This window comes from Jaculus jaculus, chromosome 5, assembly GCF_020740685.1.
Source record: "Jaculus jaculus isolate mJacJac1 chromosome 5, mJacJac1.mat.Y.cur, whole genome shotgun sequence".
Taxonomy (NCBI): domain Eukaryota; kingdom Metazoa; phylum Chordata; class Mammalia; order Rodentia; family Dipodidae; genus Jaculus; species Jaculus jaculus.
The window spans coordinates 68533407-68795853 of record NC_059106.1 but is presented as its reverse complement, the minus strand read 5'-3'; the positions used below and the strand labels follow the sequence as shown (position 1 = coordinate 68795853).

General features: G+C 42.3%; 2 protein-coding genes, 1 long non-coding RNA gene and 3 pseudogenes across 11 annotated transcripts; 3 read left to right on the top strand and 3 right to left on the bottom strand.

Annotated features, from left to right (window-relative positions):
• Nucleotides 1-18689: 18689 nt before the first annotated feature.
• LOC123460948 lies at nucleotides 18690-20857 on the bottom strand. Of its 2 annotated transcripts, XR_006637297.1 has the most exons (4): nucleotides 20634-20857; nucleotides 20006-20226; nucleotides 19773-19879; nucleotides 18690-19030 (listed from the first exon to the last, which is right to left on the bottom strand). It is a non-coding gene; the product is annotated as an uncharacterized LOC123460948 (long non-coding RNA). The 2 variants fall into 2 exon arrangements; XR_006637296.1 differs by having other exon boundaries at nucleotides 19773-20226.
• Nucleotides 20858-21465: 608 nt separating this feature from the next.
• Nucleotides 21466-80696, top strand: Ago1 (argonaute RISC component 1). 4 transcript variants are annotated; one of them, XR_006637141.1, is made up of 20 exons: nucleotides 21466-21600; nucleotides 26440-26623; nucleotides 32810-32930; nucleotides 33681-33862; nucleotides 34248-34384; nucleotides 34614-34748; nucleotides 34879-34966; nucleotides 37615-37762; nucleotides 47266-47385; nucleotides 47745-47867; nucleotides 48000-48133; nucleotides 54857-55041; nucleotides 63291-63450; nucleotides 63619-63709; nucleotides 71844-72038; nucleotides 73094-73228; nucleotides 73819-73920; nucleotides 75183-75382; nucleotides 75629-76121; nucleotides 77777-80696. XR_006637141.1 is itself a non-coding variant. In XM_004665225.3 (19 exons), the coding sequence occupies exons 1-19, from the start codon at nucleotides 21576-21578 to the stop codon at nucleotides 75735-75737; spliced, it is 2574 nt and encodes an 857-aa protein (XP_004665282.1). In that variant the 5' UTR covers nucleotides 21466-21575; the 3' UTR covers nucleotides 75738-76579. The 4 variants fall into 4 exon arrangements, 3 of the variants coding, with proteins under 3 accessions (XP_004665282.1, XP_004665283.1, XP_045004935.1); XM_004665225.3 differs by lacking the exon at nucleotides 77777-80696 and having other exon boundaries at nucleotides 75629-76579; XM_004665226.2 differs by lacking the exons at nucleotides 21466-21600; nucleotides 26440-26623; nucleotides 32810-32930; nucleotides 77777-80696 and having other exon boundaries at nucleotides 33732-33862; nucleotides 34166-34384; nucleotides 75629-76579.
• A 10860-nt stretch (nucleotides 80697-91556) lies between these two features.
• On the top strand, nucleotides 91557-240075 carry Ago3 (argonaute RISC catalytic component 3). 5 transcript variants are annotated; one of them, XM_004665222.2, is made up of 19 exons: nucleotides 91557-91646; nucleotides 113256-113427; nucleotides 131665-131785; nucleotides 153733-153941; nucleotides 155633-155769; nucleotides 192697-192831; nucleotides 200766-200853; nucleotides 200974-201121; nucleotides 201563-201682; nucleotides 203614-203736; nucleotides 204833-204966; nucleotides 212411-212595; nucleotides 218399-218558; nucleotides 222340-222430; nucleotides 224856-225050; nucleotides 225870-226004; nucleotides 230908-231009; nucleotides 237825-238024; nucleotides 238874-240075. In XM_004665222.2, the coding sequence occupies exons 1-19, from the start codon at nucleotides 91628-91630 to the stop codon at nucleotides 238980-238982; spliced, it is 2583 nt and encodes an 860-aa protein (XP_004665279.1). In that variant the 5' UTR covers nucleotides 91557-91627; the 3' UTR covers nucleotides 238983-240075. The 5 variants fall into 5 exon arrangements, with proteins under 5 accessions (XP_004665279.1, XP_045004829.1, XP_045004830.1 ...); XM_045148894.1 differs by lacking the exons at nucleotides 237825-238024; nucleotides 238874-240075 and adding an exon at nucleotides 232677-232772; XM_045148895.1 differs by lacking the exons at nucleotides 91557-91646; nucleotides 153733-153941; nucleotides 155633-155769 and adding an exon at nucleotides 173867-173949 and having other exon boundaries at nucleotides 113301-113427.
• LOC123460628 lies at nucleotides 121727-122485 on the bottom strand (annotated as a pseudogene).
• LOC123461043 lies at nucleotides 126236-126313 on the top strand (annotated as a pseudogene).
• LOC105944536 lies at nucleotides 235100-236601 on the bottom strand (annotated as a pseudogene).
• Nucleotides 240076-262447: the final 22372 nt, after the last annotated feature.

Sequence of the window (262447 nt, the reverse complement as noted above, 5' to 3'; positions counted from 1 at the left end):
ACCTTTAACTGCTGAGCCATATCTCCGGCCCCCCAGAAAAGATTTCACATATGAAAAGTTAGAAGATCCATCAGAATTCAGTATATTACTATTTTTCTAAGAAAAAAGACAAGCTTATTTGTTGGCATTGCTCTTAATGGGAAAATCTACTTAAGTAACATCTTCAGAAAAATCTAGGGCTGGAGAGATGGCTTAGCATTTAAGGCACTTGCCTGCAAAGCCTAAGGACCCAGATTCAATTCCCCAGTAATCACATAAGCCAGATGCACAAAGTGCGGTTCATGCATCTGGAGTTCATTTGTAGTGGCTAGATGCCCTGGTGTGCCCATTCTCTCTCTCTCTCTCATAAATAAATACATAAAACTACCAAAAAAAATCTAGACAGGTATGATGGCTCACTCCTGTAATCACAGCATTTAGGAGGATGAAGCAGGAGGATTACTGTGAATTTTTGGCTAGGCTGGGACTAGTAAGACCCTGCCTCAAAATGGGAAAAAAATCTGTAGTCCCAAGAAGATAATATGGCCATATATTTACAAAACCAAGTTCTGTTGAGTGTGGTAGCCCATGCCTTTAAATCCAGTACATGAGAGGCAGAGGTAGGAGGATCACCATGAATTCAAAGCCAGCCTGAAACTACAGAGTGAGTTCCTGGTCAGCCTGGGTTAGAGGGGAGACACACACACACACAAAAGAAAAAAAGAAAAAGAAAAAAGAAAAAAAAGTTCTCCAGAGAAGCTGGCTGAATTTATCCAAACAAAGGCTTTCTAGTCTCATGTCTTTTTCCAGGCACAGGGAGGCACCATGTTTCCTTCCCTATGTAGGCCAAATGCATCTTGAACTCTTAATCCTCCTGCCTCACTCAGTCTTCAGAGCATTAGGATGATTGATGTGTACCACCATGCCAGCCCCATGTCTTCTAAAACATTCAGCACTACAACCCCTTTGCTAAGCTATGGCAAGAATGATACAGATTTACCCAATATAACTTTTACTCTCAGGAAATTGATAGTTTATCAGAAGAGAAATCCTGCATACAACTAACTCAGCTAGAAGATTGTTTGTTTGTTTTAATTGTTTCTTTTTTGTTTTTTCAAGGTAGGGTCTCACTCCTAGTTCCAGGCTGACCTGGAACTCACTCTGTAGTCTCAGGCTGGCCTTGAACTCACAGTGATCTCCCACCTCTGCCTCCTGACTGCTTGGGATCAAGGTGTGTGCCCTGCACTTGAGAGGCAGTAGTAAGAGGATCACCAAGTTTGAGGACAGCCTAAGACGATAGAGTGAATTCCAGGTTAGCCTGTGCTAGAGCAAGACCCTACCCCGGGGAAACACACACACACACAAAAGACTCAAGGCTGGAGAGATGACTTAGGAGTTAAGGTGCTTGCCTACAAAGCCAAATGATCCAGGTTTGATTCCCCATGACCCACGTAAGCCAAATGCACTAGGTGATGTATGCATATGGAGTTTGTTTGCAGCAGCCAGAGGCCCTGGCACGGCCATTCTCTCTGCTTCTGTCTGTCTGTCTGTCTGTGTCTCTCTCTCTCTCTCTCTTTTATTTTTTTTTTGTTTATTTTTATGTATTTATTTGAGAGTGACAGAGAGAGAGAGAGAGAGAGAGAAAGATGCAGAGAGCAAGAGAGAGAATGGGCGCGCCAGGGCTTCCAGACGCGTGTGCCCCCTTGTGCATCTGGCTAATGTGGTCCTGGGGAATCGAGCCTCAAACCAGGGTCCTTAGGCTTCACGGGCAAGCGCTTAACCACTAAGCCATCTCTCCAGCCCTCTCTCTCTCTCTTTAACAAATGAATTTTTTTTTTTTTTTTTTTTTTTTTTTTTTGGTTTTTCAAGGTAGGGTCTCACTCTGGTCCAGGCTGACCTGGAATTAACTCTGTAGTCTCAGGGTGGCCTTGAAACAAATGAATTTTTTTTAATGAGAAATCAGGGCTGGAGAGATGGCTTAAAGGTTACGGTACTTGCCTGTGAAGCCAAAGGACCTGGGTTCAATTCCCTAGTATCCATGTAATCCAGATGTACAAGGTGGTACATGTGTCAGGAGTTCATTTGCAGTGGCTAGAGGCCCTGCATTCTCTATCTGCCTCTCTCCCTCTCTCAAATAAATAATAAATAAATTTTTTAACAAATGAGGAATCAAGCCAGTCAGCTATGGAGATATTAAATAACACAATTGCTGAGTGATAAAGCTAGAATCTGATATAAGTTCTGTTTAACTTCATTACACTTAAAAAATTATTATTTGAGAGAGAGAGAGAAAAAAGAGAGACAGTGGGCGCACGAGAGCCTTCAGCTGTTAAAAGCATGTAAAGCCTGAAGGCCCAGGTTCGATTCTCTGGTACCCATAGAAAGCCAGATGCACAAAGTGGCACGTGCATCTGGAGTTTGTGTGCGGAGGTAGGAGTCCCTGGCATGCCATATTCTCTCCCTCCATCTCTCTCTTTCTCCATCTTTCTGTCTCTCTCAAATAATTTCTTTGGAGGTAGGGAGGTTTCAAGGAAGGGTCTCTCTGTAGCCCAGGCTGACCTGGAATTCACTCTATAGTCTTAGGGTGGCCTTGAATTCATGGCGATCCTTCTACCTCAGCCTCATGCATGTGCAAGTAAATAAAAATTTACAAAAGAAGTATGAAGAGTTTTTAAATTCTTATTCAAATTTATCACAAATGCAGTGACAATTTATATATTACTTTTCGATACATGCACATTTTCTACTATTATAACCTTAATGTATTCTGTTCTTTTCATTAACTAACTTAATGAATGCTTGCCTTTTTGATTTAGTTGCTTACATTTTTCTTTCTTTTCTTTCTTTCCTTTCTTTCTTTCTTTCTCTCTTGCTTTCTTTCTTTCTTTATTTATTTATTTTTGTTTTTTCAAGGTAGGTCTCGCTCTAGCCATGGCTGACCTGGAATTCACTATGAGTCTCAGGGTGGCCTTGAACTCATGGCAATCCTCCTACCTTTGCCTCCCAAGTGCTGGAATTAAAGGCGTGTGCCACCACACTAAATTTTTTTTGTTTATTTTTATTTATTTATTTGAGAGTGATAAAGAGAGAAAGAGGCAGAGAGAGAGAGAATGGGCGCACCAGGACCTCCAGCCACTGCAAGCGAACTCCAGACGCGTGTGCCCCCTTGTGCATCTGGCTAACGTGGGTCCTGGGTTTTTTGAGGTAGAGTCTCACTTTAGCCCAGGCTGACCTGGAATTCCCTAATGCAGTCACAGGGTGACTTTGAACTCAGCGATCCTTCTGTCTTTGCCCTGAGTGCCAGGGTTATAGGCGTGTGCCACCATGTTAGGCCTGCATTTGTGGGGGGGGGTTTCCAGGTAGGGTCTAGCTCTAGTCCAGACTGTTTGTTCATTGATTCAACTAGACCAGCTAGCCAGTAATAAGCACTAGGGTCCCACTTGGTCCTGCTGTCCCAGTGTTCAGATTATAGGCACATGCTACTACGCCCAGCATAATTAATGTTTTTTTTAAGATTAAAATGTTGTCATATGAGGCTGGGAGATGGCTGAGATGTTAAAGGCAACTTGCTTGCAAAGCCACCACCTACATAAAGCTAGATGCAAAGTGGTGGGTGCATCTGTGATCCCAGTGTGCCTATGCAAATGGCAAGCCAGGCGGGCGTGGTGGCACATGCCTTTAATCCCAGCATTTAGGAGGCAGAGGTAGGAGCATCACCATGAGTTTGAGGCCACCCTGAGACTACAGAGTGAATTCCAGGTCAGCCTGGGCTAGAATGAGACCCTACTTTGAAAACAACAAAAAGAAGAAAGAAAAAGAAAACAGGAGACTACGAAGTGCATAAGCCAGCTAGTCTTGTGTTTGTTTGCAGTCGGGCAGTGTTTCTGCAACATGTAGAGACCTCCCCATGCACACACATGTGCACACACATGTCAAAAGATAAATATTGTCATGATTGATAGTTGTCAGAATTCATGTGGCAAATCTTGATTGAGTACCTACAACTAGTCTACATATAAATAAGGTATTTCATATTGTTGAGACTTATATAGGAGGAGGAGGACAGGGAAGGCTAGTTCAACAAAGGAGATGAGCAGTGTTGCATATGCAGCTCAGGAAGTGTGGGAAGGGACACAGGAGGAGGAAACATCAGGAAGTTGTCATGAAGGCCAGAAGCCTTGAGTTAACTTTTTTGTTTATCTGAGGTAGGGTTTGTCTCTAGCTGAGGTTGATCTGGAATTCACTCTGTAGTCTCAGGGTGACCTTGAACTCATGCGATACTCCTACCTCTGCCTCCTGAGTGCTGGGATTAAAGGCATGTGCCACCATGCCCACCTTAGATGATTTTTGTAATACAAGCAGTTTTCGTCAGTCAGATAGGAAAGATGTTGAGGTTTGGGGTACTTAAAAAAATCTTACCCTTGGGCTGGAGAGATGGCTTAGCGGTTAGGCACTTGCCTGTGAAGCCTAAGGATCCCAGTTCAAGGCTCGATTCCCCAGGACCCATGTTAGCCAGATGCACAAGGGGGCGCACACATCTGGAGTTCGTTTGCAGTGGCTGGAGGCCCTGGCGTGCCCATTCTCTCTCTCTCTCTCTCTCTCTATCTGCCTCTTTCTCTCTCTGTCACTTTCAAATAAAAATAAACAAATTTAAAAAAATCTTACCCTTTTCCTGTGTTAGTCAGAACAGGCTTAAAAAATAGATGTCAGCTGCTTGGGTGAATGGAAAGATATAGCTTCATTACTAATAAGACTTAGGTAATGCTCAGAGGAGAAGTCAGATGAGCAGGCCACATGCCTCTGCATTCAGCATGCTTTGCCAACCTCATCACAGTGAACACAGGCCCTTGGATTTCCACGCAGCCTGCTTCCTTAACCTTGCTGATTAAGCACTGTAGGATAAAATTAAAATTTAAAAAGGGGGGGGGCTGCTGGAGAGATGGCTTAGTGGTGAAGGCACATGCCTGCAAAGCCTAAGGACTCAGGTTTGATTCTCCAAGTCCCATGTAAGCCAGATGCACATGGTGGCGCACGCGTCTGGAATTTGTTTGCAGTGGCTAGAGGCCCTGGCACACCCATTCTCCCTCTCTCTCTCTCCTCTCTGTCTCTAATAAATAAATAAATAATCTTAAATGTAAAAATTAAAAAAAAAAAAACATAGAAAATAGCATAAAAGCCTGGCACGGGGATGCATGCCTTTAATTCCAGCACTCTGGGGGCAGAGGTGGGAGGATCACTCACTAAGTTTGAAGCCAGCATGGGACTACACAGCGAGTTCCAGGTCAAGCCTGGATTAGAGTGAAACCGTACCTTGAAAAGAAAAAGAAAAGCTAAAGAAAGGAAGGAAGGAAAAAAGGAAAAGAGAAGGAAAGAAAGAAAGAGAAAAGGAGAGAAGAAGCATTGAACTGTGTGAAGTGGTGAATGTTTAGAATCCTAGCACTTGAGAGATAAGAGGCAGGGGAACCAGAAATTCAAGGTCGTGGGCTGGAGAGATGGCTTAGGGGTGAAAGTGCCTGTCTATGACACCAAAAGACTCTGATTCGATTCCCCAGTATCTACATTAGCCAGATACACAAGGCGGCATATGCATCTGGAGTTCCTTTGCAGTGGCTACAGGCTCTGGCACGCCTCTCTCTCAAATAAAGTCTCTCTCTCAACTAACTGAAGAAATAAATTACTTAAAAAAAAAAAAATATATATATATATATATATATATATATATATATATATATATAATTTATAGCTGAGCATGGTGGCACAGTCCTTTAATCCTAGCATTCTGGAGACTGTACCTTGATAAAACCAAAATATATCTATATCTGTACATACTGATATATTTTTTTCTGGGTTTATTTTCAGTGTGCTCTACTAGAAAGACTATAGTCTTCAGAAGGGCAAAGAACACTTTTTTCACTGTCAGACACTTAGTGAACGCACACTGAATGAATGCCTGAGTATTTTTCTTTTGACAAGGTCGTCCTCTATGCACTTTTAGAATGGAGCTGAAGGTACGCAATGAGAGATAAGAAGTTACCAGGCTATTGTATTTATCTAAGCAAAGTTAGTGATGGCCTCTTAATGGGTAACAGTATGAGAGAATTTACCTAGATTTGCCTCATTCCAGGTGTTTCAGTATGTACCTAGATGGAATTTCAAGTCAAGGCATACAAGCATTGTTATGACTGTTGATTAAGTGTTATCAAATTGCTCTCTAGATGCTCATACTGGATAAAATGCCAGTGAATCAACTCCATCACAATATCTTGATCATTTTAAATTAGTGGATACATAATTAGTATTCTATATGGACTTTCTTATGAATGAATGATAATTACATGAATTCTACTTATGCAAACTACCCTTTTCCTTGGCCCATTGATATTCTGGGCCACAGTTATAAAAAATATTTTTTGGTGTTTTTCAAGGTAGGATCTCTCTCTAGCCCAGGCTGACCTAAATTCACTATTTAGTCTCAGGCTGGCCTCAAACCCACAGCGATCCTCCTACCTCAGCCTCACAAGTGTTGGGATTAACGGTGTGCACCTCTACACTTGGTCATAAATGGTTTTTCCGTTGAGTTACATTCACAGGTTAATGGAGGTTAAGGAAGATAAGAGGTGTTAGTCCTGCACCTAACCTTTCCACCAATCAGCAGTTTGGTAGCATTGGTGAACTGGTTTGAAAATTGAGTTGTTATAGGCTAAGGAGAAAGCTCAATGGCAAAAGGCTTACCTAGCAAGTGAGAGGCCTTAGATCCACTCCCCAGTGTCAAAAAAAGCCAAACAGGCTGTGTGTGGTGGTGCATGCCTTTAATCCCAGCACTAGGGAAACAGAGCGAGGAGGATTGCCGTGAGTTCGAGGCTACCCTGAGACTAGATAGTGAATTCTAGGTCAGCCTGACCTAGAGTGAAACCCTACCTTGAAACAAAACAAAAACAAACAAACAAACAAGAAGCCAAAGCCAAAAAGGGCTGGGGAGATAGTGCAACAGTTAAATGCACTTACTTGCAAAGCCTGATGGCCCCAGGTTCCATTCCCCAGTACCTACATGAAGCCAAATGCACAAAGTGATGCATGTGTCTGGAGTTCATGTGCAATGGTAGAATGCCCTGGCACACCCATACTAGCTCTCTCTGTCTCCATTTCTCTCTGAAATAAGTAACAATATTTTACCTTTACTTTTTGCTTTGTTTTTTGTTTTCGAGGTAGGATCTCACTTAGTCTCAGTGTGGCCTTGAACTCATGGTGATCCTCCTACCTCTGCCTCCCCAGTGCTGGGATTAAAGGCATGCACCACCATGCCCAGCTTAATAACAATATTTTTTTAGGGCTGGAGAGATGGCTCAGGGTTAAGTTGCTTGCTTGGGAAACTTAGGACCCAGGTTCAATTCCCCAGTACCCACATAAGTCAGATGTATAAGGTTGCACAAGCATCTGGAGTTTGTTTGCAGTGGCTGGAGGCCCTGGGGTGCCCCTCCTCTCTCTCTATCCTTCTTGCTCTCTCAAACACATAAGTAAATAGAAATAGTTTTAAGAATTTTATTTTATTTCTCTTTCTTTTTTTCTTGAAGTAGGGTCTCACTCTAACCCAGGCTGACATAGAATTCACTATGTAGTCTCAGGGTGGCCTTGAACTCATGGCGATCCTCCTACCTCTGCCTCCTGAGTGCTGGAATTAAAGGCATGTGCCACCATGCCTGGCTTATTTTATTTATTAGAGAGAGAAAGTGAGGCAGAGAGAGAGAACAGGTGCATCATTGCAAACGAACTCCAGATGCATGTGCCACCATGTGCATCAGGCTTACATGGGTTCTGGGGAGTCGAACCTGGGATGTTAGGCTTCACAGGCAAGTGCCCTAACTGCTAAGCCATGTCTCCAACCCAATATTTTATATTTATTTATTTATTTATTTAAGAGAGAAAGAAGCAGAGAGAGAGAATGGACATGGCAGGGCCTCTAGCCACTGCAAACAAACTCCAGATGCATCTTGGTTATGTGGGTCCTAGAGAGTTGAACTGGGTTCCTTTGGCTTTGCAGGCATACACCTTAACTGCTAAGCCATCTCTCCAGCCCCAGCCCAATATTTTTTATTTTTAAAAGATATTTTATTTATTTATTTATAAGATGGAGAGAGAGAGAGAGAATGGGCACACCAGGACCTCTAGCCACTGCAGATGAACTTTAGATGCATGAGCCACCATGTGCATTTGGCTTACATGGGTTCTGGGGAATTGAACCTGAGTCCTTAGGCTTCACAGGCAAGTGCCTTAACTCCTAAGCCATCTCCCCAGCCCCCCAATTTTTTTTTAAAGCAAAAAAAAAGAGGGGTGAGGGAATGGAGAAATGGCTTGGTAGTTAAAGCACTTGCCTGCAAAGCCTAAGGACCAATGTTTGACTCTCCAGATCCCACATAAGCCAGATGCATAAGGTGATGCAAGTGCAAAGTTGTGCATGCACACAAGGTGGTGCATACCTCTGGAGTTCTATTGCAGTGGCTGAAGCCCCAGTGCACCAATTCTCTCTCTCTCTGTCATAAAAGAGAACCAAAAAATAAAAATAAGCCGAGCATGGTGGTGCACGCCTTTAATCCCAGCACTTGGGAGGCAGAAGTAGGAGGATCGCCATGAGTTCAAGGCCACCTTGAAACTCCATAACTCCATAGTGAATTCCAGGTCAGCCTGGGCTAGAGTGAGACCCTACCTCGAAAAACCAAAAAAAAAAAGAAAGAAAGAAAGGTAGTTGTTAGGCCATACCCTCTAATGTGCCAAGGTTGGCCACCATCTTTGTGATTCATTTGGTATAGTAGAGCTATATCTGTTTTAGGGACGATGTATTTTTCCATGACTTATTCTAGCCTTTTTCTGTTCTTTATTTTTTCTTTCTTTATGTTAAAATTTTATTTTTTGTTTATTTTTATTTAGTTACTTGAGAGCAACGGACACACAAAGAGAGAAAGAGACAGATAGAAGCCAGGCATGGTGGCGCACGCCTTTAATCCCAGCACTCGGAGGCAGAAGTAGGAGGATAGTGGTGAGTTCAAGGCCACCCTGAGGCTACATACTGAATTCCAGGTCAGCCTGGGCTAGAACGAGACCCTACCTCAAAAAAAGAAAAAATGGGGCTGGAGAGATGGCTTAGCAGGTAAGCGCTTGCCTGTGAAGCCCAAGGACCCTGGTTCAAGGCTCGATTCCCCAGGACCCACATTAGCCAGATGCACAAGGGGGCGCGCACATCTGGAGTTTGTTTGCAGTGGCTGGAGGCCCTGGCGCATCCATTCCCTCTCTCTCTCTCTCTCTGCCTCTTTCTCTCTGTCTGTCACTCTAAAATAAATAAAATAACAACAAAAAAAATTTAAAAAAGAAAAAATGCATATGGCACTTGCACATGCAGTTTTTCTTTAGCTCCATGTTCTTAGTAGCTTTGTAGTTTGTAGTGGGTTCTCTGTCTTGAGATTTTCCAAAATGGGATAGTGGTGAGAGCAGCGAGGTCTGTCCCTTAGTTGTGCAGGCAGGCTGGATTCCCACTCAAACCTGTGTCGGTCTGGTCTGTCTACAGAAGGAATCTGGAACCTTGTTGGCGTTGTCCTCACGCATGCCAATGGGTTCTGAACAAACCTATTTTTGTTTTGTTTTTATTTATTTATTGTTTTTTTCAAGGCAGGGTCTCACTCTAGCCACGGCTGACCTGGAATTCACTATGTAGTCTCAGGGTGGCCTCAAACTTAAGGTGATCCTCCTACCTCCTCCTCCCAAGTGCTGGGATTAAAGGCGTGCGCCAGCATGTCTGGCCAACTCTATATTTTTATATATTGGACACAGACAAGTGTACGCTGTGATTCTCTTTGGATCGGTGCACTTCAGAATTGGTGCTACTGAGCCCTGGGGATGTGAGGTATCACAGGGTTGTATAAAACCAAACTGAGGAACGACGCAACTTCAGTAGCCCATGCTTTGGGTTCCTTACATGTAAATGCTCCTGAGTTTCAACAATTCACTTGGGGGAACTTTTTCAAAGTTACTAGTTTCTCCTAATCTGGCATTTTCCAGGTTTGGGGGCTTCTAGACAGGCTGCAAAAGCCTGAAAGTAGGTTTGTTCTGGGTCAGTTCAGGTCCAGCCTGGGTGTCAGCACCAGGGACAGCTCTTCCTACTGCCTTTGCTGCCCCTCCCCTGGCTTGAGCTAGGGAGAGAATGGAGAATGGTCACGGCACTCTTCTGTGGCCTCTGTCCTCACTGTGTCTGGCTTCTATCTCTATGCTAGGAAATTAACAATGCTGAAGGATCCAATCATATATGCTGTGTCTGACCTTTATCCCCTGCACTAATATTACTTAATTCCTGCTTACTCTTCCAGGCATCTAGAAACATACACTGATGAGATCAGAGATATCTCTTTTTAGATCTCATGGAATCCACGTGCTCCTGTCATTCATTACACTCAAATATGTATAGGAATTTTTATCGACACTATTTTTTTCTTTATTTTTTCTTTATATGGCAGAGGGAGAATGGGCACGCCAAGGCCTCTAGCCACTACAAAGGAACTCCAGACACATGTACCACCTTGTGCATCTGGCTTTATGTGGGTGCTGGGGAATTAAATCTGGGTCCTTAGGCTTTGCAGGCAATTGCCTTAATGGTTGATCCATCTCTCCAGCCCTACATTATTATTATTTTTTGAAATGTAGGATTAACTTTAATCTATTGTTGTGTTTTTAGTTGGACTATAGTAATTGGAGGGGAGTGGGACAATGTTATGCTCATCTTCAGAACTTGGAGCTAGACTAGCAAGAATCCAGGAGCCATTATTATACTTTTTAATATTTATTTCATGTTTCCATTAAGGAACTTAGCCTTTCTTTCTGCTTAAATCATTTATTTTTATATGGCTTCTTATTGGTTCTTGTACATTTTCTTTCTTTCTTTAAATATTTTTATTTATTTACTTACTTGAAAGCAGAGAGAGAGCAAGAGAGAAGAGAGAGAGAGAGAGAGAATGGGCGCACCAGGGCTTCCAGCCACTGCAAACTCCAGACACATGCACCACCATGTGCATCTGGCTTTACATGGGTACTGGGAATGATACCCAGGTCGTTAGGCTCTGCAGCCAAGCACCTTAAGTGCTGGACCATCTCCTCAGCCATTATTATTATTATTAGTAGTAGTAGTATTTGTATTTGTATTTGAGGTAGGATCTCGCTCTAGCCTAGGCTGACCTGGAATTCATTATGTAGTTTCAGTGTTGCCTCACACTCACAGTGATCCTTCTACCTCTGCCTCTTAACTGCTGAGATTAAAGACATTCAGCACCATGCCCAGTTTACATTTTCTTTAATTTTTTTTTAAATCCCAGCACTTGGGAGGCAGAGATAGGAGGATTGATGTGGGTACTGGTGAATCAAACCTGGTTGGCAGGCTTCATAAGTTAGTGTCTTTAACTACTGAGCCATCTCTCCAGCCTCTTCCTCCTCCTTTCTTTCCATTTCTTCCTCTCCCTCCCTTTCTTCTCCTCCTCCTTCTTCCTTTCTTTCTTTCTTTTTTGTTTTGGTTTTTGGGTTGGTTTTTTTTTGGGTTTTTGAGGGAGGGTCTCACTCTAGCCCAGGCTGACCTGAAATTTCATTCTGTATTCTCAGGCATGCCTGGAACTCACTGCAATCCTCCTACCTCTGCCTCCTTTATGCTGGAAGTTTACTCCAGCTGTTTTTTTTTTTTTTTCTCTTTTGGTTCTCTTCTTTTTAGAAAGAGAGAGAGAGAGAGAGAGAGAGAGAGAGAATTGGCATGTCAGGGCCTCAGCCACTGAAATCAAACTCCAGATGCTTGTGTCACATAATGTACATATGCAACCTTGTGCTTGCATCACCTTTGTGTGTCTGGCTTATGTGGGACCTGGAAAGAGATTGAACATGGGTCTTTAGTCTTTGCAGGCAAACACCTTAACCACTAAGCCTTCTCTCTAGCCCCTTCTCTCTCTCTCTTTTTGAGGTAGGGTCTCACTCTAGCCCAGGCTGACCTGGATTTCACTATGTAGTCTCAGGGTGGCCTTGAACTCACTGTGATCCTCCTACCTCTGCCTTCCAAGTGTTGGGATTAATGCACCACCACGCCTGGCTCCTTCTCTCTTTCTCTCTCTCTCTCTTTTTTGAGGTAAGGTCTCACTGTATACCATGTTGACCTGGAATTCACTATGTAGTCTCAGATTGGCCTTGAACTCACAAAGACTCTCCTACCTCTGCCTCCCAAGTGCTGGGATTAAATGTGTTTGCCACCACACCTGCCTTTTTGTACATTATCTTATACATATCCCAAACATCTCAAAGGTTATTTCTGAATATTTCAGACAGGATATTAAAAATATTTTAAATATTTATCTATTTGAGAAAGAGGCAGAGAGAGAGAGAGAATGGGTGTGTCAGGGCCTCCAGCTGCTACAAATGAACTCCAGACACATGCACCACCTTGTGTATCTGGCTTACATGGGTTCTGGGGAGTCGAACATGGGTCCTTTGGCTTTGCAGGCAAGTACCTTAAATGCTAAACCATGCCTCCAGCTCCAGACAGGCTATTTTATCTATAATATTTCTAGTTAGGTATGACTGATACTGACAGTGAATAATACATATTTTTACCTATTTTCTTAACTCTTTCCATTTACTTACATTAGTTTCTTTGTCCTTGCTCAATGTTTTAAAAAGATATACTCTTTTTAAAAAATTATTTATTTACTTGAGAGAGAGAGAAAGAAAAAGGCAGAGAGAGAGACCGAGAGAAAGAATGGGTGTGTCAGAGCCTACAGCCACTGCAAACAAACTCCAGAAGCATGTGCTACCTTCTGCATCTGGCTTTATGTGAGTACTGGGAATCGAACCTAGGTTCTTTGGCTTTGTAGGCAATTAATTGCCTTAACTACTAAGCCACCTCTTCAGCCCCCTACCCCATTCCTTTTTTTTTTTTTTTTTTTTTGTTTTAAGGTAGGTTCTCACTCTGGCTCAGGCTAACCTGGAATTCACTATGTAGTCCCAGGATGGTCTTGAACTCATGGCAATCCTCCTACCTCTGCCTCCCAAGTGCTGGGATTAAAGGCATGCGCTACCACACCCGGACCCCTCCCCTTTTTCAAAAAGAAAAGTTTTTAGTATTTATTTTTTTAGAGAAGGCAAGGCACGTGTGCGCGCGCGTGTGTGCGTGCACACACACACACACACACACACACACACACACACACAGGGAGAATTGGTGAGCCAGGGCCTCAACTACTGATATCGAACTCCAGGTGCTTGTGTCACCTAGCGAGCATGTGCGACCTTGTGCTTGCCTCGCCTTTGATCGTAAGGCTTAGTGATCTAGAGAGTCTTTAGGCTTCTCAGGCAATTACTTTAACTAATAAGCCATCTCTAAACTTCCTTTCCCCTTTTTTGATTTTTCGAGGTAGGGTCTTGCTGTAGCCAAGGCTGACCTGACATTCACTATGTAGTCTCAGGCTGACCTTGAACTCACAGCAGTCCTATCTCTGCCTCCTGAGTGCTGTGATTAAAGGTGTGTGCCAGCATGCCTGGCATTGCCCCTCCCCTTTGATGTTTCAAGGTAGGGCCTCACTCTAGCCTAGCTGACCTGGAATTCACTATGTAATCTCAGAGTGGCCTGGAACTCACAGCAATCCTCCTATCTCTGCTTTCCAAGTTCTGGAATTAAAGGCATGCACCACCATGTTTGACCTGTTTTTTTTTTTTTTTTTTAGATGAGGGTCTATGGCTGGACAGATTGCTTAGTGGTTAAGGCAGATTCCCACAAAGCCTAAGGACCTAGGTTAGATTCCCCAGTACCCATGTAAAGCCAGATGCACAAAGTTGTACATGCATCTGGAGAGGCCTTGGCATGCCCATTCTCTCTGTCTCTCTTCTCTCTCTGCTTGAAAATAAATACATGAATTTGTTTTTTTTTTAAAGATGGCTATTGGGCTGGAGAGATGGCTTAGCGGTTAAGCGCTTGCCTGTGAAGCCTAAGGACCCCGGTTCGAGGCTCGGTTCCCCAGGTCCCACGTTAGCCAGATGCACAAGGGGGCGCACGCGTCTGGAGTTCGTTTGCAGTGGCTGGAAGCCCTGGCGCGCCCATTCTCTCTCTTTCCGTCTATGTGTCTTTCTCTCTGTGTCTGTCGCTCTCAAATAAATAAATAAAAAATGAACCAAAAAACTTAAAAAATAAATAAATAAATAAAAGCACATGCCCCCGTGTCCTTTAAAAAAAAAAAGATGGCTATAGAGATGAAAGATAGCTTAATGGTTAAGGTGCTTGCTTGCAAAGCCTAAGGACCCAAGTTTGATTCCCCAAGACCCACGTAAGCTAGATGCACAAAGTGGCACTTGTGTCTGGAGTTCCTTTGCAGTGGTTAGAGACCTTGATGTGCCCTTTCTTTCTCTGTCTACCTGCCTCTTTCTTTCTCTCTATTGCTTTCTCAAATAAATAAATAAAATATTTTTTAAAAAAAGAAAAGAAAGATCTAGTTACAAATGACTGGACTTCTGTGTGAGTAGGAAGAAAACTCAGTAGCATAGGCCAGTAAGCTAGAAAGGAGATATAAAAGAAATAGAAAGGGAGGGGGGACTTAATAGGATGATATTGTATATACGTAAATAGAAGAACAGATTAATGAGGGGGAAAAGGCCTATATGAGGTCAGGGGAAGAGACTGAGTAAAGGAAATGTAGAGGGAGGGCTAATCAAAATCTAAGAGGATACAAATAAGTCAGATGGAAACCTACTGTTTTGGACAATGGAACACACAGGAGCCATAGATTGCTACTAGAAATTTTTCAGTGATGCTCAAAGTGGTACATGCATCTGGAATTTTATTTGCAGGGGCTAGAGGCCCTGGTGCACCGATTCTCTCTCTTTCCTCTGTCTCCCTCTGCTTGTAAATAAATAAATAAAATATTTTAAAGAGAGAGATATAAAATAGAATAAAAGTTATTTAGTTTTACAATAATAGATCAAGAAATTACAAACTTTTGAAACTCTATTAACTCCCTTGGTTGAAGTGCATTGTAGACTTGGATCCTTATAGCTTATAGAAATTCAGGTATTCATCCCTGACCTTGGGGCAGGATCAAGCTGGACCTGTTGAATCAGAACAGAAATTGCAAAGATAAGGTGACTTCAGTTCTGGTCAGATTATAGGTAGGGTTGGGACTCCAGTGATGTAACAAGAGCTGAGTATGATGGTATACTTCCTTAATCCCAACTGAGCCTGGAGGATCACCATGAGTTTGAGACCAGGCTGGGTCTACAGAATGAGTGAGTTCCAGGTCAGCCTGAGTAAGAATGAGGCCCTGCCTTGAAACAATCAAACAAATCACACTAAAAGATGGTAATGGGCCAGCAGTTCAAGGCCATTCTTGGCTATGTAACAAGTTTTAGGACCAACCTGGGCCATAGGAGACTCTATCTCAGAAAAGTAGAGAGAAGGAAAACAAGAGAATAATAAGGGAATAGAGGAGGGTGAGGATGATTAAAACACATTATACATGTATGAAACTGGGAGAATGAAACCCATTATATATATAGTTAATACATGTTAATAAAGAGAGTTAAAAAGAAAGCAAAGAAGAAAAATATGTAAAGGCTGGGGAATGTATGTGGCTCAGTGGTAGAGTTATTTTCCAGCCTTAGAATTCAATCCTCAGTACAGCAAAAGGGAAAAAAAAAAAAGAACAATGGAACACACAGGAACCATAGATTATTATGAGAAAATTTTCAGTGCCAAATGCACAAGGAGGTGAATGCGTCTGGAGTTCATTTGCAGTGGCTGGATGCCCTGGCACGCCCATTCTCTCTCTCTCTCTGCCTCTTTCTCTCTCTGTCTGTCACTCTCAAATAAATTAAAAATAAATAAAATAAACAACAACAACAACAAAAAGGGTGATGAGGGTCTCATTAAGCTTTCTAGGCTGGTCTCCAATTTCTCGGTACAGGAACTCTTCCTACCTCAACCTCATGAGTGCTTGTATTATAGGTACACCGCCGTGCCTGGATCACACAGTTTTTAATATCTAGACAAATAAATGGAGGCCATCATTTCTTGCAAGCCTTTTTGTTTTGTTTTACTTTTGTTTTCGAGGTAGGGTCTCACTGTAGCCCAGGCTGATCTGGAATTTACTATGTATTCTCAGGGTGGCCTCAAATTCATGGCGATCCTCCTACCTCTGCCTCCCGAGTGCTGGGATTAAAGGTGTGAGCCACCACGCTAGCCTTCAAGCCATTCTTACTGCTTTGGTTTGAGGACATTCTGAGTGTATAGGTGTATATGTGCGCCTGGTAGGAGCTCTTTAGTGTGAGCTGAGTATGGACCAAAATGCAAGGATTGAATTGGAGACAGAGTGAGTCAATCGATTTCTAGGCACACACATAAAAAGTCACCAAATGGCCAGGTGCGATAGCTCATGCCTTTAATCCCACACTTGGGAGGCAGCGGTTGGAGGAGCCCTGTAAGTTTGAGGCCAGCCTGAGACTACATAATGAATTCCAGGCCAGCAAGCCTGAGACCCTACCTCGAAAAAAAAAAAGTCACAGAAAGAGGGCTGGGAAGATTGTTCAGTGGTTAAAACATTTGCTGTGTAAGCCTGATTCCCAGAGTTCACATCTCCAGAACTCATGTAAAGCCAGACGCAAGCAAAGCACACACCTGTAATCCTTATGTGCTTATAGCAATGGGAAATAGAGCCAAGAGAATCCTCAAGCTCTTAGGCCAGCTAGTCTGTTGTTCATGGCAGCCAAACAAGAGAATCCCTGTCTCAAAACAAGGAGGAAGGCAAGGACTGATATCCCAAGGGTGTTCTCTGATTTCACCATGTGCATTATGGCATTCAAACACACACATACACACACGTGCACACACGTGTGAAAAATGTTACTGAATGTTTGTCAGCCTCAAAAATATAATTCTATTTAGATTTCTCTTATATTACTTTTCTTAGCTGGTAGTGAAATTCCTAATGGATGTGGACACTCTAGAAAGACTCTGGAAGTTGCAGCCATACTTGACTCTGCTAACCACTTTGAAGATGGATCAAAATAGTGATCAGTTCCTTTCCTCAGAGTTAAGCATGAGGCTGAGCATTCAGCGAAAAAGGACTTGGGGGCTGGAGAGATGGCTCAGTGGGTTAAAAAATGATTACATGCAAACTTGCTGGCCTGGGTTCAATTTCCCAGCCACCATGTAAAGCTAAGTGGGCATTTATTTGTAGCTGCAAGAGACCTTTGGGCTCCCATACACACACATGCAAATAAATAATAAATAATAAATAAAAATAAGTCTGCTAGCCAGGCGTGGTGGCACACGTCTTTAATCCCAGCACTCAGGAGGTAGAGGTAGGAGGGTTGCAGTGAGTTTGAGGCCACTGTGAAACTCTGTAGTGAATTCCAGGCCAGCTTGGGCTAGAGTGAAACCCTACCTTGAAAAACAAAAACAACAAAAAAAAAAAAATCTGCTGATGTCTGGATAAATGTATATATTGTGCTTATCAAACTGTCCAGTAAGCACTTCTCTTAATATTCATACCCTTATATTAATGCTACTCTCACTTTTGGTAGAGAATCTTCTCTTTTCATATGGCAGTGACCTTGGGATGACTCAGAAGGTATCATGGTGCTGGAAAGAAGTGATTGGAGTACTGAGTAATATCTCTATCACACCTTGCAAGGCTCAGGGTCTAATGCAGAAGAGGTGGTGGAAAGAATGTAAGAACCAAAGGAAGGGGAGGACTCCTTGCAACGTGCTCCCTCCAGACATAAAATGGCCTGGATATCCATGACCTCACAGAGCCTGACACTACCTACACAAGAAAAGATCATGACATCAAAATAAAAGAGAGACTGATTGAGATGGGGAGGGGATATGATGGAGAATGGAATTTCAAAGGGGAAAGTGAGGGGAGGGAGGGTATTACCATGGGATATTTTTTATCATCATGAAAGATGTTAATAAAAATTGAGAAAAATAAATAAAAATAGCAGAAAGAAAAGGGGATTCAAGGATTGGGAATTTAGTGATTTAGACACCCCTTCATTCAGATACTAGTATACTGACCTTCCAGTTCACTTAACACCCAGGCAAACATCCTGCTGTTTCTTAAAGTTTTTTGCTGCCCTCTGTTTTATTCAAGTAAACCCACATTTAGGAATCGTTCTAGGTACAGTTGTGCTGGGTGTGAAAGGGGCAGAAATGCATCTGATATGTTTCGTATCTCTAAGGAACTTATGATATGGGAAGCAAATAATGAGTGTGATCGCATCTAATAATACCCTTCCATCCTTTTGGGCGTTACTCTGAAGTCTTTTTAATTCATTAGTATTTATTAATTCTTTTAATCTTTACAAAATCATAACAAGGTAAGTACTGTTATCACCACCATTTTACACAGAGGAAATGGAGATATAGAACATTTTTGTTTTGTCTAATGCTACACAGCTAGCAAATGCAGGATCAAGAATGAAGCCAAAACAATCTGGCTCTAGACAACTCCTTCTCCTCCTCCTCCTCCCTCCTCAACCCCCCTCCCCTGTCTTTTCTTTTCTTTTTTTTTTTCCTAAGAACTCCAGATGCATGCAACCCCTTCTACATCTGGTGAAGTGGATCCTGGGGAAATGAGCCTCGAACTGAGGTCCTTAGACTTCACAGACAAGTGCTTAACAACTAAGCCACCTCTCCAGCCCCTGTCTTTTCTTTTTTATGGAGGTAAAGTCTCACTCTAGCCCAGGATGACCTGGCACTCACTCTGTAGTCCCATGCTGCCCTCCAACACAAGGTGATCCTCTTACCTCTGCCTCCCGCATGTTGGGATTAAGCTACCATGCCAGCTTAGTCTTTCTTCTTAACTATGGGAGGGCAGTAGTTTTCAGTGCAGCCCTCAGATGGGCAGCATCAGCCTCACCTGGAAAGTTGTTGGAAATGCACACTCTTGGGTCTAACCCAAGTCCTGTGAGTCACAGTCATGAAAGTAGGGCTTAGCAATCAGTGTGTAACAAGCCCTCCAGATGACTCTGGTGCTTGCTGCTTGAGACTCTGTTGAAGAGAAGATAAGCACACTAAAATAAGTGTCAGAAGTTCACACCCTCATGGGTGAAGATAGAGTAGGGGTGATCTCTTAAGCTCCTTGACCTTTGCATAGCATCTGGTGTAAAGCATGTGTCAAAAATATACATAAATAGCCAGCTGAGCATGGTGGTGCACGCCTTTAGTCCCAGCACTTGGGAGGCAGAGGTAGGAGGATCCCCATGAGTTCAAGGCCAGCCTGAGACTACATAGTGAATTCCAGGTCAGCCTAGGCTAGAGCAAGACCCTACCTTGAAAAACCAAATAAAATAAGGGCTGGAGAGGTGGCTTAGCAGTTAAGGGGCTTGCCTGCAAAGCCAAAGGACCCAAGTCTGTTTCCTCAGTGCTCACATAAAGGCAGATGCACAAGGTGGCACATGTGCCTGGAGTTCGTTTGCAGTGGCTGGAGGCTCTGACGTGCCCATTCTCTATTTGCCCCCCTTCAGATAAATACATAAATAAAATAAAAATGTACATGAATTAGCTGGGCATGATAGCTCATGCCTATAATCCCAGCACTTGGAAGGCTGAGGTAGGAGGATCTCCATGAGTTTGAGGTCAGCCTGGACTAGAGTGAGTGAGATTGTTGCTCAAAAAATAAATACATGAATGAGTACATATAAATGTGTAAATGATGTTGGAATTGAGTCTCTTACTATAACTATCCAATCCATGCAGCAAATCAAATGGGAAGGATGTTCTATGAGCCTACCAAGGAAGGTGTGACATGCCATCATTATCTGTCTTCACTGGCACAAGGCAGCACAGTATGGCAAGGAGGAAGGACTTGAAGAGGCGCACATGTCAAGGCATGGTGAACTGTCGAATCGAGGAAAGGAACAAAGGAGAGAGGAGCTGACATTTCTGGCACGAAGATGGCATTTACTCAAGCAGAAAGAGAACAAGCACCCAGGTTTGGGGAGAAAGGTGAAGGGTTTGGACTACTTGAATTTGAAGGGCTGGTAGACGATCCAGGTGGAGCTGTCCAGCAGACACGAGTAAATGTGAGCCCGAGCCTTGGCTGGAGAGATTCGGAAAGATAGCTGGATACTTAAGAATGGACGAAATTTTCAAGGCGTGGAGGGCGGAACGAGAACTCGCTTGGAACCACCGTGAGCACCTGTTTCGTGTGGAGCAAAACCAAAAGGAGCCAACTGGACAGGAAACTTCAGAAAATGTTGAAGGCAAGTAGAAAAAAAATGTTGTAAGTCAATGTCAAATGTTGCACAGAAATAGTTGAAAACCTTTCTTTTCCTTCCTTTCGTCCCTCCCTCCCTCCCTCCCTCCCTCTCTTCCTTCCTTTCCAGGTAGGGTCTTGCTCTAGCCCGGGCTGACCTGGAATTCACTATGTTGTCTCAGGGTGACCTCGAACTCATGGTGATCCTGCCTCCCGAGTGCTGGGATTAAAGGCGTGCGCTACCACGCCCGGCTGAAAACCTTTCTATTTACACACACACACACACACACACACACACACACACACACACACACACACACAGAGGCACTCATTTAAGCACAAGTGGAATGACCGAGTTCCAGCAGGAGCCGCGGACGACAGGGTGGAGGCAGGTACCTTCCGGGCCCTGCAGCGAGAGAGCTCTGTCCCCACGCTGGAAGTTGAGACAGTGCCATCTTCCAGGGTAGGCAGGATCTCTCACATATGTGGGGTCTTGGATGAAAAAGGGAGGCGTCATCAGGGAGACCAGTGACTGGGGACGGAGGAAGACCTCGCAGAGGCCAACCAAGACTGGAAGGAATGAAGGGTGATTGGGAGGAGAGGTGGGAGGCAGGGCCCGGGGGCGCGGGGGGGGGGGGAGGGCTGATAGGCGGAGGGGCTGCTGGAGCGGAAGAGGGTCTGGCAATGTGAGGTGGGGGGGGGGATGGTGCCCGAGAGGTGCACGCGGTGCCCGTGCGGAGGGACCGGGGAGCAATGGGTAGGTTTGCAGGGACCTGTTGGTCGGGGGAGAGGGGTGGCGGCGGTTAAGGCTTGGGAAGCCGCCGCCGGGGGAATGTCGCCCAGCCCCGCCCCGCCCCACTGACGCCACTGCGCCGATCCGCGGCGCCTCTACCCCGGGGAGCCGTCCCGCCGGGCTGCAGGTCGCCGGGCGGCCGCCAGGGGCCGCTCTGCCTCGGGCCCCCGCGCCCCCGCCCCTCTCCGTTGGCCTTTGTTGCCGTCGGAGCGCCCCGCTTGACTCGTTCCCGTCCGCCCCCTGGGCCCGGCGGCCGCGCGTGCGCACTGGCAGCTGGCTGGTCGGGCGCTCGCCGAGGGGGAGCTGCTGCTGCTGCTGCTGCTGCTGCTGCTGCTGCTGCTGCTGCTGCTGCAGGCTCCGCGGCGGCGGCGGCGGCCACGGCAACGGAGGCTGCGGGGGCGGCGGCGCGAGCGGCCGGGCTTGGGGGGGGGGCAGCCGAGCCCGGCCCGGGAGCCCGAGCAGCCCGTGTGCGTGGTAGCTAGGCCCCCCTTCACGCTGGACCCCCACAGTCTCCGGGCCGCCTGACCTCCGCACGGGTATATGGGATGGAAGCGGGACCCTCGGGAGCAGGTAAGGGCCCTGGGGGAGGAGGGGTGCGGGTGCGTGTTCCTGAGACTTGGGGAGGGGTGGGGAGCCAGCGCTCCTGGTGGAGAAGCGTGGTTCCTGAGTGAGAACAGGGTCCCTCTCTCTCCGTCTCTCTCGGGATGAGGAGAGGCCCATTTTGGTGAAGGGAGTTCGGTGCAGTTCCGGGGGAGAGCCATGTGAAGAAGAGAGCTCTCAGATGGGGGATTGTGTGTCCGAGGAAGCTTGCATGCATGGTGCATGCATGCACGCATGCATGCAGTCCTGGGGCTGGGAAGTAACCTGGGAGAAGGCCCTTGAACGCACCCAGGGGCTCGCGGACATCCTGGGAGGCCTATGGAGAGGCCCGGCAGGTGGCAGGGGGCGGGCTCCAGGTGTCCTGGAGTGTGGGGGGGACACAGATGGGCCTGGAACTACCGCATGCCGGGGGCGGGGGCTCGGCCGGCCTGGGCTGGGCTAAGCTAATGTCTCTTGGGAGAAGGCGCCCGAGCAGGGTTGTGAGCTCCGCCCCAGCAGGGCCTGACGTGGGGGCGAGGGTCAGGGGACGGTGGGTGGGGATCTAGTCCTGGGATTTCCCGCCCCCCTTTCTCCCTCCCTCCCTCCTTCCCTCCCCGCCCCAGTAAGACTGGGGACTTAAGCGGTGGCGCCGGAGCATGCGCGGAGGTGCCATCTGAAAGGGGCTGCCCGATGTGGTGGGGGCGTGGCTGCCTGAATACCCCTCACCCCTCTCCCCCGCCCTGTTTGGTCTGGAAAAAGGAGCCCACTGATGGGCGCATTCCGTCCAAGGTTCAGTTGGCAGAGTGCGGAAAATGCTCTCATCTCTGCCGATGGGGGATCTGACACTTGGCCCTAAAGCCCCCTAACCATAGTTTCCCAAGAATGGGTTGAGGGGAAACTGCCAGAGTGCCTTTTTCTGCCACACGAGGAGACTGGGACTGAAGCCATGCCTGGGAGCTAGTCTACCTAGAAGACGTTGGTTACTGAGAGACAAGGGACAGAGCCAAGTACACCTGGTTCGCAAGTTTCTGGTCCCATGCAGAGTAGAGATAGGAGATTTTTAATACAAGGAGATCGACCTTTTCATTGAATTGTCTCTTAATGTTACAGTGTAGTCTTTTTATGCCTTAATATATTCACAGCATTCTTGTCTCCCAGTGGATCATTTCATTTTCACCTCTCCTCCCCAGAACCTGTCCTCATTAGGGCAAGGTTACCAAGCTAACCTATTCCTTAACAAAGATCCTTTGGGGTGGGGGTAATTATATCACTGGTCCTGATAATAACCTTAACTTCTGTATATTTCACAGGCATATAGGAGAAAAGGAGATGAGGACAGAGGAGAAACTGAGGCAGGGCTGTCCAGAGAAGACTGGAGTCTTCAGGGCTGTAGGCTGTATTATCTGTTGTGTCTTAGGCCTCTCTTACCTTATGATGAAAAGAGCAGTCTGGGCCCAGAATCCTTCAGGTTCAGTGCTCTGCACTGTCTCATTTGGTGTGAAGATGGCAATAGAATTTTTGTTTGGATTACATTCCTGATGGAAGAATTTGTGTTTTTCAGACCCATAGAATTGTTCTTACCAACTCTCTCAAGCCTTTGATTCAGCCATCTATAATACTTAGTGACTATGTTCCCCCCAAACAGAAGTATCCTCGAGGAGGCTGTGTAGATCCCAAGGTGGCACCCAGGCAACCATTGCCTTCAGTACAAATGACTTGCCTCTGTCCATCTCAGAAACTCTTTAGTTTCTTAGGCTAGAGACTATTTCCAGTTGCCTGTGGACTAGAATGGAGCAGGTAGGCCAGCTGATACCTGCTTTAGCTTGCTGATCATTTTTATCCTGCCGAATTTCTAATGGACTTTTAAAGAATTTGTTTTAAGAAACAAGTTTCAATGGGAAGGTTCTGAAGCCTAGGGGCTGGGGTCGGCTGTGGCACTGGGAAAATTCAGTGCGATCGGCTTTGCCTCCCTTGAAATTCAGTCTGGAAACTACTGCTGGAGGGACCCCGTTGCTGTTCCTTCTTTGGCTGGACTTCTTTTGGAAGAAGTTGGAGGATTGCTCTCAGAAGGCTGGAGGACACAGTGCACAAAACCAGGGCCTTGTTGTTTATGTACAGGTGTACCTGCTGTGTGCAGGTGTGTTTGTGCGTGCATACGTCCCGGACTGGGAGCTCCTTGAGGGTAGGGGTAGTGTCTCGTTTATCTCTGGAATTAGCAGTTACCTAGCAAGCATGGAGGCCTTGTCACATCCCAGTGCGAGTGTGTGGCTCCATTGGCATTTTCGATAATGTATGGATGCTTATGTGGATGTTTAATAATTTGTGGAAAATCCTTTTGGGGGAGATTGGCCTCTTACTCTCTGCTTAGCGGCCACGTAACCTACCTTAGGAACATGTCTTCTAAATAGGCAGTCTGGCTTCTTGAGAGTCCTGCCAGCCTTTGAAGGGCTGGGAAGGAATCCTGGGCCCTGGCTCTCCTTTACTTTTCCTTCTCTGGGCTGGTTGGGAATGGGGGAGGAGGAGTGTCACTTTCAGGGCCCCTCCCTTCTCGCTTTTGTCTGCAGGGAAGAGCCCCGCCCCTTTCCCCCTAGGCCGAAGCTTTGTCCTCGTGTTGAGGCCCTCATCTGCATCACAAAGTGGCCGTCTGTCCCTGTCTGGGTCTGAAGGGAAGTGTCTCCCTTTCTCAGACTAAAAGCTGGGGGCAGGGTGAGGTGAAGGGGGGGTACTTTGTACATCTGTGAGGCTTTCACGGGGCTGAAGGAGAGAGAGAGGCTCTTGCTTCCTCCTGCCTCCCTAGTTAGGGGGAAGTGAGGCTGTTTCCCTGTTTTCTCAAAGCCTCCTTTCAGAGCAGTCTGGTGTGTTGTCCCATTCCTAGGGAAGAGAGAGCTTTGAGACCAAAGCCTATCCCATCCCCCATCAATTTCTACCCAGCCCCTAGCCTTAGGGGGATGTCTTTTACCCAAAACTCCAACCAGTTACTCAGCCTGAAAAGCAAAGTAGGTGAAAGGAATGTTAGAACAGGTAGGGGAAAGGTATCCCCTGGTGTCTGTTCTCAGAAGGGTGGTTGCTTGTAGGTACAGGATTTATGATTGTTTTAGGACAGTTGCAGGTATTTGTGTGCTTGTGCTGTGTCTGTGGATATGTTTGTATACCCTGCGCGCACGCGCGTGTGCGTGCGTGTATTCAGCCATGACTGACAGGTATGCTCCCTGTTTTTGAAGAGCTCAGTAATAGAGGGAATTGAGGATATGCCTGTAACAGTAAGCTTTCACAGTCTGTGTTGTGTATGGATGTATGTGATAGGAATGTGTGATTGTGTCTGTTTTGGGGTTTGTGTGCAACATCTGTCCATCTCTTTCTGATGTGAGTTAAGTTTTTCTTCTACTTCCTCATGGAGCTGAGGGCTTTTCCCCTTTGGGTGCAGAGCTGTCTGGACTTGACTGGTTGCTTGAGGGACACCCAGAAACCTAGCTCTGAGAAGTAGTCCCTTCCCACAAATGGTTCTGACCTCTTACTGACCTCCTCCCCCATACCCCCCCCCCCCAGCTGAAGATTTGCTCCATCCCTGTCTGACTGAAAGTGGACTCAGGTTAAGGGAGGTTCTGAGCTGCTTTCTCCCTCTCCTCCCACCTGGGCTGCTCCTGGACTGGCAAGAACAATAGCTGAGGACAAAGGCCTCTATTAGTTTTCTACCCTTCCTCCCCCTCAAGATAGAAAATAAACTGGGGACCGCAATCATGCTAACCCTGCCCTAGTCTTTTCCCAAGGGCCCCTTCTGTTTTGAAATTGATCCCTTCTGCTTCTGCTATCTGGACCCTCTGTGTGGAAGGATTTGTGGGGCATGGAAAGAATCTTATGTTCCCTTTCCCAGAGCCAGTGGCCCTTTCTCCTGCATTCTCATTGCTCTTCCCTTCCTGAAGCCCCCAGCTCTTATTTAAGCTTCACCTTTTCAACTGTAGCTCTGCTTTCTCCTCTCCTAGCTCTCCACCCAAATTGTAAGCTGTCTACCTCTGTCTTCCAACTGCTGTCTTCCTTTTTTTTTTTTTTCTGGTCAATTCAAGGATATTTTTTTTAATGCTGTGAACACTAGTTTCTTGCCCTTTTCCCCCAGCCCCTTTCTTTAGCTTTCTTCACCTTCACACACTGTCCTTTTAAAAGCCTTTTCTTCTTTTCTCTCTCTCCAGCTCTGATCCATTGCCTTTTACCCAAAACTCCAACCAGTTACTCAGCCTGAAAAGCAAAGTAGGTGAAAGGAATGTTAGAACAGGTAGGGGAAAGGTATCCCCTGGTGTCTGTTCTCAGAAGGGTGGTTGCTCTGATCCATTAATCCTGTCTCAGACATTGCCCCTGTCCTCCTCAGCCTTGCATTCCTTGGGTCCTTCCAATCAAGATGGTGCTGTCTAGTGCGCTGGATGGTGATGGGTGATATGAGCATCTAGTGACAAAGAATAGAACATTCTTAGTCTTCCAGATACCTGGTAGAGAAATAGTGTCTTAGTCTAGTAGAAGAAAGGATTGTGTCAGTAGGAGCCAGATTTGGCCCATTTGCTTAACATGTAATAGGAACTTACATGTTTACTTGATGAATCAAAGATAGACATTTCCTGACTAGGGGCGGGGGTTAGAAAGACAAGCGAAAAATGAAGCAAACAAAAACCCAAGGAGCCTAGGAATGTCTGAGCTGGTAGAAACCCCCAGGTGAGTGAGGAAACAGGAAAGAGGCTTAGCCTCTACTCTCCTGTCCTGTTCCCAGGGGCCCTGTGCCTTCTCTGATCTCAGCAGCCAGGAGACTGCCAGGCTTCCTCCTCATCGCCCTCTTTGTTTTCCTAGCTGCGGGCACCTACCTGCCCCCCCTGCAGCAGGTGTTCCAGGCACCTCGAAGGCCTGGCATTGGTACTGTGGGGAAACCAATCAAGCTTCTGGCCAATTACTTTGAGGTGGACATTCCTAAAATCGACGTTTACCACTACGAGGTGGACATCAAGCCGGATAAGTGTCCCCGCAGAGTCAATCGGTGAGTAGTGCACACAGTTGCCACCAAGTCTGGGAAGCTTGCTTTCCTAACTTTCAGGACCCTGAGAAAGCAGGCAAAATGGTATAAGAATAGCTAGTAGAGGGTAATGTCATCAGATACAAGAAAACTTTTGAGGAAAAGATGCCAGGTAAGGTAAATGCTAAACATACTGTTAGATGTGGCCATTAGGAGATAATTACCTTGTATTTACTTATTAACAACTTCCATGATTATAAAAGAGATAATTACCTTTTGCTACTATTTTATTAGGGAGAAAGGGAATATTTTGCTAGAGAGCACATTTAAAAAAAAATTATTTATTTGACAGAGAAAGAGGAGGAGAGAATGGGTGAGCCAGTACCTCCAGCCACTGCAAACGAACTCCAGACACACGTGCTCCCTTGTGCATTTGGCTTACGTGGGTCCTTGGGCATTGAACCTGGGTCCTTCGGCTTTGCAGACAAATGCCTTAACTGCTAAGCAATCCCTCCAGCTCTTTTGTTTTTCTTGGGGTAGGATCTCTCAAGCCCAGGCTGACCTAGGACTCATTCTGTAGTCCTAGGCTGGCTTCAAACTCACAGTGATACCCCTACCCCTGCCTTCCAAGTGCTGAGATTAAAGATGTACACCATCATGCCTGGTTGACAGAACATCTTTTTAAAAAATGTTATTTATTTATTTATTTGCAATCAGAGACAGAGAGAGAGAGAGAGAGAAGAGAGACAGAGAGAATGGTTGTGTCAGGGCCTCTAGCCACTGCAAACAAACTCCAGACTCATTCACCATCTTGTGCATCTGGCTTTATGTGAGTACTGGGGAATCAAATCTGGGTCCTCTGGCTTTGCAGGTAAATGCCTTAACCACTAAGCCATCTCTCCAGCACCCCCCCCCCAAGCACATTTTAAGATTTGTTGAAATGGATGAATGGAGAAGTTTTAAGAAAGACACATGGGAATGTTTGTAGGTGGAGGGAAAGGAGCTAGCCGAGGTGAGGTTCAATGGTATAGGTCACAGATGGGAAGAATGAAGGTAGAGGCTGGACAGGGTGATGCCCACACTTAATCCCAGCACTTGAGAGGGAGAAGTAGGAGGATCACTGTGAGTTTGAGGCCAGCCTGCCACTACAGAGTGAGTTTCAGGTCAGCGTGGGTTAGAGTGAGACCCTACCTCAAAAAACAACAACAAAAGAACGAAGGAAGGTAGGATATTCTTGCTGAGGTAAGAGGATATTTGCAGAGTACACAATTGGAGACATTAGTCTTACAAGAAGCAATATTTCTTTATAAAATTATTATTTGAAAGTATATGTGCAATTAAAAATCTCAAGAGTTTGCTGAGCATGGTGGCGCACATCTTTAATCCCAGCACTCGGGAGGCAGAGGTAGGAGGATCACAGTGATTTCATGGTCACCCTGAGACTACATAGTGAATTCCAGGTCAGTCTGTACTAGAGCGAGACTCTGCCTCAAAAAAAACAAAAGTCCCCCAAATTGCAAAAGCAATGGCAATGAAAAATCCTGCTGCCCAGAGGCATTAATTTGTACCATGCGTCTCTGTTTTCAGACATTTTTCTGTGCCCATGTAAGTGTATGTGCAACTAGTATGCCATCCTGTATGTCTTGTTCTGTGTCACTTATTTTTCCATTAAGCCACATATTTTGGAAAATAGTACATATTAATATGTGTAGACCTACCTCATTCTTTTGCATAGCTCTGTAGATATTCCATTGAATAGCTGTATTTAACGTACTTGGTGTATTGAGGAATATTAAGATTCGGTCTCAACTTTGGCTACAAGATTAAAACTGATGAATATTAATTATATGTAGATCCATATTTGTACTCAAATATGAGTGTATTTGTAGGATAAATACCTAGTAGTGGAATTGCTGGCATACTATATATATTTTTTAAAATATCTTTTTTTAAATTTATTTGCAAGCAGGGAGAGATAGAGAAAACAGAGACAGAGAGAGAATAGGCACCAGGGCCTCCATCCCTGCAAACAAATTCTAGACACATGTACCACTGTGCATCTGGCTTTATGTGGATACTGGGGGATTGAACCCAGGTCATTAGGCATTACAGGCAAACGCCTTAACCTCTGAGCCATCTCTCCAGCCCCTGCTTTTGCTTTTAGTTAGTATTTTACAAGTTGATTTTGTCTCAGCTTATTTTGTTTGTTTTTATACTGCTAAGGATCAAATTTTATTTTTTTGACAACTTCCATAATTATAAACAATATCCCATAATTCCCTTCCTCCCCCCACTTTCCCCTTTGAAACTCCATTCTCCATCATATCCCCTCCCCATCTCAATCAGTCTCTCTTTTATTTTGATGTCATGATCTTTTCCTCCTGTTATGATGGTCTTGTGTAGGTAGTGTCAGGCACTGTGAGGTCATGGATATCCAGGCCATTTTGTCAGGAGGAGCATGTTGTAAGGAGTCCTACCCTTTCTTTGGTTCTTACATTCTTTTTATTTTTTAATTTTTTTATTGACAACTTCCATAATTGTAAGCAACATACTATATTTTTAAAAAATATTTTTAATTTTTATTTATTTATTTGAGGTAGAGATAGATAATGGGTGCACCAGGGCCTCTAGCCACTGCTAATAGACTTCTGACACATGTGCATCTGGCTTTATGTGGGTCCCGGAGAATTGAACCTGGGCTTTGCAGGCAAGTGTCTTAACTGCTAAGCCATCTCTCTAGCCCACATATTTTGAAATAGTGAGCATTGTTAATTTTTAGTGGTAAATAAGTTCTAATTTTTTATTGCTCTCAGCAAGAAATCACAGGACCTGTTCCCCATGTCAGCACCAATTCAGTGTATGTGATCTTCCTTCCTCCCTCCTTTCCTCCTTCCTTCCTTCCTTCCTTTCTCCTTTTCTTTCCCTTTCCCTTTCCTTCTTTCCTCTTTTATGACAGGGTCTCATTCTACCCAGGCTGACCTATAACTCTCTCTGCATCCCAGGCTGGCCTCGAACTCATTCATGCTACTACTCCTACCTCAACCTCCTGATGCTGGGATTGTAGTCATGAACCACCATGCCCGACACTTTTATTGTGTTTGTTTTTTTGAGGTAGGGTCTCACTCTTGCCCAGGCTGAACTGGAATTCACTATGTAGTCTCAGGGTGGCCTTGAACTCACAGTGATCCTCCAACCTCTGCCTCCTGAGTGCTGGGATTAAAGGTGTGTGCCATGCCCAGCTTCCATCCCCCCCCCCACTGCATTCTGATAAGTAAAGAATTGTATCTTGTATTTTTCTTTTTTTTTTAAATTTTTTTTTTTTAATTATTTGAGAGCGACAGACACGGAGAGAAAGACAGATAGAGGGAGAGAGAGAGAATGGGCGTGCCAGGGCTTCCAGCCTCTGCAAACGAACTCCAGACGCGTACGCCCCCTTGTGCATCTGGCTAACGTGGGACCTGGGGAACCGAGCCTCGAACCGGGGTCCTTAGGCTTCACAGGCAAGCGCTTAACTGCTAAACCATCTCTCCAGCCCAAGGAATTTATTTTCTTATTCTCTCTCTCTTTTTTTTTTTTTTTTTGTTTGGTCTTTTGAGGTAGGGTCTCACTCTGGTCCAGGCTGACCTGGAATTAACTCTGTCATCTCAGAGTGGCCTTGAACTCATGGCAATCCTCCTACCTCTGCCTCCCGAGTGCTGGGATTAAAGGCGTGCGCCACCATGCCCGGCTTCTTGTATTTTTCAAGTGAATGAGACTGAAGATAAGTTTTGTGAAAGGGGGATTTCAAATGTGAGATGTACATGATCTTGTATATGTTAGGACCTCTCAGTGGCCTTACAGTCTCTACTCTTTTTCGAGATAATTAGAGCTGCTTTCTTGTAGGAGGTGGGCATGAATTCTAAGGTAGATGTTGGTGGAGACATAGTATGTGAGGGATGTTAGTAACCACGGACATAAAAAAGGTTATTGGTCTCAACCCTGAGCATACATGAAATTGAAACCATGTGCTTACCATTGCTCCTAATACAAGTGCCATTTTCAGTGTGCTTTGTATAGTAGTTAATACTTTGGGCTTAGAAAGTGGAGAGGTGTCAGGCAGTTGGATGGGTTGAGATTTTGAGATAAAGATGGATTTCTGGGAATTAAATAGGAGAGTATAATAAATGTCTATATTAGAGTATCTTTGTGTCCTCAGGGAAGACATAAAGGATGAGGTAATTTGACTGTATTAAAATTAAGACTTTCTGAGCTGGAGAGATGACTCAGCAGTTAAGGTGCTTGCTTGTAAAACCTATTGGCCTGGGTTTGATTCCCCAGTACTCATGTAAAGCTAGACGCACAAAATAGAGCATGCATCTGGAGTTCATTTGCAGCAGCAAGAGGCCTTGATGTGCCTATTTTCCTGTCTCTGTCTGTCTCTTTCTGATTGCAAATAAATAAATAAAATTAAAGACTTTCTACTCATCAAAAGGTACCCCCAATGTCTGGGGAGATGGCTTTGTGGTTAAAAAGTGCTTGCCTGCAAAGCCTGCCAACCCAGTTTTGATTTTCCAGAACCCTTGTAAAGCCAAATGAACCAAGTGGCTCATGCACCTGAAGTTCATTTGTAGTGACAAGAGACTCTAGTGCACTCATACCGTCTCTCTGCTTGCAAATAATTAAGTACATAAAATATTTTCTAAAATGTTTTATTTGGGCTGGAGAGATGGCTTAGTTGTTAAGACACTTGCCTGAAAAGCCTTAGAACTCAGGTTTGACTCTCCTGGTCCCATGTAAGCCATATGTGGAAAGTGATACAAGCCTGCAAGGTCACATATGCACACAAGGGGGCACATGCATCTGGAGTTCGATTGCAGTGGCTGGAGGTCCTAGTGCACCAATTCTCTCTCTCACTGTCTCTCTGTGTTTCTCTCTCTCTCACCTTACAAAAAAAAAGACTAGTCTGTTGGGCTTGCCTCAAAAAAAAAAAAAAAAAGAAAGAAAATATTTTATTTATTTGTTTATTTGGGAGAGAGAGAGAGAATGGGTACACTAGGGCCTCCTACTGCTGCAAATGAACTCCAAACATGTGGGCCACCTTGTCCATCTAGTTTCATGTGGGAACTGGGAAATTGAATCTGGGTCCTTTGGTTTTGCAGGCAAGCACCTTAACTGCTAAGCCATCTCTCTAATCCTTAATTTTTTTTTTTTTGTTGTTGTTTTTGGGTTTTCTGGGTGACTTCGAACTCATAGTAGTCCTCCTACCTCTGACTCCTGAATGTTAGGATTAAAGATACGAGCTACTGCGCCTGGACAAAATATTTTAAAGGTAAAATTCAAACTGGGTGTGGTGGCACACACCTTTAATCTCAGCACTCTGGAGGCAGAGGTAGGGAGGATTGCTTTGAGTTCAAGGTCAGCCTGAGAGGACATAATGAATTCCAGGTCAGCCTGGACTAGAGCAAGACCCTACTTTAAAAAGAAAATAAATTAATAAAATTCAGAAAAGGGAAAAGAAATCTAGGAAGAGATGATAATGGAAAGAAGACTAACGTCTTCAGAGGGGTGAAGAGGTGAGTTTGTTCTACAGTTTATTCCTATTCTAGCGTGTGTGTGTCTTCCTTTTCTACCTTCTTCTGCTCATCAGACTGGGATGTAGAGATTGGAGCATCCTAGATTCCCTGTGCTCAAGCCCTTTTCCCCTAAGAAGGGACTTACACCCACTTTTTTTTGTTTTTCCCAAACTCACAGAGATCCTCTTACCTCTGCCTTCCAAGTGCTGGGCTTAAAGATTGTGTCATCCCACCTGGGTACCCCAACTTTTTCAGGTCCCTTAGTGCATTGGTGATAGGAGGGCAAGTAGCATCCCTTGAGATACCAGAAATGCAGGTGTCCGTGCTGAAGCCGACCTGCTGAATCAGAAGCTGCATTTTAATTTTTGTGTGTATGTTTTTCAAGGTTGGGTCTCACTGTAGCTCAGGCTGACCTGGAATTCACTATGGAGTCTCAGGGTGGCCTTGAACTCACTGCAATCCTCCTACCTCTGCCTCCCAAGGGCTGGGATTAAAGGAGTGCGAACGCTCATAGGAATGTTCAAGCTTGAGAAGCACTGCCTTAGAGTAGCTGTTAGGAGTGAATACATTAGGTGGGATATGGCCTGAACTTAAATTGTTCACAGAAGCTTAAAATGATAGTGTCTCAGCTTCTATAAGCCACTTCTGTCCTCCATAGGGAAGTGGTGGAATACATGGTCCAGCATTTCAAGCCTCAGATCTTTGGTGACCGCAAGCCTGTGTATGATGGCAAGAAGAACATTTACACTGTCACTGCACTGCCCATTGGCAATGAACGGGTAAGACTGGGAGTCAGAATAGGCCCATGTCAGGGCTCTAGAGTGGAACAGAGCCTATTTAAGCCCACCTGGATTCTAGCGGTCCAGACACGCTTTTTGTCATTTGGGGGAGAAAGTGTATTTTGTACTGAGGGGCAGGTAAATGGTTGATTTCCCCTCTCCCCCTGAGGTAGGGTCTCCCTCTAGCCCAGGCTGACCTGGAATTCACTGTGTAGTCTCAGGGTGGCCTTGAACTCATGGTGATCCTCCTACCCCTGTCCCCCAAATGCTGGGATTACAGGTGTGTGTCACCATGCTCAACTAAATATTTATTATTTATTAATTTGAGAGAGAGAGAGAAAAAGAGGCAGATAGAGAGAATGGGCTCACCAGGGCCTCCAGCCCCTGCAGAAGAACTCCAGACACATGTGCCATCTTGTACATCTGGCTTACATGGGTCCTGGGGAATTGAACCAGGGTCCATAGACTTCACGGGCGAGTGCCTTAATCACTAAACTCTCTCTTCAGTCCCCCCGCCCTTTTGATGTATTGTGTGCCTGTCCCCTGAACAAACTGTTAGACTGAGAGAGAAAAATATTGGAGCATTGTGTGTGGCAAAGTGCTAGATTTGCTCTGGGGTCTTTCTTGTGAGCCCCTCACGACTTAGGCATAGAGAGCTGGCAAGCCTGTGGAGTGGGAGCCAGTAGGCGAGGTAAGGAGGGCTGATCTGTGGGAGAGCCATGTCATTCTTGACTCCTTTCTTTCCTGAAGGTTGACTTTGAGGTGACCATCCCTGGGGAAGGGAAAGATCGAATTTTTAAGGTGTCTATCAAGTGGCTAGCCATTGTGAGCTGGCGTATGTTGCATGAAGCTTTGGTCAGTGGACAGATCCCCGTGCCCTTGGAGTCTGTGCAAGCCTTGGATGTGGCCATGAGACACCTGGCATCAATGAGGTACTGGGTGTAGTTAGTATCTGGGCTACTTTTTGTTGGCATAACTGCTGGGGTGGGAGGAGGGAACCTATTAAGGTCCCATAGTATGCCACTGAGAAAGTTTTTGAAGCCCTACCATATGTCAGGAGAGTATGTGTAGACATTTAGATGGTTTAAAGTCCTGGCCCTCTATTCAGATATCTTTTGGCCTTGCCCCCATTTGTCCCTTCAGGGCAGAGCAAAGGTAGATACCTGTACAAGGTCAGTCATACACCTAGTCAAAGATCAGAGCTGGCATTAAAGCCCTGGTGTCCTGCCTTCCAGGCCAGGGCTCCTCCGTGCCCAGGATGCCTCACAGGGTGGGGGCCTGTGCCCGAGGGACCAGTTCTCTGCCTGTCCCTGCCAGGTACACCCCCGTGGGCCGCTCCTTCTTCTCACCGCCTGAGGGCTACTACCACCCGCTGGGGGGTGGGCGCGAGGTCTGGTTCGGCTTTCACCAGTCTGTGCGCCCTGCCATGTGGAAGATGATGCTCAACATCGATGGTGAGTGGGGAGAGCAATGGAGCTAGGGGCGCCCGGAATCCAGTGACCACGTTCCCAGCCTCATCCCTCCCAGCTCTACAACCATAATCCTAGTATAATTCCTGTAGCCCTGGCACGCCCGACCCCGCCCCATCCCAGTACCCTCTAAGGTAGAGGATATGAGTCTCAACTGCCTCTCCGTTCATTCCGAACGAATCTGAACGGAGCTATCCCTGCCTTGTCCCCACAGTCTCAGCCACTGCCTTCTACAAGGCACAGCCAGTGATTGAGTTCATGTGTGAGGTGCTAGACATCAGGAACATAGATGAACAACCCAAGCCCCTCACGGACTCCCAGCGTGTTCGCTTTACCAAGGAGATCAAGGGTAAGTACCCTTTCCAATAGGGAAACAGTGCTGTTTTCTCTGATACCAAGAGGAGTTCCCCATGTGGGAGGCCAAACCTGGGCACATGAGCAACCTCTTGCAGTCTTAACAAATAGTTTGTACATCTCAGGTCTGAAGGTGGAAGTGACCCACTGTGGACAGATGAAGAGGAAATACCGTGTGTGTAATGTCACCCGCCGCCCTGCTAGCCATCAGACGTAAGTTAGCAAGTTTGCTGAGCTATAATCTACTGGAGGAAAAAAGAGCTAAGGTTTCACATACACTCCCCCTGACACCACCCCCCTTATCCTATTGGCCCTGACAATGAGCCTTGGATTGTCTTTTTTTTTTTAAAGGTTTTTCCAGGTAGGGTCTCACTGTAGTTCAGGCTGACCTGGAATTCACTATGTAGTCTCAGGGTGGCTTCAAAATCATGGCAATCCTCCTACCTTTGCCTCCCAGGTACTGGGATTAAAGGCGTGTGCCACCACACCAGGCTGGGCTTTGTTTTTGACATAAAAACTGTGGGAATTTGACAGCCTTTCCCCAACCTTCCCAGATCCTTTGATTATCTTCATGATTTTTACCTTAAACAAAAAAACAAAAGACTTGTATTAAATTTACTTGAGAGAGAGAAAGAAAATGGGCACACTAGGGTCTCTTGCCATTGCCAACAAGCTCCAGGTGCATGTGCCACTTTGTGTATGATGGCTTTACGTGGATAGTAGGGAGTTGAACCCAGGCCAGAAGGCTTTGCAAGCATGTGCCTTTAACCAGTGAGTCATTTCCCTAGCCTGAGTTTTACCTTTTTAAAAAATATATGTTTTTTATTTTGGACAGAGAGACAGGCAGAATTGGCATGACAGGGCTCCAGCCATTGCAATCGAACTCCAGACGCTTGCGCCACCTGGTGGGCACATGTGACCGTATGCTTGCCTCACCTTTGTGCATCTCACTTACATGGGCTCTGGAGAGTAGAACATGGGTCTTTGGGCATCACAGATAAGCACCTTAACCACTAAGCCATCCCTCCAGCCCCGATATTTACCTTTTTAATCTCCTACTTTCCTCTTTGGGCCTTTATTGTAAAGCATGCATGCATGCTCCATTGATTCTTGCTATGGGTCTGTAAATATCGGGATTTCAAGGACATAGTAAAATGTTTGCAGTTTTAATACCTAGCATCACAAAATTGGGCATGGTGGTACATACCTGAAATCCCATCACTTGGCAGGTGAAGGTTTGAGGATAAGAAGTTCAGGGTTGGGCTCAGTACCTATATAATGCCAGATGCACAAAGTAGTGCATGCATCTGGAGTTTTTTTGTAGTGGCTAGAGACCCTGGCATGTCCATTCTTTCTCTCTCTCTTTCTCCTGTTTTTCTCTGCTGGCAGATAAGTAAAATGAAGTTCAAGGTCATACTCAGCTCACAGTGAGTTTGAGAGTACCTTGAAATGCATGAAACTGTCCCCTGCCCATAAAATATAGAATATTCCAATTTATTCTTCCTCCCGAAAAAAAGTCAGGCTCCTTGGGTTGTCCTTGGGAAAATTACCATTGACTCCATCCTCTTCCTTTTACTTATTTATTTATTTATATATTTTTAATTTAATTGTTTATTTTGGTTTTTCAAGAAAGGGTCTCTCTCTAGCCCAGGCTGACCTGTAATTCACTAAGTAGTCTCAGGCTGGCCTCAAAGTCCCAGAGATTTTCCTACCTCAGCCTTCTGATTGCTGAGATTAAAGGCATGCCCCACCACACCCAGCTCATTTTCATTTTTAAAAATATTTTTATTTATTTGTGAGCAGTAGAAAGAGAGAGAATGTGTGTTTATGGGTGTATCACAGCCTCTTACTGCTACAAATTTACTCCAGATACACATGCCATCTTGTACCTCTGGCTTTACATGGGCACTGGGGAATTGTGCCTGGGCCAGCAGGCTTTGCGTGCAAGTGCCTTTAACCATTGATCCAATTCCTAGCACCTCAGCCCCTTCTTTGACTCTAGGCTATGCTAGACTCTTGAGTACCTCCTTTGTTAAGGCTTTGTGCTCAACATTAGAAATACAAAAGAGTGGGGCTGGAGAGGTGGCTTAGTGGTTAAGGCACTTGCCTGTGAAGCCTAAGGACTCCAGTTTGATTCTCCAATACCCACGTAATACCCACATAGGAGGCACACGCATCTGGAGTTCACTTGCAGTGGCTGGGAGCCCTGGCGCACACATTCTCTATCTGCCCCCCCCCCCAAATAAGTAAGTGAATAAAACAATACATGGAAACAAAGAAATACAAAAGAGTTACAATATTGACTGTTGGGGAACCTGCTCCTAAAGTCTTTGGCTTTTTTTTTGGTTTTTCGAGGTAGGGTCTCACTCTAGTTCAGGCTGACCTGGAATTCGCTATGGAGTCTCAGGGTGGCCTTGAACTCACTGCGATCCTCCTACCTCTGCCTCCCGAGTGCTGGGATTAAAGGCGTGCGCCACCACTCCCGGCTAGTCTTTGGCTTTTTAAAATATTTATTTTCAAGCAGAAAGATAGAGAAATGAGACAGACAGAATGGGCACGTGCCACGGCCTCCAAAGCTGCAAAACAAACTCCAGATGCATGCGCCAGCTTGTGCATCTGGCTTTACGTGGGAGCTGGGGACTCGAACTCGATATCGTTAGGCTTTACAGGCAAGCATCTTGACCGCTAAGCCATCTCTCCAGCCCATCTTTGGCTTTTTCTGGGAGCCTTGTATTGCCTGCTTTCCCCCGAGTAGCGTTGCTCAAAGAGTAGAAGCAGAGTCTAAAGCATGCCATGGTTGTAGGTCTAGAGAAGGGGGTTGAGTGCTGAATTCTGATCCTTCCTTCCTTTCCTCCACACAGGTTTCCCTTGCAGCTGGAGAGTGGACAGACTGTGGAATGCACAGTGGCACAGTATTTCAAGCAGAAATACAACCTTCAGCTCAAGTATCCCCATTTGCCCTGCCTCCAAGTTGGCCAAGAACAAAAACATACCTATCTTCCCCTTGAGGTAAGGAAATGGTTAGGCGGGGAAATGGTCCGTACTTGAACACTAATCGGAGTCTGTTGATCTACTTATTAGTCCATCATCCTCATTTTGAGGTTTCGAAAGCTGACATTCTGAGAAGGTATATGAGTGTGGTGTTGTTTTTTTTTTTTTAATGTGAAATATAGACCTCGTTTTTACTTGCTAAATTTTTTTTTTTTCTTATCCCCAGTTTTACTCCAGTGTCATTTCAGGGCTGCTAGGCCAGAGGGCAAGTTTGTTTTATAAATAATTTTGGTTAGGGCAGAGATATCAGATATAACTCATGCTCTCCCTTTGTTTTTCTTGATGTCTGGGGATTGGGATCATGAGTGACCTGGACATGCAAGTGCACCTTATTTTCCTTTTCTTACAAGTTTTTTGAGGTAAGGTCTCACTCTAGCCCAGGCTAACCTGGAATTCACTATGTAGTCTCAGGGTGGTCTTGAATTCCGGGTGATCCTCCTACCTCCGTCTTCCAAGTGCTGGGGTTAAAGGCTTGCACCACCATACCGGATTATTTTCTAATGAAACTTCTATATTTGCCAATGGTTAATGTGTTTGTTTTAAAAAAAAGTTTTAATCTCAAGATATGTCATGCTTTTATACTTCATTAGACCTTTGAAATACTGAAGTTCAAGAAAGGATAGTAATGTGGTTGAAGTCATAGAGACAAAGGTAGAGTCTTTGGGTTGTATTTGGTATGTACTATAGGCAAAATATGCATGAAAAACTTCTGTCTGCTTCATTGTCACTCATAAAGTAGCATCAGTGTACCAATAAGGATAGACATCACTTGGGAGTTTAATTTGAAATGCAGAATTTCTACCCATGCCTATTCAGTGAGACTCTGTCCCTTAAGAAGATCTAAAGGGGATTCATACACACATCAGATTGGAGATGCATGGCCGAGACTCTTCACTTTGTTCAGGTAGTTTAGACCAAAGCCCAAGCCTTTTGTGCACTCCTAGGATTCCAGAACTAATCCCAGGAAATGAAGCTGGCAGGAGAGGTGATTCAGAAATTCAAGAACCATGACATGGTTAGTAACTGCTGAGACAGAGAAAGCAGGATACAGGCAGTTTGTTCTCTGAGGTAGAAACTGAGGGCTTTAGGGACAATTCTGGCTAAGTTGAAATGTACTGAAGTTGAAATTTGCTAAGAAGTGAACATTATTTCCGTTTAAACAGTAGTTCTTGAGGTCTGTCATGTAATAACCTACCTAGATTTTTTTTTTTTTTCAAGGTTGGGTCTCACTCTAGCCCATGCTGACCTGGAATTCATTATGTATTTTCAGGGTGGCCTCGAACTCTCAGCAATCTTCCTACCTCTGCCTCCTGAGTGCTGGGATTAAAGGCATGTGCCACCACACCCAGCTGTACCTTGATTTTTATTGTTTATTTAACAAATATTCATTAAGGTAATATATGTTATGTATACTTTTAGTGTATGAGAATCTAGAGATTAACAACACAGGTCCCTGCCCTCATGGAATTTATACGTTAGAGGAGGAAGACAGACAGTAATAAGTTGATAAACATCCATGGTGATTTTTAGGTGGTAGTAAATGCTATAAGAGTCACACAACAGGTTTAGGGGATAGCAGTAATTGTGTGAGGGGGTTATTGTTGTCAAGGGATGCCTCCCTAGTTAGGGTTTCCAACTTTGTAATAACCTAAGGGCAGAGCTTTCGAGGAAGGAGGAATAGCTACTGCACATGTTCTAAAGCACATCTTTTTTTTTAAAGATCATAATAATAACTTTAAAAAATATTTATTTATTCACTTGCAAGAGAGAGAGAAAAAGAAAGAAGAAGATACAGAGAGAGAGGCTGGAAAGAGATAATGGGTGTTCCAGGGCATGGAACTACTGCAAATGAACTCCAAATGCATGTGCTCCTTTGTACATCTCACTTACATGGGTCCTGGGGAGTTGAACCTGGATCCTTAGGCTTTGTAGGCAAGCAACCTAACTGCTAAGCCATCTATGTCTACAGCTCCTAAAGCTTTTTTTTTTTCCCCCCCGAGGTTGGGTCTCATTCTAGTCCAGGGTGGCCTGGAGTTCACTTTGTAGTCTCAGGCTGGCCTCAAACTTAACATTGATCCTCCTACCTCGCCCTCCTGAGTGGTGGCATGAAAGGTGTGCCACTATAACCAGCTTCTGATTTCTTTGGAGGCGGGGTCTCATTGTTTCTTAGTGTATTTATAGAGTTGTGCAACTGTCACAACTATCTTTCCAGAATGTTTTTTGTTTGTTTTGTTTTGTTTTTCGAGGTAGGGTCTCTCTCTAGCCCAGGCTGTCCTGGAATTCACTCTGTAGTCTCAGGGTGGCCTCAAACTCACAGCGATCCTCCTACCTCTGCCTCCTGAGTGCTGGGATTAAAGGTGTGCACCACCATGCCCAGCTAGCCACTACTCTATTTTCTGCCTCTGTGGATTTGTCTGTTTTGAACACGTTATATAAGTAGTTGTACAACACATGGCCTTTGTGACTGACTTCTTTCACCTTGCACGGATATTTTAAGGTTCATCCATGTTGTTTTGAAAGTGCATTGATGTCCTTCCCTAGCTGAGATGTATCACATTTTGTTTCTCTATCAGTTGATGAATGTTTGGGTTGTTTCCACTTTTGGCCATTATAAACGATACTGTTGTAAACATTCATTTAGTTGTTTTACTGTGAACACATGTGTTCATTTCTCTTGATATCATATATAACTCTGTTTAACATCTTAAGTTCTGCCCAACGGCTTCCTAAATTGGCTGTGTAGCAATGAATGATGATTCTGATTTCTAGTTAGGTAGGTTTCATTCTAATTATAATAGGAATCCATTGGAATATTTAAAAAATATATTTTATTTATTTACTTATTTGTAGAGATAATGAGTGTGCCAAGGCCTCCAGCCACTGAAAACGAACTCCAGATGCATGCACCCCCTTGTGCATCTGGCTTAAATGGTACTGGAGAATCGAACTGGGATCCTTTGGCTTTGCAGGCAAATGCCTTAACCTCTAAGCGATCTCTCCAGACCACATTGGAATATTTTTTTTTAAAGTATATTTATTTTCAAGGAGAAAGAGAAAGGGAGTAGAATGGGTGTGCCAGAGCCTTTTAGCCACTGCAAATACACTGCAGATGTTTGCACCACCCTGTGCCTCTGGCTTTACATGGGTACTGGGGACTTGAGCTTGGGTTCTTAGGCTTTGCAGTGTAGTGCCTTAACCACTGAGCTATCACCCCAGCCCCATTGGAAGATTTTAAGTAGAGGAACAATATATTTGGATCTCCATATCTAAAAACTTAAAAATAGCCAGGTGTTTCCAATCTCAGTCTTTGTCTTTAGTAGTGATCCAAGTCACTTTTTAAAAACTGTACTATGTGGGGGGAGGGTTGGGGGGCTAGAGAGATGGCTTAGCAGCTAAGCACTTGCCTGTGAAGCCTAAGGACCCCAGTTCAAGGCTTGGTTCCCCAGGACCCATGTTAGCCAGATGCACAAGGGGGCACATGCATCTGGAGTTCGATTGCAGTGGCTGGAAGCCCTGGTGTGCCCATTCTCTCTCACTTGGTCTCTCTGCCTCTTTCTCTCTCTGTCTGTCGCTCTCAAATAAATAAATAAAAATATTTTTTTTTTTAAGTTAAGGCACTTGCCTGCAAAGCCAAAGGACTCAGGTTTGATTCTCCAGGACCCATATAAGCCAGAGGCGCAAGGTGGTGCATGCATCTGGAGTTCGTTTACATCTGCTAGGTGACCTGGCGTGTCCATTCTGTCTCTCTCTCTCTCAAATAAATAAATTAAATAAACTGTACTAAGATAAATATAGCATAAAATTTACATTCTAGGGGCTGAAGAGAAGCTACAGTGGTTAGAAGTATTAGCTTGCAAACCCTAAAAGCATAGGTTTGATTTCCTAGTACTAACGTAAAGCCACATGCACAAAGTGATACATGCTCCTGGAGTTCCTTTGCAGTGGCAAGATTCCCTGGTGCCACTCTCTCTCTGCATGCAAATAAAAATATCTAGGGCTTAGCCGGGCTGGAGGCGCACACCTTTAATCCCAGCACTTGGGAGGCAGAGGTAGGAGGATCACCGAGAGTTTGAGGCCACCCTGAGACTACAGAGTTAATTCCAGGTCAGCCTGTACCAGAGTGAGACCCTACCTCGAAAAAAAAAAAAAAAAAAAAAAATATATATATATATATATATATATATATATATATATATATATATAATCTAGGGCTAGAGAGATGGGTTAGCAGTTAGATGCTTGCTGGCAAAGCCAAAGGACCCAGGTTCATTTCCCCAGTACCCACATAAAGCCAGATGCATCTGAAGTTCCTTTTCGGGACCTAGAGGCCCTGGCACACCCATTCTTCCTATCTACCCCCCTGAAATAAATAAATATTAAAAACAATTAAAAAATCTAAAATTCTAACCATGAAGTATGGAGTTCTCTGATAGTAAGTATGTTTACATTGTTGTACGTGCTTCCTACCATCTATCTCCAGAAAGTTTTCCTCTTCCCTAAGTGAAACTATATCTATGAAGAACCATTTTTTGTTGCTTTTGTTCTGGCAACCACAGTTGCACTATTCTTTTTCTTTCTTTCTCTCTTCTTTTTTAAAAATTTTTAATTTTTTTTTTTTTTTTTTTTTTTTTTTGAGACTGGGTTTCACTCTAGTCCAGGCTGATCTGGATTTCAAGATTTTACTATGTAGTCTCAGGGTGGCCTTGATCTCAGGGCAATCCTCCTACTTCTGCCTCCCAAATGCAGGGATTAAAGGTGTGTGCCACTATGCCTGGCTCTTATTACTATTATTATTTTAAATAATTTTTTTTTGAGAAAGAAAGAGGCAGAAAGAGAGAGAGGATGGGTACACCAGGGCCTCCATGTTAGTATGTACTATGCTTGAATTCCCTTCATTTTGAAAGGCTAAATAATAGCTCCTTTGTATGTATATACCATATTTGGTTTTATTTTCATCCACTGATGGACACTTTAGTTGGAGTTATTGTTCAAAATGCTGCTGTGCTAAGTAATGCTAAACAAAAGAGTACAAAAACTTCACAACTCCCTGTTTTTTCACTTCTTTGGACTTTATACCCAGAAGTAGGATTGCTGGTTCATATAGTAATGCTATCTTTAATTTTTTGAAGAATCACAATATCATTTTCACAGTGGGTCTACCACTTTATTATTCTCACCAGCAATGTGCAAGAGTTCAAATGTTCTCACATCCTTGCTTTTGGTTTGCTAATATTGATTCTGTAGCTAAAATAATCTATAAAATGCCATAACTTTAAAAAAATGTTTTATTTTTATTTATTTATTTGAGTCAGAGAGGCAGAGGGAGAGATTGGGTGTATCAGGGGCTATAGCCACTGCAAACGAACTTCACATGCATGCACCACCTTGTCTATCTGGCTTACATGGGTCCTTGGGTATTGAACCTGGGTCCTTTGGCTTTGCAGACATGTGCCTTAACCACTAAGCCATCTTCTCCAGCCCAAGAATGCCCTGACTTTAAGTAATAGCTTAGACAGCAGATTTAATTCTGGGTGCTTTATCATTTGTATTTACTGGATTTTTGTTTGTTGGTTTTTGTTTTTTCGAGGTAGAGTTTCACTCTAGCTCAGTTTGACCTGGAATTCACTATGGAGTCTCAGGGTTGGCCTCGAACTCACGGCAGTCCTTCTACCTCTGCCTCCTGAGTGCTAGGATTCAAGGTGTGTGCCACCATGCCCAGCTTGTATATTTTTTGTAATATGGAATTGAAAAGTGGGTGATGGTTGGAGAGATGGCTAAGCAGTTAAGGCACTTGCCTGCAAAACCAAAGGAACTGGGTTTGATTCCCCAGTACCCACGTAATCCAGATGAACAAGGTGACACATGCGTCTGGAGTTCTTTTGCAGTGGCTAGAGGCTCTGGTGTGGCCATTCTTTCCCCCCCCCCCTCTCTCTCTCTCTCTCTCTCTCTCTTTTTTTTTCCCTGAGGTAGGATCTCACTCTAGCCCAGGTTGACCTGTAATTCACTCTGTAGTCTCATGGCAATCCTTCTACCTCTGCTGCCCGGGTGCTGGGATTAAAGGCATGTGCCACCATGCTCAGCTCAGATAATTTTTTTTTTTTTTTAAATGCAGGTGATCTTCACCTGGTTTTCTTTACTGTTATTTTGCATGAGTTCTGGGAACTAGGACTAGAATCAGTGTGTATAGAAATTGGTCTTATGAGAGTAAGTTAAACAATTTGTTGCATCTAAGACTTTACAACATTATGAGACAGTGGTTAAGAGTGGTTAAGAGACCTGCCAGGGTGACATCCCTTTGAAATGCACTGCACCCCACGCCCGTCTTCTAAAAGTCAGAGGTGCACTGCACCCCACACCCATCTTCTAAAAGTCAGGGGTGCACTGCGCCCCACGCCCGTCTTCTAAAAGTCAGAGATGCACTGCACTCCACGCCCGTCTTCTAAAAGTCAGAGATGCACTGCACTCCACGCCCGTCTTCTAAAAGTCAGAGATGCACTGCACTCCACGCCCGTCTTCTAAAAGTTAGAGATGCACTGCACCCCACGCCCGTCTTCTAAAAGAAGTTAGGGGTGCACAGCACTCCATGCCCGTCTTCTAAAAGTTAGAGATGCACTGCACTCCACGCCCATCTTCTAAAAGTTAGAGACGCACTGCACTCCACGCCCGTCTTCTAAAAGTTAGAGATGCACTGCACTCCACGCCCATCTTCTAAAAGTTAGAGACGCACTGCACTCCACGCCCGTCTTCTAAAAGTTAGAGACGCATTGCACTCCACGCCCGTCTTCTAAAAGTTAGGGGTGCACTGCACTCCATGCCCGTCTTCTAAAAGTTAAAGATACACTGCACCCCATGCCCATCTTCTAAAAGTTAGAGATGCACTGCACTCCACACCCATCTTCTGAAAGTTAGAGATGCACTGCACTCCACGCCCGTCTTCTAAAAGTTAGAGACGCACTGCACCCCACGCCCCTCTTCTAAAAGTTAGAGATGCACTGCACTCCACGCCCGTCTTCTAAAAGTTAGAGATGCACTGCACACCACGCCCGTCTTCTAAAAGTTAGAGATGCACTGCACTCCACGCCCGTCTTCTAAAAGTTAGAGACGCACTGCACTCCACGCCCGTCTTCTAAAAGTTAGAGACGCACTGCACTCCACGCCCGTCTTCTAAAAGTTAGAGACGCACTGCACTCCACGCCCCTCTTCTAAAAGTTAGAGATGCACTGCACTCCACGCCCGTCTTCTAAAAGTTAGAGATGCACTGCACACCACGCCCGTCTTCTAAAAGTTAGAGATGCACTGCACTCCACGCCCGTCTTCTAAAAGTTAGAGACGCATTGCACTCCACGCCCGTCTTCTGAAAGTTAGAGACGCACTGCACTCCACGCCCCTCTTCTAAAAGTTAGAGATGCACTGCACTCCACGCCCATCTTCTTCTTTTTTTTTTTTTTTTGTTTTGTTTTGTTTTTCGAGGTAGGGTCTCACTCTGGCTCAGGCTGACCTGGAATTCACTATGTAGTCTCAGGGTGGCCTCGAACTCTCAGTGATCCTCCTACCTCTGCCTCCCGTGTGCTGGGATTAAAGGCGTGCGCCACCACGCCCGGCTCACACCCATCTTCTAAAAGTTAGAGATGCACTGCACCCCACGCCCGTCTTCTAAAAGTTAGAGATGCACTGCACTCCACGCCCGTCTTCTAAAAGTTAGAGATGCACTGCACTCCACGCCCGTCTTCTAAAAGTCAGAGATGCACTGCACCCCACGCCTGTCTTCTAAAAGTTAGAGATGCACTGCACGTCTTCTAAAAGTTACTGCCTTTCTATTCCATTATCAGCCTCTTGTTCTCTAAATCCTGACTATAGTACATGGGAAGTGGAAGTCTAATACATCACTAGATGGTTCTTTTTTCCTTTTTTTTCTGACTTTTTTTTTTTTTTTAGGTAGGGTTTTGTGCTAGCCCATGCTTACCTAGAATTCACTATGTAGTCTCAGTCTGGCCTTGAACTCATGGCGATCCTCCTAACCTCTGCCTCCCAAGTGCTGGGATTAAAGGTGTGAGCCAGCATGCCCTTTTTAGACATTCTTTTCTGTTATGTCCAGGACAGATGCACCAATCAGCAAGGTGTTCCTCATGTTAACAGAGGACTTTTCCAATAGAAATAGCGATTTCTCTATCCCAGTTACCCCATTCCTATCCCTCGTGATGGTTTCAGGATGGAGTCATTTATTTTGGCCACTGTTGGAGAGCTGCTAGTGGGATTCCAATTTGTTTATGTTGAGACTTGAAGAAGATACCCTGTTCTTGTTCTTCGGGTAAATAGTAATGTGTGCTGTAATTTACTGAGCATTGGTTGTGTTTCAGAGCTGGGCTTCTCTCTCTGAGTGCTGTTATTTAATCTCTAGATACTCCCTGAGATTCTTTGTTTTTTTGTTTTTTTGTTTTTTTTTTTGAGGTAGGGTCTCACTCTGGTCCAGGCTGACCTGGAATTAACTCTGTAGTCTCAGGATGGCCTTGAATTCATGGCGATCCTCCTACCTCTGCCTCCCGAGTGCTGGGATTAAAGGCGTGCGCCACCACGCCCGGCAAGAGATTATTATTCTTATATTTTTTCAAATATTTTATTTAATTTATTTATTTGAGAGAGAGAGAGAGGGAAAGAGAGAGAGAGAGAATGGGCATGCCAGGGCATCCAGCCATTGCAAATGAACTCCAGATGCATGCACCACTTGTACATCTGGTTTACATGGGTTCTGGGAATTAGACCTGGGTTCTTTGGCTTTGCAGGCAAGCACATTAACTGCTAAGCCATCTCTCTAGGGAGAGAGAGAGAGGGAGGGAGGGAGGAAGAGAGAGAGAGAAAAAAAGGGAGGGAGAGAGATTGGTGTCCTAGGGCTGACAACCACTGTAATCAAACTCCAAACGCGTGCGCCACCCTGTGCACATGTGCAAGCATCACCTGTGTGTCTGGCTTACAAGAGATCTGGGGAGTCAAACATGGGTCCTTAGTCTTCGTAGGCAAGCATCTTGACCACTAAGCCATCTCTCCAGCCCTATTGTTCTCATTTAGTACACAAGACTATCCCAGATTTGCTCTGGATCCCAAAAACTTTTTTTTTTTTTTTGTTTTTTGAGGTACTGTCTTACTCTATCCTGGAATTCACTTTGTAGTCTTAGGCTGGCCTCAAATGATGACAATCCTCCTACCTCTGCCTCCCTAATACTGGGATTAAAGGTGTGCACCACCATGCCTGGCTGGATCCCAAACTCTTAGTCACAAAGTGGTATTGCCTTTTGTTTTGAACATGAATATTTTCTAACATATATATCAAGTAAAATTCTCCAAAGGAGAATACATACACACATATATACATACATCTCCAAGGGATGCGCTAGTCCTTTCCCTGTGGCTGATAGACAAGTTAGACTCTACTCAAGTCATAGCAACTGTCCTTCTCATTTCCTCAGGTCTGTAACATTGTGGCTGGGCAGCGCTGCATTAAGAAGCTGACTGACAACCAGACTTCGACCATGATAAAGGCTACAGCTAGGTCGGCCCCAGACAGACAGGAGGAGATCAGTCGTCTGGTCAGTAAGACTTGCAGAGAAATGCACACTTATTCACTCAGCTTTTGGGGCCTTGGATAGCATAGGTGCGTTAATGGTCCAGCAAGACCTTCCTTCAGGAGAGCCCAAGTCAGGATTTGTTGTGTGGGATTCCATAGGACTGTTCTTGCTTTTGACCCTTTAGCTATTTCTCTTTTTTCCCTCCTGTATAACTGTCACTTCCACTTCCACTCCCTTCATCTTCTATTCCTCCCACCTCCCTTTTTAGGGCTATTTCTTGGCAGCCTCAGCTTCTCTTCAGGGCTCTCTCCTTGGGACCCAGAACGTGAACAGTATTGCCAAGCTGCTGGTCTCCTGAGATCCCCTTCTTTTGCCTGCAGATGAAGAATGCCAGCTACAACCTCGACCCCTACATTCAGGAATTCGGGATCAAGGTGAAGGACGACATGACGGAGGTGACAGGACGCGTGCTGCCGGCGCCCATCCTGCAGTACGGCGGCCGGGTGAGCAGGGTCAGGGCCACACAGCAGCTCTGGGGCCTTGGGGTGGCTGGGCTCTGCAGCCAGGGGCCGTTGCTCCCTCCCCTACATGGCTCTACCGAGGCTCACCTGGCCGCCCCCTCTGCTTGTCCTCAGAACCGGGCCATTGCTACACCCAACCAAGGTGTCTGGGACATGCGGGGGAAGCAGTTCTACAATGGGATTGAGATCAAAGTCTGGGCCATCGCCTGCTTTGCACCCCAAAAACAATGTCGAGAAGAGGTGCTCAAGTAAGGAGGGTCGACTGTGGGCGGGAAGGGTAGGAAGGACTCCTCACAACTCAGGGGTCAAGATTGCTCTGTGATCTGCTTGTTCTCTGCTGATTCTGCCTGCTTTGTCCTTTCTGGGTGTCTGTGGCCAGGAGACTGCACTAATGAGTCATATTTATATCAGAAATGATTTTAAGGACATGATTTTGCCACAGAAGGCCTGAGTGTTGTTTTTTTTTTTTTCAAAGTAGGGTCTCGCTCTAGCCTGGGCTGACCTGGAATTTACTATGTAGTCTCAGGGTGGCCTCAAAGTCATGGTGATCCTCCTACTTCTGCCTCCTCAGTGCTTGAGATTAAAGGTGTGCACCCCTACGCCTGGCTTAAGGACATGACTTTGCCATGGAAGGCCTGAGTTATTTTATTATTGTCATTAGTAATAATGATAGTGGTGATGACTATAATGTTTATGTCAGCAGTAGACATTAGTTCCTTATTTATGTTCTTTCATCTTCATAGTGAGTAGGTAGTGTTATTGCAGTTTTCAGGAGCCTGAGACTGGAAGAGGTTATATAAATTGTCCAAAGTTTTATATATCAAAAATGTATCAGAGTTAAGACCAAATCAGATCTGAGCTTCCAAATTCGTACTTCTAATGGGAAACATAAAAAGAGCTGTCCACTCAAGCAGCATTTGACTACAATATAGGTGGTACGTGCCGTATTGTTGTTCCCCTGCTCAAAACAATGCTGTTTCTTAACTGTACCTGTCTTTTATGTAGCATTCTCATACTTGTTAAAAATAAAAATAATAGCCGAAAAAAAATAGTAATAGCTGGCCGTGGTGGTGCACACTTTTAACCCCAGCACTCGGGAGGCAGAGGTAGGAAGATTGCTGTGAGTTCGAGGCCACCCTGAGACTGCAAAGTGAATTCCAGGTCAGCCTGAGCTAGAGTGAGACCCTACCTCGAAAAACAAAAACAAAAAAGAAAATAATTTAAAAAATAGATAAATAAGTAAGTGAAATTAAAATAATAAATAAAAAAGAACTGACCTCTTTTAAGCATAGAATTTGTTTAATTAGGGCCAAGTGACCTGAATTAGTTGAACATGCCTCATACCGGCTTCTGAACCCCCATCCCTCAGAAGCCCGGAGTAGATGGCAGCCAGGAGGAACATGATATTGCCAAGTAGCTTAACGCAGCACATTCGGGAAGTCATGGCTGGACTCAGTAAATGAACAAGTGAAACTCACTGACCCCCTGCAGTCTTTATTGTTTTTAAACAGTTGTATTGAAGTATGTTTAAAACCCCACAAAATTCACCCACATGAAGAATGTGAGTCAACAGTTTTCTTTTTGAGTGGTGGCTTTCTGGCCACAGCGTGGGAATCAGTTTACTGTGGGAATGAGTTAGAGTCGGTGAAGCTGCCCATTTTTGTTGTGACAAAGATAATGAGAAGGCTGGGCAGGTAAGAGTGCTTGCTGTGCAAGCATGACGATCTGAGTCTGAGCCCCAACACCCACATGAAAAACCAGGCGTGGCTACACATGTCTGTCACCCCAGCACTGTGGTGGGCAGAGACAGAGTCAACTGTGGCTCACTGTTCCTCCAGTCTGACTGAAAGCCAGGAGCTCCAGGCTCAGTGAGAAATTCAAAGAGGAAGAGTGATCAAGGGCAGCCAACATTCTCCTCAGTCATGTACGTGGGTTGCATGCATCTGCACACACACATGCGCGCACACACTCAAAATATAATGGAGATGTGTGCCCTGGAGGGTTTAGCTAGTCTTGGTATCTTCATAAGACTTCGTTCTAGCAGGTGCTGCTGTGCACATTCACCACCTCACAACTGTAGTTTCTCATCATGAAGGGGTTTTGTTTGGGGGGACCCCTTTCCTGACTTCTTTGGATTTTAGCTTAAGGGCTAGGCTGCTCCTCCACTTGGCCTGGCATTGCTGGGCTTGTCCTTAGCGATACTGGAAGGGCTTCTAGGCCTTTACCTTGATGCCAGTCACCTCGCTGGCTTCTTTCTTACACTGTCTTCTTTTCTTTTCTGGTTGTTTTGGAAATGACGTGTTGATTTGTCTATTTGAGGGTACCAGAAACTGATAAACCTAAAATCTTAGATTTAGCAGGGGTCAGTTCATCAGGTCAGTTCTCAGTGACTCCTTCAGATAGGAGATGAGAAGGTGGCTTACGCATCTGGGTGGTAGTGAGTACCCAGTTTAATGTGAGGTTCTGTACTACAGGTAGAGATTTCTGGGTTGTTACCCATGGTCATAGATGAGATTGTTTAGGAAGAATGTGCATGGTATGCAGAGGTTGAAATAGAACTCAGAGAGGGGCTGGAGAGAGGGCTCAGTGGTTAAGGCATATGCCTTCAAAGCCTATTGACCCAGATTCCATTCCCTAGTACCCACATAAAGCATAGTGGCACATGCATCTGGAGTTCATTTTCAGCAGCTGGAGGCCATGGCACACCCATTTTTTTCTCTCTCCTCTTTTTGCAAATGAATAAATAAAAATATTTCAAAGAAACAGACTGGAAAGTAAGTGGAGCAGTTTCTAAATGTAGAAAGAGCATAGGATTCAGGAGTACAGAGAAGGCCATCCTTCTCACAGAGTAGTAGAGGAAGACATGAACATTGCTATGAAGTTGGAGAAAGAAAACTGCTTGTTGAGGATAGATGAAGAAGTTCTTTCATCCCTCATACATTTTCTGCTGGCTAAAGAGGCCCCATTATGTAAGTTGTATTGCTTTAGGAATGCCCTTCCTAATTCTAGAAACCTTGACACTTTTAGTCCCTAGCACTAGATATAGTATCCCAAGTATAGTCTGATAGTTCATTGAATTAGAAACTATTGATGAAATCTGAAGCTGGTCGTGGTAGTGCACAGCACTCGGGAGGCAGAGATAGGAGGACTGCCAGGAGTTCAAGGCCAGCCTGAGACGACATAGAAAATTCCAAGTCAGCCTGGACTAGAGCAAGACCCTACTGCAGGAAGACAAAAAAAAACCAAAAAACCTGCTAACTTAAAAATTTTTTTTCATTTATTTATATTTATTTATTTGAGAGCAACAGACAGAGAGAGAAAAAGAGGCAGATAGAGAGAGAGAATGGCCGCACCAGGGGCTCCAGCCACTGCAAACAAACTCCAGGCGTGGGCATCCCCTTGTGCATCTGGCTAACGTGGGTCCTGGGGAATTGAGCCTCGCTTCTCAGGCAAGCGCTTCACCGCTAAGCCATCTCTCCAGCCCTCTGCTAACATTTCTGTTGTATACAAAGTTGTTGGGGATTGGAGATTTAGCTCAGTGAATGAGCACTTGCCTACTAAGTGCAAGGCCCTGGGTTCGGTCCTCAGGAATGGGGAAAAAAATGTTGTGTGCAACGCAGAGAAATGGAATACTGATAACAATCCATAGAAGCCGAACTTCTTATTTACATGAGGCAATGATTTGCTTGTAGCTTGTGTGTGTGTGTGTGTGTGTGTGTGTGTGTGTGTGTGTGTGTTGTTTTGTTTGTTTTTTTGAGGTAGGGTTTCACTCTAGCTCAGGGTGACCTGGAATTCACTGTGCAGTCTCAGGGTAGCCTCAAACTCACGGTGATCCTCCCACCTCTGCCTCCCAAGTGCTGGGATTAAAGGGGTGGCCACCACGCCTGAACTTTTTTTTTTTTTTTTTTTTTGCAGGGAAGGAGGCATAAGACATGGTGTCACTCTATAGTCCATGTTGGCCTGGAACTAATGGCGTGGGGGATCTTGCCTTACTGTCCCAATCTTTTGGGATCACAGATACATACCACCATTTCCAGCAGATTGTAGTTTTTTTCCCCTCTGTAGTAGATAGCTACGAGTCGCTGGGAGATGAACTTCCAAAGCAGGCATAGTTATGGAGGAAGGGATATTTATTGAAGCTTACAGATCCAGGAAAAGTTTGATAATGGCAGAAGGAGCTAGCCTGATTTCATAGGTCCAACCAAAGAGAGAAAAACCAGAAGCCAAAATCCCCAAACCACACCATACAGCACGCTTGGGAATTCAGGCTAGGTCTGGCACCTTGCATATCTTTAGACTAGAATTTCAAATCCACCACCACACCTGAGGGCTTGACCCTAAAATCTACCCAGTGACACCTCCTCCAGTCAGGTGGCTACAGATCTAAATTACAAATTTCAATACAATTCTGAATATGTTGGGGGTCATCCATTCAAACTACCACGTCCTCTAAGGTGGGTCTTATTCTAGCCCTGGCGTACCTGGAATTCAGGCTGTACCCCAGGGGAGCCTCGTCCTCACAGAAGTCTTTGTGCTCCTGCCTCCCGAGTGAGTGCTGGGGGTAAAGTTGTGCTCTACTACGGTAGGCCTCAACTACTAGCTTTTTTTGTTTTTAATCTTTTTCTTTTTTAAAATTTTTATTTATTTATTTGTGAGAGAAATAGGGAGAGAGAGAATAGGTGTGCCAGGGTCTCCAGCCACTGTAAAGGAACTCCAGACACATGTGCCACCTTGTACATCTAGCTTACGTCGGTCCTGGGGAATCAAACTGAGGTCCTTTGGCTTTTCAGGCAAACACCTTAACTGCTAAGCCATCTCTCCAGCCCCTAGCTTTTTTGTTGTTGTTTTCAATTAGGGTTTCATTCTAGCCCAGGCTGACCTGAAACTCACTCTGTAGTTCCAGGCTGGCCTTAAACTCACAGAGATCCTCTTACCTCTGCCTCCCCAGTGTTGGGATTAAAGGTGTGTGCTATCAAGCCTGGCTTCTTATAGTTTGTTTTATTCTAACATTTATAACCATAAAAATTTAATAATGTGGAGAGTGTGACGTAATGACCCATACCTCTCATCCTAGTACCCAGGAGGCAAAGGCAGAAAGATTGATGTAAATTTGCCATTAACCTGATCTATATAGAGTTTTATGTCAGGCATGTCTGTGTAGTAAAACCCTGTTTCAAATAATCAGTCCATCATAATTTAGAACTAATAAAGCTCATAACCAGGCACTCATCATTATCCAGAGTTTAATCATATTTACTTTATTCTTTTTGTTGTTGTTGTTGTTTGTTTTTTAAAGTAGGGTCTCATCTAGCCCAGACTGACCTGGAACTCATTCTTTAATCTCAAGCTGGCCTTGAACACACAGTGATCCTCCTAATTCTGCCTCCTGAGTTCTTGGGTTAGGCATGTTCAGTCCCATGCCTGGCTACTTTTAACATTCCTTTATAATCTCCATTCTAGTCCAGTTCCTTCCTTTTGATGCAGTTACTGTCATGAATTATAACTTTCCTATCCAATTTCTACATTTTATATGTGTATGCAAGTAATTTAACAATTTGCATAAATACACTGTATCGTGTTTTTACTAAGTAAAGTAAAAAAGTACTTTTTTCTCTGAACTGACATTATGTGATACATGTTATTTTCTAAAATTTACTTTTTTCTATACTTGTACATTGTTGCTTTTATTAATTTTTTGAAATGCTGGGTGAATCCAGTACATGCTAGATAAGTACTTTGCCGTTGACCCCCTTTAATTTAATACACGATTGTCACAAATCACCTGTTCCTCATTTCCTCATAAAAGTGTATTTATGTAGCTTGATTATTATTATTTTTGTTTTTCAGGTTAGGGTCTCACATCTAGCCCAGGCTGGCCTTGAACTCAAGGTGGTTCTCCTTCCTCAGGCTCCCTAGTGCTGGGGCTAAAGGAGTGTGCTACCACTCCTGGCAATTATTTTTATTTTACTGCATGTGTACCCTCTCTAGCAACGCTTTCCTTTCCCTGGGCAAAGCCCTAAAGCCAGAGGACAGAAACGTGTTCAGTCTTGGCTGTTAAACTTCAAAGTCTCAGTAGGGGAGGAAAAGCTCATGGTCACTGTGTGTCTCCTGTGTTCCATCTGTTAGAACCTCAGTTGCTTTGAACATAAAAGCCTCAAATTTAGGTGTCTACTTATTCTTTGGCTATTTAGTAACACACAGGTATCCGTAGTCCTGCTTAAACAGGCCATGTGGGAACCCTGAGATTTCCACAAACTCCTCATCTGGGCTCCCTCAGTTTCTTTAGTGTTCTCTCTAGTTAACACTTACCATGTTCAATCTTGCTTTACTCCACTATGAATATCGTGTGTGTGTGTGTGTAAATATAAATATAAATATATATACACACACATACATACATACACACAGACACACGTATATATAATTTTTATTTATTTGAGAAAAAGAGAGTGAGAATGGACATCCTATGGCATCTAGTGGCTGCAAACAAACTCCAGATGCATGCACCACCTTGTGCATCTGGCTTATATGTTGGTCCTGGGGGAATCGAACCTGGGTCCTTTGGCTTTGCAGGCAAGCACCTTTACCACTAAGCCATCTCTTCAGCCCTCAATGTAATGATTTTTAAATTAATTAATTTATTTGAGAGAGATGGAGGGGGGAAGAGAGAGAGAGAGTGGGCATACCAGGGACTCCAGCCACTGCAAACAAAGTCCAGATGCATGCGTCACCTTGTGCATCTGGCTTATGTGGGTCCTGGGGAATCGAGTCTCGGACTGGGGTCCTTAGGTTTCACAGGCAGGTACTTAACCGCTAAGCCATCTCTCCAGCCCCCAATGTGGTTTTTACACTAGCTGTGATGTGTCACTCATGTTAGAATCTCAGTGCTGAGCACCTCAGGTGGGGACGTTTAGTCAGTGGACACTCAGATGGACTCACTGCCTCCTCTCCTGGCCGTGCTTGTGCTACAGGAACTTCACAGACCAGCTGCGGAAGATTTCCAAGGATGCAGGAATGCCCATCCAGGGTCAGCCTTGCTTCTGCAAGTACGCGCAGGGGGCAGACAGCGTGGAGCCCATGTTCCGGCATCTGAAGAATACCTACTCAGGGCTGCAGCTCATTATCGTCATCCTGCCAGGGAAGACGCCCGTGTATGGTACAGTTCTCTCGGGACAGTGACGATGAGGGTCCCTTCTCTGGAGGCCTTGAAGGAGGACTCAGGGGAGCATTTCGGCTCAGGCCAGAGATGTCCATTGATGAAGTGGTTCCCTTTACCAGAGAAATAGCTGCAGGAGCCGTTGAGTCAGCTCAGATTGTGCTTATCTGTTCCCGCTCCCTCTTGGGGACATTCCCTGTGATCCTCCATGTTTAGGTCCCTTTGCCAGGCTGGTGTGACCAGATACAGAGATGGTTCAGGCCAGATTCCTGTCCTTAGGGTATATTGTTTACGAGGACAGACAGTGTGGTGGCTCTGCTACTGTTCTCTTGCCTGGTAGTCACTTGAACCTTTTGAGGGTTCGCGCCTTTGTTTTCAAACCATAGAAATGATTGTATACATCTCTTAGCCCATCTTCCCTCCTTCATCTCTCCTGCTTCGAAGGACATGCTGTTCTAACTTTACTCCATCCCCTGTATACTTTTGTTCCAATCCTGTCCTGGTACCTTTGAGACTTCATACGTCTCAATCTTCAAACACCCTCAGGCTCCCCATGTAGCACATTGCTGCATTTTCCATGTCTCTTACCTTCAGTCTTTCTGTTTTCTTCTTCAAACCTTTTGAGTAAGTTCTTTACATTCTCTGTGCTTACGTCCCCACCAACTACTTGTCCCTTAACCTCTTTCATCTGTCTTTTTTCTTTTACGTAGGGTCTCACTCTAGTCCAGGCTGACCTGGAATTCATTATGTTGTCTCAGGGTGGCCTCAAACTCGCAGTGATCCTCCTACCTCTGCCTCCCGAGTGCTGGGATTAAAGGCTTCCTCCTCTGTCATTTAAAAACAAAACAAAACAAATATTTTCTTTATTTATTTGTAAGCACAGATAGAAAAGAGACAGAGAGAATGGGTGTGCCAGGGACTTCAGCTGCTGCAAATGAACTCCGCATACATCCACCACTGTGTATCTGTCTTTATGTTGGAACTGGTGAATTGAACTCAGGTTGTCAGGCTTTACATGTAAACACCTCTTCTGTGAAGCGTCTCCATTGACTTGTCTTAGTTCTCCTCTTCCTTTGACTTATGGGTATTTTTTCCATCTCCTTTTTTTTTTTTTTTTTTGTTATTTATTTGCAAGCAGATAGAGAAAGAGGGAGGGAGAATGGGTGCACCAGAATGTCCAGCTACTGTAAATAAACTCCAGACACATGCCCACCTGGTACATCTGGCTTTACTTGGGCATTAGGGAATTGAACCCAGGTCGTCAGGTGCAAACAGGCTCCTTTAACCATTGAACTATTTATTTCGCCTCCCATCTCCTTAGATTTGCCATTACCAGGGATTTCTGTCATCTGCCTTCTCTGACTTTACCTTCTGTTAAAGTTTTCACTCATAACAGTTGCTTTGCCCTTCTGTTTTTGCTGTTTATTACTATAAAGCATAGCGCCATAATCTTAGTCTAGTTCTCACTTGTACTCTCTGTGGTTTCCATCTGTCCATTTTTTTAAGTTATTATGATTATTATTATTATTTATTTATTAGAGAAAGAGAAAGAGAATGGTTACGCCAGAGCCTCCAGCCACTGCAAATAAACTGCAAATGCATGCACCACCTTATGCATCTGGCTTATGTGGGTTCTGGGGAACTTAACCTGGGTCCTTGGGCTTCGCAGGCAAGCACCTTAACCACTAAGGCATCTCTCCAGCCTAAATTTTTTTTTTGCTTGTTTTTTGTTTTTTTGAGGTAGGGTCTCACTCTAACTTAGGCTGACCTGGAATTCAGTCTGTAGTCTCAAGATGGCCTTGAACTCATGGTGATCCTCCTACCTCTGCCTCCCGAGTGCTGGGATTAAAGGCATGTGCCACCAGGGCTGGCTCCTAAATATTTTTAAAAATTATTTATTTATTTATTAGAGAGAGAGAGAGGAGAATTGAGAAGCAGAGGCAGATAGAAAGAATGGGTGTAATCAGGGCCTCCAGTGACTTCAGACAAACTCCAGATGCATGCACCACCTTGTCGATCTGGCTTATGTGGATACTGGGGAATTGAACCTGTGTCCTTAAACTTTGCAGACAAATGCCTTAACACTAAGTCAAATCTGAAACCCCCATCTGTCCATTTTTTTATTTTATTTTTTGTTTTTTGAGGTAGGGTCTCACTCACTGGCCCAGGCTAACCTGGAATTCACTGTAGTCTCAGGGTGGCTTTGAATTCACAGTGATCCACTTACCTCTGCTTCCTAAGTGCTGGGATTAAAGGCGTCTTTTTTTTTTTTTTTTTTTTTTTTTTGGTTTTTTGAGGTAGGGTCTCACTTTAGCCCAGGCTGACCTGGAATTCATTATGGAGTCTCAGGGTAGCCTCGAACTCACAGCAATCCTCCTACCTCTGCCTCCCGAGTACTGGGATTAAAGGCATGTGCCACCACGCCTGGCAAAAGCGTCATTTTTTAAATTTAATTTTTAAAAACTTTAAAAGTATATTTTATTTATTTATTTGAGAGAGAAAGAGGTAGAAAGAGAGGAGAGAATAGGCGTGCCAGGGCCTCCAGCCACTGCAAACAAACTCCAGGCGCATGCGCCTCCTTGTGCATCTGGCTTACCTGGGTCCTGGGGAATCAAACCCAGGTCCTTTGGTTTCGGAGGAAAGCACCTTAACTGCTTAGCCATTCCTCCAGCTCTTAATTTAATTTTTTTTTATTGACAACTTCCATAATTGTAAACAATATCCCATGGTACTGCGCTCCCTCCCCCCACTTTCCCCTTTGAAACTCCACTCTCCATTACACCCCCTCCCCCTCTCAGTCAGTCTCTCTTTTATTTTGATGTCATGATCTTTTCCTCCTATTATGATGGTCTTGTGTAGGTAGTGTCAGGCACATTGAGGTCATAGATAGCCAGGCTATTTTGTATGTTGTAAGGAGTCCTACCCTTCCTTTGGCTCTTACATTCTTTCCACCACCTCTTCCTCAATGGACCCTGAGCTATGGAAGGTGTGATAGAGATATTTCAGTGCTGAGCACTCCTCTGTCACTTCTCAGCACCATGGTGCCTTCTGAGTCATCCCAAGGTCACTGTTATCTGAAAAGAGAAGGTTCTCTAACTCAAAGTGAAAGTAGCATTTTAGTATATGGGTATAAACATTAAAAGAAATGCTTACTGGACAGTTGGTGAGCATAGTATATACATTTAGCCAGTCACCAGCAGACTAAAGGCATCACTTTTTTTGTTTTTTTGTTTTGAGGTAGGGTTTCACTCTAGCTCAGGCTGACCTGGAATTCACTGTGTAGTCTCAGGGTGGCCTTGAACTCATGGTGATCCTCCTACATCTGTCTCCCAAGTGCTGGGATTAAAGGCGTGCGCCACCATGCCTGGCAAGTTGTCATTTTTAAAAAAATATCTTTATTTTTAAGCAGAGAGAGATAGATATAGAATGGTTGTGCCTGAGTCTCTAAGTCACTACAAACAACACCAGATTGATATGCCATTTTGTTTATCTGGCTTTATGTGGTAGTGGGAAATCGAGCCTGGATCCTTAGGCTTTTCAGGCCAGTGCCTTAACCACTAAACCATCTCTCCAGCCCCATCTGTACATTTTTGATCTCTCTTCTGGTCACCTATTCTGATGTTTCTTTTTAATTGCTTGGGTTTTTATCTTGGTTTTCGAGGTAGGGCCTCCCTCCAGCCCAGGCTGACCTGGAATTTCCTAGGTAGTCGCAGGGTGGTGGCACAGCAATCCTTCTACCTCTGCCTCCCAAGTGCTGGGTTTAAAGGCATGCACCACCACACCCAGCTATTCAGTCTTTCCTGAATAGGCTAACAGACTCACTTACTTATTTTTAAAATATTTTATTTATTTATATGCAAGCAGAGCAAGAGATAGAGAAAGGCAGACAGAGTGTGTGCTTCAGGGCCCCCAGCTGCTGCAAGCGATCTACAGATGCATGTGCCACTTTGTGCACCTAGCTTTATTTATGTGGGTACTGGGAAATCAAACCCAACATTAGGCTTTGCAGGCAATCGCCTTAGCTACTAAGGCATTTCTCCAGCTCCTGGTTAGCAGACATTTAAAAATGACTCTTCTTCCAAAAGCCAAAAACCCTTCATTGGTCCTTCTTCACTTCTATGGCTTCATCTGGCACCTACTAGAAAAAATCTCTAGCTCTGAACTTAGAAGTAAATTTCAGTACTGGTTGTACCAGTCAACTAACTTAGACAAATTCCCTAAGTTTTCGGGGCTTGTGAATTAATTATGTAAAAGCAACAGCTAGCAGGTTCCTGACACCCTGGTGGATGCTTTCAACGCCTATTCCAAGGCTGTGCTCTCTACTCCTCAGTTGTGGTCACGTTACCTGGAATGTCTGAATATAGTTTGCCTTGCCCCTTGATCTTACTCTTAACGTTTTCTCCATCTTGGGTCTAGGGAGCTGGCTCAGCAGATAAGCGTATTTGCCACATGAGCATAAGGGCCTGTGGGGTCCTAGACAGCCTGATTTTGATTCCCCAGCACCCACATAAAAAGTTGGACATCCACACATGCCTGCGATTCTGGTCCTATAGGGAGTTGAGGCAGAATAATCTCTGGGGCTTGCTGGTCCTTCAGTTTGATCAAAAAACAGCAGCTGTGGGTTCAGTGAGATACTCTATCTCAAAGCAACACATGGATAGGGGGGACCTGACATTTTCCCCAGCCCCTGCACCCATGCACATCTCATACACATCACATCACACATACTACATCCCCCCACATAAACATGCTCCCCAATTTTTTTAATCTGTTAAAACCCATTTTAAATTTACTTTTTTTTTTTGAGGTAGGGTCTCACTCTAGCCCAGGCTGACCTGGAATTCACTATGTAGTCTCAGGGTGGTCTCGAACTCACAGCGATCCTCCTACCTCTGCCTCCCAAGTGCTGGGACTAAAGGCGTGTGCCACCACACCTGGCGTCTTATTCTTTATTCCTGTTATTTTAGCAAAAAGATGAACTTGTCTCTTTCTAGATTCCTTTAGCTTACCATGCCGTGATCAATTACTGCCTTGATTGATTTTATTTTGAATATTGAGTAGATCTAACTGTTCTAAAACCTTTTTCCCTTGGCACTTAGTCACCTCAAGTGGCATCTTCCACTGATAATAGTACTCACTCACAACCCTTGTCTCCTGGGTTTTGAATTAATGACTGTTTGGTGGAAGATACGGTTGGTGTCTAGAACTGTCTTGAGTACGTATTCATGTTCCCGGTTTCTTCAACTGAAAGGAGAACCTAGTGTTTTAGCTTACCTTAGGAATGTCATACAGCATCCTGTTGAAGGCAGCACTCACCCAGAATTTCTACTTCCCTGGGGTCAGTAATGTTACACTTCTTTATGATGATCTTGATTTTGCGCATTTACTTGTAGCTCTTGGTATTTTATCTGGACAGCATGGCCATCTGCCTTGTAAACAGATAAGGGAAACAGTTAGGGTCTTCTGATGGATCCTTTACCTTCCCTCCTGAGAGGCTGTGGTGGTTTGAATAGATGGCCCCCAATATATTCAGTTTTTATTGTTTGTTTGCATCTGCAGCCACCTGGCTGGAGGCAGTGTCACTGGGTGGATCTTTAGGTGTGGTGGTGGGTTTCAGATTTCAATCTAAAGATAAGCAAAGTGTGCCTAGCTCGAGTTCCTGAAGTGTGCTGTGTGGCTTTTGGCTTTTTGGCTTGTGCTCCTCTCTGCTTGGGCCTGTGAAGGCAGGCCAGCTTCTTCTGCCATTATGGAACTTCCCCTGGATCGGTAAGCTTCAATAAATCCCTTCCTCCATAACTGTGCCTGGTCTGGAAGTTCGTCTCAGTGAACCTGAATCTGTTTGATACAGAGGTCAAATCAAATGATGCTGTTCCTGTGGTGTTCAAGTCAAGGTCCTGCTAGCAAGAACGCAGGAGATGGCCGTACTTGCTCAGTTCCGATTTAATGCTATTCATGTTCTAATTTTAGGGTATGTAAGTCTTTTTCTCTCTATTAAATTGATACTTTTAAAAATATATTTATTTATTTATTAGAGAGAGATATAGAGAGAAAATAGGTATGTCAGAGCCTTCTAGCCACTGCACATGAATTCCAGATGCATGCTCCACCCTGTACATCTGGCTTATGTGAGACCCAGAGAGTTGAACCTGGGTCTTTAGGCTTCACAGGCATGTGTCTTAACCGCTAAGCTATCTCTCCAGCCTCTGAAATTTTGTTGTTGTTCTTGTTGTTGCTGTTTTAGTTTTTCCAGATAGGGTCTTGCTGTAGCCCAGGCTGAACTGGAATTCACTGTGTAGTCTCAGGGTGGCCTCAAACTCATGTTACTCTTCCTATCTCTGCCTCCCAAGTGCTGGGATAAAAGGCATGTGCCTGCTACGGCCATTCCCCCCCCCCCCATCTCTCTCCCTTTCATAAATAAATAAAATATTTTTAAAAAGCAAAACAAACAATACCAGTTTCCACTTCTAGCAGTGCTTAACAGCTCTAGATGTTTTATATCCTTCAAACTTGGTATTGTCTTTTTTGTTTAACTCTCCTGTTTTTTCTTCCTTGCTTTAGAATGTGCATATGTTGTCTGAGTGTGCACGTGCCCTCGCCTGTGCAGGGTACACTCACCAACAGTGGCCTGAGCCACATGTCATTTGTCCGGCCCTGTTGCTCTTCCATCCATTCTTGTTTGCTCCAGAGTCTAGTCTCCTTTTGATCTTGGAGTTTGCCCTTTTTCATGAGCTCCTGAGATTCCCAGGAGATTGTGGGATTAAGTTTGCAGGCACATGTGGCCACATCCAGTTGTTTATGTGGGGTCTGGAAATTCAAACTCAGACCCTTTCAGGCTCTCATGCTTGTGCAGGAAACTGACTTAACCACCAATCTATCTTTCCAGCCCCATTTTAGCCATCCTTACAGACAGGGTTAATGGTATTGCATTCTGCTTTTAATTTGATTCTCTGATGACATAAAGTTGAGTATCTTTTATGTTTAACTACCAACTTTCGTAAAATTCCTACTCATATTTTATCTTTGTTTTAAAAAATGTTCGATTTTTAAAAAATATTTTATTTGAGAAAGAGGCAGATAAAGAGAATGGGTACACTGGGGCCTTCGGCTGCTGCAAACAAACTCCAGACACATGCGCCACCTTGTGCATCTGGTTTAATGTGAATACTGGGGAATTCAACCTGGGTCCTTAGGCTTCACAGGCAAACACCTTTACTGCTAAGCTATCTCTCCAGCCCCCAAGTCTTTTTTGTCGTTGTTTTTTTTGAGGTAGGGTCTCAATCTAGCCCAAGCTGACCTGGAATTCACTATGTAGTCTCTCAGGGTGACCTCAAACTCTCGGCAATCCTCCTCCTGCCTCCCAAGTGCTGGGATTAAAGGTGTGTGCCACCATGCCCAGCTAGCCCCAATTCTTTTATCTTTTTTTGAATCAACTGCTTTTTCCTTTTCCTTATTGATTTATAGGCATTCTTTCGTTCTTCTTGTTTTTTTAAAGCCCAGACTGGCCCCGACCTCAAGGAATCCTCTTTCCTCAGCCTTCCCCAAGTGCTAGGATTACAGACATAAGGCACCATATTTGTTGCCTGTGCTGGGAATGTTCCCTCTGACCTCTCCCCAGATTTCTGCTCAGTCATTACCTAAAACCATTTTCCTGACTAAGTTACTACCTCTTACTATACTGTCATAAGTCAATTTATCAATGTTGTAAGTTTTTAATATGTTATTTTATTTGTTTATTTGCAAGAGAGATAGATAACATGCTAGGGCATCTAGCCATTGCACACTTGCATACAAGATGGTGCATGCATCTGGAGTTCGATTACAGTGGCTGGAGAACCTGGCGTGCCAATTCTGTCTCTCTTTTGTATGAAAAAACAAAAAAAAGGCAAATGTTGGAGAGATGGCTTAGTGGTTAAGGCACTTTCCTATAAAGCCCAAGGACTTATGTTCAACTCCCCAGGTCCCATGTGTGCCAGATGCTCGGTGACACAAGTGCACAAGGCCACACATACACACAAGTTCAATTGCAGTGGCTGGAGGCCCTGGCACACCAATTCTTTCTTTCTCACTCTTGCATTATAAGGCCGTCTGTTGGGCATGTGTCAAAAAGAACGCAGATAGATGGAATGCAGTATGAAACTTTCATGTGTTCCTTGTCTCCATTGTGTCTCCTGGTACTGGGTAAACTGCTTGGCGTCTACTTGACATTCACAATATGTCAAATGCCCTAATCTATTTTCTTTTGCCTGTAGCTGAAGTGAAACGTGTTGGAGATACACTCTTGGGAATGGCAACGCAGTGTGTGCAGGTGAAGAACGTGGTCAAGACCTCTCCTCAGACTCTGTCCAACCTCTGCCTCAAGATCAATGTCAAACTTGGTGGCATTAACAACATCCTAGTCCCACACCAGCGGTATGAACTCTGTTGTCCATTTGCTATTGTCAAGGTGCCCTACTGGGGATTGGTGAAGAGACAGAGCCCTTTCTAGGCAGAGTGGATCAAACGCAAGAGTGGGTGCTTGATGGTACCAGTCAGAGAAGACCCAGTTCCTCACCATTTTGTTTTCTCTTCCTTGCTCAGCTCTGCTGTCTTTCAACAGCCAGTGATATTCCTGGGAGCAGATGTCACACATCCCCCAGCAGGGGATGGGAAAAAGCCGTCTATCACAGCAGTGAGTAATTTCTCTGAACTGTGAGTCTTCAGAACTGCAGATGACTTTCTCAGCCTTTCCCTTGGCCCTTTTTACTATTTTTCACCACAGCATCTCCATTGTCTGTACACCTATCTGTGTGCTGTCTTTTTGGGTTATATGCCTAGCAGTCTTATAGCTGGGTTATATTTTAGTTGTCTCAGGAACCTCCACACTGATTTCCACAATGGCTGGACCAGGTTGCATTCCCTCCAACAGTGTAGAAGGGTTCCTCTTTTTCTGCATCCTCGCCAGCATTTATGGTCATTTGTTTTCATGATGGTGGCCAATCTGACAGGAGTGAGATGGAACCTCAATGTAGTTTTAATCTCATTTCCCTCATGACTGGGGATGTAGAACAATTTTAGGTGCTTATACGCCATCTGTATTTCTTCTTTTGAGAACTCTCTATTTAGTTCCATAACCCATTTTTTAATTGGGTTGTTTGATTCCTTATTATTTAACTTTTTGAGTTCTTTGTATATCTTAGATATTAATCCTCTGTCAGATGTATAGCAGGCAAAGATTTTCTCCCGTTCTGTAGGTTGCCTCTTTGCTCTATTCACAGAGTCCTTTGTTGCACAAAAGCTTTGTAATATCATGAGGTCCCAGTGGTTGATCTGTGGTTTTATTTCCTGAGAAATTGGGGTTATATTCAGAAGTCTTTGCCAAGACCATTGTGTTGAAGGGTTTCCCCCATTTTTTCAGAGTTTCAGGTCTGATATTAAGGTCTTTGATCCATTTGGACTTAATTCTTGTGCGTGGAGAGAGATAAGTTTCTATTTTAATCCTTCTGTAGGTACATATTCAGTTTTCCCAGCACCATTTGCTGAAGAGGATGTCTTTTCTCCAATGAGTATTTTTGGCATTTTTGTAAAAGCTCAGGTAGATGTAGCTACCTGGGCTTACATCTGGGTCCTCTATTCTGTCCCATTGATCTACATGTCTGCTTTTGTGCCTGTACCATACTGTTTTTGATACTATGGCTCTGTAATAATAGGTTAAAATCAGGTATGGTGATACCACCAACCTTATTTTTGTTGCTCAGTATTGTTTTAGATATTCAAGTTTTTTGTTCTTCCAAATGAATTTTTGAATTGTTTTTTCTATTTCTGTGAAGGATGCCATTGGAAATTTTTTGTTTGTTTGTTTTTGTTTTTTTGAGGTAGGGTCTCACTTTAGCTCAGGCTGACCTGGAAATCACTCTGTAGTCTCAGGGTGGCCTCAAACTCACAACAGTCCTCCTAACCTCTGCCTCCCAAGTATTGGGATTAAAGGTATGCACCAGCACCCCCCCCCCCAGCTTCCATTGGAATTTTGATGGGGATTGCATTAAATATGTAGAATGCTTTCAGTAAAATTGTCATTTTTCACAATATTGATTCTTCCAATCCAAGAACAAGGGATGTCATTCCATTTCCTAGTATCTTGGGCAATTTTGCGCTTGAGTGTTTTAAAGTTTTCATTGTAGCGATCCTTCACTTCCTTGGTTAGGTTTATTCCAAGGAATTGTTTTTATGTAATTGTGAATGGGATTGGTTCTCTGATTTCATCTTCTGTGTGTTTGTTGTTAGCATATAGGAAGGCTACTGATTTCTGTGTGTTTATTTTGTATCCTGCAAGGAATTATTTCAATTTTCCTGTATTTGTTAAGGTTTGCTTTGTGTCCTAATATGTGGTCTATTTTAGAGAATGTTCCATTTGCTTCTGTAAAGAATGTATATTCTGCAGCATTTTGATGAAATGTCCTGTATATATCATTAGGTTCATTTCTATAACCTTATTTAATCCAGATGCCTTTCTGTTTATTTTTTGCCAGGATGACCTGTCAATTGATGAGAGTGGGGTGTTGAAGTCACCCACTACCACTGTGTTTGGTATTATCTGTGACCTTAGTTCTAATAGCATTTGTTTGATGAATTTGGGAGCCCCCATGTTAGGTGCATATATGTTTAGCATTGTAATGTCCTCCTATTGGAGAGTTTCTTTATTCAATATACAGTGACCTTCCTTGTCTTTCCTAACTAATGTTGGACTGAAGTCTACCTTGCCAGATGTTAGGATAGCGACCCCTGCTTGTTTTCTAGGCCCATTTGCTTGAAACACTGATTTTCAACCTCTCACTCTAAGATAGTGTCCATTCTTTGTAGAAAGGTGAGTTTCTTGGAGGCAACAAATTGAAGGATCCTGTTTTTTTGTTTTGTTTTGTTTTGTTTTAAAAAAAGAAGCTTTATTCATTTATTTGAGAGTGGGTGTGTGTGGGGGTAAGAGGCAGGTAGAGCAAATCGATGCCCCAGGGCCTTCTGCCACTGCAAATGAACTCCAGACACATGAACCACCTTGTGTATCTGGCTTATGTGGGCCCTGGAGAATCTACCTGGATCCTTTGTCTTTGCAGGCAAACACCTTAACCATTAAGCATCTCTTCAGCCCAGGATCCTGCTTTTTTTGTTTTGTTTTGTTTTTTTGAGGTAGGGTCTCCCTGTAGCCCAGGCTGACCTGGAATTCACTATGGAGTCTCAGGGTGGCCTCGAACTCACAGAAATCCTCCTACCTCTGCCTCCCAAGTGCTGGGATTAAAGGCGTGTGCCACCACGCCCGGCAGGATCCTGCTTTTTAACCCAGTCTGCAAGCCTGTGTCTTTTGGTTGGGACATTGGGACATTTAGGCCATTGATACTAAGAGTTGTTATTGGAAGGTGTGTATTTATTTTTGCCTTTTTTTTTTTTTTTTTGTAGTTCTTCCAGTTTTACCTTTGCTCTCTTGTATTAACTAGTATTTGAGTGTGGTTTGTTTTTTTTCCAGGTTCCTTGTATGTGTGTTTTTCTTCCTCTTCTGCATGGAGGATTCTTTCAAATATTTTCTATAAGGCTGGTTTTGTTTTCAAATATTCCTTTAGCCTGCTTTTGTTGTGGAATGATCTTACTTCCCCATGTATTTGAAGGGATAGCTTTTCAGGATAAAGTAACCTTGGTTGACAATTATCTTTCAGAACTTAGAATATGCATCATTCCAAGCCCTTCTGGCTTTTAAAGTTTGTGTTGAGTAATTTGCTATGACCCTGATGGGCTTGCCTTTGTACGTGACTTGATTTTTCTCCCAACTGTTTTCAGTATATTTTCTTTGGTTTGTGTGTTTGGTAGTTTAATTATAATATGGCAAGGAGAGATTCTTTTCAGGTTTTGTCTGTTTGGTGTTCTGAAGGCTTCTTGTATCTGCATTGGAATCTCTTTCCCAATTTGGGGGAAGTTTTCTTCTATGATTAAAAAAAAAAATTACTTATTTATTTGCAAGGAGGGGGCATGGAGAGAGAGAATCATTGTACCAGGGCCTCTTGCTGCTAGAAACAGCCTCCAGATGCATGTGCCACTTTGTGCATGTGGCTTTATGTGGATATTTAGGAATCCAACCCAGGTAGTCAGGCTTTGCAGGCAAGCGCCGTAACTGCTGAGCTATCTCTCCAGCTCTCTTCTATGTTTGTTTGTTTGTTTGTTTTTTCCATTTTTTTGAGGTAGGGTCCCACTCAAGCCCAGGCTGTCCTGGAATTCACTATGTAGTGTCAGGGTAGCCTTGAATTCTCAGCAGTCCCCCTACTTCTGCCTCCTGAGTTCTGGGTTAAAGGCATGTGCCATCACACCCAGCTCATCTATGCTTTTGTTGAGAGCATCTACTATGCCTTTGGAGTGAAGAGCACCTACTATGCCTTTGGAGTGAAATTCTTCTCCTACTATACCCTGAAGTCTTATATTTGATCTTTTCATAGTGTTCTGAATATCTTGAAATTTTCATTCATACCTTCCTACTAGTTTGTCTTTCTTTTTTTTTTTTTTTTTAATTTTTTTATTTATTTAATTGAGAGCGACAGACACAGAGAGAAAGACAGATAGAGGGAGAGAGAGAGAATGGGCGCGCCAGGGCTTCCAGCCTCTGCAAACGAACTCCAGACGCATGCGCCCCCTTGTGCATCTGGCTAACGTGGGACCTGGGGAACCGAGCCTTGAACCGGGGTCCTTAGGCTTCACAGGCAAGCGCTTAACCGCTAAGCCATCTCTCCAGCCCATAGTTTGTCTTTCTTGTTGGACACTATCAGATCTGCCAGCTGGTCTTCTAGTTTAGATAGATATTCTGTTCTCTCCTTTATCCATTCTACTGGTGAGATTTTCTAGTTTTTTTTTATTTGACTTGCTGTGTTTCTCATTGCTAGTATTTCTGACTGGCTTTTTTTTCATTTCTAGCTCCTTATTCATGTCTTGTATTGACTTCCTTATTTCATTAAGTTGGTTTCCTATGTCTTCTTTGACTCCTTTGATTTCCTCTTTGATTTCTTGGAGCATATTTATAATCATTCTTTAGAAATCTTTCTCAGGCAGTTCCTCTAAATCAGTCTCACTGGAGGTATTTCTGATGGATTTATATTTTTTGGTGGATTTATGTTGCCTTGATTTTTTGTGTTTGTTGTAGTGAATTTTACATCTTGGATTAATTTAATGCTTGGTTTTTCTAATTATCTGCAATATTATTAGATGTATCAATCACTCTGATGTTATATATCTTCAGGATAGGAACTTAAGGTACTAGGTGTGGCTCTGAAGACTGTCAGAGTAACCACAAAAGTGACCCTAGGTGTTGGGTTTGCCTGCTATGAGAATATTCTAGTAGGCTTAATGGAACAAAATGCAGGCAAATTATAAAATTTAAACTGGGCTGGAGAGATTGCTTAGCAGTTAAGGCATTTGCCTGCAAAGCCAAAGAATCCTGGTTTGATTTTCCAGGACCCACATAAGCAGATGCATAAGGGGGAACATGTGTCTGGAATTTGTTTGCAGTGGCTCGAGGCTCTGACGTGCTCATTCTTCCTCTCTCAAATAAGTAAAATATATATTTAAAAAACTAAATTAAAAATTGAAAATAAAATTTAACTAAACAATATACGCATTCAATGAAAACCAGCACAAAGTATTTATGCAAGAATAGGTATTATGGCAAACAGATCCTCTTACAAAGTCAAAGTCCCTAAGGATATGTATTGCCCCACACCCTTAATCCTGTCAACTCGGAGGCTGAGATCTCTGGTCTGTAGAGGGTTACAAGGGCAGTTTGTGACCGAGTGAGACCCTGCCCTTGCGAACAACAGAAGAGGTGACAAAGGCACTACAAATTAGCAAGCAACAAATGACAAGCCCAAAATATAGCTTATTTAAGAACAGCAAATCTGGCCATCCATCAAATTTAACACATTATTTACCCCACATGGAAGGTGCAATTAGCACTTCCGATGCAAGCCTATATACCAGGCTTATTAGGCGGGTACTGACCTGGTGTAATCCCAGTTACCTTTTGGGATGGCTTTGGTCTCACTTGTGCTGTGTGCTCACTTGAGTCCCTCTTTGCTGTGCTGTGGGCTCAGGTAGGCTGGCTGAGTCGCTGCTCTGATCGCCTGTGCTGGGTGCTGTGTAGGTGAGCTCCATTCCCTAGATCTCTGTGGATGGTGGCAGAAGTTCTCTTGCTGGTCCTTGAGATCCTCTTCTTCAGGAGTTGCTTGGCTGATCCCTGATCCTTCTCCTTTCTTGAGATTGTGAGGAGGATTAGTGAGTGGAAAATCCCCTCATATGTTTTTTCCTGTGATTCGTAGTAAGCCTGGTGCCACTTCTGGCTGCTTCTATGGACTCTTAGACACTCTGGGTCTCTCCTGCTTCTCTGCTGTGGTTGATAATTCCTTAGGCACCTTCACTTTTTAGTAGAAGAGTGTATTTTGCTGGTTTTTTGTTTTGTTTTGTTTTCTTTTCCTCCCCTAGGCTGCTTTGGCATGGTTCCTATGCCACCATCTTAACTGGACTTCCTGTGTGCTGCCTTTTTGGGAGAGAAGAATAGAGAGAGTATAGCCTGGGACCAGGAACTCTTTCTCCCCATTCATGTTATTTTCCTTTTTCACATGCTTTTCTGGGATAGCAGGGAGTGACTTAAATGTATCTTCTCTAAAATCCCTTTGAGGGGAATTTTTTAATTGTAGGACCATTCTGTCCCCTGCTTTACTCTCACTGTTAATCTACCTAGTACAGTAGGTATTTCTTCAATGCCTTTCCTGATTTCCAGGCTCCCTATCTGGTAGGAACTTCCAAACCAGGCCCTTTTCACATTTCTCTGCCAGGTATGGCTATAATTGTGCCTACCCAACACAAAATTCCAAACTTGCCTTAAAAATGAGGGTTGTTTTTTGTTTGTTTCTTTGGTTTAATTTCATTGCCCATTTCTTGAGCATGAACTTTGTGGATGATATCACTGTGTTACCCTGTGTAAAGGTTGGACACACCTGCCAGGGCTTGTCTTATTTTTGTAAGTACTGACAAGCACTCTAACATGCTTTTCTAAGTTATCCTTGTGGGCTGTGGCCATTGTCCTTTTGAAAATGATATTCCTATCATCATCTACAAAACACTATGATGATGATCCTGGTCTTGGATAGAGTAGCACATGAATGGAAAAAAGGATTAACTTTGGTCTGGAGAAGTGATCAAGAAGTGGTCAAGGCACCTGCCTGCAGAGTCTAAGGACCTGGGTTCAACTACCCAGTACCCATGTAAAGCCAGATACACAAGGTAATACATACATCTGGAGTTCATTTGCAGTGGCTAGAGGCTTTGTTGAACCCATTCTCTCAAATAATAATAAAAAATACATACATACATATATATATACATACACACACATACATATACATATATGTATATGTATGTATGTGTATATATCTATTTATCTATCTATCTATATTTATTTATTTATTTTGGTTTTTAGGTTCTTACTCCAGCCCAGGTTGACCTGGAATTCACTCTGTAGTCTCAGTGTAGCCTTGAACTCTCAGCAATCCTCTTATCTCTGCCTCCTGAGTGCTGACATTAAAGGTGTGCATCACCATGCCCTAAATTTTTTCTTTTTAAAAAGGATTGACTTGGCTTGGATAATGTCACTTTTTTTTGTTTGTGTTTTGTATTTTTTAAACTTTTTCTCAATTTTTATTAACATTTTCCATGATTATAAAAAATATCCCACGGTAATACACCCCCCCCCCATTTTCCCCTTTGAAGTTCCATTCTCCATCATATCCCCTCCCATCTCAATCAGTCTCTCATTTATTTTGATGTCATGATCTTTTCCTCCTCTTATGATGGTCTTGTGTAGGTAGTGTCAGGCACTGTGAGGTCATGGATATCCAGGCCATTTTATGTCTGGAGGAGCACATTGTAAGGAGTCCTACCCTTCCTTTGGCTCTTACATTCTTTCTGCCACCTCTTCCACATTAGACCCTGAGCCTTGCAAGGTGTGATCGAGATGTTACTGAGTACTCCAGTCACTTCTTTCCAGCACTATGATACCTCTGAGTCATCCCAAGGTCACTGCCATCTGAAAAGAGAAGACTTTCTACCCAAAGTGAGAGTAGCGTTAATGTAAGGGTATGAATATTAAGAGAAGTGCTTACTGGGAAGTTTTGTATTTTTAAAAATATTTATTTATTTTTATTTATTTGAGAGAGAGAGAATGGACATTCCAGGGCCTTTGAGCACTGTAAATGAACTCCAGGCATGTGCACCCCCTTGTGGCACCTGGCTTAGTGGGTCCTGGAGGATCGAATCTGGGTTCTTTGGCTTTGTAGGCAAGCACCTTAACCACTAAGCCATCTCCCCAGCCCTGTATTTTTTGTTGTTGTTGTTGTTTGTTTGTTTGTGTGGTTTTTGAAACAGGGTCTCATTGTGTAGCTTAGACTGTCCTTGAACTTGTTACATACCATAGGATGGCCTAAAACTCCAGGTCCTCCTACCTCAGCTTCCTGACTGCTAAGATTACAAGTGTGCGTTACCATACTTGGTTGGTCACTGTTTCATGTAGTAGGGTCAGCTCATCACGTGCCCCTCTATTAAGCCTTGTGTGGGTGCTTTATATACACTGCAAGGATACTGACAGCAGACATTCTTACCAGATATATTAAGTTCTCTGTGCATGGTAAAACAGAATAAAACCAGGGATCATTGAATCCCAGGCCCTATCTTTCTTGATAAGATGCCAGTTGTACGGTGAAGGAGGGTGCTATTCCAGAGATTGATCCTTGCTCCTTGATTGTCAGGTGGTAGGCAGTATGGATGCCCACCCCAGCCGATACTGCGCTACTGTGCGGGTACAGCGACCACGGCAGGAGATCATCGAAGACTTGTCCTATATGGTGCGTGAACTGCTCATCCAATTCTACAAGTCCACCCGCTTCAAACCTACTCGCATCATCTTTTACCGAGACGGAGTCCCCGAAGGCCAGCTTCCTCAGGTAAGGTCCACAGTAGGTAGAAAATTATTCATATTTAGGCCAGAGCACAACTTTTTCTAAGTTGTTGGCACTGGGATGTGCACCACTTGGTAGGCAACTTTGCTATTGTCAAGCTTGGGGTCAGGGATCACAATGGAGTGAAGTATCTAAGAATTTATTGTTACTTCTTATAACAGAAAACTTTCAGTGCCTGTTTGCTTGTTAGTATTGAAGAATGGTCTAGGCCAGTGGTTCTTTTTTGTTTCTTTCTTTGTTTTTGGTTTTTCGAGGTAGGGTTTTACTCTAGCTAAGGCTGACCTGGAATTCACTATGTAGTCTTAGGGTGGCCTTGAGCTCACAGCCATCCTCCTACTTCTGCATCCCAAATGCTGGGGTTAAAGGCATGCACCACCATACCTGGCTCTTTTTAAACTTATTTATTTATTTGTAAACAGAGAGCAAGAGAAAGAGACAGAAAATGACAGAAGGAATGGGCATGCCAGGGCCTCTTCTCACTGCAAATGAACTCCAGATACATGAACCACTTTGTACATCTGGCTGTATGTGGGTACTGGGGAATCAAAACCTGGTCTGTCAGGCATTGCAAGCAAGTGCCTGTAACTGTTGAGCCATCTCTCCTGCCTGAACAGTGGACCTGAAGTGCTCATACAATGGACATCATCTGGAAAGCTTATTAAAGTAATTTACAGGGCTATATCCTTAGAGTTCCTCTTTGCACGAGTCAAGGGTGCATCCCTAGAATTTGTACTTCTTATAAATTACTAGATGATGCTGATGGTCCAGAGATCGCATTTTGGGCCCCAAGTGTTTATCTTCCTCTATAATATTTCTTCTGTTCATTCCCCTGGCCAAGCATTTTATCATCACGTTGTTTAGACTAGTGCTGGGTGAAGTGAGCGGACGGACCTGTCAGCTCTAATTGTCGAGTAGCAGCTTATGAAGCCTATGCGCACAAGGTCCCGTTGCAGGTCGCCCTATTTTTCATTCAGTGAGGCCTCTGAACTCAAGTGGAGCTGTGTGTCGTTGTCTCCCCCTGCTCCCCACTGTGTGCCTAGATCCTCCACTATGAGCTGCTTGCCATTCGTGACGCCTGCATCAAGCTGGAAAAGGACTATCAACCTGGGATCACTTACATTGTGGTGCAGAAACGCCATCACACCCGCCTTTTCTGTGCTGACAAGAACGAGCGAGTGAGTGAGGGATTGTTGAGGCAACAAATACCCGCATCCTGTCTCCTTTACCTTTATAGAGAAGAAGCTTTGATATTAAATCTGGGAATTCTGTGATTTTCCTCTGTGTCCTCCTTGGCTCCTTTATTCTCCCTGGTTCTTGTGGTCTATCCTTACCTCTTCCTTCCTTTAGTGCCTCCTTCTCCCATCTTCCCTTATACTTCCTCTCCTCCTCCTAGCTCCCTGGCCTAGACCCCATATATAGACCAGCTCCCAGAGAAGGGAAAGGGAACTACCATTTATTGAACTTCTCTGTGCCAGTCACTGTTCAAGGCGGCTTCCTCACAGCAACCCTGTGAGGTAGGTACTATTCTTACCTTCGTTTAACCTCAGAAAGGTTAAATGACTTGTTAAGCTCAGCTTGGAAAACCAGGACTTGAACACAAGTCTGGTTGGCTTTTGAAACCTATTTTGAGGCCTCGTTCCCTCTGGGGAATAGTAGCTTCTATATCCGTTCTTGGAGTTCTGGGAGAGTCAAAGAAGAATTCAGCCAAGGCCCTAGTCAGGGCCAAGCAGGTCTTGGGATCTTGGTTGTTTTTGTTTCTATACAGATTGGGAAGAGTGGTAACATCCCAGCTGGGACCACTGTGGACACCAACATCACCCACCCATTTGAGTTCGACTTCTATCTGTGCAGTCACGCAGGCATACAGGTAGCTAGACTATTACCTGGGGTTTCCATTGGGTCAAAAATTAGTTGGTTATTCCCATTGCATCTCAGGTATGCCAGTTGTCATAGAATAGTATTCACCTCAGAACTACTGTCTTAAAATCCCTGGGCCAATTTGTGGGTTGCCTGTACAAAGATGACTTTGGTTATCTGGGGTCTGCCTGCTCATAGAGGATCATCTAGCCTAGCTGTGTTCTGTTTTGTTTGTTTGTTTGAAGCAGGGTCTCTGTAGTTCAGGCTGACCTGGAATTCACTATGTAGTCTTAAGCTGGCCTCAAACTCACAGCAATTCTCCTACCTCTGCCTCCCAAGTGCTGGAATTAATGCAGAGTGCCATGCCTGGCCTAGCTGTGTTCTTTTTTTTCTAAAAATTTTTAAATATGTTATTTGAGAGAGAGAGAGAGGCAGATAGAGAGAATGGGCACACCAGGGGCTGCAGCCACTGAAAACAACTGCACATGCATGCGACACCTTGTACATCTGGCTTATGTGGGTACTGAAGGATCAAACCTGGATCCTTAGGCTTTGCAGGCCCTGTATTCTTTTTTTGTTTATTTTTATTTATTTATTTATTTTATTTGCAAGCAAAGAGTGTCCGACAGACAGAGAGAGATTGGGTGTACTAGGACCTCTAGCCACTGTAAACTAACTTCAGACATGTGTGCCATTTTGTGCATCTGGCTTGACGTGGGTTCTGGAGAATCCAACTCAGGTAGTTAGGCTTTGCAGACAAACTCCTTAACTAGTGAGACATCCCTCTAGCCCCTAGTTATATTCTTTTGTTGTTGTTGTTGTTTGTTTGTTTGTTTGTTTGTTGAGGTAGGGTTTCACTCTAGTCCAGGCTGACCCAGAATTCACTAAGTAGTTTCAGGGTGGCCTCGAACTCATGGTGATTCTCCTACCTCTGCCTCCCGATTGCTGGCATTAAAGGCATGCACCGTCACTTCTGGCCTTTTTTTTTTAAGGCATGTAATGCCAGGCCTGGCTGAGTTTTTTTTTTAACGTTTTATTTATTTATTTATTATATTATTTATAAACAAACTCCAGATACATGTGTCACCTTGTGCATCTGGCTTTATGTAGGTGGGGAATTGAACCTGTGTCCTTTCGCTTTGCAGGCAAGCACCCTAACCACTAAGCCATCTCTCCAGCCCCTCTAGCTGTGTTCTTAATAGTGACCCTCTCCTTTATCAGCAGCTATTTCTTATGCCCAACCTGGAGCCCCTTACTTTCTGTTCTACCTAGGGCACCAGCCGGCCATCCCATTACTACGTTCTGTGGGATGATAACCGTTTCACTGCGGACGAGCTCCAGATCTTGACATACCAGCTGTGCCACACTTACGTACGATGCACACGTTCTGTCTCTATCCCAGCACCTGCCTACTATGCCCGCTTGGTGGCTTTCCGAGCACGATACCACCTGGTTGACAAGGAACATGACAGGTGAGGCCTGGGGTCAGGCTGCTGCCTTTTTGCCTCATCCAGTTGTACTGTCCAGACCCTTTCAACTGTCCTTGAGTAGAAGAAATTGGATGCTGTCCAATTTCGTGACTTTGGACCATCTGGCCAAACCAGGGTTGGGTTTTTTTTTCTGAATTTGGTATTGGCATCCGCATTGCAGGGACGGATGAGGGGATTTGTAGCAGCTCAGTTCACCAGGAAGGCCTCTGTTCACTTCTTCCTTTACAGTGGAGAGGGGAGCCACATATCCGGGCAGAGCAATGGGCGGGACCCTCAGGCCCTGGCCAAAGCTGTGCAGGTTCACCAGGACACTCTGCGCACCATGTACTTCGCTTGAAGGCAGAACGCTGTGACCTCACTGGATAGAAGAAAGCTTTCCAAGCCCCCCACCCTGGAGCTGTGCCGCCCAAATCCACAGGAAGCAAGGAAGAGGGAGGCGGGGAAGGGAGCAGTGGAGGAGGCCTTGTTTCTTTCTACCGACGGGGTGTAAGGGTGGGGAACAGGGCCAGCAAGACAGACCACCAGCCAGAAATCTCTTACACCAACCTCATGTCCTCCGACCCTCACCCATCTTGTCATATCTGGCCCTGGCCCCTCTGGACTAAGAGGGGCAGCACTGGTGCCCACCATACACACAGGTGTCTCATGTGACTCACAGTGCTAAAGACTCATGCTTGACAGCTTGGTCAGGTCAGCTCTGCAGCCCTGCGGACAAAAGCTGGTAGGTTTGGGTTTCATCCTTTAGGTGGGAAAGTGAGGGGCTTGAGAAAGTGGGTGGGAAGAGGGAAGGAAATTTTAGGAGCCTTAATCAGAAAAGGTCTAGATTTGTTTAAGAAAAATGAAACCCAACCCAGATCAATATTTTAGGATACTAGATGTTTTCATGGGTTCAGAATCCAGTTTGTAGGAAGATTTTTAATGCTAATGGTTTTGGTTGCTCCTCCCCCAGCCGCCACCCTCCCCTGCTACCCTTATTCCTCCCTCTCCACCTTTGCTCCCCCACTTTCACCTTATGCCTCTTCCCTGACAGACATCCAGCCCCCTAGTAACACTTGAGGCACTATGGCACTTAGCTCTGAAGTGACACGACCCTGTCTTCCTTCCGCCTGCTGGTGGGTAACCAGTGCCTTCCCTGTAATGGTTATGCTGCAGAACCGCAACCTTTTGTACCTTTCTTTGTGGGGTGGGGTGGGGGTGGGAGAGGAGGTAGGGAGGGAAGACGTATCCCAAATCCAACAAGCCTCCAGCCAGAATGCCAGCTATTTTTCCTTTGAAGGAATTGACTTCCATACTCATTGAGCTTTTAAAAAGATCCTAACCTCAAGATGGTTCAAATCCATTGACATTTGCACTTTCAGCCGTGACAAGTCTCGGAGCTGCTGAGATGACTGGCCCTTGGCCTTCCCGCTTTAGCTCCCCCTTTGCCCTGTTCCTACACCTCCTATCCTGCCAGGTCTTGGACTTAACTTTCATACCATTTCTCACTCTTGGCTTCTTTTTCCCCCTGATGGCCTAGTCTCTTATGTTTCAATATTTCTTAACTGGGGTGTCTTATAACAGAAGATCTTTAGGACTAAAGAAAAAAAAAGAAAAGAAAACTAAATGTTATTTTTATACCATAACTTGAGTCTATTGCCAAATCTGGTCCTCCCTCCCACGCCAGATGAGTTTACATCCCAGAAACATGGAGCCATCAGAAGGAACTGTGTACCTGAATTGTTCTCTGGCCTGGCGCTCTAGGGGCTGGTTGTCTCCTCAAGGTGGGACTCAGTCTCTGCCCTTCCTCTGTGCAGATGATACCTTTTTCTTGCTACAGCCTCCCTCTACTGCACTGCCCTGCACTCTCCCCTGCAAGTGCATCTTCCCCTTTTCTGGACTGGACTGTCCTTCGACCTTTTGACCTGCCCCAGATTCTAGCATGTCCCGTGGACAGGCTGGGAAATTTCGCTGCTCCCCTATTGCTTCTGTTTACACAAATGAATTTTTCCTGGCTTCCCACTAGGGCATGTGAGTGGGTGGCATGGGCTCTTTTTATTATTATTATTAATTATTATTATTATTATTATTGATCGAGATATGGGGGTCCTCTGTCTTACATGACTAGAAAAGATGGGGTTCTAGCTTTGTCCCTGCTGGCCTTGAAGCAAGACCCCTCCCCCTTTCCTTGACTTTTTTTTTTTTTCCTGAACTACTGCTTGGGATGGGGAGTTTCAACTTCAGTGTGCAAATTCCTCTTTGGGGAGCCTGGGCTTTGATTTGCCCTAGTTTGGTGATGAAGATGAGACTTTAGATCTAGCCCAGGCTTGGAGGCCAGCTGGAGGAAGAAAGGTCTGAATCTCGGCCTGTGGAGTTAAAGCTACCCTTTATTCTCCCCAGGGGCCCTTGTACGACACTCGGCCTAGATTTCCTATGCAAAACAACCTATCCCGGGTGCAGTACAGGCTGCCTACATCGTCCAGTAACTTCACAAGACTAGCACAACATTCATCATGGAGAAAGTAACAGGACTCTGGAGTCACTCCTCCTGTACTATTTTTTTTTTTTTCTTTTTTTTTCTGCTGGCTACAGTAGGGAGTGCCCCATGGGCACAGACCCAGCTGAAGAACAGAATGGAGGCCCTGGGAGGAGGCAGCTCACTGAGGAGCCTACATTCCTTACACAAGTGCCTAAAGAGAGTGACGCCAACACTCCATCCCTGTCCATCGCCTTCATAGACAGTCTGCTTCATGTTCTGTCACCCTTTGGGGAGGGAGCTCTCCCAGGACAGTGGGCTCTGCATGTTCTCAACTTGGGTACATTTGGGGGCTTGGATTAGGGCACTATTCCTGGAGGGTCCAGTCATTCACCAGCATTTGCAAATGCCCATAGGGAGCAGGTAGTTGTCACAACTCCTAGCAACAAGTTTTGTGTTTTCTTTCTTTTCTTTTCCTTCCTTCCTTCTTTCTTTCCTTTCTTTTCTTCCTCTCTTTCTTTCTTTCTTTCTTTCTTTCTTTCTTTCTTTCTTTCTTTCTTTCTTTCTTTCTTTCTTTCTTTCTTTCTTTCTTCTTTTTTCTCTGTGTGTCATTCTCCCCAGTGGGTTTCAATACAGAACTTAAAAGGCATCTTAGTCCTTTGGCATCGTAGTGCCATTCAAGGAATAAAAGCAAGAGATGGCCAGGCATGGTGGTGCACATCTCTGATCCCAGCCCCTGGGAGTTTGAGGCAAGAGAATCACACATTCAAGGTCAGCTTGGGCTATATATTGAATTCTAGGCCTGAGCTATGTAGTAAGACCTTATCTCAGGAAAAACAAAACAGAGAAAAGAAAAGGCAAGAGAAACAGCTTGGATGATGATAAAATAACTTCTTGCCGTGATCTCTCTCTTTCTCTCTCTTTTTCCAATTCTTTGAAAAATACTCCTGACTATGTGGGTTCTTGTTTGAATTGAGAAGTGATACTGACAGTAAGCTTGAGCTTGCTTGGATGTGGGTAAAGTGGTGCTTCATACCATGATGTTCCAAGGAAGCACTGGGGGGATTCCAACCCCATCTGCCAAGGTTTCCTGCTCCCCTCACTGTTTTGCCTTCCTTTTCCCTGGCTTCCTTTTCCTTTTTCTATTCACTCAGCTTGCTTGCTGGCCTGCCTGCCTCCTGCCTGCGTGATGATGAATTCTCTGCATGGCTGCAATGATCCTTATTGTTAATTGGCAAGGTCAGGCTTAGCTCTGACTGCAGAAGACCCAGAACCTTGTTCCTTATGCCCAGTGGTGCTAAGACCAGGGTTCACTGTTCTCAAGCATAGCTAGGGCAGGGCAGCAAGCCTGTCTAACTGGCAGTAAGTCGGAGATTTCTGGCAGCTTTCACACCTACTCATTCCTTGGAGCTGTTTTCTCTCATAGATTTTTTTTTTTTTTTTCCTTAGCTTTGCTTCCTTTGCTCTCTCCCTGCAGCCTCTCTTTGCTGAGGATATCCTGAGGGTAAACTACTCAGGTGTTGACAGCTAGAGGGTTAGAGAATAAGTATAGAGAAAGAAGAGAATAAGAAAATGGAGAGGGTTGGGTAAAAGGTGGGTGAGGAGAACCCCACTCTTTGTTTATCCAGTCAAGCATGACCCATTGCTTCAGGTGCTAAAGCTGCCCTCTTGGGATAAGCCTGGAGCTGTTGTTGCTGGGAATTTATGCTTAGACTTGGGCTGAAGACAAAGGTACCTAAAAGTATAAACCCACTCTAAAAAACCTTCCAGTTCTCACCTGCTAGCTAACCGCTCTTCTGTAACTTCCTCTTTGGCTCAGCAACCTCCCCCCACTTTTTTTTGAATAGTTTTCTTTTTCCAACCAGAATTATGTGAATAATGCCAGGTCCCATGATGGGCACCATTTTCTTAGCTGGCCCATGGGATGTCCGCAAGACTGACAGGACAGTGTTGTAGACCTTGCTTCATACCTAACAAATGGATGGATGGATGTTCCTTCCCTTTCAGGGTATGAAAAGTCATCTCAAACTAGCCAAAAGGCAGTTTTGGAAACTGCTGGGGAAAGATATTTTTATTTATTTAGTGGGCTTAGGCCAATCTAGTATGGTAGCTAAGATGCCTTCCTTGGGCAGGGATCATGGCAGGGACTTGAAGGGCACTCTTTCCTACTTAGCCTTTTAAGCAGACTGAGAAAGAGGGATTTTTCTGGTTTTCTCTTTCTTACTTACTAGGACTTGGCTTCTCCCTGGGCCGGGAGAGAGGCTGGGTTGGTGCTTTCCCCTACTCTGTTCCTACTGACCTAGAACCTCTGGCTGCTGCTCAGTAGCCCAGGAAGGGAATGGAAAGAATGGGCTCCAAACAGAACAGAATGATGCAGGCCAGGCAGATTTCCTTCTTAACAAGGGAAATGGGAAACTCTCCAAGAATTGTACAAGTGAAGACCGTGTGTCTGAATGCACCGAGTCCTCTGGTGCAGTAGCAATAAGGAAAAATGAAACGGTTTTCCTGCGCACACAGTCCAGCCTGATTGGTGTGTGATGTCGCATTTAGCAGCCATGTGGTGGGCATGTGTGACTACTCCGGGTTTCACTTTATTTTCTAAACTTTTTAATCCCTCTCAAGTCCAGCATGGATGGGGAAATGTCCGTGAAGCCCCACAGCTGTGTACTTGTTTGCATTTGTTTCCCTTTGAGACTTGTGTTTGTGTCCTGCTATGAGCTGTACCTCGTCCAGTCCATTGTGAAGTTATCCCAGCAGCTGTAATGTACAGTTCCTTCTGAAGCAAGCAACAGCAGCAGCACAATTCTGTGTTTTATAAAGACAACAGTGGCTTTTATTTCTAAAGTGCGGCCTCTTTTTTTTTTTTTTTTTTTCTTCTTCCTACCAGAAAAATAACCCGTTGGGATTAATTACATCTCTGATAGGTTTTAGGACGGAATAATGGAATGTTGTGCAACCAGACTTCACAGGGTCTCTGTACTCCACACATGTGCAAACCACTGTGCCCGCAGCATTGTGGGAGAAGGTAGACACAAATTTAAAATGAGGAAAACATGGTATTTAAACTTCAAATTCCATGGAGACTATCACACGCTACCTAGTGCCCTGGCACAGGAGGACGGTAACGCGTGACTGGCACGAGGCCATAGTGAGGACGATGGGAAAGGCGGGATGAATCTGAGAGGCTGGAGCTAGAAGAATTAACGGAATGCCATGGCTGATGGAAGAGGAGGTGGATTTGAGGCTTTGACTTTTGTTCCTACACGTGCTTATATTGGGACATTCTTACCAAGATGGGTGGTGAGGTGAAGGAGACTGGAGAAGGCAGAAAGTGCGCTTGGCTATCACTGGTAACGAGCCTTGGGCTGGGGAGTGGGCGCCTTCCATAAAGTATTTGCTCTGCGAGCCTGAGGACCCGAGTTCACATCCCCAGCACATAGGGAAACACTGAGCATAGTGGCGTAATGCGCCACTCAGCTCTCGAGAGACAGAGCTGTGACCCCCAGGCTTGCTGGCCAGCTTGCCTAGCTGAATTGGTGACCTCTGGGTTCAGTGAGAGACTCTTGTCTCAAAAAATAAGGTGGAGGGTGATTGGATAAACATCTGGTGTCAGCCTCTGGCCTCCACACACTTGGATGTACGTGCACGCACACACACGTGCATGTGAACGTGCATGTACACTCACGTACAGCACACACATACCATACTTAGCCTTGTGTGGACTGAGGCTTTGTTTCTTTTTTGAGATCCCTTTTTACACATCCCCAATGGACATCAAAACTCAAATCATCCTGCTGGAGTTATAGGCATATACCACTATGCCTGGCCTAGACTTGAATTTTTTTTTTTTTAAATATTTATTTGAGAGAGAAAGAGGCTGACAGATTTAGCATGCCAGGGCCTTCAACCACTGCAAATGAACTCTAGATGCATGCACCACTTTGTGCATCTGACTTACATGGGTACTGGGGAATCGAACCTGGGACCTTAGGCTTTGTAGGCAAGTGCCTTAACCTCTAAGTCATCTCTCCAGGCCTAGGCTTGGGTTTTGATGTTCGTGTGGGGAACAAGGTTAAGATTTCCAGTAAACACTTAGAGTTCAGGCGAAACTGCAATGAATACTGGAGTCAGCGCTCATATTATAGGCATGAACAAGATAGCTTAAGAATAGTTGAGAGAGAGAGTGTGTGGTCTTAGAAACTCAAGGGAGGGGGAACAGAACTTAAAGTGAAAGCTAGATAGCTGGTTTTAAGTTTAGCAGTTTAATAAAGTGGGAGAGAAACCAAGGGAGTGGAAGACAGTACAAGAAAGAGCATGAGCTACAGGAGTGTTCTTTCCCTGAATATCTTACATTTACTACTTATCTTTCCAGGGATTTTACAGTAATATAACAATATAATGTAGATATTAGTCTTCAGTAGTTCTTGAAAATGAGCATTAGAGGCAGCCTGGTGAGGTGGCACACACCTTTAATCCCAGCACTCTGGAGGCAGAGGTAGGAGGATCTCCATGAGTTCAAGGCCATCCTGAGTCTACAGAGTGAATTCCATGTCAGCCTGGGTTAGAGTGAGACCCTACCTCAAAAAAACAACAAAAAGAGCATTGAAGGGCTGGAAAGATAGCTTAACAGTTAAAGTGTTTGCCTGCAAAACAAAAGGACCCAGGTTCAACTCCCCAGGACCTAGGTAAACCAGATAGATGCTCAAGGTGGCGCATATGTCTTGAGTTCCTTTGCAGTGGCTGGAGGCCCTGGTGCGCCAGTTACCTCTCTCCTCCCCACCCTCCCATCTCTTTCTGCCTATTTTTCTCTCCATTCTCTCTCCTGTCTCTTATCAATCAATCATTAAATAAATAAATAAAAATAAATCTCCCAAATAATTTTTTTTCGAGCATTGGGAAAAGTAAATAAGGCTAAGAGTAGGACTTCAAGTTGCTCACAAGCCACCATCCTACCACCTCGAAACCCCTCCTTTCCTTAGGAGATTATAAAAGAGAAATAGGGGCTGGGGAGATGGTTTAGGGGTGTAAGGTACTGCTTGCAAAGCCTGTATGCTTGGCCTCAATTCCCCAGTACCTACTTGAAGCCAGATGCACAATGTGGTGCATGCATCTGTAAGTTTGTTGCAGAGGCAGGAGGCCCTGGCCCAACCGTTCTCTGCCCTTTCTCCATCTCTACTTGCAAACAGATAAAAATGTTTAAAAAAAATGCCCCCCCAAAAAATAAAAAAATAAAACCCAATTTTGTTCCATAGCCAGTTTCATAGTTGATATGCTAGTATGCCATATAGTACTTACCTTGCATTTATTTTTATTACTTTCCCAGAGCCTATGAATCCCTAGGAACAGAAATTCCATTCCACTCATTTTTTTCATCTTAGGATCATGGCATATGCCAAAGGATTTTACATTTGAGAATGAGTAAAATGAGCTACATATCTTTGATTCAAGAGGGCGGCCAGGCGTGGTGGCTCACCTTTAATCCTACCACTTGGGAGGCAGAGGTAGGAGGATCACCACGAGTTCAAGGCCACTCTAAGACTACACAGTGAATTCTAGGATAACCTGGGCTAGAGCGAGACCCTACCTCAAAAAACCAAAAATGAAAGAATGTGAGGGGGAATGAGGAAGTGCACAGGGAGGGCTCAGCATTCCTAAAGCTTCAGCTAAGCCTCAACTTTGCATTACCGAATCATGGGAAAAAGTCATCTTTTATCATCCAAGCGATCACCTTTGCCCACTCAGACCCCCAGCTGCAGGGGTTTCTGAAGCCCACGGTACAGTTCTCAGGCATCAGGAGTAGTGTCATCCCCGTTGAGTGTTCTGGCTGAGATCCCACGGAGAAATCCTTACTGGCAGAGTCCTCTGGGAAAGAGCCAACTAACTAGACCCATGATCCTTTTCACCAAAAGTTAGAGAAGTTGGTGAATTGAAATGAAAATTTCCAAATTGAAATAGGATACATTTATTTATAAGTACCATGTACTAGCTGACTACTACTGGAACTTCATGAAGTATGACAAGTTTATGACCTTGAATGAGGCGAAAAAAAAAATTAGCAAGCTGGAGAGATGGCTTAGCAATTTAGGCATTTGCCAGCGAAGCCAAAGGACCCAGGTTCGATTCCCCAGGACCCAAGTAAGCCAGGCGCACAAGGAACACGTGTCTGGAGTTCGTTTGCAGTGGCTATAGGCCCTGGCACACCCATTCTCTGTCTTCTCTTTTGCTCTCTGCTTGCAAATAAGTAAATAAAAATAAAAATTATTTTAAAAAATAGCAAAGGGAGTGGGACAAAGATCCCTAGGGTAACATTTGTCTGTAAGCTTGTTTTTTATTTTTTTTATTTTTATTTTTTTTGGTTTTACGAGGTAGGGTCTCACTCTGGTCCAGGCTGACCTGGAATTAACTCTGTCATCTCAGGGTGGCCTCGAACTCACGGTGATCCTCCTACCTCTGCCTCCCGAGTGCTGGGATTAAAGACGTGCGCCACCACGCCCAGCGCTGTAAGCTTGTTTTTGGAAAGGAGTGACTTTGCAAGATTTCAGGTTCTGCCTGTTAGTTGCTTCTCCAAGAAACTGGCCTGGACTGTCTGGTCCTGGAGCCCTAGGTTTTGAGTGAAGGATTAGGCACCCCTGGATAGCCCTTTTTAGCATTGGTTGAGGAGATTTCTCTTTACCCTGTTAGTTAGCAAAATTATGTCTAGCAAGAACCTTGGGGATAGAGTGAGGCTGGTTACCTCTTAGCTCAGACACCCTAATCTCAAGGCACCTGGGCTTAGCTGCAAGAAGAGTACTTAGAAGTTCTGAGCCTGTGCCATCCCTGGGTTGCTATCTGTGTTGCTTGAATGGAAAATAATGTTGAGTTGGAAAGTTAACTTTTATGTTTCTGGTTTTCCAGACGTTTATTCCTCTGGCTCTAGGCTGAGGAAAGCTGGCAGGGTGTATACAAGACATAAGCGAAACAGTCCTTCAAAGCAACTGTGTCAAGAAGACACTGGAAAAGTGGGGCTGCTGGTGAATGACGCTCATTTGGAACTTCTTTTACGTTTTTCTTTTTAAAATAGGGTCTCACTCTAGCTCCGGCTGACCTGGAGTTCACAATGTAGTCTCAGGGTGGCCTCGAACTCTCCGCCATCCTCCTACCTCTGCCTCCTGAGTGCTGGGATTAAAGGTGTGCACCACCACGCCCTGTTTGGAACTTCTTTTATGAGCCACAATTTCTTCTCCTAGGACGTGATTGTATAACTTTTTATAGGGCTTCATGGCTTTACTGGGTAGGGACCTGCTGTCATGTTGTTCTTGACTACAGCCACCTCCCCACCAGCCTGGCAATGTCTTTTGGGGGCAATGTTATAATAAAGGGCCTTTCTAAGGAGCTTTTGACCACTCTTCTTCTGCCAAAAGCAGATAGGAAAGTAGACGTTCCCAGTGAAGTTTTTGGAAAAGGCCATGGTGTCAATGGGAGTAATGTACAAAAGGAAAGGCTGAGGTACTTGAAGCATTAGCTAAGTGTTTTATACATTATCTGTTTTTTTTTTTCCTTTTGTATTTATTAGAGACAAAGGGAGAGAGAGAGAGAGAAAGAATGGGCATGCCAGGACCTCCAGCCGCTGCAAACGAACTCCAGACGCATGTGCCACATGTGCATCTGGCTTACGTGGGACCTGGAGAATCGAACCTGAGTCCTTAGGGTTCATGGGCAAGTGCCTTGACCACTAAGCCCTCTCTCCAGCCCCATTATCTGTTTTTTAGCTACATCTTCCTAGTAATGCTTATCAGTTATCTTCAATTGCATATTACAAAATTCCAACTGAGTGGCTAAGATAAGGGGAATCTCATTTCATATGATAAGAAAGTCTGATTCAGTCCAAGGTAGGGTAAGTGGCTAAAAAATGGCAACATCAAGAACCGGACTGCAGGGCCTTGAATCCTAGCACTTGGGAGGCAGATGTAGGAGGATCTCTGTGAGTTCGAGTCCACCCTGAGACTACATAGTAAATTCCAGGTGCGAGACCCTACCTTGAACACCCCACCTCAAAAAAATAAAATAAAAGAACCAGACTGCAGTGTTCTTGGTCTTCTCTTTTAGTATGTGTCCTCATGCTAGTTGATCTAATGGTCCCAAGCTGGCTACTGTAACTCCTGGAAGGAAACTGTGGCAAAACAGGTTTGACTAGAAGATGGAATAATTTCCTGAGAGTTCCACTCTAAACAAGAAAATATTTCCATGGGGGTTCTAGAAATTCTGTCCTCATGTTTCATTGCTAGAATGGTTTCTTTTCTCATTGGCAGAGCAAGTAAGATTATCACTTATGAGTTTCTTAAATAGAATCATGAGCTACGTTGAATCATGGACTAAAAAGGGCGAGGTATGTCTACTAGCAAGAAAAGCAGAAGGACTGGAAAGATGGGTCAGTAGTTAAAGGTGCTTGCTTGTAAAGCCTGATGCCCTGATTTCGATTTCCCAGTAGTTATATAAAGCCAGATGCATAAAGTGGCACAAACATCTGGAGTTTATTTGCAGTGACAGGAGGCCCTTGTATGTCCACACTTTCTCAGTTTCTCTCTCATAAATAATGAAAATATTTTTTAAGTCAGCAGGGAGAAGCTGGATGTGGTGGCACATACCTTTAATCCCAGCAGAGATAGGAGGTTCAACATGAGTTCCAGGCCACCCTGAGACTACATAGTGAATTCCAGGTCAGCCTGGGCTAGAGTGAGACCCTTCTTTGACTCCCCCCCAAATAAAAAAGTCAAAGCCAGAAAAAAAAAAAAAAAAAAAAGCAGGGAAGAGCTATTATGTCATCAAGCAGTGTCTCCTCTATATATGTAATCCAGCTTTAGAGAAAGTGAATCTTTTTTTTAATCAAATATTCTTTAATTTCACAGATGACAATATGAAACAAGCACAATGGTTTTGCAGTACAGTTTCAAGGTGTATACAAATTAGAATACAGAGTTTAACACTTGTGTAACTGACATTTTGAACTTGAGATTTCCATATAAAACTTATAATTTCAAATATTAGTCTGTTAACTCTCATAATATAAAAAGGATGAGAAGCAGATTTTCACTGAACAAACTACATAAAATATTAAAAATAATCATTAAAACTCAACATTAGAATTTATAAAGATTAGCTATAAAAATGTAATGGCAAGTCACTCTTCTTATAAAGGTACCATTCACTACATTACAAAATAGTCTCTAACGTAAAACTCCCTCAACTAACTGCTCTATCTCAGAACCTGACAGCCCTTACATGAGGTTGATTGTAAAATTCTCTTGGAAAGCTTTGGTATGCATTGAGAAAGTGAATCTTTTTTTTTTAAATTTTTTATTTATTTATTTGAGAGCGACAGACTCAGAGAGAAAGACAGATAGAGGGAGAGAGAGAGAATGGGCGCGCCAGGGCTTCCAGCCTCTGCAAATGAACTCCAGATGTGTGCGCCCCCTTGTGCATCTGGCTAACGTGGGACCTGGGGAACCGAGCCTCGAACCGGGGTCCTTAGGCTTCACAGGCAAGCGCTTAACCGTAAACCATCTCTCCAGCCCGAGAAAGTGAATCTTAAGAATGACTTTTCCAAGAGCAGAGTGAGTGGCAGTGGACCTTCAGTCTTGACTCATGTTCCAAAGGCCCACTTTATTTACTTATTTGTTTGTTTGTTTGTTTATTTATTTTTATTTATTTATTTTAAAGCGACAGACAGTGAAAGAGGTAGAGAGAGAGAGAATAGGCATGCCAGGGTTTCCAGCCACTGCAGACGAATTCCAGATGCGTGCGTCCCCTTGTGCATCTGGCTAACGTGGGTCCTGGGGAGTGGAGCCTCGCACCGGGGTCCTTAGGCTTCACAGGCAAGCGCTTAACCACTAAGCCATCTCTCCAGCCCTATTTTTTATTTTTGGTTTTTCGAGGTAGGGTCTCATCCTAGCCCAGGCTGACCTATAATTCACTATGGAGTCTCAGGAGGTCCTCAAACTTACAGTGATCCTCCTACCTCTGCTTCCTGAGTGCTGGGATTAAAGGTGTGCACCACCACGCCTGGCTCCACCTCTTTAATATTGTATTTGCTGCAGTGCCAAGTCATTTCCTTCCACCCCATAGAAACTGCTGGCGAATGCTATCCAGTGGTGATATCTCTGACACACGAAATAAGGAGTGTAGAATAAGTGTCTAAGTGCTGTAGAATAATAATGGCACCTAGGAAATAGTGGAGCACTCTCAACCACTGAGTCTGACTTACTAGTCTTGGAGACTTACCAGCTGTTAAAGTAGGCAGTTGAGAAACTTGTCTTTCCTGAGTGAGTATTGGGTATCTCATTGTACCTGTTTCTAATGACCAATGCACTTATTTGGTATCTTAATATCAGATCTTTACTCATTTTAAAATTGGGTTGTCTGATTTTTTTTTTTTTTTTTTGAGGTAGGGTTTCACTCTAGCCAAGGCTGACCTGGAGTTCACTATGTAGTCTCAGTGTGGCCTTGAACTCAGGGCAATCCTCCTACCTCCCAAGTGCTGGGATCAAAGGTGTGCACCACCACACCTGGCTGTCTTACTGATTTTTTTATTTTTATTTTTTGTTTTTCAAGGTATGGTCTCACTCTAGTCCAGGCTGACCTGGAATTCACTAGGTAGTCTCAGGCTGGTCTTGAACTCACAGTGATCCTAGTACCTGAGCCTCCAAAGTGCTGGAATTGACTAAAGGTGTGCACCTTTTAAATTTAAATTTTTTGGGCTGGAGAGATGGCTTAGCGGTTAAGCGCTTGCCTGTGAAGCCTAAGGACCCCGGTTCGAGGCTCGGTTCCCGGCTCGGTTCCCGAGGTCCCACGTTAGCCAGATGCACAGGGGGGTGCACGCATCTGGAGTTCGTTTGCAGAGGCTGGAAGCCCTGGCGCGCCCATTCTCTCTCTCTCCCTCTATCTGTCTTTCCCTCTGTGTCTGTAGCTCTCAAATAAATAAATAAATAATTTAAAAAAAAGTTATAAAAAAAATAAAAAATAAAAAAATTTAAATTTTTTTTCTTAACATTTGAGAGAAAGAGGGGGAGAGAGAGAGAGAGAGAGAGAGAGAGGCTGAGCATGCCAGAGCCTTCAGCCTCTGCAAATGAACTCCAGATGCATGCACTATCTTGTGCATCTGGCTTACATGCGTCCTGGGGAGTTGAACCTTGTCCTTTGGCTTTTCAGGCAAGCACCTTAACTGCTAAGCCATCTCTTCAGCCCTCTCTTACTGAATTTTAAAGGTTGTTTATAAATTCTAGAAACAACTTCTCTGTTAGATATATGTTTTGCAAATATTCTTGCCAATCTGTGCTTTGCCTTTTTGTTTTGAAGAGCAATAGTTTTCAATTTTCTTTTTCTTTAAATCCACATGTGCCAACTTCTGCATCTGGCTTATGTGGGTCCTGGGGAATCAAACCTGGGTCCTTAGGCTTCATAGGCAAGCACCTTAATTGCTATCTCTCCAGCCCATTTTAAAAATTATTTTAGAGCCGGGCTTGGTGGTACATGCCTTTAATCCCAGCACTCAGGAGACAGAGGCAAGAGGATTGCTGTAAGTTCGAGGCCATGCTGAAACTACATAGTGACTTCCAGGTCAGCCTGAGCTAGAGTGAAATCCTACCTCAAAAAGCTCCCCCCCCACACAATTTTTTAAATATTTTATATTTCTATTTATGTATTTGAGAAAGAAAGAGAGAGAGAATGGCCTCCAGCCACTGCAAACAAACTGCAGACGCATGCACCACCTTGTGCATTTGGCTTACGTGGGTCCTGAGGAATTGAACCAAGGTCCTTTGGCTTTGCAGGCAAGTACCTTAACCGCTATCTCTCCAGCCCACTTTTAAAAAATATTTAGCCAGGCATGGTGGTGCACACCTTTAATCCCAGCACTCAGGAGGTAGAGGTAGGAGGATTGCTGTGAGTTTAAGGCCACCCTGAGACTTCATAGTGAATTCCAGGTTAGCCTGGGTTAGAGAGAGGCCCTACCTCAAAAAACAAAAACAAACAAAAATCATTTGAGAGAAAGACACAGGGAGAGAATGAAAAAATATGTATTAGAGACAGGGAGAGAGATGCAGACATACAGAAAATGGGTGCACCAAGACCTCTAGCCAGTGCAAATGAACTCCAGATGTATGCACTGTCTGGTGCATATGGCTTTACTTGGGTACTGAATCTGGGTCCTTAGGCTTTGGAGGCAAATACCTTAACCACTATGCTCTCTCTTCAGCCCCAATTTTCCTTTTTTTTTTTTTTTTAAAAAAAATACAGCATTTTATTTATTATTTATTTAGGTTTTTTGAGGTATGGTCTCACTCTAGCCCAGACTGACCTGGAATTCACTATGTAGTCTTAGGGTGGCCTCAAACTAATAGTGATCCTCCTACCTCTGCTTCCCAAGTGCTGGGATCATAGGCATGTGCCACCACACCTGGCTCTTTTAAAATATTTATTTGCAAGCAGAGAGAATGGGCACACTAGGGCCTCCAGCTGCTGCCAACAACCTTTAGATACATGCGCCACTTTGTGCATATGGCTTCACGTGGGCAGTGGGGAATCTGTTGTTAGGTTTTGCATGCAAGCGCCTTAACCACTGAACCATCTTTCTAGCTCTTTTTGATTCTTCAGATGAGGAAACTAAAGCCCAAATAATCAAGTGACTTATCCAAAGTCCTGCTGCCTGAGGGACGGTTGCATGCTGAAAATAGGATTTGTTCTCACTTTTAAAAATGTGCTTTGAGGGTTGGAGAGATGGCTCAATAGTTAAGACACTTGCCTGTGAAGCCTAAAGACCCATTCCACTCTCCAGATCCCACATAAGCCAGACGCATAAAGGTGAGGCAAGCGCAAGGTTGCATGTGCCCACTGGGTGACACAAGAGTCTGGGGTTCGGTTGCAGTCGCTGAGGCCCTGGGGCACCAATTCTCTCTCTCTAAAGTAAAAATTTAAAAATAGTGCTTTGAAGCCGGGCCTGGTGGCGCACGCCTTTAATCCCAGCACTCGGGAGGCAGAGGTTGGAGAATGGCTGTGGGTTCAGGGCCAGCCTGAGACTACACACGGTGCGTTCCAGGTCAACTTGGGCTAGAATGAGAGACACTACGTAGGAGGGGGTAAAAAAAAAAGTTAAGGCAACGCAGGGACTTTCTATGAACTGCGGTATCAATGGACTGCTGGGAGGCCACCCCAGAAACGGTGTGGCCCAAGGGGCCGCGCGGTTGGCCTGGACAGGTGAGCGGGCGCGGGCCGGAGCAGCACCAGCGCTCGGCAGGTAGACGGCTCCTCCGGCCGCGACGTGGCCTCGGGCCAGCGGTACCCGGCGCGGAGGTGGAGAAGGAGGCCGGGCCACCCGGGGCCGTGACGGGGCGGGCCCGCCCGCTGAGAGGAGGCCGGCCGAGCTTCGGCGCGCCGGGGCCCGACTCCCGCCCGGGCCGCTCGCGCCCGCACCGCCGCTCCCGCACGGGACGGCCGGACGCGCGGGGCGGCGGAACTGACGCCGGCGTGTTTCCGGGGGCGGCCGGGCGAGCGAGCGGTGGTGAGGGAGCGGGCCGAGCGTCAGCGGCGGCGACGACGCAAGTTCCGGACGGGGCGCCCGTCTCCTCGCCTCACGCCGGTCTCTGGAGCGGCGGGTCGGCTGGTCGGGGAGCGCGCGAGCCGCCGCCGCCGCCGCCGACGACGACGCGGGGCCGGCCGCCATCACCCCCCCGCGCCTCCGCCTCGGACAGGGTCCGCGCGAGCGGCCGCCCTTCTCGCCCCAAGCACTCCCCCCAGCTCCATGAATGGAAATCGGCTCCGCAGGTGAGCGAGGAGGCGGGATGGCCGCCCGCCCGCGTAGGTGGGTCTTCGGCCGGCCGCGGACCCCCCCAGTCCTCCCGGCCGCGCCCCGCCCCGAGCATCGCTCGCCGCTTCCGCGAAGCCCAGGTGCTCGGAGCGCGCGAGCGTCGTGGAGTCGCTGGGCTTCCGGCCGCCCGCAGCTCCCCGGGGACCCGACCGCCGAGTTGACGAAGCTGCCAGAAGGATGTAACTTGGGGCTTATCTAGGCGACGTTGCCTCTCACCCCATTATTATTATTATTATTATATTATTTTTTTTTTCCTACAGCATTTCCCGTCCCCTGTATCCCCACCCGAATACAGAAGGCTCTGCCCTCGCTCTTATGATTATTCCACTTGGAGATGTCACGGCATGCTTGTCCTTAATCGTGTCTGTCTGTCATGGAGGCTAGGCGATCTCCCTCACTTGCCTTTTAAAAGTAGTTGTGATCACCGACGAAGATTAACTTTGCCATTGGTGTCGGGGCGACGTCAAGTGACAGACAGACATGGCTTTGCATCTCCCTGGGCCCTCAGTGTTTTGTGATAGCATGGTATGTCGCTTTTTGGGGAGCTTGGAAAAATGTCATATCAGCCTAAGGTCACTGCTCATATAAGGAGTTGGGCTGGAGGGGATGCCTTAGCGGTTAAGGCGCTTGCCGGCGAAGCCAAAGGATCCAGGTTCGAGAGTCCCCTAAGCTAAATGCACAAGGTGGTGTATGCATCTGGACTGCGTTTGCAGTGGCTGGAGAACCTGGCATCTCCGTTCTCTCAGGCTCTCACAAATAAATAAATAAAATTAAAAAAGAAAATAAATGTGATGACAGTGTTTCCCATCCCCTGTGTGCCCGACACCAGCAATTGTTACAAACCTGGAAATTTAAAGTTCAGGAAAACTGCTTTTGCTTTCTCTCTTGGGGAGATCCCATGGCAGTCTTGAGGAAGACAGTGCAACATAGACAGTATTTGGCCTTTAAAAAAAAGATTCAGTGGTTCTAGAGTAGTTGATTGAGAAATGTAAGATAGGTGCTACATAATGGTTTACCAAGTGATCATAATCCATGTTAAATTTGAATGTTCTTGTCATCCAGATGATCACTAATTTCAGACTTTGGGGGATTGTCTTGTTAGTATACTACGAATCCCTGAATTTCATATCTCCTGTTGTTAATTTGACGAGTTCCTTAAACATAAGAAAAACATACAGATAGAAAACAGCAGCACAGGAATGTTTTGAATAGGTTAAAGAGAATAATTGTAAGGGGCTGGAGAGATGGCTCAACTTACAAAGCCCAATGGCCTGGATTCAGTTCTCCAGTACCCACATAAAGCTAGATGCCCAGCATGGTGCATGAATCTTTCCAGCACTCAGAGGCAGAGGTAGGAGAATCACTGTTACCTGAGTTAGGCCTGGTGCTACAGAGAGTTTCAGGTCAGCCTGGGCTAGAGTGAGCCCCTACCTGGGAAAATCAACAACAAAAGTATAATTGTCAGAGCGGGGCATGGTGCACATGCCTTTAATCCCAGCTCTTGGGAGGCAGAGGTAGGAGGATTGCCGTGAACCCGAGGCCATCCTGAGACTAAATAGTGAATTCCAGGTCAGCCTGAGCTAGAGTGAGACCCTACCTCAACCCCCCCCCCAAAAGAGTATAATTGTCAAATGAAATAAGCATGAAATGTAGGATGTGGGCTGGGGGAGTTTGTCACAAATTTTATTATATAGATTTCACTCAATTTCTACCATTTTTCTTTCCATGCTCCATTTTTTCCCCATCTCTTAAAAAGTTTATGTAGATTGTAAAATTTTAAATTCTCCCTTATTACTGATGTTTATCTTAAAGACTGTCTTGCTTTTGTTTTTAAATTTTCTACCATACTTATTTGTTCTTACTTCTCAGGAAATGTAATGGCTCCCGGCTGTAAGTGATTTGTACGTAACTGCCTTGTCAAGCCTGGAAAGCTAAACATGAATGCTAAAATTTTGGATTTTTTTTTTTGCTTTTGAGGTAGGGTCTCTCTAGCCCAAGCTGACCTGGAATTCACTATGCAGTCTCAGGCTGCCCTCAAACTCACGGAAATCCTCCTAACTCGGTTTCCTAAATGCTGGGATTAAAGTCGTTCACCAGCCACCACACCTGGCAGGAGCATTGTTTAAAAGTTTTAAGTATTTATTCTTTTTCTTCTTTGAGTTTTTCATATGAAACTGTGCCCTAATCTATTAGCAACATCCTAGAAAGTATTTGTGACATTAAACACCTAGCCAAGTATGACTCAGTTAATAAGCTTTATATTCTCTTTTTAAGTGTTCTTTTGCTAACATATTGACCATTGGGCTGTCTTCATATTGCAGGCAGTATAGTTAAGATTTAGGGCTGGAGAAATAACTCAGTGGTTAAAAGCACTTGCTTGCAAAGCCCGGCATCCCTGGTTCAATCCCCAATACTCACATAAAGCCAGAGGCACAGGTGGCACGTGTAGCTGGTTTGTTTGCAGTGCACTAGGCCCTTGTGCACCCATTGTCATTCTCTCTCTCTCTTCTTGCAAATCAATAATTGAAAATATTTAAAAGAAAAGCACAGTTCATTTTCTAATGCAGTTTCTGTGTGATTGACTGCTGTCTAAATACTAGAAATGTTCTAATGAGACCTAAAAATTGTTACCATCAAAAACCAATTTTTTGGGCTGGAGAAATCAGTGGTTATGGTGCTTGCTTGGGAAACCTAAGACCCAGGTTTGAATTCTTCAGGTCCCATGTAAGCCAGATGCACATGGTGGTGCCTGCATCTGGAATTTGTTTGCAGTGGCTACAGGCCCTGGCATGCCCATTCTCTCTCTCTCTCCCTCTCTAATAAATAAAAAATAAATGAAAAAAAAAACAATTTTTTTATTCTTCATGAGACATATGTGATCATAAATATGAAGTTTAAAGCATAATTGAGAAAACTGAACAACTAAGTCTTAAATCCAGAATGTGACAGCTACACATTTTGCTTACAAAATTTTCAGTTGAGGGCTGGAGGGATGGCTTAGTGGTTAAGGCATTTGCCTGCAAAGCCAAAGGACCCAGGTTCAACTCCCCAAGACCCATGTCAGCCATATGCACAAGTGGGCACACATATCTGGAGTTTGTTTGCAGTGGCTGGAGGCCCTGGCATGCCTGTTCTCTCTTTCTCCCTCATTCTCTGGCAAATAAATATTTTTTTTAAAATTTCAGTCGAGAGCCTGATGTGGTGGCACACGCCTTTAATCCCAGCACTCAAGAGGTAGTGGTAGGATTGATATGAGTTCAAGGCCACCCTGAGAATACAGAGTGAATTCCAGGTCAACCTGGGCTAGAGTGAGACCATGCCTCAAAAAACCCCCCCAAATTTTTTTCAGTTGAGTGCTAGGTGTGGTAGTTTATTCCTATAATCCCAACACTTGGGAAGCTGAGAGGTAGGAGAATTGCAGTGAGTAAGAGTTCAGGAAACAAATTTAACTGCTGAGCCATCTTTCCAGCCCTTAGAATTTTTGTTTGTTGATATTTTGAGGTAGGGTCTCGCTCTAGCCCAGGCTGACTTGGAATTCACTATGTACTCTCAGGATGGCCTTGAATTCATGCCGATCCTTCTACCTCTGCCTCCCAAGTGCTGGGATTAAAGGCGTGCGCCACTGCGTCTCGTTCCTTATAATTTTTAAATTTGCCCTGTACAAGCTACTACAGTAGTACCACCTGAACTTTCACTTTACAAAAAGATTGACATAATTAGTATTTTTTTCCCCAAGGTTGGGTCTCTCTCTAGCCCATGCTGACCTGGATTCATTATGAGTCTCAGGGTGGCCTTGAACTCATGACAGTCCTCCTACCTCTGAGTGGGGAGGTTAAAGGTATGTGCCGCCATGCCCCACTTATATTTAATTTTTTAAAATATATTTTACTTACTTATTTGAGAGAGAGAAAGAGGCACGGGAGGAAGGAGAGGATTGGTGTGCCAGGGCCTCCAAGCCACTGCAAATGAACTCCAGATGCATGTGCCCCCTTGTGCATCTGGCTTACGTGGGTACTGGACAATTGAATCAGGATTCTTTGGCTTTGCAGGCAAATGCCTTAACCACTAAGCCATCTTGCCAGCCTGTATTTAGTTTTTAAAAAATGTTTTGTTTTATTTATTTGTTTGAGGGCAGGGGAGAGCAGATATATATATATAAAGAGAGAATAGGTGGGTGAGGTCCTTTAGCTGCTGCAAACAACTGCAGGCACACTGCCATCTTGTGCATCTGGCTTACCTGGGTCCTGGGGAATTGAACCTTGGTCCTTTGGCTTTGGAGGCAAGCGCCTTAACTGCTAAGACATCCCTGCAGCCCCCTATTTAGTTTTTTTTTTTAATAATTAATTTATTTATTTGTGAGAGATTGAGAGAGAGAGAATGGGTACGCTAGAGCCTCTAGCCACTGCAAATGAGCTGCAGGTGCATGTGCCTCCTTGTGCATCTGGCTTACATAGGCACTGGAGAATCACACCTGGGTCCTTAGGCTTTGCAGGTAAGCACCTTAACTACTAAGACATCTTTCCATCCCTTTTAAGAAATATTTATAGTTTTTAAATATAATAATTTAGCAACTGTGTCTGTGATCTCTTAAAAATAAACCTCTGCTGCAACTCTATTTTTTGTGGTCTAATAACAACTACAAGTATAGGTTATGTTTTGTTTACAAATAAAACAAGAATGAGAGGAGTAGGGGAAGCACCAGAGGAAATGTTCATTTAAATGCCATTTCTTTTTTTTTCTTTTAATTTTTTTAAAATTTATTTATTTGAGAGAGACAGACACACAGAGAGAAAGACAGATAGAGGGAGAGAGACAGAATGGGCGCGCCAGGGCTTCCAGCCTCTGCAAACGAACTCCAGACGTGTGCGCCCCCTTGTGCATCTGGCTAACATGGGACCTGGGGAAGCGAGCCTCGAACCGGGGTCCTTAGGCTTCACAGGCAAGTGCTTAACCGCTAAGCCATCTCTCCAGCCCTTAAATGCCATTTCTAACCTACCTTTTTTTTTTTCAAAACCACTGAGCCATCTCCCCATACCTCTTATTTGTTTACTTTACTTATTTATTTATTTGAGAGAGAATGGGCACGTCTGAGCCTTTAGCCACTGCAGACAAACTCCAGATGCATGGGCTACCTTGTGCATTTAGCTTACGTGGGTACTAGAGAATCAAACCTGGGTCATTAGGCTTCAAAGGCAAGCACCTTAACTGCTAAGCCATCTCTCCAGCAGCGCCCCCCCCACCTTTTTTTTTTTTTGAGTTAAGGTTTCTTTGTAGCCTTGGCTGACCTGGAACTCATTCTGTGGCTCCAGACTGGCCTGGACTCACAGCAATTTTCCTACCTCTGCCTCCCAATTGCTGGGGATTAAATGCATGTATCACTATGCCTGCCCCTCTTTTTTTTTTGTTTTTGTTTTTTGAGGTAGGGTTTCACTCTAGTCCAGGCTGACCTGGAATTCACTGTATAGTCTCAGGGTAGTCTCGAACTCACTGTAATCCTCCTACCTCTGCCTCTCAAGTGCTGGGATTAAAGGTGTGTGCCACCACACCTGGCTGGCCCCTCTATTTTTTAATGCATAGTGCTCTATAGTTTTAAGTTAAGTCCAACTATTATTCAGGAAGGAATTATACATAGCTATAAATTTTCTCTAATATATGGAAAGGCAGGAGTAGGAGTTGATTTGCCAACATTAGAAAGTAAAGTTTATGGAGGCTGGATATACACCTTTAGTTCCAACACTTAGGAGGCCGAGGTAGGAGGATGGCCATGAGTTTGAGGCCATACTGGGGCTACAGAGTGAGTTCCAGGTTCAGCTTGGGTTACAGTAAAACCCTACCTCAGAAAACAACAACAACAAAAAAGTTTATGGAAAGAAAACACTTATTTTTATCATAAATTGCTGATATGCAAATTGATTTGTTCTGTTGGGCAATTGTTTTATATCATTTGGTCAAACTTTTATTTCTCTTTGGATATCTTTAATACCTCTGCATTTTTTTCTTAAGATTTAATTTATTTATTTATGAGGCCAGAGCGAGGGGTAGGAGGAAGAGAGAGTGAAAATATAAGCGCATTGGGGGAATTCTAAGTACATGAGCCACTTTATGACTGTGCATCTCATTTTACGTGGATACTGGGGAATCAGACCCAAGCCATCAGATCTTGCAAACATGCACCTTTAACCAAATGAGTCATCTCACCAGTCCTGCATTTCTTTTTTTCCCTGCATTTCTTTAATAATAAAAATTATTTTAAAGTCACTTAGATAGCCAGGTGTGGTGCTACACACCTTTAATACCAGCACTCGGAGGGAGAGGTGGGAGAATCACTGTGAGTTTAAGGCCAGTCGAGGACTACAGAGTGAGTTCCATCCAGGTCAGCCTGCGCTAGAGTGAGACCTTACCTTGGTAAAACAAAACAAAACAAAAAACAAAAGTCATTTAGGTTCAAATTTTAAAGGAGCAAAAGTTGCATGCATATGAAACTAGAACTAAATCATGTATGTAATTCAGAGTCAGTCATAGTGACCTAATCTCAGCACTCTGGAAGATTGAGGGAGGAGAGTCATGAATTTGAGGCTAGCAGGCCAGACTATCTCAAAATACAGTGAAGGATTTGAATGAGGAGAATGAAAGCTGTGGATTCAAAATACTATAATATATAATACCATCAAGATTCTCAGTTTAGTATTTAAAACAAACAGTTTATCACTTTGTGAAGTGTTTATTGCTATATAAAATTTCTTGTTTTGTTTGAAGGAAAAAATGTCAAAAGTGCTCTTGCATGTGGTGGGTATAAGTTTTCAGCGTACTGAAGATTTTTTACTGGGTTGTTACTGAAGTTTTAGTTTGTGCTGCACTGGATGCCATTATAACTTTTTTAAAAAGCTTTTGTTTTACAGGACATGGTAGTGTACACCTTTAATCACAGCATTCAGGAGGCAGAGGTAGAAGGATCACTGAGTTCAAGGCCAGCCTGAGACTGCATAGTGAATTCCAGGTTAGCCTGAGCTAGAGTGAGACCTTACCTCAAAAAACAAAAATAAATAAATAAATAGAACTTTTATTACAGCTTACAAAATTGCGGACAATAAACCATGATAATTTCCTCCCTACCCCCATTTTCCCTTCACAAATCCACACTCCATCATGTCTCCTCCCCCTCTCAATTAATCTCTCTTTAATTTTGATGTCATCATCTTTTCCTCCTATTACAAAGTCTTATGTAGGTGGTACCAGGCACTGTGGGGTCATGGATATCCAGGGCATTTTGTGTTTGGAAGATTTCAGTTTTATTTATTTACTTATTTGAGAGAGACAGAGAGAGAGAGAATGAATGGGCAAGCCAGGGCCTCCAGTCACTGCAAATGAACTCCAGACACATGTGCCTCCTTGTGCATCTGGCTTTATGTGGGCACTGGGGAATCCAACAACCTAGGTCCTCAGGCTTTGCAGGCAAGCGCTTTAACCATTAAGGCATCTCTCTAGCCCTTATTCTTTTTTCTTTTTTGAGGTAGGGTCTCACCTCTAGCTCAGGCTGACCTGGAATTTACTGTGTAGTCTCAGGGTGACCTCAGACTCACAGTGATCCTCTTATCTCTGCCTCCTGTTAAGATTTGCTTTGTGTCCTAATATATGGCCTATTTTAGAGAATGTTCCACATGCTGCTGAAAAGATTGTGTATTCTGCAGAATGTAGGTGGAGTTTTCTGTAGATATCTGTAAGTCCATTTGTTCCATGATGTCATTTAATCCAAATGCTTCTCTGTCTGTTTATTTATTTAATTTTTTGCTGGGGTGACCTGTCAATTAATGAGAATAGGAAATTGAACTCACTTATTCATTACAATTGTGCTTAGAGTTATCTGTGACCCTAAGTCTAGTAGTGTTTATCTAATGAAATTGGGAGCACCCACGTTAGGTGCATATATGTTTAGAATTGTAACTTCTTCCTGTTGAATTGTTTCTTTAATCAATATAAAGTGAGGTTTTTTGTTTTTGTTTTTGTTTTTGTTTTTCAAGTTGGGGTCTCACTGTAGCCCAGGCTGACCTGGAATTTACTATGTAGTCTCAGGGTGGCCTCAAACTCATGGTGATCCTCTTACCTTGTCTCCAAGTGCTGTCATTAAAGATGTGTGCCATCATACCTGGCTTAAAGTGACTGTCTTTCCTAACTGATGTTGGTTTGAAGTCTATCCTGTCAGATACTAGGATAGTAACACTTGCTTGTTTCTTAGGCCCGTTTGCTTTAAATTCCATTTTCAATCCTCTCACCCTACAATCGTCTGTCTTATATGAAGAGGTGAGTTTCTTGGAGACAACAAACAGAAGTATCCTGCCTTTTAATTCAGTTTGCAAGCTTGTGTCTTTTGGTAAGGGCATTGAGGCCATTGATATTAAGAGTTATTATTGAAAGGTGTGTATTTTTTCTTGTCATTCTTCTTGCTTTATAGTGCTTCCTGTTTTTCCTTACTATTATTTGAATATGTTTTTTTCCCCCCTCTTTTCTCATGTGTCTGCTTTTCTTTCTCTTCAGTGTGAAGGATCCCTTCAAGTATTTTCTGTAGAGCTGGCTCAGTGGTCATATATTCCTTTAGACTGTTTTTGTTGTGGAAAGTCTTCATTTCTCTTTCAATTATGATGGGTAGCTTTGCTAGATATAGTAATCTTGGTTGAGAGGTGTTATCTTTCAGAATTTGGAATACATCATTCCTAGCCCTTATGGTTTTTATAGATTGTGTTGAGTAACCTGCTGTTATCTTGATGGGCTTGCCTTTATATGTGACTTGATGTTTCTCTCTAACTGTTTTCAATATATTTTCTTTGACTTAGATACTTATTAGTTTAATTATAATATGATGAGGAGAGGTTCTTTCCTAGCTTTGTCTGTTGGGTATTCTGAAGGCTTCCTGTATCTATATTGGCATCTCTTTCCCTATTTAGGGGAAATTTTCTTCTATGATTTTGTTGAAAATTCCTACTCTGCCTTTAGAGTAAAATTCCTCTCCACTGGATTCTTGTGTTTGATCTCTTCATTGTGTCACGAATGTCTTGAATTTCCCATGTACACCTTCCTATTAGTTTGACTTTTATCTTTGCTGGCTCTTCTTGATCTGCCAACACATCTTCTAGTTTAGATAATTCTGTCCTTTCCTTGATCTTTTCTATTGGTGAGGCTTTCTGCAGAGCTTTTTATTTGATTTAGTGTGTTTTTCATTTCTAGTATTTCTGATTGCTTTTTCTTTAGTATTTCTGTTTTCTTATTCATGTCTTGTATTGACCTCTTCATTTCATTAAGTTGGTTTACTGTGTTCTCTTGGGATTCCTTCAGAAGTTTTCTTCTTTGATTCCTGTGATGACTTCTTTGATTCCTTTGAACATGTCATTCTTTTGAATTCTTTGTCAGACATTTCATCTAAATTTGTCATTTCTGAGAGATTGATAATTTTTGTGAAATTATATTGTCTTAATTTTTTGTGTTTCTTGTATTACACTGTAGAGATGTTTGCATCTTGAGTTAATTTGATATTTGGGTTTTGTAATTATCTGATGTATTCTTAGGCCTGTAAATCTGATGTTAATATACCTTAGGATAGGAGCCTAAGGTGCAGGTGTGGATCTTATATTACTCCCAGAGTAACAGCAGAAGTGATCCTGGGTGATGAGTTTGCTTGCTATGCAAGTGTTTTAGTAGGCTGGGTAGAGCAAAATATAGACAAATTCTAAAATTCAACTGAATAATATACACCTATTATAACTTTTTTATTCTCAAGTACTTATTATTTGTGACTGGTAGTTTGACATAAAAATATATGAGAAAAGGAGCATCTTTCTTTGGTTCCCTAAGGTAGAGTCTTACTAGTCCAGGCTGACCTGGAATTCCCTGTGTAGTCTCAGGTTAGCCTAAAACTCATAATGATCCTCCTACTTCTGCCTCCCGAGTGCTGCGATTAAAGGTGTGCACCACCATGCCCATCTAGGAACATTCTTTTTTGTAAATATTTTTATTCATTTATTTTCAAGGAAAGAGACAGGGAGAGAAAGAAAGAAATAGAGAGAGGGAGATAATGGGCACGCCAGGGCTTCTAGCTGCTACAAACAAACTCCAGACACATTCGCCACTTTGTGCATCTGGCTTTACATCTGGGGAATTGAACCGGAGTTGTTAGGCTTTGCAGGTAAGCACCTTAACCACTGAACCATTCCTCCAGCCCCAAGGAACCTCTTTTAATTTTCCCTGATGATGATGATTTTGATTTTTCAAGGTAGGGTCTTACTCTAGCCCAGGCTGACACGGAATTCACTCTGTATTCTCAGGGTTGCCTCCAGCTCATGGAGATCCTCCTACCTCCTACCTCTTCGTCCCTAGTGCTGGGATTAAAGGCATGTGCTACCATGCCTGGCTCTCCTTGATTTCTTTTAAATTTTTAAATTTAGTTTACTGGAGAGAGAGAAACAAAGAGGCATACAGATAGAGATTGAGTGTGCCAGGGCTTTCAGCCACTTCAAATGGACTCCAGATGCATGTGCTATTTTGGGCTTATGTGGGTCCTGGGGAATTGAACCTGGGTCCTTTGGCTTTGCAGGTAAGCACCTTAACTGCTAAGCCATCTCTCCAGCTCTAATTTCTTTGATTTTATTAGTTAATATTAATTATGCAAAATAGTAGGTTTTATTGTAACATTTCCTATATGTATACAATTTGCTTTGTTCACAACCATCCTTTTTTTTTTTAAACAAACACTAAATAGCAAGTAAAAATAGAACATGCATATATAACCTTCAGGTGTAATTTGGTGAGCATAAAGAAAATATTTTTAAAATATCCATGATTCTGTCATCTAATAAAACCATTCTTACATTTTAAAACTATGTGATATAACTATTCTCCCCCCCTCTCTATTTATATATATATATATATGTATGTGTGTGTATATATATATATACACATACATATGTATATATATATATATATATATATTCATTAATTTATTTATTTGAGAGTGACAGACAGACACAAAGAGAAAGAGGCAGAGAGAGGGGGAGAATGGGCGCACCAGGGCTTCCAGCCACTGCAGACGAACTCCAGACACATGTGCCCCTTTGTGCATCTGGCTAACGTGGGTCCTGGGGAATCGAGCCTCAAACCGGGGTCATTAGGTTTCACAGGTAAGTGTTTAACCGCTAAGCCACCTCTCCAGCCCAATTCTTTATATTTTTACACCAAATTTTAAACTAAAATAAAACTTAAATGAAGTTGTTTTGGAAAGCAGCTAAAACGAGATATCTAGATACTATTTATTTCTCTTGGAGAAAATTTATCTAATAGATTTATAATTTAGAATTAATTTATGTTTGTTTCTACTTTTCATTGGGAACATTGTATTTGTTTAGTTCTTTCTATAGCCTGGCCTCATTCTGTAAAGAAAGAAGCCTGGGGCCCTGTACAGGGATTATTTCCTGGAAGAGTTCTCTGTTGTATATTGAAAGCTTGCTCAGAGAAGAATTCTTGCCAAATTGCCTTTTAGATACTGAATTGTAGTTGGATGCTATTTTGCTTTATTATGTTGACATCTAGTTTTATTTTGGTTCCTGTATTTTTAAAATACCTGAGGGGCTGAGGAAGTGGCTTAGTGAGTGAAAAGCACTTGGTGTACAGGTGTGATAACCTGAGTTCAGACCTCAGAACCCACATAAATGCTGGATGCAGTGAAAAGTGTGTCACCTCAGCCCTCCTGTGTTGGTGGGTCAGTTAGCTTAGTGTACACAGTGATGAATAAGAGAGACCCTGTCAGGCTGGAACAATGGCTTAGCAGTTAAGGCACATGCCTGCAAAGCCTAGGGAACCCAGGTTTGATTCTCCAGGTCTCACGTAAGCCAGTTGCACATGGTGGCACATGCGTCTGGCATTCATTTGCAGTGGCTAGAGGCCCTGGCATGCCCATTCTCTCTCCCCCACCCCAATAATAAAAAATAAAAGTAAAATCTTTAAAGAGAGAGAGGGAGACCCTGTCTTAAAATAAGGTGAAAGGGAGAACCAACACCTAAGGTTGTCCTCTTAACCTCCATACATGCACTGTGGCATATGTTCACCCACAGTGAAACACAGCCTGTGCATGCATACACGCGCGCGCGCACACACACACACACACACACACACACACACACACACACACTAAAAAAGAATACTTAAGAATCTACCTGAGGGCTGGAGAGAGAGAGCTCAGCTGTTAAGGCACTTGCCTACAAACCTGTGCTGGTTGGATTCATGTGTCCCCCATGAACTTAGGCGTTCTGAATGCTAGGTTCCCAGCTGATGGAGATTTGGGAATTAATGCCTCCTGGAGGCAATGTATTGTTGGGGGCAGGCTTATGGGTATTATAGCCAGTGTCCCCTTGCCAGTGCTTGGCATACTCTCTTGTTCCTATTGTCCACCTGATGTTGGCCAGGGGGTGATGTCCACCCTGTGCTCATGCCGTTGTTTTCCCTGCATCGTGGAGCTTCCCGACCAGTCTGTAAGCCAAAATAAACCTCCTTTTTCTTACAAGCTGCTGTTGCTTGGGTGATTCTACCAGCAATATGAACCTGACTGCAACAAAAGCCTAACCTGGGTTTGACTCTTCAGTACCCATATAAGGCAGATGCACAAAGTGGTGCCTGCATCTGAATTTCATTTGCAGTGGCTGGAGGCCCTGGCACACCCATTCTCTCTATCCATTCTCTCTATCTCTTGTCTTTCTCTATGTCTGTTTCTCTCTGATTGCAAATAAATAAATTTAAAAACTTAAAACAGTTTACCTGAAAAACAAACCCAAGTCAGTATTTTTGTTAATCTAGCACAAAATTTTCTTATAGTATTTAAAATCAGGTTCTTAAAAAAGTAATTTATTAAAAAATTATTTATTTATTTTGGGGTGGGGGTAGGCTCATTCTAACCCAGACTGACCTGGAATTCACTTTCTCAGACTGGCCTCAAACTAACAGCAGTCCGTCTACCTCTGCCTACCAATTGCTGGGATTGAAGGTTTGTGCCACCACACCCTGTAGAGAGAGAATGGGCTCTCCAATTCCTCCAGCCGCTTCGAATGAACTACAGATGCATGTGTCACTTTGTGCATCTGGCTCTATATGGGTACTGGGGAATTGAGCTCGAGTCATTAGGCTTTGAAAACAAGTGCCTTAACCACTGAGTTATCTTTCCAGTCCTAAGATTTTATTTCAATGTATAAGAGAAAAAAAGGTTAAAGTGATATTTATGTTCTCGGAAAGATAAAAATAAAAAGATGATTTACTTTCAACCAGTATTTTTTGCAGACCTGTTTAGTTTCAGGATGTTGGAGTGAACAGCATTTACCAGACATTTTTACTTTCTAATTTTTTCTAATTCAGTTGTCTAGGATACTCAATAGACATTCATTCTTGGCTCATTAACAAAACAGATGTGAAAAAGAATATCGTGTGTTTCTTTAACTATAATGGTTATGCTGTTAGAATACATGAACAGCCTTTCTGCATTTGGAGTTTCTGTGCTTTTCTGCCATTGTCTGCATTAATATTAATGACTTTCTTTGGCTAGCCAGTACTTAAAAAAAAAAGAGAGAGTGTTGACATTCACTCAAGTAATGTTTTCTCTTATATCATAAATGTGGACTTGTGATTTAGTCATAATACAAAATTGTGCATACTTGTCTGGAGTATCAGGTTAATAAAATAATCTGGAAGAATTCTTTTTAAGGTTTTATTTATTTATTTTTATTTATATGAGAGTGACAGAGAATGCATATATCAGGGCCTCTAGCCACTGCAAATGAACTCCAGATGCATGTACCACCTTGTGCATCTGGCTTACGTGGGTACTGGGGAATTGAGCCTCGAACTGGGGTCCTTAGGCTTCACAGGCAAGCACATAACTGCTAAGCCATCTCTCCAGGCCCTTTTTTTACATATATTTTTTTATGTGAGCCTTTTATACATTTCCTAAATGTCAAGTTCTTGGGAAATCAAAAGGTATCTATAGAATGTATACATGAAGTATTCTTACTTTTTTCATATGTTGAGGAAGAAACTCTAAAAGAATATGTTTGCAATTATAGATATATAGTTAATTATTTATTTATTTTTGGGAGAGAGAGGCAGATAGAAAAAGAATGGGTGCATCAGGGTCTCCAGCCACTGCAAACAAACTCCAGACACATGTGCCATCTTGTGCATCTGGCTTATATGGGTCCTAGGGAAGCAAACCTGGGTCCTTAGGCTTCACAGGCAAGTACCTTAACTGCTAAACCATCTCTTCAGCCCGAGATGTATATTTTTCTTCAGTTTTTTTTAGTTTTTCAAGGTAAAGTCTCACTCTAGCCCAGGCTGACCTGGAATGCATTATGTAAACTCAGGGGGGCCTTGAATTCTTGGCAATCCTCCTACCTCTGCCTCCTGAGTGCTGGGACTAAAGGTGTGTGCCACCACTGCCCAGCCCTTTACTATTTATTATTTTTTTTATTTGTTTATTTTTGAGAGACAGTAAGAGACTGGGTGTGCATCAGGGCCTCTAGCCACTGCAAATGAACTCCAGATGCATGTGCCACCTTGTGCATCTGGCTTATGTAGGTACTGGGGAATCAAACCTCAGTGCTTAGGCTTCACAGGCAAGTGTCTTAGGCTAAGCCACTCCTCCAGCCCTTTTTTTTGTTTTTTGGGTTTGTTTTTTGGGTTTGTTTTTTGAATATTTTCTTTTTCTGTTTATTACTTATTTGAGAGTGACAGAGAAAGAAAGAGGCAGATAGAGAGAGAGAGAAAGAAAGAATGGGTGCACCAGGGCCTTCAGCTACTGCAAACGAACTCTAGATGCATGTGCCCCTTGTGCATCTGGCTAGCGTGGGTCCTGGGGAATTGAGCCTTGAACTGGAGTCCTTAGGTCTCACAGGCAAGCACTTAACCACTAAGCCATCTCTCCAGCCTTTTTTTTTAGGTAGAGTCTCACTCTAGCTAGACTGACTGGAATTCACTTTGTAGTCTCAGGATGGTTTTGAACTCACTGTATTTTTCCTACCTCTGCCTCCAGAGTGCTGGGATTAAAGTCATGTGACATCATGCCCAGCTCTCAAGATGTATTTTAAAATCATTCATTGCAAGGATAGAAAAAGAAAGAGAGGGACAGAGAGAGAAAGAGCAAGAGAGAATGAATGGGCATGCCAGGGCCTCTTGCCACTGCAGTGAATTCCTGATGCATGCAATACTTTGTGCATTGGGTTTTACATGGGTACTGGGGAATTGAACCCCAGGCCAACAGGCTTTGCAAGAAAATGCCTTTAATTGCTCTAGCTTGATGTATGTGTGTACATGCATGTTCATGTATGTGAGTGCAGGCATGCTCATGCCACCACACACAAGGGGAGGCCCGAAGACAACTTTGAGGTTGTTCCTTGCCTTCTACCTCACTTGGGTCGGGATCTCTTATTGTCCACTTCTTCATTCACCAGGCTGATGAGTCGGTGAACTTCTACCTCTGCCTACCAATTGCTGGGATTGAAGGTATGTGCCACCATACCTTGGAAGGTGTAATAGAGATATTTCAGTGCTGAGCACTCCTCTGTCACTTCTGCTCAGCACCATCGTGCCTTCTGATTCATTCCAAAGTCACTGCCATCTGAAAAGAGAAGCTTCTCTAACCAAAAGTGAGAGTAGCATTAATATGTGGGTATGAACATTAAGAGAAGTACTTACTGTGCAGTTTGGTGAACACAGTATATACATTTAGACAGACACCAGCAGATGTTACACCCTTAGGACTCATGACTACCCCTGTTGTAGGTTTTCAGTATCACAGATATATTCCCTCCCATGGAGTGGACCTCTAGTCAAATTAGAGGGCAAATGGTTTCCCTCATAACAGATGTGCCACTATTGCACCTGTTGGCTCATTTGACCTGGCTGGCCAAATATAAGGCTTGCAGTGTCCACTGTTGGGTATCTTCACTGGTGATTTCTCTCTCTCCCATTGAACTGCATGCAGCATGGCTTTTTCCAGCTTTCTGTCAGCTGGTCTACATGGAGGAGGTTATCAGCTCAGTTCCAGCAGGATTTCTCAGTGACCTTGCAGCCTAAGTATGTGGAGTCTTCAGCAATAGGGTCTTATCATCTATTCCTGGTGGGAAACCAAAGGCTTCGGCAATGGCCTGTAATGTTTTGGGGCATCAGGGACCTCTCTGGCTAATAACTCACTGGAAGGTATTCCATCCCTGGCACTGAAAATTTTCTAGTAACAATCTATGGCTCCTGTGTGTTCCATTGTCCAAAAAAGTAGGTTTCCATCTGACTTATTTGTATCCTGTTAGATTTTGGTTAGCCCTCCCCACCTTTTCCTTTACTCAATCTCTTCCCCTGACCTCACTTAGGCCTTTTCACCCCCATTCATCTGTTGTTCTACTTACATATATACAATGCCATCCTATTAAGTACCCCCCCCTTCTATTTCCTTTATATCTCCTTTCTAGTTTACTGGCCTATGCTACTGAGTTTTCTTCCTGCTCATACAGAAGTCCAGTCATTTGTAGCTGGGATCCACATATGAGCAAGAACATGTGACATTAAGGGCTGGAGAGATGGCTCATCTGTTAAGGTGTTTGCCTGCAAAGCCTAACGAGCAGGATTTGATTCCCTAGGACCCATGTAAAGCCAGATGCATAAACTATGCATCTGGAGTTCATTTGCAGTGGCTAGAGGCTCTGGAGCGCCCATTCATTCTCTCTTCCTGCTTGTAACTTAAAAATACATATATTAGGGCTGGAGAGATGGCTTAGTGGTTAAGCACTTGCCTGTGAAGCCTAAGGACCCTGGTTCGAGGCTCCATTCCCCAGGACCCATGTTAGCCAGATGCAGAAGGGGGCGCATGCATCTGGAGTTTTTTGCAGTGGCTGGAGGCCCTGGTGCACCCATTCTCTTCCTCCCTCTCTCTCTCTTTATCTACCTACCTTTCTCTGCCACTTTCAAATAAATAAATAAAAATTAAAAAGAAATATAAATATATTTAAAAAAATTAAGGGCCGGGCGTGGTGGTGCATGCCTTTAATCCCAGCACTTGGGAGGCAGAGGAAGGAGGATTGCTGAGAGTTCGAGGCCACCCTGAACTAGAGTGAATTCCAGGTCAGCCTGAGCTAGAGTGAGACCCCAACTCAAAAAAACAAAAAAATTAAGGGCTGGAGAGTTGGCTTAGTGGTTAAGGTGCTTGCCTGCAAAGCCACAGGACCCAGGTTTGATTCTCCAGGACCCATGTTAAGCTAGATGCAAAAGGTGACACATGCGTCTGGAGTTGGTTTGCAGTGGCAGGAGGCCCTGGCATGCCCATTCTTTCTCTCTCTCTCAAAATAAATAAAAATAAAAATAATAAAAATAATTTTAAGCCAGGTGTGGTGGCAGACATCTTTAATCCCACCATTAAGGAGGCTGAGGTAGGAGGATCACCATGAATTTGAGGCCAGCCTGGGACTACATAGTGAATTCCAGGTCAGCCTAGGCTAGAGTGAGACCCTACTAAAACAAAACAAACAAAAAAAAATTGCAGAGAGAGAGAAAGAAATGGAGCAAGCATGAGTGTACCAAGGCTTCTTGCCAAGCTCCAGATGCATTCATGCACTACTTTGTGCATCTGACTTTTCACATGAGTACTGGAGGATTGAACCTGGGCTAGCAGGCTTTGCAAGCAAATGTGTTGAACTATTGAGCTCTCTACCCAGCCACTGTGTTTTATGCTTTTGTAACTGGCTAATTCCCTTAGCTTTATGTCCTCAGGTTGATCTATGTTGTAGCATGTGCCAGAATTTCTTCCCTTTTAAGGTTGAATACTTTCCCATTGTGTGTATCTATGACATTTTATCTATTCATCCATTCATAGAAGCGTAAGCTGCTTTCACCTCTTGGCTATTGTAAGTAAGGTTCCACTGAGCATGATTGTATTGTTATTATTTGTTATTTTATTTATTTATTGTTTGTTTGTTTTTCGAGGTAGGGTTTCACTTTAGCTCAGGCTGATCTGGAATTTACTATGTAGTTTCAGAGTGACCTTGAACTTACAGTGATCTTCCTACCTCTGCCTCCTGAGTGCTGGGATTAAAGGCGTGAGCCACCACACCTAGCTCATGACTGTATTATTATCTTTGTTCTTTTCCTTTTTAATTCCTATATATACATATATAATACACATTCAGAAGTAGAATTACTAGATCATGCAATCCCAACATGGAATTGGAAGGCTGTGTCCCTTGAACATCTGATCCTTTTGCTGGTGCTTCCTGCATGCTGGGATTTCAGACATACACCACTCCAACCAGCTTTGCAGATTACTTTTGTTGTTGTTGTTTTTGTTTGTATTTTTTTTTAATTTTTATTAGCATTTTCCATGATTAAAAAAAAAATCCGGGCTGGAGAGATGGCTTAGCGGTTAAGCGCTTGCCTGTGAAGCCTAAGGACCCCGGTTCGAGGCTCGGTTCCCCAGGTCCCACGTTAGCCAGATGCACAAGGGGGCGCAAGCGTCTGGAGTTCGTTTGCAGGGGCTGGAAGCCCTGGCGCGCCCATTCTTTCTCTCCCTCTATCTGTCTTTCTCTCTGTGTCTGTCGCTCTCAAGTAAATGAATAAAACAAAAAAATTTAAAAAAAATCCCATGGTAATTTCCTCCCTCCCGCCCCCACATTTTGGTTTGTATTTTGAGGTAGGGTCTTTCTATAGCCCAGGCTGACTTGGAACTCACTATGTAGTCCCAGGCTGGCCTTAGACTCATAGCGATCCTTCTACCTCTGTCTCCTGAGTTCTAGGATTAAAGGCGTTTGCCACCATGCTCAGCTTGCATTAACTTATTTAGTTATTTTTTTATATTTTATTAGAGAGAGAGAATAGCTGCACCAGGGCCTCTAGCCAATGCAAACGAATTCCAGATGCATTCACTACCATGTGCATCTGGCTTACATGGGTTCTGAGGAATGGAACCTGGCTCCTTAGGTTTTGCAGGCAAATGCCTTAACCTTTAAGCCATCTCTCCACCCTGTATATAACTTTAAAAAAAGATAGTTTTAGAGCCAGGCATGGTGGTGCACGCCTTTAATCCCAGCACTTGGGAGGCGAAGGTAGAATAGCTGTGAGTTTGCGGCCACCTTGAGACTACGTAAAGAAGTCCAGGTAGTCTGGACTAGAGCAAGACTTTCCTAACAAAAACAAAAACAAAAAAAATTATTTGCAAGCAGGGAAGAGAGAATGAGAGAGCAAGAATGAGAGAGAGAGAGGGAATGGATGGCACCAGGACCTTTCACCAACTGCAAGCAAACTGCAGATGCATGTACTTTTGGGTTTACATGGGTATTGAGGAAATGAACCCAGGCTGTCAGGCCTTGCAAGTATGCTCCTTCAACTGCTAAGCCATCTCTCCAGCCCTGCATATTACTTAAATTTTTTAAAAATAAATTATTTATTTATTTGTGTATGCATGTAAGTATGCATTTGTGTGTGGGGGGCACATGGACTGTGGCATGTATGTGGAGGTCAAAGGACAACCTTGGAGTGTCTGTATTTTCCTTCTACCTTCTTTTTCTTTATTTTCATTTTTAATTTTTTTTAAATTATTTATTTATTTATTTGAGAGCGACAGACACACAGAGAAAGACAGATAAAGGGAGAGAGAGAGAGAGAATGGGCGCGCCAGGGCCTCCAGCCTCTGCAAACGAACTCCAGACGCGTGCGCCCCCTTGTGCATCTGGCTAACGTGGGACCTGGGGAAGCGAGCCTCGAACCGGGGTCCTTAGGCTTCACAGGCAAGCGCTTAACCACTAAGCCATCTCTCCAGCCCCTTTATTTTCATTTTTAGAGAAAGAGAGAATTGGTGCACTAGGGCCTCAGTCACTGCACTCGAATTCCAGATGCTTGTGCCACCTAGTAGGCATGTACGACCTTATGCTTGCCTCACCTTTGTTCGTCTGGCTTACGTGGGATCTAGAGAGTAGAACATAGATCCTTAGGCCTTGCAGGCAAGCGCCTTAACCAGAAAGCCATATCTCTTCAGCCCTAAAAAAATATTTCTTTTCATTTATTGAAAGAGAGAGAGAGAGAACGGCAGATAGGAAAATGGGCCTATCAGGACCTCCATTCACTGCAAACAAACTCCAGATGCGTGCACTACCTGTACATCCAGCTTTACGTGGGTGCTGAGGTATCAAACCTGGGTCCTTTGGCTTCTCAGGCAAGTCCCTTAACCCCTAAGCCATCTTACCAGCCCTGCATAGTACTTGTTAAAAAAAAATATTTTTAGGGCTGAAGAGATGGCTTAGCACTTAAGATGTTTTCCTGTGAAGCCAAAGCACCCAGGTTTGATTTCCCAGGACCCCCGTAAACAAGATACATAAGGGGCATATGTGACTGGAGTTTGTTTGCAGTAGCTACAGGCCCTGAAATGCCCATTATCTCTGTCTTTCTTCTATCTCTCTTGCTCTCTGCTTGCAAATAAGTAAATCATTTATTTATTTATTTATTTATTATTGTTGTTTTTGAGGTGGGGTTTCACTCTAGCCCAGGCTGACCTGGAATTCACTATGTAGTCTCAGGGTGGCCTTGAGTTCACAGTGATCCTCCTATCTCTGCCTCCCAAATGCTGGGATTAAAGGTGTGTGCCACCATGCTCAGCTTTAAATAAATAAAATTAAAAAATATTTTAAAAATGTTTTAGGGCTGGAGAGATAGCTTAGCAGTTAAGACACTTGCTTGCAAAGCCTAAGAAGCCAGGTTTGATTCCCTATTACCCAAGTGAGCCAGATGCACAAGGTGGCACATGTGTCTGGAGTTCATTTGCAGTGGCTGGAGGCCCTGGCACACCCATTTTCTCTCTCTCTCTCTTTCTCTCTATATATGTCTCCAAATAAATAAGTAAATAAATAAATTATATATTTTTATTTACTAATTCATGAGAGTGTCCGAGAGAGCACACCAGGGCCTCATTGCTACAAACTCTAGAAACACACACCACTTTGTGCATCTGGTTTTACATGGATGCTAGGGAATTGAACCTGGCCTGGTAGGCTTTGCAAGCAAGCACCTTTACCTGCTGAGTTATCTTTTCAGCCCATTGCAGATTACTTTTTTTTTTTCAAGGTAGGGTCTCACTGTAGCCCAGGCTGACCCGGCCGTCCTCCTACCTCTGGTAAGAGCTGAGATTAAAGACGTGTGCCATGACAGCTGGTTGAAAATGTGTGTGTTTGTGTGTATGTGTATAATTTATTTTTGCTTTTTAAAAAAAATATTTGCTTTGCTGTTGGCCTTATATACTTCTTGGGTGTGACATGCTTACCCAGGGGCTCCTGGGTTTGTGTCTTTGTTCTCCTTCTTCCTTCTCTGAATCCCTTCTAGGGCAGATTTGTTTTCTTATGTTCTTGTTTGTTACAAAAAGAAGAAAATGTGGTGAAGGCAGAGAAGTACTAGTGATAATGTCCTCTTTGAGCACTAGGCTTTAACCATTGCCATACTTCTTAGAGTTGTAACATACGTTAGTTGACAAGATTATATATGTAACAACATGACTCTCTTATTCTCCCTGGCAGGACCAGTTGGGGCCCAGCCCCTACTCATGGTGCCCAGAAGACCTGGCTATGGCACCATGGGGAAACCCATTAAACTGTTGGCTAACTGTTTTCAAGTTGAAATCCCAAAGATTGATGTCTACCTCTATGAGGTAGATATTAAACCAGACAAGTGCCCTAGGAGAGTAAACAGGTAAGTTGAGTCCTTACCTCCTATAGCAATCATTTGCTGTGTGTGTTTGTTTTAGCTGTTGTTTATGTCTCTCTTGTACATTTAAATAGCAATGGTAATATCTTAAGAGTTTGACCAGGAATATGTGGTAATTTGTTTTGAAATTGATTGTATTTCAGAGGTGCGATGGTAAGATCTGCAAACACCCTTCAGATTCCCATTAGAAAGAGCTTCACATTTCCTCATGGAAATAGAAAAGGTCCAAGTCCATTTTAAATGTTGTTGAAAACTTGCCTCACATTCTGAGTATATCTTTTAAAATATTTTATTATTTATTTATTTAAGAGAGAAAGAGAATGGGCACTCCAGGGCCTCTAGCCACTGCAAACAACTCCAGATGCATGTGCTGCCTTGAGCATTTGGCTTACGTAGGTACTGGGGAATTGATCCTAGGTCTTTAGGTTTCACAGGCAAGTGCCTTAACTGTTAAGCCATCTCTTCAGCCCCTTCCTGTGCAGATTTTTTGTGTTGTTTGTTTTCTTTTTCTTCTCCACCCCACCTTATCATTTTCATAATGTTCTCTTTAACATAACCGTGGTGGTGATAGCAGTGGTGGGTAGAGATGGCGATTGTCATGGCTTCATGCTTTCTGTTAACTTGTCCTCACTTCCTTGCTCTATGAGTAAGTAAGTGTATGTGACATATGAGAATTATCAGTCAGCTTTCAATAAACTACTATGCCCTCTGCCAAATGCTATTTATACTCCTATTTGTGAATTGGGTAATACAGGGAATATAAAAGGAATTAATGATATGTATACTATGTATATTCTAATTTTAAAAAATATTTTGTTTACTTACTTATTTGTAAGCAGAGAGAGACAAAGAGAAGAGAAACAAAGAGAGAGAGAGAGAGAGAGAGAGAGAGAGAGAATGGGTGTGCCAGGGTGTCTAGCCACTGCAGACAAACTCCAGATGCATGCGCCCCCTTGTGCATCTGACTTTATCTGGGTACTGGGGAATTGAACTCAGTTTGTTAGGCTTTGTAGGCAAGTCCCTTAACTGCTAAGCCATCTCTCCAGCTCCATTCTAATTTTTTAAAAAATACTTTATTTATTTGCAGAGAGAGAGACAGAAAATGGGTACACCAGGACCTCTTGCTACTGCAAATGAGCCCCAGATACATGCACTGCTTTGTGTATCTCGCTTTACGTGGATGCTGGGGAATTGAATCCCAGCTGGCAGGCTTTGCAAGCAAGTGCCTTTTATCATTGAGCCATATCCTCAGCAACTGTATATTCTCATATAAAGGTTTTTATTTTTCCTCTTGTGCTAGGCAAGTACTATACCACTGAGCTATATTCTCATGTTTAAAACAAAAATTACCACAGAGCCAGGCTTGCTTGATGCCTCTAATCCCAATATTTAAGAGTCAAAGGCAGGAGGATTACCATGAGTTTGGGGTCCACCTGGGCTACATAGTGAGTTCCAGGCCAGCCTGGACCACAAGGTAAGACCCTGTCTCAATAAAGGGGGGGAGGTGATGACTAGATTTGTAGCTGAGCTGTAGGGTGCTTACATAGCATGTGTGCAACCTTAGGTTCAATTTCCAGTACCACAAAATAAGTATAAATAAATGAGCTTTTCAAGATAGGGTATTGTTCTAGCCCAGGCTGACTTGGAATTCACCATGTCGTCTAAGGATAGCCTCAAACTCATAGTGATCATCCTACCTCTGCTTCCTGAGTACAGGGATTAAAGGGGTGTACCACCATGCCCAGCTAGAAACTTACCATTTATTTTATTTATTTATTTATGTTTTGGTTTTTCGAGGTAGGGTCTCACTCTGGCCCAGGCTGACCTGGAATTAACTATGTAGTCTCAGGGTGGCCTCGAACTCACAGCAATCCTACTATCTCTGCATCCTGAGTGCTGGGATTAAAGGTGTGCAGCACCATGCATGGTCTATAAACTTATTTTTTTTAAATGTTTTATTTTTATTTATTTATTTGAGAGAGAGAGAAAGAGATAGAGAGAAGGAGGGAATAGGTATGCCATGGCCTCCAGCCATGGCAAACAAACTCCAGATGCATGTGCCACCTATTGCATCTGGCTTACATGGTTCCTGGGGAATTGAACCTGGGTCTTTAGGCTTTGCAGGCAAGTTCCTTAGCCACTAAGCCATTTCTCCAGCCCTAAATTTTTTTTTTTGATTGTTTGCATTTTTGAGGTAGGGTCTCACTCTAGTCCAGGCTTACCTAGAATTCACTATATAGTCTCAGGGTGGCCTTGAACTCACAGTGATCCTCCTACCTCTGCCTCCTAAGTACTAGGATTAAAGGCATGCACCACCACACCTGGCCTTTCCTAAACGTATTTTTTAATTAAAGTAATATATTTAGAAAACAAAACAATATTTAATTTAGCCCTTTGGTTTTATTAGCACAAACTTTTCTTATTCAAAAATATTAATAATTGCCTTCATTGAAGATAAAAATGATTTGTACCATCCAGAAATTTGCAAGTTAAAATATAAGTGAATAAAAATTAAAAATTGAAAGGAATTAGTAACTTAGTAGTGACAAGACACATAAGAAATATGAAAGTCAGTGTTGGAGGGATGGCACAGTGGTTAAGGTGCTTCCCTGAAGAGATATGAAAGTCTGAGCTGTATATATTTGGACTTGTCATTCTAGTTATTAGTATTTCTGTTATATCTGAAAGTTACTTAGCACTAAAAGATTTTATAATGATGTTAAAACATCTGTAATATGTGATTAACATGTAATTCAAAGTTCTTTCCAGGGCCGAAAAAACTGTAGAGTATAATTATTGGAAGTAACAACCTTGTCAGCTAATTCAATAGCCTTTTATAAATGTATCTAGGAGGCTAAAAGGATTTACTCTTGAACACATTTATACTGGGTGTGGTCACGCACGCCTTTCATCCCATCACCAGGGAGGCAGAGGTAGGAGGATCACCATGAATTGAAGGCCACCCTGACACTACATAATGAATTCCAGGTCAGCCTGGGCTACAGTGAGACCTTCCCTCAAGGGGGAAGAAAAAAAGAACACACTTAGTCTAGCATCAAAGTTACAACCAGAAATTCTGAAAATAAAGATTTATTTATTTGTTAGAGACAAATAGAGAGGGAGAAAGAAAGAGAGAATGGGCATGCCAGGGCCCCAGCCACTGCAAACAAACTCCAGATGCATGGTGCTACCATGTGCATCTGGCTTATGTGAGACCTGGAGAATCAAACCTGGGTCCTTAGGCTTCGCAGGCAAGCACCTTTACTGCTAAGCCATCTCTCCAGCCCTAAAAAATATTTCTAAAAAGTGCTAGGATTAAAGGTTTGTGCCACCGTGTCTGGCTCTGGGAGTTACTTTTTGCATGAGAAATCTGATTACCATTCCACTGCTCCTCATCTTAAACATTTCATCAATGTACCATTGCATACAGAATAATATTCCTTCTTTTTTTTTTTGAAGCAGGGTTTTGCTCTAGCCCAGGCTGACCTGGAATTCACTATGTAATCTCAGGGTGGTCTTGAACTCACAGTGATCCTCCTACATCTGCTTCCCAAGTGCTGGGATTAAAGGCCTGCACCACCACACCTGGCTTACATTCCTTTTTTGATGAATGTTGCTGTCAGGTTCGCATTGCTGGCAGAAAACACCTGACTAAGAGCAGCTTATGGGAGGAAAAGGTTTATTTTGGCTTACACGCTCAAGGGGAAAATGATAGCACAGAATAAACATTCACACTGCAAAAGATGGCACTGGGCATAGCAAAGAAATAGCCATCCAATACAAGATTTAAAGCAAACAGGGAAAACACCAAACTCTGTGGCTCCAAGTCTAATAATTCAGTGACAAGTCTCCAAGTCTGATAATTCTGACCAATGATGAGCCTCTGTAGTTCCAATTCTGTCCCACTGGCCAGGCTACTAAACAGTCCTGGAAAACTTCATCCAGTGCCTGCAACTTTCCTTGGCAGCCTCATAGTCCTGGTCTCTTCGTTGGGTCTCCACTGGAACCCATGGTTCATCCTCATGGTTCCATCGGGTCTCCACCCAGGTAATCCAAAAAGCCTGCTTCACACTGCCCATGGTCATTTCCAAAGAACAAAACTGTTGCAAATTCAGTGACCCTCTCTTTCCTGCATTTGTTATACTCCATAATACCAGGTAGGCTGACAATTTGTTAATCCAGGGTGGTGGTGGGGGAGGGGGTAAAGCTGACTTTGATGATCAGAATACTCCTTCAGCATTCAGGCCCCTTCAAAAGAGTGCATTCTTCCTGTTGTCCCTATGCAGATCAGCTGGCCCAATCTCCATGGTTGTAATCTCTTAAACAGTTGCAGCTGAATGGGCAGGAATTTTAGCCTAATGTTAATATTTTTTTCCTGTGACCCCTCTGCTCATACCAGTCCATTTCTATGCAATGCAACCCTGCACAAGTTCTCAGGACAAGGGCATAACAACAAGCCTCTCATACGAGCTGCTTCTAGTCCAGCCCAGGCAAAGCATTTTTCCCCTCTTAAGCAAAACCTCATAGTCCATAGTTCTTACTGTATTCAGGTCTTTCAACTCTGACCAGAATGGTCCATCATTTAGAGCACTGTAAGGTGTCTCTTAGGCCAAGATTTCAAATCCTTGCATATTTCTTCCTCAAATCAGTTCCAAATGACCAAAGCTACATAGTCAGTTTTCCAGTAGCAGTGACCCTACTTCTCAGTACCAATTTTACTGTTGCAGTCAGCTTCCCATTGCTGGCAGGAAATGCCCAACCAAAGCAGCTTATGGGAGGGAGGATAGGGTTTACTTTGGCATACACACTCAACGGGAAGCTGTAGGGTGTCAGGGAAAAAGGATGCTATGAGCAGAGGGTGGACATCACCTCTTGGCCAACATCAGATGGACAATAGCAGCAGGAGAGTTTGCCAAACACTGACAAGGGGAAGCTATAATACTCTAAGCCCACCCCAACAATATATCACTTACAGGAGGATCCAATTTCCCAGTTGTTACCAGCTGGGGACCTAGCATTTGGAACACATAAGTTTATGGGGGACACCTGAATCAGACCACCACAATGTGGCTTCAATGAATATCTTCTTTTTTTTTTTTTTTTTTTTGAAGTAGGGTCTCAGTCGAGCCTAGGCTGACCTTGAATTCATTCTGTATTCTCAGAGTGGCCTTGAACTCATGGAAATCCTCCTACATCTGCCTTCTAAGTGCTGGGATTAAAGGCATGTGCCACAGCACCCAGCTTCAATATCTTTTTTTATATTCTGCCACCTGTCCTGAGATGTCCTGACTGTCCTTGCCTATCTGAAAAACACCCATTTTTTTTCTTTTCTTTTTTCTTTTTTTTTTTTTTTTGTTGTTTTTTGAGGTAGGCTCTCTCTCTCCAGCCTGACCTGGAATTCACTATTGTAGTCTCTTGGTGGCCTCAATCCACTTATGTGTGCCAGGATTAAAGGCATGTACCGCAACATCTAGCTATGAGTTTTTCTAGGTTAGGTTTTTTGAGGTAGGACCCACTCTGAATGGCAGCATCCCCACAGAACACCCATTTTAAAAATTTTTTTTTTTTTCTTATTTATTTGAGAGTGACAGACAGAGAGAGAAACAGGCAGAGAAAAAGAGAGAATGGGCACGCCAGGACTTCCAGCCACTGCAAATGAACTCCAGACGTGTGAGCCCCCTTGTGCATCTGGCTAATGTGGGTCCTGGGGAATCAAGCCTCAAACTGGGGTCCTTAGGCTTCACAGGCAACCACTTAACCACTAAGCCATCTCTCCAGCCCTTGTCTTTTGTTTTTTGAGGTAGTGTCCCTCTGTAGCCAAAGTTGACCTGGAATTCACTGTGTAATCTCAGGCTGGCCTTGAACTCACAGTAATCCTCCTACCACCAGCCTTAGTTACAATTCTTTTTCCCTCCTTCTGTGAATTAGGCTGTCTTTTATTGTGATGTCATCATCTTTTCCTCCTGTTATGAGGGTCTTGTGTAGATAGTACCAGGCACTGCAAGGTCATGGATATCCAGGCCATTATGTGTCTGGAAGACTGCATTGTATGGAGTCCTACCTTTCCTTTGTCTCTTACATTCCTTTTGCCACCTTTTCTGCAATGGACCCTGAGCTTTGGAAGATGTGATAGAGATGTTTCAGTGCTGAACAGTCCTCTGTTACTTCTTCTCAGTACTGTGGTGCCTTTTGGGTCATCCCAGAGGTCACCACCATCTGAAAAGAGAAACTTTTCTAACCAAAAGTGGGTATGGACATTAAGAGAAGTGCTTACAGGGCAGTTTGGTAAGTATAATATATGCATTTAGCCAAACACCAGCAGGCATAATACCCCAGAACTCATGACCTCTTCCATCATAGGCTTTTTATTTTATAACAGATAAAATAAAAATAAATGTATTTATTTGAGACAGAGAAAGGGGGGGAGAGAGATTGAGAGAGAGAGAGAGAGAATAGGCATGCCAGGGCCTCCAGCCACTGTAGATAAACTACAGATGCATGTGCCCCTTTGTACATCTGGCTTACAAGGGTCCTGGGGAATTGAACTGGGGTCCTTTGGCTTTGCAGGCAAATGCCTTAACTGCTAAGCCATCTCTCCAACCCTGTCATAGACTTTTGACTAGGTTTTTAGTACCAGGCATGTATTTCCTCCCATGGAGTACCCCTCCAGTCCAATTAGAGAGTGGTTGGTTTCCTCCATAGCAGACATGCCACTAGTGCACCCGCTGGGTAATTTGACGTGGCTGGCCAAACTTAAGGCTTGTAGTGTCCACTGTTGTCTATCTCCATTCATGACTTCTCTGTCCCACAGGGCTGCATGCAGTGTAGCTTTTTCCAGCTTTCTACCAGCTGGTCTACAGGGAGAAGGTTGTCAGATCAGCTCCAGCAGGATTTCTCAGTGACTTTGCAGCCCAAGCATGTGGAGTCTTCAGCAGTAGGGTCTTACCTAGATGCAATTCTTTTAAAATATTTTCATTTGAGCCAGACATGGTGGTGCACGCCTTTAATCCCTGCACTCAGGAGGCAGAGATAGGAGGGGTCACCATGCGTTCAAGGGCACCTGAGACTACATAGTGAATTCTAGGTCAGCCTGGGGTAGAGTGAGACCCTACCTCAAAATTCCCCCTCCCAAAAGATGTTCTTTTTCATTTGGGGACTGGAGAGATGGCTAAATAGTTAAGCACGTGCCTGCAAAGCCTAACAACCTGGGTTTGATTCCCCAGTACCCATGTAAAGTCAGATACACGAAGTGGTGCATGCATCTGGAGTTTGTTCGCATCAGCTAGAGGCTCTGGTATTTGCATTATCTTGTGCCCCTCTCTCCTTGTACATTTTTTATTATTACTTATTATTATTATTGGTTTTTGGAGGTAGGGTCTTCCTTTAGCTCAGGCAGGCTGACCTGGAATTCACTATGTAGTCTTAGGGTGGCCTTCAACCTCAGCCTCAAGAGTGTGAGATTAAAGGCATGTGCCACCATACCCAACTCCATAAAAATATTTTTATGCTGGGCATGGTGGCATACACCTTCAATCTCAGCACTTGGGATGCAGAGGTAGATGGGTTGCTGTGAGTTCAAGCCACCCTGAGACTACATAGTGAATTCTAGGTGAGCCTGGCATAGAGGGAGACCCCAAGCTGACCTGGAATTCACTGTCACAGGGTTGTCTTGAACTCAGGACGGTCCCCCTACCTCTGCCTCCTGAGTGCTGGGATTAAAGACATGCATCACCACACTTGGCTCTTTAGTTTTTTTTTTTCAGAAATTAGAACTTTATTATAAACATTCCCAGATTAGAAACTGAATTTGTGTGAAGATGCTGAAACTTTTGGAACTGTATGTAAGATAAGCTTATTATAATGTATTTCACTCTCCAATACTGCAAGTTAGATCTAACAAAGAAAGTCTAAATTGCTTCATAGAAAACCAGTGAGCATAAAAATACCTTACACAAAACTAAAACAAACCCAACCAAAACATAGATTCTGCAAAGTGTTAATCCTCCAATTTAAAATAAATGGTCTCCCAAGGGAAAATAATTCCATCACAGCAATTTAACAAAAAGCAGCACCACTCTCATAAAGGGAAATTATATGTAAGAAAGATGTAATGATGCTTTTAGAAAATGTAATTTTCATATTGGAAAACAAGCAAACTAAATACTTTGTGCTCACTGTCAGAAATTAAAGTACCTCTTGACATAGGATAAGTGGCATGATTATCATGAAACCAAGCTCCTCAAATATTTTTCAATTTAATCCCAGGAGAACCAATTGAAGAATTTCAAAATCCAAGGATCGACTGGTCCCAGAGCATTTCTTCCTCCGTCCTTTCTTCGCCCTGTTCCTTCTTCTCCTTTCTGCGCTTGCGGTCCTCTCTCTCAGAGGCTTCATCTTGGCTTTTTCTCTCTTTTCAAGTCTTAAGCTTTCCTGTACTGACTGGTTCAGTTTCTGTTTCTCCCTCCGGTTTCTTTCTTTGGATGCTCTTTTGTTTGTTTAAATCCACTTCCTCAGAGCTTCTTTTTCTCTCATGCTTGGGCCGCTCTTTCTCAGTTCTTTCTCTGCCTTCCTCTTCCTTTTTGGATGCATATGTTTAAGACTGGCATGAGAGTCGCTGGTGCTATAACCTGAGCAGAGGTGTTTGTGAACTCCAAACTCTAGGCTGTATGAGCCACAGTTGTATTCTTGCTAACTAAAGTTTAGGGGCACTGTTTTTTTCTGAGAAATAATCCCTGCTAAACTGACAGTAACCCAGAGAGTCTAGTGACAGCTTGCTGTCGTGAGCTAGGAACCAGTTTTCTACGGTTTGTGAAATACTGCAGGATCTTGGATAGAGCTGGATGGTTCCAGATGAAAATCCTGAGTCAAACATTCTATACCTGGGTCTGGAATCAGCCTCTTCTCTGTACCTACCATTTCTTAAATAGTCCTCTCTCATCTTTCTGAAAGAAGTATCTGGCTCTAGGCCTCTGGCTTTCTGTGCTTTAATGTAATTTTCAGGTTCATATTGAAAAGAGTCACAGGACTTGTTTGAATGCTTCATTAGGGTGACAAAAAGGGATTTTCTTTATCAGACTGACAGCTTGGTAGAGAAATTTGATCATATTCACCCACTAGTTGCTTCAGTTTTTCAGCTGGAACTTTCCCCAAAGGAAGACTGTACCATGAGGTAGGCATCTACTTTTGTCCAGTATCCTCCTTCACCTTCTCTGAGCAGGGGTGGGCATCTACAACTACTGCCCCCTCCCCGCCAACGCCGCCGGCCGGGGAAGAGGCTGCGGGGGAGGTGGCGGAGGGGCAGGAGCACCGCTGCCCCTGCCGCTCTTTAATTTTTAAAAAATAAAGTATTTTGGATGGAAAGATGGTCTAGCAGTTAAGGAGCTACCTGCAAAGCCAAAGAACCCAGGTTTGATTCCCCAAGACCTACATAAGCCAGATATACACAGAGCTACATGTATTTGGAGTTTGTTTGCAGTGGTTGGAGGCCCTGGCATACTCGTCCTTTCTCTCCCTCTCATAGAAAAAAAGAACAAACAAACAAACCAAAGAAAGAAAGATATATTTTCATTTGGAATTTGGTTGACTCCATGAATGTGCTACCCATAGCTGTGGGAAGGATAACTCTACTTTGTTACTATTATTATCTTGATTTAACATTATAATCTCTAAAGGCTCATTTATTTTCAACAGACTTGGTTTTGTCTTTGGTTTTCCTAATGTTGTCACATGGCTACTCTAAAACTGTTGGTGACCTTTTGAAATTGGTAGTTGAATCTCTCTCTATACACACACACACATTTATGGATATGTTTTGGGTTGTTCGGAGTAGGGCCTCGCTCTAGGCCAGGCTGACCTGGAATTCACTTGATAGTCACAGGGTGGCCTGGAGCTCAGGTGACCCTCCTCGCTTAGCCCTCCACATGCTGGGACTACAGGTGCACACTGTGTTTGGCTCCACTATCTATATTTGTTTATTTGTTGCTGAAAAAAAATTCTTTTTATTTTACAAGAAGTTGATCAATGCAATTCTGTGGAACCATCTGTTAGAGAATTTTTTCTTTTTCAAAAGTAAATGAAAAACCCTTTGAATTATATATCAATTTAAGTTTTGAAACAAGTTATACGATATCCTTTGCCCTATTTAAATGTTACATTCAGAAACTGAAACCAAAAATGGATAGTACAGAAATAAAAATGAAACCTTAAAAAATTGCTTTTCAGCCTCCAGTAGTTCACGTTTTTTTTATCTTATTTTATTTTATTTTCTGAGAGAGAGAGACAGAGAATGGGTACGCCAGGGCCTTTCAGCTGCTGTGGACACGCTGCAGGCACATGCTCTCCCTTGTGGTCATGCATGGCATTTCATGCTTGTATTACATGTATGTCTATACATGGGGATCTGGAGGACTCCAACAGGAGTTCTTAGGTTTTGCAGGCAAAGGCCTTTACCGCTAAGCCATCTCTCCAGCCCCAGCCTCCTCTATTTCAAAGGTGATTATCATTAAGCCCAGATGAAAAGTTGTGAGCCATAAGCCATGTTTAATAAAGAAATGTTTAGATTATTAGCAAAGTAACATCTTAAAATATACCTTGACCTTGTTGAAATTTTACTATGAACAAGTATATCAAATAGTTTTCTATTACAACTATGATATTCAAATATGTATGTGACCAAACATAAATATTTGGGATATTCAGAGCTGGGCATGGTGACACACACCTTTAATCCCAACACTCAGGAGGCAGAGGTATGAGGATCACTGTGAGTTCAAGGCCACCCTGAGACTACATAGTGAATTCCAGGTCAGCCTGGGCTAGAGTGAGACCCTACCTCAAAAAAAAAAAAAAAAAAAAATTCACATGTAAACTGAAGGGACACTTAGAAAACTGCAGAACTTGAGTATAAGAACCTAAATAGATAAACCTGAAAAATCTTTTTCTTTCTTTCTCTCTCTCTTTTTTTTTTTCCTTTTTAAGGTAGGATTTCACTCTATCCCAGGCTGACTTGGAATTTCTGTGTAGTCTCAGGGTAGCCTTGAACTCACAGTGATCCTCCTACCTCTGCCTCCTGAGTGCTTGGATTAAAGGCGTGCGCCACAATGCCTGGCTCAACTTTTTTAAATTATCAGTTATAACATTCTGATTTTCAAGACCTGTATAAACTCTACTATGCTGTTTTCTGTAGTAATACTTTTATAAAAATAACATAGCAAGCTAGTTATAAATAATAGAATAAACACAAAAATTATTCATTTTCTAAATTAGTGAGAAATAAATTATATCTTGATATAGCAACTAAAATTCCATCAATATTAACTAACATTTCTATGGTAGACACCTCCCACACACACAAAAAAATTAACAGTACAGAATAGGGCATGGGCTACAGTTAATCACATTTGGTTTTCTTTTTTTTAAATTTTTTTAAAATTTTTTTTTTTGTTGTTCATTTTTATTTAAGAGTGACAGACAGAGAGAGAAAGAGGCAATGAGAGAGAAAGAATGGGCGCGCCAGGGCCTCTAGCCACTGAAAATGAACTCCAGATGCGTGCGCCCCCTTGTGCATCTGGCTAACGTGGGTCCTGGGGAATCGAGCCTCGAACCGGGGTCCTTAGGCTTCACAGGCAAGTGCTTAACCACTAAGCCATCTCTCCAGCCCTTGGTTTTCTTAAAAACACAACTTTGGGCTGGAGAGATGGCTTAGCGGTTAAGCACTTGCCTGTGAAGCCTAAGGACCCCAGTTCGAGGCTCGATTCCCCAGGACCCATGTTAGCCAGATGCACAAGGGGGCACACACGTCTGGAGTTCATTTGCAGTGGCTGAAAGACCTGGTATGCCCATTCTCTCTCTCTCTCTCTCTGTCACTCTCAAATAAATAAAAATGAACAAAAAAAAAATTAAAAACCCACAACTTTATTCACTATAAATTATTAAAGGCAGTTTTCTTCCTATATAACACACAGAGACTTTAAAGTTTTAAAGTATCAACAACCGCCGGCATGGTGGCACATACCTTTTAATCCCAGCACTTGGGAAGCAGAGGTAGGAGGATCGCCAAGAGTTCTAGGCCACCCTGAGACTACAGAGTGAATTTCAGGTCAGCCTGAGTTAGCGTGAGACCCTACCTCAGATCATTGTACTATTACCATGGTTGCTATTCTGCTGTGACTAATACAATCCCAACTAATTATATGTGAATATAATGTAATCGTGTTGATTGAATTTTAGAAGAAAAATAGATCTATATTGCTATCACTTTGGCTTTTAAAATGGAAATCTCAGGTTATGTGTGCATTGTGCATGAAGAGTCTGCGAAGAGGCTTGAGGCTGTCCCAGTTTAAATCTGCAGATCCCTTATAAAACAGCTGGGCGGAGCCAAGGGTGCCTGAAACCCTAGTCCTACAGAGTAGCAGAGACCAGTGAATCAGCAGAGCCTGGCAAGCTCCAGAATCAGTAAATAGAGACCCCAGCTCAAAAACAAGACCAGATGCCAGGTGTGGTGGTGCGTGCCTTTAACCCTACTACTAGGGAAGCAGAGGTAGGAGGATTACTATGAGTTGGAGGCCACCCAGGGACTACATAGTGAATCCAGACCAGCTTGGGTTAGAGTGAGACCCTGCCTTGGAAAACACAACAACAGAACAAAAGCAGACCAGGCAGAAGAGCAAGGGAGCAGCTCACCCCATGCTCTGTTTGAGCCATTATAGGCGAACATATGAGGCTCTTGCAAGGGTACATATATGCATCACACATCACATTACACACATGTACACATACACCAGAAACAAGAATGTAGACTGTACTTTCAGGGATCATTTCTATAGTTCATTACTAGAGAAGTTTCTCTGATTGTATAAAGAAGCAAGAATATACTTTAGGGCTGGGAAGTGTCTCACCAGGTGAGATTACTTGCTGCGCAGCACTGTACCACACAAAGACCTGAATTCAGTCCTGAGCATCCACCGTAGAAAGCTGGGCCTGGCCTCACGTGCCTGTAACCCACGTGCTGAGAGAGGCGTACACAGGAGAATCCCTGAGGCTTGTTGACCAATCAGTTTGACTCTAAAACCAACAGATCCAGGTCCTTTGGGGCTTCATGTCATGGAATATGCTGAACAATAGAGGATGCCTAACATTTCTCTTTGGGCTTCATACACATTCACACACATAATTAAATGTTAAAAATTAAAAAAAAAACATATTGAGTATTGTTTGCACAAGGTTTGCTGGTGCACACCTCACATCCTAGCATTGGGAGACTGAGGCAAGATGATCATTTTTTCAAAGCTAATCTGGTCTTCCTAGCAAGTTTAAAACCAGTCTGGTTTATACAATGAGATTCATCTCTGAAATCCATAAATAAATAAAATGTTGGCATAGCATTATAGTTGGATTTGCTGAGATGTACAAGGTGGCACATGCATCTGGCATTTGTTTGCAATGGCTAGAGGCCCTGGCACAGCCATACTATCTTTTTCTCTTAAAAAAAATTTAAATTTTTTTGTTTATTTTTATTTACTTATTTGAGAGCGACAGAGAGAGAGAGAGAAAGAGGCAGACCGAGAGAGCAGAATGGGCGCACCAGGGCTTCCAGTCACTGCAAACAAACTCCAGACGCATGCGCCCCCTTGTGCATCTGGCTAACGTGGGGAATCGAGCCTTGAACCAGGGTCCTCAGGCTTCACAGGCAAGCGCTTAACTGCTAGCCATCTCTCTAGGCCCCCATTTTTTTGTTGTTCTTATTTATTTGAGAATGACAGACAGAGAGAGGAAGAGGCAGATAGACAGAGAGAATGGGAGCGCCAGGGCTTCCAGCCACTGCAAACGAACTCCAGTTTGCTGAGAAGGTCTTGCTTTTTTATAACATGATGATGTAAAATTCACATATCATCTATATAATTCACCAACTTAAAGTGTACAACTCATTTTTTTTTTTGCATACTCACAAAGATCTGTAGCCATGACCTCAATCTATTGTTAGAACCTATCTTCCCCAGGACAAAACTGCCCATTAGTATTATTATTGCCTACTCCCCCTCATAGTCCCTGATAGCTAACCTGCTTCTGTCTTTAGATTTACCTCCCCTGGACACCTAATATAAAAGGAACCATGTAATATCTAGCCTTTTATGACTGTCTGCTTTCTCATTTGTGTTTTCAAGGTTCATTCATGTTGTAGCATGGTCAGTGCTGCACATTTTTTTTAAAAATTGGGGGGCTGGAGAGATGGCTTAGCGGTTAAGCACTTGCCTGTGAAGCCTAAGGCCCCTGGTTCAAGGATTGATTCCCCAGGACCCACGTTAGCCAGATGCATAAGGGGGCGCATGTGTCTGGAGTTTGTTTGCAGTGACTGGAAGCCCTGGTGCGCCCATTCTGCTCTCTCTGTCTGCCTCTTTCTCTCTCTCTCTCTGTCGCTCTCAAATAAGTAAATAAAAATAAACAAAAAAATTTAAATTTTTTTTAAGAGAAAAAGATAGAATGGCTGTGCCAGGGCCTCTAGCCATTGCAAACAAATGCCAGATGCATGTGCCACCTTGTGCATCTCATTTTACATGGGTCCTGGGGAATTGAACTTGAGTCCTTTGGCTTTGCAGGCAAGTTGCTTAACTGCTAAGCCATCTCTACAGCCCCATTAAAAAAATATATTTTATTTATTTGTTTATTTATTTATTTGAGAGAGAGAACGGGGGGGGGGGAGAGAGTGGGCATGCCAGGGCCTCCAGCCCCTGCAAACAAACTCCAGATGCCTGTGCCCCCTTGTGCATCTGGCTTACATAGGTCCTGGAGAATTGAACTGGGATCCTTTGGCTTTGCAGGCAAATGCCATAACCGCTAAGCCATCTCTCCAGCCCCAGCCCCAGCCCCATTTTTTAAATTGTTTAGTAATGCTCCAATTATATTGATATCATAAGTTTATCCTTTCATCAGTTAATATTTTGTTCTTTTTCCATTTTTGGCTAGTATGAATAAAAATGTTGTTAATATACATGTATGGGATTTTGTGTGGACATGTTTTCATTTCTCAAAATTTCCACACTCTTTCCCAAAACTGTTTTACTAACAGCTTACAAAGATTCTGATTTCTCCACATCCTTGTGAATTTATTATTTGTCTTTGTTAAATTGTCACCATCCTACTGAGTGTGGTGTAGTCCTCCTTGCCACTTTGATTTGCGTTTGCCTAATGACTGATGATGGGTATGTTTTCTTTCATCTTTTGTTGTGTTTGTGAACTTTGTGATACTCCTGCCTCAGCCTTCTAAATGGGGATATGTGCCACAGCTATGTGCCGCCACATCTGGCAGTCTTATAAATCTTTTCATAGACTTACTGGTCATTTCTGTACTTTCTTTGGAGAAATGTCTCTTAGGCCTCTTGCCCATTATAAAATTGGGTCATTTGTATTTTCAATACTAAGTTGTTTGCCAAAAGCAGGGCTTGGTTGTTTACATCTATAATCCCAGATCTTGGGAGGCTGAGGTCAGAGGATTACTGTGAGTTCAAGGACAGCCTGGGCTACAGAGTGAGTTCCAGGTCAATCTGTTGAGACCCAGCCTCAAAATACCCCAAATACCAAAAAAAAAAAAATTCTTTATCAGGGTGGGGAGATGACTCGTTGTGTAAGAGGGCTTACCATACAGGCATGAGGACCTGAGTTGGATCCCCAGCACCCATGTCAAAAAGCCAAGCATGGTTACTTACACATGCCTCTAATACCAATACTGTGTGTATGTTCTCTTACTGTAATATATTTAGACTGCATAAGCAACCCCTTTCCAGAGGCATCTTGTTATCTCTTTGGCATATCCTTCTAGATTTTCCTTTTTTTAAAAAATTTTTATTAACATTTTCCACGATTATAAAATATATCCCATGGTAATTCCCTCCCTCTCCACCCCCACACTTTCTTGTTTTGTTTTTCGAGGTAGGGTCTTGCTCTAGCCTAGGCTTACCTCGAATTCACTATGTAGTCTCAGAGTGACCTCACAGCAATCCTCCTACCTCTGCATCCAAAATGCCAGCATTAAAGGCGCCTCCACGCCATTTTTTTTTAAAGAGTGATACAAAGTGATAGAATTGGCATGACAATGTCTCAGCCACTGCAGCTGAACTCTAGACACTTGCTCCACCTAGTGGGCATATGTGACCTTGTGCTTGCCTTTGATCTCTTATTTTTTATTTTATTTTTATTCTTGAGAGAGAAACAGACAGAGAAAGAGAGAATGGGCATGCCAAGGCCTTTCAGCTGTTGTGAACAAACTCCAGACATGTGTACCCCTTGTGCCCATATGTGATATTGCATGCACTATGCCTCTGGCTATGTGGGATCTGGAGATTGGAACATATGTTCTTAGGCTTTGCAGACAAATGTCTTAACCAGTAAGCCATCTCTCCAGCCTTGATCTGTATTTTTTTTTATTAAGGTAAAGGTCTTGAATATGTTGACATATGGATCAGAATGTTTGCTGGGTGAAAATGGAAGTTTCTTTTCTTTGGGTGATTCTGGGGATTGAACCTAGATTCTTTTGTTTTAAAATATTTATTTATTATTTATTTGCAAGCAGAGAGAGATAGAAGAGAGAAGATCGACAGAATGGGTGTGGCAAGGTCTTCATCCACTGCAGCATGTGCCACCTTGTGCATCTGGCTTTATATGGGTCTTGGGGAATTGAACTCAGATCATTAGGCTCTGCAGGCAAATGCTTTAACTATTGAGCCATCTCTCCAGCCCTGAACCTACATTCTTATGCTTGTTAGCCAAGTGCTATACCACTGAGCTATATCTTTAGCCAGACATTTTTGTTATTGTTGTTGTTATTGTTGTTTTATTGAGGTAGGGTCTCACTGTAGCCCAGGCTAATCCGGAATTCACTATGTAGTCTCAGGGTGTTCTTGTGCTCTTGGTAATCTAACTACCTCTGCTTCCCTAAAGCTGTGTTTAAAAGCATGTACCACCATGCTCGCCTTTTAGCCAGACTTTTTTTTTTTTTTTTAGCCAGACATTTTATAGTACACTTATTGATTAGGTATTGTTTTTAAAAGTTGTGATTATAAGCCAGGCATGGTGGTGCACACCTTTAATCCCAGCCCTTGGGAAGCAGAGGTAGGAGAATCGCTGTGAGTTCGAGGCTACCCTGAAACTCCATAGTGAATTCCAGGTCAGCCTGAGCTAGAGTGAGACCCTACCTTGAAAAAAAAAATTGGGAGTATAAGGAATCAAATATAAGATAACTTACACAATAGTCAAAGAGTTCTAACAGAAATACATACTAAGTGCTATTTTATTAGTAAACACTTTTTATTTGCAAGCAGAAAGAGAAAGAGAACATATATGGGCATGCCAGGGCCTCCAGCTGCTGCAAATGAACTCCAGGTGCATGAATCACTTTGTGTATCTGGCTTCATGTGGGTCCTGGGGATTTGCACTCTGGTCATTAGGCTTTGCAGGCAAGTGTCTTAAGCACTCTCCAGCTCTAGGTGCTATTTTAGCACAGGAGAAGGAAATATAGTCAGGGAGTACTTAGTGAAGATGAGAGGGATTTTGAGTCAGATTCTAAGGAGAATACTTTTCTGGTCAGCTGTGTCCTGGATGACTACCAGGCTTATTCTTCTCTGTCATAGGGAAATAATGTCATGCTTTGCCAGCAATCAGTCTTTTTACTGTGCTAAGCCATGTGAACAAAAACTTCATTACATATGAGTGGCTTTTAGACATTTTTTTTTTATGTGAGAGAGCGAGAATGAAAGAGTGTGAGAGAGATGGGCTCATCAGGGCCTAGGCACTACAATCTAACTCCAGACACGTGTGCCCCCCTTGTGCACATGTGCCACCTTGTGACTTGCATCACTGCATCTGGCTTAGGTGGGACCTGGAGAATTGAACATGAGTCCTTAGGCTCTGCAAGCAAATGCCTTAACCACCAAGCAATCTCTCCAGCCCTAGCTTTTAAACTTTTGATAGCTTTCAACTGTCAGAAATTATTTAATTTTTTTTTTTTGTTAGCTTATTTTTTTTTCAAGGTAGGGTCTCACTCTAGCCCAGGCTAACTTGGATCTCACTCTGTAGTCCCAGGTTGGCCTCAAATTCACAGTGATCCTCCTTCCTCTGCCTCTTGAGTGCTGGGATTAAAGGCATACACCTCCACTCCAGGCTTATTTAAGTTAATATTTTTGTATTTCACCCTGGAAAGAAGTATATGAATATTTTTTTTCCCTTCCTCAGGGAAGTAGTTGACTCAATGGTTCAACATTTTAAAGTAACAATATTTGGAGACCGAAGACCAGTTTATGATGGAAAAAGAAGTCTTTACACGGCCAATCCACTTCCTGTGGCAACTGCTGGGGTAAGATATGCATTCCTTTATTGCAAAGCTTTTGCATTTCTTTTTCTTTTTCTTTTGCTATATCTTCTTTTTAAATGATCTTACTACTATTTTAAATTTTTTACTTATTTATTAGCAAGAGAATGCATAGGCGCACCTGGGTTTCTAGCCATCACAAATGAACTCTACACACATACAGCAGCCACCATGTGCATCTGGGTTATATGGGTGCTGGGGAATCGATCCTGGGTCCTTAGGCTTTGCAGGCAACCACCTTGACCACTTTCTAGCTCTTTTTTTTTTTTTTTTTTAAGAAACCAAGGGTGATTGCCCTTAAATGTTTTCATTTATTTATTTCCAAGGAGAGAGAATGGGCATGTCAGGTCTTCTTGCCACTGCAAATGAATTCCAGGTGCAGGCACCACTTTGTGCATCTGGCTTTACATGGGTACTGGGAATCAGACCCAGGCCATCAGGCTTTGCAAACAAATCCCTTTAATTGCTAAGCCATCTCCCTAACCCCTTATTAACATTTTTTAATCTATACAAGTAATTTATCTAAGTGTAAATATATGTATCATTAATCTTTCTAAACTGCTAATATTGACATAATTTCAGATTTATAGAAAAGTGGTGAGAATAATACAGAATACTCATATACCCTTTATTCAGATTCAACAATGTCTTTGAGGTTTGCCACAGTAGTTTTATCATTTTGTTTGTTTTCCTTTTGTTGTTTTTTGATGTAGGGTTTCATTCTAGCTCAAGCTGACCTGGAATTCACTATGTAGTCTCAGAGTGGCCTCTTGGCGATCCTCCTGGGATTAAAGGCGTGCGCCACCACACCCAGCCCTTATCAGTTTTTTTCTTACTCTTTTGCTCTCTATAGTTGTAGGTATAGCACTATAAAGAGACATACAAACTTAAATTACATTGTTTAGTCTTTTAATGTTTAATACTTATTGTGTACTATTTCCTTTGATTTTTTTGTGGTTTTTTTGGTAGGCTCTCTCTCTAGCCCAGGCTGACCTGGAATTCACTATGTAGTTTCAGGCTGGCCTCGAACTCCCAGTGATCCTCCTACTCCAGTCTCCCAAGTCCTTTGATTAAAGGTGTGTGCCACCATATCTGGTATTTGTGTACTCTTTCTTCCTTTCTTTCCTTTTTTTTTTTAGGGTCTTACTCTGGCCTATGACAGCCTGAAATTAATTTTGTAGTCTCAGGGTGGCCTCAAAATCTGGCAGTCCTCCTACCTCTGTCTCCCAAGTGCTGGGATTGTGTGCCACCACGCCTGGCTGAAGATTCAGGAGTTTTTGTTTGTTTGTTTGGTTTTGTTTTTATATTTTTTTAAAAAATTATTTATTTATTTGTACTGGAGAGATGGCTTAGTGGTTAAGCGCTTGCCTGTGAAGCCTAAGGACCCCGGTTTGAGGCTCAGTTCCCCAGGTCCTACGTTAGCCAGATGCAAAAGGGGGTGCACGCGTCTGGAGTTTGCAGAGGCTGGAAGCCCTGGTGCGCCCATTCTCTCTCTCCCTCTGTCTGTCTTTCTCTCTGTGACAGAGAAAGAGGGGGAGAAAGAATGGGCACACCAGGGCCTCTAGCCACTGTAAACAAACTCCAGATGCCTGCACCTCCTTTGACATCTGGCATATGTGAGTCCTGGGGAATTGAACCTGGGTCCTTTGGCTTTGCAGGCAAATGCCTTAACCTCTAAGCCATCCCTCCAGTCCTGTGTACTGTTTCTTAAGAATAAGGCTTAAGGGCTAAGGAGATGACTCAGCACTTAAGGCGCTTGCCTGCAATGCCAATGGCCCAGTAACGATTGCCCAGTACTCACATAAAAGCCAGATGCACAAAGAGTAGTACATACATCTTGAGCTTGTTTGCAATAGCTAGAGGCCCTGGCACATCCATTCATCTCCTGGTGCCCTCCTCCTCCTCTCTCTCTCTCTCTCTCTCTCTCTCTCTGTCCTTGAAATAAATAAATAAAATATTAAAAAAGAATAAGGATTAAAACCATAGTATAAACACCACCTTCATTAAATTTAATGTCAATACAGTACTTTTGTGTAATTAGCAATTGATAGTCCAATTTTGTCAAATGTTTTAATGGTCTTTAGCACCCCTCTCCCCACTCTGGTGTAAAATCTAGTCCAGGGTCAAGATAAATAGACACCATATCTCTTTAGTCTTTATTATGGAGCAGTTTGCCAAGCTGTTGCTCCTACCTCACCCCCCCTTCTTGACTATTCCTCCTTTTTTAAGTTTAGAGGATATTTTATTCAATCATGGATAGAACTTAAGGAAGGAAGGAAGGCAATGCTTCTGTACAGCAGGAAGGGGTTTCCAGAAATGGAAAAGCCCAGACTGAGGCTTTTTCTAGGTTCTGGATAGGGGCAGAACTCACAGCCCTGATGCCAGGTTTCTGCACAGGGATTCAGTTTTAATCCTTAGGAAAGGGAACTATTCTATAAAAGAGGAACTCCTTTCTAGGGAGGGAACTCCTTTAGACAGAAAGAGGTAAGGAGAAGCCATACCCTTTCTCATGTTTCTGACCTTTAGCTAAGTGGAGACTACAGAAGCAGGCTTAGGGATATTGCTCACTTTTACTTTCAGGGGTCCTGTTACCCCTAAACTGCCTCATTTCCTCCTTCTGAAGAAGTAACCCTAACTACTGTTAGGAAGTTGGGGCACTGATTGCTCTGGCTTCTTCAAGCTGAGTAGGGTTGTCCATTGTGGCAGTTGGGGTCTATCTAAAGGACTCCAAATGTGTGGGAAGGTAGTCCTGGATAAAGACATTGGAGAGGAAGAATAAGAGCAAGAAGAGTCAGGGAAAAGTGGGCACTGAGTGAAGTGAGGCTCTTTAGGGGTTCCATTCTTACAGACTCTCAGGCCTTGGAGGGCATTTGAGGGGACCCAGGCAGATGGAGTTAGCAGGTCATAGGACCATCTGAGTGCAGACTGACTTTAAATGAGAGAAGGTAAGGTTAAAACAACAGCTGAGCACACAGTATCCAAAAATTAACAGAATTACCATTACCAGTAATGACAGTCATAATTATCTTTCACCATTAAGAGCCAAAATGTCCATTTCTAAAGCTGTTCACCAAATGGCATGGTGGTTTCTGATACGGTCTGAATCAGTTCTTGTGGATATTGTCATGCATATGAGACATTAGTAGAATTATTAAGAATACATTCAGAGCAGCCAGGCATGGTAGCACACACCTTTTATCCCAGGACTTGGGAGGCAGAGGTAAGAGGATCGCTGTAAGTTCAAGGCCAGCCTGAGACTACATAGTGAATTCCAGGTCAGCCTGGGGTAGAGTTATACCCTACCTCAAAAAAAAAAAAAAAAGAAAAAGAAAAAAGAAAAAAAGAAGAAGAAGAAGAAGAAGAAGAAGAAGAATGCATTTAACCTTGATAATGGCATGAGGATTGCTCTGAGTCACTGTGAGCACACCTAAAGTTACATGGCTCTGTATACAGTTGTCTCTGTCATCATTTGGCCTCAGAATTAAGGAGGGAATTTCTCTGGGTTGTTTTGCCCAAAGATTTTAAAGAATATTTTATTCTCTGGTTATATATACTCTTCTGCTGGGTGTTTAAGACCAAGTGGTTAGCCAAAATTTAATTATATGTGTATGTATGTTTTCAAGGTCTGCAGCTCTTTAGCAAAGACCTTTAGGGATCTGAAAGAGCTCCTTTAGCATTTATGCCCTCTGCTGGCATAAGTCAGGACCATGCTGATAATGTGGCTTCTCTTGGAAACATTTGAGGATCTGTTCCTTTTGTTTTGACTCTTTACATACTATTCATTGGTTAGAGTCCAATCTCTGGGTTTCTGTATCTTCTCTGACCAAGATGACAGATGACGTACTTGATCTGTAGGACTCTTTTGAAGTGTCCTATCCTCTCCTGGGGCCTGCTTAATGGGATGCTGGGACCAAAATATTGGCTGTCCTTTTAGCCCCAAAGTCCTCATTAATTTTGGCTGCTATCTTTGGTTATTGAACACCCAGGAAGAAAGTGAATACAGGGCATATCTTAACACCATTTGTCTATTTAAAGGATGGTTACACTTAAGTTGTCTGATAATGTAGTAAGCCATATCTAAAAGATAGAACACATATATCTTACTTAGTGTTTGTAAGTACAAGCAAAACACATAAACAGCCCTAAAGAATTTTTTTCTTTTTTCGAGGTAGTATCTCCCTTTAGCCTAGGCTGAACTGGCATTCACTCTAGACCCAGGCTGGCTTAAACTCACAGTGGTCTTCCTACCTTTGCCACTGAGTGCTGGCATTAAAGGCATGCACCACCATGCCTGGCCCCCACTAAAGACAATTTTTACCAACAACTTTAAAATACCTAGAAATCTTTTTTGCTAAAAAGCAACTAAAGCAGAATAAAATCTTAGCATCTCTGTATTAAGACATCATGAAAAATGTCCCCAAAGTTAATTTGGTGGTGTTGCACTTAACTTCTAGTTGCTGGGACAAACATCCAATTAGACACAGCTTTTGGGATGAAGGGGTTTATTTCAGGCTCACAAATTCCAGGGGAACATCAATGGTGAAAGAGGCTGGCTTATTTCCCATAGTTCAGTAGCAGAGAGATACCATAAAACAGCCAGCATGTCAAAGCTAACTGCTTTCTCAACATCTTTGGGCTAGAAATCAGATCTGTCCCCGAACACACCTTGGGGCTACACTCCAGAATCTATCCCTAGTGACACCTCTTCCCCAATAGGGCTGTGCCCACTGGAAATTCAAATTTTAAGCTTAAATCTGTGGGGTCATATATTCAAACTGCCACAGGTGGCCTCAGGGATTAAGAGAGCTTCTGATGTTATTGCCCAGAGGCAGGATAGCCTCAAACTTCTGATCCTTTCGTCTCAGTTTCTGGAGTGCTAAGATTAAAGATGTGACCCACAACACCCAGCAGAATCCTGTGATTCCCAATAGTCCCCCAAACTGTGCCAGGAAATTGGGAAATAAGAGAGGGTCTATTCTACAGCTGGCAGCTCTGGATGATCTTGTAGATAGTCACAGTAAGGCAATTCAAAAGGCAGAGTTACACTTGGGAGGCAGAGGTAGGAGGATCACGGTGACTACATAGTGAATTCCATGTCGGCCTGGGCTAGACTGAGACACTACCTCGAAAAACTTTTAAAAAAGCGATAGCTGAAGCTTGGCATTTTTGTTCACACTTGAGAACATCTGTCAAGCATTGTAACAAACATGAGCACGTATTTTTCCTCTTTTAAATCTAAAATCATTCAAACCTGTGTCTAGTAATTTCACATCACTTTAAAATACATGTTTGTACCTTGTACTAGGTACATTTTTAGCATTTTAACCCTTAGTCTGTTTGTTGTTCTCCTTTCCCTTGTCTCAGAGCCAAAGTGCCAATGTATTTCAGGGTAAGAGTCTTGGAGGACAGGACACATGAGTTATATCTGTTTGGAGTATGATACTGGGAGGCATTCACCTTTTCCAGAACCTAGTTCTCCATGAGTTTAAACAGCAGATGAACATTTATTAATATACCTTATATTACAGTAAGCTAGGATAGCACAAGAAGCCAGACAGCCAAAACTTTCAGTGTTAACAGTAAGTTAAAGTCTCAATAGCCTTGTGTGGCACTGTTATTTAGTTAGGCAAAAACATGTGCCTTGGGGAGCCTTGGGGTCATGCCCCCAAGCTAGAGGTCAATACACGTGGTCCCATAATAGCCAAGAGTGTTGAGTGATACAGCTTCCCTGAAAAAGTCTGGGCACAGGGCTGGAGAGATGGCTTAGCAGTTAAGTGCTTGTCTGTGAAGCCTAAGGACCCCGATTCGAGGCTCGGTTCCCCAGGTCCCACATTAGCCAGATGCACAAGGGGGCGCATGCGTCTGGAGTTCGTTTGCAGAGGCTGGAAGCCCTGGTGCGCCCATTCTCTCTCTCTCCCTCTATCTGTGTTTCTTTCTGTGTCTGTCGCTCTCAAATAAATAAATAAATAATTAAAAAAAAAAGTCTGGGCACAAATCAATTAGAGCAAAATAATAGGAAGGTGAGGGGTTCCTCTCAGGATTTCGAAGGAAACTGAAGGTGAAAGAGAGAGAGAGAGAGAGAAAGAGAGAGAGAGAGAGAGAGAGAGAGAGAGAGAGACAGAGAGAGAGAGAGGGAGAGGGAGAGAGGGGAGCTTGAACTACTGTAGCTGGACATTTTCTGTAGCACCTCAGCTCCTGTAGAAGAGACATCTCCCTTGGTGCTCCATGCTTATTCTTTTGGCCAGGGGACAGGACCCTAAAGGTCTGTTTGGGTTTAGAGCCACCCTTGCCAATGTAACCTTGCAGCATATTCTCTTACTTTGATTTTCTTCTTTTTATGTCCCTGCTACTTTTGGTCCTTCTTTGTCTCTTAGAGCAGAGAAAACCTGTATATAAGTTCCACTTTAGATAGGCTATAGTTTCCATCTAGAAAGCAAAAACAAATTGGAGAGGTTGGTGGAAGGTTGTTCCTTTTCTTCCCCTAACATTTCAGCCCTGTGGCCAAAGGGGTAGGGACTGTCAGTGTGGTCTAATAGAATGCCCCCAGGACCCCTTCCCAGGTGATGGGAGTGGTCCATGCTTACCTGTGGCTTGCAGTTCACGTCCCCAATAGTTTTACTTGTAGCCTAAATACTTATCCCTTTCTTAGTTGCTCAAGCCCTGCCTCCGCCCCCCCCCCCAAACTGGAAGTTTTCCATTCATCCCTTTGGACTCATACCTATGGCATTAGCTGTACACACTCAGCCTTCAAAAATATTCTGACCACCAAGGCAATACTGGCAAAAAATATAAGAAAGAAAAAGGAAGAGAGGAAGGGAGGAAGGAAGGGTGGGAGAAAGGTGGAGGGTGGGAAAGGAAAGGGAAGAAAAAAGCCAGGCATGGTGGCACATGCCTTTAATCCCAGCACTTTGGAGGGAGCGGTAGGAGGATGGCTGTGAGTTTGAGGCCAGCCTGAAACTACGTAGTTAATTCCAGGTCACCTGGGGCTATAGTGAGACCTTACCTCAAATTTTAAAAATAAAAGCAAAACAGAAAAACCACCTCTGGAGTGAAGACTGAGCTTTAAATGTCAAGAAGGCTAAATGATTTCTAATGACTACATGTCTCAACACCTTTGTGTGTTGAGCCTCTAATACTGTCTTAAAGTATTTTGATTCTTTTCCTCAATCTGTATGAGGTGAGCACGATACCACTCAGTTGAATTCCCCACTTAAAGAAGGTTATCTGTTGGACTCTGGATTAAGAGAGCCCTATTGTAATTTACCACAAGCAATACAGAAGATAGAAAGTATCTACAGGTCTTGCCTTAGCTGCTTGCCTTATGTACCACTTTCTTAGGCTGGGTCTGTGATTCCCTTCGACTCAGCTTCAGGCTCCCTGTGAATCTAATTGGGCCTCTCAGGTATAGTCCTCTCAAAGCATTAGCTCTCATACCACCCACCAGTGTGGATCAATTATGTTTTATTTATTTATTATTACCAAAACACAAAAATAAGTCAGTATACTGCAAAGCACACACATCCTGCTTCTGGTGGTACAAGTGGGCAAAAGGAGAAAACACAAGATTCAGTACATGACTCTCACAGAAATTTCCCAAATCTACCACCTACCAAGTTTTGAATATTCCCAGTCAGTTCCCAAACGGAAAAAAAAAAAGCTGCAGAGAAAAAGACAGAGAATTAGTGACACGTCCTCCTGCCACTAGGAAGGAAATATAACAGAAGGCAGGAAATATAACACATACACTCTGATTTTGCAGCCAATACATCAAAATGATACGAGATTTGGAGGCATCTTTGAGAGTGCTGGAGCCTTTCTGGGTTCTTGGCTGGACTTTAACCCAGGAGTTAGGGTACCAGACAAAACTTCCACTGAGTCAGTAGCCTCCAGGTTCTTGTCTTATGAATTCAAATCCACAGACCAGAAGGTAAAGTTTAGAGAAATTTTATTAGATTATGTATGGAACTTGAGAGAAAGGAAGAAGGCAGAGCTCCTGTATAGCAGGAGGGGGGTTATGAATATACCTCTTCTTTTGTTTAAGTATTTATTTATTTTTATTGACACCTTCCATAGTTGTAGACAATAACCCATGGTAGTTCCCTCCCTCCCCCCTCTTTCACCTTTGAAACTCCATTCTCCATGATATCCGTTCCGCCCCCCAATCAGTCTCTCTTTTATATTGATGTCATCATCTTTCCCTCCTATTATGATGGTCTTATGTAGGTAGTGTCAAGCACTGTGAGGTCATGGATATTCAGACCATTTTGTGTCTGGATGAGCGCGTTGTAAGGAGTCCTACCTTTCCTTTGGCTCTTACATTCTTTCCGCCACCTCTTCCACAATGGACCCCTGAGCCTTGGAAGGTGTGAATGAGATATTTTAGTGCTGAGCCTCTGTCACTTCTTCTCAGCACCATGGTGCCTTCTGAGTCATCCCAAGGTCACTTCCATCTGAAAAGAAAAGCTTCTCTAATCAAAAGTGAGAGTAGCATTAGTATATGGGTATGAATATTAAGAGAAGTGCTTACTGTGCAGTTTGTTGAGCATAGTACATACATTTAGCCAGAAAACAGCAGACATTACAACCCTAAGGCTCATGACTATCCCTGTTGTAGGTTTTCAGTATCAGGGATGTATTCCCTCCCATGAAGCAGGTCTCCAGTCCAATTAGAGAGCAGTTGATTTCCCCCTTGACAGACATGCCCCTGTTGCACCCTTTGGCTCATTTGGCCTGGCTGGCCACATTTAAGGCTTACAGTGTTCACTGTTGAGTATCTCCATTGGTGATTTATCTCTCTTCCATTGGACTGCATGCAGCATAGCTTTTTCCAGCTTTCTGTCAGTTGATCTACATGGAGGAGGTTTTCAACTCAGTTTCAGCAGGATTTCTCAGTGACCTTGTAGCCCAAGTATGTGGAGTCTTCAGCAATAGGGTCTTACCGTCTGTTCCTGGTGGGAAAACAAGGGCCTTGGCAATGGCCTGTAATGTTTTGGGGGTATCAGGGACCTCCCTGACCAACAACTCACTGGAAGGTTTCCCATTTCTGGCACTGAAAATTTTCTAGTAACAATCTATGGCTCCTGTGTGTTCCATTGTCCAAAAAAGTAGGTTTCCATATGATTTATTTCTATCCTCTTAGATTTTGATTAGCCCTCCCTCTACCTTTCCTTTACTCAGTCTCTTCCCCTGACCTCACTTAGGCCTTTCCATCCCCATTAATCTGTTCTTCTACATATATACAGTACCATCGTATTAAGTCCCCTCTCCCTCCCTTTTTATTCTCTTTTATCCCCTTTCTAGTATACTGGCCTCCGCTACTGAGTTTTACTCCCACTCACATAGAAGTCCAGTCATTTGTAGCTAGGATCCACATATGAGAGAGAGCATGTGATGTTTGGCTTTCCGGTCCTGGGTTACCTCACTAAGTATAATCCTTTCCAGATCCATCCATTTTCCTGCAAACTTCATAATTTCATTTTTCTTTACCACTGAGTAGAACTCCATTGTGTAAATGTCCCACTTCTTCATTATCCATTCATCAGTTGAGGGACATCTAGGCTGGTTCCATTTCCCAGCTATTGTGAATAGAGCGGCAATAAACATAGTTGAGCAAGTATCTCTAAGGTAGTGAGACAAGTCCTTAGGATGTATGCCTAGGAGTGGTATAGCTGGGTCATATGGTAAATCTACTTTTAGCTGTCTCAGGAACCTCCACACTGATTTCCACAATGGCTGGACCAGATTGCATTCCCTCCAATAGTGTAGAAGGGTTCCTCCTTTTCTGCATCCTCGCCAACATTTATGGTCATTTGTTTTCATGATGGTAGCCAATCTGACAGGAGTGAGATGGAATCTCAATGTAGTTTTAATCTGCATTTCCCTGATGACTAGGGATGTAGAGCATTTTTTTTTAAGCTGCTTATATGTCATCTGTATTTCTTCTTTTGAGAACTCTATTTAGTTTCATAGCCCATTTTTTTAAACTGGGTTGTTTGATTTCTTATTACTCAGTTTTTTGTTGTTTAGTTCTTTGTATATCCTAGATATTAATCCTCTGTTAGATGTGTAGCTGGCAAAGATTTTCTCCCATTCTGTAGGTTACCTCTTTGCTCTATTCACAGAGTCCTTTGTAATTTCATGAGGTCCTAGCAGTTGATCAGTGGTTTTATTTCCTGAGCAATTGGGGTTATATTCAGAAAGTCTTTGCCAAGACCAATGTGCTGAAGGGTTTCTCCTACTTTTTTCTCTAGCACTGTTAGAGTTTCAGGTCTGATGTTAAGGTCTTTGATCCATTTGGACTTAATTCTTGTGCATGGATAAAAATAAGGATCTATTTTCATCCTTCTACAGGTACATATCCAGTTTTCTCAGCAGCATTTGCTGAAGAGGTTTGTCTTTTCTCCAATGAGGACTTTTGGCATTTTTGTCAAAGCCCAGGTGGCTGTAGCTACCCAGACTTACATCTGGGTCCTCTATTCAGTTCCATTGATCTACATGTCTGTTTTTGTGCCAGTACCATGCTGTTTTTGTTACTATGGCTCTATCATAATAGGTTAAAATCAGGTATGGTGATACCACCAGCCTTATTTTTGTTGCTCAAAATTGTTTTAGATATTTGAGAACTTTTGTGCTTGTAAATGAATTTTTGGATTGTTTTTTCCATTTCCGTGAAGAATGCCATTGGAATTTTGATGGGGATTGCATTAAATGTGTAGATTGCTTTTGGTAAGAGTGTCATTTTCACAATATTGATTCTTCTGATTCAAGACGAAGGGATGTCTTTCCATTTACTAATGTCTTCTGCATTTCTCACTTGAGTGTTCTTAAAGTTTTCATTGTAGAGATCCTTCACTTCCTTAGTTAGGTTTATTCCAAGGTACTTTATTTATTTATTGGTTTTTGAGGTAGGGTCTCACTCTAGCCCAGGCTGACCTGGAATTCACTATGTAATCTCAGGGTGGGCCTGAACTCATGGCAATCCTCATACCTGTGCCTCCCAAATGCTGGGATTAATGGCATGTGTGACCACGCCCAGCTTTTTTTTTTTTTTTTTTTGATGCAATTGTGAATGGGAGTGATTCTCTGATTTCATCCTCTGTGTGTTTGTTGTTAGCATATAAGAAGAATACTGATTTCTGTGTGATTATTTTGTATCCTGCTACATGGCTATAGGTGTTTATCACCTCTGACAGTTTGCTGGTAGAGTCTTGAGGATCCTTTATATATAGAATCATGTCATCTGCAAATAATGATAACTTGATCTCTTCCTTTCCAATTTGTATCCCTTTTATTCATATCTCTTGCCTTATTGCTATGACTAAGACTTTCAGTCCTATATTAAATAAAAGTGGGGACAGTGGACACCCTTGTCTTATTCCTGATTTTAGTGGAAAAGCTTCAAGTTTTTCTCCATTTAGTATTATGTTGGCTGTAGGTTTGTCATAAATAGCCTTTCTTATGTTGAGATATGTTCCTTCTATTCCCAGTTTCTGTAGGACTTTTATCATGAAGGGGTGTTGGGAGATAGGGGATTTTTAGCGGGAAACGGCTAGGGTCTTAGACCTGCTAAGCCCTGGTATGGTTACATTCAAGTGCAGATACATTGGTAGATGCAGACATGCACCTACATGTTAGAGAGAGTGATACTGGGCTCAGCAGATAAAGTGCATGCCACACAAGCCCTGAGCACTGCAAGACTCATGTAAAAGTTGGAAGCCAGGCTGGACAGATGGCTTAGCAGTTAAGATGCTCACCTGCGAAGCCTAAGGACCCAGGTTCAATTCCCCAGTACCCACATAAACTAGAAGCACAAGGTGGAAGGTGAGGACCAATCTGGGAAAGGGGTCCTCTGACTTAACACACACACACACACACACACACACACACAGAGAGAGAGAGAGAGAGAGAGAGAGAGAGAGAGAGAGAGAAGGAGGGAGGGGGACAAAAACAGAAAATGTGGTGCCACACGCAGGCTCAGGTCCCTTGTTCAGAGAGGAATCTCCAGCCATCTTGACAAGAATTCTGTGGCCACTTTGTGTCCATCCTAGGTCTTGTGAGAGGAACCATGCAGAGGACACATCGTGTCACACTAGGGCCTGGCATGGCCTGGCTGCTGTCACCCTTCAGCTCTTTCCAGGATGCAGGCCACCCTAGAAGTATGGCATGTTGCCTGGTGCCTCATTAATGGCATTGCTGAGCTCATTAAGTTGATCTTTCATTCCTCTTTAGTCTCCCAGCTCTGAGCTGTCACCTCAGTCACTCCCAGCCTGGGGCTGGGTTAACCCTTGGTGGCTCCTGCCAAGGCTGCTGTCGGTCCAGAGACAGATTCTACAAGACAGACTGGAGTTACCCCAGGGCGTATCTTAGCTTCCTGGGCTGCTGTAACAAAGCAACGCACCCTTAGCAGCTTAAAAAAAGGTATTTGTTTTGTGACATTTTTGGAAGCTGGAAGTCTGAGGTGGGGTTATGGGGAGGTCCTTCTGAGGGCACCCCTTCAGCTTCACATCTTTCCCATGGCGTCTGGTGACTTGCTGGCAGTCTTTGGTGTTTCTTGCTCATAGATGCATTGCTCTGTCTCTGCCTTCTCTGTGTGACATTCTCCCTGTGTGTGGGCACACAAGTCTTATGTCCCAAAGGTCATCTGTTTTTGTGGACGTGTGTGGTATACGTGAACGGATATGTGTTCATATGTGTGTGGGTGCACATATGTGTTCATGGAGGCCAGAGGTTGACATCTGGTGTCTCCCATGATTGCTCTGGTCTCTGATTTATCTAGTGGGGTGGAGTTTGTCCCTTGTACCCCGAGCTCAGTGATAGAGAAGTCTAGGTAGCCCCCTCCCTGGGAGATGTCCTGTCCCTCCCTCCCTCCCTCCCTCCCTCCCTCCCTCCCTCCCTCCCTCCCTCCCTCTCTCTCTCTCTCTCTCTCTCTCTCTCTCTCTCTCTCTTTTATTTCTTTGAGGTAGGGTCTAGCTCTAGCCCAGGCTGACCTGGAATTCACTTGGTAGTGTCAGGGCGGCCTTGAACTCATGGAGATCCTCCTATCTCTGCCTCCCAAGTGCTGGGATTAAAGGCCAACATGCCTGACCTTTTTTTTGGTGTGGCCTCTTTATGTGTGTTTATGCATGTATGTATGTAGGTACATGTACCAGTGTGTGTGTGCCTGTACACGTGTGTAGTCCAGAGATTGATATTGAGTGTCTTCCTCATTCTCTACCTTATTTTTAATTTTTTTATTTTTAACTATTTATTGACAACTTCCATAAATATAGACAATATCTCATGATCATAATTCCCTCTCGCAACCCTCCCCTCAACCCCCTCTGCACTGAATCTCTTCTTCTTTCTACCCAGTCTCTCTTCCATGTTGATGCTATCATACTTTTCCTCCTGTTGCACAGGTCTTGTGTAGGTAGTCTCAGCCACTGTGAGGGCACAAATTTCAACTCTACTTTGTGTCTGCATGACAGGATGGTAAGGAGTCCTCTCCTTCCTTAGTCTTTTAGATTCTGTTGCAATCAGTTCCATGTTGTTGGGACACATAGCTTATGGGAGGAATGGGTTTATTTCAGGCTTACCGAGTTCAGGGTAACACCATCAATGGTGGAAGAAACTGGCTGTCTTTACTAGATCCAAGCAGAGAAAACCACCAGCAGGCAGCACCACTAGCAAGCATGACCCCCAGAGCTCAGACTGCTCTCCTCACACCTTTGAGATGAAATTCAGATCTGACCCAAACGCACTTTAGGATTGCCTCCAGTGACATGTCCCCCCACCCCCAGTAGCAGCAATCTGCCTGCTAGGGGCTGTAGTTGCCAACTAAATTTAAAAAAAACAGTTTTGTCTGTGGCCATACATTTACACAATCATATTCAAACAAGCACACTTTCTTTCTGCCACCTTTTCTGCAATGATTCCTGAGCCTTGGAGGATGTGGTAGAGTTGTCTCACTTAGTGCTGAACACTCCATTGTCACTTCTCAGCAGTATGGTGACACTCTACTGTCACTTCTTCTCAGGACTATGGTGAGTTTTGCATCATCGTTGCCATCTGAAAAAAGAAACTTCTCCAATCAAAAGTGAGAGTAGCATTAATAAATAAGCATAAACACAAGTTCATCCACCTTGATTTTTGAGGCTAAAGTCCACACTGAACTTAGAGGTCACTGAACTGGCTAAACTAGCTATCCAGCAAGCCCTAGAGATCCTCCTGTCTTCAGCTTCCCAGCAGAGGGGTTACAGGAGTGTGTGCCACCGCTCCCAGCTTTTACTTGAGCTTTGAGGCTCTGAGTTCAGATCCTCATGCTTGCATGGTGAGCACTTTACCCACTGAGCCATCTCCCCAGCTCACTACACTTTTTCCCTCTTATGAAGTAAACATGATTGAAGATTACAGACAAGTTATTTTGTAGATTGTCCTTGAGTCTGGATGTGTCTTTTGCTTCCCCTTCATTACTTTTATTTATTATTATTATTAGGGTCTCACTCTAGCCCATGCTGACCTGGAACTCATTATGTAGTCTCAGGCTAGTGATACTCCTACATCAGCCTCCCAAGTGCTGGGATTAAAGGTATATACTCCCACACCAGACAGAAAGTTCTTTTCATTGCGAGGAAATCCTCACTTAAACTTCAGAGAGCTTCACACACATGCAGGAACTTTAGCCAGTTCAATCTCTATCAGGATTTCTTGCACTGGTCACCCTGAGCTGAATTACTTCTCCATATTCAGGATACTCAATTACAGTACCATCACCGACAAATTTCTTCTTGAACATTTTCACTAATTTCTTTATATCATAAAAATTAGCAATTCCCTGGATAGTAGAAAGAGTCTTCCTGCCATTTCTCTGTTGAGTTCATTTTTTAATATTTTATTTTATTTATTTATTTGAGATAGAGAGAGGCAAATAGATGGAAAGAGGAAGAGGGAGAGAATGGGCATGCCAGGGCCTTCAGCTGCTGCATATGAACTCCAATAACATGCACAACCTTGTACACCTGGCTTATGTGGGTCTTGGGAAAATGAAGTTGGGTCCTTTGGCTTTGTAGGTGAGCACCTTAACTGCTAAGCCATCTCTCCAGCCCTCTGTTGAATTATTTTATAGATACTACTCTCAGTGCTAGCAGGAAGCAGGTCATTACCTTTTTTGCATCAGCAAAGGGTTCAAAAGAGTGGAGGTTCTGGATAATGGTCATATTACAGGATTACTTTTCCTTGGTGAAAACTGCCTGCTGAAAGTGGCTGTGAGAGAAGGCCAGGGCAGGTAGTTGGTCAAGGGAAAGGCAGCTGAATCCTCCACAGTGGTTCAGAATGACTAGGGCCTAAACACTTTAAAAATATATTTTATTATTTAAAATTGTTTATTTGTTTGAGAGAGAGAGAATGGGCATACCAGGGCCTCCAGCCACTGCAAATGAACTCCAGATGCATGCACCACCTTGTGCATCTGGCTTATGTGGGATCTGGGGAATCCAACCATTGTACTTTGGCTTTGTAGGCAAGTGCCTTAACTGCTAAGCCATCTCTCCAGGCCCCCTAAACACTTTGTTGTTGTTTGCTTTTTTGTTTTTAATTTAAGAGAGAGAGAGAGAGAGAGAATTGGGGTGCCAGGACCTCAGCCACTGAGGTCCAACTCCATGTGCTTGCACCATCTAGTGGTCATGTGCAACCTTACTCTTGCCTCACCTTTGTGCTTTTGGCTTGCGAGGGATCTGGAGAGTCAAACATGTGTCCTTTAGGCTTCGCAGACAAGCACCTTAACCACTAAGCCATCTCTCCAGCCCAACACTTTTTAAAAATTTTTAATTTTATTTATTTATTTGATAGAGAGAAAGAAACAGAGAGAGAGAGAGAGAGAATGAGTGTGACAGGGCCTCCAGCCACCTTTAATCCCAGCACTTGGGAGGCAGAGGTAGGGGGATTGCCATGAGTTAGAGGCCAGCCTGAGAACTACATAGTGAATTCCATGTCAGCGTGGGCTACAGCACCCTACCTTGAAAAACAAAACACATAATAATAATAATACTATATATGTGTGTATGTGTGTTTTAAAAATATACTTTATTTATTTGAGAGAAAGAGACAGAGAGAGAGAGAGAGGGAAAATGGGCATGCCAGGGCCTTCAGCCACTGCAAACAAACTCCAGATGCATGTGCCCCCTTGTGCATCTGGCTTATGTGGGTGCTGGAGAGTCTAACCCGGATCCTTTGGCTTTGCAGGCAAACACCTTAACTGCTAAGCCATCTCTCCAACCAATATATATATATTTAAGCCTGGCATGGTGGCACACACCTTTAATCCCAGCTCTTGGGAAGCAGAGGTAGGAGGATCATTGTGAGTTCGAGGCTATACTGAGACTACATAGTGAATTCTAGGTCAGCCTGGACTAGAGTGAAATGCTGCCTTGAAAAACTAAAATAATAAAAATAAAATTACTTATTTGCAAGACAGACATACAGAGAGGGAGAGAATGGGCACATCCTTCCTATGGCTCTTACATTCTTTCCACCACCTCTTCCACAATGGACCCTGAGCCTTGGAAGGAGTGATAGAGATATTTCAGTGCTGAGCACTCCTCTGTCACTTCTCAGCACCATGGTGCCTTCTGAGTCATCCCAAGGTCATTGCCATCTGAAAAGAGAAGGTTCTCTAACCAAAAGTGAGAGTAGCATTAATATATGGGTATGAACATTAAGAGAAGTGTTTACTGGGCAGTTTGGTGAGCATACTATATACATTTTAGCCAGATACCAACAGATATTATACCGTTAGAGCTCATGACTATCCCTGTTGTAACTTTTCAGTATCAAAGATATATGTCTAATTGGGCCTCCAGTCCAATTAGAGAGTAGTTGGTTTCCTCCATAACAGACATGCTGCTATTTCACCCTTTAGCTCATTTGGCCTGGCTGGCCAAATTCAAGGCTTGCACTATTGAGTATCTCCACTGGTGATTTCTCTCTTTCCCATTGAATTGCATGCAGAGTAGCTTTTCCCAGCTTTCTGTCAGCTGGTGTATATTTCATATGTTTTTTTTTAAAAATATTTTATTCTTATTTATTTGAAAGAGAGAGAATGGGCACACCATGGCTTCCAGCCACTGTAAACGAACTCCAGACACATGCGCCATCTTATACATCTGGCTTATGTGGGTCCTGGGGAATCGAACGAAGGTCCTTTGGCTTTGTAGGCAAGCACCTTAACTGCAAAGCCATCTCTCCAGCCCCGATTCCTTGTGTTTTGATTGACCATTGTGTCTGTCGCTGTTTCCCTGCAGCTGGTTGTCAAGCCAGCAGTGGTAGCAATACTCATATTGACATTTCTCCTGGGCCTTGGCAGTTGTGATATAAGTGACACATACCCTGGAAGGCAGTCGGGTATCTTTACTTGTCATACTGATGGATATTGGGTCTCTCCCTTATTCTCTGTTTTCTGTAAAATAAAACATCTCTGACCAAGAGTGAGAGCAGCTTTGATTTAGGGGGATATGCATAGAGATCTGAAAAACTTCTTTAAAAATTTTTTAAAAACATTTTATTTATTTTTTTGAAAGAAAGAGGCAGAGAGACAGAGAGAACGGGTGTGTCAGGGCCTCCAGCCACTGAGATTGGGTGCACTAGGTTCTCTAGCCACTATAAATGAACTCTAAATGCATGTGCCACCCTTGTGCAACTGGAATTGAACATTGGTCTTTAGGCTTCTCAGGCAAGCACCTCAACCAGTTAGGCATCTCTCCAGCCCCTTGAGAGGCTTCTTTTTTTTTTTTTTTGTTCATTTTTTATTTATTTATTTGAGAGCGACAGACACAGAGAGAAAGACACATAGAGAGAGAGAGAGAGAGAATGGGCACGCCAGGGCTTCCAGCCTCTGCAAACGAACTCCAGACACGTGCGCCCCCTTGTGCATCTGGCTAACGTGGGACCTGGGGAACCGAGCCTCGAACCGGGGTCCTTAGGCTTCACAGGCACGCGCTTAACCGCTAAGCCATCTCTCCAGCCCTTGAGAGGCTTCTTGATGTGTATGCCCACTTGATTTATCTAGAGAGCATTGGGTCTTTTCCCTGGAGTCTGTGAGAGTCCTGGCCATGAGGTTCTGACTCAGTTCCCAGGACCAGGTAGTGAGCAGATCTCATATCCAGTCATAGGACGGTTGGTTTCCCGCATGGACTCTGTGCCATTCTTGCACAGATGCGTACTTCTTGCCCAGTTGGTTGGTTCCATAGCTTGCAGGATCCCCTGCTTATTCTTTTTTTTTTTTTTAAATTATGTTTGTTTATTTACTTGAGAAAGAGAAAGAGGCAGAGAGAAGGAGAGAGAGAATGGGCACACCAGGGCCTCCAAACACTACAAACGAACTCCAGACACATGTACTTCCTTGTGCATCTGGCTTACATTGGTCCTGTGGAATTGAACTGGGGTCCTTCGGCTTTGCATGCAAATGACTTAACCACTAAGCCATTTCTCTAGCCCTATTATTTTTTTAAATGTTTATTATTGTTATTATTATTAACAAGATGTTTTGTATGGATACATCATATATTGGTACCCTCTCTTCCCTCGTCCCTGCTCCCATTCTGTTGGGGACACTCTTCCCTGGGGTTGCAGGTATTCCCCATGGGGTTGTAGTTTATGTGTTGTGGGAGCAGTAGTCAGTTATTTTGGGAGGGGAGAGAATACCTCTGGGCATGATGTTTCAACCTGTGGCTCTTACAATCTTTCCGCCCACTCTTCCACAAAATTCCCTGGGCCATGGTTGCTTATTCTTTTTTTTTTTATTATTATTTATTAGCAAGCAGAGAGAGATAAAAGAGAGACAGAGAATGGGCATGCCAGGGCCTCCACCTCTGCAAACAGTCTCCAGATACATGTGTTACTTTGTGTATCTACCTTTACATGGGTACTGGTGAACTGAACCCAGGTCATTTGGCTCTAAAGGCAAGCACCTTAACTATTAGGCCATCTCGTCAGCCCCCTTGCTTATTCTTTATTCCCCAGCAGCTCCCATAGCACTTGCCTGCACCATGAGGGTCTACCAGGAGAGCACTGGGTTTCTTCTCAGTTGAGCCAGAACTCTTCATTCAGCTAGTCTAGCTAGCCAGCTTACCTTGGGATCCCCTCTTTCTGCCTCCTGAGCACTGGGATTACAGGTGGGCTGCCATGTTGACCTGGCATTTATGTGGGTTGTGGGCATTCTCACCCATGAGTAGCAAGTGCTTTATCCATGGAACCATCTCTCTAGCCCACAATTGATTCTTGCTTGAAAGAATTATTACAGTATAACAATGGTGATTTCCTATGTGTCATTCCTTCTGCATTTATTACTTGGTATCATGCTATAAAGGAGATCATTTAATTTAATTTGAGAGTCTCATTCTTGTACTCTAGGCTGTCCCAGAACTCATTATAATCAGGATGAACTTGAACTCCTGGTAATTCTCCTGCCTCAACCTCCTCAATGCTGAGATTGCCGATGTGAGCCACCACAGATGACTATGCTTTCTTCTCTCATGCTTCATTTAACTCTGGCACAACCAAGTGTTCCAGATTCATCTTTACCTTTGCTGCTACAGCCCCACACCTTACCATTCTCAGAGTAGCCTGGTTTCTTTTAGTTTTGGAATTCAACCTTAAAACCAACTCTGAGGGCTGGAGAGATGGCTTAGTGGTTGAGGCGCATGCCTGCTAAGCCTAAGGACCACAGTTCAATTCTCCAGGTCCCACATAAGCTAGATGCACATGGTAGCACATGTGCCTGGAGTTCGTTTGCAGTGGCTGGAGGCCCTGGCACACCCATTGTCACTCTCTCCCTTTCTCTGTCTCTAATAAATAAATAAATAAATAAAAGTAAATCTAAAAAAAAAAAAACAACTCTGAGAACTGTGTCTACTCAGTAATACTGAGGTATCTGTGCTTCTAAGCCCTTTCCATAGACAGACATTATATATATGTCTATATGGATATACATGTGAATAATACAGTGATAACCCTTTATATAGTAAACCTGACTTAAATTTCATGAGTTCACAGTAATGTTTCCAATTTTAGCCTTCCAATCCTAAAAATTTTTCCTTTTCTCATTGTTTCTATATTTGCATCTTCCTTTTTCTTTAGATACTATCACTACTTTTCCTATTTTCTCATTTCTTTAGGTATATATAAATTAGTTTCTGAATATCTGTCCTCATACCACTAGAGAATATAAACCAAAAAAGAAGAGTTTAAGGTTTTATTTTATGTGCAGTTTTTATTTCAGACCTGCTTTCTTCAGCTCACTTGTCAAACTGAGAGTCTAGTAGGCATACCACGTTCAAGAGTTACTTGTGTGGGCTGGAGAGATGGCTTAGCAAAGCCAAAGGACCCAGGTTTGAGTCCCCAGGACCTTTGTTAGTCAGATGCACAAGGGGGCACACGCATCTGGAGTTATTTTGCAGTGGCTGGAAGCCCTGTCACACCCATTCTGTCTCTCTCTCTAATAAATAAATTTAATTTAAAAAAAAAAAAAACCAGAAGAGTTACTTGTGGGCTGGAGAGATGGCTTAGTGGCTAAGCACTTGCCTGCAAAGCTTAAGGACTCTGGTTCAAGGTTTGATTCCTCAGTACTCACATAAGCTAGATGCACAGGTGGCACATGCATATGGAGTTCATTTGCAGTGGCTGGAAGCCCTGGTGCGCCCATTCTCTCTCTCACTCTGCCTCTTTCCCTCTCTCAAATAAATAAAAATAAATTATTTTAAAAAGTTTTTAAAAGAGTTACTTGCATTAGAGTTTTCTTGTTTTGCTTTTTTAATTTAAAGTGATGATGATATTTGAAAAACATTAGGGTTCTTTGGTTTCTCTGTATACTCAGTTTTAGTTTTTCCCTCCATTCTTACTAATTTAAGATATTTAATATGTACAACTTTTAAATTATTTATTTATTTATTTGAGAGAGACAGAAAGAGGCAGAGAGAGAAAGAGAATGAGCACACCAGAGCTTCTAGCCACTGCTAATGAACTATAGATGCATGTGCTACCTTGTACATCTGGCTTACATGGGTTCTGGAGAATCAAACCTGGGTCATTAGCCTTCGCAAGCAAAGGCCTTAACTGATGAGCCATCTCATCAGCCCTGACATGTATACTAATTTTTTATTTTTGTTTTGTTTTGTCTTTGTTTTTCGAGGTAGGGTCTCACTCTAGCCTGGCTGACCTGGAATTCACTATGGAATCTCAGGGTGGCCTTGAACTCACGGCGATCCTCCTACCTCTGCCTCCTGAGTACTGGGATTAAAGGCGTGTGCCACCACACCCAGCTAATTTTTTTATTTTTTAAGACAATCTCATTATGTTCCTTGTAAACTCAAGTGATCCTCCTACCTCAGCCTTCCTAGTAGCTGAAACAACATGTCTGGCTACTTAGAACCTTACTTAATATGCTCCCAAATACTAATTTTCTTTTTCTCACACAAAAAATTCATACTTTGTAATATTTTATACTTGTTCTTTTAATAATACAGCTTGGAAATTATTCTGTAGCAGTTTCAAAAGATCTTTTTCTTTTATAGCTGCCTAAATATTCGTGCATTTAGGTAGTATGCAGTGCTTTGCAATGAAGAATAGCATAGCATGAATACCAATGTGATTTAAGTCTTAAAATATTCATTTGACATTGTGCTTGTAACTTTTCTTTTTTTCCTGTGTGTCGTGGTGCATGCCTTAAGTCCAACACTCAGGAGGCTGAGGTGGAAGGATAACTGTGAGTCCAGGGCCAGCCTGAGCTAGAGTAAGTTCTAGGTCAGTCTGGGCTTGAGTGAGAACCTGCCTCAGATGCCCCCTGCCCCCCAAACATTTTTTTAGTTTTGCCTGTTTGCTCTCAGGTATTTTATAAGTTAAATTTTAAACAATTACATTCATCCTTTTTAACATTTACCACTTGACTCTTGTCCCATTAACAGGTAGACTTAGATGTTACATTACCTGGGGAAGGTGGAAAAGATCGGCCTTTCAAGGTGTCAATCAAATTTGTGTCTCGGGTGAGTTGGCACCTACTTCATGAAGTGCTGACAGGACGGACCTTGCCTGAGCCACTGGAATTAGACAAGCCAATCAGCACTAACCCTGTCCATGCCGTTGATGTGGTGCTACGACATCTGCCCTCCATGAAGTGGGTGCTTCTGGCTTTTTCTTGTCTTTAGATTTTTAAATTTGAAGGTTTTCTTCCTAAGAGTGATTTGTACATGGCTTTCTTGATTAACCTGTATATGTTGTATACTTTTTATTACTTCAGTTGTCCAATGACAGCATGTAAGAAGATACAAAATTAGCTTAGCTATTCTAATGAATTTTTAATAGAAAATGTCTAACATGTTCTCTTAAGAGCTGTAATTTTTTTTAAGTAGAAAGTTGTATGGATATATCATATGTTGGTACTATCATTCCCCTCCTCCTTGCCCCCATTCCATTGAGGACCATCGTCAGTGGGATGGTTGGTATTCCTCCTGTGTTTACACGTTATGAGATGTGAGAGCATCAGTCCAGTTATGGTAAGAGGGGAGAGGCTGTGAATTTTAAATAACTGACATACTCCTAAACTTAAATCACCTTGTTTTAGAAGTAATTTCACAGTTTATATAATAGTATCAAACTGTGTTTAAATTACTGCTATTGGGCAGTTGATATAGTTCAGTGGTAGAGCATTTTCCTAGCATGTACTAGGCCCTGGATAGTAGTTATGGGAAAGAAAGAGAGACAGATTGTTATTGTTTTGTTCAAGGTGGGGGTCTCACTGTAGCCCAGGCTTACCTGAAACTTATTCTGCAGTACAGGCTGGCCTTGAACTTACAGCAGTCCTCCTATCTCTGCCTCCCAGTGCTTGGATTAAAAGCGTGCCACCATGCCCAGCCACATTGCTATTTTGATCACTAGTATTTTACATTTGTGTATTTCATTTGTGTTTTTACATGTTTATATATGTGTCATATACATATCTTTTAAAAGATAGATAGTATATCTTGAAATAGCTTTTTGTTCAGTTATTACTTATTTATTTGAGAGAGAGAGAAAGAAAAAAGCAGATGATAGAGAATGGACATGCCAGGATCTCTAGCCATTGCAAACAAGCTTCAGACACATGTACCACCTTGTACATCTGGCTTATGTTGATGCTAGGACATCAAACCTGGGTCCTTAGGCTTTTCAGGCAAGTGCCTTAACCACTAAGCAATCTTTCCAGCTCAGTTATGACCTATATTTATGAAAGTATTTAATTTATTTATTTATTGGTTTTTAGAGGTAGGGTCTCATTATAGCCCAGGCTGACCTGGAATTCACTTGGTAATCTCAGGGTAGACTCCAACTCATGGCAGTCCTCCTACCTCTGCCTCCCAAGTGCTGGGATTAAAGGCATGAGCCACCACACTCGGCTATCTTATTTATTTTAAACATAAATTATTTATTTATTTGAGAGAGAGTGAGTGTGAACTTCAAACTGATATGCCATTTTGCACATCTGGATTTATGTAGGTACTGTGGAATTGAACCTGGGCCATAAGACTTTGCAAGCAAGTGTATTTAACCACTGAGCGATATCTCCAGCCCCCAAAAAGTATTTTAAATAAAATTCATTCTATGTAAAGTAATTTTGAGAATGGAGAATTTCAGAGTGGGAACTGATGGATTTCTTAATTTAGAATGTCTACTTTTTACTTTCGTAACCTTGGAAAGTATTGTTGTGTATTCATAATGATAAGTGTCATTATGCTAAATTAATTGTCTATGCTTTAGTCTCCCCATCCTACAGATTTGAGTAGTTATACGGGAAGGAAAGGACTGAGCATGCCGTTTTAATTTTTGTAGATACACGCCTGTGGGGCGTTCCTTTTTCTCAGCTCCAGAAGGATATGACCACCCTCTGGGAGGGGGCAGGGAAGTATGGTTTGGATTCCATCAGTCTGTCCGGCCTGCCATGTGGAAAATGATGCTTAATATTGATGGTAAGGGAACTGAATCATATTCTAAATTGGATACTTATAGGTTTATATATGGATTTTGTATGTAATTTTATATACATAAATATATATATATGCATATATGCATACACGCACACACACACATATATATATACTGGTATCTTAGTATTTGGATATGTATTATGACAACCTGGAAAACTTTTGTAATTTTGTTACATTTCATTTGGAAACCTTCTATGCAGAACATGTCCTAGAATTCTACTAAACATGAATCAAGCACATAAAAATAAATATAAAAGCCTTGATGTGATCGAGTCACCATTTCATCATAAAATGTATGTATATGAGAAAGAGAAGGGGGACTGGAAAAATGGCTTAGCAGTTAAGGCACTTTTCTGCAAACCTAAAGACCCAGGTTCGATTCCCCAGTACCCACATTAAGTCAGATGCACATGGTGGCGTATGCATCTGGAGTTTGTTTACAGTGGCTAGAGACCCTGGTGTGCCCATTCTCTTACTCTCCTTTCTATCTGCCTTTCTTTCTTTCTTTCTCTCTCTCAAATAAATAAAAATAAAAGAGAAGAATTTGGGGAGATGGCTCAGCAGCTAAGAGTGCTTGCCACTAAGCATGAGGGCCTCTTAGGCCAGATATCACTGCATTTAATTTTAATTTTTTTAAGTTTTTCATTTATTTATTTTATAGAGAGAAGGAGAAAGAGGCAGATAGAAAATGGGCACACCAGGGCCTCCAGCCACTGCAAACAAACTCCAGACGCATGTGCCCCCTTGTGCATCTGGCTTACATGGGCCCTGGGCAGTTGAACCTGGGTCCTTTGGCTTTGCAGGCAAATGCCTTAACCACTAAGCAATCTCTCCACCCCTCACTACTTTTTAATTCCTCCAGAAAGCTGGGCATTGCCATGCACATCTGTAACCTCAGTCTGCAGGGTGTTAGAGACTAGAGAATATCTTGGGGGGCTGGGCTCATTTACTGAAAAAGGCTGCTTTAGGTTGAGGGAGAAGCCCTTCCTCAAGCAAATGTACGGTTCGGTGATAGAGAAGGGCATCTAAAATGATTGGTGGAGCGCATGTATCTGTACATACATGTGCTTGCAACACACATACCCCCCCCAAAAAAAAGAGAAGTTTGTTGACTGTAGTTTGTGCCCGGCTGCTTTCTCATTTTTAGGTGCTTTCCTACAAATCTTGTCAACTTCAATACAAGTAGAAAGAGTGACACCACCTGCTGTGTATATAGCCATTATTCAGTTTATCAGGATTTTTCTTCATTTTCTTTTTTTTGGGGGGGAGAAGGCTGGGGGTTTTCAGGGTAGGGTCTCTCTCTAGCCCAGGCTGACCTGGAATTCACTATGTAATCTCAGGGTGGCCTCAAACTCACGGTGATTCTCCTGCCTCTGCCTTCCAAGTACTGGGAATAAAGGGGTGCACCACCATCCTGAGATGGGTGCGCCAGGGCCTCCAGCCACTGCAGACAAACTCCAGGTGTATGCACTACTTTTTGCATTTGGCTTTACGTGGGTGCTGGGGAATTGAACCCAGGTTGTTGCACTTTGCAAGCAATCACCTTAGCCATCAAGCCATCTCTCCAGTCCTTAAGAAGATTTTTTTTTAATTAATTACCTAATTTATTTTTTATTTAGTTAGAAGTGGGATCTCACTCTAGCCCAGGCTGACCTGGAATTCACTATGTAGTCTCAGGGTGGCCTTGAACTCACAGCAGTTCTCCTATCTCTGCTTCTTGAGTACTGGCATTAAAGGCATGTGCCACCATGCCTGGCTTATTTTTTTATTATTATTTATTTGAGAGAGAGAGAGGGGCAGATAGAGAGAATGGGTGCACCAGGGCCTTCAGCCACTGCAAACAAACTCCAGAAGCATGTGCCACCTTGTGCATCTGGCTTATATGTGTCCTGGGGAATCAAACCAGGTTCTTCGGTTTGGCAGGCTAGTGCCTTAACCAGTAAGCCATCCCTTTTAAAGAATTGAGAGAGAGAGAGAGAATGAGAATGAATATAAGTTGGTGTGCCAGGGCCTCCAGCTACTGATAACAAACTGCAGGCATGTGTACGACCTTGTGCGTATGTGCAGCATTGCGTGCTTGTGTCACCTTCCGCATCTGGCTCATGTGGAACCTGGAGAGTCAAACACAGGTCCTTGGGCTTTTCAGGCAAATGCCTTAACTGCTAAGCCATCTCTCCAGTCCAGAAAAGTATTTTTAAAATATTTTATTTATTTATTTATTTGAGTGAGGAAAAGAGAGAGAGAGAGAGAGAGAGAATGGGTGTGCCAGGGCCTCTAGCCTCTGTAAACAAATTCCAGATGCATGGATCACCTTGTGCATGTGGCTTACATGGATACTGGGGAATTGAACCTGGGTCATTAGTCTTCACAGACAATTGCCTTAACTGCTAGCCATCTCTCCAGCACCAAAAAATATTTTTTTTTAAATTTATTTGCAAGTAGAGAGAAAAAAAGAGAACAAACATGAGTATCCCAAGGCTTCTTGCCACTACATTTGAAATCCAAATGCATGTGCCACTTTGTGTATCTGGCTTTACATGGCCACTGGGGAATTGAACCTGAGATGGCAGGCTTTGGTAGCAAGCATCTTAAAGTGCTGAGTCATCTCCCCAGCCCCACTTCTCTTTTTCTTTTAATATTTTATTTTTATCTATTTGTGTGAGAGAGAGAGACAGGTAGAGGGAAAGAATAAGCATGCTAGGGCCTCTAGTGGCTGCAAACAAACTCCAGACACATGTGCCACCTTGTACGTTGGCACGCATGGGTCCTAGGGAATCAAACCTGGGTCCTTTGGGTTTGCAGGCAAGTGCCATAACCACTAAGCCACTTCTCCAGAACCCCCCCCCTTCTCTTCTATAAAAATCTCATTGACTTCTTAAATGCATCTTGGTCAGTTTTCCTATAAAATATCCCCAAATCTGTTTTTTTTTCTTATGCTTTTGCCTTTCCATCACCTGTACTTCCTGACAACTAAGAGTTGTTGCTGTAAGTTTAATTTGCTTCGAGTTGAAGATACAAGTGCTTTATGTTGTGTCCTGTTTGGACAATGCTAGTGGTCCTCATTGTGGTGTTGCTGAGACTGACCCATAACACTAGCCAGTCATGAAAGAGAGGTTCAGGGATCTCTGCATTTCCTAATTAGATTTCACTTCTTTAACTAGAGAGTACCATCTCGTAACTTTCTCATGCCTTTATTCTATTTGCACTAGATAGGATTCTTGCATGGAAAACCACATTGTTCTGTTGATTGGTGACTTTCTTGCTTTCTGGCACAGTGGGCTATTCCAGAGTCTTCATGTCACCTGCTCAGAACCTGGAATTCTTATATCTTCTCACATCATTACACAGTTTCCTCAGTTTTTCCCTAGCTATATATGCCATTGTGACAATAGGACACAATATCTAATTAGTCCCCTTTGTGTATATGGATGGGCTGATTTATTTTTATTATTTTTATTTATTTTATTTTTTAAAATTTTTTAATTTTTATTAACATTTTCCATGATTATAAAAAAAATCCCATGGTAATTCCCTCCCTCCCCCCCCCCGACACTTTCCCCTTTGAAATTCTATTCATTTTTATTTTTATTTTTTGGAGGTAGGGTCTCACTCTATCACTGACCTGGAGTTCACTATGTAGTCTCAGGGTAGCCTCGAACTCATGGTGATCCTCCTACCTCTGCCTCCCAAGTGCTGGGATTAAAGACATGTACCACCATGCCCAGCTTGAAGAGCTGATTTTAATTGCATTTCCAAATACTATTTCATATATATTTAATATATGCATAAAATTCCTAGAGGTGAGATTGATAAATTAAGGGTAAATATGCTTATGTATAATTTTCATCAGTGTTGCTCTCCATAGAGGTCATGAGTGAGAGTACCCGTTTCTTTGACACTAGAATTGTCCAACTTTAAGTTTTTATCAATCAGGTTGCTATTTTTAGGGGATTTTTTTCCTTTTTTAAAAAAAAAATTATTGACAGCTTCCATAAGTATAGACAATAAAACCATGATAATTCTCTCCCTTCATTTCCCCCTCTCAAATCCACGTTCCATCAAATTCCCTCCCCCTTCCAATTAGCCTTTCTATTTTGATGTCATCATCTTTTCCTCCTATTATGAAGGTCTTATGTAAGTAGTTTCAAGTGTCATGATATCAAAGCCATTTGTATCTGAAAGACTGCATTGTAAGCAATCTTACCCTTCCTTTGGCTCTTAATTCTTTCCATCTCTTCCCCAATTGGCCCTGAGCCTTGGAGAGTGTAATAGAGATATCTCAGTGCTCCGCTGTAACTTCATGACTTTTGAGTCACTAATGGGTGTTTTGAGACTGGTTCTTGCTGTGTAGACCAGGTTGTTCTGGAACGCACTGTGTAGCCCAGGCTGGCCTTGAACTCTTGATATCCCTGCCTGAGCTTCCTAAATGCTGGGGTTATAGGCATGAACAAAAGAAAACAGTTGAAAATAGAGGTACCTTTAATTTGCATTTGACCACAGTTTCACTTATGTAGTCTACTACTTTTCTTTCTTTTTTCTTCCCCCCTTTTTTTGTGGGTGTTGCTAAGCAAGCATTCTCCCCTCTTATTTATGTCCCTTGCCCTCTTGTGTTATTTTTAAAAATATATTTATTTATTTATGAGACATTGAATATGGGTATATCAGGGCCTGCTACAAATGAACTCCAGACGTATGCATTACTTTGTGCATCTAGCTTTACATGGTGGCCACTGGGGAATTGAATCTGGTCCAGTAGACTTTGAAAGCAAGCACCTTCAACCACTGAGCCATCTCCCCAACCCAATTATTTTTTCAATAAACTATTGGTTTATGTGTTATTTTGTCTGTTGGATATTTGGTCTTCTCATTTATTGAGAGCACTTTCTTTTTTTTTTAATTTTTATTAACATTTTCCATGATTATAAAATATATCCCATGGTAATTCCCTCCCTCCCCACCCCCACACTTTCCCATTTGAAATTCCATTCTATTGAGAGCACTTTCTAAGTTAAGATTAACCATTTGTCTGTAATATGATTTCAGCATTTGTTCTCCCACACACACAACCCCCAACCAAGGTCTTACTCTTGCCAAGGCTGACCTTGAACTCACTCTGTAGTCCCAGGCTGGCCTCAAACTCTTGGCTATCCTGCTACCACCTTCCAAGTTCTAGGATTAAAGGCATGCACCACCATGCCTCGCTATTACTTGTTTTTTGACCTTTTGAATGATGAGGGGGTTTTGTTTGTTTTTGTTTCTGTTTTTCAAGGTAGGGTCTCCCTTTAGCCCAAGTTGACCTGGAATTTACAATGTAGTGTCAGGCTGCCCTCACAGTGATCCTCCTATCTCTGCCTCCCAAGTGCTGGATTAAAGGTGTGCACCCCTATGCCCGGCATGAATTATTTTTTGTTGGTTTTTCTTTCTTTTGCCACAGAAGCTTCCTTGTTGGCATACATGCACACACATGTATTGGTCACATTTATTTTTGTGACTTTTTAAATATATTTTTATTTATTTGTTTGAGAGAGAGAGAGAATGGGCATGCCAGGGCCTCCAGCCACTGCAAACAAATTCCACAGGCATGTGCCACCTTGTGCATCTGGGTTCATGTGGGTCCTAGGGAATTGAACCTTCGTCCTTTGGTTTTGCAGACTAGCACCTTAACCACTAAACCAACTCTCCAGCCTTTGTGGCCTTTTAAAAAAATATTTTATTATTTATTTATGAGAGAGAGAATGAGTGCACCAGGGCCTCTAGCCACTGCAAACGATCTCTAGACGCTGCATGTACTATCATGGGTATCTATCTGGCTTATGTGGGTATTGAGGAATCCAACCTGGTTCCTTAGACTTTGTAGGCAAACGCCTTGACCGCTAAGCCATCTCTCCAGCTCTGTTGTGTGACTTTCATATATGATAAGATTAGTATCATTTGGGGGGCTGGAGAGATGGTTCAGCAGTCAAGGCATTTGCTTGCAAACCCTAACAATCTGAGTTCAGTTCTCCAGTACCTATGTAAAGGCAGATGCACAATTTAGTGCATGCATCTAGAGTTCCTTTGCAGCAGCTGGAAGCCCTGGCATGCCCAATATCTCTGTCTCTCTCCCCTCTCTCTCTACTTGCAAGTAAATAAATAAATATTTTAAAAAGATTAGTCTCAGGCTGGAGAGACAGCTTAGCAGTTAAGCCACTTTCCTGTGAAGCCTAAGGACCCAGATTTGACTCCCTAGTACCAACGAAAGCCAGATGTACAAGGTGGAACATGCATCTGGAATCATTTGTAGTGGCTAAAGGTCCTGCTCTCTGCCCCCCCCCCATATTTTTCCTCTCACTCAAATAAATGAATAAAATTTTAAAATGCTTTTTTTTAAAAAATTAGTCTCATTTTCTCATTTCAGAGTTTTTAAGCCCATTCATTTTTGTGAACATTTATTTATTTATTTGAAAGAGAGAGAATGGGCATGTCAGGGCCTCTAACTACTGCAAACAAACTCCAGACACATGTGCCACCTTTGCATCTGGCTTATGTGGGTCCTAGGGAATCAAACCTGAGTCTTTTGGCTTTGTAGACAAGTGCCTTAACCGCTAAGCCATCTCTCCAGCTCTCAAACCCATTCTCAACCCCCCCCCCCAGTTTTTTGAGGTAGGGTTTCACTCTAGCCCAGGCTGACCTGGAATTCACTATGTATCTCAGGGTGACCTTGAACCCAAGGTTATCCTCCTACCTCTGCCTCCCGAGTGCTGGGATTAAAGGCGTGTGCCATCATGCCCAGGTCACAAGCCCATTCTTAACGTAACCTTTACAACATGACCTTTAGAAACATAAATATCTAATGAGAGAAGACTCGTTATTTTTATTAGCATCTCATTATTTTATCAATTAAATTAGGACAAATTGGCTACTTTAATATGTTGAGTTCAGCATTGAGTCCAAGAAGATAGTGTCTTTGTATTCATTTCCTTCAGAAGAGTTAGCTTTCCTCACATAAAATTTACTTGTGTCTTGGTATTATTTGCCTTTTGTAGCTATTAACTAGGTTCAATATTTAATAGTACTAGTTTAGTATTTAATATAAATGGTTTTTATTATACAAGAAGGCTTGTAACTTCTGTGTACTAACTTTTTTTTAAAAATCTTTCTCCTTTACTGAATCCCATAATCAGAGCCAGGTGTGGTGGTGCACACCTTTAATCCCAGCACTCGGGAGGCAGAGGTAGGAAGATCACCATGAGTTCAAGGCCACCCTGAGACTCCTTAGTGAATTCCGGGTCAGCCTGGGCTAGAGTGAGACCCTACCTCAAAAAAAAAAAAAAAAAAAAAAAGTCGGGCATGGTGGCGCACGCCTTTAATCCCAACACTCGGGAGGCAGAGGTAGGAGGATTGCTGTGAGTTCGAGGCCACCCTGAGACTCCTTAGTGAATTCCATGTCAGCCTGGGCTAGAGTGAGACCATACCTCAAAAACAAAACAAAAAAAAAGAATCCCATAATCATTTGTAGAATTTTTCAAGTTATTTTCTTGAGGATTTTAGGTTCTAATCATATGATCTGCACAGAGTAATGGATATGTCTCTTCTATTGGATTTTGTTTTATTTGTTTGACAGACAGAGGCAGAGAGAGAGAAAATGGGTGCACCAGGGCCTCCAACGACTGCAAACAAATTTCAGATGCATGCACCACCTTGTGCATCTGGTTTACTTGGGTCCCGGGGAATCGAACCTGGATCCTTTGCTTTGCAGGCAAGCACCTTAACTGCTAAGCCATCCTTCCAGCCCCTTCTTTTGGTTTTTAATATCTCTATTTTTTAATGTAAGACTTTATGACAGGGATAGGGATAAGGGAGTCCGAGAGAGAGAAATGTGAGAGAGATAAAGTGTGCACCTGTGTGTGAGAGAGAGAAAGAGAGAGCGAGCAAGATGAGGGGATTGAATGCACCTGAGCATCAACAGGGCTTTATGAGAAAAGGCACAAAACAGCTCTGTGAGGGCCTTCCCTCACATACCTTGAGTGATGTACAGAAATGTGGGGAAGTGGCCTTTTCTCTTCTTAGTCAGAGATATACTCAATTACCATTCTGATGCAGGATTTTGGGGTTCAGAGTGGTTCACCAGACTCATGAACTCCAACTTTTGGTTCCTTATTCTATTTAGGAAAGAATTGATAAAATAGGCTTCAAGAAGGATAAATTATAAATATTTAGTTTGTTTAGGGAAAAATCATGAAACATGAGGTTTCTTTTAGGGAGATTTAAGATCCATGGAGGAGGCTAGTTGAAAGGCTCAAGTCAGAGGGGAATTATCCTCCTTGAGTGCTGGAAAGGGGAGAGAAGGTAGGAAATCCATGAAGAAATCTCCAGGGCGGAGGTAAGAGCTCTGGAGCAGGCACATACACCCACACGTGGAAGGCAAAGCCTACAAACCAAAAGATCACCTTCACAGAAAAGACCAGAGAAGATTAAGAAATAGTGAAGGACTCTGAGATCAAAGGGAAATCACACATGCAATAAAACAGATAAAGCACCCTAAAGCAAGTCACATGTAGAAGGCAAGCAAGAAAATATCCCAGCCTGCCTGGAAAGGGGAGAGACAAACTTGCATATATGTTCTAATACCTCTTTTTTTTGTTGTTTTATTTTTTGCAGTAGGGTCTCCTTCTAGCTCAGGCTGACCTGGAATTCACTATATAGTCTCAGGGTGGCCTCGAACTAATAGCAATTCTCCCACCTCTGCCTCCGAGTGCTGAGATTAAAGGTGTACACTACCACGCCCAGCTTAATACCTCTATTTTTTATTAGACTCTGCTGACTAATTTAGACAGGGCAATAGTAAACAGTAGTAATAGGTAGACAGACTCTTTTTATTCCTCACTTTGAAAGAGATGTTTTCATTGTGTCTGTATGAATTACTATGGCATTATATGCTTATATGCTAAGGAGCATTTATTTTCTTGTTAAGGACAACAGTATTCCTATTTTTGTAAGTACTTTATTCAACAATACATGCTAAATTTTGTCATACACCTTTTTAGTTTTTATGAAGCTATTAATGATAACTCTCTTTTTCTTTTTATAACACTAAAACAAATTTGGGGCTGAGGAGATGGCTCAGCAGGTAAAGTTCTTGCCACACAAACATGAGGATCTGAGTTTGAATCCCCCGCATCCATGTAAAAGTCATGTGTATAATCCCAGTGCTCAGGAGACAGTGACAAGAGGATCCCTAGCTAGTAGGGATCAGTAGCTAGTCTACTGGAATCAGTGAACTCTACATTCAGCCATAGACCCTGTCTCATAACATTAGGTGTAGATGGCTGGACATATGGCTCAGCAGTTAAGGTGCTTGCCTAAAAACTGAAAAGCTTAATGATCTGAGTTGGATTTCCTGGTATCCACGTAAAGCCAGATGCACAAAGTGGCACCTGTATCTGTAGTTCATTTACAGTGACTAGTGTCTCTTTCTGCTTGCAAATAAAATAAATAAATCAAAACATTTTAAAACTATGGTGGGGAGTAACTGAAGAAGACACTCAGTGTTGACATCTCTTGTTTCCACACACATGTGCATAATACACATTCACACACACACACACACACACACATCCCTGACATTCCTAGATTCTTGGTTTATTTGGTTTTGAGGCAGGGTCTCACTCCAACCTAGCTTACCCTGAACTCACTCTTTAGCTCCAGGCTGATCTTGAAGTCATGGAGATCCTTCTACCTTTGCCTCCTGAGCACAGGGATTAAAAGCATGCTCCATAATGCCTAGTTCTAGATTCTTTTAATAACTAAATATTTTTGCTAATACTTTACTTTTTAAATTAAAATGCAGGGCTGGAGAGATGGCTTAATGGTTAAAGCCTAAGGACTCATGTTTGACTCTCCAGGTCCTGTATAAGCCAGGTGCACAGTGATGCAATTGTGCAGTGTTGCACATGCGCTCAAGGGGACCCATATGTCTGGAGATCGATTGCGGTGGCTGGAGACCCTGGCGTGCCAATTCTCCAGTCCCCCCCCCCCAATAAAAAAAAGGCCAGTCTGTTGGGTTTGCCTCAAAAGATTATTTATTTATTTATTAGGAAAGAGAGAGGATGGTTAGAGAGAGAATGGATCCATCGTGGCCTCTAGCCTCTGCAAACAAATTCCAGATGCGTGCACCACTTTGTGCATCTGGCTTTACATGGGTGCAGGGGATTCGAATGTGGCCTTAACCACTGTGCCATCTCTCTAGCCCTCTATCTGAATTCTTTTTTTTTTTACTTTTTGTAGTTTTTATCCTTTCAGTTAGCTAAATGAAACTGTTGTTTTTCTAGGTTTTGAACTAGATCAATAACTTACTTTCATTGTTTTCCTATTAGTAAAAGGGTTCAAAACAGTGAATTTTCATCTGATCACTTTTTCTTTACAACAAAGCTTCTAACTTGTAGTGTCTTCATTATATAATTTTGAGAAGCTGCAACTTTCAGTTCTTTTTTCCCCTATGATATATGTTGTTTGAGAGGCTTTTTAAATTTTAAATTTGAAAGTCTTTTTCTCATTTTGTTATAAATTTGTGATTTCATTTTGTTATTAATCAGAGAATGTGGCTGTTTGTTGTTGTTGCTATGCTCAGGATTGAGTCCAGAACCTTGTACACAACAGGCGGGTGCTTTGCCAGTGAGCTACATTCTTGACCCCTTTCAAAAAAATTTATTTTGAGGCAGGATCTCAATAAATTGCCCAAGAAGGCCTTGAACTCAGCCTCCCAAGTGGCTGGGATTATAGGCATATGCTCCCTCCCATGGCTATTTTTCATTTTTTTTTCTCTCCTTTTGGGTGACAGTATCATCACTATGTGGCCCAGGCTGGGTTCAAATGTTCCTCCTGCTTTAGACTCCCGTGTAACAGGGTGGACGGGTGCATTCCAGTGTACCTGCCTTGTCGTTCTACTTACAGATTTGCTGAGGTGCTTTTTTTTTTAGGTCAATTTTTATGATGCTTTATTTCAGAATTAAAAATTGATAAGGTAAGGCTAGAGAGATGGCTCAGCAGTTAAGGCATTTGCCTGCAAAGCCAAAAGACCCAATTCCAATTCCCTAGAACCCATGTAAGCCAGATGCACAAGGTGGCACATGTGTCTGGAGTTCATTTGCAGTGGCTGGAGGTCCTGGGGCACACATTCTCTGTCTGTCTGTCTGTCTATCTGTCTCTCTGTGACTCTCTCAAATAAATAAAAGTTTTAAAAAATTTCAAAAGAATTGATAAGGTAATGTTAACTTAATATCCATCAGAGTTACCATTTGATTATATTGTTTATGTCATTTATTTTTGTTCTTTCAAAGTAGGAGCAATAAAAATTTTCATTTTCTATTTATTTTTTAAATATTTAAAAATATTTATTCACAAGCAGAGATGGAGAGAGGGGGGAAAAAATGAATGGGTGCACCAGGGCCTCTTTCCACTATAAACACACTCAGGTACATGTGCCATGTTGTACATCTGGCTTCACTTGGGTACTGGGGATTTGAACCTAGGCCAAACACAGGCCAGCAGGCTTTTCAAGCAAGTGCCTTTAACTGCTGAGCCATTTCCCCAGCCCACATTTTAATTTACTTATTTGCAAGCAGAGAAAGAGAAAGAGAAGGCATGGGCATGCCAGGGCCATTTGCCACTGCAAGTGAACTCCAGACCGTGAGCCAGTGTGTGCATCTAGCTTTACTTGGGTACTGGGGAATCAAACCGGGTTCTGCAGGCTTTGCATGCAAGTGCTTTTCACTACAGAACCATCTTTCTAGCTCCTCCTATTTATTTTTAGGAAAAGGCAGGATATGTGTCTCTATGCTGGTTTCCTGTTATTAATGTTTCTATTTCTTCTTATATCTTCCTCAGTAATTTCTGCTTTGTGAATGTTGTGACTGTGTTATTTAAAGCATATGTTTATCTCTATTTTCTTCATTGTGAATTATAACCTTTGCAATGATACAAGTGACCTTTTCTTTAATAGTCCTAGGAGGTGAACCTAGGGCTTAATGTATACTAGGTTGGCATTCTACCAATATACTATATTCCCAGCTCTTTTACATACCTTTGGAGGAAAGTCTATGTTTTTGTTTTTGTTTTTTTTGAGGTAGGGTTTCTATACTTTATTTTTTAATTTTTACTTTTTTGAGGGAGAGAAAGGCAGAACAAGAAAGAGAGAGAATGGGCATTCCAGGGCCTCCAGCTGTTGCCAGCCTTTTTTTGTTTGTTTAAAAATAACCTTTTGTTTGTTTGTTTGCTTTTTGTTTTTCAAGGTAAAGTTTCACTCTAGCCCAGACTGACCTGGAATTCACTACGTGGTCTCAAGGTGGCCTCAAACTCATGACGATTCTCTTACCTCTGCCTCGTGAGTGTTGGGATTAAAGGTACTTTTTGTTGTGTCTATTTTACCATGTACTCATTACAATTTAGTCTCTATTACATGCACACCTATCTATAATCCCAGCACTTGGGAGGCTGAGTTAGGAAGAGAGGGGCCACTACGCCTGGCTTAAAAAAAGTTACTCACTTGCAAGCATAGATAAAGAGAAGAGAAACACAGAATGGGCCTCCAGCCACTACACACAAGCTCCAAATACATGCAACACTTTGTGCATCTGGGTTTATATGAGTACTGGGGAATTGAACCCAGGTTGTTAGGCTTTGCAGGCAAGCACCTTAACCACAGGGCCATTTCTCCAGCCTGTGGCTTTACATCTTATATGGCATTTTGTGTGGATGCTTACCATTTTCTCGTTGCTCATATTTAGATGAGATGCATTCTCTCAAACCACTTAGTAGATGGTGGTAGGAGGACTATCGGTTGCATCTGAAGAGTAAGACATTTCCAGGTTTCCTTGTTCAGGGCCTCTATCCTCTTGTGCTAATGGATTCTTTCTTCTAAATATAACCACATCTCCTGGGCCCGTCACAATTTCAGTGATTTAAGTATTGTGAACTACCAGTCAGGAGTCCTCTAGAGTCTTTCTTTTTTTTTCCTGTATGCTGGAAATGAACTTAGAGCCTCATGCTTTATAGGCAAGCACTAAGCCACATTCCCAGCCTAGCCCTTTCTAGATCTTGCTGAAGGATGCAGCTCTGACTTAGTATTTTGATTTTCTGAGAGATGGTCTCACTCTAGCCTTGACTAGGCTGACCTGGAATTTACTATGTAGTCTCAGGGTGGCCTCAAACTCATAGTGATCCATCCACCTCTCCTAAATGCTGGGATTAAAGATGTGTTCCACCATACCCAGCCAGCTCTGACCTTTTAAATTGACTGATTTCTAAGTTAATAATTAGAGAATTTATGAAAGGCATATTTTTATATTTCCTAAAAGCATCAGATTATTTCAAAATAAATTGAAAAAGAAAAACACATTGTTCATCTTTTCTGAGACTTTCATTTTTAGGCCATCTTTTACATATTCTCAGGCTTTTTTGTGTGTGTTTATGTTGGGGGGCGGTGAGGTAGGGTCTCAAGCAAGCCCAGGCTTGGGGAATCAAACCTGGGTCCTTTGGCTTTGCAGTAATTCACTATGTAGTCTCAGGATGGCCACAAACTCAAGGCAATCTTCCTACCTCTGCCTCCCAAGTGCTGGGATTAAAGGTGTGCACCACCCAGCTTCTCATATGCCTTTTATTTTTAAAACATTTTTATTTGTTAATTTGAGAGTGACAGACACCAGACAGACTATGGGCATGCCAGGGCCTCTTGCTACTACAAGCAGATTCCAGACACATGTGCCTCTTGTGCAGCTGGCACTGTGTGAATTGCACACAACCAAGCTCAGGCCAGTAGGCCTTGCAAGTTTTAATCACTTTGCCATCTCCCACCCTTTGTGTATTTTTTTTTTAGGCATGTGCCACCATACCCAGTTTTTTTGTTTGTTTGTTTCGTTTTGTTTTGGTTTTGGTTTTTTGAGGTAGGAACTTACTGTATCCAGGCTGACCTGGAACTCAGCATGTAGTCTCAGGGTTGGCCTTGAATTTTTGGCAGTTCTTCTACCTCTGCCTCCCAAGTGCTGGGATTAAAGACGTGTGCCACCACACCTGGCTATTTTTTTTTTTAATTTTTTTTGTTTGCTTTTTTGAGGTAGGGTCTCACTCTAGCTCAGGCTGACCTGGAATTCACTGTGTAGTATCTGGGTGGCCTTGAACTCACAACGATCCTACCTCTGCCTCCCGAGTGCTGGGATTAAAGGCATGCACCACCACGCCTGGTTCAGTTTTTTTTTTATTTTTTAAAATATTTTTTGTTCATTTTTTATTTATTTATTTCAAAGCGACAGACACAGAGAGAAAGACAGATAGAGGGGGAGAGAGAGAATGGGTGCGCCAGGGCTTCCAGCCACTGCAAACGAACTCCAAACACGTGCGCCCCCTTGTGCATCTGGCTAACGTGGGACCTGGGGAACCGAGCCTCGAACCAGGGTCCTTAGGCTTCACAGGCAAGCGCTTAACCGCTAAGCCATCTCTACATCCCCAGTTTGTTTTTTTTTTTTTTAATGTGAGGTCTATATAAATATATTTATTTATTTGTTTGAGAGGGGGAGCAGACAGAAAACGAGTGAGTATGGGTGCCTCTTGCCAACTCCAGATTCATGCACCACTTTGTACATCTGGCTTTATTTGGGTACTAGGGAATTAAGCCCAGGCCATTAGGCTTTGCAAGCAAGTGCCTTTAACCACTGAGTTATCTATCCAGCCCCCTTGTGTACTTTTTAAAATATATATTTTTTAAGCCGGGTGCAGTGGTGCATGCCTTTAATCCCAGTACTCAGGAGGCAAGGGTAAGAGGATTGCCATGAGTTCAAGGCCACTCTGAGAATACATAGTTAATTCCAAGTCAGCCTGGGCCAGAGTGAAACAAACAAACAAACAATATGTATATAAATATATTTCAAGCATGCAAGCACAGAGATGCAGTGGGGGGGGGGTGTATGGGTGTGCCAGGGTCTCTATGTAGTACAAACTCTAGATGCATGTACCACTTTGTGCATCTGGCTTACATGGGTACTAGGAAATCGAACCCAGATCATTAGGCTTTGCGGGCAAGCACTTTAATTGCTGAGCCTTCTTTCTAACCCCCTTGTGAACTTTAAAAAAAATATTTTTATTTACTTATTTCAGAGAGAAAAATAGGCAGAGAGAGAAAATGGACACGCCAGGGCTTCCAGCCACTGCAAACGAACTCCAGATGCATGCGCCAGCTTGTGCATCTGGCTTACATGGGTTCTGGGGAGTCAAATTGAGGTCCTTTGTCTTTGTAGGCAAGCGCCTTAACCGCTAAAGCCATCTCTGTTTCCCCCCTTGTGTATTTTTTTAATCTCTTTTTCTACTTCCATTTGAGAGTCCCCCATTAAATCTCAGTTCTAAATATTACATTTAAAGTAGGACCATTTATTTCTGAGAATGAAAATTTGCTCTTCCCCCACTAGGCTTTTTTTTAATGCGTGTCATTTGCCATTGCTCAGATATGACTTCTTACATAGATTCCACTAGTCTTGAGTCTGGATCATATTTACTTTGATTTGGCATTTTCTGTTCTTTGTTGTCTCCTAGCTTTACCAGAGTGCATTTTCATAACCCCCTCTTTGTTGCTTTCTACAGGTTCTAGGGAAAAAGATGAGAAATTTTGGAAGTAAATTGCTATTATGTTCCCATTAGAACTTGAAGAAAAGCTTTAGAAATTATTAAGTAATTTCTAAACCCATTGATTAAAAAAAAAAAGTCACAAACGGAGAGGTAGGATCACCATAAGTTGGAGGCCACCCTGAGAATACATAGTGAATTCCAGATCATCCTTGGCTAGAGTAAGACCCTACCTCAAACAAACAAATCACAAAGTGGCCAAGTAGGATGGTGCATGCTTTTTAATCCCAGCACTCGGGAAGCAGAGATAGGAGGGTTGTTGTGAGTTTGAGCTTAGCCTGGTATTGTACAGTGAGTTCCGGTTCACCTGGAGCTAGAATGAGACTGTACCTCAAAAAAAAAAATCACAAAAGAGATTTGAATTTTGAACAAAAGGGTACTTAGTAATACATATCTGATGTGATATGATTGATTAAAGCAATACTTTGAGAGAACCTGAATTTTAAATACCTGTGACAAAAGAAGAAAAACATTAGTGACCTGAACATCTATCTCAATAACTTAGAAAACCAACAGAAAGTTAAACACAAAGATAATCAAAGGGAATAAGATTTAAAACAGGTTAATGAGATAAAAAGCAAACTTAAACCTTTAAGTAGGGAGTTTCAAAAGTTCTTAAGAATAGTGACTTGATCATGTTTGTTTTCCAGAAAGAGACCTCTGGCAGCAGTATGGAGAATAGATAGAGGAGAAAAAACTAATCTGAGAAGCCAGTTTAGGAGGCTTTTCAATCCCTAGTTCAGGTAAGAGATGGTGATGGTATAATGTGGGATGGAGAGGAAGGAACATATTCTAACAACTCAGCTGAAAAATAAGGTTAAGAACCATGTTCAAGGCTGGGGACATTGTTCAGTGGTTAAGGGTGCTTTCTTGCAACACCTACTGGTCTGGTTTTGATTCCCTAGTACCCATGGAAAGCCAAATGAACAAAGAGCTGCATGCATCTGGAGTTCATTTGCAGTGGCAAGAGGCCCTGATGTACCTATACTCTTTGCTTACAAATAAGTAAGTTTTTTTTTTTTTAAAAAAAAACCAAAAATATATCCAGAAAAATTAAAACTTTGGGTATAGTACTGGCACATGGAACTGATTAGAAATAAATAGTGCAGGAGCTTTACTAGGTTCTTGAAGAAATCATCTTTGCAAGTAAACTCTAAGCTTGTTATATCAGTCAGAGTTCAACCAGAGAAGCAGGAACCATTCAGAGAAATATAGAAATGTTTATGTTTATGCAGTGATAGGTTAGAAGAGCTCATCTGAAGTCCTTAGAGCAGGCTGACAACAACAATAGGCTAGAAATTTTGGATGTAGTCTGAAGCTGTTGTCTGTTGGTGGTGCTTCTTTCTCTGCCTCAGGGATGCCTCAGCACTGCTTTTAAGGTCTTTTAACCAATTGGATCAGGCCCATTCACACTTTTCAGGATAATCTCCTTACATAAAGTCAGCTGGTTGCAAACTTAATATCTATTACATAGCTTCTCACCAACATCTAGATTAGTGTTGGATTGAATAAATACAACTAGTGACCTAGCCAAGTTGGCATATTAAAAAAAAAAAAAAAGCTGGTTTGGTAGCTCACAATAGTAATCCTAACACTGAGGAGGCTAAGGCAAGAGAATTATTGTAAATGTGAGGCTAGCCTCAGCTGTAGATTAAAACTCTTATCTCAGAAACATAAAACTGTCAGTAATTGAACCAGTTTTTTGTGGTCATTGAAATAATCTAGTTGGAATGCTGTGTTTTCAACTGGATTTTAGGTCTGCAAATTTATATAGTAATAAGAGCTAAAAGTACAAATATGGAGTTGGGCATGATAGCACTTGCCTGAGTTTCAGCATTTGGGAGTTCCCAGGATCCTGAATTTGAGGCCAGCCTGTCCTACATAGAGAGTTTAAGATCAGCCTGGTCTAAATAGTGAGACCCTGCCTTAAAACAATACAAAACAAAAAGGCTAGATGTGGTGGACCATGCCTAAAATCCTATAATTCTAGCATTGGAGAGGTTGAGGCAGGAAGGTGAGGAGCCAGTCTGGGTTGTATAGTAAGACCCTGCCTAAATAAAGCAACAGGGGTGGGGGGAGGAAGAATGTTGAGACTCCTCAGTTTATACACCCATGTTTCAAGCTCTAAAAGTGGGAGAAAGTCATTAGGAATAGTATTTATATTTACATTAAAACAGGAAAGGAAAGCATCAAAACCATGAGGAACATTGGCATTTCAGGAGGGAAGAAGACCCAGTGAGCAAGTAGTAATTATCACAAGCATTATGGGAGCCAAAAAATGATACAGAGAAAAAGCCAAGAGAAGAAATATGTTTTAAAAGTAGATGTTTTCACAATTAAATGAGAGTTTTTGCAATAAAGAGCAAGAAAGGTTGTCGGTACTGTGGTTTTTAGTCACTATTGTGTTTTCTAACTTGTGTTCTTCTTACAGGTGTCATTCCACATGTTACTCCCTTGAGAAGCAATGTTTGACACCCTTCTCCCCCATCCAGCCATCCCCCAAGTCTGAGTTAGGTATTTGTTTTATATATTCCCATAGTGTAGTGTGCTTCCCCTGTAATATGTGCTTCCCTGAATTATAACTGTTTATTGTTCTGTGTGTTGTCTTAAAATGAAAGCCTCTTGAAGCTAGGCACTTTTTTTATTCATCAGTACTGTCTGTGCCTAGTGCAGCTCTTGGTTATACTAAGCAGAGAATGAATAAATCCAAGAGCATAGAGGAGGAACATCTAAATAAGCTTGAAAAGTCAGAAGTATCAATGGGACTAAGTGATACCTGAGCTAAGTAAGCAATGTGATAAGACTAAGTGTTTGAATCGAAAAGCAGATGCCCCCAGAAAAAAGGATTTGGAGAAGTCTAAAATACAAAATTTATTGAGCTGGGCATGGTGGTGCACACCTTTAATCCAAGCATTCAGGGAGCAGAGGTAGGAGGATCTCTTGAGTTCAATACCACCCTGACACTATATAGTGAATTCCAGGTTAGCCTGGGCTAGAACAAGAGTCTACCTCTGGTGGGAGGGGGGGTTACCTGATTGAAAATATAAGTGATAAAGTAAAAAAATAAAAAAAAATAAAAAATAAAAAAAAAATATATATATATATATATGGTGAAATTTATGGCACCTATTTGAAAACCCTAAGGTATCGGTTCTCACAAAATCAATCTGTAAGTATGATTTCAATTAAAATCCATTATGATACTTGATAAGTCAATATTAATATATATATGGAAAAATAAGGATCAAGAAAATCCAATACAGTTTTAAAGAAAAAAATTGCCCTACTTAAAAGCAGTAATAATCATAACACAGTACTTTAATAGGGACAGGCAGATTAGTGAAGCAGAACAAGAGCTCAGAAATAAGGCAGGTGTGTATTTGTGGAAATTTTGTAAATGTCTTGAGCTGGCAGTTAGTCTATAAACAAACTGTTTATATACTTATTAACCATTTGAAAAAATAGCTAAATTTCATTTTATATAAAATCTATTTCTGTGTATATTTTAATCCTAAGTGTGAACAGAAAAAATGTGAGATTATTAAAAGAAAAAAAGAATATTCACAACACTTAACAAAATAAGCCAGGCATGGTGGTACACGTCTTTAATCCCAGCACTTGGGAGGCAGAGGTAGGAGGAACACAGTGAGTATGAGGCCACCCTGAGACTACATAGTGAATTCCACGTCAGCCTGGACCAGAGTGAAACCCTGCCTTGGAAAAAAAAAAGTATAAACCATATAGAAAAATACTGATAAACTTGATAAATTTGACTACCTCAAAATTTAAAGCTTGATAAAACTATAAGTGAAGTTAAAATCGTACAAGAACATTTGCAGTTCATATGTCAGAGCTTTCTAGAATCTAAGAACAAATAAATAGAAAAATGACTACAGAGTGAGTACTAGTTCATCCTGGGCTAGAGTGAGACCCTGCCTCTACTCCACCCCCAAATCAAAATGCTGAGCATATACAACTTCAGTAAAATTAAAAACATAGACAAAATAAATTCACAACCAATTTTAGAATTGTGGCTCCCTTTAGGAAGAAAAAAAGGAATAAAAATGGAATAATTTGTTTAGGGTGGGAAGAAGGGACCAAAAATCTGCTGTTTCAAGAAAAATATGATTGTGTTTATTTGTGTGAACATACTATAACTTGTACCAATGTGAAGCAAAGAATAAGATTGACATTTTTAAAGAAAGATATTTCAGTGAAATGAGAGTAATGCCTAAAATTTTAAATGGTTCCCTAAGCTTTATTAAAGTATAATTGACAGATTAAAAATTACACTTTAAAGAAATCCAATATAAATTTTTGTGTTTTTTTGTGGTGTTTTTTTTTTTTCTTTCAAGGTAGGGTCTTGCTCTAGCCCGTGCTAACATGGAATTTACTATGTAGTCTCAGGGTGTCCTCGAACTCAGAGATCCTCCTACCTCTGCCTCCTGAGTACTGGGATTAAAGACAGGTGCCACTTCTCCTGGCAGTTCAGTATAATTTTTGATAATGTTCATTGTGAAATCATAATCACAATGAAGCATCATTATCACCTCACACAGTAGATTTGTGTGTTTTTGTAAGGGTTATAACAATTGAGACCTACTGTCTGTGAATTTCGCATATATATTACCTATAGTCACATGCTGTTACCTAGATCTTCAGAACTTGTCTTGCAACTGAAAGATTGTACTCTGACCAACATCTCCCCATCTCCCCCACCTCCAGGCTATGGTAACTACCATCTTGCTCTTTCTGTGAGTTTGGCTAAAATGTCACTATGAGTGAGATCATCTATTGTCTTTCTGTGTCTAGCTTATTTCACTTAAATGTCCTCTAGATTGATCCATGTTGTCACAAATGATAGGACTTCTTTTTAAAAAATTTTTTTTTTAAATTTATTTATTTATTTGAGAGCGACAGACACAGAGAGAAAGACAGATAGGGGAAGAGAGAGAGAATGGGCGCGCCAGGGCTTCCAGCCTCTGCAAATGAACTCCAGACGCGTGCGCCCCCTTGTGCATCTGGCTAACGTGGGACCTGGGGAACCGAGCCTCGAACCGGGGTCCTTAGGCTTCACAGGCAAGCGCTTAACCGCTAAGCCATCTCTCCCACCCTAAAAAAAATTTTTAAACTTATTCATGAAAGAGAGAGACAGAGAATGGGCGTGACAGGGCCTCTAGCCACTGCAAACAAACTCCAGAAGCATATACCACCATGTGCATCTGGCTTACATGGGTTCTGGGGAATCAAACCTGGGTCCTTAGGTTTAGCAGGCAAATACCTTAACCACTAATTCATATCTCCAGCCCAGGACTTCTTTTTTAATCCTTTGATATGTCAGTACATATTTAGGTTGTTTCTGTCTCAGTCATTCTGAATAGTGCAGAATGCAACTACCTCTGAGATAGTGATTTTCTTCCCTTTGGATACAAACCCAGAGATGGACTAGATTATATGGTAGTTCTGTTCATTTGTACTACTAGAAGTCAAACCCAAGAAGTTGCTCATGTTATGGAAGTGTTATATCTAATAGGGTAGATATATGTCCAACCTTTAAAAAAAGTTATTATCATTAGTTTTTCAGTATATGGTCTCACCCTAACTCAAGCTGACCTGTAATTCATTATCTATTCTCAAGCTGCCCTGAGACTCACAGCCTCCTACCTCTGCCTCCCAGGTGCTGGGATTAAAGACATATGCCACTAAACCTGGCTATGTTTGTGTTTTGTTTCATTTTCTTTTTTTGGTTTTTCAAGGTAGGGTCTCCCTCTAGCCCACTGACCTGGAATTCACTATGTAGTCTCAGGGTGGCCTTGAACTCACAGTGATCCTTCTACTTCTGCTTCCTGAGTGCTGGTATTAAAGGAATGTGCCACCATGCTGGGCCAAGCCTGGCTGTTTTTAATATTTTAAGGAACTTCCATACTGCTATCCATGATACTTGTGAGAAATAAAAATTGAATGATATTGTACTAATTGCTTTACTTGTTAAATTTCCTATCTAGCTTTTGATTTTTCATCCCTTGTGCTTGGTATATATAATACACTGACCAAAATGGCCTTTACTGAACTTGAAACTGGCTAGACTAGACTAATACCGAACAATATAAGAACTACAAGCTAGGCGTGGTGGCACAAGCCTTTAATTGCAGCACTCAGGAGGCAGAGGTAGGAGGATTGTCACGAGTTCAAGGCCATCCTGAGACTACATAGTGAATTCCAGTTCTGCCTAGGCTAGAGTGAAACCCTACCTCAAGACAACAACAAACAAACAAAAAACTACAAAAGAGACTATTGAGTACAATGGAAACATAGAAATCTCTTACTTTTTAAGATTTATTTTTTTTTAATTTATTTTATTATTTATTTGTTTGTTTTTGTTTTTCTGAGGTAGGGTTTCACTCTACCCAGGCTGATCTGGAACTCACTCTTGTAGTCCCAGGTTGGCCTTGAACTCACAGCAGTCATCTTACTTCTGCCTCCTGATTGCTGGGATCAAAGGAGTATGCCACTACACCCACCTGAGGAGGATCTCTCTTTTTTAAAAAAAAATATTCTGTTTGAGCTGGGTGTAGTGGTGCATGCCTTTAATCCCAGCACTTGGGAGGCAGAGGTAGAAGGATCACCATGAGTTTGAGGCCACCCTTAGATTACATAGTGAATTCCAGGTCAGCCTGAGCTAGAGTGAAACCCTACCTCAAAAAAAGGGAGGCAGCTAGAGAGATGACTTAATGGCTAAGCACTTGCCTGTGAAGCCTAAGGACCCTGGTTCAAGACTCGATTCCCCAGGACCCACATTAGCCAGATGCACAAAGGGGCATACACATCTGAAGTTCATTTGCAGTGGCTAGAGGCCCTGGTGCGCCCATTCTCTCGCTCTCTGTCTGTCACTCTCAAATAAATAAATAAAAATAAACAAAAAAGTCTTTGCTTGCAAATCTACTGGTTCAATTCCCAAGCCACCCACATAAACTGGTTGCAAAAAGTGCAAGTGTCTGGTGTTTATTTGCAGTGGCAAGTGTCTCTGGCATGCACACCCCCATGCACCTTAAATAAATAAAACATTTAAAGAAAAAACAAAAAAAAATTGAGTTAATTTATTTGCAAACAGAGAGAGAATGGGTGTACCAGGGCCTCTAGCCACTGCAAACAAGTTCCAGATACATGTGCCACTTTGTGCATCCGGCTTTATTTATTTATTTGGTTTTTTTTAAGTAGGGTCTTACTTTCTAGCCTCGTGCATCTGGCTTTATGTGGGTACTGGGGAATCCAACTTGGATCTAGGCTTTGCAGGCAAATGCCTTAACCGCTGAGCCATCTCTCCAGCCAGAAAGATCTTCCTGTCTCTCTGAGAGAGAGAGGGAGAGAGAGAATGGGATGCACCACGTCCTCTAGCTGCTACAAACAAACTCCAGCCACATGCACCACTTTGTGCATTTGGCTTATGTGGGTCCTGCAGAATCAAACCTGGGTCCTTTGGCTTTGTAGGTAAGAGCCTTCTTAACTGCTGAGCAATCTCTCCAACCCCAAAAGATCTCTTTTAATCTCAGTGCTTGAGGAATATCTCCTAGAGAAGGGACGGACAGATAAGAGATAGGAGAATTTGACAGTGGAGATAAGTACGGAAAAGTTCTCTGGAGCAATCTAGCTCTGTGACTAAAATTGTCATGAGAATAATCGTTTTAGTGATATTTAATATCCTAACTTTCAGCTGTATAATTAAACTTACTGTATTTTACTAGTCTAAGATTCACTATATCCCAGGATGGCTTTGAATTTACAGCAGTTCTTCTACCTCTGTCTCCCAAATTCTGGGATTAAAAGTATGTGCCGCCACTCCCAGCCAAGACTCAGTTTTTTCCCCCTGCGTTTTAACTTCTCTCAAATTGGGAGATTATTTTAGAATTAGTGATTTGTCACACTTTTAACTGGCTAGCTTGCTTGTTAAAGATACATAAAATAAGCTGGGCATGGTAGTGCACGCCTTTAATCCCAGCACTCAGGAGGCAGAGGACTGCTGTGAGTTCGAGGCCACCCTGAGACTCCGTAGTGAATTCCAGATTAGCCTGGGCTAGAGCAAGACCCTACCTCAAAAAAACAAACAAATGAACAAAAAAGATACATAAAACATTGCCATTAATAACACTTTGAATTTTTTAAAAATGTATTTTTTTTTTTTGCTTTAGTCTATCCTGAGGCCCAACCCACACATTTGCTACTTGGATTTTATTATTAATGTATTAATACATTTGAGGATCTTCACAGTGAATCTGGTGTTTGTTAGTAGTATGTCCCTGAAGATAGAGTTTTGGTTGGTTGGTTGGTTTGGGGGATACTAGGGATTAATCTAGGACCTCATGCATGCTAAGCACACTTTACCTCCAAAGCTATGTCCCAAATCCTTTTCCCTAAGCATTCTAAAGTATAATTATCTCATATAAACTGAACGCACACCTGTAGTCCTATTAATGTAGAAGGCTGAGGCAGGAGGGCCACTTAAGCCCACAAGTTCTAAACAGTTTGGGCAATATAGGGAGACTTCATCTAAAAAAGTCATTTGCTCAAGCTCATGTACTTTATTTATTTATTTGGTTTTTCAAGGTAAGGTCTGACTCTAGCCCAGGCTGACCTGAAATTCACTATGTAGTCTCAGGGTGGCCTTGAACTGAATGCTGGGATTAAAGGCATGTGCCACCATGCTTGGCCTAACAACAACTTAAAAATTTTTTTTTTATTTATTTGCACATGTGTGTGTATGTGTCACATGCTCACACATTCAAGGACTCTTGGCCACTGCAAACAAATGCTCGGCTGGCTTTACATTGATGACTGAAGAGTTGAATCCAGGCAGGCAGGTTTTGCAAGCAAGTGCCTTTAACTGCTGGGCTATCTGCCCAGCCCCATCAACAACATTTAGCTGTGCTTGGTAACCCAGGCGTTTTATCCTAGCACTCAGGAAGTTGAGGTAGGAGAATCAAGGTCAGCAAGGGCTAGAGGGAGACCCTACCTGAGGGAAGGGGGCAAAAAAGTAAGCTCTGAAGGTGGGGGTGGGACTCTGAAGACGTGTGGCTGGAGCTCTGGAGGTGGGAATGGGGCTTATGGATCTTGAGCTTTATCTCTGGGTACATCAGTGTGTTGAGGTCGGGGGATTTACAGTCCCTAGGTATCTTCTCTTGGTAGGTCAAAAATGAGTCTTTCAAATTCTATCTGAAAGATAAATCTGGTTGTCTACATTCTGAAAGTGAAGTTTGGGGTTCTGCCCAGAGGAGTTTCTGCACTCAAGAGTTTGCTAGTTTTATAGTCATTTACCCATTGTTTATAGTACAGTCCTGTTCCTTCCACTGTGCCTGGCATCCTCCCTCCGGAGAGCTTTTGTTTCCTGTTCAGAGAACTAGCCTCTCGATTTATTCAAGGAAGACGAAAGAGCATCTGCTTAACAATGTGGACCTACGCAGGGTACGATGCTACTTGCTTCTCCCATGACTTTCGTCTTTATCTTTCTGCTCCATTCCCCTGTTTAACACTAATTTTGGAGGTTCTTCTTATGTCACTTCTTGGTTAAGGGCTTAAGCATAAATGCAGTTGGTTCTTACCTTTCTAGCCACACTGGCTTGTGATTTCATTTTCTTGGGTTCTTCTCTGCTAGTTTCAACTTTCCTACTTCCAAAACATTGATGTACTTCCTCTCCTGTTCTCCCTTCCTTCTAGAATTTTAAAAATTCTTTACCATATTTTTAGTGAAGTGAATTTACCATATTTTTAGTGGAGTTTGGTGAAAGAGTGAAATGAGATAGTCAACCATGATGGGAAGTTTGATTATCTCTAAATTCCAACACACAAAGGAATTATACAGTATCATACTTAATAATTTTTTTTTTTACTTTCTTTCATCTATGAGCAGAGAGAATGGGCTTGCCAAGGACTCTTGCTACTCCAGACGAACTCCAGATGTATGAACCACTTTACATGGGCACTGGGGAATCTAACCCAGACTGGCAAGTTTTTCAAGTAATTGTTTTTTAACTGCTGAGCCATGTCCCCATCCTTTAATAATTTTTTTGGTGTTGTTTTATTTCTTAGAATTAGGGTTTCACTATAGCCCAGGCTGACCTGGAATTCACTATGTAGTCTCAAGGTGGCCTTGAACTCATGGCAATCCTTCTACCTCTGCCTCCCGAGTGCTGGGATTAAAGGTGTTTGCCACCATGCCTGGCTAGATTTTTGTTGTTGTTGTTGTTTTGAGATAGCATCTTACTCTAGCCTAGGCTGCCCTGGAACTCAGTCTGTAGCCCAGGATGGCCTTGAACTCATAGTGATCCTGCTATATATACCTCAACCTCTCAAGTGCTGGGATTATACCCATAAGCACCATGCTCTTCTTTAATAAATGTTTGGATAGATGATGAAGTCTCACTTTGCATCTGTACTGTCCATTAGTACATGTCAGAGTGGCCCCAAACATAATGACTCAGAACAATACACACTACCTTACAGTTTGAGGCCAGAAGTACAGAGTGTCTTAGCTGATTGCTTTGGTAGACTGAGAGCCTCACATGACACTGCAGTTATCTAAGGGCTTTTCTGGGACTGGAAGACCCACTGAAAGACTCACTCAGTGGCTAACAACTTTTAGTTCTGAAGGCTGATGCCTTGACATGTGGACCTTTCCATATGGCTTGGTAAGTATCCTCATAGCATTGTGCTAGATTTCTTTACAGCAAGCAAGGCAGAATCTGTAACAATAAATTACATTCTGTCTTAATTACTGAGTGGAGGTACAATAGTATTGGTGTGTATATTTATCAAAATCATTGAAATTTATACTTAAATGTCTTTTATAGGTAAAATATTTCATATTTAAAACAAATATCACTGCACACCCATGAAAATGGCTAAAATTAAGTCTAACTAGTAATATTTAATGATATTTTGGTACAATAGTGACTTGTACACTGCTTATGAGATAAGTTAAAATCACTATGGAAGAGTTAAGTATCATCTTAAGAGATACATATATCCCTCATGACTCAGCAATTCCATTTAGATGAAGTCTACTCTGGGGAAATATGTTGGGGGCGGGTGTTTGCATGTGCACATCTAAAAAGCAGATAAGGTCAAGCCAGGTGTGGTGGCACATACCTCTAATCCCAGCACTCGGGAGGTTGAGGTAGGAGGATTATCTTGAGTTCGAGGCCACCCTGAGACTACATAGTTAACTCCAGGTCAGCCTCGTGAACCTGAGCCAGAGTGAGACCCTATCTCAAAAAAAAAAAAAAAAAAAGGCAAATAAGACATGCCCACTGGCATGCACAGTGGCTCATACCTATAACCCAAACACTAAGGCTGAGACAGGGGGATGGCATGTTTGAGGCCAGCCTGGCTTATGAAAACCTGTCTTTAGAAAAGGAATAAAAGGCCAGGTGTGGTGGTGCACACCTTTAATCCCAGCATTTGGGAGGCAGAGGTAGGAGTATAGCTGTGAGCTCAAGGCCAAACTGAGACTATGTAGTGAATTCCAGGTCAGCCTGGGCTAGAGTGAGACCCTACCTCAAAAAAAAAAAAAAAAAAAAAAAAGCCATAGTTGATGGTGCATGCCTGTAATCCCAACAATCAGGGGTAGAAGCAAAAGCAGGAGTATTACAAGTATAGCCTGGCTCCATGGTGAGTTCCAGGCCAACCTGTGTTATATTACCAGACCTTGTCTCAGAAGTCATATAAGGAGCCAGGCATGGTGGCGCATGCCTTTTGTCCCAGCATTCGGGAAGCAGGGGTAGGAGGATTGCTGTGAGTTTGAGGCCACCCTCAGGCCTATTCAAGTCAGCCTGGACTAGAGTGAAACCCTACCTTGAAAAACAAAAACAAACAACAAGAAAAAGTCATATAAGGGCTAGAGAGATGTCTTAGTGGTTAAGGGACTTGCTTGCAAAGACAAAGGACTCGTGTAAGCCAGTTGCACAAGGGGTGCATGTGTCTAGAGTTCATTTAATAGCTGAAGGCCCTGGCACAGCCATTCCCTTTCTCCTCTACCTGCCCATTTTTCTCTCTCTCTCTCATAGATAAAATATTTAAAAATAATAATAATAAAAATAAAGCCAGGCATGGTGGCACATGCCTTTAATCCCAGCACTTGGGAGGCAGAGGTAGGAGGATCACCATGAGTTCGAGGCCACCCTGAAACTACATAGTGAATTCCAGGTCAGCCTGTGCTAGAGTGACACCCAACCTCCAAAAACAAAACAAAATTTTGAAATGTATTGGGATAGAAATTTAGCAGTAAATATTGATTCTTCTTAAGACTTGCTTGTGGAAGTTCTCACGAATGTGCACAAAACTTACATATAATATTCAATTGAGTATTGTTTATAACATTAAAAAAACAAAATGTACATACTATCCATCATTAAAGACTAATACTAGCTGGCGTGGTGGCACACACCTTTAATCCCAGCATTGGGGAGGCAGAGGTAGGAGGATTGCTGTGAGTCGGAGGCCACTCTGAGACTTCATACTGAATAGAGGTCAGCCTGGGCTAGAGCAAGACCCTGCCTTGAAGAAAAAAGAACACACACACACACACAAAAAAAAACTGGGCTGGGGAGATGGCGTAGTGGTTAAGCGCTTGCCTGTGAAGCCTAAGGACCCCGGTTCGAGGCTCAATTCCCCAGGACCCATGTTAGCCAGATGCACAAGGGGGCGCACGCGTCTAGAGTTCCTTTGCAGTGGCTGGTAGCCCTGGCGCGCCCATTCTCTCTCTCGCTCTCTATCTGCCTCTTTCTCTCTCTGTCACTCTCAAATAAATCAATAAAAATCTTTAAAAAAAAAAACAAAACTAATGCTGTGGGATGTCCTGCAGCTATCAAAGCTATCAAACACAGCTTCATGTTAGTACAATTAGATCTTCTCTAAGGTAGGTCTGTATGAGGAAAAGACAAACCAAGGTCCAAAGTAGTATTCCTAATATCTTAGCATTTGTTTTCCTTTTTTATTAAGAGAGAGAGAAGAATACATAGAATACATATTCTGTCATTTGTAATGTCTCCAAATGATGGAATAATGTATAGCCATTAAAAAGAATGCACTGCTGGTCATGGTGGCACACACCTTTAATCCTAGCACTTGGGAGGCTGAGGTAAGAGGATTGCCCTGAGTTCAAGGCTACCCTGAGACTACATAGTGAATTCAGGCCAGCCTGTACTAGAATAAGACCCTAAAAAAAAAAAAAAAAAAAAAAAAAAAAAAAAGAATGCACTAAGTTGGATGTGGTTATATATGCCCACACTCAGGAGACTGAGACAGGAACATTGGGAGTTCTTGTACAGCCTGGGCTATATAATGAAAAAGAAAGACTAGGTTGGAGAGATGGCTCAGCAATTGAGGCACTTGATTACAAGGCCTAATAACTTGGGTTTAATTCCCCAGTACCCACATAAAGTCAGATGCACAAACCGGTACACATATCAGTTTGTTTGTAGTGATTAGAGGCCCTGGCACATACTCATTCTCTCTTGCTCTCTGTCATTATCCATGCAAATAAATAAATGAGTTAAAGAAATGAAAGACATGAAAAGATACTCTATGACATACTGTAATTTTTTTAAATTTTCATTTATTTTCATTTGTATGGGGGGAGTGTCAGGGGCTATTGCCACTGCAAATAAATGTCAGATGCTTACTTGTGTCTGGCTTTATGTGGGTGGCATGGGAATTGAACCCTGGGCTGACAGGCCTTGCAAACGAGCACTTTTAACCACTGAGCAATCTCCCCAGCCCTTAGAGCACTTACCATATGACCTCATCTAAAAATTGTATGTCCATTTTTTCTTTGTTAGTACATTCTAAAAAGAGAGGGAGATTTTTGCATTCAGGTTTGCATTACTGATAGAAATCCCCCAACCAAGAGCAGCTTGTGGGAAGAAGAGGTTTATTTGGGCTTACAGGCTCGAATGGGAAGTTCCCTGATGTCAGGGAAAACGATGGCATGAGCATCACCCTGTGACCCACAAGGCAGAAAACAGCAACAGGAGAGTATGCCAAACACTGGCATGGGGAAACTGGCTATAACATCCATAAGCTGGCCCCCAACAATTCACTCCTTCCAGGAGGCATTAATTCCCAAATCCACATCTGCTGGGAACCTAGCATTCAGAATACCTAAGTTTATGGGGGACATCTGAATCAAACCATCACATTCCACCCCTGGCTCCCGTAAACTGTTAACCATATATGTTGTAAAATTCAGTCCACTCATCCAACTTTAAAAGTCCCCATAGTTTTCATCAATTCCAATGATGTTCAAACATCCCCATAATCCAAGGTCTTTTAACTGAGCCATTATACCAAAAATAATAATAATAATAAACCACCCCATAATGGCACAGAATACCCATTCGTACTGCAAAAGATGGCATTGGGCATAGCAAAGGAATATTCAACCAATACAAGATTTAAAACAACCAGGGAAAATAACAAACTCTGTAGTTTCAAGTCCAACAACTCTAGTCAGTGACAAATCTGAAAGTCCAATAATTCCAGCAACAAGTCTGTAGAGTTCCAAGTCTGCCCCTCCATCTAGGCTACTCACAGTCCTGGAAAACTTCATATGGGCCAGCAGCCATCTTGTTGTCCCGGCATCTCCACTGGGTCTCCACTGCAACCCCACGGTTCATCCTCACAGCCCCATGGGGTCTCCATGCAGGCATCCAGCAAACCTGCTTCACACTGCCCATGGTCATTTCCAAAACACAAGATTGTGTTGCAAACTCAATGACCCACTCTCCTGTATTTCTTATACTCCACAATACCAGGTAGGATGCCAGTTTGTTAATCCAGGGGGGAAATAAAGCAGAATTTGAAGAATAGGACACTCCAGGAGTACTAAACCTCTTCAAAAGAGTCGACATTCTTCCTGTTGCCCCAGTGCAGGTCAGCTGGCCCAATCTCAAAGACTATAATATCTCAATTGCAACTGAACAGGCAGCAGTTCACCCAAAGATTTTTTTTTCTGTGCTATATCCCTGTGCGCACACCAGTTCATGTCTACACAAAGCAACCCTGCACAACTTCTCAGGGCACAGGCATAAGAGCAAGCTCCTCACACAAACTGTTAGCCCAGTCCAAGCAAAGCTCTTTCTCACCCTCATAAGCCAGATCTCACAATCCATAGTTCTTACTGCATTCAGGTCTTTCAACTCTGACCAGAACAGTCCATCAAGCTGTATTTATAGCACTGCAAGGCATCTCTTGGGTTAAGGTTTCAAATCCTTCCACATTTCTCTTGAAAATCAGCTCCAAAAGGCCAAAGGCATACAGTCAGGTGTCTAGCAGCAAATTACACCACTCCTCAGTACCACTTTACTGTTGCAGTTAGGTTCGCATTGCTGGTAGAAATCACCCAACTAAGAGCAGCTTGTGGCAAAAAAGAGGTTTATTTTGGCTTACAGGCTTGAGGGGAAGGTCCACGATGGCAGGGAAAACGATGGCATATGCAGAGGGTGGATATCATCCCCTGGCCCACATTAGGTGGATAACGGCAACAGGATAGTGTGCTAAACGCTGGCAAGGGGAAACTGGCTATGACACCAATAAGCCTGCCCCCAACAATATACTCCCTCCAGGAGAAGTTAATTCCCAAATCTCCATCAGCTGGGAACCTAGCATTCAGAACACCTAAGTTTATGGGGGACACCACCACATAGGTAGGCAGGTAGGTTGTATGTGTGTACACACACACATACACATATATGGCTAACTACTAACAGTGACTGTTTCTTTTTGTTTTGATACTGTTTTTTCAAGGTAGAGTCTAGTTGTAGCCCAAGCTGACCTGGAATTTACTATGTAGTACCAGGGTGGCCTCGAACTCTGACAATTCACTTACCTCTGCCTCCCAAGTAATGGGATTAAAGGCATGCACTACCATACCCAGCAGTAATAATGATTTCTCTTTTTAAAATATATTTTTTTTATTTATTTGAGAGAGAGAAAGAAGCAGAGAGAGAGAGAGTGGGCCCAGAGCCTCCAGCCACTGCAAATGAACTCCAGATGCACTCCCTTGTGCATCTGGCTTATGTGGGTCCTGGAGAGTTGAACCAGGATTCTTTGGCTTTGCAGGCAATCACCTTAACCACTAAGCAATCTCTCCATCCCAGTAATAACTATTTCTTAGAGATACTTAGGGAATAAGCTTCATACTAGAGAGAATATTTATTCTATAAATCTTATGTTGAGTGTTTTTAAATTTTATTTATTTACTTATTTGAGAAAGAGAGAATGGGCATAATAGGGCCTCCAGCCACTGCAGATGAATGCCAGACACATGCGCCACTGTGTGCTCTGGCTTACGTGGGTACCAGGGAATTTAATCTGGGTCCTTGGGCTGCACAGGCAAGCACTAAGCCATGTCTCTAGCCCTCTATGCTGAGTTTTTATGAAACTTCATATATTATTTTCTGTAGTAAATTAAGAGTATGCTAGAGAGATAGCTCAATTAATAAAGTATCTGCCTTATAAGCATGAAAATCTAAATTTGAATCTCAGAACCCTCATAAAATATGCCAGACATGGTGGTGTGTGCCTACAATCCCAACACTGGGGAAGTGGAAGGCCAATCCCTAAGGCTTTCCAGCCAGCAAGTCTGTCTAGGCCAGTGAGAGACGCTGTCTTTAAAAAAGGAGGATGGAAATGTCTGGTAGACTTGGGGAACCACCTGTAATTCCAGCATTGGGGAGATTAGGGAGGTGGAGACTAGATCTTTGGGGCAAGCTGCTAGGTTTTGTGTTTTTGGTTTTTTGAGGTAGGGTCTCACTCTGGTCCAGGCTGACCTGAAATTAACTATGTAGTCTCACGGTGGTCTGGAACTCACAGCGATCCTCCTACCTCTGCCTCCCAAGTACTGGAACTAAAGGCGTGTGCCACCATGCCCAGCTGGCTAGTCTTTATTAGGAGTAAGTAAAGTGGAGAACAATTGAGGAAGACTCCCAAAGTCAGCCCTTGACCGCCATACTTGTGTGCACATGTGCATGTAGACTGGCACGCATGCATGCATGACACATACATACACCTGCCAAAATATAAAGGTGGGCTGGAAAGATGGCTTAGTACTTAAAGGTGCTTGCTTGCATAGACTGATGGCACAGGCTTAAATCCCCAGTACCAGGTTGGAGAGATAGCTTAGTGGTTAAGGTATTTGCCTGCAAAGCCAAAGGACCCAGGTTCAATTCTCCAGGACTCACATAAGCCACATACACAAGGTGGCACACGCATCTGGAGTTCATTGGAAGCAACTAGGGGCCCTGGCATGCTCATTATCTATCTTTTTTTCTCTGTCTCTTCCTCTCTCTCTCTCTCTCTCTCTCTCTTTTTCAAATAAATAAATAATAAAATAAATAAATCACCAATGTCTATGTAAAGCCAGATATACAAAGTGGCTTATGCATTTGGAGTTTGTTTGCAGTGGTAGGATGGTGTGCCTGTACTGATTCATTCTCTCTCACTCTCTCTCTTTTTTTTCTCTCAAATAAAATTATTTTTTAAAAAATAAATAAATCAGGGCTGGAGAGATGGCTTAGTGGTTGGGCGCTTGCCTCTGAAGCCTAAGGACCCTGGTTCGAGGCTCAGTTCCCCAGGTTCCATGTTAGCCAAATGCACAAGGGGGCACACGCGTCTGGAGTTCGTTTGCAGAGGCTGGAAGCCCTGGCGCACCCATTCTTTCTCTCTCCCTCTATCTGTCTTTCTCTCTGTGTCTGTCACTCTCAAATAAATAAATTTAAAAAAATAAAAAATAAATAAATCAGCTCAGCACTGCAGTATCTCTATCACACCTTCCAAGGCCCAGGGTCTCTTGTGGAAGAAGTGGCGGAAAGAATGTAAGAGCCAAAGGAAGGGTAGGACTCCTTACAATGTGCTCCTCTAGACACAAATGGTCTGGATATCCATGACCTCACAGTGCCTGACACTACCTACACAAGACCATCATAATAGGAGGAAAAGATCATGACATCAAAATAAAAGAGAAAACTGATTGAGAGGGGAAGGAGATATGATGGAGAGTTGAGTTTCAAAGGGGAAAATGCAGGGAGGGAGGGCATTACCAGAGGATATTGTTTACAATCATGGAAGTTGTTAATAAAAAATTAATTAAAAAATAAAAATAGGGCTGGAGAGATGGCTTAGCGGTTGGGCACTTGCCTGTGAAGCCTAAGGACCCCGGTTCGAGACTCAGTTCCCCAGGTCCCATGTTAGCCAGATGCACAAGGGGGCGCACGCGTCTGGAGTTCGTTTGCAGAGGCTGGAAGCCCTGGCGTGCCCATTCTTTCTCTCCCTCTATGTGTCTGTCTCTCTGTGTCTGTCGCTCTCAAATAAATAAATAAATAAATAAAATTTAAAATAAATAAATAAATAGATCAAGTATAGAAGCACACACCTTTAATCCCAGCCCACAGGAGGCAGAGTTATGAGGATCACTATGAGTTTGAGGTCAGCCTAAAACTACATAAGTGAATTCCTAGTCAACCTGGATTAAAATGAGACCCTACCTTGAAAAACCAAAACTAAATATATAAATAAATAAAGTAGCTGGTACCTGAGGACCAACACCTCAAAATTTGTATGTGCTGGTTCATGCCTTTAACCCCGGCATTTAGGAGGCAGGTGTAGGAGAGTGGCTATAATGTGAGTTCCAGGTTAGCCTGGGCTAGATTCTACCTTGAAAAAAACCTCATAGGCCCTTCCAAGTTCTGCTAGACAGAATCACAGCCACTCTGCAGACCTTGGATTTAGCTGTTTGATGAAGGACTTCCAGCTCAGCACCATCCTGCCTGCCCTGAGCCACTGCTCCGGGCTTACCAGAATCAATTTCTATGCTAACTACATCTCCATGCCCATCCTGAAGGACCTGCTGTACCACAAGGCCAGCTGACCCAGAAGCTGTATCCCCAAGAGAGAGCTATGAAGTAGATTGTTTATTCCTTAGGGAGAGTTTTACCCAAATCTGTTCTCAGCTCATGGATGCACTGAGGGCCATGAGGCAGCCCAAGACAGTCTGCTTTGCTAGCATTTCCTGCCTTTATTTTCATTCATGCTTTGTGTATGACCTGGGTTTCACTGTGTTTCCCTCTGGGGAGAAAATCAACTGGAGATTCCTTCTACATACTGAGATAACAAAGCCAGGGTCAGGAGACTGAGCTCTTGGCTTCAATCACTGTTCAGTTGGCATGGGATAAAGGTGATGCACATTAAGGTTGGTACGATTTCTAAGTTTGACCTGGAGAATCATGGGCCCATGGGAACAGGTGTTTTAAGAGTCTGAAATAAAATTCTGAGTTTCTAACTATGAACACTGGCAATAATGGTGAAATAAATAAAATATTTTTAAAATTTTTGTCTTCTCAACTCTGAACACACATGCATACAGGTACATAAGTACCTCTCTACATACCCACAACATGACCCTGGTGTGATGACACAAGCCTCTAACAGCAGCTACTTAGGAAGCTAAGGCAGGAGATTCACAAGTTCAAGACATGTCTTGCTACAGAGTAAATTCAAGGTGCACCTGTCTGAAAATAAAATGTATAGGTTAACGGTGTTGTGCTTGCCTAGTACGTGTAAGGCCCTAGGTCCAATCCCTAGTATAGCAAAAAAATATAAATAAAGCAGGGATAGGGAAAAGAATATAATATGTGCTCACTATAAAAGATGAAGATTTACAGATTTAATTTTTTTTAAATTTTTTTATTTATTTGAGAGTGACAGACAGAGAAAGAGGCAGGTAGAGAGAGAGAATGGGCATGCCAGGGCCTCCAGCCACTGCAGACGAACTCCAGATGTGTGCGCCCCCTTATGCATCTGGCTAATGTGGGTCCTGGGGAATTGAGCCTCGAACTGGGGTCATTAGGCTTCACAGGCAAGCACTTAACTGCTAAGCCATCTCTCCAGCCCCAGATTAAAATTTTTTAAAAAGAAAATAAATACCCACAGTAACCTCACTCGCCCACAAATATCCTGAGAAAACTTCAAACTTTATTAAAGATCCTTCTGGAGCCAAAGATAATTTTACTGAGATCACTTAATCCTCAAGCAAGAAAAGACCACCACATAAAAGACTGACACCAGGCGTGATAGCTCATGCCTTTAATCCCAGTACTGGGAGGCCGAAGTAGAAGGATCACTGTGAGTTGGAGGCCACCCTGAGATGACACAGTGAGTTCCAGGTCAGCCTGAGCTGGAGTGACACCCTACCTCAAAAAACTTAAAAAATAAAAAAAAAAGATTGACACTTCACTCAGCAGACAGTAAAGCATATTTTTTAGAAGAAAGTACTGTATTATATTTTTTCATTGTATACCTTGTGTTTTTATAGTGCATAGCAACCATCAGTAAGTATGGGTTTTTACTAACCATTGATGAAACTCTTCCAGTTCTAAAACTCAAAGACAGAAAATAATTAAAAATAAAATAAGCTGGGCTTGGTGGGGCATTCCTTTAATCCCAGCACTTGGGAGGCAGAGGTAGGAGGATCGGTGTGAGTTCAAGGCCACCCTGAGACTACATTGCAGGTCAGCCTGAACTAGAGAGAAACCCTACCTCAAAAAAACAAAAAAATAAAATAAGTCTTGTTGGTTGACTGTTGGAAATACAACAGTGACTGTTGGCTCAGTCTCTAGGCAGGTGCCCTCTGTAGTATTACTACTTGTAGGTGTCTTCTCAAATCGTTACAAGATAGGGAAAACTCACGAGAGTAAAGGATAGCACAGTGGCATAGGAAGCCTTATTTAAGAATAATAACTCAGCCGGGCCTGGTGGCGCACACCTTTAATCCCAGCACTCGGGAGGCAGAGGTAGGAGGATCACTGTTAGTTCAAGGCCACCCTGAGACTACAGAGTTAATTCCAGGTCAGCCTGGACCAGAGTGAGACCCTACCTCGAAAAACCAAAAACAAACAAACAAAAAAAAAAGAATAATAACTCCTCACCTCTGCTAAAGCACGCTGGTCTCCTCTGTTCTTACTAGGTCGTCTCAGAACACTTAAAAAAATATAATGATTCATTTACCTTTGGTAAAAGAGATAAATTACAAGAACTGTAGTATTTGGGCTTTCTATTCTTGTACCTTAGAAATCAAATTAAGCTGCTTCATTTTGGAAAACATGATGTCTGTGTATATAGACATGTATATAGTTAATTATAAAGGCTAAGATTAAGCTTCTGGATTTAAAAAGAAATACTAATTCATACTATGTGTGTGTGTTTTTTTTCCCTTAGTTTCTGCCACTGCCTTCTACAAAGCACAACCTGTAATTCAGTTCATGTGTGAAGTTCTTGACATTCATAATATTGATGAACAGCCAAGACCTCTGACTGATTCTCATCGGGTAAAATTTACTAAAGAGATAAAAGGTGAATTCATTAACATTTAGAAAAGCTAACTATAAATGCATGGATATAACATCTTTTTATTGAAATGTTTTATAATTAAGATCTATGACATATCACCAGTAGAAATACAGATCAATTAGAAAATGTTACAATAAATTTATTACTGTAGCATCTTAGGTAGTGTTTGGATGAATGATATGCCAAGTAATAGATACAGCATCAGTGCCAGCTAACATTTTTTTGTTGTTAATACTGTACCACACAAGCTGAAGGGATAAGAGTGTATCATGAGAAAATGTTTGTATAATACTGTTAAAAAGCAAGAAGCTTACCCTAATAAAATTGTTACCTTAGAACTGGGGTCATTCTTTGAATATTCTAATATAATGGCTTCCTTATTTTTCTGAAATGATAGTATGTTTCTAAATTTTATTCCTTTGAGCATTAAGAATATGGGGCTATCCTATGTTATTCTAGAGTTGTACCTTAGCGATTTAATATGTATTATTGAGGTGATTTTTTTGTTTTATTTTTTGTTTTTTCAAGGTAGGGTCTCGCTGTAAGCCCAGGCTGACCTGGAATTCACTATGTAGTCTCAGGCTGGCCTCAAACTCACAGCGATCCTCCTACCTCAACCTCCCAAGTGCTGGAATTAAAGGCATGTGCCACCACGCCCAGCAAAAATATTTTTGATTATGTACAATTCTTGCCTTGTTCATATAATCTAGCATATAATCTCTACCATATACTCCTCACATAAGGTGTGACTCCACTGTATTTAGTGTATTATTTAGATATGGAGATAAATTGAGATTGAGTAGCATATATTTTATTTATATTATGTTAGATCTCAAATAGAAATAATTATGTTGTTTTTATTTTTAAGATTTTACCTATTTGTTGCAGATAATTTTCAGCTTTAGTTTGAAGCATTTAAATTTGTTCACTGAACATCTTCCAGTCTTCCAAACCAGAGTAGGTGAATACATCCTGCTTGCTCCAGTGATCATTCGTTCCTTGCCATTCAGTAACCAAAATAGATACTCACTGTAATGAAACATTAAAAGAACAATCCTTCCTGTTTTGAAAATAAGCTTTCATTTATCTCAAGTTAAGTGCCAAAAATAGGAAACTGGCTGTTTTGCAACCATATCATTGTCCTTCCATAATCTGTTTTAACTGCACAGTTAACAATGTCAGGAGGCTATTGCTTTACCTACCATTATGTATGTGATCATCTAAATGCCATGGTTTCTAGTGGAGTTGCTGCTTAGTTACCACCTCTGATATCATGAAGTCACTTACATTATTTTGCGGTAACTATGCAATCAACTCATATCACCACTCTATCACAGACAATACAAGATGTACAGAACAAGGATTCAGCTGCTGCCCGAAGAGCATGGACTCGATCTTAACTTCAACTGCTCAGGGGCCCAAAGAAATGACTAGAAAGCATTATAAAGTTGATGTTATAGTGAAGGTAAAGCCAAGTTTATAGGTTAAATATTTATTAAAGCCAAAACTTTTTTTTTTTTTTTTTTTGGTTGGATGGAGGGCTTGGGGAGGGATCTGGGCAACGAATTATCTAGTCCATTCTTTATATAATTTTGCTAGCCCTTGGATTTGGTCTGATTATTAGGTACCTAGATTTGCGATAGAACAATCTGGGTTGGATCTGATTGACAAATTAATGATTTCTCCATTCAAACTCAAGAAAGCTGTTTTAAAAGAGGACTCTTTAGAGTACATCAGTATCTCAAGAGAATAGAGTTTTGTATTCTGTGCTATTTGGGTTTAATTTTTAGCTTGCATGAGGAATTTGATGATAGCTGTTAAATACTGATATTAACTGTTATTATATTGAATAAGTTTTTTGTTTGTTTGGTTTTGGTTTTTCAAGGTAGGGTCTCAGTCTAGCAAAGGCTGACCTGGAATTCACTAAGTAGTCTCAGGGTGGCCTCAAACTTACTTCAATCCTCCCACCTCTGCCTCCCAAGTGCTGGGATTAAAGGCGTGTACCACCACGCCTGACTGAATATGTATTTTTTCTCATTCTTTTTTTTTTGTTGTTGTTGTTTGTTTGTTTGAGGTAGGGTTTTACTCTAGCCCAGGCTGACCTGGAATTCACTATGTAGTCTCAGGCTGGCCTTGAACTCATGGTGATCCTCCTACCTCTGCCTCCAGAGTGCTGGGATTAACGGTGTGCAACACCATGCCTGGCTTGAATATGTATTTTAATATATTGATTTTATTCCAGTTAAACTTTTCTCCAAGTATTTAGTAATAACTTGGAGCAGTTTCTTTTTCAAATACTTTATGGTACTTACCCAACAGAAATATTAGGGAAGTACATGATAAAAGTTCCATGTGTAAGCTGGGTGTGGTAGCACACCCCTTTAATCCCAGCACTTGGGAGGCTTAAGTAGGATTGCCCTGAGTTCAAGGCCAGCCTGGAGCTAGCTAGACTGAGTTCCAGGTCATTCTGAGCTAGAGTAAGACCCTGCTTCAAACAAACAAATAACAATGGTAACACAGGTATATAAAAGTATCAATTTATGTTTGGTAAGGGCTTATTTTATAGACATGTAGAACTTTTTAAATATTTTAATTCAGGGTAAAGACTTGAATATAAATTCCTAAATGGTTCAAATACCAGAAATTTACTATTTTCCCCTACACATAGTATTTTTATATTGCTCACTTCATGTTATTACTATTTCCTTGTATTTTTTAAAACTCTGTAGCATAATGGCATAGTATATTCTACTTTGAAATTTTAGTTTTTTACATATAGTTAAAAATGTAAAACTGCTTCTCGCTGATTTTAAGAATACTAGCTGGGTATGGTGGCACACACCTTTAATTCCAGCACTGTGGAGGCAGAGGTAGGAGGATCACTGAGAGTTTGAGGCCACCCTGAGACTACATAGTGAATTCCAGGTCAGCCTGAGCTAGAGCAAAACCCTACCTCAAAAAATATATAAATACTTTTCAAGGAAAACCTCTTGTCATCTTAATTTGTGCTGATATGTATAGCAAAAGAAAATATTTACTGTGAGTAAACTTTGACAGTATAGTTTATAATTAGATAAGAAAACAAATTATACTGTGGTACAGCATCTCAACCTTGGCACTATTGACATTGTGGGCTAATTAATTCTTTGTGTATTGTTGGGATCTAGCAGTATCCCTAGCCTCTGCCCACTATTGGCTAGCATTAACTTCTCCTTGTAATAGAGATGTCTCCTAAGTGTAGCTCAGTGGTAGAGCCACTTGCCTAGTGCTTAGTATGCAGGGCCTTGGATTCATTCCTCAGCAACACATACAGTTTTTACAGACATTGCCAAATGTCCTGGGGAATGAGGAAAACATCAAGTCCAGTTGAGAATCATTGTACTGTAAGAATCACAAATATAAAGTAGAAATTATTAGCAGCTAGGAAGATGGCTCAGTGGGTAAAGTGCTTGCCTCACAAGCATGAGGACCTGAGTTTAATCCTAGTATCCATGTAAAAAAGTGCCGAGCAGAGTGGTGCATGCCTGAGACCCTTGCACTGCAGATACAGGGGAGTGTCGTTGTAAATGACTGGCCAGGCTATAGCCAGTGTAGCTCCAAGCCAATGAGAGATGGTCCAAAAAGAAAAAGGGAGGTGCTGGAGAGATGGCCCAGCAGTTAAGGTGCTTGTCTTTAAAGCCTAACGATCCAAGTTTGATTCCCCAGTACCCACATAAAGCCAGATGCACAAAATGGCACATGCATCTGGGTACAGCAGCTGGAGGCCCTAGTGCACCCAATATCTATCTATCTATCTCTGTCCCTTCCTCCCTCCCTCTCTCTTCTCTTCCTTTCTCTCTCACTCTCCCATGCCCCCCTCCCTGCATGGTGGTACACACCTTTAATCTCAGCAGTCATTGTGAGTTCCAGGCCAGCCTGAGACAATATAGTGAGTTCCAGGTCAGCTTGGGCTAGAGCAAGACCCTACCTTGAAAAACTAAAACAAGGAAGAAAAGAAACTACAATAAAATAAAAGAAAGAAAGAAAGGAAAAAGATGGTTGGCATGCCTAAGGAACAACATCCACAGCTTATGTCTAAGGTGGTTGTCTTCTGGCCTCTACATACATGTGCACACAGATGTGTGCACATAGATCATACTAAAATAAAAAGAGAAATTACTTCAAAAGTAATAACCATAAATTCTGTCCAGAAACTAAAAATGTTCCTCCTTCTCTATGTCTCTTCACTCTGGAGTCTGTGCCAGACTTTAGAAATGGAGTTTCTTGTATGAGAAGAGCCATATGTCTTTGTTAATGCTGCTGTTAGGTAGCTCCAAGACTGCAATGACTATTACAGCAGTCCCTAGCTTGGCCTATTTAAATTTAAGTTAATTAAAACCAAATTTTCAGTTTTTGGCACAATTGCAACATTTTACATACTCACTAACATGTTGTCAGTGATTACCAGATTAGAATGGATATAAAACATGATCACACTAAATTATATTTGATAGTAATATTTAAGAAAATGTATCTCAGTGGTGCTTAGCCGTTAAAACATTTGCCTGAAAAGCCAGAGGACCTCAGTTTGATTCTCCAGGACCCATGTAAACCAGATACACAAGAGGGCGCATGCATCTGGAGTTCGTTTGTGGTGGCTGGAGGCTCTGGTGCGCCCATTCTCTCCCTCTCTTTCTCTCTCCTCTTTCTCACTCTCTCTCCCCCTCTTTCTCTCATAAATAAATGTTTAAAAAAGAAAGAAAAGAAAATGTATCTCAGAGTTAGGAAGATGACTTAGTGGTTAAAGGCACTTGTTTGCAAAGTCTGCCAGCCTGGGTTTGATTCCCTAGCACCCATGTAAACCCAGATGCTAAAGTGGCACAATGGGTCTAGATTCTCTTACAGTGGCAAGAAACCCTTGTGTGCCCATACATACGTGTGCATGCTCACTCGCTGGCTCGCTTTCTCTCTCTCACACACACACATATACACCCTTGAGCAAACAAATAAAATAAAATTATTTTTAAAATAAAGAAAATGCATCCTAAAGAATGTTAGCTGAGAGCTGAAGAGATGGCTCAGCAGTTAAGGCACTTGCTTAGCCAAAGGGCCTAGGTTTGATTCCTCAGGACCCACATAAGCTAGATGTACAAGGTGGCACATGTGTCTGGAGATCATTTGCAGTAGCTGGAGGCCCTAGCACACCCATTCTCTCTCTCTCTACCTGCATCTTTCTTTCTCTCTCTCTCTCTTAAATAAATAAATCAAAATTTTAAAAAAAGAGAGAGAGCCTGAGCTAGAGTGAGACCCTACCTTGAAAAACAAAAAAAAAAAAAGACTGTCAGCTGATATGGGAGGTGTAGAGTCATACCCCTTGTTGCAGTCAGGTCCGCATTGCTTGTAGAAATCACCCAACCAAGAGCAGCTTGTGGGTCAAAAAGAGGTTTTTTGGCTTACAGGCTCAAGGGGGAAGCTCTACGATGGCAGGGAAAATGACAACATGAACAGAGTGGACATCATTCTCTAGCCTACATGAGGTGGATCATAGCAACAGGAGAGTGTGCCAAACACTGGCAAGGGAAAACTGGCTATAACACCCATGAGCCCGCCTCCAACAATACACTGCCTCCAGCAGGCGTTAATTCCCAAATCTCCATCAGCTTGGTACCTAGCATTCAGAACACCTAAGTTTATGGGGGACACCTAAATCAAACTATCACACGCATGCCCTGTAATCCCATCTACTCAAGAGGCTGAGGCAGGAGGATCACAAGTTCAAGGCCAATCTGAGCAACTCAACAAGACCCTGTATCAAAATAAAATGAAAAGAGCTGGGAGTGTAGGTCAGTGATAGGGCACTTGTCTAGCATGGACAAGAACCTGGGTTCAATGCCCTGTACTTTAATTAAAAAAAAAAAAAAAAAAGCTTTCAGATAAAGATTTAAGTGCCCCCCCCTTTTTTTTTACTTTTTAGAGTTGGCCTGTGATACTTGAATGTCTAAAATATATGCTAAATTTTGGTGTATGCTTTTTCTAAGTGTTTATTGCTTTCATTAGATTCTTAAAGGGATCAGTGACTCCATAAGAAGGTAGAGATCACCTGCTTTAAGAATTATTTAAGGATTATTTAAGGGTTGGGCTAAAGAGATGGCTTAGTGGTTAAGCACTTGCCTGTGAAGCCTAAGGACCCCGGTTCGAGGCTCGGTCCCCAGGACCCACATTAGCCAGATGCACAAGGGGGCGCACACGTCTGGAGTTTGTTTGTAGTGGCTGGAGGCCCTGATGTGCCCATTCTCTCTCCCCCCACCCCTCCCTCCCTCCCTCTCTCTCTCTCTGCCTCATTTTCTCTCTGTCTGTCACTCTCAAATATATAAATAAACATAAAATGTAAAAGAAAATAATACACGCATCATTAAGGTGTACCTGTGATATTAAAAAAAGAAAAAAGAATTATTTAAGGGCTGAAGAGATGGATTAGAGTTAAGACACTTGCCTGCAAAGCCAAAGGACTCAGGTCAATTCTCCAGGACCCACGTAAGCCAGATGCATATGGTGGTGCATACATCTGGAGTTCGTTTGCAGTGCCTGGAGGTCCTGGTGCACTCATTCTCATTCTTTCTTTTACTCTGTGCCTCTTTTTTGTTCTCTCTCTCTCAAATAAATAAATAAAAATAAAATATTTTAGAAATAATTAATATCTGTGTTTTAGGAGTCACTACTGTTAAAAACAAAAATAAAGCCAACTTGGGCATGGTGGCGCACACCTTTAATCCCAGACTGAGCTAGAGCAAGCTCTACCTTGAAAAACCAAAAAATTAAATTAAATTAAATTAAAAAGCTGTGTCACTATATACCTCCCCCGCCCCCGCCCCCCCCCCCTCCATGTACCATTTCACTCTAGCCCAGGCTGACTTGGAATTCACTCTGTAGTGCCAGACTGGTCTTGAAATCACAGCAATCCTCTTACCTCTGCTTCCCAAGTGCTGGGTTTAAAAGTGTGTGCCACCATGCCTGGCTGCTATATACCTTGATGAAATGAAATGGTCATTCCTCATTCTGTGCCCAGAGAATAAGGATGAGAATGGATGTTAGGCCTCCTGCCACTGCAAAGAGATTCCAGATACATGTTCTACTTAGTACATCTGGGTTTACATGAGTATTGGGAAATCAAACCCAGACCACAGGCTTTTCAAGCAAACACCTTTAACTGTTGAGCCTTCTTCCCAGCCCCTGGATTTTTTTTTTCCAAGGTAGGGTCTTGCTGTAACCTAAGCTGACCTGGAGTTTACTATGTAGTTTCAGGTTGGCCTAGGACTCACAGAGATCTACCACACCCAGCTGGATTTTAATATTATTAAATCTTTTGAAGGACTTCCATTGTGATCTTTATGAAATTCAGTCTTTAATCATTTTATGATGAGTGGGCTATTTAAATACTTTGAAAGACTAAAAACCATTTTGATAATTAAAACTCTTTCTCCTGGTACAAATTTGTGAATTAATTATAAATGATTTCTTTAATGGAGAACTTAGTCCCTTGATCTTTGGACTTTGTAAATTACATGATGTTATTTATTTATTATATTTGCTTATTTTCTGTTTTGTTTTGTTTTTTCAAGGTAGGGTCTCACACTACCACAGACTGACCTGGAACTCACTGTATAGTCCAGGCTGTTCTCAAACCCATAGTGATCCTCTTACCTCAGCTTCCTGAGTGCTTGGATTAAAAGTGTATGCCACCATGCCTGGTGATTTTATTTTTATTGTGTGGAGCTTGATAGAGTAGACATTAGGTCTGATATGATAGTAGCCACTATTAACAATGTTATATATAAAATTACTTGTATTATGGATTTTACATCTGTCTGCTCAGAATTGAGTTTTTATAGTAGTGATTAGACTTTATAAATATTTTTTGTGGAACTTCAGTAATCTCCATTTTTCTTTGTTGGGAACAGGTCTGAAGGTTGAAGTGACTCATTGTGGAACAATGAGACGGAAATACCGTGTTTGTAATGTAACAAGGAGGCCTGCCAGCCATCAAACGTAAGAAAAGCTGGTGTTTGTCACAGCAATAATGTGAGACAGCTTACTTTAGGTTGAGTGTTTTGCAGTCTTGTGGTAAGATAAGACTTGTTCATGTCTTCTATTTTTTTTTTTTTCCAGCTTTCCTTTACAGTTAGAAAATGGCCAGACTGTGGAGAGAACAGTAGCACAGTATTTCAGAGAAAAGTATACTCTTCAACTGAAGTACCCACACCTTCCCTGTCTACAAGTGGGACAGGAACAAAAGCATACGTACCTGCCACTAGAAGTAATGTCTTTACACTGTTTATGAATAGTTTCCTGTTTGTCATTTTTAGCACCTTTGATGGCTGTAATTTAATCTCATATTCTTATATTTATTTTGGCATTTGAACAGTTTTTAAAATTTAATTCATTCTGAATTTTCATTTAATGAAATAATATGGGAAAAATTTATCCATAATCCTACCACTGAAAGGGTAGAGCATTTGACTGCATAATCCTACCACTGTTAGAATTTTGGTCTATTTCTTTCAGTCTGTTTAGCTCATGTACATTTTACCTAATTATAATCACACATATTTTGTTCACTGCTTTTTTACATAACATGATATTAAAAAGAAGTGGTATAATGAAGTAGTTTTAAATTTTTTATTTCACCTGTAATTGGCAATAAGTGACAGCTAACAAAAAGATATGCGTCTGGTATAAAACTTTTTTCCATTTGTAGGTTTGTAATATTGTGGCTGGGCAACGGTGTATCAAGAAACTTACAGACAATCAAACTTCCACTATGATTAAGGCAACAGCAAGATCTGCACCAGATAGACAAGAGGAAATTAGCAGATTGGTTAGTACATAACTCTGGAAATGCAAATTTCCAGTATATTGGCGTGAGCTACTAAAAAACTGGATTTTTAAAAATTTATTTGCATTTGTGTGTCTGTGTATATAGATGCTACAGGGCCTCTTGCCACTTCAGATAAATACCAGATGCTTGTGCCATTCTGTGTCTGGCTTAAGTGGGTAGCTGGGGAATTGAACCCAGGCTGGCAGGCTTTGCATGCAAGTGCCTTTAACCACTGAGCTGTCTCCCTAGCCAAAAAACTGGATTCTTAACAGCCAGTACCTTATTTCTGTTTCAGGCTGACCTTGAAGTAACAGCAATCCTCCTCATTTGGTAGAGTGCTTGCCTAGCATGCATGAAACACTGGGTTTGATGTCTAGCACTACATAAAATCAACTATGGTGGCACACACCTAAAACCCCTTTACTCCAGGGGAGGATCAGAAAGATCAAGGCCAGCCTTAGCTACATAGCTAGTTTGAGGCCAGCTTAAGCTACATGAGACCCTGTCTTAAAAAATAAATAAATAAATAAATAAAGTCTGGGCATGGTCACACAAGCTTTAAAACCCAGGAGGCAGAGGTAGGAGGATCATTATGAGTTTGAGGCCACCCTAAGACTACATAGTGAATTCCAGGTCAGCCTGAGCTAGAGCAAGTCCCTACCTCAAAAAAAAGTTGGTAATTTTTCAGAAGCAACTTTAGATTATTAGAAAAGGGTTAGGGCTATAGAACTGCCTTCATTTTGTAAGCCAATTACAAAAAAAACTTTTATAATTCTATAAAAAGTGTGTGAAGGGACTGGAGAGATGGTTCAGCAGTTAAAAGGTACTTGCTTGCAAAGCCTGATGGCCCAGGTTCATTTACCCGGTACCCACATGTTGCAGTCAGGTTCGCGTTGCTGGTAGAAATCACCCAACCAAGAGCAGCTTCTGGGAAAAAGAGGTTTATTTTCACTTACAGGCTCGAGGGGAAGCTCCATGATGGCAGGGGGAAATGCTGGCATGAGCAGAGGGTGGACATCACCTCCTGGCCAACATAAGGTAGACAACAGCAACAGGAGAGTGTGCCAACCACTGGCATGGGGAAACTGGCTATAACACCCATAAGCCCACCCCTAACAATACACTCCCTCCAGGAGGCACTAATTCCCAAATATCCATCTGCTAGGAACCTAGCATTCAGAACACCTAAGTTTATGGGGGACACCTGAATCAAACCACCACACCACATAAAGCCAGATGCACAAAATGCTACATGCATCTGGAGCTTGTTGCATTTCTCTCTGTCAAATATTTTTTTTAAAGAGGGGGGAAAAAAGGAGATTCTGGCCCTGGGGCCATGGGTAAGAGTGCTGTGCAGGCATCAAGAACTGATTTTGATCCCTAGCATCCACATTAAAAGCCATGTATAGTCACATATACCTCAGTGCTGAGGAGGTGGAGATAAAAGAATTGCTGGGCTTGCTGGTCAGTGACCAAAAAAACAGCAGCTCCAGGTTCAGTGATGGAAATCTGAAGGACATAAGACAAAAGAGCAATAGGACTCTTGATATTCTCCTCTGGCTTCCACACGTGTGTGCACAGGGCATATGCACATTTACATGTACATGTGCATATACACACATCTGCACATATGCATGTATAGCACATACTACACACATACTCAAAAAAAAAAGATGCTTTGGGCTGGAGAGATGGCTTAGCAGTTAAGGTACTTGCCTGTGAAGCCTAAGGACCCAAGTTTGACTCCCCAGTACCCATGTAAGCCACATGCACAAGATGACACATGCATCTAGAGTTTGTTCGCAGTGCCCATTCTTTCTATCTACCTCTTCCTCTCTCTCTCTCTCTCAAATAAATATTTTAAAAGTTTTTAATAAATAAAAGATCTAGGGAAAATTTTAAAATAACTGAATTTTTTTTTCCTTTGTTAGGTAAGAAGTGCAAATTATGAAACAGATCCATTCGTTCAGGAGTTTCAATTTAAAGTACGGGATGAAATGGCCCATGTGACTGGCCGTGTGCTTCCAGCACCTATGCTCCAATATGGAGGACGGGTAAAGCTTATCAGTAACATTTTAATCACATAGTTTGTGAAGTATGGAAACAAAGGTACCCTAAGTCTTGAACCTCCTGTTTTACTGTTCTCTAGTATGTTGAGTATTTTCTTTGTTTATTTCAGTTTTGTTTTTTATGATGAAAGTGTAAATAAGGCTGGGTGTGGTAGTGCCCAGGAAATGCTGAAATAGGAGAATCACTGTAAGTTCAAGGCTAGCCTGGGCTTGAGTGAGACAGACACTGCTTCAAAAACAAACAAAGGCTTGGGAGATGGCTCAGAAGTTAAGAGTACTTGCTTGGGCTGGAGAGATGGCTTAGTGGTTAAGCGCTCGCCTGTGAAGCCTAAGGACCCCGGTTTGAGGCTCGATTCCCCAGGACCCACATTAGCCAGATGCACAAGGGGGCGCACGTGTCTGTAGTTTGTTTGCAGTGGTGGGAGGCCCTGGCGGGCCCATTCCCTCTCTCTATCTGCCTCTTTATCGCTCTCAACTAACTAAATAAAAATGAACAAAAAAAATTTTTTTAAAGAGTACTTGCTTGCAAAGCCTGCCAGTCTAGGTTCAGTTCCCCAATACCCAGGTAAAGCTATATATACAAAGTGGTGCCTGCATCTGGAGTTCATTTGCAGTGTCAAGAGGCCCTGGTGTACACATTCTCATTCTCTCTCTGCCTGCAAATAAATAAATGAAAATATTTTTTAAGCCAGGTGTGATAGTACACACATTTAATCCCAGTACTTAGGAAGCAGAGGTAGGAGGATTGTCATGAGTTCAAAGCCACCTTGAGGCCACAGAGTGAATTTCAGGTCAGCCTGGGCTAGAGTGTGACCCTACCTTGAAAAACCAAAAAATTCATATATTTTTTTAAAAAGTATAAATAATATTTAGAACAGCCAATTCTGTGTAATCTGAGAATACACAGTGAATTCCAGGTTAGCCTAGGCTAGAGTGAGACCCTACCTCAAAAAATCCAAAAATAAATAAAATGAGTGAATAAATAAATAAATTAATTAATTAAATGCATAGTTAAGCTCATTGAAATATATAATCTAGTTTTTTGTTCTTTTTTACCATGTTATTTCTCTTTTTCTTTTAGAATCGGACAGTAGCAACACCAAGCCATGGAGTATGGGATATGAGAGGAAAACAATTCCACACTGGAGTTGAAATTAAAATGTGGGCTATAGCTTGTTTTGCCACACAGAGGCAGTGTAGAGAAGAAATATTGAAGTAAGTTGTAGTTTTTTGTTTTTTGGGTTTTTTATAACTTTTTTATTGATAGTTTCCATAATTATAGACAGTAAACCATGTTTATTTCCTCCATTTCCCCACTTTCCTCTTCATAAATCCACTCTCCATCATATCCCCTCCCCCTCTTAATCAGTCTCTCTTTTATTTTGATGTCATCATCTTTTCCTCCTATTATGAGGGTCTTGTGTAGATGGTACCCGGCATTGCAAGGTCATGGATATCCAGACCATTTTTGTGTCTGGAAGATTACATTGTAAGCAGTCCTACCCTTCCTTTGACATTCTTTCTGCCATCTCTTCCACAATAGACCCTAGCCCTGGAAGGTGTGATAGAGATGTTTCAGTGGTGAACACTCCTCTGTCATTTCTCAGACTTTTGGGTCATCCCAGTGGTCACCGCTATCTGCAAAGAAAAGCTTCTCTAACCAAAAGTGAGAGTAGCATTAATACATGGGTATGAACATTAAGACAAGTGCTTACAGGGCAGTTTGGTGAGCATAATATATGCATTTAGTCAGACAAAAGCAGGTGTTACACTCCTAGGGCTCATGACCTCCCCCACCATAGGCTTTTTTTTAATGGTTTGTTGAGATGTGGTCTCACTGTAGCTCAGGCTGAACTGGAATTCACTATGTAGTCTCAGGGTGACCTGGACTCTCAGCAGTCCTCCTACCCCTGCCTCCCAAGTGCTAGGATTGAAGGTGTGTGCCACCACACCCAGCTTAATGTCATTTATTTGCTCATTTATTTATTTATTTAAGAGAGGGAGAAAGAGACAGAGAGAGAGAATGGGCATACCAGGGCCTCTAGCCACTGCAAACGAATCCCAGATGTATGCACCACCTTATGCACCTGCCTTTCACAGGTCCTGGAGAATCCAACTTGGATCCTTTGATCTTGCAGGCAATTGCCATAACCACCAAACCATCCCTCTAGCCCCACCATAGGCTTTTGATTGGGTTTTGATTGGGCATGTATTCCCTCCCATGGAGCAGGATTCCAGTCCAATTAGAGAGAAGTTAGTTTTCCCATAACAGACATGTCACTATTGCACCCATTGGCTCATATGGCCTGACTGGCCAAACTTAAGGTTTACAGTGTCCACTGTTTTCACCACTGATGACTTCTCTCTCCCATAGGGCTGCATGCAACCTAGCTTTTTCCAGCTTTCTGTAGCTGGTCTACAGGGAGGAGGTTTTCAGCTCAGCCCCAGTTTGATTTCTCAGTGGCCTTGCAACTAAAGCATGTGGAGTCTTGAGTAATATGTTTTTTTTTTTTATTATTTCTTTGTTTATTTTTATTTATTTATTTGAGATCAACAGACACAGAGAGAGAAAGAGACAGAAAGAAGGAGAGAGAGAGAATGAGAGAATGGCCGCACCAGGGCCTCCAGCCACTGCAAACGAACTCCAGAAGTGTGCGCCCCCTTGTGCATCTGGCTAACGTGGGTCCTGGGGAATTGAGCCTCGAACTGGAGTTCTTAAGCTTCACAGGCAGGCACTTAACTGCTAAGCCATCCCTCCAGCCCATGTTTTTCAATTTACTTACTTGAGAGAGAGAGAGAGACAGATACAGAGAAAGAGAATGGGTGCGCCAGGGCCTCCAGCCACTGCAGATGAACTCCAGACACATGTACCACTTTGTGCATCTGGCTTACAGGGTCCTTTGGCTTTGCAGGCAAAGGCCTTAACCACTAAGCCATCTCTCCAGCCCAGCAGTATGTTTTTATTTATTTTGTGTGTGTGTCACTGAGTGTAAACCCAGGAGCTTATGCATGCACTAGGCTGTATCACTAACTACAGCCCATCCCTGTGTTTAAATGTTAAATTACATATTCTAACAGATATTACTTCTACACAGAATAAATTTAATCAGTGAACCTTTAAAAGTATTTAGATCTTGCTGGACATGGTGGCACACACCTTTTATCCCAACACACAGAAGGCAGAGGTAGGAGAATCACCATGAGTTTGAGGCCACTGTGAGACTACATAGTGAATTCCAGGTCAGTCCTTAGGCTTCCCAGGCAAGTGCTTAATCACTAAGCCATCTCTCCAGCCCTTGTTGTTGTTTTTTTGAGGTAGGGTTTCACTCTAGTCAAGGCTGACCTAGAATTCACTATGTAGTCTCAGGGTGGCCTCAAACTCATGGTGATCCTCTTACTTCTGCCTCCTGAGTGCTGGGATTAAAGGTGTGCACCACCATGCTCAGCCCCAAAGATATATTTAAAAAAAATGTTTTTTCAAATTTTTATTAACAACTTCCATGATTGTAAAAATTATCTCATGATAATACCCTTCCTCCCCCCCACTTTCTCCTTTGAAACTCCATTCTCCATCATATCCCCTCCCTTTCTCAATCAGTCTCTCTTTTATTTTGATGTCATGATCTTTTCCTCCTCTTATGATGGTCTTGTGTAGGTAGTGTCAGGCACTGCGAGGTTATGGGTATCCAGGCTATTTTGCGTCTGGAGGAAGCACATTGTAAGGAGTCCTACTCTTCCTTTGGCTCTTACATTCTTTCCTCCACCTCTTCCACATTAGACCCTGAGCCTTAGAAGGTATGATAGAGATATTGTAGTAATGAGCACTGTGGTCACTTCTTTCCATTGCCATGATACCTTCTGAGTTGTGCCAAGGTCACTGCCATCTGAAAAAAGATTCTCTACCAAAAGTGAGAGTAGCATTAATATAAGGTATGAACATTAAGAGAAGTGCTTACTGAGCAGTTTGATAAGCATAGTATATACATTTAGCCAGACAACAGCAGACATTACACCCCTAGGGCTCATGACTACCCCTGTTTTAAGTTTTCAGTATCAGGGATGTATTCCCACCTATGGAGCAGGCCTCCAGTCCAATTAGAGGGCAGTTGGTTTCCACCATGACAGACATGCCACTATTACACCCGTTGGCTCATTTGGCCTGGTTGGCCAATTATAAGGCTTGCAGTGTCCACTGTTGAGTATCTTCCCTGGTGATTTCTCTTTCTCCCATTGAACTGCATACAGAATGATTTCTTCCAGCTTTCTGTCAGCTGGTCTACATGGAGGAGGTTATCAGCTCAGTTCCAGCAGGATTTCTCAGTGGCCTTGCAGCCCAAGAATGTGGAGTCTTCAGCAATAAAAAAAATATTTTTTATTTTGGCTGGAGAGATTGCTTAGCGATTAAGGCACTTGCCTATAAAGCCAAACGGCCCAGGTTCAATTCCCCAGGACCCATGTAAGCCAGATGTACAAGGTGTCACACGCATCTGGAGTTCATTTGCAGTGGCTGAAGGCCCTGGCATGCCCATGCTCGCTCGCTCGCTCTCTCTCTCTCTGTCTCTCTCTCTCTCTCTCTCTCTCACTGCCTATTTCTCTGTCTCTTTCCTCTCTCTCAAATAAATAAAAATTTAAAAATAAAGTATTAAAATATCTATATTTATTTGCAAGCAGAGAGTGATAGAAAAGAAACAAACAGAGAAAATGGGCATGCCAGGGCCTCCAGCTATTACAAACTGTAGATGCATGTGCCAATTTGTGCATCTGGCTTTACATGGATACTGGGGAATAGAACCAGAGTTGTCAGGCTTTGTAGGCAAATGTCTTAACCACTGAGCCATCTCTCCAAAAAAGTTTTTAACCTCATAAAAAAGTTACTTCTGAATAATTGAGGACAATTTCTACACTGAGTCATTGTTGTAAGGTCATTAATGCTTCTGAGCATTCTAATAGACTATATTATGTGCTATAGCAACAATAGCATTGTCTTTTGAAGGCAAATAGGTTAGATCTAATTCCTAACTTTGCTATTTCCTGCCTTTATTACCATTATTTCTAGTTTTTGCCTTTGTCAAATAGAGGTAATAGTGCCTACTTGCCAAATGAGTATATAATAAGATACTTATTTCTCATTTGAGGTTCTTGAATCAGTAAACTCACGTCTGCTTGCTTTTCAAAATAAAGCCATCATAGTCAGGTGTGGTGGTGCACTCCTTTAATCCCCAGCACTAGGGAGGCAGAGATAGGAGGATCACCATAAATTCAAGGCCAGGCTACTGAGACTACATAGTGAATTCCAGGTCAGCCTAAGCTAAAGTGAGACCTTACCTTGAAAAACCAAAAATATAGAAAATAAAGTCATCATGTGTCTCCACCACTCTTTTTTTTTTTTTTTTTTTTTTGAGATAGGGTCTCCTAGCCCAGGCTGACTTGGAATTCACTATGTAGTCTCAGGCTGGCCTCGAACTCATAGCCATCCTCCTACCTCTCCCTCCCAAGTGCTAGGATTAAAGGCTTGCACCACCACGCCCGGATATCTCTATCACTTTTAACCTCTTCCTCACATTCTTTCCTTGAACTTGTAAGTACTCAGTAGTTTTCTGTTCAGTCTGTGTATGTGTGTGATGTACATATGAGGGCAGATATGTATATACCACAGCAAGTTTATGTCTGTGTGTGCATGTGTGTATGTGCACACATGAATTCAGGCATGCTTGTGCCACAACAAATGTGTAGAGGTCAACAACCCTCTCCCTCCAGTTTGTTTGAATATTGAGTTTTCACACAGACGAGGCTGTGGGAGACATTTCACATTCAAACCAGCACAGCAAGTACATAGCAGAACTTGAATTGAAATTTTCCTATTGACTTGAGCTGAGTTTTAGCCAGTGCTCACTATTCCTCAGTCCCCTTAATAACTGTGTATCATATTTTTAGTTTGCAAGATACAATTGTACTCCCTAATCCACTGTTTCATTTTCTATGAGCTCAGTTACTCAGGATTATTATATGCCATTTCAATGGCGTGATTAAACCTTACACTGTCCTATACAGTCCCTCTTTATCCTTCCTGGGATTTGAATCATCCTTTTTTCCTATATGCGTATGATTACATGCTACCCACTCATTAGTCACTTAGTAATTGACTATCAGATTGACTGTGGGGGCCCAGGTGTGGTGGCACACCTTTAACCCCAGCACTCAGGGGGTAAAGGTAGGATTGATGTGATTCCAAGGCCAACCTGGAACTTCAGAGTGAGTTCCTGGTCAGCCTAGGCTAGAGTGGGACCCTACCTAAAAAAAAAAAAAAAAAAAAAAGTTGGCTATATGAATACAGCAGTACTTGTGAACAAATACTGTACCCAAAATACAAGAGTACAAGCTGTTGGAAGTTTGGTTATGCCAAAAATGAACTATAACATGCTTCCTTTAGGTGAAAAGTGAAACTTCTCAACTTAATAAGAAAAGATTTACTGCATAAATTGCTGTGATTTACAGTACATGAATATTCTGCTTTTGAAATTATAAACAAAGAAGAAATCTGTCCAAATTTTGCTATTGTACATCAGACTTCACAAAGTATAGCCATGGGGCTGGGGAGATGCCTCAGTAGTTAAAGGTGCTTACTTGCAAAGCTTACTGGCCCAGGTTCAATTTCCAACCCTCTCCCATCCCCCATAAAGCTAGACAGGCATTCATTTCCAGCTGCAAGAGACCCTATCACGTGTGCATGTGCACATGCACAGACATGCATGTAAATAAAAATTTAAAAATTATAGGCATAGCCAGGCATGGTGGCTCATGCCTTTAATCCCAGTACTTGGGAAGCAGTGGTAGGAGGATCACCATAAATTCAAGGCCATTCTGAGACTACATAGTGAGTTCCAGGTCAGCCTGGGCTTGAAAAATAAAAAACAACAACAACAAAAAATTATAGCCACAGTGAATAAATGTTTAATATCAAAAAGCATGGGCTGCAGTTGAGGAGCTTGCCTACGAAGCCTAGAGACCCAGGTTTCGTTCCCTAGTACCACATGTGTCTGGAGTTTGTTTTTAGTGGCTGGAGGCTCTGATATGCCCATTCTCTGTCTTTTTCTCTCTCAAATAAACACACCTTTAATCCCAGCACTTGGAAAGCAGAGATAGGGAGGATCACCATGAGTTCAAGGCCACTCTGAGACTACATAGTAAGTTCCAAATCAGCCTGGGCTAGAATTAAACCCTACCTCACAAAACCAAACAATAAAATAAAATAAAAATAAATAGTAAATAAAATATTTTAAGTGCTGGAGAGATGGCTTTGTAGTTAAGGTGTTTGCCTGCAAAGCCAAAGGATTCTGGTTCAATTCCCTAGGACCTATATAAACCAGATGCACAAGGTGGCACATGTGTCTGGAGTTTGTTTGCAGTGGCTGCAGACCCTGGTGTACCTATTCTCCTGCTCTTTCTCTCTCTCTGCCTCTTCCTCTCTCAAATACATAAATAAAAATTTTAAAAATTTAAAGCATTAAATTATAGGGTCTAGTATTACACATGGTTTTAGATATCTGTCATTTGCTGGGGTTCTCTGAACATATGTCTGAGGATAAATAGTGTTATACTTACTGGCCCCCACTGTTAACCTTAACATTAGTAGTCTGGTGGCTTTTGTTGGGGGGGGGGGTTCAAGGTAGGGTCTTGCTTTGGTCCAGGCTGACCTGGAATTCACTATGTAGTCTCAGGGTGGCCTCAAAGTGATCCTCCTACCTCTGCCTCCCAAGTGCTGAGATTAAAGGCATGAGCCACCACACCCAGACCTGGTGACATTTTATATATGAAACAAGCACACAAATCATTTTTTTTAATTTTTATTAACATTTTCCATGATTATAAAAAAAAATATATCCCATGGTAATTCCCTCCCTCCCCCCTGACACTTTCCCCTTTGAAATTCCATTCTCCACCATATTACCTCCCCATCTCAATCATTGTACTTACATATGTACAATATCAACCTAGTAAGTACCCTCCTCCCTTCCTTTCTCTTCCCTTTATGTCTCCTTTTTAACTTACTGGGCTCTGCTACTAAGTATTTTCCTTCTCACGCAGAAGCCCAATCATCTGTAGCTAGGATCCACATATGAGGGAGAACATGTGGCACTTGGCTTTCTGGGCCTGGGTTACCTCACTTAGTATAATCCTTTCCAGGTCCATCCATTTTTATGCAAATTTCAAACTTCATTTTTCTTTATCGCTGAGTAGAACTCCATTGTATAAATGTGCCACATCTTCATTATCCACTCATCAGTTGAGAGACATCTAGTCTGGTTCCATTTCCCAGCTATTATAAATTGAGCAGCAATAAACATGGTTGAGCACGTACTTCTAAGGAAATGAGATGAGTCCTTTGGATATGTGCCTAGGAAGGCACACAAATCTTTACTTCATCCTCCATCCTGCTCTCATACCCTTCATTACTGTTTATAGGCTTGAGGCTAAATAGTAGAACACTTACCTAGTATGCACAGGCTTTGGGTTCAGTCCCCAGCACCATACACACACACACACACACACACACACACACACACACACACACACACACACCAGACTAATAAAATAAAGTATTTTGTATATTTTAATATCTAGCCAAAGATTTTATATTTAGTTGTTTCTCCCACTTTAGAGGTTTCACAGACCAGCTACGTAAAATCTCCAAGGATGCAGGGATGCCCATCCAGGGCCAGCCATGCTTCTGCAAGTACGCACAAGGTGCAGACAGCGTGGAGCCCATGTTCCGACATCTGAAGAATACATATTCTGGACTACAGCTCATTATTGTCATCCTGCCTGGGAAGACGCCTGTATATGGTAAGGGTACCTTCTAACTGCATTTTCCAGGGCGAGGCTCAATGATAGAGCACTTACAGTATACACAGGGCCTGGTTTCAGTCCCTAGCACTGTAGCAACAAGAGCAAAATGTACCGCATTATTCCTCAACTTACTTGATAATGGTTTTAGGATATATAATTCTAAAAGTTTTGGGATAAATATATTATGATATAGTATTTAAACTCATGTATTGTGACTTTAATACAAATCAATAAACTAACCAGTTCAAGAACAGACTCTGGGTAAATAATTTCAGTAGGTAAAAGAGGCACCACAACATGGTAGTTAAGGGGAGAATTATATAAATAAAGTGAGTTAACTTGAATATCCGTATAATGTAGTAGCTTAAAAGTATAGATTCTTAGCTGGGTATGGTGGTGCACATCTCTAATCTGAGCACTTAGGAGGATTACCGTGAGTTCAAGGCCACCCTGAGACTACATAGTGAATTTTAGGTCAGCCTGGGCTATAAAGCAAGACCCTACCCCCCAAAAACAAAACAATAACAACAAAAAAGTATGGACTCTTGGGGCTGAAGAGATGGCTTAGCGGTTAAGGTGCTTGCTTGTGAGGCCTAAGGACCCATGTTCTACTCTGCAGATCCCATGTTAGCCAGATGCACAAAGGAGAGGCTAGTGCAAGATTGCACATGCCCACTAGGTGGTGCAAGTGTCTGGAGTTCGACTGCAGTGCCTGAAGCCTTGGCTGCCAATTCTTTATCTCCTCTCTTTCTGTCTCTATCTCTCTTGCTGTCTCTAAAAACAATAAATAAATAATTTTTTTGAAGTACAGACTCTTGAGCTAGAGAGATGGCTTAGTGGTTAAGGCAATTGCCTGTGAAGCCTAAGGACCCAGGTTTGCTTGCCCAGTACCCACATAAGCCAGATAAGCATAAGGTGGCACATGCATCTGGAATTCGTTTGCAGTTGTTAGATGCCGCAGTACACCCATTCTTTCTATCTCTTCTCTCTCTCAAGTAAGTAAATAAATGAAACATTTTTAAAAAAATAAATAAATACTGAGACTACATAGTGAATTCCAGGTCAGCCTGGGCTAGAGTGAGACCCTACCTCAAAAACAAAACAAATAAGTAAGTGGAACATGCATCTAGAGTTTGTTTACAGTGGCAGGAAGCCCTGGCACTCACTCTTGCTCATTCTTTCTTTCTTTGTCTTTCTGTCTGCATGCAAATAAGTAATAGTTAAATTAAAAATAATCATTTTTAAAATGATGATGGGGTTTCTGAGCAGCCCTCAATCTCTATTAAAAAAATAGAACAAGCCAGGCATGGTGGCACATGTCTTTAATCCCAGTACTTGGAGGCAGACATAGGAAGATTGCTGTGAGTTCAAGGCTGTACCCTAAGACTACATATGAATTCCAGGTCAGCCTGTACTAGAGTGAGACTCTACCTCAGGAAAAAAAAAAATAATAATAATAGAACACATGGGCTGGAAAGATGGCTAAGTGGTTAAGGTGTTTGCCTGCAAGTCCAAAAGACCTCAGTTCGATTCCCCAGAACCCACGTAAGCCAGATGCACAAGGTGGTGCATGCGTCTGGATTTCATTTGCAGGGGCTGGAGGCCCTGGCACGCCAATTCTCTCAAATAATTTTTTTAAAAAATTAAATTTAAAAAAATAGAACAGAGTTTAGAAGGAAAAGCACACATATAAGGAACCTAGAAAAAACAAGCAATACTCAAATACTAGTTAACAGAAGAGAGCACAGGTAGAACCAGAACCACACACACACACAAAAAATGGCAAACATAAATACACACCTTTCAATAATATCTCTTAATATCAACAGCCTCAGTGCCCCAACGAAAAGACATAGATTTGCAGAGTGGGTTAAAAAGCAGGATCCTACAATTTGTTGTCTCCAAGAAACTCACCTTTCTACAAAGGATAGACATTACCTTAGGGTGAAAGGTTGGAAGACGGTGTTTCAAGCAAATGGGCCTAGAAAACAAACAGGGGTTGCTATCCTAATATCTGACAAGGTAGGCTTTAGTCCAACGTAAGTCAAGAAAGATAAAGAAGGTCACTTTATACTGATTAAGGGCACACTCCAACAGGAGGACATTACAATCCTAAACATATATGCACCTAACATGGGGGCTCCCAAATTTATCAAACAAACACTATTAGAACTAAAGTCACAGATAACACCAAACACAGTGGTGGTGGGTGACTTTAACACCCCACTCTCATCAATTGACAGGTCATCCCGGGAAAAAATAAACAGAGAGGCATCTGGACTAAATGAGGTCATAGAAGGAATGGACCTAACAGATATATACAAGACATTTCATCCAAAGGCTACAGAATATACATTCTTTTCAGCAGCACATGGAACATTCTCTAAAATAGACCATATATTAGGACACAAAGCAAATCTTAACAAATTCAGGAAAATTGAAATAATTCCTTGCATTCTATCTGACCACAATGGAATTAAACTACAAATCAGTAGCAAGAAAGGCTATAGAGCATACACAAAATCATGGAAACTAAAACTTATCAAAGCAGCAATCCAGAGGCTACAGAGAACTCAACACTAAATCAGACTGCCAACAGGCCCGCCATGGCTCAGGAACATTGTGGAAGAGGAGCGGAAAGACTGTAAAAGCCACGGAGAGGGTAGGAATTCCCTGAGGCACAGAGCCCCTGCTACCCCACAGGGGACTGGCTGAGGCCTCATGACCCCACAGTGAATCCCATAACCCCACCGAGGAGGGCCCCAGGGTAACTGGAGTCAGGGGGAGGGGATAAAAGAATATAACCTGTTACACTACATATAAGATAAAATTTTTAAAAAGGATCCACTGATCTATGAATCTAAAGACAATATGCTGAGCACAAGAGGTCAGACACAAAAACTACAAACTACATGATTACATTTGCATGAAATCCTAGACAGAGCAAAACGAAAGTGGTAATATGCAGGTCAGTGGTTGCCGGGGCAGGAAGTGAAGGAAAAGGCAACTCAACTCCTCCTGTTGTGAAAGGGAAACTTGTTCAGCATTCTGTATCCTAATAAAGGCATGGTTACATACTGGATAATTTCAAAAATCAACATTTCTCAGCTTGGAAAAAAAAAAATAGAACAGAGCTTAGAGATGGCTTAGCAGTTAAGGCACTTGCCTGCAAAGCCTAATGATTCATGTTTGATTCCTCAGATCCCACATAAGCCAGACACACAAGGTGATATATGCACAAGATTGTGCACACGTCTGGAGTTCAATTGCAGTGGCTGGAGGCCCTGACGAACAAATTCTCTCTCTGTCTCTCTGTTACTCTTTCTCAAAAAAAAAAAAGAAAAATAATAGAACAGAAAATTATAAGTAAGAATATGAGGGCTGGAGGGATGGCTTAGTGGTTAAGGCGTTTGCCTGCAGAGCCAAAGGACCCTGGTTCAATTCCCTAGGACCCACATTAGCCAGATGCATAAGGGAGCTCACACATCTGGAGTTTGTTTGCAGTGGCTGGAGGCCTTAGTGCACCCATTCTCTCTCTCAATCTCTCCTTTCTCTGTCAAACAAATAAATAAATTAAAATAAAAATATTTTAAACAAGAATATGAGATGCTTTATTTTTGGCAGGGATAAAAGAAAAAAAGCAGAGCTGGAGAGATAGCTTAGCAGTTAAGTGCTTGCCTGTGAAGCCTAACGACCCCAGTTCAAGGCTCGATTCCCCAGGACCCACATTAGCCAGATGCACAAGGGGACGCACGCCTCTGGAGTTCATTTACAGTGGTTGGAGGCCCTGGCGTACCCATTCTCTTTATATATGTGCCTCTTTCTCTCTGTGTATGTCACTCTCGAATAAACAAATAAAAATAAAATAAATTTTTTAAAGAAGCAGAAAGGGGCTGGAGAGATGGTTCCATTCACTTGCAATGGCTAGAGGCCCTGGTGCACCCAATTCTCTCCCCCCCCCGCCCTGTCTGTCTCTCAGTGTCTCTCTATGCTTGCAAATAAAGTGTAAAAAAAGCAATAAGAGGAATTGTTTTGTTTTGTTTTGTTTTTCAAGGTAGGGTTTCATTCTAGCTCAGGCTGACCTAGAATTCACTATGTAGTCTCAGGGTGGCCTTGAACTCACCATGATCCTCCTACCTGTGCCTCCCGAGTGCTGGGATTAAAGGCGTGTGCCACCATGCCCGGCTAAGAGGAAATTTTTTTTTTTTTTTTTTTTTTTTTTTTTTGGTTTTTCGAGGTAGGGTCTCACTCTGGTCCAGGCTGACCTGGAATTAACTCTGTAGTCTCAGGGTGGCCTTGAACTCACGGCGATCCTCCTACCTCTGCCTCCCGAGTGCTGGGATTAAAGGCGTGCGCCACCACGCCCGGCAGGAAATTTTTATAGTACTATTAACAAATACATTTACATACTATAATGCGTAGTGATTAATTTCTTTTCTTTTAAATAACAGGATCTTTTTCAAAAATATTTTTATTTAATTTTATTTATTTATTTGAGAGAGAGAAAATGGGTGTGCCAGGGCTTCCAGACGCTGCAAATGAACTCCAGATTCATGTGCCCTCTTGTGCATCTGGCTTATGTGGGTCCTGGGAAATCAAACCGTGGTCGTTTGGCTTTGCAGGGAAGCACCTTAACCACTAAGCCATCTCTCCAGCCCTGCAAAAATTTTTTGTTCTTGTTTTTCATTTTTTTCGAGGTAGGGTTTCACTCTAGCTCAGGCTGACCTGGAATTCACTATGTAATCTCTTAGGGTGGCCTCAAACTCACGGTAATCCTCCTACCTCTGCCTGCTGAGTGCTGGGATTAAAGGCGTGCACCACCACGCCTGGCTGCAAAAAAAAAATTTTATTTATGTATTTTCAAGTAGAGAGAGACAAAGAATGAGTGTACCAGGGCCTCTTGCCACTGCAAACGAGCTCCAGATGCATATACCACTTTGTGCGTCTGGCTTTACATGGATACTGGGCAATCAAACCTAGGCTATCAGATCTTGCAAACAAGTGCCTTTAACCACTTAGCCATCTCTCCAGTCCCCTAGTGATTAATTCTTATGAGTACATGGCAACTCTTACTGCTGGTGGCAGAATATATGGCTGTGCCCTTTTCATCAAAAATATAAACATTCAACATATATAAAAATATTTATTCTTTTTTATGTTTTGAAACAAGGTTTCTAGACCAGGCTGGTTTCTAATTCCCTATGTAGCTAAAGATGACCATGAATTTACAATCCTATTGCCTTCACCTAATAAATGCTAGGATTCTAGGCATGTACCATCATGCCCAGTATGAGGTGCTAGAGATCAAATGCAGGGCCTCTTACAGGCTAGGCAAGCACTCTACCAGCTCTACATTCCAAGCCACTAAACATGCACTCTTAATCTGCAGTTCAGTATTTCAAATTCTAAGAACCTAATCAAAAGAAATGATTTATACTATAGAAAAATATCTATGCACAAAATTTTTGTAATGTCAGTCTAGGAACTACTGAATGAACCTTTAGACATAAGTAACTTATAACATAGTGATGAAATGTTTTACAATGATTTTTTAAAAAAAAAATTTTAAAGGTTAGGGAGGAGTTGGGCATGGTAGCACATGCCTTTAATTCCAATACTCAGGAGGCAAGAACTTAGCCATCTTTCCAGCCCAATAGTATTGTTTTAGTTATTGGTATAATTTTGAGTGTCTTGTAATGCAATGAAGTGTTTCAAGGAACATCCATAGTAACTTTATGTTCAGTATGTAAATTTATTTTCAGATCTTTTTTCTGACTGGTTGTTTGCATTTGTTGCACAGCGGAGGTGAAACGTGTAGGAGATACACTTTTGGGTATGGCTACACAGTGTGTGCAAGTCAAGAATGTAATAAAAACATCTCCTCAAACTCTTTCAAATTTGTGCCTAAAGATAAATGTTAAACTTGGAGGAATAAATAATATTCTTGTACCTCATCAAAGGTAAGCTAATCATTTATTAAAATATTCAATATTTTTCACGTCTTCATTTTTCTACATAGGACTATATATCTAACTACTGTATGATGTCAGTTACAGGCAATCTTAGTGATTCTTGTAATGGGATATGTAGGCCATTTGGCCAAAAAAATTAAAAGGCTGGGTTTGGTGGCACATGCCTTTAATCCCAGCACTTGGAGGCAAAGGTAGGTGGATTACTGTAAATTTAAGGCCATCCTTAGATGAGTTAAGTTCCAGACCAGCCTGAACTAGAGTGAGACCCTACCTCAAAAATAAATAACTAATATACATACATAAAAAATATTTGGGCTGGGCATGGTGGCACATGCCTTTAATCCCAGCACTCGGGAGGCAGAGGTAGGATTGCCATGAGTTCGAGGCCACCCTGAGACTCCATAGTGAATTCCAGGTCAGCCTGGGCTAGAGTGAGACCCTACCTCGGAAAACCAAATATATATATATATTTGGATTGGCAAGGTTAAGAGTCTCTTACAGACTGAACTGCCTTTCTTTTTATCAGTTAAGTGTACTACATATAATTTTGCCTAGCCACACTTACTGAAAACTTTATTTTTCACTGGCAAGTCCAGCTTAATGAGTTTTCCTTTTTCACTGGAGAGTCCAGCTTAATGAGTTTTCCTTTTATTCAATAGTTATCTTCAACCTGGTTTCATGAAGTTACTTACCTAGAATGTGAGAGAGGAAGTAGGGATTGAAGAGTTTATGACTAGTTCCAACTAAGCCATTTCAACTCTTACTACAATCAATGAGACAATGGGTGTTACTATATGAGTACCCTCTTTAGAGCTGTTAAGAACTATGTGGCATCACAACCTAGAAACAGGGACTACTTGATTATACATATCAACTGGGTTATTATCACTGGCTGTTTTTTGAGATTTGAGCAACAGGTACCCTCGTAATAGTTGAATCAACCAGAGCTCAAAAAAGTTAAATATCTTGGGGCTGGAGAGATGGCTTAGCAGTTAAGGTGTTTGCCTGCAAAGCCTAAGGATCCTGGTTTGATTGTCCAGGACCCACATAAGCCAGATGCACAAGGGGCTGCATGCATCCAGAGTTTATGTGCAGTGGGTAGAAGCCCTGGGGTGTGTGCGCGCTCTCTCTCTCTCTCTCTCTCAAATAAATAAAATTTACTTTTTAAAAAGTCAAATGTCTTAAAAAAAAAAAAAAGTCAAATGTCTTGAGTAGTATGTACCACAAATATAATTAATACAAGAATTGGGGCTAGAAAGATGGCTCAGTGAATAAAGCACCTACCAAGTAACTGAGTACCTGAGTTCAGATCCCCAGACCGCATGTAAAAGCTGGCAGCTGTGGCATGCACACACCAAATAAGTAATTTTTAAAAAGAATTGAAGACTGGAGAGATTGCTTAGCTATTAAAGCACTTGCCTATAAAGCCTAAGAACTCATGTTTGAATCTCCAGGTCCCACATAGTCAGACATACAGTGACACAAATGCAGGATGTCATGTGTGCACAACAAACATATGTGTTTGGAGTTTGTTCATAGCAGCTGAAGGCCCTGGCACACCCATTATCTCTCTGTCTCTTAAAAAAAAAAGGAAGAAGAAGAAGAAGAATTGGCCTAAGTGTGTTTGACATAAAAGCTCTTTAAGCCCTGTTTTTCCATGCTATCCTGTACCTTCCTATCCCCACCAAACATGAGAGTCATAAATACAGGGCTGAAGAGATGGCTCAGTGATTCAAGGCACTTGCTTTCAAAGTCTGCTAGCCCAGGTTCAATCTCCCAGTACCAAAGTAAAGTCAGATACAGGAAGCAGCACATGTGTCTAGACTTCATTTGAGGTGACAAAAAGGGCCTGTTGCACCCATGCTCATACTCAATACGTACACATGTAAATTAAAATAATTTTTAATATTTTATTTTTACTTGTTAATTTGAAAGGGAGAGAGAGGTTGATAGAGAGAATGGGCATGCCAGGGCCTCTAGCCACTGCAGACAAACTCCAGGTATATGTTCCACCTTGTGTATCTGGCTTATATGGCTACTAGGGAATTGAACCCGGGTCTTTACGCTTTGCAGGCAAACACCTTAACCACTAAGCAATCTCTCCAGCCCCAAATAAAATATTTTTAAAAATTAAATGAGATACATAATTTTACCAACAAGTCCAAGAACTAAGAAATGGTCTTTGTTTGAATTTTAAAGGAAATAGCTTTAAAATAAAAGGAAATGCTTTCTACTTTATGATTACTAAATACATATACAGATTTATTCTTTGGGCCAGAGAATAGGAAGTAGTAGACTTCCATAATCCATTCCAGTCTAAATTGTAATGACTTTTTGTCCTTAAGAGATTACATAGGCTTGGTAGCTATGGATATGACTGTCAGTAAAGTGCTTTCTGGGGCAGCACCAGGACCTAAATTTGGATCTCTAGTACCCTTGTAAAAGCCAGCCATGACAGCACATGCTGGTAATCACAGTGTTGGGGAGCTAGAAACAGGAGGATCCTTGGGGCTTGCTATCTAGCTAGTCTAGCCAAATCAGTGAACTTTGTTATCAAAAAATAAGGTGGGGCTGGAGAGATGGCTTAGCAGTTAAGGTATTTGCCTGTAAAGCCAAAGGACCCCAGTTTAATTCTCCAGGACCCACGTAAGCCAGATGCACAAGAGGGCACATGCATCTAGAGTTCGTTTGCAGTGGCTAGAGGCCCTGGTACACCCATTCTCTCTCTCTCTCTCTCTCTCTCTCTCTCTCTCTCTCTCCCTCTCTCTTTCTCTCTCTCTCTCTCTCTTTCTCTCTGAAATAAAGATAAAATATATTTAAAAAAAAATAATAAGGTGAACCAGGTGTGGTGGTGCATGCCTTTAATCCAAGCACTTGGGAGGCAGAGGTAGGAGGATCACCATGAGTTCAAGGCCACCCTGAGACTACATAGTGAATTCCAGGTCAGCTTGAGCTAGAGTGGACCCTAACTCGAAAAACCAAAAAAAGTAAAATAAAATAAGGTGGCTAAACATGGTGCACACCTTTAATCCCAACACTTGGGAGACAGAGTTAGAAGGATTGTTGTAAGTTCAAGGCTAGCCTAGGATTACAGAATGAATTCTAAGTCAACCTGGGTTATAGTGAGAACCTACCTCAAAAAATAATAATAATAAAAGCTGGGTATTGTGGCACACACCTGTAATCCCAGAGCTCAGGAAGCTGAGGTAGGAGGAGTGCTATGAACTTGAGGCAAGCCTGTGACTACATAGTGAATTGCAGGCCAACCTGGGCTAGAATGAGACCCTATCTCAAAAACCAAACACAGGGCTGGAGAGATGGCTTAGTGGTTAGGGCACTTGCTTGCAACTCAAAGGACCCAGATTCAGTTCCCCAGGACCCGTGTAAGCCAGATGCACATGGGGCACATGCATCTGGAGTTCATTTGCAGAGGCTGGAGGCCTAGGACATCCATTCTCTCTCTCTCTTTTCCTGCCTATTTATCTATCTCAAATAAATGAAGAGAAATAAAATATTTTTTAAAACAAATGTAAATAAATAATAATAAAAGGCAAAACTCTGAGAGACACCTCTTGTAACACAGATCTTGTAACAGCTTATCGCCCAGAGATTCATAAATGAAGAGGCAGTTCAAGCCAAACTGTGACACTGTCTGTGTAGGACTTTCTCTTTGCTGTCAGTGACTTGCAGTTAGGTTGCAACCATGTGAAACAGATAGACTGATGATGAAGCAAATGAATTATCTAACCCTTTTTAAAATGTGTTTAAGACCTTCTGTGTTCCAGCAACCAGTGATCTTTTTGGGAGCAGATGTAACTCATCCACCTGCTGGAGATGGAAAGAAGCCTTCTATCGCTGCTGTGAGTATCAGCTGGCAGGCTTATCTTAAGTTTAGGCCAATGTCAACTTTCATCTCAAATAGAAACCTTAGAAATACAAGATAAAATAGTAGATTCAAAAGACTTACACCTTAGATTTTCTACTTTGAAGTCATTTTTCAATAAAGCGTAAGCATATTTTAACTCTTTTGGATTTTCAGAACTTATTGCCTGTTCTAAATCCATTTTCTACCAAGTACTGGTTTTATTTTATGCTCTGGTAGATAGACTAATTCATTCTTTCACTGTGTGGCTTTTATTCAAGGACTTAAAGACTACTATGAAAAACAAATGTAAATAAAAATGCCAGATTGCTCTCTCTCTCTCTATCTGCCTCTTTCTCTGTCTGTTGCTCTCAAATCAATAAATAAAAATAAAAATAATTTTAAAAGGTGGGGAGCTGGAGAGATAGCTTAGCAGTTAAGCACTTGCTTGTGAAGCCTAAGGACCCCAGTTTGAGGCTTGATTCTCCAGGACCCACGTTAGCCAGATGCACATGGGGCACACACGTCTGGAGTTTGTTTGCAGTGGCTGTTGGCCCTGGTGTGCCCATTCTCTCTCTCTATCAGCCTCTTTCTCTGTCTGTTGCTCTCAAATAAATAAAAATAAAAAGAAGTTTTAAAAAATGCCATATTGCCAGGAGTTGTGCACTCCTTTAATCCCAGCACTTAGGAGGCATACGTAGGAGGATCACAATGAGTTTGAGGCCAGCCTGGGACTACAAAGTGAGTTCCAGGTCAGCTTGGGCAAAATCAAGACTTTGCCTTAAAAATAAAAAAGAGAACTGGAGAGATGGCTTAGTGGTTAAGCGCTCATCTGTGAAGTCTATGGACCCCAGTTCGAGGCTCAGTTCCCCAGGTCCCACATTAGCCAGATGCACAAGGGGGCGCACGCGTCTGGAGTTTGCTTGCAGTGGCTGGAAGCCCTGGCGCGCCCATTCTCTCTCTCTCCCTCTATCTGTCTTTCTCTCTGTGTCTGTCGCTCTCAAATAAATAAATAAAAAATGAACAAAAAACATTAAAAAAAATAAAAATAAAAAAAAAAGCTGGACGATCGTGGTGCACGCCTTTAATCCCAGCACTTGGGAAGCAGAGGTAGGAGGATTGCCATGAATTCGAGTCCACCCTGAGATAACAGTGAATTCCAGGTCAGCCTGGGCTAGCCAGATGCAGATGATATTATAGGTACTGACATTATGTCAAGATAAGTTCAAATTTAGATTGCAGTAACCTAATTTTTGGGTATGTTCAGAAATATGAGGGGTTGCCAGATGTGCGCACCCCCTTATGCGCATGTGCAACCTTTCATGCTTCTGTCACTGTGTGACAGTGTGCCGCCACGCCCAACTTCTTTTCATACATTTTGTATTTAATCCTTTCCTGACTAACATTTAGGTCTACCAACATCATCAATTAGAGTCTAATTTTTAAATGTAAAATACAGCTTAATTCGAGAAAAATCTTTTTTGTTGTTCTTGCTTTCTGTTTTTGGAGGTAGAGGCCTGGCACTCCCATTCTCTTTCTCTCTCAAACAAATAAATAAAATTTAAAAAAATATATAGGGGCTGGAGAGATGGCTTAGCACTTAAGGTGCTTACCTGCAAAGCCTAAGGACCCATGCTCAACTCCCCAGATCCCACGTAAGCCAGATGCCCAAGGTGATACATGTGCAAGGTTGCACATGCATCTGGAGTTTAATTGCACTGGCTGGAGGCCCTGGTGTGCCAATTTTTTTTTTCTCTCTCTCTCCTTATTTTTATTTTTTATTTACTTATTTATTTTTTGGTTTTTCAAGGTAAGGTTTTACTTTTGCCCAGGCTAGCCTAGAATTCACTATCTAGTCTCAGGGTAGCCTTGAACTCACAGTGATCCTCCTACCTCTGCCTCTTGAAGGCTGGGATTAAAGGTGTGCTACCATGGCCAGCTTCTCTAGGTTCCACATAAGCCAGATGCACATGGTGGTGCATGCATCTGGAGTTTATTTGCAGCGGCTAAAGGCCCTGGCATGCCCATTCTCACACAATCTCAATCTTTCTCTCTCTCTCTAATAAATAAATAAATTAGAAAAAAATTTAAAAAATAAATATATGTATAGCCGGGTGTGGTGGCGCACACCTTTAATCCCAGCACTTGGAAAGCAGAGGTAGGAGGATTGCCATGAGTTCAAGGCCACCTTGTGGCTACTAAGGGAATTCCAGGTCAGCGTGGACTATAGCGAGATCCTACCTCAAAAAGCAAAAAAGAAAAAAAAAAGAATATATATATATATATATACACACACACACACACATACACATACATACACACACACACACACACACACACACACACATATACATATACATACATATATATGTGAATTCTATCTAGTTTTGATTGTCTTGATTTCCTTTTCTTTCCCAATATAGGTTGTAGGAAGTATGGATGCCCATCCAAGCAGATACTGTGCCACAGTGAGAGTCCAGAGACCCCGACAGGAAATCATCCAAGACTTAGCCTCCATGGTCCGGGAACTCCTCATCCAGTTTTATAAATCAACTCGGTTCAAACCTACTCGTATCATCTTTTATCGAGATGGTGTTTCAGAGGGGCAGTTCAGACAGGTTGGTTGCCTGGGATGTATTTAGACTGTGGTTAAAGCAAATATATTTATGATATGTTACCTATATCTGAAGATGAAAGTCTAAACATTGAGGTTCATAAAGTCAAATTTTGATGCCTTGATAAATTTTCTTTCTTTAAAATGGTTCACTGTGGATGTCAGGCATGGTGGTGCATGCCTTTAATCCCAGCACTTGAGAAGCAAAGATAGGAGGATCACTGTGAGTTTGAGGGAAGCCTGAGATTACAGAATGAATTCCAGGTCAGCTTGGGCTAGAGTGAGACCCTACCTCAAAAAAATAAAAAATAGGGTTGGAGGGATTGCTTAGTGGTTAAGGCATTTGCCTACAAAGCCAAAGGACCCAGCTTCAATTCCTCAGGACCCACCTTAGCCAGATGCACAAGGGGCTCATGCATCTGGAGTTCATTTGCATGGCTGGAGGCCCTGGCATGCTCATTCTGTCACTCTCCCTCTTTCTCTGTCAAATAAGTAAATAGGGTTGGAGAGATGGCTTAGCAGTTAAGGCACTTGCCTGCAAAGCCTAAGGACCCATGTTCGACTCTGCAGATACCACATAAGCGAGACACACCAAGGCAAGGCAAGCGCAAGGTCACACATGCCCACTAGGTGGCACTAGTGTCTGGAATTTGTAGTGTCTGAAGCCCTGGCATGCCAATTCTCTGTGCCTCTCTCTCTCGCTCACTCACTCTAAAAATATAAAATATATTAAAGAAATCATGAGACTAAATCATTATCTTACTTGGAAATATGTAGATGAACTAGATGACTATATTAAATCTTCTTATTGTATCTTCTTCAGGTATTATACTATGAACTACTGGCAATTCGAGAAGCTTGTATCAGTTTGGAGAAAGATTATCAACCTGGAATAACCTACATTGTAGTTCAAAAGAGACATCACACACGTTTGTTTTGTGCTGATAGGACAGAAAGGGTAATTGTATATCTGTTGTAATACTGTTACAAGTCCAGCTCCCTCTGCCACAATCTTTTTTTTTTTTTTTTTTTGATAGGGTCTTACTGTAGCCTAGGCTGACCTGGAATTTACTATGTAGTCTCAGGCAGGCCTCAAACTCACAGTGATCCTCCTATCTCAGCCTCCCAGTACTGGAATTAAATCATGCACCACCATGCCCAGCTCCTCCTTTATTTTTGTGGTGCTAGAAATTATACCAAGGGCCTCATGCATGCAAAGCAAGTACTCTACCACTGAGCTACATTCCCAACCTATGTTTGTAAATTCAACCGCTTTAATCTTCACAAACACTATTAGATTACTACATATTATTTACTTATTTATTTATACATTAAATGAATGTTATATTACTACTATCATCCCCATCTTGCACATGAAAAAAACTGGAACACATGGATGCTAAATAACTTATAAGGCTTAAAAATGGTGGATGTTAAAAAAAAAAAAAAAATGGTGGATGTTGGCCTAGAGAGTTAGCTTAGTGGTTAAGGTGCTTGCTAGCAAAGCCAAAGAACCCAAGTTCAATTCCCCAGAACCCACGTAAAGCTCCATTCAATCTCTCTCTCTTTCCTTCTTTCTCTCTCTCTCTCTCTCAAATAATTTTTTTTTTTAAATGGTAGAGAGGTAGGGTTGAGAAGATGGCTCAGCAGTTAAAGGCTGCAAAACGTTAACAACCTGGGTTCAGTTCCCCAGCACCCATGTAAAGCCAGATGACAAAGTGGCACATGCATCTGGAGGTAATTTGCAGTGGCTAGAGGCCCTAACACACCCTTATTCACTCACTGGCTCTCTCTTTCTGCTTGAAAATATATTTTTTAAATGGTAGTGGTAGGCCAGGCATGGTGGCACATGCCTTTAATCCCAGCACTTGGGAGGCAGAGATAGGAAGATTGCCATGAGTTCAAGGTCAGTTTGGGATGATAGAGTGAGTTCCAAGTCAACCTGGGCTAGAGACCCTACCTCGAGTTAAGGGGGTGGGGGGGGAGGTAGTGGTAGTTCTCAAATGTGGTAGTGTGGCTCCAGAGTATTCTACTGTACTATGCCACCTAACAGCAGTAGTTATTAATTGTTTTATCATTACCTCCAGGTTGTTAAAGGCCTTTGGCCCAAAATTTCTTTTTTTTTTTTTTTTTTTTTTTGGTTTTTCAAGGTAGGGTCTCACTCTGGCTCAGGCTGACCTGGAATTCACTATGTAGTCTCCGGGTGGCCTCGAACTCTCGGAGTTCCTCCTACGTCTGCCTCCCGAGTGCTGGGATTAAAGGCGTGCGCCACCACACCTGGCTCCAAAATTTCTTGATACATTTCTCTGCCTAGAAACCATAAACTAGAGTTACTGCTTGTGCATATACAGTATTTAGTAATACCTTTCATTTATTTGCTTGCTTTCACCTTTGCTCTAAATTATGCTATTAATATGAGTTGGTGAGTAGCAGAGTACTTGAGTATAATACATAGTTAAGGCCCTGGGTTTGACCCCCAGTATCTGGGGGGGGCGGACTACTGAAGATAGATGGGAGATGATTACAGTTGAGAAATAGAGAAGTGTCATGTCTTAGACCCTACATCTAGAAACTGCAGGAGCTGTGGTGTGACCCCAGGCCTTCTGTTCCTGCTCTAAATGGAGTGTAATGTATAAGTTAAGCATAACTAGGTTTTTTTCTAGTTTGTTTTTTTTCTTATTTGCTTATGTGTTGGGGGCAGGACTGCACCAGGGTCTCTTGCCTCAGCAGATGAACACTGGACACTTGCACTACTTTTTGCATCTGGCTGATGTGGGCGGTTTGGGAATTGAACCAGGGTCAGCACAGTTTGCAAGCAAACACCTTTAACTGCTGAGCCATCTCCCTAGCCCCTCAAGTTTTTTTAAAATATTTTTTATTGATTTATGAGGTAGAGAAAAGGAGGGAGAGAATGGGTATGCCAAGGCCTGTAGCCAACGCAAATAAACTCCAGACATGTGCATCTGGCTCTGGCTTATGTGCGTTCTGGGGAATCAAATCTGGGTCCTTAGACTTCACAGACAAGCACCTTAACTGCTAAGTCATCTCTCCAGCCCAGGTTTTTTTTTTATTATTATTTTTAAAGTAGACATTAATTCAAACCGGGCATGGTAGCACACCTTTAATCCCAGCCCTTAGGAGGCATGAGTTCAAGGCTACTCTAAGATTACATAGTGAGTTCCAGGTCAGCCTGGACTAGAGCAAGACCCTATCTCTGGGGGGTGGGTGTAAAAAAAAAGGGACAGTTCATTGGTCCATTCAGCTATAATTCAAGCCACTTGACCCTATAGCAGTCCGTCACATGGCAGAAATGATACCTGAGTCAGTAAAATAATTTCTGATTTGTAGCTTTATAAGCCTAGATTTATAGGAAATCATCTTAAGTGTTTTGGAAATTAGGAGGCTTAGGTGGGTATAGCAGAGTGATTTCCATTAGCAGGAGTTGTTAATCTTTTCTGTCACATCATAGCCACTCAGAGAAAAACAAAATACTGAAACTGACAGTGTGAATAAAAGGGAATGGAACATTGTAGTCATTTCACTTTAACCCAACTTTGACCTGTATTGTGTGCTATTAGGTAATTATTTTATATTCCTGAGTCCTAGATAGAGACAGGAAGATCAGGAATCCTAGGTCATCCCTGAATACATAGCAAGTTCATGGCTATCCTGAGACACGAGACCCTGTCTCTAAATAAGTAAAATGCCGCCAAGTGGTGGTCGCGCACACCTTTAATCCCAGCACTTGGGAGGCAAAGGTAGGAGGATCACCATGAGTTCCAGGCCACCTTGAGACTACATAATGAATTTCAGGTCTGACTGGGCAGAGCTAGACCTTACCTCAAAAAGCAAACAAAAAAAAAGTAAAATGCCTGACATGGTCAACAAATGATGACTCATTTGATGTTGCTATCATTTCTTCTCTTTAATATATAATATTCTCCAAAAATATGGTAAATGGTAATTTTCATAATTTATTACTTTAGTAGCACTCCCTGTGTATATGTACCACAAATTGGAACACTTAAAGTTAACTTAAAAATTATGACATTTGGGCCCTGGCACACCCATTCTCTCTCTCTCAAATAAAGAAAATAAAAATAAACTTAAAAATAATTATGTCATTTGAGCTAGGTATAGTGGTGTACATCTCTAATCCCAGCACTCTGGAGGTAGGTGGATTGCTGTGAGTTTGAGGCCAGCCTCAAACTACAGAGTGAGTACCAGGTCAGCCTGGGCTAGAGTGAGACCCTACCTCAGAAAAACAAAAAATTATGTCATTTGGGCTGGAGATGTGGTTCAGTGGTTAAAAGTACTCACTTACAAAGCCTGACGTCACCCAGGTTTGATTCCCCAGTACCCACATAAAGCTAGATGCACAAAGTGGCATGTATGTCTGGAATTTATTTACAGTGGTAGGAGGACCTGGTCCACTTATTCTCTCTCTCTTTTTCTCTCTCTCTATCTCTAAAATAAATGAAAATACTTTTTAAAACAATTATGCCATTCATCCATATTGGTGTTACCTACTAAGCAGAAATGGAGACTTAACTTGTTTTTGTTCATCAGCACTTATTTTAAAAATAAGCACTAGTGGGCTGGTGAGATGGCTTAGCAGTTAAGCACTTGCCTGTGAAGCCTAAGGACCCCGGTTCGAGGCTCGACTCCCCAGGACCCACGCTAGCCAGATGCACAAGGGGGTGCATGCATCTGGAGTTCGTTTGCAGTGGCTGGAGGCCCTGTCGTGCCCATTCTCTCTCTCTGTCTGCCTCTTTCTCTGTCTGCCGATCTCAAATAAATAAAAATGAACAATTTTTTTTTTTTAAATAAGCACTAGAGGGGCAGAGATGTAGCTCCATTGGTAGATTATTTGCCTAGCATACATGAAGCCCTGGGTTCAATCCCCCATGCATAAACTCATTCATCCTCAGCTACATAATGAGTGAAAAGAAATAAAAAAAAAAAATAAGGCTGAGGATGGTGATACACACCTTTAATCCCAACACTCAGGAAGCTGAAATAGGAGGATCACAGTGAGCCAGAGGCCAGCCTGGGGCTACACAGTGAGTTTTTGTTCAGTCCTGGCTAGAGTGAGACCCTACCTCTAAAAAAGCAGCAACAAAGCTTGGCATAGTAGCTCATACCTTTAATCCCAGCACTTGGAAAGCTGAGGTAGGAGGATTAGCATGAGTTCGAGGCCAGCCTGAGATGACACAGTGCATTCCAAGACAGCCTGGGTTGGAGCTAGACCCCACCTCAGAAAACCAAAAAATAAATAAGCAACAACAAAAAATTAAAATAACCAAAAAAAATTTTTTTTTATTTTGGTTTTTCTAGGCAGGGTCTCACTCTAGCTCAGGCTGACCTGAAATTCACTCTGTAATCCTAGGGTGGCCTTAAACTCTCGGTGATCCTCCTACATTTGCCTCCTGGGAACTGGGATTAAAGGGGTGTGCCACCACACCCAGCAACTAAAAAATTTTTTAGAAAGGGTAAGGTTTTCAAAAATGTAATACTTACTATGTAACTATTATAATCAAGAAATTATGACCTGAGCATGGTGGCATGGGCCTCTCATCCCAGTACTCAGAGAGGCTGAAAAAGGATCAACATGAGTTTAAGGCCAACCTGGGCTGCAGAGTGAGTTCCAGGTCAGCCCATGCTAGAGTGAGACCCTACTTTGGGGGAGTGAGGATAGGAATTAAGACCTGTATAAGGTCTGCACTTTATGGTTGCTTAAGCAATATTTCAAATGGAAAGGAATGAGATACGGGATCAGCCTATATATTTAAACATTTTTAAACTACTTTCAGGTATATTTTTACCTTTGTTTTATTTAAACTTTAATCATAATAATCTAGGTTGGAAGAAGCGGCAATATCCCAGCTGGAACAACAGTTGACACGGACATTACACACCCGTATGAATTTGACTTTTACCTCTGTAGCCATGCTGGAATACAGGTAAGGCTACTCCTGGGTGAGATGTTTTAATTCAGAACTTCAATTCTTATGCACATTATTTTTTATATTTTATTTATTTATTTTGATAGAGAAAGAGAGTTAAAGAGGCAGATAGAGACTGGGTACATCACTTCAGCCACTGCAAACAAACTCCAGACGCATGCACCACCTTGTGCATCTAGTTTATGTGGGTACTGGGGTGTTGAACATGGGTCCTTAGGCTTTGCAACAAGCACCTTAACCACTAAGCCATCTTTCCAGCACTTATGTACATTCTTTTAAAAAAATATTTTCTGTAACTTTTTTTTTGAGAGAGAGAATGAATTGGCATGCCAGGGCCTACAGCCATTACACTTGAACTCCAGAAGCATGCGCCACCTTGTGCACATGTGTCACCGTGTGTGTCTGGCTGATGTGGGACTTGGAAGAATCGAACATAGGTCCTTAGGCTTTGCAGGCAAACACCTTAACTGCTAAGTTATATCTCCAGTCCTGTGTACATGCTTAAAATATCATTAAAATGAGAAATAATGAGCTGGGTATGGTGAATCATGCCAACCTAATGTCCACACAGCAGAGGACCCTGTCTTAAGCAAGGTGGAAGAACTTGGTAGGCAGAGATAGGAGGATTGCTGTGAGTTCAAGGACACCCTGAGACTACATAATTAATTCCAGGTCAGCCTGGGCTAGAGTGCAACCCTACCTCAAAAAAAAAAAAAGCGGGGGATGGGGAATAATGCTCTTCCTTGCATTTGTAGTTACTCCATGTGAAACTTATCAGTAAATACATTTCTTCTTTCTATTACCTGGTATTTATGAAAATACCAGAACATAGTTAGCTTAGTGGGATGAATCTTCCTAAAATGTATTTCATTTAACATAAAACTTCAGAAAAATATTTATTTTATGAATATTTTTTATTTTACAAAGTAATGAGTTTCATTATGGAATTGTCATTGTACTTTGTTCTTATTTATTCCCTTCCCCTACTAACTGCCCATGCCCATCTCTGACTAGTTTCCTTTCTTCCCCCAGATTGTCGCCCTCCCTTAACATCTCTTCTTCCCCTCTCATTATTCCTTTTTTAAATTTTATGACTCCTGGGTGTGGTGGCACATGCCTTTAATCCAGCGGGAGTCAGAGGTAGGAGGATTGCTGTGAGTTCAAGGCCAGTCTGAGCTACAGAGTGTGTTCCAGATCAGCCTGGGCTAGAGTGAAACTGTACCTCAAAACAAAGCTAGTTTTAGCATGGGCTAGAGTGAGACCCTACCTTGAAGGAAAAAAAAAAAAAAAAGAGCTAGTTTTGGCCAGGCATGGTAGCATACACATTTAATCCTAGTACTTGGGAGGTAGAGGTTGGAGGCTTGCCGTAAGTTTGAGGCCACACTGAGACTACATAGTGAAGTCCAGGTCAGCCTGGGCTAGAGTAAAACCCTACCTCACAAAACCAAAAAAAAAAAAAAAAAAAAAAAAATCTATTACCTACATACACACATACACATTTTTTTCATATATGTCCATATATATAATTTTTAATCTAAAATTCCACATATGGGGGAAATGTGATATTTATTTGTCTTTCTGAGTGTGGGCTTAATTCACTTAATGCAATGACTTTCAGTGCCATCTGTTTCCTACAAATGTCATGATTTCATTTTTCTTTACAGCTTCATAAAATTCTATTGTTGTACTAGGAATGGTGGCACATACCTGTAACCCCAGCACTTGGGAGGTGGAATGAGGAGGAACAAGAGTTCAAGGTCAAACTCAGCTACATAGCAAGTATGAGGCCAGTTTGGACTATATGAGACCCTGTCCCAAAAAAATCAACAACAGAAAATTCATTGTGTATATGTGCATTTTCTTTATCCATCCATCTGTTGATGGACATCTAGGCCAGTTCTATTTCATGACTATTGTTAATGTGTAGCAATAAACATGGATGTGCAAGTAGCCCTGTTTTCTATGTTGATTTAGAGTCCTTCAGGTATATACCCGAGTGGTCTAGCTGGGTCATAGAGTAGTTCTATTTTTAGTTGTTTGAGAGCCCTCAATATTGACTTTCTTAGTGGTTATACAAGTTTATATTCCCACTAACAGTAAATAGAGTTTCTCCACCGGTGCAGTAGCTCACACCATTAGTTTGGGGCCAGCCTGGGGCTAGAGTGAGACCCCGCCTGGTGGGGGCGGGGTAAGAAAGAAAGAGAAAACAAATAGAGATGGTAGAGGTGAGTCAGTGAGTAAAGTGCTTGCTGCACAGTGTGAGCACTTAAGTTCAGATTCCAAGACCCTACATAAAGCCAAGTGAAGTAGCACACGTCTGTAATCCCAGCACTCCTTTGGGCGGGGCAGGACGTGGACACAAGAGAGTCCCCAGAAGCTAATGTCCACACAGCAGAGGACCCTGTCTTAAGCAAGGTGGAAGGAGGGACTAACACCTAAGGTTGTTTCCCGACCTCTGCACAAACAGTAACTCTGGTTGAAGATGTGGGGGAAAAGGAACTGTTATACTCTACATTATATGTTATACACTAGCCACTGTAGAACTCAGTGTGGAGGTTCCTTAAGAAATTAAAAACAGCCAGGCATGATGGTGCACACCTTTAATCCCAGCACTTGGGAGGCAGAGGTAGGAGGATCACTGAGAGTTCAAGGCCACCCTGAGACTACATAGTGAGTTCCAGGTCAGCCTGAGCCAGAGTGAGACCCTGCCTCAAAAGAAAAAGAAAGAGAGAGAGAGAGAGAAGGAAGGGAGGAAAGGAAGGAAGGAAAAATAGAAGGGCTGGAGGGATGGCTTAGTGGTTAAGGTGTTTGCCTGCAAACCCAAAGCACCCAGGTTCTATTCCCCAGGAGGACCCACGTTAGCCAGATGCACAAGGTGGCACATCCATCTGGAGTTCGTTTGTAGTGGCTAGATGCCCTGGCACACCCATTCTCTCTCTCGCTCTCCCTCTCTCTCTCTTTCTCTCTGCCAAATAAATAATTTTTAAAAAAAATTTTAAAAATAGGGGCTGGGTATTGTGGCACCCGCCTTTAATCCCAGAACTTGGGAGGCAGAGATAGGAGGATCACCATGAGTTCAAGGCCACCCTGAGACTACAGAATGAATTCCAAATTAGCCTGAACTAGAGTGAGACCCTACCTTGAAAAACAAAAAAAAAAAGAAAGAAAGAAAGAAGGAAAGAAAGAAAAGAAAAGAAATTAAAAATAGGGCTAGGGAAATGGCTCAGCAGTTAAAGTGCTTGCCAGCAAAGCCAAAGGACTCAGATTTGATTCCTCAGTACCCACATAAGCCAGATGCCTAAGGTGTATGCATCTGGAGGCCCAAATGTGCCCTTTTTCTCTCTTCTCTCTCCCCCTTCCCCTCCCTCCCTCCCTCCCTCCCTCTCTCTCTCTCTTTCTCTTTCTCTCCTTGCAACTAAGTATTTTAGAAATTTAAAAAGAGCCGGGCATGGTGGCGTACACCTTTAATCCCAGCACTCGGGAGGCAGAGGTAGGAGGATCACCATGAATGAGTTCAAGGCCACCCTGAGACTACTGAGTGAATTCCAGGTCAGCCTGGGCTAGAGCAAGACTCTACCTCAAAAAAAAAATAAATAAATAATAAACCTAAAAATAGATCTACCATGTGACTCATCTATACCACTCCTAGTTATTTTCCTGAGGAGTCTAAGTCAACAGACCACAGAGATCCATGCCTATTAATGCTTATTGAAGCAGTATTCACAATGGCCAAGTTATAGAACCAACCTAGGCATCTGTCAACAGAGAAATGGGTAAAGAAATTGTGGTGCATGGAAAATGTTAATAAAAATTAAAAAAAAAAAAGAAATTGTGGTGTATATATGTATATATACAGTGGAATTTTTTTTCAGTTATAAAGAAGAGCAAGGTTATGTCATTTGCAAGAAAATGGATGCAGCTAGAAATAATTAAGTGAATTAAGTCTCAGTAAACAAACATTGTATATGATAGTGTATGCCTTTAATCCCAGCACTCTGGAGGTAGAGGTAGGAGGATTGCTATGAATTCAGTGCCAGCCTGGGACTACAGAGTGAAAACATGGCACGTTTTCTCCTATTTGTAGTTCCTAGATTTTATGTAGATACATGAAAGCATGGATGATATGATTTACAAGTAAAAGCAAAACTATAGGGAACAAAGGGACTAAGGAAAGAGCAAAATGGTATGTGGAAGGGTATCCTTAAAGTACATTTTATACTTGTAACATGACTTTTTGTTTGTTTATCTTTTAAGATAGGGTCTTGCTTTAGCCAAGGCTGACCTGGAATTCACTATGTAGTCTCAGACTGGCCTTGGAGTCACAGTGATCCTCCTACCTCTGCCTCCCAAGTGCTGGGGTTAAAGGTGTGAACCATCATGACCTACATTATATACTTGCATAAAAATGCCTTTATGTAAAAGGCTGGACATGGTGGCATATGCCTTTAATCTCAAAACTGGGGAGGCCAAGGTAGGAGGATCGCTGTGAGTTCCAGGCCAGCCTGAGACTACCTATGTAGTACACAGCATCAGATCACTGAGATGAACTTCCAGACCAGGCACAGTTATAGAGGAAGGGATTTATTAAAGCTTACAGATCCAGAGGAAGTTCCATAATGGCAGAAGAATCTGGCTTGCCTGCACAGGTCCAAACAGAAACAGACAGAAAGCCACAAACCAAAAGCCACATTACACAGCACACTTCAGCAACTCCAGGTGGAACTAGGCACTTTACATATCTTTAAGTTGGAATTTCAAACCCACCACCACACCTTAAGATCCACCCAGTGACATCTCTAGCCAGGTGGCTGCAGATCCAAACTAAAAACTAATAAAACACTGAATATAGTGGGGGCCATCTATTCAAACTACCACAGTGGGCCATCACACCAGAATGCAACATCCAAGCAAGGTGCTTTGGGCCCAGGCTAGGCTCATATGGTAACAGATGCACCAGAAATCCAGCTCCAATCATGGCCGCAAAAGTTGCGCCAATTGTCACCCAAGAGCCTCTCATCATGAAGTTCATGAGACCAGGAGCAGCTCTACTCACTGCCAAGGCAGACAAAGCTGTTAACCCAGTACTTCCTGCTAAGTACATATAGGTAGAATGGATTCTATCCTTCACATACTGAGGCCACATTACAGCCTTTTCAATAGCTCCAATCTCATTAGACAGTCCCAAGCCATAGAAGCACAGTGCTCCAAGACCAACAGCAGCCCCTCCAGCCACAAACCACCTTCCCATCTGATCAATTTTAAATATTTTTTCCACTGATGGTTCAAATGCTGCTTCTTTCAGGACTTGGGTAGTTTCCCACGGCGGATCCCAATTCTTGTCTTGGTGGCATATTCCCTGCTGAATGTCAGGAGCCTTTGATTCTTTGTGATGGAATTCTTCACAACGGGGGAGGCCTTGGTGAAAGTTGGGTGGAGAACCTTGGAAGGTAGTGTCCAGAGACACACAAACCTTGCAACCAGCGTAGTGATGCACCACGTTTGCCAAGCAGATCTGAGGTGCTCAGTTCCCAGTCACCTCAACCACGCAGCTGCCTTTCCCAGCCTGCGAAACCCCGAACGTGCATCCATCTCCCTCGGATCTCTGTCCACTTCTCCTAAATATATTTTTTTAAGTTAATAAAATAAAGCCAGGCATGGTGGCACACTCCTTTAATCCCAACACTTGGTAGGCAGAGGTAGGAGGATCGCCGTGAGTTTGAGGACTCCCTGAGACTACATAGTGAATTCCAGGTCAGCCTGAGCTAGAGTGAGACCCTACCTCAAAAAAATGAAAAAAATAAAGTTAATAAAACAGAAGGTGGAACACAAAGACCTCAAGGTTGTCCCCTGACATTCACATGTGTATCATGACACACATGTGCCAATACACACAGGTAAATAATTTTTTTTTCAAGTAGGGTCTCACTCTAGCTCAGGCTGACCTGGAATTCACTATTTATTCTCAGGGTGGCCTTGAACTCATGGTGATCCTCCTACCTCTGTCTCCCGAGTGCTGGGATTAATGGTGTGCGCCATCACGCCCAGGTAAACGAACATTTTTTTGAGAGTTTTATTATTATTTATTTTGGGAGAGAGAGAGAATATGGCTGCACCAGGGCCTTTAGCCACTGCAAACAAACTCCAGACACGTGCGCCCCTTTTATGTATGTGTGACAGTGTGTGCTTGCGTCACTGGGTATCTGGCTGCGTGGGACCTGCAGATTCAAACATGAGTTCTTAGGCTTCCCAGGCACCTTGACTGCCAAGCCATCTCTCCAGCCATAAATAAATATTTTTAAAAGAAAGAAATCAGGTTGGAGGCATGGCTTAGCGGTTAAGGTGTTTACCTGCAAAGCCAGAGAACCCAGGTTTGATTCCCCAGGAACCACATTAGCCAGATGCATAAGGAGCACATGTGTCTGGAGTTCGTTTGCTGTGGCTGGAGGCCCTGGCATGCCCATTCCCTTCCCTCCCTCCCTTACTTCCTCTGTCTCTCTCTATCTCTCCCCCTTTCTCTGTCAAATAAATAAAAATAAAGTATCTTTTTAAGAATCAGTTTGGAGAGATGGCCTAGCAGTCAAGGTGCTTGTCTGCAAAGCCAAAGGACCCAGGTTCAATTCCACAGGACTCACGTAAGCTAGATGCACAAGGTGTTGCATGTGTCTGGAGTTCATTTGCAGTGGCTAGGAGCCCTGGCACACCCATTCTCTATCTCTCTGCATCTGCTCCCCCCTCAAACAATACACACACAAAAAAAAAAAACTTTAAAAAACGAAAGAAATCAACAGGAGTTGTCATTACCTTCTCCACAGGGTACCAGCCGCCCTTCTCACTACCATGTTTTATGGGATGATAACTGCTTTACTGCAGACGAACTGCAGCTGCTTACTTACCAGCTCTGCCACACTTACGTACGCTGCACACGATCAGTTTCTATACCTGCACCAGCGTATTATGCGCACCTGGTGGCATTCAGAGCCAGATATCATCTTGTGGACAAAGAACATGACAGGTAATATAAAAGCATAACAAATATACATTCTCAAACCAAATCCAAATATGATCTGAGAGCCAGGCGTGGTGGCATACATCTTTAATCCCAGCACTCAGGAGGCAGAGGTAGGAGGACTGCGGTGAATTTGAGGCCACTCTGAGACTTCAGAATGAGATCCAGGTCAGCCTGCACTAGGGTAAAACCCTACCTCAAAAAAAAAAAAAAAAGTGATCTGATTTACTAAGGCACTTTCTTTAAGAACTTCCATTTAAGTATGTACCTCTGTCTTGCCATTCACAATTAAGGTTTGACCAACTATTATGCGAGTTGGTGCACTGTACGAAAAGTGATGATAGAACTGACTGCCAAGCCAGGTCTGGTGGTGCACGCCTTTAATTCCAGCAAGGTAGAGGTAGGTGGATCTTTCAAGGCCACCCTTGAGACTACATATTCCAGGTCAGCCTGCACTAGAATGAGACCCTACCTCAAAAAACCAAAAAAAAAAAAAAAAAAAAAAAAAAAACCTGACTGCCCAAAGTGAAGTTTTCTGTTGAAATACTCTGTAGGATGATCAATAACAAAATGATAAAGTAATCCAGTTGCCCAAGGAAGAGATTATTAGTAATAACAAACATATATTATAGACAAATAATGTGATCTCTGGGATTAGTTTGTAATGAATCCTGAGGAAATGAAAGGAGTGAAGTAAAATGGCCGAGTGTTAACTGCAGCCAGGTGACAGACATATAGTTCCTTATACCAGTCTCTATGTTCTAGTGTTTGTTGAGATTTCTGCAACATAACTTTCTTTGTAATGATTACATCGGAACAGGGTTGCGCTTGTGTTCATTGCCACTTCTCTTACAGTGCTGAAGGAAGCCATGTTTCAGGACAGAGCAATGGGAGAGATCCACAAGCTCTTGCCAAGGCTGTACAGATTCACCAAGATACCTTACGCACAATGTACTTTGCTTGACAAGTCCAAGTGTGTTCTCTGAGAGGAAAAACTGAAAGATGCATCCGACATACAGTGTATGTTTGCAGTGGAGTCAGTTCAGTAGGAATGCTCCAGCCATATGGAAGCCAACGCTGTGGTGGGGTCTGGTCCTTCTGTTGACCCAAGGAAGATCGTTTACTTCATCAAGGCACGCAGCGCCGTTATGCAATAGGAAGCCAGCCAGCTGCTTTCTGTGCGGTCTCCTATAGAAGCACCGCCGTTGTCTTGTGCTCACTCCTATAGTCTCACCCTTCTAATGCCTTTACCTCAAGTTGCTCGGCAGCACAACTATCTTTGCAAAAAAAGAAAGAGAAGGTAAACGATGGTTTAACCAACACACACCTACACAAATGAGTCCTTGCTCACAGTTCTGTGTGCAAAAAAATTAACGTGCATCCATATATTCTTGTAAAAGGAGTCTGAGTATTTTTAAATATATATGTGCATATTTCATATGCATATATATCTGATCTGGATCTAAATTGATAATAGATATTTATGTGTGTCTGTGTATATATATATTTTATAGTTCATTCCATTGGGGATTTTCTTTTATCTTCCCCAGTCACCTTTATTTTTTTCTCTACCTCCTTGCTTTCATTATCTACATTTTTCCCCGATTGCTATAGGTGACATTCAAATGTCAAATTTGATTCATCTGAAGTAAAGCACGGCAAACTAGATTTCTATTTTTACTTTATAACCCTCACTCCGGTCTCGGATCTCATCCACAATTCTGCGTCGTCGACTCTCGATGCAGTCGTGTGGGTGCCTGCTTCTTCCTGCTCTGGACTTGCACCTGCCATGTGTGCCCCGTGCACTAAGCCGTAGCAACCCAGGTGTTCTTCTGTGAATTTACTCAAGCTGCTATACGTAGAAATCCTTGTCAGAAGTTGTGACTTTCTGGTCAATGGTAGGTGTCCTAAAGCCTCAGATTCTATGACGTGTACATGGAAATCCCTTAGAGATTTTTATAAAGGGGAAATATTTTAAAAAACTTAAACTTTAAGGCCTCTGAAATTTGGTGAAAAGAGAGAAGGAATTAGGGTTGTTTTTATTTTTGCTAGTTTACTTGCTGCCTCATACATTAATGTGATTTTCATATATATATTTTTATATATATGTATGTGTGTATATATAAACATATGTATGTGTTTTGAAGTATAGCTTCATTTTCTTTTATATTAGAATATTGCTTTAATAATTATAGAACTGTATTGGCTACATCTTTTATAGAAATATAAACATGTTTAAGAACTGACTAGTTTTTGCTATCTTTTAGTGCAATAAGCAGTGAAAAGTTGTGTCTGATATCTTTACCACAGATAATAGGAAGAACAGGCACCTCTCTCATTTTAAAAGGGCAAAGTAATACAGCCTTAATTTCAGAAGGAAAGTTTTGTAATTTGCAGTTTTAATGCATGTCTTTAAAAAATAATAGTGAGCCACGCATAGTGATGTATACCTTTAATTCCAGCACTTGGGAGGCAAAGGTAGGAGGATCACTATGAGTTCGAGGCCAGCCTGGGCTATAGTGAGACCCTATCTCAAAAAAAAAAAAAATTATGGTGTAAAGAAGATTAGAAATAAAGTTTAAATTTGAACTTTGATTTAAGAAATTATTTGAAAACAGGTCATGTTTATTAAAGAATCATGCTGGCTAGATATCCACTTTCTTTTACTAAAAGGAATCAGGAAAATCATTTTTAAAGATTTCTTTGCTGATTTATCACCAGTTTAACTTGCTTTTTAAAAGTAAGATGATAGGAACAAAGGAAGTTAGGGCTTGGATCACTTTAAATGACTTAAATTTCTGAAATGGGGGGAAACTTTTACAAAACTTTTTGTCTTTATTTCTTTATTTGGTAACCATAGTAAGTAACTTTGAGCTATTAAAGTACCATAAACCTGTTAAAGCCAATTTTATCAGTGACGTTAGGTTCGGGGGCTTTGCACTTTGTAGCTCGTGAAAGCTGCATTTCGAGCTGAGAGCTGGAAGAGTTCTGTTTGCGCTGTCCGTCGTGCTCAGCACTGGCTGGGTGCAACACCTGCAGAGTCTCCAGGGACACTGCAGCACCTCAGTGTTCCACCTGCACTCGAAAGGTCAGAGACCTAGAGCGCCAGGTTCTCTCCTTATAACCCACTATAATTGCCAATTGACTGTAGTTTTAGCCTAAAATCTGAGCCCATGTCCTCCAACAGACATGACATCTTTTTTCCCTCTGCCAGAAAACTAAGAAAGTACTGTATTTCATGTGTTCTTTATTTTGAAGTATCTGAAATGCAATTTACAACACTGTTTCAAAGCACTTTACAAAAATATAGTCTATACATTTTTTTCTTCCAAATTCTTCCATCTCCTCCATTACAAAAAAAGAAAAAGAAAAGAAAAGAAAGAAAAACCCTCTGGGCCTAGAGAGATGGCTCAGCAGTTAAGGCACTTGTCTGAAAAAAAACTCCTAAAAACATGATTGGCTTGTGTGTGTGTGTGTGTGTGTGTGTGTGTGAGAGAGAGAGAGAGAGAGAGAGAGAGAGAGAGAGAGAGAGTGAGTGTGTGTGTGTGTGTGTGTGTGGTGTGTGTCTTGGAGACTGACTGTCCCTGTAGTGCCCAGGCTGACCTCAACACCTTGGTTCTGCAGTTCAGATGCATGCCACCTTGCCCAGCTTTGTTTCACTGAGTAAAGTAGGGACACAGGCAAGAGAAGAAAATACTACAGCCGAGGTGGTCAGATCCTAATGAGTCTGTGCTGTTCGTTATGAATAAAACATCTTCCTTTGTCTGAGACAGCAGCACATGTTCGTATGAGAAGTGTTGGGGAGCAATTGTGGAAACCCTTTTTCTATTCTACTTAATTTGCAGAACTATGGCCTCACATATTTTATAGTAAAGCCTTTAACTCTGATTTGAATAGAAGTTTTCAAAGGAAATTTTTTTCTAAAATACAAACCTTTATCTTTTGAATGGCTTTTTTGGAATGGTCTTACATTATTCAACATTGCTAGTTTAAGATTAATGAACTTGGAAGAATATGTCTATTTCTATTTTGCCTAATATCAAATTGCTATACTAAAGTTAACTGCAAGAAACTTGTGCTTAGAATATTATAAAAGGCTAATGACAAATATTGCTTGAAATTTATTCCAGTTTATTTTGTACTTTGGGTAGAATTTATAGACTTTTTTCTTTAAGAAATATTTCTTTTAAAATTTAAACATCATGAAATTGACTTCTACCCTTGCTCACTAACTATATGATGAAAACTAAATTTTCACCTGCCGATTTTTATGATAATGTGTCACAAGATTGACTTTAAAATGTCAGTCCGGGAAACTTGTATAATTGATTTTCATGTGAAGAACATTGGGAGTCTAATGTATATTCTTGATGGCAAATATGTCTGTAAAGTGCATGCTATATGTTACTATATTACAGTATCACACTACTGGTCCTGAGAACCATTCATTTACAATATTGCAGCTGCTATATTTATTTAGGAAGAGTCTGTCAGTTACTATAGTTGAGCAAGATGCCAGGTTAGTAGTGTTAGTCTCTGTTGTCTTTTAGATAAGTTTAGGGACATGAAATATCAAGGTAACAAAGGGTGCTGCCATTTTAGTTTCAATTTAATAGCAGAATATCCTTTGTTTTAAAAGTGTGCATTTTTACTTTTAAAATTTGAAAAAGGGTACCTCAGTCTCCTCATACTGGTTTTTGGCATGCAAGACATGCAGATGTGCTTTGATTTTCATTTTTTGTTTGTTTTGGCTTAGTTTGGTTTTAGTTTTTTGAGGTAAGATCTCGCCATAGCCCACGCTGACCTGGAGTTGACTATGTAGTCTCAGGGTGGCCTTGAATTTATAGCAGTCCGCCTCCTAAATGCTGGGATTAAAAGCGTTTGCCACCACACCTAGCCGATTTTTCTTCATAATTACTTTTTAACATGTTTCTCAGAAAAAATAGTCTGGAAGTATCCCTGTTTATAACCTATTTATTTATTTTTCTTCCTAGAGGAAAATACAGAAAGGAATCTAGCAGGAATTTTCTGGTGTTTTGAAAGGTACTTATAAAGGTTCATCTCTGTCTTCTAGCAGAGTGACTTTTAAGTCTTCGAAAGATGATTCTGGTTTTTCAAATTAGGTTCTCTGTGGTACACCATGGCCTATATTGTCTAACAGATCTTAGAATGACAGGCATAAGGTATGTGTTGGGAAATAAGCAACCCTTGAGTAGAGAGGGCTGGTGGAAGGTCAGTGTCAAGAGAAAAGCTTGAGCACTCAAGAGTGCCAGCAGTAAATCTGAAGCCACTATTTTTAAGAAATGTGGTACATCTTTTCACAAGTTCATGTGACTCTATGGAATTTCAAGGAACTGGTCACTTGGGCACTACTAGAATATTTTGTGTCTTCCATTTCAAACCTAGATAGTAATATTTTGACAAGAACTTTAGCTGAAAACTCTGTATAACTTTCATTCAGTATCATTAAACATGTTTGCTAAGGTAGGAATGGTGGCACACACCTGTAATCTCAGTACTCAGGAGGTAGAGTCAAGGCCAGCCATGCTACATAGCAATTTGAGGCAAAACTGGGCTAGGTGAGACTGTCTCAAAAAAAAAAAAAAAAAAAAAAAAAAAGTTTGCTTGACTCTTATTATTTCCATATTGATACTCTACTGTTACAGAGTAAGACTGCCCTTAACAGTCTCTTAAACTTTATTTTTATAAGTTAGTCAAGCTGCAAAAAGACATCATTAATGTCCATATGAAGTATTAGTCTTTCTCGTTCTTTTTGAGAATTTGGGGCTATCTTAAAACTTTAATAAAAATAGCTGGGGAATTTTATATCAAATGAGGCCTCCCTGGGCTAGAGAGATGACTTAGTGGTTAAGGCACTTGCCTGCAAAGTCAAAAGAGCTTAGTTTGATTCCCCAGAACCCACGTTAGCCAGATGCACAAGGTGGTGCATGCATCTGGAGTTTGTTTTCAGTGGCTGGAGGCCCTAACACGCCCATTTTCTCCCTCTCTCTCTCTCTCTCTCTCAATCTCTCTCTTTCTCTCTGCCTGTGCTTTCTCTCAAGTAAGTAAATAAAATAAAATAAAATATTGTAGCGCTGGAGAGATTGCTTAGTGGTTAAGGCACTTGCTTGCAAAGCCAAAAGACCCACGTAAGACAGCTGCACAAGGGGGCACATCATCTGGAGTTTGTTTGCAGTGGCTGAAGACCCTGGCTTGCCCATTCTCTCTCTCTATCTGCCTATTTCTGAATCTCTCTCTCTCTCTCTCAAATAAATAAATAATAAAATAAAATAAATAGTTTAAAAATACTATTTAAAAAAAAATGAGGCCTTCTTGAGCAGCATAATAACCCTAGTTTAAAATGTGTCTTTCTTAGCCGGGCGGGTGGCGCACACCTTTACTCCCAGCACTTGGGAGGCAGAAGTAGGAGGATCGCCATGAATTCGAGGCCACCCTGAGACTACATAGTGAATTCCAGGTCAGCCTGAACTAGAGTGAGACCCTACCTCAAAAAAACAAAAAAATAAATAAATAAAATAAGATGTGTCTTTCTTGCCAGGCATTGTGGTGCATGCCTTTGATCCTAGCACTTGGAAGACAGTGGTCACCATGAGTTTGAGGCCTCCCTGAGACTACATAGTAAATTCCAGGGTCAGCCTGGACTAGAGTGAAATACCTCAAAAAAAAAAGTATCTTTTTCTATGTCCCTTCCATTTGATCATGTGAAGCACTTTTATAATGCTATTGGAATCAAAAAAGATTTTTTTGTTGTTTTTTCAAGGTAGGGTCTCACTCTAGTCCAGACTGACCTGGAATTCACTATGTAGTCTCAGGGTGGCCTCGAACTTACAGCCACCATTCCCGGCTCGAGAAAAAAGATTTTTTTAAAAAGCCAAGAATAGGTATGTTAAAAGTCAATACAGAAGCAGGACGTGGTGGCGCACGCCTTTAATCCTAGCACTCAGGGAGGCAGAGGTAGGAAGATCACTGTGAATTGGAGGCCACCCTGAGATTACATAGTGAATTCCAGGTCAGCCTGGGCTAGAGTGAGACCCTACCTTGAAAAACCCAAAAAGTCAATACAGGGCTGGAGACATGGGTTAGCAATTAAGGTACTGGCCTTCAAAGCCAGAGGACCCAGGTTTGGTTCCCCAGGACCCACGTAGAAAGTAGTACATGTGTCTAGAGTTCATTTGCAGTGGTTCATTTGCAGTGGCTGGGGGAAATGATACACCTATTCATTCATTCATTCATTTTCTCTCTCTCTTTCAAATAAATAAAAATATACTTAAAAGCCTTGTGGTTCATACCTTTAATCCCAGTACTCTAGAGCCTGAGATAGGAGGATCTCTGTGAATTTGAGTCCAGCCTAGAGCTACAGAGTAAATTCCAAGTCAGCCTTGGCTAGAGTGAGACCCTATACCTTTGGCGGGGTGGTCAGTAGAGAGACCAGAGAGCCAGTTCTGGTAGCACATGCCTGTAAACCCAGCACTCCTAAGGCTGAGGCAGAAGGATTTTGAACTCAAGGCCAACTTGAGCTATGCATATCCTCATCCACAAAGACAAAGGAAATCAGAGAATTATCTCCAAAAATATCTTGGCAGTGTTATGAATGATACTGTAATGAAAGCCTAGCTGATGGGCTGGAGAGATGGTTTAGCAGTTAAGGCACTTGCCTACAAAGACTAAGGACCCAGGTTCAGTTCCCAAGTACTCATGTAAAGCCAGATGCACAAAGTGTTGCATGCATTTGGAGTTCATTTGCAGTAGCTAGAGGCCCTGGCACGCCCATTCTTCCCTTCCCTCTGAGTCTGTCACTCTGCTTGCAAATAATAATAATAATAGCAATAATAATAATAATAAACCCTAACTGAACCCCAAGAGGAGAGGGAATCTATATATATATAATATATCTCACAAGGGAAGAAGATATTTTTAAAAATGGCATATTTTTCATTATCTGTATTAAAAGTTTTCTAATAGCCATGGCTTCTGCTAATATCCATTGTTAGTTGAAATTTATCCATTAAAAGTAGTGCTCTAGATTTTTACATTGTTAATTAAATCTTAGAGTCTTTGTTCTTTAAATATGGAAATTGATGTTTTAACTTGAATTAAAAAGAAAAGGATGGTTGCCGGGTGTGGTGGCACACGCCTTTAATCCCAGCACTCGGGAGGCAGAGGTAGGAGGATCGCTGAGAGTTCAAGCCCACCCTGCAACTACAGAGTGAATTTCAGGTCAGCCTGAGCCAGAGTGAGACCCTACCTTGAAAAAAAAACCAAAAAAAAAAAAGAAGAAGAAAAAAGAAAAGAAAGAAAAGGATGGTGGGTTTTAATGTGGAGGTTGAGATTTACCAGTGAAAAACCTGTTGAAGGTAACAAACAATGTGACAAAATTAGGATCTTCTCAACTCACCTCTCCAGCTAGTAGGCTCCATTCCTTTTTGAAATCAGTGTCTAAGGTAACCAAAATCTGAATAATATACCTGTGTTTGAGTCTCAGTAAAGCAAAGATATTCTTCAGGGTAGATATGGAATTTGAGGGTTTTTTTGTTTTTTGGGGGTTTTTTTTTGTTTGTTTGTTTGTTTGGTTTTCAAGGTAGGGTCTCACTCTAGCCCAAGCTAACCTGGAATTTTCTAGGTAGTCTCAGGGTGGCCTCAAACTCTCTTGGCGATCCTCCTACCTCTGCCTCCGGGGCTCTGGGATTAAAGGCGTGTGCTACCACACCTGGCTTGGAATTTTTTTTTTTTTAATCATTTTTTAAAGCAAGGTGGTACTTAGAAAGTGCCTTTTCTAAAGATGGTGCTGTAGATTTTTATTTTTCAAATAGCATGAAACTAAAACTTTTAAGGATAGATTATTTTAGAATTTCAAGAGGATGACAATTTTATATAAATAATGTTATTTGTTGTCCTGAACCTGGTCTACAGAATCAAGGAAAGCTTTATGCACGAAGGTATGTAAGTTAATGTTCACCAAATTGATTTTGTATATTTGAAAACAAAAATTTTTAGGAGTGAACCCTTCTAATTCTCCCAAAGAAAAATTATACCTTGCTAGGAATTATATGTAATAGGCTACCTTTCCTTTATATCAGCATAGGTTATCCCTGACCTAATCTTTTCTAACATTATTAAGGAGGAATGCTTATAAAAGGAGAGTTCAGTCATTGAGATCAGTATAAGATAGAAAGCAAAATGAGAACTGGAGAGATGTCTCAGCAGCTAAAGGTGCTTGCTGGTAAAGCCTGCTGGCCTGGGTTCAATTCCCTAGTACCCACATAAAACCAGATACACAAGGTGAAACGTGCACCTGTACGTTTGCAGTGGTTGGAGGCCCTGGCATGACCATTCTCTCTCTCTCTCAATTAAATAGAAAAATGAGTATATATCAATCTTTAGAGAAATTGTCTAGACAACTTCCCTAAGTATAAACAATAAACCATGATATTTCCCTTTCCTACTACCTCCATTTACCCCTCCCAAATCCTTCCTCCATTGAATCCCTTCTTCCCAATCAGTCTCTCTTCTATTCTGATGACATTATTTTTCCTCCTGTTATGAAGACCTTGTGTAGGTGGTCTCTGTACTATGATGTCATGAATATCAAGGCCATTTTATATCTGGAAGACAGCATTGTAAGCAGTCCTACCCTTCTTTTTTAATTAATTTATTTTTATTGACAACTTCCATAATTATAGACAATACCCTATGATAATTCCTCCCCCCACCACCACTTTCCCCTTAGCAACTCCACTCTCCGTCATATCCCCTCCCTCCTCAGTCTCTCTTGTATTTTGAAGCCATCATCTTTTCCTCCTATTGTGCCAGTTTTGTGTAGTGTGGGGCACTTCTACCCTTCCTTTGGCTCTTACATTCCATACCCTTCTCCACAATGGACCTTGAGCCCTGGAGGATGTAATAGAGATGTCTCACTAAGTGCTGGGCACTCCTCTGTCATTTCTCAGCACTATGATGAGTTTTGAGTCACCCCAGTGATCACCACCATCTGAAAAGAGATGCTTCTCTAACCAAAAGTGAAAGCAGCATTAATGTATGAGCATAAGCATAAGTGTTTAGAGGGCTGCTGGGTGGCATACTACATGCACTTAGCCTGACAACATTAGTCATTACTCCCCTAGGGCTTATGACCTCCCCAGCCATAGGCTTTAACTAGATTTTCAGAACCAGGCATGAATTTCCTCTCAAAATTTTCTTTTTTAAACACTAGTGAATATTTTTTAATGATTCACTTTTCTAGGATGTGGAGAGTATGAAAAAATGATTATAATGCATTTTAAAAGGCATGCTCAGTTAATTCAAACTAGAATGTAGAAGCCAGATATAATGGCAAACACCTTTAATCCAAACACTCAGAAGGCTGAGGAAGATCACAGTGAAACTGAAGACAGCCTTAGATACACGGTGAGTTCTAAATTAGCCTGAGCTAGAGTGAGACCTTGCCTCAAGATAAAAATAAAAATAAAGAAAGGAGGGAATATAGCTTAGTGGTAGAGTGCACAGAGTCTTAGTTTCATTCCTTAGCTTGTAGGGGAAGAAAAACATGCAAGTTTGGGCTTTGGGCAAGGGGGATAAAGCAAAAGGAAAGAAAATAGTGGGAATATTTATACTTAATAGAAATTTGATAATCTTCTAGAAAGCACTTTTCCCCATGCTAAGAAGTAGAAAATGATCACTGAACCAATTGTTTGTGCATTTAGGGAGCACTCCTCCAGGAAATAAGTAGATTAAAAACCAAAACCCCCACACCTCATTCAGTACTGTTGTCTGTGCATTGTATAATGATGGTAGTGAGATTTCATTGGTCGTTGTTAATGAATTGTATCTACAAATATAACATGCACATGAAACTCTCATTTTCATGATGTTTTACTAGCAATTATGAGTTTATTTTTTAAGATTAATTTTTCTATTGTGATGCTTATATTTATTGTAATTTGTGCGCAATTTTTATATTTTTGCCTAGATGGATTTTATTTTTACAGGTATTTCTAGCTTTTTCCTTTTCTTTGTAATATTAGCAAAAATTAAGATGGTGTGTTACTATACCAACCTAACTACTCTATAAAGTACAAATTTTGGATTTTTACCAATAAACCATTAACACTATTTTCTAATTTAGAATATTTAATGTTGTTTATACAGTGGCCATTAAAGATTATCTTTGGATAGATTACATATGAGAAGGAGGGACTTTTCTGTAAATTAGATCTTTAGTAGCAGATTAACACTGACAGATGGAATTTTTTTTTTTTTTTTAATCTGATTGCAGTTTAGGGAAAAGTTGTCAAATAAAGGGTTGTTGGATTTCATTTTTAGTTTTAGGCACACTGTTCTGTATTGAAATTATGATATCATTTTTATAATTCAAGAAAACAAGATATCATCCAGAAGTAATTTGATAATTGACTTTGAAAGTAGATTGTTATTTCCCATAACTATTTAGAAGATTTTCTATCCTGATCTTAGAGTACTTTTGAAGTTGATGTAACTCCTGAGTATCAAGGAAGAAACAGAGTAAGTGGCTGGAAAGGCCATGGATATGGACTGATTATTTCAACTAATTTGAGTTTTAACAAAACAGTAATAAGTTATGAATGTGAACTAATTGGAAAGCTGTGAAAAAGTATGATTACAGAATATTAATCACTAGTAGATCAACAGTATTTGCATTGGAACAGTTTTTTAAATAAAATTATATGAAAAGAAGGTATATTCCCCTAAGAAGGTAAGATGTTTCCACTAGCAAGGATATTTTTTCTCTGATTATTAAAAGATAATTATCAGGCTGGAGAGAGGGCTTAATGGTTAAGGTGCTTGCCTGTAAAGCCTAAGGACCCAGGTTTGGTTCCCCAATACCCACATAAGCCAGATGCACATGGTGGCATATGTATCTGGAGATTGTTTTCAGTGGCTAGGTGCCCTGGTGTGCCCATTCTCTCTGTCTCACTCTAATAAATAAAAAGAAAATTTAAAAGATAATTATTTTTCTTCTTGAATTTTAAATTTCAAGGTATTGGGGTTCAATGCATGATACTTTATTATTTTTTGTTCTTCCACTGAGAGGAAATAAAGTAGGAAGTTTTAAGTGAATAGGAACATTATATGTTACATAAAATTGTGCAGTCTAAACTGGATCAGCATCTGATTGTACACATATCCATATAACTTCTGCATTTTTCCAGTTACATAATTTGCCCTGTACTTTCTGCCTTACTTTTCCCTCACCACGTAGAGCACTCATTGCAGACTAGTACTCACTATGTAACAACTAACATGTTCCCAGCAGATGTGTTTTTTCTGCAGTATAGGTTCCCTCTTAAAGATATTTATTGTGTTATAACTTTACCTTTTTCTCATTATATTTCAACATTGTCCTAAGTTGACAGGCATAAAATTCTTTTAGATCATCTTTTTGTGGTTTTGGTTTTGGTTTTCCAAGGTAGGCCCAGGCTGACCTAGAAGTCACTCTGTATTCACAGTGTTCCTCCTACATCTGCCTCTGTCCCAAGTGCAGGGATTAAAGGTGTGTGCCACCGCGCTCAGCTTAAATCAACATTTTAGGGCTGCCTCTAGTCCCATTTTCTCTTGGGCCTATCAGGAAGCTCATGGGAATCAGAGCTCAACTGGTTCACTCCACAAATCCAGGTACCTAGCATCAGACTGGCATTAACATAATGAAGTATGGGGTGGCTTATTTAAGTCTACCTCCTCAGAAAGAAGCATTTGGTCAGTAAGCAATAGGTAAAAGAACTGTCAAATACCACCTAAGGGGTGGAAAACCAGAGTTGCTCAGTCGAACTCCGCCTGTGTGTCATTCTTTCCAAACACTAACAATGCACATGTGTAGCTATTTTTGAAGCTGAAGGTGCTACGTCTAACACAGAGAGGGAAATTACTCTGGTCTTTCATGCTTTCACGAGTATTATATATGTGACTGTGCCTGACAGAAGGCGGTGAAAATAGGAGGTATTTACAAGAAGGCTGACTAGTGGGGCTGTGAGAGAAGCTAGTGTGAGGAAGAAATGGGGGTAAGGTTTCCTTGTCAGGCTCCTTGGACAGAATCCTTACTATTTCCTCACAAGCACATACTGATGGAACAGCTGTGGGGGAGCCCACAGAGGAGGCCAGCTGCTTCCTCTCTGGTGGAAACCTATGTTCGTCCCAAACCCAGAGCTACATCTGTTCTTGGCAGATTCAAGCCTTAGAAATTACTTTTGGATAGTAATAAGGAGATTAAGTGAAGTATTTATCCTGAAGAATCACCATGGGATTGCTATTGACAGTTTTTTCAGTTTTTCCCTTTGCACAGAAAACACCAAGCTGGGCCTTTCTAGGCAAGGAATCTTCCCTGTAAGGAAAATGTTTGTGTTGAAGGATGGGGGAAATACTGGTTATGTTGTAATGAAAAAAGAATTTTGGCATAGACAGTCCCAACTGGTTAATGGATCCAGTTTGGTCCCAGGGAGTTAACAAGAGGAGGCTATGGTATTAGTAGTAAGATTGATCTCTGATAATAATTAATTACAAATATCTCCCTTTTTCATAGACGGAGTTATCTCATATTCCATATGATGAATCTGTTCTTCCTCAAAACACGAGGAAGGAAAAAAATGGGTTGGTGGTGCCCCTCAGTGGTAGCACATGCTTAGCATACACTAAAAAGAAAGAAAGAATAGAAGAAGGACGGACCAGTGAGAATCAACTGGGATCTTTTATAATAGGTTGTCCCTTCAAGATTCTCTGAAAGGTTTCCAAGAGCTTTCTTAGGTCAAGATAAAACCTTTTTGCTTCATTAAAAGAGAGTCAATCAGTCATGGTGGCCCAAGCCTTTAATCCTTGGCAGAGATAGGAGGATTACTGTGAGTTCAAGGCCAGCCTGGGACTACTGAGTGGGTTCCAGGTCAGCCTGGGCTAGAATAAGACCCTACCTCAAAAAGAGAGGAGATGGCTGGAGAGATGACTTAGCAGTTAAGGCGCTTGCTTGAAAAGCCAAACGACCCAGGTTCGACTCTCCAAGACCCACATAAGCCAGATGCACAAGGGCACACACACATCTGGAGTTTGTTTGCAGTGGCTGGAAGCCCTGGTGTGCCCATTCTCTCTCTTTCTCTCTCTCCCAAATAAATAAATAAAAATAAAATATTTTTAAAAAGCCAGGCGTAGTGGTGCATGCCTTTAATCCCAGCACTAGAGAGGCAGAGGTAATAGGAGCACCATGAGAGTTTGAGGCCACCCTGAGAATACAGAGTGAATTCCAGGTCAGCCTAATCTAGAGGGAGACCCTATCTAGAAAAAAAAAAGGGGGGGGGGAACAAAGAGGGTTTATAGCCAATTTAAGGATGGAGGTGAATTACTTGGCCAGCAAATTCACCCCTCAGCACCACACAGAGAAAAAAGAAGAAAAGAAAGAACTCTGTAGGCAGTGTACATAGAGCTCTACTGTGGGTAAATAATACTCTATTAAATACTTGGGGAAGAAGACCATACACCAGAAGTTCCTGTTTGATTAGAACTATTTTAACATATTTTCACATTTGTAAAAAAGGTTGTTTCCTTTGATATACTAGTCTTTGATTTAACTAGGTACCACCATTATTTATGTATAATCAGTATTTTGCCATTTATGGATCATAGACCTCTCCCACAATGAAAAAAGGGATAAAATGGTAAAGCAAAATAATAATAATAATAATAATGGAAGTCATTGGCACATACCTTTAGTTAATGTAGATGAGGATAAGGTTTCATTGCCAGCATTCTTGGTCAGTAAAGTGAGAATTAAGACCGAGAGTATTCACAAGGCTCTGAGTTCAATTCCCAGAAGCACTGAAGGAAAAGAAGACATTGAAAGTTAATGCTGTAGCCTTAGAAGTTTCTGCTAGCTATAGAGTGATAATGTGAACAGAATATATATCCAGACTGTAGTACAGCAAAGTGATAAGGTTATTCTTGATGATAATATTTCAACTTCTTGCAACAGAGATTCCCCATATTGAAGAAAATTTATATAGCTTATGGCTTAATAAATCACACAATGATTTAAGCTTTAGAAAGTTTTAACCTTTGCCACATGACTTCTTGGACATGTAAAATAACACTGAGTGGTTTAATATGTATTTCTTTTAACTAACATGTTTATTTCACTTAAGTAATATAGATATACTTCTCACATCTGACCTTTTGGTATGAGAAGTTCTATATTTAGGCCAAGCATGATGGTGCACAATTGCACACCAGGACAACCTGGACAATATAGTAAGACCCTGTCTCGGGGTGGGGGCAGGATTAATTTATTCTCTAGTCAAACCTGAGCTGTGAGGGAGAAGACACAAGTGTTTTCACACTTACAGAAGGTCACAACTTAAAAGAGAACTGTTGAGAATTTACTTACGCCTTTGAGCATAGAAAGGACTCTAGCCTTGGAGGTCAGTTGTAATAGCTCTGTCTCTGACTGGTTTTGTCCTTGGGCAATTTCTTTCATCTCTGTGTACCTATCTTGCCTTGTAAATGGTAGTGATGATACTTTCTCTCACCTACCTCACTAAGTGGTCACGAGAAGAAATATGTTTGTGAAAGTGCTTGATTTGTCCAAAGGAAAGCGTATTCAGAAGGTCAGGGGAGTAGAATAGCGTGGTCTGAAGGGTTTTTCCAGTTTGCCTCTGTGGACGTGTCTTAAATTAAGGTAGATTGCTCACCACGATGTGGTGTTCCTTTACCCATGTGTCCTGTTGGTTCCCTGCCAGAGAGATCCAGCACATGGGCTGAGTTTTTAGTAATGTTGGCAAAAGCTTAACTTTTGAGAAAACCAAATTCCTTTCTAAGGTGCTAAGGCAGTTGCAGTTTTACGTTGAGTTTCTGTGGTGCATCAGACACTCAGATGTCAACCCGTTGGCCTGTTTGCAGCACAAGTGCTACACGCTGGCCTGCAAGCTGCTGTTCAGCAGAGGTATCCCTTTGTCTCTTGGCAGATTTTTGGGACCTTTTCTTTTTTGGAGTAGCATACTGGTTTTAAGTAGGAAAGTGTACTAATTTCACTTGTCACTTCGTAGAATTGAACTTTGCTTTACTTTAAAAATTCCAGTCATAGCCAGGCGGAGGTGGGAGGATCACTGTGACTTTGAGGCCAGCCTGGGACTACATAGTGAATTCCAGGACATCTGGGGCTACAGTGAGAGCTTACCTCAAGAGAAAAAATAATCTAGTCACTTACCTGTAATAGTTAAAATACAAGTCAGGCCGGGAGTGGTGGCTCGCGACTTTAATTCCAGACTCAGGAGGCAGAGGTAGGAGGATCACCATGAGTTCCAGGCCACCCTGAGACTACATAGTGAATTCCAGGTCAGCCTGGGCTAGAGTGAGACCCTACCTCAAAAAAAAAAAAAAGATACAAGTTAGAAGTAGTGGTACACACCTGTGATCACAGCACTGGGGAGGCTGAGACAGGAGAAACGATACAAGTACAAGGCCACCCTAGACTACATAAGATAGTAAAATCCTCTTTCAAACCTCCTGCTGCCTCCAAAACAGAATGAAAAATTAATAGCATTAGTGTAATTCCAAGCACTGCAAGTGACATCGGATGTCTAACCCAGCCATCCTATGGCTCATGAGCAAAGTCTGACATTCCAGCAGGCTGCAACAGGAAACATGAATTTCCTCGGAAGAGGATATATCACTGGCAGGTGTAAGCAACTCCTTTTTTGCAATAGATACCTTTTTTTTTTTTAAAGAAAAATAGATGTATTTTAGGTATACAGGGTATGGATGTAGTCAGCATTTATTCTTATCTTTGTTGATGCTGACCTCTTAACACAAGCATTTGGGATTTTTCCAATTCATTGCTAACAAAAATGGTATAATTTATAGGGCAGTGAGAATTGCAATAATGAAAATGAAAAGTTAGAGATGCTTAAAAATGTACAAAAGGGCTGGGTGTTCTGGCCCACGCCTGTAATCCCAGCACTTGGGAGACAGAGGCAGAGGATGATCCTACGATCCAGACTAGCTATGACTACACAGCAGGATCTTGCCTCAAGAAAAGAAAGTGAACAGAAAGCCCACCTTATGCAGTGAGGCAGCTGACTTGAAGCATCAGAATACTGTTCAGCAATTTTTACTGTCTTGTGTAGCTTTAGTGTGTCTCTTCAGTTATGGACCTATGAAAGTATTACTGTCTTGTGACTAAACATCATCTGTGAACACTAGTATGTGGATGTTGCATTGGTAGGCTATGAAAAGTGTGTGTGTGTGTGTGTAAATTATAACACTATGTATTAAGTTTATATAGTCAAAAGAATGTGTTGCTTCTTTACTGTTTGAGAGCCTAAAATTGCAATGTGACCATTCCATTGTATACCGACCACTCATTCTGAAGAAGGCTTTTGTTATATACGATGCACACACAAATGCACACCCTGACCCAACACCAACTGCTTTCGTTTCACATAATTGCTGCTTTCTTAAAAACTACAAGTACTGGAGAAAGAACTAATATTCTTTTAAAAGGGGCTTTTCCAGAGAAAAATGTAAATAAATATAGAACATGTGGGCAGTGTGGAGCCACCTGCAGAGTGTCCTCCAGGTGGACAGCCTTTTAAGTTTGACTTTTTAATCATCTTGACCGTGTGTGCCTATTTGTATTGCAGATGTGAACTACTGTTTGGGGGAGTTAATAACAGTATGTTTTGAAACTGAATTATTACATAAATTCAAAGTAATCTCCATCTTCCTTTCCTACACTAACTATTCTTGCCAAATATTTTTACTGATACCACAGCAAATGGGTTGGACTTCTTCCTCATCTTCCCTCCTGTTGTAGCACTGACTTATGCCTGGCCTCGCCTTACCTTATGTTTGTCGGCTTTTCATAAGAAAGAGCAATTTGCTGTAGCATTTACAGATTGCAGAACTTTAAAATGTTTATCTCTTAGCCTTTTTAAATGTTTGGTTACATGCTTACATAAGTTAAACAATAGAATCTGATCTGTAATTTACTGTGGGACCAGAGAAATGGAATCATCTGAACTTGGCTGTCACTGTTTATGATGAGGAACTCGAGCCCCAGAGGGGGTGGACAGAACAGGTCCACGAGGCATGTGTGACCCCTGTCTTTAGAAGCACACACGCTGGCTTCTGTCACCGTGTCCTTGGGAGCAAGGCTTTGTATTTGTGTGTCATTTTAACCCCTTGAAGATGATACATGATTATAATGAGCAGAAGGCAAATAAAGTTTTAATCAAAAGTACTTATTTTCAGTATTTAGAATTTGGTATTTTTCTACCTTAGGTTAAACTGTCTTCTACTGAAAGATTGCTACAAAACCTCTCGTGCGTTTTGAGGAAAACAGTTTGTTACCTGTATACACTTTATGTTAAAGAAGTGGCCATGTGTAAGAAGGCAGAGAGCTTTCCTAGCTTACGTGACCCTCTGGGTCCCATGTACTGCACCACATAACACCTGCATGGTGACACACACCCATAATGCCAGCGCTTAGGAGGTGGGGCCAGGAAATATCAAAAGTTCAAGGCCATCCTTGCCTATATAGCCAGTTGGATGCCAGCCTTGGGCTTTATGAGGCCATTTTCTTTAAAAAATAAAAATAAAGGTCATTCTAACCAGAAAAAAAAAAAAAAAACCAAGAAGGTCATTCTTTCTGAGCCAAACTGTCACTGAAATGTCACACCCACTGCTCATTTTCCTGCCAGTCTGCATACTGGAAGGGTGGTTCTATGTTGTCTTTGTTTTTAACCCTTCAGTCAAAAAAAACTTAATTGTTTTAGTGTTGCTTAGCTTCAGTTTCAAGTGTTAACTTCCACTGACTGCAATAAAGAGAAAGGCTTTGCTGCAAACTGTCTGTGTGTGGTCCTTGGTGCAGCTCCTCCAGCTGAGGTGAGGAGATGTCTGCAGCAGTAAAGAGAGTTCCACTTTAGAGTCATAACCCTTAGCTGTAGTACACTTGGCCAGTTCCAGGATGTTTCTAAATCTATTTAACATAGCTGGGCATGGTAGAACACACTTGTAATTGCAACGCACTCATGCGCGCGAGCTTGCGCGCACGCGCACACACACGCACATTTTCCCCCCCTTTACATAAAGACATTAACTGGATTGGAAACAAGGAAGAAAAAAAAAAAAAACAGGGTTAGAAACATCAGATGAAAGCTGGAGATGAGGTCACTAGATTCACATCAAAGCCCTGGGTTTGATCTCCAACACCACAGAATGAATAAAAAGCTTTTTGAGTTAGGGTCTCACTCTAGCTCAGGCTGACCTGGAATTCACCATGTAGTCTCAGGGTGGGCCTCGAACTCAAGGCAATCCTCCTACCTCTGCCTCCTGAGTGCTGTATGATCTAAATAGCATGCCACCACATCCAGTTTAGACAATGATTTTGAAACCAGCTATCATAACTTTTAAGTCCAAGTGCATACATTACATTTCTTTTCATTTTATACTAGAAGTTATTGGACAAAAAAGTTATAGGTAGCTGGCCATGGTGGCATATACCTTTAATCCCAGCACTCACGAGGCAGTAGTAGGAGGGTTGCCATGAGTTCGAGGTCACCCTGAGAATACAATAGTGAATTCCAGATCAGCCTGAGCTAGAGTGAGACCCTACTTAGAAAAACAAAACAAACAAAAAAGTTTCAGGAAAAAGCTGGGAATGGTGATACAGGCCTTCAATCCCAGCACTTGGGAGGCAGAGGTAGGAGAATCATGGTAAGTTCAAGGACACCCTGAGACTACATAGTGAATTCCAGGTCAGCCTGGACTAGAGTGAAACCCTTTCTCAAAAAACAGTAAAATTTCAGGAGAGGTTGGAGAGATGGCTTAGTGGCTAAGGCACTTTCTTGTGAAGTCTAAGGACCCACCTTTAAATATTTTTATTTATTTATTTGCAAGGTTCATTTCTCCAGGACCCACCTAAGCCAGATGCACAAGGTGGCACATGTATCTGGAGCTCTTTGCCCATTCTTTCGCTGCCCCGCCTCCCCCCCCCACGCTTTCTTCCCACCAACCCTCTCTATTAAAAAAAAGTTTCAGTGGGCCAGAGAGATGGCTGAGCGGTTAGACGCTTGTCTGTGAAGCCTAAGGACCTTGGTTTGAGGCTCGATTCCCCAGGACCCACGTTAGCCAGATGCACAAGGGGGCGCATGCATCTGGAGTTTGTTTGCAGTGGCTGGAAGCCCTGGCGTGCCTATTCTCTCTCTCTCTCGCTCTTTCTCTCGCTCTCTCTCTCTGCCTCTTTCTCTGTCTGTCGCTCTCAAATAAATAAATAAAAATAAAGATAAATCTCTTTAAAAAAATTTTTTTCAGGGCTGGGGAGATGACTCAGAGATTAAAAGTACTTGTTGGGGCTGGAGATGGCTTAGCAGTTAAGGTGCTTGCCTGCAAAGCCAAAGGACCTCAGTTCAATTCTCCAGGACCCAAGTAAGCCAGATGCACAAGGTGGTGCATGCATCTGGAGTTCATTCACAGTTGCTGGAGGCCCTGGTACGCCCATTCATTCTCTCTCTTTCTCTCTCTCTCTCTCTCTCTCTCTCTCTGTGTGTGTGTGTGTGCCTCCTTCCCTCTCGCACTCTCAAATATTTCTCTTTTTAAAAGTGCTTGTTTACAAACTGTTGACTCAGTTCAATTTCCCAGCCACCCACACAGCTGGGCAGCATTTGTTAGCAGTAGCAAGAGAACCTGGCATACCCATACTCTCATGTGCACACACACACGCAAGTAAAAAGTTTCAATTCAATTTGCAGGCCAATTTCAGCCTGCAAATAATTTTTGTTGCATATTCAAGATATTTTATTAGTTTCCAACACTTGAAAAATCAGATCTCACATAAAAATCCAGAATTTTTTTTTATTCTGGTATTTTGAGGTAGGGTCTTGCTTTAGTCCAGGCTGATCTGGAATTCACTATGTCATCTCAGGTTGTCCTTGAACTCACAGTGATCCTCCTACCTCTGCTTTCCAAGTGCTGAGATTAAAGATATGCACCACCACACCCAGCCCAGAATTTTTTGTTGTTACTGATTTGGTTTTTTGTCATGGTAGGGTCTCACTCTAGCCCAAACTGACCTGGAATTCACTGTGTATTCTCAGAGTACCCTCAAACTCATAGTGATCCTCCTATCTCTGCCTCCCAAGTGCTAGGATTGAAGGTGTGTGCCATCATACCTGGCTAGAATTTTTAAAATATTTTTATTTATTTATTTATTTATTTATTTGTAAGGAAAGAGAGAGGGAATGGCTGTACCAGGGCCTCTAGCTACTGAAAATGAACTTGAGACACATGTGCCACCTTGTGCATCTGCCTTATATAGGTACTGGGGAATCAAACCTGGGTCCTTTGGCTTTGCCAGCAAGTGCCTTCACTGCTAAGCCATCTCCCCAACCCAGTATTCCCTCACAACTGCCATCAGAGAACTCAGTAGTAGTCCTCTTGGAGTAAAGCCTCAGCCACTGGAAGATGGTATTACAACTGAACTGAAGGACTCTTAGTGGTAACATGAGGGTTCCCACCCAATGCAAGAATCCTTTGAACATGTTCTCCTGTGGGGGAATGCTCACTTCTTTGAAACTGTTGGCCTAAATATTAAAGATGCCCCAGGTTGGAGAGATAGCTCAGCAGTTACAAGCACTTTCTATGCAAGCATAAGGGCTTGGGGAGGTCTGAAAGACCTCTTGAGTTTGATCCTCAGGACCCACATAAATAGCTGGGTATGGCCACACATCTGTAACCCAAGTCCCATAGGGGAGCAGAGAGCAGAGAATCACCAGGGCTTGTGAAAAATACTGCCTACTCCAGGATCAGTAAAAGACACTGGCTCAAGTAAGAACAGCCTGTAAAGGTGAATGCATCCTACTTCAGGCAAGCACATGGGTATCACGAGGACACGTGTGCACACCACACGCACAAATACTCATTCCTGCAGAGCTAGCGTAGTGATGCAGTCCTATAATCCAAGCTGTTACTCTGAAAGCTAAGGCAAGACCATAGTTTAAGTCTAGGAGTTCTTGACCAACCTAAGCAATATAGTGAGAGGCCCCGTCTCAAAACCACAAATGCTGGGCTGAGCATGGTGGCATATGCCTGTAATCCCAGCACTTGGGAAGCTGAGACAGGAGAATTGTGAGTTTGAGGCCAGCCTAGGCTATATGGTGAGGCTGCTCAAAAAAAGAAAGTGGCTGGGCATGGTGGCACACACCTTTAATCCCAGAATTTGGGAGGCAGATTGCCATGAATTCAAGGCCACCCTGAGAGACTACATAGTGAATTGCAGGTCAGCCTGGGCTAGAGTGAGACCCTTACCTTGAAAAAAAAAAAGAAAAAGAAAGAAAAGAGAGAGGGAGGGAGGAAGAAATGAAGGAAGGAGAAGAAAAAGACAAGGAAGGAAGAGGAGGGCTAGAGAGATGGCTTAGAGGTTAAAGTGCTTGCCTGCAAAGCCAAAGGACCCAGGTTTGAATCGCAGTACTCACGTAAGCCAGATGCACAAGGCGGCGCATGCTTCTGGAGTTCATTTGCAGTGGCTGGAGGCCTTGGCGCCTATCTAACTACCTCTTTCTCTCTCAAATAAATAAATAGATATTTTTGAAAAAGAAAATGAAAGAAAGAGTTGACATGGGCAACAAACTCAACTACTTGAAACTTTCTTCAGAAAAGAGAGTGCTTAAGGCCGGGCGTGGTGGTGCACACCTTTAATCCCAGCACTCAGGAGGCAGAGGTAGGAGGATTGCCATGAGTTCAAGGCCATCCTGAGACTATATAGTGAGTTCCAGGTAAGCCTGGGCTAGTATGAAACACTGAGAAATACTGCTGGAACTGAACTGATCACTTCCTCCATGTAGACCAACTGACAAAAAGCTGGAAGAAGCCATTCTACATGCAGTTCAATGGGAGAAAGAGATACCACCAGTGAAGATACTCAACAGTGGACACTGCAAGCCTTATAATTGGCCAGCCAGGCCAAATGAGCCAATGGGTGCAATAATGGCCTGATTATCATGGTAGAAACCAACTGCCCTCCAATTGGACTGGAGGCCCGCTCCATGGGAGGGAATACATCCCTGATACTGAAAACTTAAAATGGGCAGTCATGAGATCTAGGGGTATAACATCTGCTGATGTCTAGATAAATGTGTATACTATGCTTATCAAACTGCCCAGTAAGCACTTCTCTTAATATTCATACCCTTATATTAATGCTACTCTCACTTTGGATAGAAAATCTTCTCTTTTCAGATGGCAGTGACCTTGGGACGACTCAGAAGGTATCATAGTGCTGGAAAGAAGTGACTGGAGAACTGAGTAACATCTCAATCACACCTTCCAAGGCTCAGGGTCTAATGTGGAAGAGGTGGCAGAGAGAAAGTAACAGCCAAAGGAAGGGTAGGACTCCTTACAACGTGCTCCTTCCAGATATAAAATGGCCTGGATATCCATGACCTCATACTGCCTGACACTACCTACACAAGAGCATCATAAGAGGAGTAAAAGATCATGACATCAAAATAAAATAGAGACTGAGATGGGGAGGGAATATGATGGAGAATAGAATTTCAAAGGGGAAGGTGGGGGGAAAGAGGGCATTACCTTGGGATATTTTTTTATAATCATGGAAAATGTTAATGAAAATTGGGGAAAAAAAGAAAAAGAAACAAAAGAGAGAGAGAGTGCTCAGAGCATGGTGTGGTAGGCTGGGGAGATGGCTCAGTGGTTAAGGGTATTGCCTGCAAACCTTGATGCCCCAGACTCAACTCCTCAGGACCCATGTAAGGCCAGATGCACAAGGTGATGCATGTATCTGGTGTTCATTTGCAGTGACAGGAGGTCCCTCTCCCTGTCAGCCTCTTTCTCTCTGTATTTCTTTTTCTCAAATAAATAAAAATATATTAAAAAAAAGAAATTTTGTGGCATGAAGGTAAAATTCCATGGAGTTTTGTTGTTTTCAGGGAGGTGAGATGGGGAGGGGGGCACCTTGAAGTAGTTGTCATGATTTCCATGCTTCAGCCTTCTGCTCATTTAACAAATCTCTCTTGGCTGCTCTTACTTGCATACCTTACAGATGCTTTTAGCAAAGTAATGAGTTTAATCTGTCAATGACCAAAGCTGGGCACTGTGGTGCATGTGCAGTCTCAGCTGGGGGTAGGGACTAGTTGGAGACCAGCCTGAGTGACAGCAAGGTTACCCCTCCCAAAAAACAATCTGTCAATATCAGTAAATGGTGTGATTATTTTTTTAATTGATTTTTCTTTCATTTTTTGAGGTAGGGTCTCGCTGTAGCCCAGGCTGACCTGGAATTCACTATGTAGTCTCAGGGTAGCCTCGAACTCATGGCCATCCTCCTATTTTTGCCCGGACTAGAGCGAAATCATACTTCAAGAAACAAGGGGGGCTGGAGAGACTGTT

Excerpts from the sequence above, each read along its gene's own strand:
- Ago1 (XM_004665225.3), top strand. The coding sequence starts at position 21,576 with ATGGAAGCGGGACCCTCGGGAGCAG. Across the intron at positions 33,863-34,247 it reads AGACACCTGGCATCAATGAG|GTACACCCCCGTGGGCCGCT; the intron begins GTACTGGGTGTA and ends TGTCCCTGCCAG. Across the intron at positions 75,383-75,628 it reads GTTGACAAGGAACATGACAG|TGGAGAGGGGAGCCACATAT; the intron begins GTGAGGCCTGGG and ends CTTCCTTTACAG.
- Ago3 (XM_004665222.2), top strand. Across the intron at positions 153,942-155,632 it reads CGACATCTGCCCTCCATGAA|ATACACGCCTGTGGGGCGTT; the intron begins GTGGGTGCTTCT and ends TAATTTTTGTAG. Across the intron at positions 231,010-237,824 it reads GTAGCCATGCTGGAATACAG|GGTACCAGCCGCCCTTCTCA; the intron begins GTAAGGCTACTC and ends CCTTCTCCACAG.